The following is a 251,966-nucleotide window of genomic DNA, read 5'->3' as shown; positions in this document are numbered from 1 at the left end:
AGAGGCCCCTTCCCACCCCACCAGTTAACCTCAGCCCCGGCCTGGCAGGAAGGGGGAGAGACAGCTGGTAGTTTCAAAGGAGTCGAAGGGAGTTAGCCCCCACCATCCTAGGGAAAGTCACAGGGAGTTGGGCTCGCTGTGTTTACTCTTGTGTCTTTGGAAATCCCACTCTCCATGGTGCTCCTGGCCTCTCCGCTGTAGCTAAACCAGGGCACTAAGTGAGGGGGTGGGAAATGCCGCCCCACCCACAGGAATGGGACCAAGCCCCACCAAACTCCTTGTCACCCTGTGGCCAGGAAACAGCTCTGGGGTGGGACCCGCGGTCGTCAGCGCCCAACTAGGCCCTGTCTGTGTTGGTTGCCTAGAAGGGAAGGCGCCCAGAGCCCCTGGCCCGGGGAGTGCAAATGGGGGACCTGGCCGGGGGGGGGAGGGGGAGGCCAATTCTCCACACTCTGGGCAAGCTGCCTGCTGGGGGCGTGCGAAGGGTTAATGGTGCTGGGAAGTGATGTCACCCAGCTGGGGGGGGGGCAGGGGGAGAGTGGGGGTGGGAGTGGCTGTGTGTGGGGCAGGGCGGCTGGGGGAGCTGCATCGTGGTGCACGGAGCAGGGTCGGAGGCGGCCCTGCCAGGGTCCAGGGAGCTCGCCCGGCCCAGTCTGGCCCCGTTTTCACCCATCCCAAGGCACAAACCCCAACGAGCTCAGCCCAGCGTGGATTCGAGACAGGGAACGAGTCTCGGTCTCAAGGACATGGGGGGCTACAGAGGACTCCCCATTGCTGATCCCAGGAACACCCAGGATGGCGAGACATGAGAGCCCCTAGAGGAGGGAAGTGTCTCTGTTCCTTGGTCAAGCTCACGGCAGTCCCCTAGGGAGGCAGGTGTCTACACTGCACTACACACGTGTCTCCATGTAAGAATCACAGAATCATAGAATCATAGAATATCAGGGTTGGAAGGGACCTCAGGAGGTCATCTAGTCCAACCCCCTGCTCAAAAGCAGGACCCATCCCCAATTAAATCATCCCAGCCAGGGCTTTGTCAAGCCTGACCTTAAAAACTTCTAAGGAAGGAGATTCTACCACCTCCCTAGGTAACGCATTCCAGTGTTTCACCACCCTCCTAGTGAAAAAGTTTTTCCTAATATCCAACCTAAACCTCCCCCACTGCAACTTGAGACCATTACTCCTTGTCCTGTCCTCTTCCACCACTGAGAATAGTCTAGAACCATCCTCTCTGGAACTACCTCTCAGGTAATTGAAAGCAGCTATCAAATCCCCCCTCATTCTTCTCTTCTGCAGGCTAAACAATCCCAGCTCCCTCAGCCTCTCCTCATAACTCATGTGTTCCAGACCCCTAATCATTTTTGTTGCCCTCCGCTGGACTCTTTCCAATTTATCCACATCCTTCTTGTAGTGTGGGGCCCAAAACTGGACACAGTACTCCAGATGAGGCCTCACCAATGTCGAATAGAGGGGGACGATCACGTCCCTCGATCTGCTCGCTATGCCCCTACTTATACATCCCAAAATGCCATTGGCCTTCTTGGCAACAAGGGCACACTGCTGGCTCATATCCAGCTTCTCGTCCACTGTCACCCCTAGGTCCTTTTCCGCAGAACTGCTGCCTAGCCATTCGGTCCCTAGTCTGTAGCTGTGCATTGGGTTCTTCAGTCCTAAGTGCAGGACCCTGCACTTATCCTTATTGAACCTCATCAGATTTCTTTTGGCCCAATCCTCCAATTTGTCTAGGTCCCTCTGAATCCTATCCCTGCCCTCCAGCGTATCTACCACTCCTCCCAGTTTAGTATCATCCGCAAATTTGCTGAGAGTGCAATCCACACCATCCTCCAGATCATTTATGAAGATATTGAACAAAACCGGCCCCAGGACCAACCCCTGGGGCACTCCACTTGACATCGGCTGCCAACTAGACATGGAGCCATTGATCACTACCCGTTGAGCCCGACAATCTAGCCAACTTTCTACCCACCTTATAGTGCATTCATCCAGCCCATACTTCCTTAACTTGCTGACAAGAATACTATGGGAGACCGTGTCAAAAGCTTTGCTAAAGTCAAGATACAATACATCCACTGCTTTCCCTTCATCCACAGAACCAGTAATCTCATCATAGAAGGCGATTAGATTAGTCAGGCATAACCTTCCCTTGGTGAATCCATGCTGACTGTTCCTGATTACTTTCCTCTCATGTAAGTGCTTCAGGATTGATTCTTTGAGGACCTGCTCCATGATTTTTCCGGGGACTGAAGTGAGGCTTACTGGCCTATAGTTCCCAGGATCCTCCTTCTTCCCTTTTTTAAAGATTGGCACTACATTAGCCTTTTTCCAGTCATCCGGGACTTCCCCCGTTCGCCATGAGTTTTCAAAGATAATGGCCAATGGCTCTGCAATCACAGCCGCCAATTCCTTTAGCACTCTCGGATGCAACTCATCCGGCCCCATGGACTTGTGCACGTCCAGTTTTTCTAAATAGTCCCTAACCACCTCTTTCTCCACAGAGGGCTGGCCATCTATTCCCCATGTTGTGATGCCCAGCACAGCAGTCTGGGAGCTGACCTTGTTCGTGAAGACAGAGGCAAAAAAAGCATTGAGTACATTAGCTTTTTCCACATCCTCTGTCACTAGGTTGCCTCCCTCATTCATTAAGGGGCCCACACTTTCCTTGGCTTTCTTCTTGTTGCCAACATACCTGAAGAAACCCTTCTTGTTACTCTTAACATCTCTCGCTAGCTGCAGCTCCAGGTGCAAGTTGGCCCTCCTAATTTCATTCCTACATGCCCGAGCAATATTTTTATACTCTTCCCTGGTCATATGTCCAACCTTCCACTTCTTGTAAGCTTCTTTTTTATGCTTAAGATCTGCTAGGTTTTCACCATTAAGCCAAGCTGGTCACCTGCCATATTTACTATTCTTTCGACACATCGGGATGGTTTGTCCCTGTAATCTCAACAGGGATTCCTTGAAATACAGCCAGCTTTCCTGGACTCCTTTCCCCTTCATGTTAGTCCCCCAGGGGATCCTACCCATCCGTTCCCTGAGGGAGTCGAAGTCTGCTTTCCTGAAGTCCAGGGTCCGTATCCTGCTGAATCATAGAATATCAGGTTTCAGAGTAGCAGCCCTGGTCTGTATCCTCAAAAAGAACAGGAGGACTTGTGGCACCTTAGAGACTAACAAATTTATTTGAGCATAAGCTTTAGTGGGCTACAGGGTTGGAAGGGACCTCAGGAGGTCATCTAGTCCAGCCCCCTGCTCAAAGCAGGACCAATCCCCAACTAAATTATCCCAGCCAGGGCTTTGTCAAGCCAGGCCTTAAAAACCTCTAAGGATGGAGATTCCACCACCTCCCTAGGGAACCCATTCCAGTGTTTCACCACCCTCCTAGTGAAAATGTTTTTCCTAATATCCAACCTAGACCGCCCCCACTGCAACTTGAGACCATTGCTCCTCGTTCTGTATAGAGTTGTGTATAGAACCGAAGAGTCCTGATTCCTTGTCCCACGCGCTAACTACTAGCCACTTCGCCTTATTTTATTGGAGCGTGTGTTCTGACTGTATCTGCTAGAGATTTTTAACTTTATCTTAGTTTCTATGAGGTGGGGGTCATGATTTGCCCTGAAACCTGTCTCCCACTCCCTTCTGATTTACCTTCTTTGCTTTACATTCCTCCCAGAATTTAAAACACAATCTCACCAAAAATCAGCTCCAGACGACTTCTGGAGTCAGTCTTGCCTCACTGGCAAGAGGGGTTGGTTATGTGGCACCATAGCCCTGTAGCTCTTCCAGCTGTGCTCGACTACAGAATAAGAAGAAACTGAAAATAAGCAAACGCCTTCCTTATCATAATGCCTACAGCCATAGAGTGAGTACACATGTTTTAAAATACTGACCAAGAAAACCAGCGTGTTTACATTCAAAACAAACCCACCAAACCAAAACTCTAGTATAAGAAGACCATACAATACATTGGGCTAATAGAGTGGCCTTCTGTCTTGAGGCCTGGGTTCAAATTTGTCTTGCTTTGGGTTGTTTGTGATAAGCCTTTAGTGGTGCCATCTTAGGTTGTTTGTACATAGAATCATAGAATATCAGAGTTGGAAGGGACCTCAGGTCATCTAGTCCAACCCCCTGCTCAAAGCAGGACCAATCCCCAATTTTTGCCCCAGATCCCTAAATGGCCCCCTCAACAATTGAACTCACAATCCTGGGTTTAGCAGGCCAATGCTCAAACCACTGAGCTATCCCTCCCTCCTGGCATAATGGCAGGGAGGGTGTCCCTAGCCTCTGTTTGCCAGAACCTGAGAATGGGCGACAGGGGATGGGTCACTTGATGATGACCTGTTCTGTTCATTCCCTCTGGGGCACCTGGCACTGGCCACTGTCAGAAGACAGGACACTGGGCTAGATAGACGTTTGGTCTGACCCAGTATGGCCGTTCTTATCCAAGCATCCACACTTCATTGTAAACCCAGGGTCTGCAGGACCCAGGCTTGTGGAGTCTGTGTTTCCAAGCATCCACACTGCATTGTAAACCCAGGGTCTGCAGGACCCAGGCTTGTGGAGTCCGTGTTTCCAAGCATCCACACTGCATTGTAAACCCAGGGTCTGCAGGACCCAGGCTTGTGGAGTCCGTGTTTCCAAGCATCCACACTGCATTGTAAACCCAGGGTCTGCAGGACCCAGGCTTGTGGAGTCCGTGTTTCCAAGCATCCACACTGCATTGTAAACCTGGGCTTACACTTGCCAGGCCTAGGTCTCGAAGCTGTGCTAATGCATCCACACTGCACTATGCAGATCTCGTGACTCGGGTCTGCGGTTTGACCGATGTCCACACTGCAAAATGACAGAGCTCGGCCCTGAGTCACAGCGGGACTCACACTCTGACCACCCCCTGCAGCAAGCTCCTAGGACCAGGGTCCTGAGTGCTTGCTGACCTGAGTCAGACTAATCTGTGTGTGGATGGAAGGGTGACTGGGGCTCCACCGTGAACCAGAGCTGGGACTCAGTGTGCAGTGTAGACATACCCTGAGTTAGGTCACTGTGGTGTGGGTCTCTCAGGTCTAAGGAGCTTTGGATGGGACCTGAGGGTAGGAGTGGACAGTGGAAGGGGAGGGATGGACATAAAATTAGTTATAAGGAGGCTTGGGGACAAAGGAAGGGGATTTTTGGATGAGGGAGGCTATTCCAGAATAACAAGCAGTCTGAAAAGAGGCTTGGAGGTGGGAATCTAGACGTCAAGGTTGAGGGGCATCAGTGGAGCAGTGGGATGGAGTGAGCCCAAGCTTACCATGAAGTAAGTTTGTATAGGCAAGCCTTAAGTGCTAGAGAACTGGGTGCTGTGATTGGGCAACTTCTCCATAGCCAGCAGTGTCTGCCCACTGTTACCTCTGTGATAGCAGCCTCCAGACAAACCCTGGTGATGCAGGCTCAATACGCTGAACGCAACATCCAGCTCTGCTCGGTGTTCCCACCAAAGACAATATGCTCTTGTGGCACTAATGCAAAGGTAGACATTGCAAAGCCCCTGTCATAGTAGATGGGCCCAGGAGTCTAGCCAGCCTAGCTATCTGTAAGGCGCCCAGTAACTGCAACCCACGAAAGCTTATGCTGTAATAAATTTGTGAGTCTGAGGTGCCACAAGTACTTCTGTTCTTTTTGCAGATACAGACTAACACGGCTGCTACTCTGAAACAATACTTAGCCCTGTATCCTGCCCTGGTCAGCCCCCTCCCCCCGGCTCTGGGAAGCTGGCTCCACAAGCTGCCAGTATCTGATATTCCAGGGGAAGATGGCACCCCTTGCCCAGTGCCAGATCGCTGGCAGTGCAATGCTGCAAGGCAGGCATGAAGGAGGGGATCCATCTCTGCCCAGTGGTTGTCAGTCACCGTGAGATGGAGGCTAGAAGGGCGCTTGGACCCTGGCATACCCAGGCTTCTCAGGTCTGCTTATCTCTGGGTCACTGGGAGGGTGACCGCTCATGCAACAACATCTACTGCACTGCCATGGGTTGGGTGCTCCCCTGTGTGCGGCTGGCAGCCAATGGCTCAGGGCACTTGCCCACCATCCTGCTATGGGTACACCACATGTGTCGGTGTGGGCATCTCCTCACACTGGGCATGCTGGGTTGAGGAATTAGTGGGACTGAGTGGGATCTAGCCTGCCCTTACCCCCTCACCCTGGGCCTTCTTACTACTCCGCTTCTTCTATGATCTTCCTGGACCCAGCATGTTCCTTTCTGACTTGGCACAAGTGGGAGGGAGGTGCCAGAAGTGACTAAATCCTGCAGATGCCTCTGGGAGGGTGCCAGGCCCTGCCAGCCAGATGTCTGGCAGACTCATCGCAGGATGGCATGGGCACTGCGCCCTGGGGAACTGGGTTGAAGTGAATAAATTGAGCAAATGGGCCAGGTGTATCTTGGTCTGAACATTCTAGGGTCACATTTTTAGTGGCCTGCAGCCATTTTGCCTCAAGCTGCAATCCAGAAACCTTGCAGACTGTGTAGGGATGGGCTGGGTTAGGACTTGGATGGGAGGCCACCAAAGAAAACCCAATGTGCTGGTGAGTCAGGAGGGGACGTTCTTCCTTTTGTTCCAAGATTGGAGCAATGCCCCGGGAGTGCCGCCCTTTGGATGCACTGTAAAACCAAAGCCCTTGTGATCATTACAGATCCCTTAGCACTTTTGGCAGGAGTAAGGGTGTCAGGCCAGGTGTCCTGGCCAGATTCCACCTTGGGCAGTTGCATTCTGCCTCCCTACAATCCCTGTGTGTTTCAGTTGCATACGGGATTTTTCCTCACTTCTTCCCCGGTCCTGTCACGATGTCTTGCTGTGCTGTACCAAACTGCTGCCCCATCTCCGGGCACTGGCTTGGGTAAGGACCTCAAGGACTGCCAATCATCATGCTTCAGGTCATATGCTAATCAGCAGCCGGGATCAGGAACTAATACTTCCTGCTGCACTACATAATACACAATTGATCAGCTGTTTTATAGGGGTTTGGCTGAAGCATCCAAGGGTGGCCGTGTTTGGGAGCAGGATAACAGTCTAGATGGGCCATTGGGCTGTTTCTTTAGGATGATTCTGATGTTCCTGAAATTGTTCTTGGGATTTTCACCCTTCAGCAAATGTGTTATGCTCTGGCTCTACCACAGCTTTAATAGACAATAAGAACACGCTTTGCACATCTCTAGCCTAGTGTCTTCCAACATTAATGATCAAATTTGCAAGTCTGCCATCCCCACCGTGTGTGTGAATTCTCCATTATTCTCCAGCGTGTGGTATTGTTTTGGGATTTTCTATTGATCTTAATGAGAGCTCCTGGATGCTGAACTGTTCTTGAAATCTGGCTCTAATGAATTAAGCAACATCATCCCTAGTCCATTTGCCACTAAGGGAGTTGGTGGCAAAGACATGTTAAGAACCTACGATTTCTTGGCTCCTTGTCCTATAAGCATCCACTTAATGCATCCTCCTAATCCACTTTTTCTAGAATTCATGGGCTAGATTTGCAATTGTGTCCAGTGGACACAGGGTCCAGCTGTGGTAGGGGCCCGGTGGATGCAGGGTCCATTGGAGGTAGTGGAGGCCCTGTGGAGCCATTTGTGACTCTCAGATCTCAGAGCTGGTTCTGCCGTGGCCCTGCGGTAATATGAGAGCACTGTGATTTGAGGCTACTGTGAAGTATACTGGTGGGTAAGGTCCTGGACTGGGACTTGGGAGATAGAGGTTCATTTCCAGGCTCAGCCAACAAGTGGCTCCTTGTGTGACCTTTGGGCAAGTCACTAAATCTTGCTGTACCTCAGTTTCCTTTTCTAGTGGGACCTGGGAATGATACCACCTGCTTTCTCCCACCTTTTGTCTGCTTTGTCTCTTTAGACTGGAAGCGCTTGAAGGCAGAGACCATCTCATGCTGTGTCCTTCTCATCTCGCGGAGCAGCATGTCCATTCCTCTCTTTCTAGGGTAGTTTTCCAGTAAGGCAGTGTTATTATTTATGGGTTGGGCAACCAACAACAGGCTTAGAGCTGTGCATGGAGGGCCCTGCTCTGAGGCGCTCGCTATCCAGAAGACAGACACCGGGGCCTCAGTGCTGCTGACGCTCATAATTTTACTGCAAGTCTTTTGCTTTTTGACAGTTTTCTTAAAGGCCCAGCTCCTGGTATCATGTGATGATGTGAGCATCTCCGCTTTTGGTTAAAAAGTGAATTTCTGTCCCTTGTGGTTCTATAGAAAAGGTTGAAAATGTGGCCCAAGTGCACTAAAAAGGTTCAGAAATCAAACAGCAAAGGAAAAGGCTTACAAAAATCAGGAAATCCGTAGAATCATAGAATATCAGGGTTGGAAGGGACCCCAGAAGGTCATCTAGTCCAACCCCCTGCTCAAAGCAGGACCAATTCCCAGTTAAATCATCCCAGCCAGGGCTTTGTCAAGCCTGACCTTAAAAACCTCTAAGGAAGGAGATTCTACCACCTCCCTAGGTAACGCATTCCAGTGTTTCACCACCCTCATAGTGAAAAAGTTTTTCCTAATATCCAATCTAAACCTCCCCCACTGCAACTTGAGACCATTACTCCTCGTTCTGTCATCTGCTACCACTGAGAATAGTCTAGAGCCATCCTCTTTGGAACCCCCTTTCAGGTAGTTGAAAGCAGCTATCAAATCCCCCCTTATTCTTCTCTTCTGCAGACTAAACAACCCCAGCTCCCTCAGCCTCTCCTCATAAGTCATGTGTTCTAGACCCCTAATCATTTTTGTTGCCCTTCGCTGGACTCTTTCCAATTTATCCACATCCTTCTTGTAGTGTGGGGCCCAAAACTGGACACAATACTCCAGATGAAGCCTCACCAATGTCGAATAGAGGGGAACAATCACGTCCCTCGATCTGCTCGCTATGCCCCTACTTATACATCCCAAAATGCCATTGGCCTTCTTGGCAACAAGGGCACACTGCTGACTCATATCCAGCTTCTCATCCACTGTCACTCCTAGGTACTTTTCCGCAGAACTGCTGCCTAGCCATTCGGTCCCTAGTCTGTAGCAGTGCATTGGGTTCTTCCGTCCTAAGTGCAGGACCCTGCACTTATCCTTATTGAACCTCATCAGATTTCTTTTGGCCCAATCCTCCAATTTGTCTAGGTCCTTCTGTATCCTATCCCTCCCCTCCAGCGTATCTACCACTCCTCCCAGTTTGGTATCATCCGCAAATTTGCTGAGAGTGCAATCTACACCATCCTCCAGATCATTTATGAAGATATTGAACAAAACCGGCCCCAGGACCGACCCCTAGGGCACTCCACTTGACACCGGCTGCCAACTAGACATGGAGCCATTGATCACTACCCGTTGAGCCCGACAATCTAGCCAACTTTCTACCCACCTTATCGTGCATTCATCCAGCCCATACTTCCTTAACTTGCTGACAAGAATACTGTGGGAGACCGTGTCAAAAGCTTTGATTTAGCAATCAAATTAGCTTTGAAAAGCAATCTCATGATTTCGGAGGCCTGACTAATGAGTTTTGGCAGTACTGAGTCCTGGGCCATACCAGCTTATCCATATCGGTTAAATCAGCCTCTGAAGGCTTGGTGCATTTAGACTGATGTAAGGGTGCTCATCTTGGTAGAGCCAATTCCTGTATGTTTCAGAAAGATGAACTGGGAATCTCAGAGAAGGGTGTCCCATGAGAGAACCCCTTATTTCCCTTTATTTATTTTTTTCCAGCTAAGCTTTTCATCAGAGATTTTCCTGTGCCGTGACAGTGCCTGTCATTTGACTGGTCAATGCAGTTAACTGTTACCTATAAGTTTTAGAAGGGAGTGTGACCTAGTGATTAGAGCAGGGCCCCAGCACTCAGGATCCTTGGGTTCTATCTGTGGTTCTGGGAGGGAGTGTGTTCTAGTGAGTAGAGCAAGGGTGTTGTGTGTCAGGGCCCCTGCTTCTATTCCCACCTCTGGGTGGCAGTATTGTCTAGTGGTTAGAGAAGGGTCCTGGGAATCAAGACTCCCGGATTCTAGTCCTTACTTTGTTGCTGTCATTGCCTCAGTTTCCGCACCTTTCAAATGGGAATAATGACACTGACCTCGGAGGAGTATTCTGAGGCATAATTCACTCACTGCAAAGTACGATGAGATTCTCCTATGAAAACTTCTGGGCAAATATTTCAATAACCGTGGCAACGATGCTTAGTAAAGGCCCCTCTCAGTCATGTCAGCAGGGCCCTGCCACAGAGGCAACCATGTGTGGGTGGCAGGGAGCATGTGCAGAGTCACTCATTGCATTCTCTGCATGGCGCAGCCTTTCTTAAGCACGAGGGACCATTGCAGCTTCCAAAACTCCTGTCTCCTGGGGGTTTATATCTCTGGGCTCGTCTATGCCGGCAACGCTAAAGCACTACTGCGGAAGTGCTTTAACTTGGCTTGTGTGGTCGCGGCAGAGGGCGGGGGAGAGCTCTCCCAGCGCTCTAAAAACACCACCTCCATGAGGGGCGTAGCTACCAGCTGGGCACTGGGAGGGCGGCTCCCAGCTCTAGTGTGCTGTCTACACTGGCACTTTACAACGCTGAAACTTGCTCCGCCCGGGGGGGGGGGCGGGGTGTCACACCCCGAGCCAGAAAGTTGCAGCGCTGTAAATTGCCAGTGTAGACAAGCCCTCTATTACTGACATCTTTCTGGGCAGCCAAGCGTACCAAACTGCTAGAAAGCAGACGCGACGGGGGGGCTGGGTCTTTGATAAGTTACTATTTAAAGAGGTGTTAAAACTCACTAGCAGTAATTTACACTCTCTGCCCACTCCACAGCCGCTTTAACTCTCCTAACCCTGGCATTTCTCCAAATGCATAGGGAGGGAGGCTGGATCCCCTGCTCCCTGTCGGATCAGGACCTTCTGCAGTGCCACGAGCCCTAAGGCGAGCATCATAGACACTAGGCCCTGTCACACCCTACAAAATGCTCATGCACCCATGTCTCTTGGTAAAGGACTCTTTACTAGGGCTGGCAGAGGGGAAAGGCGATGGACATAAGCTATAGGAGAGGGTAGTTTGTGAGATGTCTAGCTAAAGCAGGGGTGGGCAAACTACGGCCTGGAGCAGCATCTGGCCCTTCAGATGTTTTAATCTGGTCCTTGAGCTCCCGGCAGGGAGCAGGGTCTGGGGCTTGCCCCAGTCAGCACTCCAGCCGGGAAGCAGGGTCAGGGGTTGGTCCTGCTCCGTGTGGTTCCCGGAAACAGTGGCATGTCCCCCCTCCAACTCCTACATGTAGGGGCAGCCAGAATGCTCTGCACTCTGCCCCCCGCCCCAAACGTGGCCTCTGCAGCTCCCATTGGCCGCGACAGGGCAACACGCAGAACCGCCTGGCCATGCTTCTGCGTAGGAGCCAGAGTGGGGGACATGCCACTGCTTCTGGGAGCTGCTTGAGGTAAGTGCTGCCCGGAGCCTACACCCCTGTCCCCCTCCCGGGCCCATCCCCCTGCCCAGCTCTGATCCCTCTCCCGCTCTCCCCTTGGTCCCAGCCCACAGCACCCTCCTGCACCCCCAACCCCTCATCCCCAGCCCCACCACAGAGCCTTCACCCCCACCCCAACCCCCTGCCCCAGCCCGAAGCCCCCTCTTGCACCCTGAACTCCTTATTTCTGGCCCCACCCCAGAGCCCGCATCCCCAGCTGGAGCCCTTATCCCCTCCCACATCCCAACCCCCAATTTCGTGAGCATTCATGGCCTGCCATACAATTTGCATATCCAGATGTGGCCCTCAGGCCAAAAAGTTTGCCCACCCCTGAGCTAAAGGATATCAGGGCTGGTTGGTGGGAGAGAGATGGATCCCCTTGTTCATCAGAGTTGTTTGCAGGCAGGACCATTTCTCGTGTCAGGTGTCAGGTTTGGTGCTGTGCTGTCTTACTGAAGCCCCTGTCTTGTCCTCTCGCTGTGCCATGCTCCAAGTTCTCCCCTCTGCTCTAGTGTGGGAGGATGCTCTTATGGGTACTGCACTGCAGAAATAACTGCACGGCAAGCCATTCCCAGCCCCTAACTTGCTGCCAAGGGGTCCCCTATGTGGCATCTCTGAGCTTTTCTTCCTTGTGATCTTGGCTCTCCACCCTTTCATGTGCATCCCCCACCCCTGCACCAGGAACTGGATCCCAGAAGCAATAATGGGAGCCCTGTCTTTTTAAAGGTGGATCAGCCTTGTGGGCCACATCCTTTTAAAAGTGATCAGGAGGTGGGGGGAAGGAAATTTGGATTTTGAAGCTTTCTTCTTTCTTCATAATTTATGAAGAAGGCCTGAAAGGGGCTTGTATTAGAAAAAAACCTGGATTGTTTCTTACCCTGTGAATATCAGGAGTGTCCATTCTGGTCTTCTCTGTTTTGCTGGAGGTTTCACTGGAGGACCTGGATATGTAGAATAGCAGCTCAACTGAAGGTGGTCAAGGTGGTTGATCTTTAACTCAGATTTGTTTCTCCCAGCTGTTTCTCAGGCATATGAGTTAAATAGGTGCCACTGAAAAAAACAAAACAAAGTGCTTAAAAATCTGAATAAATCCATTCCCCACTCAGGTATCAGGTCTTTCTTTGTTGCTGTCTGTGAAGTCATCATCCTATTAGTTCCCAACTGTCCAGGGAAAAGCCAGGTAAGTGTAGACCTGAATTTCTAATGTAAAAAGCAAGCAGAAAAACTAGAAGAATGTTCAGACCATCTTTATACATTACAAAGGAGCAAAAATTGTATACGTTACAAAGGAACAAACAATTTCCCCCCTTTGTCCATAACCACTAGGAAGTGATAATTATCTTACATTTATATGACAGCCCCCTAGCTTACATTAAAAGAATATTAAGTTTGCAAAGTCAAGCTCTCAGAAGTGAGGAAAAGCCAGAAATTACGCTGCCTGTTGTTGATTAATAGGGTAGCCAGCTGACTGACTATGCTTGTGGGTCGTTATGAAGAACGTTCAAGAGACAAAATAACTAAACTCAGCCGCCGTTATTGTCTAAAGACAAAATATACAATATGAAAAGGAGACTTACATGCCCTCCTTCTGAGAAGCAATTCTTATCTCGCAGCATGTTTCATAGAATCATAGAATATCAGGGTTGGAAGGGACCTCAGGAGGTCATCTAGTCCCACCCCCTGCTCAAAGCAGGACCTATCCCCAATTAAATCATCCCATTGTCAAGCCTGACCTTAAAAATATCTGTAACCCTTCTGCCTGTCACAGTTGGCAGCAACAAGGGTCGGGTTCAGTATCTAGGGGTTCCATTCCAATAACACAATGCAAAACCAGCTCGAGACCCCACCCAGTGACCTGGGACAAATCTATACCACCCCCACTGGGCGCCTCCAAGAGGCAATACTTCCCCTCTCGCAAGCACATAGTCTGAGTGTAGCAAAAAGCCTTTTAATAACAGAGAGAAACAATGTGGCATTATGTTGGGGAAACACCACCAACAGGATTCATAACACAACCCATGAGCAAAACCCACCCCAAGCAAATTGGGGCATGTCCTTTCCCTTTGGTTCTTGAGTCCAGCAGCCCAAAATCACCCAAAGTCCAACGACCCAAAAGTCTCTGTCCTTGGTCAGGGCAGCCCCAGAGTTCAAAAGTTTATCTGCAGAGTTTTACCTCCCAACCTGGGTGGAGATGTGGGGGGGGGGGAGTTTAAGGGGCACCTTACATGGTCCAACGCTGATGGCCCCACCTCTCCATGGGGCTCTGCTCCGCCAGCCGCTCTGCTCGCCATCCCACAAACTGCTCTACCATATAACTTCAGGTTCCCCCACTACTTAACACAACACTCAGTGATTTCAGCTCTTAGTAAGTTTAGCTCTTTTGTGATTTCAGCTTGTAGCAGGGGAGCCCGGTGCACTATTAGCCCAAAGTGAATTCAGCTCAGCAGCCTGTAACTAGACTCCTAATGAAATCAAAATTAGCTCTGATATTCCACAGTGAAGAGAGGAGGAAGTGCAATTAGCATGTAAGGCCCTCACGGGGGCAGGCCATGCCACCAAGTATTAATACCTGTTCCCAGCCTCTCTCAATTCACAGAGTTTTGGAACCCATGTCCCTTGCCTAGCGAGTGTTACTTAGTTGACGGCGAGTCCCTCCATCATAACAAAAGGCAAAGTGCAGTTCCACTGTCCTTGATTCCCATAATCAGGGTAATAACAATTTATTCTTCCTGCCCCAATAACAGAGACACTGGGGATCCCACAGCAGCCAAAGTGACCATTTGGGCAGCTATGGCCTCATTCTAGGCGGGGTGGGTGTGCCTATGCAAATAAGATCAGCCCCTGAAGTTCTTTTCCACAACTTGCCACACCTCACCACCAGATGTCAGGGTGGAGCTCATCCTGACTCTGCTTACATCTCTAAGGAAAGAGATTCCACCACCTCCCTAGGTAACGCATTCCAGTGCTTCACCACCCTCCTAGTGAAAAAGTGTTTCCTAATATCCAACCTAAACCTCCCCCACTGCAACTTGAGACCATTGCTCCTTGTTCTGTCATCAGCTACCACTGAGAAGGTGTGCTTCAAAGATCCACCCCCAAAACCACTTATATTTATATCATGATTTTCCCATTTAAAAATAATTTATATGGTATCTAAGAGCAACCCACCAATGCCTTAACTTGTTGTTCGGTACCTTTCTACATTCCAGACCAGTTGGGTGTAGAAGTATATCCCAGCCTGTGTTAGGAAACACCATTCATGTATCTGGGCTTTAACAGGCTTCCTGTTTTCCAAGCCAAAGCTGACTTCAGGTTTACAAAATGTTGTGGGATACTTGACATGGGTGAACAGAATTGTGAAAAGAGCCTAATACATTCCGTTAATACAACTTCCCAATCGTTCTATCTATAATGTATATTATATTAATACCATGTGCATTATACCTACCTAATGTGATGTATACTATGTCTACCATACATGTGTTGGCTAACACTGTAACCTTAATTCAGCCTCCTTGTGCATATGCCTTTTGATACCGTCTTTAATTATATGGGCTTTTCTATGGTGCTTATCACTACAGTACTTCAGTGTGGCACAAATATTAACGAATTTCTCTTCACAACACCCCTCTGAGATATAGAGAGGTTATTAGTCCCATTTTTCAGACAGGGAACAGTGGTATAGGGAGATTAAAGCCAAAATTGTTAAGTGTCCAACTGGAGCTGCACTCAGCCAAATATTTGGGGTTGCTTAGCATTTTTATAGCACATGATATGTTCAGAGTTGCAGCTCTAACTGACTTCAGTTGCAGTTGTGAGCACCCAACCCTTCTACAAATCAGACCCCAGGGGGCATATTTATAAAGACATTTAGATGCCTAAAGACCTTTAATAATCTTTCCCCAGGGTCTCATGTTGGGCATCCAGAAAATGAGGAACACGGTTAGTGACCACCTTTGAAAAGTCTGACTATATGATTTCTCTGGCAGGGATAGAATCTGATTCTCCAGGCCAGCATTCTACTAGGTCAACCATACACCCATACTTTCTCTCCTTGCAGTTCCGTGCCTCGTTCACTACACATCTCCCAGCTTCTGCAATGAATGAGGCAGGGATCTTATGGACAAAAGCCTCCTTCACTACAGAAACCTGATTCATTCCCAAACCATGGACCATCTGTGCACTGAATGAGGCAGGGGTCCTTTGAAGTATGTGATCATTAGAGAGACAAAGTGGGTGAGGTAATATTCTGTATTGGACCAACTTCTGTTGGTGAGAGTGACAAGCTTTCAAGCTTACACTGTGATGTCTTGGGACCAACACGGCTTCAACAACACTGCATACAGTATGTAATCATGTACTTAAAGACTATCTCATAATGCATATGTACAAGGGGGCCCAATTAAGATTGCACAGGCAACCTTAATTCTGGCATTTCCTACCTTCTTCGTGCTTGACTTTGTAACCTTAATGTTCTTTTGATGTAGTTTTTATCAATGTAATTTCCTGAGTATAAGCCCCCCCCCCCCCCAAAAAAAACCCAGAAATTCAATCAAGTGGCATCATATTGACATCCACAGGGGTCTTCAGCAGAGTTGGAACCTTTAGATCCACCACACAGCCCTCTCCCACTTGCACGAACTGGGTAACAGCAGAAGTAGGTTGCTTTTGGACCATACGAGTATCATAGGCCTGGGACACACGCTTTGCCAGTGGATTTTACAGCTATTTGCCGACAGCAGAGGAATGGTGAGACCCAAGTCTCCTGACTTTAATTCCAGATTCTGGGGGTGGGTGTATGTAGTGGTTACAGACCCTTCTACCCCTGTTCCTCCAGCCTGTCCTCCTCTGCTGTCATCTCTGCTCCTGTCCTCCTCTGCCTCTGACTCCATTTGCCTGTCACCTGTCCCACACTGCTCCTGTCTCTCCCTTCCTCCCCCACCTCATCCGCTGTCCTCTTCTCCTGTTTCCCACTCCTACACACACGACTCCTAGACCTCTTAGTCTAACCTTGTCCTCTCCTCTGCTGCTCATCCCTCTGCATTCCAGTTGTGCTGTTCCTCCTCCACACTGCCTAGGCTCTAGCAGGGCTGGGGAAGTATTCAGGGCATAGGAGAAACTATCTCCTTGGCAAGTGGGATGAGCAGTTGCAGGGAAAATTCTGCTCAGCTCAGGGTGGAGCGTGCTCAGTGCTGAAGGAAACTTCAAAGAATTTAGCTGCCAAACTCTGTCTCTACTGAGCATGTGCAAACTGAGATTTTCAGAGACGTATTAGTTGGTCAAATTTGGGCTGATTTTCAAGAGATCAGCAGAAGGCACATCCCTGATACCAGGGTCAATTGCCTGTGAAATTTCAAGTCCCTGCTCCAAAGCACAAAGGCTTTAGAACAGTGGTTGGCAGCCTGCGGGCCACATGCAGCTCATCAGGGTAATCTGATTGCGAGCTCAAAGACATTTTGCTAACATTGACCATCCACAGGCATGGCCCCCCGCAGTTCCCAGTAGCCGGGGTTTGCCATTCCCAGCCATTCTTGTTTTTGGAAATAGCTGAACTGTTTCTCTGAAGTTTTCCAGACCAAAAAATCACAGCCTGACGCAGACATCTGGCATAGAAAATTTCAGCCTGAACAGTTTAAATTTGGCACTTATAAGACTCTGAAAATACGGTCCAATAATGGAAAGTACTGGGCCACCTTAACTTTCGACATTGCAACCAACTCTGCCTGGTGTAGCATGTCTTCCCCACAGTGCTCTGCGAACTCGTTAACTTGCAGATTTTATAGCTATGTATTGCTATATGGATATGGAGAACAGCAGCATCATGGCAAATCCCAAAGGAATATAGCCTCCTTGTAGATCGAGCTCTGCCTGGACGGATCTTTAACTAGGTCCAGTTGGATATTCAGTTTATGACCATCACTGGTGATCTTATCATGCCACCGACGCTTTTAGGCAACCTTGTGATCGCTGGCCAGATAGCAACATTTCTTGGAAAACAACTTTCTAATTCATTGATCTTCCATCTTAATGTCATGTCCATACCAAGAAAGCTGCTGGATATAGAGACACCTATATGCAAAATTAGTAACAATACACTACTGAGGCTGAGAACTTACACAGCTAAAATTCAGGAAATACAGAGTTAAGGATGCAGTCTCAGCCTTAACTTTGGTCCCTTGTGCTTACACTTTAAAATGCAATTTCTGTTTAGTTCATTATAAATGACTTGCCAGTCAGCACCATAGGGGATATAGTGTAATCTATAACTTCTTATGCAATATAATATGTTTTATAGACATTGAGTCTGATTTCCATTTAAACTACAGCCCCGCCACACCATTCTGGGGGTATAAATGTAACTTACTCACACTTTCAGGCCTCTGTATACTTCCAGAATGGTGCAAAGGGGCCCTCGTGTAGTTGCAAATCAGGATCAAGAAGTTATAAAATGATGGTACATGTATTCTTCAGACTTGGCTTGATTTTTCAGATTTGCTGAAATCTACAAAATAAGTCAGATTTGAAGGAAATACTCTTGGTAGTTTAAAAACTATGAATGTGTAGAGTTCGCCTGTTGAAACTTGTATTTGTTTATTTTAAGGACGGCTCTGTGTCAGAGCAGCTGAGGGGCCGTGATATGCTTTAGATTCAAGTCATTCTCACTTGTAGGTGCTGAACGTTTCAGAGGGTGACCTAAAGGGCAGGAAGCATGAGGTATTGGATAAAGGGCAAGGCTGGGAATCGGAGAGCGGAGCTCGGTCGTTGTCTCAATGCCTGACATGTCGAGCAATCACAGCTGTGTTTTCCCAAGCAGCCACTGACTTTAAGGGGCTCAGCTTGAGATAAGAGGCAGCCACAATCAGATGTTGGTCCTGATGCTTAGACTGAATTACCGAATTCGCTGCCTCCCCAAGTTCCCCCTCCACTAAGCCTCCAGCTGCCTGTAGCCCAAGTTCTATTGCATTACTCTGCAGTCAGACCTGCTCTTCTGGCTCCTTGCTTCAGCCTCTGACTTTACTAGTCTGCTCTTCTGGATCTGAGGCCCTGCTTTCCAGATTCCCTTCTGGCCTTTGGTAGCTTGTGCAACCACCTGCCTGCCGCTTTCCATTCCCTAGATTGGACTCTCTGGCTCTCTGATCCACTTAGGCCTACTGAGCTGCCTCTGTGAGCTCCTGTCTGGGCCCACTCCTGGCTTTCACATCACTTGCAATGCCGAGTTGCTATTTCCTACCCCAGCTTTTTCTCAGGAACACCACCTGCTCCCCCATCTCTACGGCTGAGAGCCCTTCCCTGCATGTGCTACTGTCTGCAGCCCCAGCCTTGTCAGATACTCATGAAAGTGAAGACAGAGGGGATTGCTCATGTGTCTGGTGGTATGTCCTTACACAAGTAGGGCTGGACCACAGGGCTGAACCTATGTAGGATCCAGGAGGCATCTGCCCAGGTGGCCTCCCATGGGCCAGGTGACTGATGTGGTCTGGTACTCTGACCAAGTCCTGCCCCCACCCACCAGGATCATTTTGGCAGGGGATCTTAGAGTGATGAGGCCACAGAGTCACTACATTTTATTTAATTGCTTATGTAACAGGATCCCAGGGTGCAGCCTGGGACTGTGGGACCACTGTGCCCCCTGAACTCTCTCCAGCCTGGGCTGTCTCTCACAGGTCTTGCTAGTGACCAGCAACAACCCCTCCAGGTGCTGTTATCACTCAGCACCACCACATGTGGAGACCAGCTGGATTGCATGAATGGTCCCAGAGCCACTCATGAATCACACAGAGAAAGGCACCAGAGCCAAATCCCCCCAGTTCCCAGCCTTGTACCTCAGGAATATACTGTCTAGCACTGCTCAAGACGAGCAATGCAGATTTATTAATTGGTTCAGTTCACCACTTCATCAATGGAAAGTGAACATACACCAGCCTTTGCAAACCTGAGCACATTTGCCACATGCTTCAGGCAAACTCACTGGTAAAGATAAACAGTAAAAGAAGTTTATTTTAAGTGATATTAAGTGATAGGCAAAAAGTCAGAGTTAGTTACCAAAAGAAAGTAAAATATAACCATGCAGTCTAAACTCTCAACGCTATTAGACTGGGCAACACCTAGATTAAGCAGTGTGGTGGAAAATTAACCACGCGTTGTGTTTGGATCAGAACCAAGCATGAGGTCCATTTATTCAAGCATGCGCATACAGGGAGAGTCAGCTGAAGCTGCTCTGAGTAAACAGAAAATATAGGGGTTTATATAGCTGAAAACCACAGTTTGTTAAGCACATTTCCTTTAACAGCATTTTCCCTTATTTGACATATAGTGCAAGCTTTAACAGCAGCTTTCCTTATTTGGAATATAGCAAAACAAGTTTTCCTGTTATTGACAGGTTGTTCTTTGTGGTTAATGGGTCTTTCCTAATTTCTAGCTGTTAGGGTTACATTTCTTAAGCTGTGCTGTTGCAATTGCCTTACAATGGAATTTTCCTGACTCTCTTCTCATGCTCTATATACACAGTTAGCTTGACCAAAGTTTTAGGCTTACTTGGGAAGTTTAGGCCTCCTTAGGTCCAGTGGATTTTTCCTCCACAGCAGTTTTTCTCACCCCACTGGATATTGCAGTCCATGGTATACAGATCTCACCCTTGAAATCTGGGCCAGTCCCCTCAGTTGGAGTTTTCAGAGTATCCTTGTTGCTTGTAGCATAGGAGGGTGAAGCAGAAAGGCCCTGCATGTGTCCACTGTGTCTGTTTTATACCCTCAGTTCATGTGTTTGGAAACACAAGTCCAGGCACGTCTGGTGGTCATTGCTGAGTCTCCAAGCAAGGTTGAGGAATTCCCCTGGTGGGGCCTCATGCAGGTGAGTCATTGCATTGTAGCTCCCTTGCTGGATAATGGCTGTGGATGGGCTGTTTGACACCCTGCCCAGGCATTGGTTACTTTCCTTGCTGTTGCCTCTGGGGAACTAATGTCTGGCTGATTCCCCAACTTACAGTATGTTTTAGTGACAACCATACAACACAATTCTCATAACTTCATATGAATTAATGTTATACATATACGGATAGTGAAATAACTCAGCAAATCATAACCTTTCCCCTGATACCTTACAAGGCATGCTTTATATGCAAGGTCACAATCATATACAAATGAGGAATATGCGGGTTACAGGGTGCTCCCCCAAGGTACAGAATGTCACAGCTTATTTCACCACAGAAATGCAGCCACATCTGGGGTAGAACACAGCAGCTGTGTCTCGGGCACTGCACCACAGATTAGGACAGGAAGTGAAGGCTGTGGACCCTGGCAGAGGTAAATGGAATGGCATTGCCTCTGTCCTTTCCTCTCAGAGCGATCCCAGGGAATGGGGTTGGGCAATTAGTCTTCAGTTTGCTTGCGTAGGGTACTGCAGGGTTCTACTCTTACCCCTACCTGCTCAGTGCGTATCTGAAGGGAGAGAGTGGAATGGTCTGGGCTGAACTTCCATCACCATGTGGAAAACACTCAGACCTACAGCTCTGTTCCATCTGCCTCAGATGGTGTGGCTTCATGGCTCTCCTGCCGTCTAACCACAATAAAGTCATGGATCAGAGCTGTGGCCTCTTGCAGGCTGTCGGAGACAGGTGATGGGGCAGACAATACCAGCATCTTTGACTTGGGGGTCTGTCCATCTCTTGTTGATAACGTTAATACTCAAAGGGCCCTTTGGGATCCTTGGCTGCTCCTGGGTCCCCAGGTCACAGCAGTGGTTAATATTTTTATTTGCAATTACAGACTCCACCTCAGGAATCCTGCTTTCTTTTACTTCCAGACTGGATTAATCTGACAGGCTTTCCTTGGGGCTACCCCAGAACAGCGCTTGGGAGCTTTGTCTGGTGCAGAATTCAGCTGATTGTTTCACAGAATTCAGCTGATTGTTTCATGAGCAAGCGCTTCGTATGAGGAACATATTTTCCTAGTGCCCTGTGGTCTGCTTTGGCTTCCAGTTTGTTGCTAGGACACTTAGATCCATGGAGCCCTGTATTGATAGGGTCCTGGCTTCCTTAGACACAACTTCTCTCTTCATGCTCCAGCCTAGCACTTGAGATCAGCTGAGATAGCTACGTTGACAGCCCCTGGATCTATATGACTGCATGCTGGGGACAGAGCAATGTTAGCGGAGGGCCTTTGACCCTGGCATTCACTTCCCCCATTCGGTCTGTTGGCCTTCATGTCATGTGGCAAGACCGCTGAATTCTGGCCTGGTTCAGGGAGGTTTCTGTTCTCAGTGATAGCTGATGACAGAACAAGGAGTAATGGTCTCAAGTTACAGTGGGGGAGGTTTAGGTTGGATATTAGGAAAAACTTTTTCACTAGGAGGGTGGTGAAACACTGGAATGGGTTATCTAGGGAGGTGGTGGAATCTCCTTCCTTAGATATTTTTAAGGTCAGGCGTGACAAAGCCCTGTCTGGGATGATGTAGTTGGGGATCGGTCCTGCTTTGAGCAGGGGGTTGGACTAGATGACCTCTTGAGGTCCCTTCCAACCCTGATATTCTATGATTCTATGATTCTTTGTAAGTTATATTGTCTCATGTTAGCAATGGTCAAGTTGTCCTGTTTTTGTACGTGCACATTGAGAGATAGGAAAGAGGCCAAAGCTCACCTGCAAAGAGGGACGGTAGATGTTGGTCTTTTTGTTAAATGGCATGCATGTGCTTCGAGCTGTAGAGGAGCACTCCCATTCTTATACTAAGATAAGCACAGAGAGAGTGGAGGAAAGAAGGAAGATGCATAGACAGAGAGAAATAGAAAGATGGCCAAGTTAGGTCGATGCGGTAGAAAGGAAAAGAAAGAAGATGCTGTGTCCAGGGAAATCCCAGTGCGGGATTTAGGGACATGGAAATGAAATAGTTCTGTTGGAAGCTGGGCAGGAACCTAGGACACAGGGCACCCCTGCTCTTGCTGGAGCTCTCACAATCGGATCTTTAATAACCGTCTTGTCCCTTGCTGAAGAAGGGCAGCTGTTGTTATTTATTTACATGATCCAGGCTCTTCAGAGTTCTTTATTTTGGCACTTTGGGCTCCTGGCATTTTGGGGAAGCACCCTCACTTCCCCCCTCCACCCAGTATGAGTCTCTCTCAGTGATTAGGGCACTAGCCTAGGACTTGGGAGACTCGGGTTCAATTCCCTGCTCCATCACAGACTTTCTATGTGACCCTAGGCAAATCACTTAACTTCTCTGTGCCTCAGCTCTCCATCTGCACAATGGGGATCACCAACCTGCCCTGCCTGACAGGTGTTGTGAGGATAAATACATTAAAGACATGAACTGCTTGGGGATCTACTGATAAAAAGCGCTATATAAGCAATAGATACAGAATTATTAATATTCCCTAAGTGATCCCACTTTGCTGCTGCCACCAGTTTGAGCCTGGATTGAAGTTCCTTGCCTGCCCGCTGCTAATGAGAACATCCAGGAGTGGTCTCTCTTTAATGATGCAAAGATATTCCTCCCAACAACCATGCCCAAAACTGTCTCCATGATCCTACAGGCCCTGGGGGAGGGAAGGGCAGTGCCCAAGCTCCTGGGGGAGTTGTTGGATTCAGGACAGGCCCGCAGCTGATAAACCTGACTGGCTGCCCCCACCGTGATGCTGCCCAATTTCCCCTGCACAGCAGGTATCTCTGGGAGAAGGACGCCTTTGTAACACAAATTGGTTAAGTTCCTTTCAAAACAGAAACAGCTGTTGGGGGTGAAAGGAGAGAAGCGAAAGGATATGGAGCACAAAACAAGATATGCCTGAAAACGACACATGACTGGCCAAAGGGGAAGAGGGATTCGCCATTCTCTGTCATGAATGTCAATGAGTTAGAGATGGCCCCAGACTGTCTGGGGACATCCGATACACCAGTAAAAGAGATTGACAGGCGCCTGCTGGGCTTCATTAATGCCCCAGATGGAAAACAATTTGCTGGCCATCATCTTTGCCTCAAAGTTACAGAACTGAAAACCAGGCTTGTCTCACCCTGCTCTGCTTCGGTCACTGCTGGATTTATACTGCAAGTTCTATTCATCAGCCTGTCCACGTATATATACATCCTCGGCCCCACCACGGCAGCCACCTGTGGCCCGTTTCCCTGTAGATCACATCATAGTTTCTACCCACAGTATTTATCTCACCGTCCCATGCATCCGTCCATCCATCCCATCTCACTTGATCTTCCTTCCACGGAGCCATCCAGTCATGCGTCCACCCACCTATCCCTCTGCTGCATCCACCTGCAGCATCTATCAGTCAACCTATTGTGTTCCCTCCAGCCCTTTGTCCTGCAACAGCCTATCTGTCTGGCTGAGTGTAACCAAAGGGAGCTTGTGTCTGATGCCTGTGACATCTAAAGGTTTGGTCCAGGTGGAAATGTGTCATGCGGGTCATGTGGTAGTAAGGTGTGTCCATGGAGATGGTCAGAGACAGTCGCATGGGGCTCCAACTTAGTAGCCACCTTTCCCACTTCTTTGTTAGGTAGAAACCTGTGCTGAGTAAAGGTCTGTGAGAGGTGATAGGTCCAATTCATTTTAAACCTCTAGGAGCCTAGGGGCCAGGAGCCTCTGGGTGTCTTTGCTGGTCCCAGTCACACCCCTAGCCTGGTGTGTGGGTGATACTGGATGTACAGGTGCAAGCTGCACAATAATATTTAGGCAGATTTGTAACCAGTCATTGGCCTGGTTTGTATTCCCACTAAGTGTGGTGAGTATTTAGTTTGTAATCGTGGGAGCTGTCCAGGGGTTGCCAACAGACTAGATGGAGCCATGGTTGTCATCCTCTTGTGGGTTTGTAGCACAGTGCTTTGCTCACCCTATAAGTGTGTCTTTGTAACAGACCTGGCCAGTCTTTCTGCCTCCCGGCTGTCTGTGACTGGACATCCCAGAGTGTTTTGCCTCACATGCTGCCCTCGGTGTGTGTCCTCCGGCTGCGCTCGTGTCATCGGCGGCCTGTAACACCCAAACTCAGACAGCCAGTGATATTATATTAACAACCCCTCGGGATTTTTGCTGTAGGCTTTGTCAGTTGCAGCATGAAGAATGGCATGGTAGGAGCTGAAACGTTTTGTGTCCCATTTGACATTTAAAAGAAAACAAAAAAACAATGTCTTGTTTGCTATCAGTTAACTAAAACTTTGAAACAAAAAGTTTTTTTGACCCAGAAAATGAAACTTTTCACTTTGCAAATGTCAAATGGGGGCATTTTGAGAATTTGGAAATTTGTTTTTTTTTTTTTTTGATTGGGAGATTTGTTGTCACCAGCTCTTCCAGTGAACAGTTTCTGTTTTGTCAAAGGGCCAGATCCTGGGCTTGCACTCTCCACAGCTCAAGAAAGGGGGACCCAACAATTGTTTTCAACAGCTCATTCATTCCCCCAGTCCTGGACCATCATAGTGTCAGACTGGTCTCTCAGTACATCGTAGAGCAGCCTTGGGTCTGCTCTAAGTTACACCTAGCTACCCACAGCTATGAGGGGCTGTTCCAGCAGTCAGGGACTGCCAAGGTGTAGAGGTGCTCTGGTCACACCCCCTCAATCCCAGTCCTATGGATCAGAAGGGGTCCAGAAGGTGAGAATAAACCAGGAATCTCTCTTACACACACGGGATCCTGAGGGACCTGGGGAAGCCAATTTTCCAGCTTCCTAGAGCATCATGGGGCCTGTGTAAAGTTTGTATCTGCTCTGTTCAACTGAATCTTTTCTGTCTGCCCTGAAGTTCCCTATGAATAAATGATACAGTCTCAAGGGCAACAAAATAAATGAATGCTTGAGACTGTAAAGCAAGAAAATGTGTATGTACCTGCTAAGGCCTGTCCTATGGTACCTTGCAGCTGGGCCACCTGGAAGACCTATAGCCTTCCACTGGTTTAGGTGTGAATGATCTCCAAGAAATGCAGAACTGTCAGGTCTTGTCAGGTAAATAGAGGAGGCACTGGTTTGCAGCTCTCTGCAATTTTTAAGCTTGCATGCGTATTATGCAAATCATGTAATTTAATAAGAATAATAATCCCTTTATGTAGATGCCTTTTTGTGAAGTATCCCAAAGCATTTGCAGAACTTAATGAACTGAACACAGGGTGTAATGCAGCCACCTCCAGGGTGAAATACAGCTGTTCCCTATCTTCCTACCTACACCAAATCTAGAATAGGGGTATGTCTACACTACGGAATAAGGTCGAATTTATAGAAGTCGGTTTTTTAGAAATCGGTTTTATATATTCGAGTGTGTGTGTCCCCACAGAAAATGCTCTAAGTGCATTAAGTGCATTAACTCGGCGGAGCGCTTCCACAGTACCGAGGCTAGAGTCGACTTCCGGAGCGTTGCACTGTGGGTAGCTATCCCACAGTTCCCGCAGTCTCCGCTGCCCATTGGAATTCTGGGTTGAGATCCCAATGCCTGATGGGGCTAAAACATTGTCGCGGGTGGTTCTGGGTACATATCGTCAGGCCCCCGTTCCCTCCCTCCCTCCGTGAAAGCAAGGGCAGACAATCATTTCGCGCCTTTTTTCCTGAGTTACCTGTGCAGACGCCATACCACTGCAAGCATGGAGCCCGCTCAGGTAACCGTCACCCTATGTCTCCTGGGTGCTGGCAGGCGCGGTACGGCATTGCTACACAGTAGCAGCAACCCCTTGCCTTGTGGCAGCAGACAGTACAGTACGACTGGTAGCCGTCATCGTCATGTCCGAGGTGCTCCTGGCCACGTCGGCTGGGAGCGCCTGGGCAGACATGGGTGCAGGGACTAAATTTGGAGTGACTTGACCAGGTCATTCTCTTTAGTCCTGCAGTCAGTCCTATTGAACCGTCTTATGGTGAGCGGGCAGGCGATACGGACTGCTAGCAGTCGTACTGTACCATCTTCTGCCAGGCAGGCAAGAGATGAAGATGGCTAGCAGTCGTACTGTACCAACTTCTGCCGAGCAGCCATGAGATGTGGGTGGCATGCAGTCCTTCTGCACCGTCTGCTGCCAGCCAAAGATGTAAAAGATAGATGGAGTGGCTCAGAACAAGAAATAGACCAGTTTTGTTTTGTACTCATTTGCCTCCTCCCCTGTCTAGGGGACTCATTCCTCTAGATCACACTGCAGTCACTCACAGAGAAGGTGCAGCGAGGTAAATCTAGCCATGTATCAATCAGAGGCCAGGCTAACCTCCTTGTTCCAATAAGAACGATAACTTAGGTGCACCATTTCTTATTGGAACCCTCCGTGAAGTCCTGCCTGAAATACTCCTTGATGTACAGACACCCCCTTTGTTGATTTTAGCTCCCTGAAGCCAACCCTGTAAGCCGTGTCATCAGTCGCCCCTCCCTCCATCAGAGCAACGGCAGACAATCGTTCCGCGCCTTTTTTCTGTGCGGACGCCATACCAAGGCAAGCATGGAGGCCGCTCAGCTCACTTTGGCAATTAGGAGCACATTAAACACCACACGCATTATCCAGCAGTATATGCAGCACCAGAACCTGGCAAAGCGATACCGGGCGAGGAGGCGACGTCAGCGCGGTCACGTGAGTGATCAGGACATGGACACAGATTTCTCTGAAAGCATGGGCCCTGCCAATGCATGCATCATGGTGCTAATGGGGCAGGTTCATGCTGTGGAACGCCGATTCTGGGCTCGGGAAACAAGCACAGACTGGTGGGACCGCATAGTGTTGCAGGTCTGGGACGATTCCCAGTGGCTGCGAAACTTTCGCATGCATAAGGGCACTTTCATGGAACTTTGTGACTTGCTTTCCCCTGCCCTGAGGCGCATGAATACCAAGATGAGAGCAGCCCTCACAGGTGAGAAGCGAGTGGCGATAGCCCTGTGGAAGCTTGCAACGCCAGACAGCTACCGGTCAGTTGGGAATCAATTTGGAGTGGGCAAATGTACTGTGGGGGCTGCTGTGATGCAAGTAGCCCACGCAATCAAAGATCTGCTGATATCAAGGGTAGTGACCCTGGGAAATGTGCAGGTCATAGTGGATGGCTTTGCTGCAATGGGATTCCCTAACTGTGGTGGGGCTATAGACGGAACCCATATCCCTATCTTGGCACCGGAGCACCAAGCCGCCGAGTACATAAACCGCAAGGGGTACTTTTCGATAGTGCTGCAAGCTCTGGTGGATCACAAGGGACGTTTCACCAACATCAACGTGGGATGGCCGGGAAAGGTGCATGATGCTCGCATCTTCAGGAACTCTGGTCTGTTTCAAAAGCTGCAGGAAGGGACTTTATTCCCAGACCAGAAAATAACTGTTGGGGATGTTGAAATGCCTATATGTATCCTTGGGGACCCAGCCTACCCCTTAATGCCATGGCTCATGAAGCCGTACACAGGCAGCCTGGACAGTAGTCAGGAGCTGTTCAACTACAGGCTGAGCAAGTGCAGAATGGTGGTAGAATGTGCATTTGGACGTTTAAAGGCGCGCTGGCGCAGTTTACTGACTCGCTTAGACCTCAGTGAAACCAATATTCCCACTGTTATTACTGCTTGCTGTGTGCTCCACAATATCTGTGAGAGTAAGGGGGAGACGTTTATGGCGGGGTGGGAGGTTGAGGCAAATCGCCTGGCTGCTGGTTACGCGCAGCCAGACACCAGGGCGGTTAGAAGAGCACAGGAGGGCGCGGTACGCATCAGAGAAGCTTTGAAAACCAGTTTCATGACTGGCCAGGCTACGGTGTGAAAGTTCTGTTTGTTTCTCCTTGATTAACCCCCCCGCCCCTTGGTTCACTCTACTTCCCTGTAAGCTAACCACCCTCCCCTCCTCCCTTTAATCATTGCTTGCAGAGCCAATAAAGTCATTGTTGCTTCACATTCATGCATTCGTTATTCATTCATCACACAAATAGGGGGATGACTACCAAGGTATCCCAGGAGGGGTGGTGGAGGAGGGAAGGAAAATGCCACACAGCACTTTAAGCACAGCACTTTAAAAGTTTACAACTTTAAAATTTATTAAATGACAGCCTTCTTTTTTTTGGGCAATCCTCTGTGGTGGAGTGGCTGGTTGGCCGGAGGCCCCCCCACCGCGTTCTTGGGCGTCTGGGTGTGGAGGCTATGGAACTTGGGGAGGAGGGCGGTTGGTTACAGAGGGGCTGCAGTGGCAGTCTGTGCTCCAGCTGCCTTTGCTGCAGCTCAGCCATACACTGGAGCATACTGGTTTGGTCCTGCAGCAGCCTCAGCATTGAATCCTGCCTCCTCTCATCACGCTGCCGCCACCTTTGAGCTTCAGCCCTGTCTTCAGCCCGCCACTTACTCTCTTCAGCCCGCCACTTACTCTCTTCAGCCCTCCACCTCTCCTCCCGGTCATTTTGTGCTTTCCTGCACTCTGACATTATTTGCCTCCACGCATTCATCTGTGCTCTGTCAGTATGGGAGGACAGCATGAGCTCGGAGAACATTTCATCGCGAGTGCGTTTTTTTTTCTTTCTAAGCTTCACTAGTCTCTGGGAAGGAGAAGATCCTGTGATCATTGAAACGCATGCAGCTGGTGGAGAAAAAAAAAGGGACAGCGGTATTTAAAAAGACACATTTTATAAAACAGTCGCTACACTCTTTCAGGGTAAACCTTGCTGTTAACATTACATACATAGCACATGTGCTTTCGTTACAAGGTCGCATTTTGCCTCCTCCCACCGCGTGAACGGATTTTGGTTGAATGCCAGCAAACATACACTGCAATGCTTTGTTCTACAGTGATTCCCCAGTACGTGTTGCTGGCCTGGAGTGGTAAAGTGTCCTACCATGAAGGACGAAATAAGGCTGCCCTCCCCAGAAACCTTTTGCAAAGGCAGAACCGCAAATGCCAGGGCAAAGTAATCCTTTCACATGCTTGCTTTTAAACCATGTATAGCATTTTAAAAGGTACACTCACCAGAGGTCCCTTCTCCGCCTGCTGAGTCCAGGAGGCAGCCTTGGGTGGGTTCGGGGGGTACTGGCTCCAGGTCTAGGGTGAGAAACAGTTCCTGGCTGTCGGGAAAACCGGTTTCTCCGCTTGCTTGCTGTGAGCTATCTACAACCTCCTCCTCATCATCATCTTCTTCGTCCCCAAAACCTACTTCCGTATTGCCTCCATCTCCATTGAAGGAGTCAAACAACACGGCTGGGGTAGTGGTGGCTGAACCCCCTAAAATGGCATGCAGCTCATCATAGAAGCGGCATGTTTGGGGCTCTGACCCAGAGCGGCTGTTCGCCTCTCTGGTTTTCTGGTAGGCTTGCCTCCGCTCCTTAAGTTTCATGCGGCACTGCTTCGGGTCCCTGTTATGGCCTCTGTCCTTCATGCCCTGGGAGATTTTCAGAAAGGTTTTGGCATTTCGAAAACTGGAACGGAGTTCTGATAGCACGGATTCCTCTCCCCAAACAGCGATCAGATCCCGTACCTCCCGTTCGGTCCATGCTGGAGCTCTTTTGCGATTCTGGGACTCCATCATGGTCACCTGCAGCTTGCCACGCTGGCCAAACAGGAAATGAGATTCAAAAGTTCGCGGTTCTTTTCCTGTCTACCTGGCCAGTGCATCTGAGTTGAGAGTGCTGTCCAGAGCGGTCATAATGGAGCACTCTGGGATAGCTCCCGGAGGCCAATACCATCGAATTGTGTCCACAGTACCCCAAATTCGAGCCGGCAACGTCGATTTAAGCGCTAATCCACTTGTCAGGGGTGGAGTAAGGAAATCGATTTTAAGAGCCCTTTAAGTCGAAATAAAGGGCTTCATTGTGTGGACGGGTGCAGATTTACATCGATTTAACGCTGCTAAATTCGACCTAAAGTCCTAGTGTAGACCAGGGCTAGGAAAAGTTAATATTGGAAATTGCAAGGGGATATTTAAGAAAGTGAGGCATAATACATGCCCTGCGGATGGTTAGCACCCCTATCTATGTAAAGAGTAGCATGGAATCTCTGACTACAAATGGTCAGGACCTCTCAGATTTATGCTTTGTCTGAAGGAGGCAGCTTACAGCTCCTTAACATTGTACAGTATAAGGATTCTGGTTCAGTCCTGACTCCGCATGAAGGGAGCCACCTACTGGGTTGACTTCTCGATGGAGTTGCACCTTGTGCAGCGATTTGCTCCTGTGCAAAGGAGCTGTAAAATGCTTCCATTGGAGAGGGTGAAGAATTCTGATTTGCTAGCATTTTATATCCACTTTGCACAGCCATGTATGACTCGCAAGGTGCAAAACAGGGGTGAGGCCACTGTGCAGCATTTCCAGGCAAAGAAAGTGAAGATTAAACCATAGTGAGTCACGTAGTGTCACTTCCGTAATAACCCACATGGAGAAAAGCCATATTTAACAGTAGAATATCAGAAGAAAGGGAAAGTAAAGAAAAAAGAGAAGGCAGGGGAGGAAATGCAAGAAAAGAGAGGGGGTTAGCATGGTCTAGTGGACTGGGGACTGAACTGGCCAGGAGACCTGGATTCAATTCCAAGCCCTGCCACTGACCTTCCTCTGCCGCCTCTCTCTGCCTCTGTTTCCCCTCCCACCCTTTCTGTCTTGTCTATTTAGACTGTAAGAGTTTGGGGAAGGGACTGTCTCTCACTATGTGTTTATGAAGCACCTCTCTGAGATGCAGAGAGATTAAGGTCAGACTTTTCAAAACAACTCAGCGCCCAGTATTGGGGATGGTTTTTCTAAAGAGCTGAAAACCCGCTTTTGAAAACTGACCCTTACTAAACAGAAAAAAGTATCATCCTTAAGTTATTTTCCAATTTTGCAACTTTTAAGGTCATATTCACTGGTGCGCGCTGGCTGCTTTATGCCACTCTGGAGCAGCACAGAGCAGCCAGAATTTACTGGCTCGCTAAATAGGTGCTTTGCATTACCACAGCAGAGCAAAGAAGGTGGAGTGTACACCTCAGATGTCCTCTGCTTCCTGCCCTCCAAATTCCCCCAGCCTCTTGCACCCCATATTTCTCTGCACACACACATATACTTTCCCTCTTCCTCCAACCCCTTCTGTTGAGTAGATCTTTGCAAAGACTGACTTTTGAGGAGAAATATTTAGGGTTAATGGTCATTTTTGGCCACACTTTTTCATAACGGAACATTTTTGGTCAACATAGGTTGGTGCATAAAAATCAGGAACTCACAAAGAACTGCCCTCTTTCAAAACATGTCTGCCATCTTCCGCTTCTCACTGTAGTCTTCACATGTAAGAGTGATCGAATCCATGCTTTCCGTGCCAGACGCAGCTCAGCTGCAGCTATCGAACTGCGAGTGTCCTTTCCATAATAACTAGAGCTGAGATTAATTTTAGATAACAAACTCAGACTCTGATGAAATTTGGCACTTAAATATTGTAAAAAAAGTTAACTCTTCTCCTTACATGGGCAATGGAAGTTTGCAACCATGGTAGTCAGGTCTGTACTGTCCTCTGGCAATTTCTTTGTGGGTGAATCGTCCTCCTGATCCACCCATAATACCACATCATTCATGATCACCCGCTGAACCCCTTAAAATGTGCCCTGCAAATTGAATCTTTCTTTTCATAAAACCTCTGATTGGCGTTTGCTGAGTTCAGTCATCTCCAATACTTTTTCGCTGGTTATGCGGTCTGGCCGCGATGTCTTCAGAATTCTTCCATCACAACATAATTCGAAGGATTCTAGTTTCTTTATTATTGGTTGTTTGAATGTCTGTGAGAGTATAATCTGGCCCATACCAATAGGATATATTTGAAATTAGGACATGCCAAACATTTGGACAGGTAAGATTTTGCAAGGGCGAAATACAGGCAGAAGAAAAATGTGTCAAATGTCTCAAAATATTGTTACAAATAAAATTCCATGCCAGTGATCACCTGGAGGAGGAGTAATAATACATATGGCTGGTTCTTACATCAAGGAAGTGTACTGTTTATACAGTGCATTCTTCACTGGCGTCCTTTCAGCAAGACGCACTAGGGTACAGGAGGGGATTGCTATCATGTGAGCTGCAGCGGCTCTGGGTCTGGTGCAACAAGAACTGCAACTGCAGGATGCAACAACTGAAGACACAAGGCAGGCGGGGAGAGCTGCAGTAATGGATGTAATTTTGTGGGGGGATGGGGCAGGAGTACGGGTATTCCTCAACTTTCAACCCGGGATGGACAACAACGTATTTCCCTCCAAATTTCACCCCCTCTTGGAGGGAAGGATGGCAGCAGAGGGGAATCTGGGGCTGTTGCTTTATTGTAACGACACGATTTCTCCCAGCCTCCTCCAGCTCTGCAGGTGGCTGCTGTCTAGAACCTGGAGGTGGCTCAGTTCCAACATGCCTGCTTCCATCTGCGATAGGGTATTCACCCCACACTTACCCTGAGAGGGTTCAGGCAGACTGAGAAGGGGCTTAATTAACCCAACAGGCCACAGTGGGGAGGAATCAGGTGGCTAAGCAATCCTGGTTGAATGAGGAGGCCCAGCTGAGGAGGAAGGAGTTGGGTTGGGACTATAAAGGCAGGAAATTGGCAGCAGAAAGGGGAAGTCTGCGGTCCCTCTGTGGTAGAAGGGAGGAGTGTTTGGAGGCTACAGGAACAGTAGCTCACAGTTACTCCCTGGGAAGGGGGAGTTACGAGGTTGGCAAACCCAGCTAGTGAGGAGTGCTAGATGGTAGGAGAGGGCTCAGAGACAGGCAGTAAGGTCTAGAAGGGAACAGGCCTTGGCTACCAGCTAGAGAGTCCCCAGAATAGAAGGCAGGTCCTGGTTCCCCTGTGGCACTAGCAGCCAGGGAATGGGAAGCCTGCCTAGGACTGCTGGCGAGGAAAGACTTCCCAGCCTCAGAAGGGGAAGGTGCGTATAGTGACCTGGCTGGAGGCTAAGTCACCAAGAGGCAGCAGCAACTCGTGGCGCGAGAAAGGTGCTGCAGAGGCAGAGCGATGGCATGCAACTGCAGGAAGGGGCCTTGACATGGAGAGCTATTCCTCACAGTGACCAGGAGGAGGCGCCATCTGAGTGGAGCACCCCCTCCCATCCTCTCCTCCCCTCCCAGCTCTCTGTGTAAAGGAGGGCATCCTAGTTGGCCACAGAGGAGTCTGAGCTGGTTATAGTGGAGACTGGGCCCTGCCAGGTTGAGATACAAGGGAGAGGAGCTGGGAAGACCAGGCCTTAGAGAGGGGAATGAGGGGACTTGGTCACTGAGGGAAGCTCGGGGGACACAGGCTTGGGAGAGCTTTAGGAAGGGCAGCTGGGGGGCAAAAGCCCAGCAGGGAGCCTTGAGGAGGTGAGTTGTGGGTCTAGGCAGGGATGGGGGGGGTTGGTGTGAGAAGGAGCGTTTTGTGGGGAGAGGCTGGGAGGTTGGAGGGAGTGAAGGGGGGGTGTTGTTTGGTGTGAGGGGTGGGTGGAGTCCTGTGGGTGGTGGAAACAGCTGGTTGCAATTTCTGAACCAGAAAATTTTCCCCTGGAAAAAATGGTTTTGTTGAAAATGATTTTTTCTCCCCACAGGAAAATGTTTTTGGTTAAAAAAAACCTGCCAATGGAAAATTTTGAAACAAAACAATTTTAGGAACAGAAAAAATTTAAAATGTCCTTGTTTGCACTCTTCTGTTCTCCACTCTCTGACTTTTCAGATCATCAGCTCTGGGAAAATCACCAAGTGGCAAAAGGAAAATGCAACTGTCACTCTGCGGCTTGTCTGACTTGGCCAAAGTAGAAATTTTGAAAAGCTACAGAGTAAGCAAAGAAAAAAAGAGGGGTGGGGAGAACCCCAATCCTCACCATTATTCATTTTATTGCAGTGAGTGGCACAAATGAAAAAAGGGAGAGCCAAGAGGGGGAAAGAAAACTTCAAAAATTTTTGGAAAAAAAAAAAAAAAAGGAAAATGTTCATAGAATCATAGAATATAAGGGTTGGAAGGGACCCCAGAAGGTCATCTAGTCCAACCCCCTGCTCGAAGCAGGACCAATTCCCAGTTAAATCATCCCAGCCAGGGCTTTGTCAAGCCTGACCTTAAAAACCTCTAAGGAAGGAGATTCTACCACCTCCCTAGGTAACGCATTCCAGTGTTTCACCACCCTCTTAGTGAAAAAGTTTTTCCTAATATCCAATCTAAACCTCCCCCACTGCAGCTTGAGACCATTACTCCTCGTTCTGTCATCTGCTACCATTGAGAACAGTCTAGAGCCATCCTCTTTGGAACCCCCTTTCAGGTAGTTGAAAGCAGCTATCAAATCCCCCCTCATTCTTCTCTTCTGCAGGCTAAACAATCCCAGCTCCCTCAGCCTCTCCTCATAACTCATGTGTTCCTGACCCCTAATCATTTTTGTTGCCCTTCGCTGGACTCTCTCCAATTTATCCACATCCTTCTTGAAGTGTGGGGCCCAAAACTGGACACAGTACTCCAGATGGGGCCTCACCAATGTCGAATAGAGGGGAACGATCACGTCCCTCGATCTGCTCGCTATGCCCCTACTTATACATCCCAAAATGCCATTGGCCTTCTTGGCAACAAGGGCACACTGCTGACTCATATCCAGCTTCTCGTCCACTGTCACCCCTAGGTCCTTTTCCGCAGAACTGCTGCCTAGCCATTCGGTCCCTAGTCTGTAGCTGTGCATTGGGTTCTTCCGTCCTAAGTGCAGGACCCTGCACTTATCCTTATTGAACCTCATCAGATTTCTTTTGGCCCAATCCTCCAATTTGTCTAGGTCCTTCTGTATCCTATCCCTCCCCTCCAGCGTATCTACCACTCCTCCCAGTTTAGTATCATCCGCAAATTTGCTGAGAGTGCAATCCACACCATCCTCCAGATCATTTATGAAGATATTGAACAAAACCGGCCCCAGGACCGACCCTTGGGGCACTCCACTTGATACCGGCTGCCAACTAGACATGGACATTTCCAAGGGTTTCAGTTTCAAACCCTTGGAAATGGAAACAACCTAAGGTGTAATTTAGTGCAAAAGGCTGTGTAGACACTCTTCTTTTGGTGTAAGTAGGCTTACTGTGGTTTAAGTAGGCTAAGTGAAATAAGACGCTCTTAAACCGGAATAAGAGTGGGCAAACAGGCAGAGTTAATAGATGCTTGTGTTTTAAGACCCGAAGAGACCATTCTAATCCGCTAGCCTGAGCTCCTGCATGGCACAGCCCGGAGAATCCCCTCCAGTGATTGCCGCACCAGGCCCGCACCTGGAGCGAGTCTGACCAGACCGACGTGTGTTCTGGAACGAGTCATTGTGCAGATTTTTATCCTGTGTATAAGTCTTTGTATGTTATGGGTAAAATAAGTTGTCACTTTTAGGAGAAATGATGATTTAATATCCATAGCTACTCAGGACACCACACAAAAGCAGCAAATTATGTGTTCTAAATGTTTGCAATATGTTTTATTTCACAGCAAAGAGGCAAATTTTGCATCCATACAGCAATGTGTAAATATGCTGTACCCTGCCTGGCTAACCAAACACAGACTGATGTGATGATTTCATGACATGTTTTCAGTGGGAAAAGTCACCCACCTTGTCTCTTACAATAGTCTGTTTTATGAGAGACAGTTGGGAAAATCATTGTTTTGCAGCCCAATTAAAAAAAAAAGTGGTAACTCATGTCTGAAACACCAGGTCATGCTTGTACTGTTATCTGATATACTTGCATTTGAAGAAAAGAAAAACTACAGTAAGCTTAAAGTTTAATACTTAAAAATACATTAAAAGGATTTCAGGAAGTGGCTGTGACTTGGCCCATAAAATATTTGACATTTATAGCACATTGAGTTTTTTATCTTCAGGCCCTTAGCACTTTGATTAAAATTTCTACAGTCCTTTTGATTTTCAGAAGAGCTCACCCCTTGATTTCAACTGGGATTGTGCGGTGCTCAGCACCTCTGAAAACCTGACCCGAATTAATCTTACTGTTTCCAAAGCAGACAATTATGCTGCACTTTGCTTAGATTGTTCAAAGGTTTAGTGGAACAAAAGCTTTCAAGGCGATGCTTTGAAGAAGGTTTCAGAGTAACAGCCGTGTTAGTCTGTATTCGCAAAAAGAAAAGGAGTACTTGTGGCACTCACGAAAGCTTATGCTCAAATAAATTGGTTAGTCTCTAAGGTGCCACAAGTACTCCTTTTCTTTTCGCTTTGAAGAAGAAAGATGATCTGCAGAAAATCAGCCCTCCAAACTGACTTTAGAAACGTCAAAGAATTAAGTTAATCTCAGACTTGTCCAGTGTCGTCACTGGTATTTACTGAAATAACGATGAACAGGAGACTGGTGCATCAGGTTCCCATAAAAAAATTGTTTGGACTTATCACAGGCTGTCACCTCCCAAGGGGAGAGGGCAAGAGGGAGATTAGGTCAGTGAGAGGGAGAAAGTGAGAGCACAGAGAGCAGCAGCAAAGGCTCATAGTGATCGAATCTGCTATTTGATATCCGAGTTTAGACTGGAAAGGCAACTCTTGCAAGCAGCAGCTTTCACAGCATCCTGGGGAGGAAGGGAATCAAGGAGACGACAGAACTGTAGGAGGAAGACACATACACAGGTGAGTTCTAAGCACCCAGTGCAGAATGAACTGTGATTCCTTGCATATGGTAGGAACAATTGATCTGAGTCACTCCTGGTTGCCTTGACATTGCACAAAAGATAATTGGTGGTAGGTTCTGCTAACCTCCTCTTCACACCAAGGGAGAAAAGTCATGGACTCCTAAATACCCTTTGTAAAGCCACTAAGTTCAAAAAGGTTTCTAGGATGCAAGTCAGCTGCAATGGGCATGTGGTTGGGAGTGATTCATAACCTACTCAGTTATTTCTGGGGTGGGTGCTGGAGTAACGTTCTGGTTTTATTCCTCTGTTAGGATGCTGATTAAAGATGGACTTTGCTGGGGAAATACAAATTGCAGGAGTGGGACTTAAAATCCCAGTGACTGGATTCTTCTGTCACATTTCTGCTCATAGCAGCTACTGGCTTTGTTTGGGCCAGGCCAAGTTCAGTCAAGGCAGCCCTAGAAAGTTGTAGAAAATACCATGCAACCCAAAATGAAGGGAAAGAGAACAAATGGGACTTCACTGTAGATTAACTGGATTCCAGGTGATTTTCTGCAGCATTTGTTTCAGCCATGGACTCTTAACATGGTGGGGTGGAACGGTTACAATGCAGCCTCTCAGACAAGGATTTTATTGCATATTTTGTTGTTGGGAAAGATCCTTAGCTGGAGTTGTTTTTGATATGCTAAACTGGGGGGTAGGTCAGGGAGGTGTGGTGGTAGTTGAAAAGGTTTCTGTTAGTGCATTGAAAAATATGGGGGAAAAGCACAGTCCTTGAAATCAGGAATTCTGTATTACACCTGGATTTTATGCCGCATTATTTTAATAAAAACAGCAATGTTTTATTAACCCCATGGGTGCCTGGCAGTAGTGCATGCAGCGTGGCTGGGACCGCCTATTGCCTTGATGCTAATTTTAGCTAGAGTGAGAAGACATCTGACAAAGAGCAAGGACCATATAGGGCCATACAGGACCAGTGGTGCTGAGTGCATTTTCCATGCCCATTAAGGTGCAGGATGGGTTAAAATGTCACTTTCTTTACCATGCCTGGGAGAAAGGGAAGGGCGGCTCTGACAGTGAGTCAGGGTTTCATTAATTACATTGCTGATTTCATTAATTACATCCTTAAGGAAGGAAAGGGTAAGCATGATCCAATGCTGGCCAGCCAGGAGTGGTCAGGGACTGGGCATTAGTCAAAGTGCAGCAATCACAGGGGTATGAGTGCCAGATTGATAAGCAGCCAGTGCCCCATCTAAATCATGGATGGAGTTGACAAATATCCCCCGTCAGTTGTAGATGAAAACAAATTAGTGTTGAACGAGAGAATTCCAGGGATTCTATACATCATAGAAAGGAGAGGGGCTAATTTACAGCATGAGAACTGGGTACTGCTACTCCTTGCAGTCGCTAGGCCTGATTCTAACCTTCTCATGCTGAACAGCAGCTTAATCAGTTGATGGCAGCCGGACTAATCATGGCACTATGATGAGGTCAGAATCTGGCCCGTTGCTGGTGAAAGTGCCAGACTGAGAATCAAATTATCTAACCTTGGTGCCTTCAATTAGGCCCCTAAATCCATATTCAGATATCTGAATTCCAGACCTAATATTCAGAGGGTCTGAGCATTCTCCACTGAAGTCAATGGGAGCTGCAGGTAGTTGGCATCTCTGCAAATCATCCATAATATTTAGACACCTAAATAAGAGAGTGAAGGGGTCTAATTTTAGGCACCCAGCTTTGAAAATGTTGGCCTGAAGTCCTCTGTCCACAAACTGAGTAGAGTATAGAATGAAGACCCTACAGGGTAAGCGCCCTCAAACCCCACACCCTATACCACGTTCTCAAAAGCATCTGTGTAGATGAAAGTAAAGTTCAGTCTGCATGGCTAGTTCAGTCCTTAGCCTCTGCAATGAGACTACCAACAAGGTCACTAACTTACGCAAAGGACACTTATCCAGCCGGAATGGGATTGAGACCATTGGTTAATGATCACAAGGGAAAACGACTGTCATTACCCAACCATTACTGGATTTGAGCTGGTGACACAGAAGAAACCTATCCTAGTCTTAGTGCCCATAGTGTTCTTTAGCCTAGAGTGATATAGTTCTAATATTTGTGTCTCAAAGATATTAGAAATGGAAAAAATACTGAGAAGGACAACAAAAATGATTTATGGTATGGAACAGCTTCCCTATGAGGAGAGAGTAAAAACACTGGGACTATTCAGTTTGGAAAAGAGACAACTAAGGAGGGAAATATGATTGAGGTCTACAAAATCATGACTGGTGTGGAGAAGGTGAATAGGGAAGTGTTATTTACCCCTTCACATAACACAAGAACCAGGGGTCACCCAATGAAATAAATAGGCATCTGGTTTAAAACAAACAAAAGGAAGTACTTCACACAACACATAAGAATGGCCATAATGGGTCAAACCAAAGGTCTATCTAGCCCAGTATCCTGTCTTCCGACCGTGGCTAATGCCAGGTGCCCCAGAGGGAATGATCAGAACAGGGAATCATCAAGTGATTCATCCCCTGTTGCCCATTCTCAGCTTGAGGCAAACAGAGGCTAAGGACTGATAATAGCCTTATTATGGCTAATAGCCCATCAAAATTCCTTCCCCACTCTGAACTCTAGGGTACAGATGTGGGGACCTGCAGGAAAACCTCCTAAGCTTACTTTTACCAGCTTAGGTTAAAACTTCCCCAAGGTACAAACTATTTTACCTTTTGCCCTTGGACTTTATTGCTGCCACCACCAAGCGTCTAACAAATATATAACTGGGAAAGAGCCCGCTTGGAAATGTCTTCCCCCCAAAAAAAATCCTCCCCAAACCCTACACCCCCTTTCCTGGGGAAGGCTTGATAAAAATCCTCACCAATTTGCATAGGTGAACATGGACCCAAACCCTTGGATCTTAAGAACAATGAAAAAGCAATCAGGTTCTTAAAAGAAGAATTTTAATTGAAGAAAAAAATAAAAGAATCACCTCTGTAAAATCAGGATGGTAAATACCTTACAGGGTAATCAGATTCAAAACATAGAGAATCCCTCTAGGCAAAACCTTAAGTTACAAAAAGACAAAAACAGGAATATCCATTCCATTCAGCACAGCTTATTTTATCAGCCATTTAAACAAAACAGAATCTAACCCATCTCTAGCTAGCTTACTTACTAAGTTCTAAGACTCCATTCCTGTTCTGTTCCTGGCAAAAGCATCACACAGACAGAGAGAACCCTTTGTTTCTCCCCCCACTCCAGCTTTGAAAGTATCTTGTTTTCTCATTGCTCATTTTGGTCAGGTACCAGTGAGGTTATCCTAGCTTCTTAACCCTTTACAGGTGAAAGGGTTTTTCCTCTGGCCAGGAGAGATTTAAAGGTGTTTACCCTTCCCTTTATATTTATGACATAGGTCCATCAATGGCTATCTTCCATGAATTTATCTAGCTTTTTTTGAATGCTGTTATAGTCTTGGCCTTCACAACATCCTCAGGCAAGGAGTTCCACAGATTACTGTATTTATGGGGTTCTAATCATTGTAGAGTCTGGGTAGATTTTGAGGGTGGGATATTGAAAGTGATCTAGGGGATTTGGACACCCAGTTCCTATTCATTGTTTGTCCAAATGTCTTAGGTGGCTTTGTAGATCCCACCCTAAATGTTTTTTTCAGTCCTTTCTGGTGTAACGTTGTCTTCTAGCACAGTAATCCAGAGATGAATATGGCCCTGTCTGTCACCAGAGAAGCACAGCCCAAATGCTTGGTCCCACTCAGCCAAGGCAAGGGTCATGAGAGAAGGTCATGCACCTAGCCTCATGTTCGATGGACAGGGCTGTGAGCCAAGCAAAAAAGTGTCAGTTCCTAGCATCTATGCATCACTTCTAGCAACCCTCTCTGGGCAGTCCAGGTGCGCTGTTGCAATGTTCTGGAAGGAATCTGGTCTGGCCTTCATCAGACACAGCTGGTGGATTCAAGATGTGCTCTTGAAAGGGAAAGGAGTTAAAGGCTAAATAGAGGATGCAGAAGAATCTCACCTCTAATTAAAATGTTCCATTAAATGTAATCCTGAGATGATGCAGGGGAGGAGATGCTCTCTTGGGGCAGTTGTTTTCCCTTGTCCTCTTTCACTCACTTCTCGCTGTGGTGGGGGCACTTGCTCCTATGGAGAATGCATCCTCTCCTCATTTAAACCCTGACCGCTGCTGAATGCGCCAGACACCACCCTGACATTTTGTGGCATTTCAGTGGCATGCCAGCAGCTCAGCTGCAAGGGTTAACAAGACTGGGCGGGGGCGGGTGGTGGAAAACAAGCTGTGAAATGGAAGAAGGTCAGTCTCTTGGAGGGTTTTGCTGCATCACAGATGGTTTTAAATTATCAGCCCATCTGCAGAAGATGTTGTCTCCATTCCTTCCCCCAAAAGGAAGGCTGGAAATTGACACTTCCTATCAACTGTCTGACTAAATGAAAGAGCCCCCTGGTAGTTCAAGCAGAATCCCTACCATAACTCATAATGGGAGTTTGGAATACATAACAGCAGCAGGACCCTTTTCAACTGGAATTATACTATTTATGGGAGGCGCATTTACCGGCAAAGTAAAAACCTGTTAGTCTGGATGCTAGGAACCTCTTCGTTCCTCTGGCTCTACCCGTGCTAAATAGAAGTGATTACCTCCACTGGGTAAGGCAGCTGAATTCCAGCAACGGGTAAAAGCCCTTTAGAGAGGAAATATGGGCCGGAGTTAAGGAAAGCTAACTAATTTCCACAGCTTACATGAACAATCATGGTCTGTGGAAGGGGCTTGTGTGGCATCAGACGTTATTAAAGGGCTTTCATGCTAAGGGTAAAAGCAGCAGATGAACATAGAAAAGTAGCGAGGCTGCCAATATCCACTGATACTGAAAGCCAAGAGACTATGACTGGCCAATAAAAAGGTATAGAAAGGGGTCATGGAAGTGGCTGCTGGAACACAGCCTTAATTCCCAAGGGATAAACAGGATAGATTTTCCAGCAGCATATACAGGGCCTGATCCTCTTCTCACATATCCTGGTGTAACTCCACTGTCCTGGATGGAGTTACTCCCAATTTATACCATTGTACGTGCAGAATCAGGTCCATAAAGTCTGAAAACTGGCAGCCTTTAGTCCCACCAACTGGGAAAATAATGTCCTCATTTTCTTCTTTGTCCCCATTTTTTTCCTATATTGGAAGCCAAGGAGACATAAATACTGTCAGCAGACACAGCTAATGCTCATGGCTAAATAGAGGACATGAGGGAAGAATTATGCTAGGATTTCATGGTCACATTTTCCATTTTAAAATGTCTTTTCAAAATAATTTGGGGAAAGTGCTGATCTTTGGCCCTGGGGGTGGGGTGGGGGGGAACCACCTCTGTTTACCCCAGAAGAGGTGCTGCTGAGGCCCCAGCAGGGCAAATGTCTCTGCCAGGGTGCCTCACCCCTGCCTTGAAGAAAACCCCATCTGGAAGCTGAAGGAAAGGTTGCAGTTCACGTCCCTTTCAGTCTTTGGTCTCTACTGTGTGAGTATCAGCTGAAGTGGTGGATTTTTGTCATGTGCTCCCTTCCCCACTGTACTAGAGCCGAACTCACCTCACGGCACCTCCTGCGGCTCTGCGGGAATTAGCGTGTCAGCCTCTGGAGCGCCCTCTGCCGTCTGGTGATCCGCCTTACCACTGGGCCTGGTCCCTCCCAGCACCCGGTGCCTCCACCCACTGGGGTGCTGCCCCCTGGCAGTAAACCCCAACAATCCCTGCAGGTCTCCCCTCCCTGGGGAACCCCTACCCCCACCTCACCTCAGTCATCGCTTAGCCCTGCTCCCCAGGGCAGACTGCAGTGTTATGAACCACTCATCACCGGCAAGTGGGGTGGGACCTGCTGCCTCTGTCTACCCATGGGCTGCCCCCTTGCAACCCCAATACCTAAGAGGCCCTAATCTAGGCCTCACAACCTGGGGGTTTCCAGGCCAGAGCGCCCTTGCTCCCAAGACCTTTCCCCCTCAGCCCTGCCCCAATCTAGGTATTCCCTTAGGTCCCTGCAGCCAGGCCCTTCCCTCTCTGACCACAGAGAGAGAGACTGGCTAAACTTCAGCCTAGCAGCCCCTTCATAGGCCCAGCTGCAGCCTGATTGGGGTGTGGCCCAGCTGCGGCCTTTTCCCCAATCAGCCTAGCTTTTCTTGCCCTCAGCCCTGGCTCCCTCCCAGGGCTGGCTTTTAAGCCCCACAGGGCAGGAGCAGGTAACCTTTACGTATGTCCGGGTGGAGGAGGATCAGCCGTGCCACTCCCGGTTGGACCGCATTTCTTTTTTGCGTTTCCATCTGGCACGAGCCCACGCTGCCGGTGTCCGGCCCGCCCCGTTCTCGGATCACCACTTGGTGACCGTGACAGCCTCTCTCAGTTCGGAGAGGTCAGGGTCGGCCTATTGGCATTTTAACAACAGCTTGCTGGAGGACGTGGGCTTCGTGGCGTCCTTCCAGGAGTTTTGGCTGGCCTGGCGGGGGCAGCGGCGTGCCTTTCCCTCGGTGAGGCAGTGGAGGGATGTGGGGAAGGTGTGTGCACGGCTCTTCTGCCGCCACTACACCTGGGGCACCACGCAGCAGAGGGATGGGGTGATAGGGCAGTTGGAGCGGGAGGTCTTAGAGCTAGAGAGGTGTCTGGCCTCCAGCCCCGAGGATCCACCCCTCCGTGCAGCGTACCGGGAAGAGCTCCGGGCCCTGGAGGACCATTGAGCCCGGGGTGCTTTTGTTCGATCCCGCATCTGTCTCCTTCCCGCTTCTTCTATGCCCTGGAAAAAAGGAGAGGGGCCAAAAAGCACGTCACCTGCCTCCTGGCAGAGGACCGTACCCCCCTCACGGATCCGGAGGAGATGCGTGGAAGGGCCAGGGCCTTCTATGACCGACGCTGAAGCCTGCAGGGTGCTCTGGACTGAACTCCCGACGGTCAGTGTGGGCGACCAAGGCCGTCTGGAGCTGCCTGTCTCTCTGGCCGAGCTCTCGGAAGCCCTCCGCTGCATCCCCACCAATAAATCTCCGGGCATGGACGGGCTGACCGTGGAGTTCTACCGTGTGTTCTGGGACGTCCTCGGCCTGGACCTTGTCATCGTCTGGGCCGAGTCCTTGCAAAGTAGGGTCCTCCCTTTCTTGTGCAGGTGAGCCATGCTCGCCTTATTGCCGAAGAAGGGGGACCTCCACGACCTACGGAATTGGCGTCCCATCTTGCTCCTCAGCACGGACTACAAGGTCGTAGCGAAGGCCATCTCGCTGCGGCTGGGGTCCATGCTGGAGGACGTGGTCCATCCTGACAGACCTACACCGTCCTGGGCCAGACTATATATGATAACTTGTATTTGGTCCGGGACCTCTTGGAGCTGGGGGGTAGGGATGGTCTGTCGTTCGCAGTGATGTTGGACAATCTCCCGGAGGATGTCCACGGCAGCTGGGCTCTGCTCGGTCCCCGAGCAGTCCCGCTCCTTGAGGGTGGCGTTAAAGTCCCCACCCAGGACCAGGCACTCACGAAGATCCAAGGAGCCGAGGAAGGTGGATGCCTGCTGATAAAAACGCAGCTGCTCCAGGCCCAATGTTGGGGCATAGAAGTTAATGAGGTTGACCACGAGCCCCTCCATGTGGACCCGGAGGTGCAGCAGGCGGCCTGGCACAGCCTCAGCGACCCCCAGCACCTCGGGCTGTAGTCAGGAGAGAACAGGGTCGCCACTCCAGCAGTACGAACTGTGAGATGGCTAAAGTAGACCCTGTCCTCCCACTCCAGCCACCAGCTGTCTTCGGCAGCCGTATCCATATGGGTCTTCTGCAGGAGAACCACAGAGTACCCCCCCTCCCAAAGGAAGGAGAGCACCTGGCACCTGGCCATCCTACAGCCCTGGGTGTTCAGTGTTGCAAAGATGATAGGTGCCAGGAGGGCTGGGGGGGATCCTCGCCGTCAGGGATGCTCTCGGCCCCCAGTGGGCCACGCAGCAAACCGTGACCTACCCCGAAGGTGAGCAAGGAGTCACGGAAGCCACGGGCCCGGTGGTAAGCCGCAGAGCCTGCTTCCTGGTCCTTTTACCCTCCCCCATGAGGGCCCTCATGGCCCAGAGGATTTGAAGAAAATCCCCCCAACGCTGGACAGCGAGCTGCACCTTATTACGGGAGCCACAGATGACTTGTAGAAACTCCCACAGCTCTTCTCGCAGCCGATGGGGGGGTGGGGTCACTGGCCCCTGGTTGTCCTCTGGTGGGGCCCCTGGCACAGCCCCGTGGCCCATCGAGACGGACAGGCAAGGGGCAGACCCTTGACGTGGCATCTGATGGGCCGGCACCACGTGGCCTGCCTCAGACCCCAGCTCAATGTGGGGCGGCGGAGGGAAGATAGCAGCCCCTAGTGGGTTGGGACAGGGAAACACAAAGGCCGCTCCCTGGGGGTCACCCTCTGGAAAAGGGAAGGAGACGGCCTCAGGGGCGGCAATGGCATCACAGGAGGTGGAGGGGATAGAGACAGGATCAAGAGTAGGGGCAGAGAGAGGGACAGAGGCGGGATCCTGGGCCCCAGTAACCGGGCCGCTGGGAGGTGACTCCCCTTGGTCTGGCTCAGGGGTCTGAGGGACAGGGAGGGGGTCCCCAGTGATGCCGGGCCCAGGCTCAATAGCAGGTGCAATAGCCATGGCATCAGGAGGTGGGCAAGTTTCAGTGGGGCCCCCACCCGGGAAGGAAGTCGGTTGCCCCATGCCAACAGGAGATACCCCTGGTAACTCGGGTCCTGGCCGCAAGGCACTGGCCATCGCCTCAACAGGCTCGGCAGCCGTCAGCGGAGCACCACCTGCGACCAGGCAGATCGAAGAGTCCAGGGGACCCTTGGAGGCGGGAGCAGAAGCAGTGGTTATGGGGAGGGGGCATGGGGAAGGGGGGGCCGGGGTGAGGTTGCTCAGGTTGAGGCCCGCTGGCAGAGGGTCATCCTTCCCCTGGGTGACCAGGGTCAGACCCAGGGCCTCGATCTCCTCATAGATGGAGGGGAGATCGCCTTCCACCACCCCGGGGCCCTCCCCGCCAGCACCGTGGGCCAGAACGTGGCCGTGGGCAGGGTGGAAAGCTTGGCATCGGTACCCCCCCTTCCTGGTTTCCCTCCGCATCGGATGGCAGGAGCAGAGCTCGAGCCTTCCGCTTTCCCCGCTTTCCCTGTACTAGGGTCCAGCCCTCTGTGGCATCGTCTGTGGGCTGAGTAACAGGGGTTGTGTCTGGGGGCAGGGATGATGACTTGGGGACCCGGGAAGGGAACGGTGGGGCAGCACGACGGGGGGCAGATTCCCCCTGGGGCGGGCCCTCTCCCACGCCCGGCGATACTCCGACCGCACCCTCCGATATGGGCCCCGCCAGAGTGCATGCAGCAGAGGCAGGGCTCTCCCGCCTCTCTGGGCACACTGTGAGGAGTACCCCTTGGGCCTGAGCGGGAGCAGTGGTGGACTGAGAAGGAGGGTGGCTCTGGGCACTGGGCAGCCAGGGGTGCCGACGATGATGGGGCTGGTGCCCTGCCGGGGCTCGGGGGTCCCGGGTGCTCCTCCGTGCCGGGCCAAAGGGCAGTCCCTCCGGATGTGCCCCATCGCCCGGCAGAGGTAGCACCAGGCCTCCCCCATGGAATAATGCACCCGGTAATGGGCCACCTGGTAGGGGACCAGGAAAGATCCATCAAGCGCCTCTCCGTCATGCATCGCCGGCGTCACTTGTATCTTGTATCTGATGAAGTTCAACAAGGACAAGTACAGAGTCCTGCACTTAGGACGGAAGAATCCCATGCACTGCTACAGACTAGGGACCAAATGGCTCGGCAGCAGTTCTGCAGAAAAGGACCTAGGGGTTACAGTGGACGTGAAGCTGGATATGAGTCAACAGTGTGCCCTTGTTGCCAAGAAGGCCAATGGTATTTTGGGATGTATAAGTAGGGGCATTGCCAGCAGATCGAGGGACGTGATCGTTTCCCTCTATTCGACATTGGTGAGGCCTCATCTGGAGTACTGTGTCCAGTTTTGGGCCCCACGCTACAAGAAGGATGTGGAAAAATTGGAAAACATCCAGCGGAGGGCAACAAAAATGATTAGGGAGCTGAAACACATGACTTATGAGGAGAGGTTGAGGGAACTGGGATTGTTTAGTCTGTGGAAGAGAAGAATGAGGGGGGATTTGATAGCTGCTTTCAACTACCTGAAAAGGGGTTCCAAGGAGGATGGATATAGACTGTTCTCAGTGGTAACAAATGACCGAACAAAGAGTAATGGTCTCAAGTTGCAGTAGGGGAGGTTTAGGTTGGATATTAGGAAAAACTTTTTCACTAGGAGGGTGGTGAAACACTGGAGGAGGTGGTGGAATCTCCTTCCTTAGATATTTTTAAGGTCAGGCTTGACAAAGCCCTGGCTGGTATGATTTAGTTGGGGATGGGTCCTGCTTTGAGCAGGGGGTGGGACTAGATGACCTCCTGAGGTCCCTTCCAACCCTGATATTCTATGATTCTATGCACCTGCCGGCGGAACGAGAGGATGTGACGGGGGGGGGGGGGTCTTTGCAGCCCAGCGGGAGAGAGCTGATAATGGAGATTGGTTTCCTCAGGGTAGAGAGAGCAGGCAGCAGGACAGCATTAGGGAGGAAAGGAGGAACGGAGGTCAGAACTACACGGGCACCGAGGTCCTCCAGCGGCTCCAGGGGGACGAACACGCCCCCCACCGCCAGGCCCTTCTCCACCGCCTCCTGGGCGGCAGCCTCCCAGGCAAGGAAGAAGATGACCTTGCCATACATTTTGGAGGCCGCCACAATGGCCGTGGGCACCACCACCCTCGCCAATGCCCTCACGTAGGTCTCCACGTGGGGCGAGGCGGGCACCAGGAGGCAACGGACGCCGTGCTTCCTGGTCAAGGTGGGGAAGGGGTCCCGGCCGCTAGGGATGGTAACAGCGGTGGTGGCTGGGAGAGATGGCGTAGTAGTTGGCGGGGGAGGCCGCCGCCAGCTGGGTGTACGCTCTGGGGGCTGGAGGGGGGGCGCTCGCGGCGCTGGTGGAGGGAACAGCGGGGAGGGACGCTGCGGCCGGTGGTGGGGCTGTGGCAGTGGGGGCAGCCCCTGCCATGGAGGCCCGAGTCTTTTTAGCGGGGCTCTTTCCCTTCTTTTTGCCCCGGCCCTTCCCGCCGGCTGGGGTGGGTCCTCCAGAATCAGAGGGGGCGAGGGATGTGGCAGCCGCGGAGATCACCCCATTGCCTGCTGCTGCCGGCTCCCAGAGGGGGCGATAGCAGGTGGTTCAGCAACGACGGTTGAAGTAGAGGCTGGGGGGGGGGCATCGGGAGGGCAGGCAGGGGAGGGGAGCAGGGTCTGCCCCAGGGATCCCACCCGCCATGTCTCCTGCCATGATGAGCTGTGAGGGAGGGGAAGGAGGGGAAAAACACCGGAGAAAGGGGGGGAAAGGGGAAGCAGGTCAACCACTCCTCCCCGCTAGGCTGCGGGCAGGGGAGGAGGGTGCTGAAATGGGGGGGCAGATAGGGTGTCTATCAAGGACTTGTGGGGGGGTCAGTCACCGACAGAAGATGGAAGTCCAGCTCCTCTAGCTGCACTAGGGGAGGGAAGGTTACAATAACATCAAGGGGGTGCAGTGATCAACCAAAAGGGGGGGGGGGAGAGGGCCAATCAGGGCAAGGGGGCCGCAAAGGAAGGGGAGCAAACAGGCTGGGGATGGGGCAGGGGAACCAAGGGGCTAGGTGTAGGGCTGGGGCGGGACAAACAAACCAAACCGCAGAGGGGAAAGGGCGGGGCAGGCACACAAACTGGGCTCGCAAGGGGCTTAGGCAAAGAAGCTGGGGGGGCAAAGGGCTGTAATCGGAGGGGGGGCAGTCCAAAATAAGGGGGGGGCACGTGCACCCAGGCGCACTTGTGAAAAAGTCACTGTGTGGTTGGCTGCTGCTGCAGGCCCAAATGGTGGAAACGGGCGCAGCCGGCGAGGCAGGCAGCTGAGTCCCAGAGGCAGATGGTGAGTGGCCGGGGGGGGGGGGGGGAGCAACGGTGGGAAAGGGGGGGGACACAGATGGACCGGGGGCAGGCTCCACACCACACTCCCCTATGTCCCCACACACACAGTCAGGACCCCCACCACAAAAGCGCAGTTCGAAAATCACTCAGTCCTCAGTGGCCCCCTCCACAGTGGTCTCCAGAGTCTCTGTGCGCTCCCCCGGCAGCCGATGGGCCTCTCCGTCCTCTTCCTGCTCCAGGCTCCAGCAGCTCCCAGGACAAACGCAGCAGCAGCAGCTCCAGCAGCCCTGGCGGCCAGGCAGGAAGGATCCCACACAGGTGGCAGGAGTGGGGTCCTGGCTTCTCCCTCCAGAGGTGGGTGGTGGGTGGGGAGCAGGCCAGCAAGGCCCCCCCTCACTCAACAGCAGTGGCAGCAGCAATCCAGGAAAGGAGAGAGCTCCAGCCAGCCGGGCAGCCCAAGCTGACTGACCTCTCCCTCCTGCAGCGGGATCTTATTGCAAACCCAGGAGGCGGGTGGGCACAAGCCCACCCACTTCTAAAGGCCCCTCCCCCAGCCTAGCGGGAGGGACCACTGGACCCAGGGACCAACTGATTGCGGGGGACAACTAATGAAAAACAGGGATCGGAGTGAAGGTCAGAGGTTCAAAACAAGGGTACCAGATGAGGATACCGAGCAGAGAGCCCCGGACAGCGCCCACTGCTCTTCAAAGCTGTCAAGGGAGCCAGCGGACGCTGCCCAGTGGAACTCTGCCCGGATGCATGAGACGAGGGAGGAACGAAAATAGGCCCCGCAGTCGCAGAGCACCCCCTCATCCAGCATCCTCCTCCTGGTGTTATAGATGGAGACTTTGGCCAGAGCCAGGAGGAGGTTGATGAGGAGGTCTCGCAACTTCGTGGGGCCACGGATAGGGTGTGTGAAAAGGAATAAGTGTGGGGAAAAGTGCAGCCAGAACCTCAACAAGAGGTTCTGGAGGAGCTGGAATAGGGGCTGCAACCTGGCACATTCAAGATAGGCGTGCGCCAGGTTCTCCCTCATGCCGCAAAAGGGGCAGGCCTCAGGTATAGGGGTGAACCGCGCCAGGTGCATGCCCGTGCTCACGGCGCCATGAAGGAGCCACCAACTGATGTCCCTGGTGGGCCGTGGGACCAAGGTGGAATAAAGGCTGGCCCACCGGGGCTCCTCACCTCTTTAGGTGGAAGATAGTCCCGCCATTTGGTGTCGGGGCAGGACACGAGGGTGTGGAGCACAAGCGTGTACAGATGGTTTCTAGGCGCAGTTTGAAACCGGATCGGCTGCCGGGTATGCAGCTGGCTTGGAGTGTGGGAGTGGGGAGGCCGGGGGGGCTTGTGGAACAGGGGCCGAAGAAAAATATCTGGAGGGCCAGGGGTAAGGGGTGGGCGCGGAGCACCCTCTCACAGAGCTCACCACAGGAAAATGAGAAAATCAGATGACAATGCAGCTTTCACCTCCTGGAGTATGCGCCTAGGGGTTGGAAGGGTGGAAAGCCCCATGTGTCGACCGAGCACGTGGGGTGTCACCCAGTCCCTCCCTCATAGTCCAGAAGGTCTCCGACTCTGGTGGTTTCTGCCAGGACCAACCTCCGACACACCGAGGGAGACTCCACCACCTGCAAACGGAGATCGAGGTTGTGTAGCAGGGGCTCTGAGAGGAGGTCCACCCCCTCCGTGGCCACAAAGGACCTGGTCACCGAAAAAAGCTTCCAGGTCTGGAGAAGGTCCTGGTAGAAGACTGGCAGCTCAGAGAGGTCTTGCAGAAGACCTTTCGGATGGAGAAAAAAGAGCTGCCGGTCATATCAGAGCCCTCAGAGGTGGCGGAGGAAGGCGTGCGCCAACGTGCTCCACGCCGGACTACCTGCACCGTAAAGGAGCCTCTGCAGGGCCTGGTGGCGGAAGACATGGACCAGGCTGCGCAAGCAAACCAGGCCCTGTCCTCCTTCCTCCAGGGGAAGACTCAGGACCCCTGCAGAGACCCAGTGCAGCCCCGGCCAGAAAAACTCCAGAGCCATCCTCTGGAGCCTGGCCAGGATCCTCGGGGCTGGGCTCAGGGTGTTGAGCCGGTGCCAGACCATGGACAGGACTAGCTGGTTCAGCACCAGTGCCCTCCCTTACAAGGAGAGACACCGGAACAGTCCTGTCCCTCTCCGCAGCCGCTCACCCACCCTGGCCTCCAGATCCTGCCAGTTCTCCAGTGGAGAAGGATGCGTGGTGGATAGATAAACACCAAGATAGAGCAGCGGACCTGCACTCCACCTAATGGTTTGAAGCACGGGTGGGAGGGAGCTCACCTGCCACCCATCCCCAACCACCAGGCCAGAGCTCTTGACCCAGTTGACCTGGGCGGAGGAGGCCACTGAGTAAACGGTCTGGCAGGCCTCCACCCTCACCAGGTCATCCGGGTCCTGGACCACGAGGAGCACATCGTCGGCATATGCCAACAGGACCAGCCGCAGCTCCAGCTCCCGAAGCATCAACCTCATCAACCTCCGGCAGAGGAGATGGAGGAAGGGCTTGATCACCAGAACATACAGCTGGCCCGAGAGGAGGCACCCCTGCCGTACTCCCCACCCGAAGCTGACCGGCTCGGTCAGGGTCCAGTTGAGCACCTGGAGAAAGCCCATGAACTGGGGCCCAAAGCTGAAAGCCCGCAGGGTGCCTAGGAGATACCCGTGGTCCACCACCCGGACAATGTTTCGACGTTTACCTATGTCCGGGCGGAGGCCCATTGGTCGTGCCACTCCCAGTTGGACTGCATCTATTTGTCACACTTCCACTTTTCACGGGCCCACTCCTCCAACATCCAGCTGGCCCCTTTTTCAGATCACTGTCTGGCCACTGTGATGGCCTCTCTCTGTGCGGAGAGGCCAGGGCTGGCCTATTTGCATTTTAACAGCAGCTTGCTGGAGGATGTGGGCTTTGTGGCGTCCTTCCGGGAGTTCTGGCTGGCCCAGCGGGGGCAGCAGCGTGCCTTTCCCTCGGCGTGGCGGTGGTGGGATCTGGGGAAGGTGCGTGCCCGGCTCTTCTGCCATGACTACACCCAGGGCACCAGCCAACGGAGGGATGCAGCGATAGTGCAGTTGGAATGGGAGGTCTTAGAGCTGGAGAGGCATCTGGCCACCAGCCCTAAGGATCCATCCCTTTGCAGAGCATGCTGGGAGAAGCTGGAGGAGCTCCGGGCCCTCGACGACCGTTGGGCCCAGGGTGCTTTTGTTTAATCCCGCATCCGCCTCCTTTGGGAGATGGATCATGGCTCCTGCTTCTTCTACACCCTGGAGAAAAAGAGGGGGGCCAAGAAGCACATCACCTGCCTTCTGGCGGAGGACGGCACCCTCCTCACGGATCCAGTGGAGATGTGCGAGAGGGCCCTTCTACGCACACCTTTTCTCCCCGGATCTGACTGATCCTACTGTTCACAGAGTGCTCTGGGATGGACTCCCGACGGTCAGCGTGGGCGACCGGGACTGGCTAGAGCTGCCTCTCTCTCTGGCCGAGTTCTTGGAAGCCCTCCGCCGCATGCCCACCAATAAATCTCCGGGCATGGACGGGCTGACTGTGGATTTCTACCACATGTTCTGGGGCGTCCTGGCCCAGACCTAGTCACTGTCTGGCCCGAGTCTTTGCAAAGCGGGGTCCTCCCTCTCTCATGAAGGTGAGCCGTGCTTGCCTTATTGCCGAAGAAGGGGGACCTCCGCGACTTACGAAATTGGCGTCCCGTCTTGCTCCTCAGCATGGACTACAAAATTGTAGCAAAGGCCATCTCGCTGTGGCTGGGGTCCATGCTGGAGGACGTGATCCACCCAGACCAGAGCTACACCATCCTGGGCCGTACCATCTTTGATAACCTGTATCTGGTCTGGGATCTCTTGGAGCCTGGGAGTAGGGATGGTCTGTCGTTCTCCCTCCTGTCTCTGGATCAGGAGAAGGCATTAGACAGGGTGGACCACGGGTATCTCCTGGGCACTCTGTGAGCATTAGGCTTCGGATCCCAGTTTGTGGGTTTTCTCCAGGTGCTGTACGCTTCCGCAGAGTGTCTTGTCAGGCTCAACTGAACCCTGACCGAGCCGGTCAGGTTCGGGCAGGGAGTACGGCAGGGGTGTCCCCTCTTGGGCCAGCTGTACGCTCTGGTGATTGAGCCCTTCCTCTGTCTCCTCCGCAGGAGGTTGACGGGGTTGGTGCTTCGAGAGCCGAAGCTGCGGCTGGTCCTCTCGGCATACGCCAACGATGTGCTCCTCGTGGTCCAGGACTCCGACTTGGCGTGGCTGGAGGCTTGCCAGACCGTGTACTCGACGGCCTCCTCCTCCTGGGTCAACAGGGTCAAGAGCTCTGGCCTGGTGGTCGGGGACGGGTGGCAGGTGAGCTCCCTCCCACCCGCACTTCAGGCCATCCGGTGGACGCGGGTCCACTGCTCTATCTCAGCATTTACCTTTCTGCCACGCATCCATCTCCACCAGAGAACTGGCACAGTTTACAGGGCAGGGTGACGGAGCAGCTCTGGAAATGGACAGGACTACTCCGGGGCCTCTCCCTTCGAGGGAGGGCACTGGTACTCAATCAACTAGTCCTGTCCATGCTCTGGTACCAGCTCAACACCCTGGTCCCGGCCCCGGGTTTCCTGGCCAACCTCCGGACATCGATTCTGGAGTTCTTTTGGTCAGGACTGCACTGGGTCCCTGCAGGGGTTCTCCATCTAACCCTGGAGGGAGGGAGGGCAGGGCCTGAAGTGTCTGCACACTCAAGTCCATGTCTTCCACCTCCAGGCCCTGCAGAGGCTCCTTTATGGTGCAGGTAGTCCGGCGTGGAAAGTACTGGCGCATGCCTTCCTGCGCCGCTTCTGAGGGCTCCAATACGACCGGCGGCTCCTTTATCTCGATCTGAGAGGTCTTCCACAAGACCTCTCCAGGCTGCCGGTCTTCTACCAGGACCTCCTCCAGACCTGGAAACTGTTATCGGCAACCAGGTCCATGGCGGTCACTGAGGGGGAAGATCTCCTCACGGAGCCCCTGCTACACAACCCCCAGCTCCATGTGCAGGTGGCGGAGTCCCCCTCGGTGCACCAGAGGTTGGTCCTGGCAGAAGTCACCAGAGTCGGAGACCTCCTGGATTATGACCGGGGAGACTGGCTGGATCCCCTGACGCTCACTCAGCGTATGGCGCTCTCCAGGCCTTGTACTCCCCAGTGCGTACTTCAGGAGGTGAGGGCCGCTTTGCCGCCTGCTGCTTGGGCTTACCTTGACCAGGTCCTGCACGAGGGCACGCCCCGCCCACCCTCCACTCCAGGCCCTCTGGACCTATTCATCGGGCCCCAGCCCCATGGACCCAACCGGTCCTCCCGCCCCTTCTCCGTGAGCCGGCTGCATGACTTGCAGCCAGTTCATTTCCAGACCACGCCAAGGAAACACGTATACACGCTCGTGCTCCACACCCTTTACTTCCTCACCCTTGCGTCCAGCTCTGACACAAAGTGGCGGGACCTCCTGCCACCTCTAGAGGGTGAGGAGCCCTGGTAGGCCAGCTTATACCCCACCCTGGTCCTGAGGCCCGCTGGGGATATCGGCTGGTGGCTCCTTCATGGGGCCATTAGCACGGGCATGTATTTGGCGTGGTTTACCCCTATCCCTGACACCTGCCCCTTCTGCGGCGTGAGGGAGACTGGCGCATGTTTACTTGGAGTGTGCCAAGTTGCAGCCCCTATTCCGGCCCCTCACAAATATCCTGTTACGTTTCTGGATGCACTTTTCCCCTCATCACCTTCTCTATGCACTCCCTATCCATGGCCCCACAAAGTCACGGGACCTCCTGGTCAACCTCCTCCTGGCCCTGGCTAAAACGGCCATCTATAAAACCAGGGAGAGGAGGTTGGCCGATGGAGACTCCTGTGACTGTGGGGCCTGTTTCCGATCCTCTATCCATTCATGTATCTGGGCAGAGTTCCTCTGGGCAGCATCCACTGGCTCCCTTGATGCCTTTGAAGAGCAGTGAGCGCTGTCTGGGGTTCTCTGCTCGGTGTCCCCGTCTGCTTCTTTTGACCCTTTGACTGAACTCCTGTCCCTGTTTCACTAGTTGTCCCATGGAATCATTTGGTTTCCAGGTCCTGTAGATCCTCCCCTTAGGCTGTATGTGTGTGTGGGGGGGCGGTCCTTACGCAGTGGGCGGGCTCCCGCCCACCCACTTCCCGAAACCCAGTAGGTACACCCACCCACTTGAAACGCAACTGAGATTGACCAAGCTCTTCTAACACAGGCCACCAAAGGGGAACAACATTCAGTTCGTATCAACTGGGACTTAATTTGACCCAGCCACCTAAAGATAAATGGCTCCTTACCTATTACCAACTCCCTGAGTGAACCACTCCCCCTGGGGACTTTATTTTAAAGGAAGCAGCACAAAAGAAAAAGAAAATTAATATTGCTGCCATCCAGAGTTGAATGAATGATGGAACGCCGGCTAGGCTGGCTTGACTATTTGGTTCTCTGTGCATTGTGCTGCCATGAGGAGGTGGCTTTGAGTCCTGTACTGCCCAGGTTTACTTGTGCTGGGAGCCTTTCAGAGGTTCTGTTGCTCCTGAGTGATGTCTTCCTAGCCAGCAGTTGGAGCAGAACTGGCCTACTCAATGTGAGCTCTTTGGCTGGAGAAAGTGTTGCTAACCAGGCACAAAAGGTGTGGGGAGTAAAAGATTGGGAGAGAAAATGGACTGGCCTTCCCCCTTCAAAATAAATCTCAGCCTTTACAACTTAAACCATAACTGGTGCTTTAGGCCTCATGCCTGGTCCCACTGAAATCAATGGGCTTTTTGGCATTGACTCCAGTGGGAGCCAGACCAGACCCTAATTCAGTTTGCTGGAAGCTAAAAGCCCAGAGTGAAGAATGTATTTTTGGTTGTAGAGGTGATGGTGCCCCATAAAGGACAGTGACTGTTCCTGAATTCCCTTTACCTCTTGCCCTCAGTTTATTTTTACAGCTTCAGAATAACACAGAGTGGTGAAGGATGCTTTTGTGAAGGTCCAAGCCCAACCTGGATCTTAAATTTTGTTGTTTCACAGTAAAATGCAAGTGTCCCCATTATTTTTACTAGCCAAATTAAGCTATTCTTCCCAATTAAGTTGTGAGATGCACATGGGGATCATAGAAATGTAGGGCTGGAAGGGACTTTCAAAGGTCATCATCCATTCCCTTGCACTGAGATAGGACCAAGTAAACCCAGACCATCCCTGGCGACAGGTGTTTGTCTAACTTGTTCTTTAAAACCTCTAATAACGGGGATTTCATAACCTTCCTTCATAATCTGTTCCAGTGCTCAAGTATCCTAGAGTTAGAACGGTTTTCCTAATATCTAACTTGAATCTTCCTTGCTGCAAACCAAGCCAATTACTTCTTGCCCTACACTTGGTGGATATGGAAAACAATTGAACACTGTCCTCTTTGTAACAGTCTTTTATATATTTGAAGACTGTTTTAAGTTTCCCTGTCAACCTTCTCTCCTTTAGACTAAGTGTGCCCAGTTCTTTCAACCTGAGAACAGTAGGCAGCATCTGGGGAAAGGAATCAAGGGAATATGGAGATGCAATGGTGGAATGTTATTATATGTGTAAATTGGCTTGAATAAATAATCCGGTTTAGTCCTCTAACAGCTTGGTTACTTCAATGATAACATACTGATAGTTTATAAGCAATAATGAAAAGATCAAGGGTAGTGGAGGTGGAATTTGATGCCTGGAGGCGATTCTTTGAGGAATAAGTGGTGGAGGTATGCTAATTAACAAGGCTTTCTCCTCCCGAGTGCTGGGGTCTAGCAGCTGAGGATGGGGCAAACTGATGCAGGCAAAATAAGGAAAAGATTTTAAATAGCTTCTGGGTATTAGGTCTTTCCACACACCCCAGGAGTTATGAACCTCCCCAGGCAATGAAACTGTCTTCTATTTTGCAGGAGAATCCACTAAGCTGTAGCGCTGGCCTCCAGAATGACAATGGAAAGCTGTAGGGCAGGTGAGAAAGAACAACAAACCAAGAAACTGTGAACTCGACCTGTGATCTTCATCAGAAATGAGCCATTCTTGTCTTCTTGTAGTTTGTGTTTAATATGTGATGTGTCCTCTGTCAGGGAACTATATCTTGTCAGGTCAAATTAAAATCTCTGATCTGAACACCCAGAACTTGAGGAATGTCTAGATCCACATCTGACTGTTGCTGTTCAGATCTCTATTTCTTTTTACGAATTTATATTACAGCAGTGCTTAGAGGTCCCAACTGCGAGCTGTGCCCCATTGTACGGGGCATCATATATAGACATATTAAGAGACACTTCCTGCCCTGAAGTGTTCACAATGTAACTTGAATTCATGTTAATTTTTTTTTTCTCCAGTGAAACCCTGCAAGAAATCTGCCATCCCAGGGGTGACCATCAAGCAGTTTGTTGAAGTTATTCCAAAAGGATGTAGCACGCCTGACTTTGAGCGAAAACCCATCACCCTAACATTACAGGAAGGTGAGACTCTCTTAAGAAACAGTTAATCTCACAGAGCCAGATTCTTGATTTCAGCCCTTGCCTGCATGAGAAAACTATCGATTTAATTGTCAGTTTTGAAACAGTTAATTCAGTACAATTTTCTTGTGTAGCTAAAGCCTCAGTCACATTGGTATAAGTCTGGAGTAACTCCCTTGATGGCAGTGGAGTTATTATTGCTTTACACCATGTAAGTGAGATCAGAATTTGGCTCATAAGGTATAAACAGAGTCATTTGGACTCTACAGCACGTTGATCTACTTCCACGTGATCAGAGTAAAATGTTTTACAGTAGAAACTTCAGCAACTTGAGCTGATTTATTTTCACTTTCCGCTGAAGCATTTAAAAAGCTCAGTGTTGCGATTAAGCCCCCATTAAAGTGAGGGGTGGCAGGAGGGACGGATACCTCCATTTGTGTGATGCTGGCCCCACTACATCAAGTAGTGTGACTGAGGTTGCAGCAGGGCCGGATTTCCAGTTAGGCACAGTAGGCACATGCCTAGGGTCGCCGATGCTCTAGGGGTTCCTAAAAGTTAAAAATGGGTTAAAAGTTAAAGTTAATCCATACAGCTCTCCTGCTGGCAGCTGGGCTCCTGGCGTGGGTTGGTGGCCACCCAGCGTGTAGGGCTGGAGTCGGGTCAGCATCCGAATCAGCCTGCCTGGGGAATGCTGTGAGCCACAGCTGGGTGGGGCAGCTGCTGAAGGTGCTGGGAGCATCCCAGCCCCTTCCCAGTCTTGACCGCCATGCTGCCTCTGCCCCATGCCAAGGAGAGAGTGGGAGGGGCGTGGCCGGCGCTGGGCTGCAGGAGGGATGGAAGACACCCGGGGACCGCTCACCATGGGGAAAGGTGCAGTCCTCCCTTACACCTCACCTGGGGTGGGTGGGCTGCACCACGGCTCGGGCTGGGAGCGCTGTGCATGTAGGGTTGCCAGATGTCTGTTTTTTGACCGGAATGCCCAGTTGAAAAGGGACCCTGGTGGCTCCAGTCGGCACTGCCAACTGGGCCGTTAAAAGTCCAGTTGGTGGTGCAGCTAGGGCCCAGGCCTGAGGGAAGTGGCTGCCAGGACCCTGCGGCCCTAGGCGTATGGGCAGCCAGGGAGGCTCTGCATGCTGCCCCTGCCCAAACTGTTGGCTAAACAGCTCCCATTGGCCAGGAACCGAGATCAATGGGAGCTGTGGGGGTCACCCATGCGCCTAAGGCCGTAAGGACCTGGTGGCCAGTTCCTGGGAGCCGCGGTAAACACCGCTGGAACCCCGCTTCCTGCACCCCAACCCTCTGCCCCAGCCTGGAGTCCCCTTCTGCATCCAAACTCCCTCCTGGAGCCGGCACCCTGCACCCCCCCCAACACCCTGCCCCAGCCCTGAGCTCTCCCTGCACCCCAAACCCCTGATCCCTGGGCCCACTCCAGAGCCCACCCACCCCAGCCGGAGCCCTAATCCCCACCTCATCCCAACCCCCTGCCCCAGCCTGGAGTCCCCTCTTGCACCAAACTCCCTCCCGGAGCAACCCCCCTCACACTCCAAATCCCTGCTCCAGCCCTAATCCCCCTCCTGCACCCCAAACCTCTCATCCCCAGCCCCACCCTAGAGCCCACACCCCCAGCCAGAGCCCTCACCCCTTCCCACACTCTGAACCCCTTGGCCTCAGCCCGGAGCCCGCTCCTGCACTGCAAACCCCTCATCCCCACCCCACAGTCCAAACCCCTAGCCGGAGCCCTCACCCCCCTGCACCCCAACTTCTTGCCCCAGACCGGACCCCCCTCTTGCACCCTAAACCCCTCATCCCTGGCCCCAGCCCAGAGGCCTCACCCCTTCCCGCACTCCTAACCACTCAGCCCCAGCCCAGAGCCCCCTCCTGCACCCCAAATCCCTCAGCCCAACCCAGAGCCCACACCCCCAGCTGGAGCCCTTTCCCCCCACCCCCTGCCCCAGCCCAGAGCCCTCTCCTGTGCCCTGAACCCCTGATTTGGGGGTTTTAAAGACCTGGCTTCACAAAGCCCTGGCTGGGATGATTTAGTTGGTGTTGGCCCTGCTTTGAGCAGGGGATTGGACTAGATGACCTCCTGAGGTCTCTTCCAACCCTGATATTCTGATTTCTGGCCCCACCCCAGAGCCCATACCCCTAGCTTGAGCCCTCACCCCCCTCCTGCACCTGAACCCCTTGCCCCAGTGAAATTGAGTGAGGGTGGGAGAAAGTGAGCAACAGAGGGAGGGGGGATGGAGCAAGTGGGGGTGGGGCCTCGGAGAAGGGGTGGGGCAGGGTGTTTGGTTTTGTGCGATTAGAAAGTTAGCAACCCTACGTACATGGTCTTGTGCCTTCCCAGGGAGGCTGTGTTTATATTTGCTTGTGTTTAATTTTTTACGGAAAACATGAACGTCAGCTGTAGGCAGGGGAATGCTAAACACGTTGTGCTTAGGGGCGCGTCAGGTGTAAGTCCGTCCCTGGGTTGCCGTGTGTGGTATTTACAGGAAGGCCAGTTCATCATCACCAAAGGCCTGATCCAAAGCCCACTGAAATCAGTGGAAAGACTCCCGTTGATTTCAATAGACTTTGGATCGGGCCCTAGAGCAGTGTTTCAGATTGTATTTATGGACTCTGCAGAATGTGGCAAAGCCTGTGTAAAGTCCCTAACTCTGCAGAATGAATAGATTTCCAGCACCTGCAGGTTTCAGTTTTCTCCTCTCTCTCCATACAAAGAAAAGGAGTACTTGTGGCACCTTAGAGACTAACCAATTTATTTGATCATAAGCTTTCATGAGCTACAGCTCACTTCATCGGATGCATACCGTGGAAAGTATAGAAGATCTTTTTATACACACAAAGCATGAAAAAATGGGTGTTTACCACTACAAAAGGTTTTCTCTCCCCTCACCCCACTCTCCTGCTGGTATTAGCTTATCTAAAGTGATCACTCTCCTTACAATGTGTATGATAATCAAGTTGGGCCATTTCCAGCATAAATCCAGGTTCCCCCAACCCCCCCCCCCCAAACCCTTTGAGCAGCGGGTTGGACTAGATGACCTCCTGAGGTCCCTTCCAACCCTGATATTCTTCTCAAATAAATTGGTTAATGAGTGGGGTGGGGGGAGAGAAAACCTTTTGTAGTGGTAAACACCCATTTTTTTATGCTTTGTGTGTATAAAAAGATCTTCTATACTTTCCACAGTATGCATCCGATGAAGTGAGCTGTAGCTCATGAAAGCTTATGCTCAAATAAATTGGTTAGATTCTAAGGTGCCACAAGTCCTCCTTTTCTTTTTGCAAATACAGACGAACACGGCTGCTACTCTGAAATCTCTCCATACAATTATGTCACTTGTCCATGGACTGTTGTGCCTTTTGTAGAGGGATGCAATGCCCCCTAGTGGTACCCCAGATTTTTACCAGGGCCACCTCGCAATAAATGGAGTACTTGTGCCATCTTAGAGACTAACCAATTTATTTGAGCATAAGCTTTCGTGAGCTACAGCCCACTTCATCGGAAAGCTCATGCTCAAATAAATTGGTTAGTCTCTAAGGTGCCACAAGTCCTCCTTTTCTTTTTGTGAATACAGACGAACACGGCTGCTACTCTGAAACCTCGCAATAAATGTGGTCCTTTATTATTATGTTTAGTTGTATTTGCATAATGCCAGAGGCCCCAGGCATGGACTATAGGATCCTGTTGTGCTAGGCGCTGTATGGATGGTCCCTGCCTAAGGCTAGTCAAAAATTTTCTATTGAAACTTTTTTCCAACAGAAAATTGGAGTTTGAACAAAATGAAAACTGTCATCGGGAAGGGTCTGCTTTCTGTGAAAAGTTTCAATTTTTTGTTGGAAAATAATTTTTAGTTTTTGGCCGTTTGGGGCTGAAAACTGGAAAAAAATTGTTTTTCAATAAAAATTCTAACTTTTCTCTGAAAACAAAGACCATTTTCTGACCACCTCTACTGTCCTCACATCTGCTATGCAAAAGGGACCCTCAGAAAGTAGCATTTAGTGGTCACAGATTTACTGTCTGTGCTTGGGACAATTTACTGCATATGTGTTGGGAAGATTGCAAAAGTAACCAATGTGTCTCTCAAGGTGAAAAGAAGAGGAGGGAGCTGTGTGGAGTCAGCATAAGCCAAATGGACAAGATGCTGAGACAATGCAGGGAATATGGCATAACTGTTTTGCACTGAGGGTAGAGCCTGATTGCTCATAAAGGGTTAATGAAAATTTCTCTGTTAAGAGGACATAAATTCCAAATACTGAATAGAGTTTTTATGCTGGATTAGGGATCTCTCTCTTGTTTAAAACTGTCCTTTCCCTTTATATCCACTGATGATTGGAATCACTGGTGCTATTTGCTGATGGTGGTGCGTCTGCCAGACTGGTGGCCAGACATGGCTAAATAGCAGAGCTCTCATCAGTAGCTGTCTCAGTGTGGGCATACCCAGCATGTTACAAGGTTTCGAACTGAGATCCTTAAAATTCATATGCAACAACCTTAATAGATTATGTACCCAACCCCCCAACACACTTTTCTAACAGAACATTAAGGTTCTTTTAACATTAACATGTGGGAAAAAATCAAGTTGGGCCTGAAGTGGACCCCCAAATCCACCCCACACCCCCACAAATGTTGGTGTGGTTGAAATCCACAACTCAGTCCTACGAAAAATGCATTTTCTGCCTAGAAATAAAAATTCAGGGAAGAAATCCTATTGGTCAGTGGATGAGTTTGAAAGACACTTTCCAAGTCAGCTTTCTGAAAAGCAGTCAGCTCAACTGTTGCTTAGTCCTATTTTATCCAGGCTCCTTCCTCCTCCCCTAAGTGACTAATTTTTTGCCTCTTTTGAAAGGTAAAAATGCCATCTTCAGGGCTGTGGTTAAGGGTGAACCCCCACCCAAGGTGATATGGAGGCGGAGCAAAGAAGAAATGAACAATCCTGACAAATACCAAATGTCTTTCAGTGGCATTACAAACGAGTTCATCCTGAAGGTAAGGGTCAGCTATGGCATATTGGGCCCAGCATAGCAGAGAGAAAGAGATAGGAAGAGAGAAACCCAGCCTGGGATAACAGGGGGGCTGTGGGTCTGGACATCAACAGAGCTGTGTACAGAACCCAGGACCAGAATAGCAGAAAGTGCTGCAGCTCAGGATTGAAGGGCATCAGCAGATCTCTGTACAAGGAACTCAGGACTGGAACAGGAGGGGGTGTTAGAGGTCAAGACTGGGGTGTATTGGAGGAGCTATGTAGAGTCAAGTTGCAGGAACTTCACCCTGGGCTTTGTAAACTGAATTGTCCCAGAGGAGCACAGTTGTCTAGATGGATCATGGATGGAAGTGAGTATGGGTGGCATTGAATCTGCAATAACACCCAGCACTAAAGCAAACAAAGCTTTTAGGAATGTCCTGGGAACAGAAAGAGGATCGAGGACGATACTTTGCAGCTACTTCATAAGGAGATGAGCAACTGGGAAGAGGGGCAGATTCCTCATTCACCATTGCAGGCTGCTGCCAGCTCATACTATCTTCTTCTTTTTAAGATAAACAAACTCTCTACAGAAGATACTGATTTGTACCATTGCTCTGCTGTGAATGAGTATGGGGAAGCTGCATGCATTGCTGGCCTCAAGGTTATACAAGGTAGGACTGGCTGGGTCCTGTGTGAAAACCATCTGATTTGACTTTCACAGAGAACAGTCTATGCTGGTGGTTGCTCAGAGCATTGTCCAGGTTTCCTTTCTCTAGGAGAGGGAGTGTTGTACACACAGGAGATTGGACTTCTTCAGTCACTCCTCCTACTTTGGTGATGGATAGAATAACAGACAGACAAAGAAAAGGAGTACTTGTGGCACCTTAGAGACTAACCAATTTATTTGAGCATGAGCTTTCGTGAGCTACAGCTCACTTCATCGGATGCATACCGTGGAAACTGCAGCAGACTTTATATACACACAGAGAACATGAAACAATACCTCCTCCCACCCCACTGTCCTGCTGGTAATAGCTTATCTAAAGTGATCATCAAGTTGGGCCATTTCCAGCACAAATCCAGGTTTTCTCACCCCCTCACCCCCCTCCAAAAACACACACACAAACTCACTCTCCTGCTGGTAATAGCTCATCCAAAGTGACCACTCTCTACACAATGTGCATGATAATCAAGTTGGGCCATTTTCTGCACAAATCCAGGTTCTCTCACCCCCTCACCCCCCTCCAAAAACACACACACAAACTCACTCTCCTGCTGGTAATAGCTCATCCAAAGTGACCACTCTCCCTACAATGTGCATGATAATCAAGGTGGGCCATTTCCAGCACAAATCCAGGTTTTCTCACCCCCCCACCCCCATACACACACAAACTCACTCTCCTGCTGGTAATAGCTCATCCAAAGTGACCACTCTAGGAATATTTCCAAAATACCTCTGAACAACATACTAATCCACAGAGGCCTCCCTACCAACACTACAGAAAGAAGGATTCTAGGTGGACTCCTCCTGAAGGTCGAAACAGCAGACTGGACTTCTACATAGAGTGCTTCCGCCGACGTGCACGGGCTGAAATTGTGGAAAAGCAGCATCACTTGCCCCATAACCTCAGCCATGCGGAACGCAATGCCATCCACAGCCTCAGAAACAACTCTGACATCATAATCAAAAAGGCTGACAAAGGAGGTGCTGTTGTCATCATGAATAGGTCGGAATATGAACAAGAGGCTGCTCAGCAGCTCTCCAACACGAGTTTCTACAAGCCATTACCCTATGATCCCACTGAGAGTTACCAAAAGCAACCACAGCATTTGCTCAAGAAACTTCCTGAAAAAGCACAAGATCAAATCCGCACAGACACACCCCTGGAACCCCGACCTGGGATATTCTATCTACTACCCAAGATCCATAAACCTGGAAATCCTGGGCGCCCCATCATCTCAGGCATTGGCACCCTGACAGCAGGATTGTCTGGCTATGTAGACTCCCTCCTCAGGCCCTACGTTACCAGCACTCCCAGCTACCTTCGAGACACCACTGACTTCCTGAGGAAACTTCAATCCATCGGTGATCTTCCTGATAACACCATCCTAGCCACTATGGATGTAGAAGCCCTCTACACCAACATTCCACACAAAGATGGACTACAAGCTGTCAAGAACACTATCCCCGATAATGTCACGGCTAACCTGGTGGCTGAACTTTGTGACTTTGTCCTTACCCATAACTATTTTACATTTGGGGACAATGTATACCTTCAGATCAGCGGCACTGCTATGGGTACCCGCATGGCCCCACAGTATGCCAACATTTTTATGGCTGATTTAGAACAACGCTTCCTCAGCTCTCGTCCCCTAAAGCCCCTACTCTACTTGCGCTATATTGATGACATCTTCATCATCTGGACCCATGGAAAAGAAGCCCTTGAGGAATTCCACCATGATTTCAACAACTTCCATCCCACCATCAACCTCAGCCTGGTCCAGTCCACACAAGAGATTCACTTCCTGGACACTACAGTGCTAATAAACAATGGCCACATAAACACCACCCTATACCGGAAACCTACTGACCGCTATTCCTACCGACATACCTCCAGCTTTCACCCTGACCACACCACACGATCCATCGTCTACAGCCAAGCTCTGCAATACAACCGCATTTGCTCCAACCCCTCAGACAGAGACAAACACCTACAAGATCTCTGTCAAGCTTTCTTACAACTACAATACCCACCTGCAGAAGTAAAGAAACAGATTGATAGAGCCAGAAGAGTTCCCAGAAGTTACCAACTACAGGACAGGCCTAACAAAGAAAATAACAGAACGCCACTAGCCGTCACCTTCAGCCCCCAACTAAAACCCCTCCAACGCATTATTAAGGATCTACAACCTATCCTAAAGGATGACCCAACACTCTCACAAATCTTGGGAGACAGGCCAGTCCTTGCCTACAGACAGCCCCGCAACCTGAAGCAAATACTCACCAACAACCACATACCACACAACAGAACCACTAACCCAGGAACTTATCCTTGCAACAAAGCCCGTTGCCAACTGTGCCCACATATCTATTCAGGGGACACCATCACAGGGCCTAATAACATCAGCCACACTATCAGAGGCTCGTTCACCTGCACATCCACCAATGTGATATATGCCATCATGTGCCAGCAATGCCCCTCTGCCATGTACATTGGTCAAACTGGACAGTCTCTACGTAAAAGAATAAATGGACACAAATCAGATGTCAAGAATTATAACATTCATAAACCAGTCAGAGAACACTTCAATCTCTCTGGTCACGCAATCACAGACATGAAGGTCGCTATCTTAAAACAAAAAAACTTCAAATCCAGACTTCAGCGAGAAACTGCTGAATTGGAATTCATCTGCAAATTGGATACTATTAATTTAGGGTTAAATAGAGACTGGGAGTGGCTAAGTCATTATGCAAGGTAGCCTATTTCCCCTTGTTTTTTCCTACCCCCCCCCCCCCGACGTTCTGGTTAAACTTGGATTTAAACTTGGAGAGTGGTCAGTTTGGATGAGCTATTGCCAGCAGGAGAGTGAGTTTGTGTGTGTGTGTGTGTCCCTGGGAAAAACGGGGGGGGGGGGGGTGTGTGTGAGAAAGCTTGGATTTGTGCTGGACATGGCCCACCTTGATTACCATGCACATTGTAGGGAGAGTGGTCACTTTGGATGAGCTATTACCAGCAGGAGAGTGAGTTTGTGTGTGTATGGGGGTGGGGGGGTGAGAAAACCTGGATTTGTGCTGGACATGGCCCACCTTGATTACCATGCACATTGTAGGGAGAGTGGTCACTTTGGATGAGCTATTACCAGCAGGAGAGTGAGTTTGTGTGTGTGTTTTTTGGAGGGGGGTGAGGGGGTGAGAGAACCTGGATTTGTGCAGGAAATGGCCCAACTTGATTATCATGCACATTGTGTAGAGAGTTGTCACTTTGGATGGGCTATTACCAGCAGGAGAGTGAATTTGTGTGTCGGGGGGTGGAGGGTGAGAAAACCTGGATTTGTGCTGGAAATGGCCCAACTTGATGATCACTTTAGATAAGCTATTACCAGCAGGACAGTGGGGTGGGAGGAGGTATTGTTTCATATTCTCTGTGTGTATATAAAGTCTGCTGCAGTTTCCACGGAATGCATCCGATGAAGTGAGCTGTAGCTCACGAAAGCTCATGCTCAAATAAATTGGTTAGTCTCTAAGGTGCCACAAGTACTCCTTTTCTTTTTGCGAATACAGACTAACACGGCTGTTACTCTAAGACAGACAAAGGTTGGTCGTGTGGTTTTTGTATTGGCCTGTGACTCAAAGCTCCAAGTTCAGTGTCTGGCTCTGCTGCAGTCTTGCTGTGTGACCCTGGGCAAGACTTTTAGTCTTCTTGGGCCTCAGTTCCCCATCTGTAAAATGGGGGTGGTAATATTTCCTTTATCAATTTCGATTATAAGCTCTTTGGGGCAGGGACAGCCTCTTCCTATGTGTATGTACAGCTAGCTCAAAGGGGTTCTGATCTTGGTTGGAGCTTCTAGGTGCTGCTATAATACAAATATTTAATAATAACTGGGAGTTATTGGGAATTCATGACACGTGGACACACAAATCCAGGCTAGGATTTCCCTGTGACTTTCACTGATTAGAGATCCGGGGATGGAAGACACTTGTATAAGTATTAAAGCTTGTTAGTATTATTATCACGGTTACCTAATGATTTTTATTTCTTTTCTTTCTTTGCTCTGTCTCCTCTCCCAACTCATCAGTTAGTTTCAAGAAAACAACAAAACCATTCCCCACTGAGCCTCAGGAGGGTAAGTGTGGAGAACAAGAGAGCTATCTGTATTATGTTTTATGAATATCATATGCACTTCAGTTAACCTGCTTGATATTATCCAGCCTGGCTGCAAGAAGGAGAATCAAAGGAGACTATTAGGGGAAACAAACAAGAAATAGAACAATGGCAAAGAAAAGGTACCATCAGAGAGAAACAGTGGGGAAGCTAATAATAAGAGAATGTCCACTTGTCTGACTCCAACTCCGCTAGCAAGGTTTATTTTTCTCAGGCCCACATCTGGGATCAAAGGGGATATTAAACTATTAAAGTTCCTGGCGTAGAAAGGAAGGGGGATTGAGCAGGCAGTAGAGGCTGGAGATGGATCTTTGACAGAGAGAGACAGAGAATGCTTCAGGAGCTGTCTGTCTTTCTCAGGAAAAGGGGTGTCTGAGCCAAGTGGAACTTACCCAAAACTTACAAGAAAAGAATAAAGTTTAGGTAAGACACAGGTGTATAGGCCTTTTGTTGTTTTGTCCCTTTTCTCTGCTTGTTACGGGTGAATAAATAACGCTTTGTTTCTGAAGAAGCTGTTTTTGAGTCACTTTAATCAGGTGCAGGTCACAAGCCCCAAGAGAAAAATGGTTTATAGGTGCCAAGCCCAGTTGGACCTGTTGTGTTAATGGGTTGCCACCCAGAGATCCAGTCCCAGAGTGGTTGGACTGTGGGAAAAGTGAGAGGAAGACAGGCCTTCACCTAAAGGGTGCGCTAGAGGGACTAAAGGGTATCTAAAAGACAGCTCACCATTTAGCTGCAATAGTGCGTTTTCAGCTAAATTTTCAGAAGTAGCCTAAGATGTCTCAATTTGGACACCTATTAGTGGCCACTTTGCATCATGGTGGCCTTAGTTTTTCTAAAGCTCTTTTTGGTTCTGTGTTACATCCTGTTGGGTGACTCCATTTTCACATCCTGCCATTTCTTTTTCTTACAGACCTGAAGAAAGAGTTGCAGGACTTCAGGAAAATATTAAGGAAGCGGTGAGTGGCCCCGGGGCAAGACCAGTGTCATAAAAGATACTTGTTTCACCTTTGTGGCAGGGGTGACTATCCACCCTTCACAGATCATCCGGGCAACACTACCTGCTTCTGTTTGTCTGGAGTCACCACGTAGGAGGTGCTCTGCTACTGGCTCTGGGGCTGAGGTCCCAGCGCTCTCCAGTAGGAGGCACCTACAGGGCTGTGCTGCTGATGCTATCTTGTCTCACAAAGTTTGCCTTGTGGAATCTTCTGTCTCTTCTGCTCCTGCATTTTAGCTCACTCTGAACTTATTGGGGAAATGGCTGAAAAAGGTACAGAGACATGTTGCCTGTATCCCAACAGTAACACCTCTGGCCAATTAAGGAGCAGCATCAGTGTGTCTCAGAAAGATTCCCATCCTGTCTAGTCTTCATCCGCTGGTGGATATGACCTCCAGAAAGGGTGGAGATGAAGAATGAAAGAGGGGTAAATTAAGAGGAAAGAGGTGCTCCCCGTTGCCTATCTAAACTCCCAGATTCTCCTCCTTTGACTGTTCCTTAGAACTCCACTACCTGCACAGAAGGAAGTTGACATGGAACAGGTCTGGCAGCTGCTGCTGAATGCCGATAGGAAGGATTATGAGAAAATCTGTTTAAAGTATGGGATTGTTGACTTCCGTGGGATGCTGAGGAAGCTTCAGCAGATGAGGAAGGACAGAGAGGACAAGCAACAACAGGTAAGACAAAGCTTGAAAAACCATTGGATTTCAGTTAGACGTAAGCTCTTCTGGGCCTAAATCACTTTAGAAAATGGGATTTAAGCTCCTAAGTCACTTACATGCTTTTGAACATTTTACCCAAGGACAGCAAAACATTAGCAGCAATACAACAAAGAAGGCTCAATTCCAGCCTGACCTGTGTGTAACTCCTGTAATTTCAGTGGACTTCACTTTGCAAGGTATTGGTGGAATTGGTACTAGGGAGCCCATTTTTTAAAACCTGGGTGCTGAATTTTGTATTTGGGTGCCTGTGCAGCTTGTGCTGATTTACACACTCAAATGTAGAATTAGGTCAACCGATACAGACAACCATATTTGAAAATTGGACCAATAGTGTCTGCTTTGTGTATGAGTGACCAGGGGGCTGCTGGGTACTATCCAGCTTGCCTAAAGCAGCAAAAAGTGGAGGGCTAGTGCTGTTCCTTTTGCTACGCTGATACAGTGGTGGGTAAAGTAGGTTCCACACCATTTTGACAATCTAATGGAAAATCTACCAAAGCCAGCCCTATCCTATACCATGTGCTTGTGTCTGTCCTTCACAGTATATCTACAGTGTCACAAACCTCAAGCACATCAAGGTCAATAAGGAGGGGAATGCTACATTCCATCTAGAGATGGACCTGAAAAATCCTGAGAGCAGAATTTACCTGTACAAGGTAAGGTGGGAGAAGGAGTGGCGAGATCAAGCCATGCTGAGATTACAACGGTCACTTAGATCTGACTCAGAACATGCCTGATTCACTGTGCAGCAACTGAGTGTGTACGAATTGCTTTATAATGTGTCTCTCAATAGCAACTCCTTTGATTGATTAAGGACCATAATTGAAGTGGGAGTCCCATCCAGTTGTCCTCTGCTGGTAGATGTGGCATGAGACCTGAAGTGCAGAAGATGAAGGGGTTACAATAAAGATGGAATATTCAAGTCCATCACGGTCCTCCATGGAAATTCAAGAACCCCACAGGCAATAAATTGATCCCTGCAGTCTCAAATCAGCAAATTCAGATTAGTCTCATTCATTTTGATGGGCATTGTGTCCCTGTCTAATTTGTCTTCTATCAAAGAGGACTCTGAAGGAAATTAAAAAATACACCTAGTTACAGAATTTCACAGCCATGGTCAATAGATCATTGGTGGTGCAGGTGATTTATGAACAGCAGGATGATCGCATGGTGCTGAGTCCTCTTCCTCATTTCCTGCTGCTACATTGCATTCAGAAACAGCTAAAACTACATTAAGTATTTTCCTAATATGCCTTTCCTATGTAAGCAGTTTTTATAGCTGTTTTAGAGACATTTATGCAGTGCCAAATGAACTCTCAGTGCATTAAAAACAGCTAATGGGATCTTTGGCTGTATGAGCAAGGAGTGGTGAACAGTAGTAGCGAGGTGGGTTTACCTCTGTATACTGCGCACATTTTTAACAGCGAGCGTGATTAACAGTTGCAACAAACTACCAAAGGAAGTGGTGGATTCTTCATTTCTTGAAGTCTTCAGATCAAGACTGTGTGTCTTTTTGGAAGATATGCTTTAGCCAAACACAAGTTACTGGACTCAACACAGCGATAACTGGGGGAAATTCTCTGGCCTATGTTATAGACGAAGTCAGACTAGATGAACTAATGGTCCCTTCTGCCCTTAAACTCTGTGAAGCTATGAAACAAATGGGTGGGGAAGTGGTCCGTGCAGCCACAAGTGGTAGCGGAGATGGTGAGTAAAATCACAGATTGGAAGGCAGTTTGATCGCAAGCTATTCCATCCACATTAGGAGAGCATCTAAGCACCCTGAGCATTTACATCTTCAAAGCTACAAAAAGAAACTAATTAAACCTCAAAACGCCATGTGAATTAGGCAAATAAATGTTTTTTCCTCATTTAAGTAGGGTGACCAGATGTCCTGATTTTATAGGGACAGTCCTGGTTTTTGGGTGTTTTTCTTATATGGGCTCCTATTACCCCCACCTCCCCCCACCCCAGTCCCAATTTTTCACATTTGCTGTCAGGTCACCCTACGTTTAAGAGAGTTCTGTACAGGGCTCATTGTGAAGTCAGTTTTCATAAGCAATGAGCAGCAACTGCCCATTATCAGCAATAATAGGCTATAGGGCCAACAAATATGTGGACAAAGGTGATCCAGTGGATATAGTGTACTTGGACTTTCCAAAAAAACTTTGACAAGGTGCTTCACCAAATGCTCTTAAGCAAACCAAGCAGTCCTGGGATAAGACAGAAGGTCCTCTCATAGATCAGTAACTGGTTAAAAGTTGGTGGGGAGGGAAGGGTAGGAATAAATGGTCAGTTTTCAGAATGAAGAGAGGTAAATAGCTGAGTCCCCTAGGGATATGTACTGGGACCAGTGCTGTTCAACATATTCATAAATGATCGGGAAAAGGGATAAACAGTGAGATGGCAAAATTTGCAGATGATACAAAATTAGTCAAGATCTTAAGTCCAAAGCTGACTGTAAAGAGTTACAAAGGGATCTTACTAAACTGGGTGACTGGGCAACAAAATGGCAGATGAAATTCAGTGTTGATAAATGCAAACTTAAAGTAATACATATTGTAAAACATAATCTGAAGTATACATATAAAATGATGGGGGTCTAGATTAGCAATTACCGGTCAAGAGAGAGATCTTGGAGTCATTTTGGATAATTCTCTGAAAATATCCATTCAATGTGCAGCAGCAGTCAAAAAGCTAACAGAATGTTAGGAACTGTTAGGAAAAGGCTAGATAATAAAACAGTAAATATCATAATGCCACTGTATAAATCCATGGTACACCCACACCTTGAGTACTGTGAGCGGTTCTGCTTACCCCATCTCAAAGAAGATTTATTAGAAATGGAAAAGGTAGAGAGAAGGACAACAAAAATGATTAAGGATGTGGACCAGCTTCCGTATGAGACGAGATTAAAAAGACTGGGACTTTTCAGCTTGGAAAAGAGACAACGACAGGGGGATACGATCGAGGTCTATAAAATCATGACTGGTGCGGAGAAAGTGACCAGGGAAGTGTTATTTGCCCCTTCACATAACACAAGAACCAGGGGTCACCCCATGAAATTAATAGGCAGCCAGTTTAAAATAAACAAAAGGAAGTATTTCTTCACACAAGGCACAGCCAACCGGTGGAACTCGTTGCCAAGGGATGTGTGAAAGCCAGAAATATAACTGGATTAAAAAAAGAATTAGATAAGTTCCTGGAAGATAGGTCCATCAGTGGCTATTAGCCAAGATGGTCAGGGATGCAACACCATGCTCTGGATATCCGTAAGCCTCTGACTGCCAGATGCTGGAAGTGGACAACAGAGGATGGATCACTTGACAATTGCCCTCTTCTGTTCATTCCCTTTGAAACATTAGCCACTTTTGGAAGACAGGATACTGTGCTAGATGAACCATTGCTCTGGCCCAATATGGCCATTCTTATGTTCTCAGCCATCCCTGGTATAACTCATTGACATAAATGGAGTTGTACCAGGGATGAATTTGGCATAATGTGTTTGAAGGGATTTGGACCTCTGGGGTCCCGTATGCTAGAAACCGAGTGTTGCACATTTAACATATTGCACTTAGGAATTCAGGTAGTCTTGGGTTGGTGCTTTAAACCCATTTAATGTCTTTCCATTTAAACAAGTGCATTGCTCTAACTCAGCAAATTGCCTCTTTTCTCCCTTTAGGATGGCCAGCTGATCAATTATGGATTCAACGATGACAAAGTAAAGCACTGTCTGAGGCAGGCAGGGAAAAAGTACAACTTCACCATCAACCACCTGCAGCTGGAAGATGCTGGCGTGTACCAGATCAAAGTGGAAGATGTGGATGTCTTCTCAACTGAGCTAGAAGCTGACTGTAGGGACCTGAGCTTTATAAACATGCACTTTGCCAGGATGTGATAAGAACCCATTGCAGATGGGAAATCTAATCTGGGACTAAATTTCAAACTCAGCAGTGGAAACCAATAGCCACTGAAGTCTATGCAGGCAAAGGCTCTTACTCTCTAATAATATACTTGTGTCAAAGAGAGAAAGGGTAGGAAAGGTGGTCATGTGGACAGGACACTGGATTAGGTTTTAGGATCAATGGGTTCAATTCTCAGTTCAGCACAGACTTCTTATATGACTTTGGGCTTGACTCTTAATTTATCCTGTGCCTCAGTTCCCCTTCTGTAAAATGGGGATAATAATCCTCTTTGTCAAAGGGATGTTGTGAGGCTAAAAGTCCATGAATGATTGTGAACTGCTCAGACACCACAGTGATAAGGTATAGGTACCTAGTTAAGTAAAAAAAAATATATTCCTGTACCACTCACAAGTAGACTAAGGCGTACATCTCCGGGTAACTGTTCTTTCTGCCAGCGCAAAAGCTTGCTGACTTCAAATTTTCTTTCATCCATCCATCCATCCACATTTAGTCCTAGTGAGTCAAGCAACTCCTTCACCCACATTTTCCTAACAATGGCCCTCAATCCTAACTTGGAGAGACCACGTTCCATTATAAGGGAATGGGCGCTACCCCACCCTGGTCATTGGATATAGAAGTGGGCTGTTCCTTTTTTGGTCCTTGTAGGGAAATGAGCCATCCCATCCAAGATTTGCAGAGGGACTGGAAGTGGCAGCTGTCCCACTGTAACTTTCCATAGTGGCCTCCAATAGGAGGGAAACAACATTACTTTGCTTCAAGATATGTTTTTGTATATTTCTTGTATAAAATATAATAGAAGGGAGGGTCATTTTAGGGGGCATGTAACACACTCTTCTCACAGCCTCCCAGAGTGTAGGAGACTTTCCTAGGCTCCAGCATAGCTTTTCTCCCTGAAAGACCTGAGCTGCCTGTCACGGAGAATCTGTTACATGACTAATAGCCCTTGATTTGCCATTGCAGTCATTCCTGTGGGATTCCGACGCTTGCTTAGTGAAGTGCACTGCCATGAGCAAGGAAATGCCATCTTTGAATGCAGCCTATATAGCCCCTGCTATGATGCCATGTGGCTGTATAGAAAACATCCCATTGAGAAGAGTGACAAGTACAAAATCTCCATCTCTCCTGATGGCCTGACCCACCAGCTGGTGATTAAAAACACACAGCTCACTGACAAAGGGACTTACACCCTCGATATAAGAATCTGCTCCTCTAGTGCATGGCTGGAGGTGGAATGTGAGTAACACTCTATTCTTCCCTTAGCTTCAGTTTTGCTTTCTTATGGTGGACCTAACTTTGTCACCAGGTGGCCTGCCGTTAGACATGGATTGCTGTTGGGAGTTGATTGTTAAGCTGGTGGCTCTGGAGTGCTATCTGGGAAAGTAGGAAGCAGGTTAGAAAGTAACTTCAGCCTTCCTCTTCAGTAGGACTATGACAATCAGACAATAACTCCCCTCCTTATGAACACTGACAAAACCTGCAAGCTCTCATTTCCCCTATTGCCATAAGATGGATTCTCCATCACTTGGAGATTTTAAATCAAGACTGGATCTCTCTTAAAAATACACTCCAACTCCACCGCAATATAGGAACTTGATGAAGAAATTACAGGGTGAAAATTTTTGGCCTGTGTTACACAATAGATCAGACAAGATGATCACAAATATCCTTTCTGACCTGAAACTCTACTATTCCTATTCAAGTGCTGCTATTTCTAAAGTAGGGTCCTCTTAATTAGGCTATCCAAATCAACTATCTGTTGTCCTCATTAAGTTGCTGACCTTCAACCCAACTGGGACCAGATGAGGAAAGTTGAACCCCCAGACCTCTGGCCTGTTAACCATATTTACAATTGGTAGTGTACATCCTTATTTAACTTACCTAAGGAACAACTACACTTTAAGTAAATATTAACCTATATATAGGGCTGGAGTCTTTACTCCTTGGGTGGGAAATTTAGAGGGTCAGGGCCCCAAACCTGCAGTTCAACTAGTAGGCCCTGTACTTTGGAGTATGGTGGGGATTGTTAGCCACTGGGTATGTGATCTTTTTGTTGAATTCAGGAGAGGGATGGGTATGAGAGGGATGGGTACAAGGGAGAAGTTGCCTTTGTGTCCATGGTATCCCCTCAGCCTCTCATGACAGGAACTGTGGGGTTGACTGATGACTGATCCTTCCTAATCTGATAGGCTCCATTACCTAGTTAGAGCCAGGCCTCTTCAAGGTTTAAGGCTACCTCAGGATACCTGGATAGTGTTTTCAGCTATTTTACTTAGACCTCCCTCAAAGCAGCTCCTCTTGTTGAGTGATGATGGACAAACCCCTCCAGCAGAGAGCCAGGGGTTAGTCTGCAGGGAAGGCTTCCTGTTAAACTTGCCATAGATACACATTCAGCCAGAAGTGGCCTTTCGCTCCAGCCCCACTACACCTCTAGGCTGGAGCTACTGAGACAGGGCCTCCCTAAAATGGCTTTAGGATCAATCAGGTTTGCTATCAACCCCCAGGTGGCCTAAGATGGCTGCTAGCTATTGCTGGTATCCTCTGGGTGTCTCTTGGCCAACACTGATCTTTGTGAGTCTGTGCTGGCCCACTACCCGTGGCTGCTGGCTGCTGCCAGTCACTGCTGGCTCCATGCAAACTCCTGTAAGAGGACTCTGATTGTCTCCATTTACTGGCTGTCCCACTGGTGTGTTTAGACTCCCCTGTGTAAGTTCCCTGAGGAGGTCTCTGCTCCTCAGCAGAGGAGAGTCGGGAGGGGCATGGAATGTTCGTCTCCAACTGCCATAACGGACTTTCTTGTTTACTTTCAATGGGCCCCTTTCCCTCTCAGCAACAGCTATCTCTGTACTTCTGAAAACCACAGCATCCCCCAGTGGATGAAAAGCTAGATGTGGCTTTGGCTCTGCCCATCCTCAGGCTAAACACTGCTTCACCCCCAAAATAAAATGTTGAGAGACTATCTCTCTCAGGGCCCTTCCACTCTTCCCATGATGCAAACTAACCTGAATCTGATGAGCATCAGGGCACATATGAAAATGGGAGGGAACTGTGATTGTGAGGGTATGGCATTGTTTGAAGGGGAGGATATATGTTTTAAGTTTTGTCAGGGATGCCTATCACATACAAGTTAGGCACCCTTTATATGCATTTAACTAAATGAGTAAATAAGAAAAGCTTGGTGGGTAAAATAATTGAAACAAAACTCTGTAAACTACCATTTCATTCTGAAATTTACAAAATGGAGCTGCAAAAGTTGCACTGTCTTTCATGTCAGCTTTAAGTCTCTTTTTGGAGTGAGAACAGACCCATTTCTACTTAAAATGTTGGTTTTTGTCTGAGAAACATAAAATTCTGACTGAAACTTCCATTGGAAACATGCAAGATTTTGAGTTTTATATATTCTGGGTGTGAAAATGTCCTCTGTGCAAAAAATTAAATTTCTGTATTGTGAAATGTCCTGGAATGAAATCATAAAAATCGTAGTGCAAAATTGAATGCTCTCATTTTCATCCCTTTCATACATTTCTCATTACAGTGGCATGATATTTCATTTGGTGGCTGCAGTGTTATGTGAGATTTTTATTCACTGTTCCTATTGCTTTTGTCTTTTCTTTCCTGTGAATGGCTTCTTCTCCAATCAACGAACAATGTGTCCACAATGCAGCTGCCAGAGGAAAGAGCAGACAAACTGAAGGAGATGGAACAGATAAAACTGGATGGCAGACAGATAAGTCCATGTTACTAGATGAAGAAGGTGCTAAGGAACTTCTACAGGGAGAAGGCCTTGGGAATCAAAACCACCTTAAAAGCACCAGAATGGGCAAAGATGGCCAGTATGGAAGTAACCAAGATGGTAGTCGAGACCTCTATGGCTCCTCAATGGATGTTGATTGGCAACATGGATCTTTGGGACAAGATAGGCTAACTGGAAGGGTGGGGAAGGATGGAAGAATGGGGAAAGGCCAGTTTTCTGGAGCAGGCACAGATGGAGTTTCAGTGGCAAATGGGAATAAATTTGGTTTGGCTAGTAGTGAATGTGGACGTTTAGGAAAGATTCATGGGCAAGACTTGAAGTTAGGTGGAGCTGGTATTGGTAGTGCAATAGTAGAAGGGGATCTGCATTCTTTTTATGGCGAGGAGTCTATGCTGGGTGGAGCTGGTTCTGGTGGCGGATTAGGGGGAGCAGGAGGGTTGGGTTCTTTAGATGGTAGAGATTCCATGCTTGGTGGTGCTGGTGCTAGGTTAGGAGGCTCAGGAGAATTGGGATCTCTCCATGGCATGGAAGGCGGTGCGAACATTGGTGGTGCTGGGTTAGGAGGAGCAGGGAGTGTAGGATCCCTCTATGGCAAGGATGGTATGCTACTTGGAGCCAGTGTTGGTGCTGGAGACCATCTAGATGGTGCTGGAGCCATGGGTGCTCTTGGTGACAGAGATGCCATACTAGGTGCCTCTGATGTTGGTGGTGCTGGCTCAGGTGATGCAGGGGGCACAAGTTCCCTCTTTGGTGAGGATGGCATGCTAGGGGGAGCGGGTGGTTCTGGTGCTGGACTAGGTAGTGCAGGGGGCACGGGTTCTCTCTGTGGTGAGGATGCCATGCTAGGGGGAGCGGGTGCTGGTCTCGCTGATCTCGCTGGTCTAGGTGGTGCAGGCTCCCTCTATGGCAAGGATGTTATGCTAGGTGGAGCCAGTGTTGGTGCTGGACTAGACGGTGCTGGAGGCATGGGTGCATTTGATGGTGGCGGTGCTGGCTCAGGTGGTGCAGGGGGCATGGGCTCCCTCTGTGGTAAGGATGGTATGAAAGGTGGAACCAGTGCTGGATTAAGAGGCGCAGGAGGCATACAGTCTTTTTATGATGAGGATGATATGCTTGCTGGGGCTGGCGCTCATGACGCTGGTCTAGGCGATGCATGTGGTAGGAAGTCTCTCTGTGGTAAGGACGGTATGCTAGGTGCAGTTGGGGCTGTGGCTGGTGGAGATGAGGCTGAGATTGGTGGTACCAGTGCTCGTTTAGGTGGTGCAGGAGGAATGAGGTCTCCCGGTGGTAAGGATCGTGGGCTAGGTGGAGATGGGGCTGGTACTGGTGTTGGTGGTGATGATTTAGGTAGTCCAGGGGCCATAGGGTCTCTCTATGGTAATGACGGTATGCTAGGTGGAGCTGGTGCTGCTGGGGCTGGGGCTGGGAGTGGTTTTGGTGGTGCGGGGGGCGGGGTGTCTCTCTATGGTAAGAATGGAATGATAGGTGGAGCTGGCTCCGGGGCGGATGGTTTTGGTGCTGGTGTAAGTAGCCCAGGGAGGATGGAAACTCTTTCAGGAAAGGATGCTATATCTGGTGGAGCTGATGCTGGATTAGGAAGAGCAGGGGGTCTGACGGGTGCTCTCTGTGGCAAGAATGGTATGCACAGTGCTGGTTTAGGTGACTCAAGGGGTGAGGGCTATCTCTGTGGTAAAGATGCTATGCTAGGTGGAGCTGGTACTGGTTTAGATAGTGCAGGAAGGATAGACTCTCTCTATGGTAAGGATCCTATTTTAGGTGGACATGGTGTTGGTGGAGCTGCTGCTGGATTAGCAGGTGCAGGAACCATGGGTTCTCTCTCTGGCAAGGATGCCATGCTAAGCGGAGTCGGTGCTGGATCAGCAGGTGCAGGAACCATGGGTTCTCTCTCTGGCAAGGATGCCATGCTAAGCGGAGTCAGTGCTGGATCAGCAGGTGCAGGAACCATGGGTTCTCTCTCTGGCAAGGATGCCATGCTAAGCGGAGTTGGTGCTGGATCAGCAGGTGCAGGAGACATAGGGTCTCTCTATGGTAAGGATGCCATGCTAAGCGGAGTCGGTGCTGGATCAGCAGGTGCAGGAACCATGGGTTCTCTCTCTGGCAAGGATGCCATGCTAAGCGGAGTCGGTGCTGGATCAGCAGGTGCAGGAGACATAGGGTCTCTCTATGGTAAGGATGCCATGCTAAGCGGAGTCGGTGCTGGATCAGCAGGTGCAGGAACCATGGGTTCTCTCTCTGGCAAGGATGCCATGCTAAGCGGAGTCGGTGCTGGATCAGCAGGTGCAGGAGACATAGGGTCTCTCTATGGTAAGGATGGTAAGGTAAGTGGAGCAGGGCCTGGTGCTGGTATAAGTGGTCCAGAGGGCATGGAGTCTTTCTTTGACAAGGATGGTATGTCTGGTGGCACCAGGGCTGGTGCTGAAGTAGGTGGGGCAGGTGTGTTGGATTCCATACATAGCGAAGGTTTAGTGCTAGGTGGGGCAGGGCCTGGTACTGGTGGTGCATTCATAGGAGCTTGGGGCACGGATTCACTTGACAGCAGAGATTCCATCTTAGATGGAGCAGTTGCCAGTGGTGGTAATGGTGGTTTAGGACACTTGGGTTCCCTTTGTGGCAGGGATCCTGCCCTTGGTGGAGCAGCTGTTGGTGCAGGAGGTAAATTACAGGATGGCTCCATTGATGGGAGAATGCCAGGTGTTCATGGTGAAGGGTCACTGGGTTATGATCAGATGTCAGGCCATCATAGTGGAGTCCAGGCTGATGCCAGAAGAGGACAGATATCAGGCCTTAATGCCAGGGGACTAAGTGCAGAAGAAACCTTGAAAAACAGAGACTGGAAAAGAAGAGGAGGTTTTCTCCAAGATGAAGCAAGGGGTATTCACTTTTCATTGATGGCTTTTATGGTGCTATTGCTCTAGTATTTTAGAGAAGAAGGATAATCTTGTGGTTGAGATCTAGGCCTGAGAACTTGGAGGCTTTCTGTTCTACCTGTGACTGTGCCATAAATTTCCTTTGTGATCTTAAGTAAATCACAGGCCCAGATTTTTAAAAGTGGTCACTGATTTTGGGTATCTCCTGTTTTGGGTGCCTAACTTGGATCTGATTTACAGAAGTGCTGATGCTCCCAACTTGTAGCTGAAGTCGATGGGAGCTCCATGCATTCAACACATATGGAAGGGGAGACTTGAAAATGTTTGTCTGAGCTTCCACATCTTTAAATGGAGATAGTAACTTCACCACTTCCAGGAGGTTGGGCAGAGATTTATAACTGTCTGTTAAAGTGCCTTGAGATCCTTGTGATAGAACCGGTATATATTAATGATAGCCTTTAGAAATATTGTGAGATCTCTCTGGAACCCCCCTCTAAGCCCTTCTAACTCCTTCCTATGAAATAAACAGACTCAAAGCACACAAGGAATAGGCATTATCCAGTTCACAAAAAATTAGTTTCTATATCTTTTCAAGTAAAGTGTCCATATTTCTTCACCATCTCCCAGTAGTTCAAAACAGATCCTTTTACTTTATTGTTTCTAATGATGTCCAGTGCAAAGATCTCCATTTTTCTACAGCCCTGAGACCCATTCAGTGCCAAATTTTCTGTTATATGAAAATGCACATAAAATCCAACCCAGAAAACTCTTACTCATATTAGTTGGCCTTATCTGACTAACACCACTGAAGTCAATGAGGCTGCTCATGAAAATAAAGACTACTTAACTCAGTGTGGATAAGGTCTATAATGCCAAATATTTCTGGTTTTGTGCTGAGTTTCTTATGGGAATGAGGGATTGGGATACGTGTGCCCACTTAAATACAACACACTTGAAATCAAGCTTGTAGTGTATCTACTTGTCCATTATATTGACTTGACTTGCATGCAGAACGTTGGCAGATCTTCAGTTGACGTATATCAGCACGACCTCAATTAAATCAGTGTCAGTTTACACCATCTGAGGATCTGGCTCAATTGTATTTTGGGATTATTATTGGAGGACTTCTTTTTATAAGAGTGCTGCCTGCCTGTTCTTCCCATCTGCACGGGCATTTTTGTTCTCAGATGTTACTCCCCCAGTATGTTCTCTTGTGTAACAAATGGTCAGTGCATTTCCAATGTGGGCTCTTTTCCTCTCTGTATGTTCAGAATCACATTGCCATTTCAACAAAGGGTTGTCTGATGTCAGTGCCCAGAAAGGGAAACCCACTGTGCTGTCTTGCAGCCTCAATAACGATCAGGTGGAGGGAATCTGGTTTAAAGATGAATTCGAGGTAAGGGTGCAATAACTCACTGTTTTCTTGGGACACCAAGGACTTATTTCACTTGCTGGCTACAACTTTCATGCGATATTATGGCAAGGTGTTTCCTTACTCTGCCCCACTTTCATGTGGCTGAGAGACAGGGTCCTGTGCAGTGGTGCCCCAGTTTCCACTGTAAGGGAAGGCAGCAGACTAGTCTCCCTGGCCACTGAGTCTGACCTGTGTGGGATTGCACCCGAGCCTGTTTGGCTCAAGCCTCCCGAGGGGAATTGGGCAGGGTTCCTCCCCAGTCCCACCACAGGGCCATTTGCATTCTCACATCTACACTAGGAGGGTATTGTGAGGTTTTTTTCCCATCTCATTTTCCTTGACATGGGCAGGGAAGGGACAAGCCTCCTTTCTTCTCCCCACTACTGATTATTTAGAATACATATACATACTAGGTGCATTCAGAAATGCAAAGAAAAACAAGGTGCCTTCTCCAAGGAACTTCAGGTTGAAGATATGATTGTGAGAGGTGTGGACCGTCCACAGTGCTCATTGAAATCAATGCTCAGCACCACTTAAGATAAGACAAATTAGATGCAATGTCTCATTACAATGCAGGAGAATGGTTTGGGTCACAAGGTCACTGAGGATGAGATTGCAGTAGTCCAGATGAGAAATGACCCAGGCATGGAACCAGGTTTTAGAAGTAGGGATGGAGAGGAATGGAGACAGCTTAGATATATTAGGACCTGCTCCAAAGCCCACTGAGGTCAATGGAAAGACTCACATTGACTTTAATGGACTTTGGATCAGGCCCTTAGTAGGGAATATATTGGTCCATCAGTGGTTACATGAAGGGTTACCAGTTAAATAATCAAAGAATATCATAGTAATTAAGCAATGGTGACCAAAACATAGGCTCTTACCTGGGGATTAATGATGAGCTATGGTGGACACAGCTGAGGAACCCTAGACAGTCAACTGATTCCTATGAAATACCCTGTTTTGAGCTGCTTGTTGCTACAGAGGATCTGTGCTACACCCCAGCTTTTAGACTAGAGGTTCTCAAACTGGGGGTCGGGACCCCTCAGGGAGTCGTGAGCTGTCAGCCTCCACCCCAAACCCCGCTTTGCCTCCAGCATTTATAGTGGTGTTAAATATATAAAAAAGTGTTTTTAATTTATAAGAGGGGTCAGACTCAGAGGCTTGCTGTGTGAAAGGGGTCACCAGTACAAAAGTTTGAGAACCACTGTTTTAGATCATCTTTTGAAGTAACCCAGTCAGTGTGGCAGACCTCCAAGGAGTCCCACTTGCCCTGCTGCCTCACCGCCTCCTAGATTGGAGCCTCTGGGTTTCAGCACTCCTGTTTCATACCATGAGCTCTCCTCAGCGAGTCCCACTGAAGTGGACTCCTGGTTGGAGTCTTGTACAACCTTCAGGAACTAATGCACCCCAGCAAGTATTTGTAGTGACACCCAAGCAGAGTTTTCAAAACAAAGCAGGATATATTAGTCAACAGGAACACAGCACTGGAAGTCCTTAGGTTAGCATGGAGAAACGAAAGTTAAAGCATAGTCCATTTTAGTCAAGCCAGAGTAATTCGCTAGCCAAGCTGTAGTTAACTCCCTTTTCAGGCTCTGTTGACTTCCTTAGTCAGTCCCCGTAGCTAGCTCCCAGCCACTTCCAGAAACCAATTCTTTACTGCCTTTTGGTCACCTCCCAGTCCTTTGTTTTCCAGGTAGGTCCATGCTGAGTTCAAACCCAGGGGTGAGAGGTGGGGGAAAGCTCCTTCCTCTGGGTGTTGATTGCTAGGTGTCAATGATATGGCCTTTAGGGTTTTCTATGTTCTTCTCAGATTTTCCACTGATAAGGGTTGACCTTAGCCAGTCCTTCTAATGACCCATTCAGTCCACTCAGACAGCTAAGTGGCATACCCCCCCACACATGTCTCTTTGCCCCAAGAGCAAACTTAATCATTTTTCTCCCACTGAGTAGAAAAGCTATATATGGGGAAAACTGAGGCTTCATAAAAATACTACAGGAAATTCCCACTTTGTCACACCTGGATTTTGTATTCAGTTTCATTTGGCACATCGAGCATTCTTATTTCCCAAGTCCAATTCCCTTTGTCTCCCAATAAAAAAAAAAGCAAGTGTTTCCCTGTATCTTTTGTTAATATTTTGAACTGCATTTGATCATCCAAATAGTTTGAAATTTTGCACTTCCATTGTATTTGGCTGATACGTTTGGTGTGCTACCCGGTTTCCAGAAAAGATTGCAAGCAAGCCAAGAAGACCACAATATTTGCTTTGGCCAGGCAGAAAAATTGTCAGGTTTGTGATATCGGAGGGGGTGTTTTATAGAGATGGTCAACATTTTTCCATTCTATTTTTTTTTTTTTTGAGGGAAAATGACAGTTCAACTGAAGGGAAATTTTCACCAAAATAAATAAATAAATTTTCATCAAAAATGTTTGCATTTTCAGTTTTCTGAGGAAAAGAAAGTGTTCAACATTTTTAATGGAAAATGATTTTTTTATTAAAAATGTTGACCAAATTTTCTTTTCCTTCCCCCCCCGCCCCCCCAAAAAATCCAAAAAATGTTGATGAAAAGGGATGTGTGTGAAAATTGAAGTTCAAGAGTCATTTTCCAGTCGGCTCTAGTGTGTTATCTTCTTGGCTGGCCAGTCTTTCTTTTGAATAGCCATATTAATAAACCGGAAAGTCCCATCTGACATTTGTCCTGCCAAAATATTGGATATATTAATAAACCGGAAAGTCCCATCTGACATTTGTCCTGCCAAAATATTGGATGGTTCCTGTAAAGAAAAAATGTCTCCCTGTCTTTTACACAGCAGCTAACAGGCCTGGATGAACTCTCTTCTGAAAAATATGGGCTGGTCCACAAACTGATAGACACAGTAGAAGAGAGTCATGCTGGGAAGTATAAATTTGAAGCTGAAGGTGTCAAAACTGAAGCATCTATTTTTGTTGAAGGCAAGTCTGTTCAAATTGCTTCATTGCCTCGATGTTAAAAAGGCAGCTGGAATGCTCATGTTCCTAATGCAATGTATTAGCCTGCATGTGCTTAAATGTAATGCAGAATTTCTCAAATTGGGGTCCATGGACCCCTGGGGGTCCACAAGGGTACTCCAGGGGGTCCGCAAGTCATGTCCAGGGCTGCCAGCCCTGCTGATCAACTCCTCTCCCTCCCTCACAGTGCCTCCTTCATGCCATGGAACAGGTATTCAGCAGCGTGCAGGAGGCGATGGGAGGGAAGGGGAGGAGCAGGGATGGGGCAAGCTCGGGGGAGGGGATGGAAAGAGGCGGGGAAGAGAAGGGGTAGGGGTGGAGTGGGGGTGGGGTGAGGTGGGTCCTTGGGGGAAGGGATGGAGTGTGGGCAGAGCCTGGGACTGAGTGGAGGAGTAGGGGGGTCAATGAAAAATTTTAAATCAAAATGGGGGTCATCAGGTTGCTAAAGTTTGAGAACCGCTGATGTAATGCATTCATTATCTTACAAAGCAGTATTTTGGTTAGAAGGCTGGCCTTGTGGTTAAAGAAATGAAGTGGAATGTAAGAGATGTGGGTTTGATTCTTAGCTCTAACGCCAATTTTTGTGAAGGAGATTGCGCATTTCCTAACTAATTGCAAATTTATAGTGGAGCCTTAATCTTGCAAGAACAAAGTTTATTGCATTTAATATCCCAGATTTTAGTTTGTAAAGAAATGAGGAGGTGGGTGAAAAAAGCAGAAAATATAAAGAAAAACAGGGAAATTAAAAGAAAAAAACAGCTGACAGGCAGTGGCTAGCGGTAGATTTAGTCACTGCAAAGTGAACAATTTTATACCTAAAAGACTTCATAAGAATTAAAGAAAATGTCACTCTTAAACAAGCAAATACATCTCTATAATATATGCATCTCTAAGTGTGCTGTATCATTATCTCAAAGGTTTGACCAGCTGATTTAATCAAAAACTGTCTCTTAGTTCACATGCATGCTTACTGAATTCCAAATTAATTTATGCATGTTGGATGAAATTCACCTCAGTGCAGGGGCAAGAACAAAGTCTAGGCCTCACTTACATTATATTTTGAGGGCATAAGTGGGGCCTGGTGCTGTTGTTCTGTACAGGGTGAATTACCCTGCAGTGCATGTATGGATTCAGAGCATATGGTAAGTATGCAACTAAAACCGAAGATCTAAATCCTGTGAGATCCTGAGCCCCACCTGTCACATGATAAATTCCAGTGATTTTTGTTGGGATTGGGCCCAATAGTACCAGGTTAAATAATGCTGAAAATATTTAGCAGCAGTTAATTCAGAGCAGCTCTGCCCTCAAAATAAGCTTTTTCTCTTTCAGTTCTATTTATGAATGGCTGAGTTTTTATGTTTAGATCCTCCAAATGTTGACAAAGCTCTTCTGGAAAAGCTGATGAAGGAGCCTGTGATAGTCAAGGCAGGGCAGAATGCCATAGTTAAAATCCCATTCGAGGGCCGGAAGCCAGTCAGAGCAACGTGGTTAAGGGACGGGGATGAGCTCCTGAATGATGCCAGGATCCATATTGACAAGGCAGACAGCTTCACGCGGCTTTCCATCTCCAGCACCAACAGGAAGGACTGTGGGGATTACAAAGTGAAGCTGAAGAATGAGAGTGGAACCCTGGAGGCCAGCCTAAAGCTGGAGGTGATAGGTGAGAGTCTCATGATATCAGTCCACCACCTTGGGCATAGAGGGAAGTCCTTGTAAGTTGTTTTTGGTATCTCTCTTCCTGATTCTCCAGAGATAACTAGTTTAGAGTCATGGCACACACAGAAGGAGCTCTTCATTGGTGTTTTTACAGAACACTGCTTGTAAGAATATCTGAGTGCTGGCTGGGCTCACTCTTTTCCTTCTCATCCACAATAAACCAAAAGGAGACAAGGTGCTGAGCAACTCCCAGAAGTGTTGAATGCCTGCAGCTCCCATGGATTTTAATGAGACTTGAGCCACTTGGCACCTTCAGGAGCTGCTCAGTAACTTCCAGGCTCAAATGCAAAAGGATCCACATGGTTGTAAATCTACCAGACCTATCCTTGCTCCTTTATTGGCTCACCCCAGCCTGTATCCTGATTTACCTATGTGGGGTCTGAAACCTGAAAACCATGCATTGCAGATTTGCACTGGGTTAGCTTCAACTGGAATTCTCTGCAGCGGTGAAAAAGGGGCAGGATTTGTTCCCAACCGAGCAACAGGTTGATGAGACCAGAAGTGTGGTCTGCTGGGGAAGGACCATGCTACATCACTTGACTTAGCTTTGTCATTCCTAGTAATTAACAGAAGATTAAAGACTTCCAGATGGAGTAGCCAAATAAAGATAATCTCCCTCATTTTCTAAATTAAACAGTTTACTTATGCATCCATCTTTTTGCACTGAAACACAGCCCCTTGAGAGCTGCAGAAATTTAAATATAAAAGTCAAATGAAGAACAAACATTTCTCCAAGAAGAAAAGTACTAATTAAAGATGCAAACTAGCCCAAATGCACCTATTAAAGTCCAAATAATTACACAAGGGTAATAAATCACTAAGATAAATAATCAGTTTCTCTCATATTCCTTCCTCTGTCCTTCTCCTCTGGTTTTGTGATCCTGGTTTGTAGTGATCACTTGGCTCATTATAGAGTAAATTATTCTGCAAAAGCCATTTCCTTCTGAGCTGATGGAGCTCAATATCTGACTTGTACAACCTGCTCTATTGATCACAAAAGCAATTTAATGTTAAAAGTTGTCAGGGGAATCTTGCCATTCTATTCACAATAATAATAGGCCCAAGTTAACTTCCCAGCTGTAATATGGTGCTATATGGTATATCTGTGTAAGATGGAGGTGCACAGAAAGTAGAATAGATTCCCAAACAAAGATGGAGAAACCCAAAATTCAGAATCGGGTTAGTTTAGATTTGGATCCCATTTAATCTATACCACCTACATTTAGGGTGGAGGAGAGGATTGTTGACTACCTGGTTCTGGGTTTCATCCATTTGTATTTGATTAAAAAATGGGACTCAACAAGGGGGTGTTTGGCTTTGGTTTGGAAGAGTCTCCGTTGGATTTTGTTTTTTTGCAAACCAAAAGTGGAAGTAAATCGGCTCCAGGTCTCATCTTACCTGAGCACCCCAGGTTTGGGGTGAGGTTGGTAAATCGTTCCAGTTTGGAACCATCTGTACTCCTAAAGGAGATGGGAAGTCAATGAGAGTTTCACCCAGGTCTGACTTTGATGCAGTATTCATGGGAATGATCAACTATAGGAGGCGTGGCCAAACCACAGCTCATGAGCCACATGTGGCTCTTTAAAAGTTAACGTGTGCCTCGTGGTGCCCCCCATATCCTCCCTTTCTCGGTCTACCGGACTGAGTGCAGGGGGAGAGCTTGGGGTGGTGGGACTAGCGGCTTCTGCCCTGAGGGAAGGGGGGTCTCGGGGCTTTAGGCCTACGGGGATGCATTGAGGCAAAAGCCCTGTGCATGCCCCAGCAGGCGCCACTCTCCGGGGCAGGTTGTGTGTGTCTTGTGGCTCTAGAATTTCTGAAGATTATCATATGCAGCTCGGAGGGTCAGTAAGTTTGACCATCCTGGAACTATAAATTGGATGAGGCAAGTGTTTTCCTCTTGCCACACTCTCCTAGATCAGTAGATGAATGGATGTTTACTCAAGTAACCTTGCTGGCGTTAATTCTGCTGCTCTACCCTGTAAGTACTATACATACTGAGACTGAGTTGCCTAGTTTGAGTAGCGAGAGATAGTGACCCCTCTGATATCAAGAACAGATGTGGGACCTTTTACTCCCTGTTTTTCTCCTCCTTTCAGACAAGCCACAGAAACCCATCGGACCCATAGAGGTGGTGGATAGTTCCACAACTGGAATAACCATTCGATGGAAGCCCCCAAAGGATGATGGGGGCAGACCAGTGCAGAACTACATCATAGAGAGGCAGCAGGTGGGCAGAAAAACCTGGGTAACGTTGGGAGAAACCAGCAGGGACAACAGCACTTTCACCACCAACAAAGTGGGGCAAGACAAAAGCTATCGCTTCAGGGTGCGAGCAGTGAACGCTGAGGGAAAGAGCAAGGCACTGGAATCAGATGAGGTGATGGCTGCAACCAAAGGTAAGAGGAAGAACTTTGTGTAAACACATCTTATAGCCATGTGAGACTTCTATTATGAAAGCCGAAATCAAGTGAAACTCACATTTTGGGTTTTGTTACAAATCTGTACTTTTGTCCAGTTTGAACAGAAGGTTTGCAAGCCTGGCTCAACTGTCAAGTGACTGTGAACATGATGTCATATGAATCTGGGGCCAATTTAAGGTTTCAGATGGAGACCATAAGTTTCTTGCAAATTTTGGTGATTCTGAGTGAGATCTGCTTTGAGGTTTTTGGGTACAATCCAACCTAAACCTTGAAGCGACATCCACAGTGGAAACCATGCATGGACTGAATCCAAAGAAAGGGTTCCCACATGTCACTGCAAAGAGAACCTGCTAAGCTTTTATCTTAATTTACTCCATAGGTAAATGAGTCTCCCAAAGGGACATTCATTGGTTGTGTCTTTATTCAGTAGTATCACTTAGAATAATAGAATATCAGGGTTGGAAGGGACCTCAGGAGGTCATCTAGTCCAACCCCCTGCTCAAAGCAGGACCAATCCCCAATTTTTGCCCCAGATCCCTAAATGACTCCCTCAAGGATTGAACTCACAACCCTGGGTTTAGCAGGCCAATGCTCAAACCACTGAGCTATCCCTCCCCCGCCATTTCCTTAAGTACAGAACAGTCATTCTACTCTATAACGTCGCTGGTGGACCCAAATACTAGAGAGAGCTTTTAGCACAAACATGGAAGTACAAGTAGGGAAAACATTTAATTCATTTTGCCTGCCTTCCTCACATCCACCCGTGCTGCCCTCTCTCTGTCCTTCCTTTTTATTCACCCCTTTAATCACATTTTGTGCCAAGATACTTTTAAAACAATTTTGTTGTATTAATGGCTGGTTGTTTTGCTGTCTGTCATGGGGTGGTCCCCTGAGAATCTTTTCTAGCCATAGCAGCTGATCCCCATATCTCCCAATATTCTTAACCACCACTGTGGGCACAGCCTGCAATGTTATTTATACAGTGTACAGTCAGTAGTCAGCTTCCCCCACTTGCTTCTGGGGAAAAGACAGGGTATTAGTAGCACTCAGTCCTGCTTTTCTTCAGGCTCTCTACTCTTCTCCTTAGCACTTCCTTCCTGTCTGCTTATACAGGGCCAGCTGCTGGGGTTACTTCCACCCAATTAGCCCTTCAGTTGTATCTCTACTCAAGAAATTGGCACCGGCCTGTCTTTCAGTCAGGTCCCAATTAATGTACTGATGGGGATTGGAGTGACAGGGTGTTGAGTCAGCTCCTGACTCAGCACACACCTTGTTACGCCCTCCAATAATGGGTGGAGCGGAGGGAAGTAGGAGCCAATCAAGACTCCTGTTTCCACCCTCAGGAACAATAATATCACAGTGGCCTTCCCTCCCCGTAAGATTGGGCACATGCCTCCCTTTGGAGACTGTCAATGTCATTCTAAGCACTGGCAAGAGGGGCTCATTCATGAAAGACACATAATATCTTGACCCTTAGGAGTCTGGACATGCTCCCCCTCCAGGCTCCCAGCATGTAGCTGTCCTGGAGAGTAGAAGACTGAGTCATAGATCTCCCTTCTACCTTCAAAAGGTGTCTCATCTGAACACACATTTGGGGAGTCCTGGAAGAAACAACCCTTGAGAACCCATTATTGTCATGTGATGGAAAAGAAATACCTGCTAATAACAAAGGGCTAATCTTTTCCTAGCTTTCCCTGGACCCCCTGCTCCTCCTCAGATTGTCAGTGCCAACAAAGAGTCCATAACACTCTCCTGGGCAGCACCTCCCAAAACAGGCAATTCCAGAATCCTGGGGTATATCGTTGAGAAACGCAAGAAAGGCAGCAACATCTGGATACCTATCTCTGACCTACCAATAACAGGTAAGCAGCTGAAAGCTTGGAACAGGCTGAAAGACTCTAAGAAGGCAAGAAGACTAGATGGCTCAAGGCTTAATGAGATGCTGACTCTTTCGTTTCTAGGTCACTGCTTCAAATATGATTTAGATAGGTAGTGACCAAAAGTTTTTACTATCTGATGGATGTTGGGTGACTTCTGTGTGGTGACACAAATCAGTGATCTCAGTCCAGGTCCGAGTTGATAGTACAAAAATCACAGTTGGCACCATTGTTGGGTATCTCAGCAGAATGCCCAAATATTGAATAAACCACTGAGGTGGGACTCTCTTCTTACCTCCAGAGGTGGTTCCTTTCCAGGTTGTGAATAAAAATCTGCTGCAGAAGAATGGAGAAATTTGCATTGTTGCTGCCTGGCTATGCCATTCTGTGCATAAACTGAGGGCCAGCAATCTGGCACCTTGCACTTCAGTTGTGGAAGTGCTTTCTTAGCTTATGGAGTTGGGACCTGGGCAAACGGGGGGACATTCCAGGGACAAGGAAGGAAAGGAGATGGAACTGATATCTCTGAAGGCTTCAAAATCATGTTCACCTATAGATGGCAATGATGTTTTCAGATCCACACAAGTTCTTAATATCTCCTGTATTAGAAGGGCTGCCATTGCAAGGAAAGCATTATTTACTCTTTCTCTTACTTCCTCAGTATCTCAAATGGCATTTAATTTGAAAGGGAGGAGGGAGTACAATGGGAGAGACTTGTGCTAATGGTGGGGAAGGACAGGAGAAAAAGGGACAGCATTTCGGTACTCCATATGTGTTCCTCTAGGCAGGAGAGTGGTATACTGTGCAATTCCATGTGGTATAATTAATGTACAGAACTATTGTCCCAATATATCCTACTGAGGGGACTGCAGATCTGAGCCTGAGCTCACTGAGGAACCTTATCTTTTCCTTCCACAGACAGGAAGTGGATGGTGACAGATCTGAAGGAGGGACTGCAGTATGAATTCCGCGTGGCTGCTATCAATGCCGCAGGGACAGGCGAGGCCAGTGCGCCGTCCGATCCTGTCTTTGCTCGAGATCCCATGAGTAAGTGGGTTGTCCACTTGTCCCATTGGGTGTGGGATGCAGAGAGAGGGATGAATCTGGGGAAGTATGTGAATCCAGGAAGCAAAGTGTATTAAGTATTTTAAAATGTCTGTGTGGGAGAATAAAATACTTGAATAATATTAAAAAATTAGGAATTCACTGCAGGGAGTGGGGTGGTATTCTCAATATGCTGGGGAGGGTGATGTGGTGCTGGCCCCACAACGTGCTGCAGGGGTTGTGGGTGAGTTTCCCCTGTGCTGCATGGAACATAGAGTGGGCTTCCCAGCATGTTGCAGAGGGGCTGGGAGCAGGATTCCCAGTACAATTCAGAGGGATGGGGACAAACTCCCAGTATGCTACAGGGAGCCTGACTGAATGGATACCCAGTGCAAGCGTGTTGGGGATGGATTATCCAGTGCACTGAATGAGGGGTGGGGGCAGGAATCCTAGGACAACGAAGTCTAAATAAACTTTCCCTTCCCAGAGCCTCCTGGTAGAGTGAGGGACCTTAAGGTGACCAATACTGACTACACCAGCATCACTCTGGCATGGATGAAACCCGATTCAATGGAAGGGGGGCCTGCCAAGGGCTACAAGGTGGAGAAGAAATCCTCTGACAGCCTCAAGTGGACCCATTGTAACACTGTCCCCATAGGGTTGACAACCTGTACAGTTAAAGGTCTGCAAGCCAGAGAGATGTACTTCCTCCGCGTGAGGGCCGTCAATGAGGGAGGCCTAGGGGAAGCCATAGCACTGGACACTTGCATCCAAGCCATGCCTCCCATTGGTGAGTCAAATGTGCTGCCCCTGAAAAGATATCATAGTCACACAGGTACAAATCATGGGCTCTCCATCCAAAGGTAGCTGTCACTGTTGGAGATTCAGATTGAACCTTGAGCTGGAACAACTCAATCTGTGGATTGTGGGGCACAGGAGCCTGTTATAGATGATTATCTCAGGCTGTAGATGGAGGACACCGATAATTTAGCTCCTATATTCCTTATTGAATCAGGAAAATTGAGGGTTCAGTTTGAGATGACCACAACTCACATTGGAGGCTCACTGTGATTCCAGCATCTCAAATGTTCTCTCTTTTCAGATACGTAGGATATGTCTACAGGAGAAATTCTACAGCAGCACAGATGCAGAACTACTGCTGCACCACCGTAGTGTAGACCAGTGGTTCTCAAACTAGGGCCCCGCTTGTTCAGGGAAAGACCCTGGCGGGCCGGGCCGGTTTTTTTACCTGCTGCTTCCGCAGGTTCGGCTGATCGCGGCTCCCACTGGCCGCAGTTCGCTGCTGCAGGCCAATGGGGGCTGCAGGAAGGGCGGCTAGCACATCCCTCGGCCCGCGCCGCTTCCCGCAGCCCCCATTGGCCTGGAGTGGCGAACCGCAGCCACTGCGAGCCGTGATCGGCCGAACCTGCGGACGCAGCAGGTAAACAAACCGGCCCAGCCCACCAGGGGCTTTCCCTGAACAAGCGGGGCCCTAGTTTGAGAACCACTGGTGTAGACTACAGTGACGGAAGGGGTTCTTCCATTGCTGTAGTAAACCAATCTCTCCGAGAGGTGGACAAAAGAATTCTCCCATTGACCTAGCAGTGTCTACACCGGAGCTTAGGCTGGCTTAATTACATTGCACAGGGCGTGACATTTTTCACCTTGTGTTCAGCATTGGTCAAACGTATTATGGAGGTTTTTCACCTTTATCTGAGGCATCAACCATTGCCACTGCCAAAGCAGGGATATCAAATCAGATGGACCAGTGACTTGATCTCATATGCCAGATCCCATGTTCATTCCAGTTTTTAGCCTGATGCTGGGAAACTTTCAATAAAAGGGTCACATTTTTTGTAACATCCTTGCCAGTCAGCCAGATATAGGTTGCACTTTCAGTTGTCTGTTATTAAGAGGCTGGATCTGCCATACACTCAGAGCCTTTAAAAGAAAAAAACCCAAACAAATGGAGAAGTTTTTATATATATTTTTAATGAGGGAGCGTGATCCGATCCAGGACACTGAGCTGGGAGCCAGAAGACATGGGCTTTTTTTCCATCTGTGCCATTGACCTGCTGTAAATCATTTCAGTTCTTTGTGTCTCTCTTTCCCCTCCCATCCTTTGTCTGACTTGTCTCTACAGCAAGCTCTTAGGGGCAGGGTCTATGTGTTTGTGCAGCACCTAGCACAATGAAGCCTCGGTCTCAGTTGTACCCGTACAGTATAAAATAATGGCCCAGATAAAAAGGGAGGTGAGGGGTTTCACTCTTGACATAATGGACTAAAGCTCTTCAAAATGATTCTGTGACTCAGCCTAATATCCTAATGCATTGTTGTTGGTTAGGGTGTGGCCCCTGTGCTACACACTAGGAGATAGGGGAAAAGTGGGTCTATACTTGAGTAGCTATTTCTCTCCCTCCTGCTGCAGAGACAGCAATGGGGTTTCACGCTCAGGAGGATAGCAAACAATATAAACAGTGAATTTCACTCTTTTTCTGTTCATAAATTATCGACAAACTGGCTTTGATTTTGTATGAACTTGTTTGCTGTTTGAAATTATTCAACAGTGGTTTCTGTGAACATGCTTCAGCCCACGGGTCACTCAGAACTTGGTTGCTGTGGCTGTCGCTTTGACTATTCACTGTTTCTAATGCACTATTTGCACTGTGTTCTAGGATATCCAGGTTGCATGATATCATTTTAGCTGACTGGATGACTCCCAAGCCCACAAAGAGCTGTCCAGATGAATTCTCCTGAAGTCAATGCTCTTGTGAACAGACATAGGAACGAGTGTTCACACCACTTTCCTTTTCCACAAGCATTACTGTGAAGAAAAGTTCATTTGCATGATTGTGAAAAGCGAGTCAGAGGGGTCACAGATGCCGTTGAGGAGATTTCATGGTTTCTATTCAAACATTTGTGAATACCTTTTTTGCAGTATTTCCCTCTTAGAATATCATAGAATATCAGGATTCGAAGGTACCTCAGGAGGTTATCTAGTCCAACCCCCTGCTCAAAGCAGGACTAATCCCCAACTAAATCATCCCAGCCAGGGCTTTGTCAAGCCTGACCTTAAAAACTTCTAAGGAAGGAGATTCCACCACCTCCCTAGGTAACACATTCCAGTGTTTCACCACCTTCCTAGTGAAAATTTTTTTCCTAATATCCAACCTAAACCACCCCCACTGCAACCTGAGACCATTACTCCTCGTTCTGTCATCAGCTACCACTGAGAACAGTCTAGATCCATCCTCTTTGGAACCCCCTTTCAGGTAGTTGAAAGCAGCTATCAAATCCCCCCTCACTCTTCTCTTTCGCAGACTAAACAATCCCCGTTCCCTCAGCCTCTCCTAATAAGTCATGTGTTCCAGTCCCCTAATCATTTTTGTTGCCCTCTGCTGGACATTTTCCAATTTTTCCACATCCTTCTTGTAGTGTGGGGCCCAAAACTGGACACAGTACTCCAGATGAGGCCTCACCAATGTCGAATAGAGGGGAACGATCACGTCTCTCAATCTGCTGGCAATGCCCGTACTTATACATCCCAAAATGCCATTGGTCTTCTTGGCAACAAGGGCACACTGTTGACTCATATTCAGCTTCTCGTCCACTGTAACCCCTAGGTCCTCTTCTGCAGAACTGCTGCCGAGCCATTCGGTCCCTAGTCTGTAGCAGTGTATGAGATTCTTCCGTCCTAAGTGCAGGACTCTGCACTTGTCCTTGTTGAACCTCATCAGATTTCTTTTGGCCCAATCCTCCAATTTGTCTATGGCCCTCTGTATCCTATCCCTATCCTCCAGCGTATCTACCTCTTCTCCCAGTTTAGTGTTGTCTGCAAACTTGCTGAGGGTGCAATCCACACCATCCTCCAGATCATTCATGAAGATATTGAACAAAACCGGCCCGAGGACCGACGCTTGGGGCACTTCACTTGATCCCGGCTGCCAACTGGACATGGAGCCATTGATCGTTATCTGTTGAGCCCAACAATCTAGCCAACTTTCTACCCACCTTATAGTGCATTCATCCAGCCCATACTTCTTTAACTTGCTGACAATATCCTAATCTTAAGTCATCAACACTCTGTAAATACAGAAAGATGATGCTCAGCGAGTGCTCTGGCACTTCTCACTCAGTGAAAAAGTTCCATTGACTTAATACTGCCAGAGATATGTCAGGCAGCCGGCCGGAGGAGAGAACTTTAGCACACTGGACATGCTATTTTGAGTGTATGTGAGTTAAAATCTGTCAGCGACCTTGTAACAAGATGCAGCTTTTAATTGTGTTCACTGTTTTTTGCATTCCAGTTAGTCCCAAGTTCCTAAGAGATGACACTATGAAAAACTTTATGATTATAAAAGCGGGAAGTTGCATCCGAGTGCACACACCCTTTGAAGTAAGCATTGAAGCATGTTTGTAAGGAGTCCTCCATATGATTCCATGTCGTAAAAATAACTACAATAACTGAGGTTCTGTTCTTCATTCTGCTGCAGAATTTTCACATGACCTTGGGCAAGTCATCTAATTGGTTTGCACCTCGTATACATTCCCCATGTGTACAATCAGGATAGTAATGGTTCCCTTCATGGGGGAGGGGAGTTGTGAAGTTCAGATAATTCATTAAGGTGTGTAAAGTAAAGCACTTTAAACTCTTGATGATGGAAGGCACCAAAGAAGTGTAAAATATTAGCACCAACTTCTCAGATTTTGATGTGTCAACTAATCACTCCCCACATCCATCCCTTGCTTTCCTTGTGAGGACTGAAGGTAGGAGAATTGACAATGTCCTGCTGAGCATGTTCATCAAACTAAACAGCAAGAGCAGTGGTGCACCTTGATTGTATCATGTGAAAGGCACAGGTCTGATTCAAAGATCTAGCCTCTTACTCTTGCAGGTTGGCAAAGGCTGGGAACATTATGGGTGAGATCTGGTGTTTGGTCCCGACTGAAGAGAAGGGGAGAAAACCTTCTGGCTGATCTCAAGGTGGCACTGATAAGCAATACAGGGAGCCACGTCCAGCTCCCCTAGGCTGAAAGAAAGTCACTGCAATGTGACATCAGGAGGGAGGGGGACCGGAAGGAAAAATGGAACAATCATCCAGACAGAAGTCTTCTTCCCTCCAAAAAGCAGCAGATGCTTTTAATAGGGCTACTCTTGCCTATCTGTCAACTAGAACTTCTGAGCTAATAAATATTTTCTGACTTAGTTATACTGAAACAGCTTAGGGCAACACATCCTTTGTTGGCCATGGTTCTGGGGCAAAGAAACAAGTTAGAGCTAAAAGAAAAGGAGTACTTGTGGCACCTTAGAGACTAACCAATTTATTTGAGCATGAGCTTTCGTGAGCTACAGCTCACTTCATCGGATGTTAGAGCTAAGGAAACACTTGAGGACAAAGCAAGGAAGCTATAGGTACACAGGATATAAATACAAAAGAAAAGCAGATTGACTTATAACTGGTGTTTATCTTTAATAGGCATCCCCAACTCCAGAGGTGATTTGGCTAAAGGATGGGCTTCCTCTACCCAGCAGGGCCATAGTGAGCACCAGAGATGGCCTCAGCCAACTCTTGATTCCATCAGCTGAGTTTTCTGACAGTGGGCTCTACACCATCATACTCCAAAACGAGTGGGGAAAAAAAGAATCCTTCAGCTTCCAAGTCCAAGTCGCAGGTAACATGCATAGCAGGTTTGGTGGAGAATAAAATCCTAAGGGAGAGGTTCCAGCCCATGACTGAGTAGAGGACTGTGAGTTTTGATGGGGTTAAGCACTGTGGACAAGGAAAGGGCGAGATAATACGGTCTTTCATGAGATGACAGTCCAAAAACCAGGTGGTTTAGTCTAGGGCAGGGCTACAGAATACTGGCATCCATTGATTAAATTACAATCCAAGACCCAGCCAGGTACCACCAACAGAGACACAGCCATATTCTGTGAGAGGACTAGGATAGTACAAGCTATCAGAGGGCCAACTTATACAGTCCATAATACAGCCAGGTGTCTCAGTCCATGACAGGGCTCTGTGAATGTCAGTTAGCAAATAGAACAAAGTACCTGTGTCCAACCATAAGAACTCTATAGCCTTGTCAACTCCTTCACTTCCAGTTTATAAAAACACAGCTGTATCAGCTATCTAATAGAAGGGAAAGAGAGGTGTCTCTAATACCAGTCCAGTAATGCTGAATTTCCCTAATCCAGATGGGAGGACCTGTATATCTGGAGCAAAGGGATAAGAGTTCATTTCCCACTAATGACCATCAAGTTTAGCTGGCCACAATGCTCAAAATATCTGATCTCCATGAAGTTTATGGGGTTGCAGAGTTGTTATAACATCTTAAACTTACCACTTTCTCTACTCCCTCCATACTATTTGTCTTCACTTTGCAGCTATCCCACAGTCCCCTGGCCCTATTCTTCTGCAAGAGAAAGTCCTTAATACAGTGACAGTGATCTGGGAGCCCTCGCCGACAGAGAAGTGGGAAAGTAACCTGTACTATGTGGTCATGAAACGTGACTCCAACAAAGGCTCATGGCAAGTGGTGGCTGACCTGATCTACAACAACAAGTTTACCATCACCAAACTTATCCCTGGCCGCGGGTATTATTTTAGGGTTGTGGCCAAAAATTATATGGGAACCAGTGATCCATCTGAAACTGTGCAGCCCTGGATCATGCAAAAGGAAAAGGGTAAAAAGGCTTTTTAAAAAAAATCTATCAGTGCACCTGTGTTGTTGGGTCTCAGTCAAACTATCCCATTTATAAATCTTGGTCAGTGTGTCCCAGTCCCCATATGTATGCTGTCTGCCCAGATGAGAGCCCATTGACATATCCCCAAGAAATACTGTTGGGCAAGGAAAGATGTCCCCTGCTGGACATGAATGTTTACAGATCAGTGGGAACAGTGAAGCTGGGCTTCTCCATTCCCACCAATATACCGGCTCATATTACTTATATGGGTAAGAGCTTCCAAGAGAATTAATTCCTAGCAAACTCTGAAATTAGGTGAGTTCTACAGAAGCCAAGGGCTATGACCTGAATGGTGAGGACTTGGTAATTTTAAGAAGGAGCCACAGAATCCAATCTGCAGGAGTTGAGGTCCCAACCCCATTTGGGAAGGACCAGGTGACCTGCAGGAGCTAGACTGGTACTGTGTAATCCTCATGACCTGTAGAAGGAGCCATGGCCTTGTCCATATGCCAAAGACCTAGTGATCCCCTCTAGATTCCTGACTGGGACTTCGGAAAACTTAAGAGGAAACTACCTGTAGAGAATACAGCTCAGGCTTTATACTGTGCCTATTGCATTCTAGACGAGGACTTTTGGGTACTGCATGCAGCACAGACTGGATCAACAAAGCTTTTAGTTCTGTCCCCTTTTATTGAGTCTCAATGCTTGGATTAAAGGAACTCCCAGTAACAGTAACTGGGGTCATAATTCGCAGAGAGAGCCAGGGCCTTACACATATGGCCACTGCATGGCAACTCACAGAAGGAGCCATGAACGCTCTCCTGACCTGGGGAGCAATTTTGCAGGGTGGATGCCAAATGCAATTATTAAGTGTTATGGGTGGAGGATGCTTCTGCACCCAGCCTTTAAGTCCCCTGGAGTAGTCGCTGAGTGTGTATTTATGTCTCTTATAGATGAGTTTAAAGTCAGACTACCCAAATACAGGAGGGTGAATCAAAATATGCCTCCAAGATTCCTCCTCCAATTGAAGCCCCATGTAGTGACCACAGCATTTGATTGTCACATGAGCTGTGCAGTGAGTGGCTACCCAAAACCTAAGATCACCTGGTACAAGGATGGCAGGGATCTCTCAGAAGACCACACCTTCTTCAGTACAAATGACTTTGGTGTCTGCTGCCTGGTGATCCCAGGTGTCACGAAGAGAGATGAAGGAGAGTACAAGGTGGAAGCCACCAATGAATTGGGCCATGTGGTCAGCAAAGCCATGCTTATCATAAAAGGTAAAGTGATTTAACTGGGAATTGGTCCTGCTTCGAGCAGGGGGTTGGACTAGATGACCTTCTGGGGTCCCTTCCAACCCTTATATTCTATGATTCTATGATTCTATGATCTTGCTCAAGTCTCTTAGTCTCCCTGCCTCAGTCTGCATCTGTCAAATTGGAGATAATGCCTCACAGAGAGGTTGTGAGGATAAACACGTTACAGATTGGGAAGAACTCAGATACTGTGGCGATGGGGCCAAATAAGTGCTATAGAAAGGCAAATTTGGAATCTACTGAAGGATGGTCTGTATTCAGATGAGAGACTCCAAGAAAAAACAAGGTGCCACAAGGAGCAGAGTGGTGGGCTCAGCAGGATGCACACTCACTCTGTGCTGATCCCAATGCCCCAGTGCAGTGCTAGAGGGCCTGTGATGCTGGAGATGCAGCCATCAGATGAGAGAGAAAACCAAGGTCCTGACTGCTCATGGTTATTAGAGATCCCAGAGCACTTATTGGGTCTAGTGCGTGGGTGATGGTAGCAGGCTGTGATATGCCGGAGGTCAGACTAGATGATCTGGTGGTCCCTTCTGACCCTATGGATGGCTCCTGGCACATCATCTTCTGTGTACCACCCATGTGTGTGATGTAAGACAGCATTTCATTGCCACCAGGGCATCTTGCAAATGGCTACCATGGGGCGCTATTTGCCAGTTCAGTACAACTTTATATTGGGTAGTGTTTACCCAGAATGCTTTACAGAGTTCAATTATAAATCTACAAAGACCAAGAGTGACAGAGGGAAATAGAAATTAAGAAACAGAGGCAGAGGAGAGAGGCTTTCAGCTGAGACTGGAAAATAGATGGAGAGTCATAGATTTCAAGGCTAGAAATGGCCATCATGATTATCTAATCTGATCTCTTGCATAACACAGGTCATTACACAGTCACTGATGCCTGTATCGAGCCCATAACTTCTGCCTGGGCTAGAGCATATCTTTTTAGAAAGAGACATACAGTGTTGATCTAATGAGGTAGAATCACAGAGAAGCTCTGCCAGATCACAGAATCATAGACTTTAAGGTCAGAAGGGACCATTATGATCATCTAGTCTGACTTCCTGCACAACACAGGCACGGAATCTCACCCACCAACTCCTGTAACAAACCTCTAACTTATGTCTGAGCTATGAAGTCCTCAAATCATGGTTTAAAGACTTAAAGGTACAGAGAATCCTCCAGCAAGTGACCCGTTCCCCACACTGCAGAGGAAGGCGAAAAACCCCCAGGGCCTCTGCCAATCAGCCTTGGGGGAAAATTCCTTCCCGACCCCAAATATGGCGATCAGCTAAACACTGAGCATGTGGGCAAGACTCACCAGCCAGACACCCAGGAAAGAATTCTCTGTAGTAACTCAGATCCCACCCCATCTAACATCCCATCACAGGCCATTGGGCATATCTACTGCTAGTAGTTGAAGATAAATTAATTGCCAAAATGAGGCTATCCCATCATATCATCTCCTCCATAAACTTATCAAGCTTTGTCTTGAAGCCAGATATGTCTTTTGCCCCCACTGCTTCCCTTGGAAGGCTGTTCCAGAACTTCACTCCTCTGATGGTTAGAAACCTTCATCTAATTTCAAGTCTAAATTTCCTGATGGCCAGTTTATATCCATTTGTTCTTGTGTCCACATTGGTACTGAGCTTAAATAATTCTTTTCCCTCCTCGGTATTTATCCCTCTTATATATTTCTAGAGAGCAATCATATCTCCTCTCGGCCTTCTTTTAGTTAGGCTAAACGAGCCAAGCTCATTGAGTCTCCTTTCATAAGACAGGTTTTCCATTCCTCGGATCATCCTAGTAGCCCTTCTCTGTACCTGTTCCAGTTTGAATTCATCCTTCTTAAACATGGGAGACCAGAACTGCACACAATATTCCAGATGAGGTCTCATGAGTGCCTTGCATAATGGTACTAACACCTCCTTGTCTCTACTGGAAATACCTCGCCTGATGCATCCCAAGCCCGCATTAGCTTTTTTCACGGCCATATCACATTGGCGGCTCATAGTCATGCTGTGATAAACCAATACTCCAAGGTCCTTCTCCTCCTCTGTTACTTCCAAGTAATGCATCCCCAGTTTATAACAGAAATTCTTATTAATCCCTAAATGCATGACCTTGCACTTTTCATTGTTAAATTTCATCCTATTACTATTACTCCAGTTTACATGGTCATCCAGATCTTCCTGTATGATATCCCGGTCCTTCTCTGCATTGGCAATACCTCCCAGCTTTGTGTCATCTGCAAACTTTATTAGCACATTCCCACTTTTTGTGCCAAGGTCAGTAATAAAAAGATTAAATAAGATTGGTCCCAAAACCGATCCCTGAGGAACTCCACTAGTAACCTCCTTCCAGCGTGACAGTTCACCTTTCATTGTGACCCGCTGTAGTCTCCCCTTTAACCAGTTCCTTATCCACCTTTCAATTTTCATATTGACCCCCATCTTTTCCAATTTATCTAATAATTTTCCATGTGGAACTGTATCAAATGCCTTACTGAAATCGAGGTAAATTAGATCCACTGTGTTCCCTTTGTCTAAAAAATCTGTTACCTTCTCAAAGAAGGAGATCAGGTTGGTTTGACGTGATCTACCTTTTGTAAAGCCATGTTGTATTTTGTCCCAATTACCATTGACGTCAATGTCCTTAACTACTTTCTCCTTCAAAAATTTTTCCAAGACCTTGCATACTACAGATGTCAAACTAACAGGCCTGTAGTTACCCGGATCGCTTTTGTTACCTTTCTTAAAAATAGGAACTATGTGAGCAATTCTCCAGTCATACGGTACAACCCCTGAGTTTACAGATTCATTAAAAATTCTTGCTAATGGGCTTGCAATTTCATGTGCCAGTTCCTTTAATATTCTTGGATGAAGATTATCTGGGCCCCCCGATTTAGTCCCATTAAACTGTTGGAGTTTGGCTTCTACCTCCATATCCTCATTCCCATTTGTCGTCCTACCATTATCCCTAAGCTCCTCATTAGCCACGTTAAAGACTGAGGCAAAGTATTTGTTTAGATATTGGGCTGTGCCTAGATTATCTTTAACCTCCACTCCATCCTCAGTGTTAAGCGGTCCCACTTCTTTCTTTTTTTCTTATTTATATGGCTATAGAATCTTTTACTATTGCTTTTAATTCCCTTTGCAAGGTCCAACTCTACATGGCTTTTGGCCTTTCTCACTTTATCCCTACATGTTCTGACCTCCGTAAGGTAGCTAATCCCTCCCATCTTCCACTTCTTGTAGGCTTTCTGCTTTTTCTTAATCACCTCTCTGAGATGCTTGCTCATCCAGCTTGGTCTACAACTCCTGCCTATGATTTTTTCCCCCTTTTCTTGGGATGCAGGCTTCTGATAGTTTCTGCAACTTTGACTTGAAGTAATTCCAGGCCTCCTCCACCTTTAGATCCACAAGTTTTTCAGTCCAATCCACTTCCCTAACTAATTTCCTTAATTTTTTAAGGTTAGCCTTTTTGAAATCAAAAACCCCAGTCACATCTATTTTTGTTTATCCTTCCATTTAGTTTGAACTGAATTAGCTCATGATCGCTTGAACCAAGGTTGTCCCCTATAATCATTTCTTCTATGAGGTCCTCACTGCTCACCAAAACCAAATCTAAAATGGCATCCCCTCTTCTCAGTTCAGCAACTATTTGGTGAAGGAATCCATCAGCTATCATATCCAGGAAAATCTGAGCCCTATTATTGTTACTAGCACTTGTCCTCCAGTCTATATCTGGGAAGTTAAAGGTTTCAGAGTAGCAGCCGTGTTAGTCTGTATTCGTGACCACGAAAGCTTATGCTCAAATAAATTTGTTAGTCTCTAAGGTGCCACAAGTACTCCTCCTTTTCTTTTTGGGAAGTTAACGTCTCCCATGATCATACAATTCCCATTAGTACTTACTTCTTTAAAAACATTAAAGAGGTCTCTATCCATATCCACATCGGATCCTGGCAGTCTATAGCACACCCCAAGCACTATCCCAGGGGAGGCTCTAATAGCTTTCTTCCCCAATGTGATTTTTATCCATTCCATCACTTCTTATTTCTTTACAGTCTACCTCATCATTGATATACAATGCTACTCCACCACCTTTGCCTTTATTTCTGTCTTTCCTAAACAGCACATACCCCTCAATACCTGTAGTCCAGTCATGACTACTATTCCACCATGTTTCTGTTATCCCTATAATATCCGGTTTCACTTCCTGCACCAGTAGCTCTAGTTCCTCCATTTTGTACCTAGGCTCCTCGCATTGGTGTACAAACATCTTAATTTTTGCTGTTTGGCTTCGCTCACATTCTTTAACCGATTGGGCACAGGCATTCTACCACCAATATTACCTATTAGATTGGTATGTACACTGCCCTTCCACCTTATGTCCATTCTCCTACCCATGGCTGTATCCTTTCTTACTTTGTTTTCTTCCCTCTCAAAGAGAAAAACTGGCATGGAGATTACCTGGACATCTCCCAACCTTCTCCCCTGAATTCCTAGTTTAAAGCTCTCTTGATCAGTTGTGCCATCCTCCATCCTAGAAGTCTGTTTCCCTCATTACTCAGGTGAAGTCATCCCGAGAGAACAGTCCTCTGTCCATGAATGCTTCCCAGTGGCCATACATCCCAAAGCCCTCTTTATAGCACCACTGCCTGAGTCATCTGTTGAGCATCATAATCTTGTCACACCTTTGTTGCCCTTCTCTAGGAACAGGCAGAATCCCACTGACGATCACCTGAGCCTCTATTTCTTTTAGCGTCTTCCCCAGCCTGGCACAATCTCCCTTGATACGTTGCAGTAAGAATCTAGCGGTATCATATGTTCCCACATGAAGGATAATCAATAGATTCTTTCCAGCTCCCATTAGGATCCTCTTCAGCCTCAAGTCCATATCCTGTATCTTAGCACCCAGCAGACAGCACACCCTTCTGTTCTCTGGATCAGCTCTTGTTACAGTCCTGTCTATTCTTCTCAGTAATGAGTCCCCAGTCACGTAGACCTGCCTTTTCCTGGCAATGGTGCAATTCTTCAGTCTATCCCCTGTTCCATCTGGCCGCAAGTCCTCTCGGTTTCTATTGTCCCTTGCAGTCCTCTGCAACCCATCCCGTATCCTCCTGGGGCTCATATTTGGTGTTATCTCCAATGACTCTTGCCCTCTTCCAATAGGACTATCTGCTCTTCTCTTCTTGCTTGGCCTCTCACCTTTAGTGACCACCTGCTGTGCCCCTTCTTCATTTTCCAACTCTGTAAACTTGTTCCTGAGCGCTTTCTCCTTCACTGCCCTGTCTTTTCCTCTGCCTGGTTCTCTTAGTCACATGCTTCCACGGTCCACTTTCCTCACCCAGCAGTATCCCCTCAGAGTTCTTTGGTTTAAAGAGTTTGGTTTAAAGAGTTTGGTTTAAGAGTTCTTCCATCTGCAAATCTGAGCTTTTCCCTTCAGCCTCATGTCTTTGCTCCATCATCCACTCGAACCAACCAGTCTCCCCACCTGCATCTCCAGTCCTCAGATCTTTTCTTCCATCAGCTCTATCAGGCAGCACTTCATGCAGATGAAACTCTTTTCAGGATCATGTACATGCCGCAGCTTCTACATCCAGTCATCTTCATTGTGTCTTCCACTGCTTTGGTCACTACCACCGCTGCCTCTGTATCTGTCATAGCCTTCCCACCTAAGTCCTGTTAGTCCGGGAAACACAAACCAAACCAAACCAAAACACCACCACCCACAGCAACAGAAACCCCCAGTGAGCACCAAAACACCACACCACACCCCCTTCACTAGCCTACCTGTTCCTTTGCCTGGCTCTTAGTCTTCCCCCCAAACTCTCCCATTTCCAGCTCTGATTTCAGAGGAACAGCCGTGTTAGTCTGTATTCGCAAAAAGAAAAGGAGTTCTTGTGGCACCTTAGAGACTAACCAATTTATTTGAGCATGAGCTTTCGTGAGCTACAGCTCACTTCATCAGATGTATACCATGGAAACTGCAGCAGACTTTATATACACACAGAGAATATGAAACAATACCTCCTCCCACCCCACTGTCCTGCTGGTAATAGCTTATCTAAAGTGATCAACAGGTGGGCCATTTCCAGCACAAATCCAGGTTTTCTCACCCTCCACCCCCCCACACAAATTCACTCTCCTGCTGGTGCTAGCCCATCCAAAGTGCCAGCAATGCCCCTCTGCCATGTACATTGGTCAAACTGGACAGTCTCTACGTAAAAGAATAAATGGACACAAATCAGATGTCAAGAATTATAACATTCATAAACCAGTCGGAGAACACTTCAATCTCTCTGGTCACGCAATCACAGACATGAAGGTTGCTATCTTAAAACAAAAAAACTTCAAATCCAGACTCCAGCGAGAAACTGCTGAATTGGAATTCATTTGTAAATTGGATACTATTAATTTAGGCTTAAATAGAGACTGGGAGTGGCTAAGTCATTATGCAAGGTAGCCTGTTTCCTCTTGTTTTTTCCTACCCCCCCCCCCGATGTTCTGGTTTAACTTGGATTTAAACTTGGAGAGTGGTCAGTTTAGATGAGCTATTACCAGCAGGAGAGTGAGTTTGTGTGTGTATGGGGGTGGGGGGGATGTGAGAAAACCTGGATCTATGCAGGAAATAGCCCGACTTGATTATGTAAAGAGTTGTCACTTTGGATGGGCTAGCACCAGCAGGAGAGTGAATTTGTGTGGGGGGGTGGAGGGTGAGAAAACCTGGATTTGTGCTGGAAATGGCCCACCTGTTGATCACTTTAGATAAGCTATTACCAGCAGGACAGTGGGGTGGGAGGAGGTATTGTTTCATATTCTCTGTGTGTATATAAAGTCTGCTGCAGTTTCCACGGTATGCATCTGATGAAGTGAGCTGTAGCTCACGAAAGCTCATGCTCAAATAAATTGGTTAGTCTCTAAGGTGCCACAAGAACTCCTTTTCTATTTCCAGCTCTGTTTGCTGGCTCCTGGGCTGCTGCAGCTGTCTGTGCCGCTGCCTGACTGGCTGGCTGCCTTTATAGGACCCCTAGTCAGAGAAGCCCCGCCCCCTAATCCGGGCTCAGCTTCTGTCCCAGCACACACAGCTCACTCATATTCAGCCTAAATGTTCCCTTTGTTGATTTCATCCCATTACTTCTACTTACATGCCTTTGTGACACCCTAAGTAATGCCTCTTCCTCTTTGGGTATGTCTACACTGTGCTAGCTTTGAGGGAGCTAGCTCACTAAAAATAGCAGTGAAGTCAGGTGGCACTCGGAGAAGCACAGGCTGGCTGCCCAAATACAGACCTGTCCCAGAGCCTGGGTCTGTACATGAGCAGCTAGCCTGTACCAGCAGTCAGGCTGTTGCAACTACCCTGCTATTTTCAGCAAGCTAGCTTCATCACAGTTGAGAGGTACCAGAAAGAAGGCTGGAGAAGATCAAAGCCATCTCGGGTATGCCTACGTGTGATGCAGTCACACCTCCTGCTTGCAGTGTAGACATACACTGAGGAGCTTGTACCTTCTAATCATCATGTTTCCCCTTAGTCATAGTTTAGCCAATCTATATGTATTGGGTTAAATTAATGCCTGGTGCAATTCAAAACATCTCAGCGAGATTACACCAGGGAAGAATTGGGCTCATTTGATAATGTAATCTTTCCTCATAAATCACTCCTTCCAGCCCCTTAGCGCTTTCAGTTGCTCTTCTCTGTATGCCTTCCAAACTGCCTCCATTCTAATATTGAAGACCCTCATGTTATCTCTCGCTCTCTCCTAGATCCCTCCTTCTAATGTGACCTGCCTGAGGATGGCTCTGCACAGCCATCCAAATTACAAAGCTTTTATGTAGAACTGACACAGTACCAAAAAGCTACAAATCTAGTTTGATAACTAGCTGACAGTCTCAGGTTGTCTCTTGTTTCTGATCCGTTGGATGTATCTTGAGCATTGTGCTGCATGTGTGTGGGAGAAAACAAAAGCTTTTAGAACAGCAAAATCTTTTCAGAATGGATGTATGATTCTGTACAACAGCCCTCCAAAGGGGAGAAAGATGGCCTTCCAAAGCAAGGAGAAACATAAAGGACGCAGAAGGTGAATGTGGAGGGAGAACTGTAGGTAGGCAGAGTTGGCCAAGAGTGAAATTTTCATGGACACCACAGGCATGAGACATCATCCTGCAATGCCAAGAGGCCACTTCCACTTACTCATGAACCGGGGCTGAGAAATCTCTTGAAGCAGAAACTTTGCTGGGAAGCTCTTTGAAGCCGACCTGCTTGGATCTGGTTTTCTGATCTCTTGTCTCACATGGTTTGGCATTGTTCTGTTCCCTTTGTTTTAAAACCTCTGAAGAACTGGGGATGCATCCGATGAAGTGAGCTGTAGCTCACGAAAGCTTTTGCTCAAATAAATTTGTTCGTCTCTAAGGTGCCACGATTACCCCTTTCCTTTTTGCGAATACAGACTAACACGGCTGCTGCTCTGAAACCTGAGATTTTAATGTAATCCTTTGTCTCCTGGCAAACATCTAAGATGTAAATAGATATATTTTTTTTTTAGCCTGGTGTGTAACAAGCTACACCAGGCTTCCAAAAGTCCCCATTCAGCTAACAGCAATTCTGCATTTATCTTATTGTCTATGGAAGTTGAGTGTATTATGCTCTTTACCCTCCAGGCTGAAAACAGTATCTGTCTACATAAAAACAAAACAGCCACAAAGTTTGCAGTTTCTACAGGCAAATAATAGCAGGGGGTGCTGTACTTCAGCATTAAGGTGCACTGGCAGAGGTAAGTGAGAGACCAAGACACGAGTAGCAACGATCAGGGTACATGGGTAGAGCCATGCTGCACTTCTCAGCACTATGCTCCTGTCCTCAGTGCTACTAACCAGGATGTAGTATATTTAATCCAACAAATTAATGTTGAAAATATAATTGCTCCCTGGCTCCCACCATCTCTACACTACCTTTGATACAGTGCAGTTAGATGGCTAAAACCTTGCATGAGAATCCACCTGAGTCCATTGAGTCTGCACTGGTTGAATGGTTTGGTCATTGAATGGAGGCTGAAGGACTGAAAGCAACAGTTTCTGATGAAAGCCCAGAGAGAGCATCATAGACTCTGCTAAAGCTGTTGCTCGGTGACAGATTCATAGGAAGCCGGGCCGAGCCAAGAATCGGAAACTGGTGGCCATCGGATCCTCAGCCAGCCAAATGCTTTCATGGGCCTCATGTTATTGAAGTGTTTCCCCTCCTGTTAGGGCTTTCCTTGTGCTAACGATGTACAGAAATGGTGGGTCAAAGTGAAATTAAATAATAAAAACCACATTGCGTAAGCGGGATTCTCTCTTCAAAATAAAAATAGCAGCTGGCTCCTGAACGTTGATTTCACATACTCTGCAACCACTTTTGTGTGTATGAATAATTCTCTCATACCTGCTGGGATTCCTGCCAAACTTTGATGGAACAACAGATCCATCTAGGTTTCTATAAGGTTGCCTATAACTGTAGTATCTGAGCACCTATGAGGCATTGGGAGAATGATGGATTGGAAAGTCTAATTTACATATGCTTATGCAAATTAGATACAGAGAAAATATAAGGTATACATACCCTCATGCTTCTCGGCATAAACCAGCCACCAACTGATGCAGTCAGGAAGAAATGTCCCCTAGAGGCATGTTATTCCATACTTCTCCACTATGGGAATTCTTGTATCTTCCTTTGAAGTGGCTGGTACTAGCCACTGTCAGAGACAAAATATTGGATTAGGAGGGCCTCATATTTGATCCAGTCTGCCAATCCCTAAATTCCTGTATTTGTCCTTCTCACAGACAGAGAACTGAGAGATCAGTAGAATGGTCTCCAAATAGCCTTCATGGTTTCTTCTTTGCCGGGGGAAGGACAGTCTGCTTGAGCTTGGTGCTTGTCTACCAGTGTGTGCAGGCATAGAACAAAGACCTCAGTTAAGCAGCCACAGAGCTTAAGCAACAGCACTTGTAGAAGTACTGATGGTTGAGGTATCCTGGAAAATAAGGGTGGCTTAGAGGAATCATAGAATATTAGGATTGGAAGGGGCCTCAGGAGGTCATCTAGTCCAACCCCCTGCTCAAAGCAGGACCAATCCCCAACTGCATCATCCCAGCCAGGGCTTTGTCAAGCTGGGCCTTAAAGACCTCTAAGGACGGAGATTCCACCATCTCCCTAGGTAACGCATTCCCATGCTTCACCAACCTCCTAGTGAAAAAGTTTTTCCTAATATCCTAATAAGCAGAACCTGTGAGATTCTAGCAGGTCTGACCTCAAACAAAGTAGAAAAAAACAGATTGCAGTTGTCAGACTGCACGAAAAAGATTAGACTGAAAATGTCTTTTAGCTCCATTAGCATTGAATCAGAACATGCATTTAAACATCCTAATGTAAACACCAATGAAGTTCCCCTTCTCTCTTCAGGCATAATCCTCACAGCTGATACCTAGTGACCAGAGAGAGAAAGGTCTCTCCTCCCTCACACAACCTTTAATGTAATTAACCACACAACATCCCTGTGAGGGAGGGCAGTGCTATTATCCCCATTGTACAGATGGGCAACTGAGGCACAGAGAAGCTAAGTGACTTGCTCATGGTCACACAGGAAGTCTGTGGCAGAACAGGGACTTGAACCAGGTCTCCAGCTAGTGTCCTAATCACTGGGCCATCCTCCCTCTTTGGGACTGAGGTTCCCAAATTACCCTCTGTCCTACGAAAACCTCAAACTTTTAGGGGATATGTTTGGTCCATTTGTACAAGGGCCTGGATCTATGTATTAAATACAGCAGGGTCCACATGCACATTCTTTATAGAGTAATCATTGGCCCGTGCCTCGTCCAGCATGAGCAGCACCTTCAATTCTTCATTTCTTACATGAACAGACCAGATGGGAGGAAAGCTTGAGCACGACCCTTTCCAGACCAGTGAACTGTAAAACAGGCTTAGTTACCAGACAAGCTTTAACATGCTCGTGAAGGAATACTGAACTGCGTAATGCTAATACCCTGCACTTACATAGCACTGTTCATCTGACTTGGACTTCAGAACATTTTGGAAAGGTGGGTATGATTCTCATCTCCATTTCACAGAGGATGAAACTGAGATGCGACTGGCCCAAATTCACACACGGAGTCAGTAGCACAGATAGGACAAGAACCCAGGAATCCTGACTTTAATCTGTTTCTTGGAACCACAATGTAATGCTCAGAAGAAATAATAATAATAAACACACTATTTCTGTCATTATCCAGTCGGAGTCTATAGAACTGGGATAAGATACGACTGAGCTTTCTTAATGAAAGAGTCTGAGAGCTGCATTATAAAGGTCTAATTAAAAGGCTAAGTAATATTGCAGGTTAACTAAGGCAACTTTTGAAGATGATCTGTGAAGGGGAAAAATTGGCCTTGAGCCCATTTTCAGTTGCTTTATGGTGCACAAAGAAGGCCTGAAAGGGGTTGGTTCTTATTTCCTGTTCATTTTTAGATAAGAAATTCACATGCTGTCCAGGCTTGAAAGCTCTATGACTGAAAAAAAAAAAAAAAAAAAAAAAAAGCATACCTGGTAATAAGATGAGAAAAAAGAGAGAAAGTTGAGCTGTTAAGAAAAGAGAGGATTTTTAATCAGACTGTTTAAAACTTTTTGGTTATTTGTGTTATTTAACTTCCTACTTGCATTCAATGACCAATTAACATTTTGGATAAAAGAAGCCTTTGATAAAATCATCTCTATCTCCCTTCAATTAAAGTGTTAAGAGCTCATAATGAGCATCCTTCAGATCAAAACCAGATTTGAATTACCTGAGGGCTTGTCTACATGAAAAAGTTTTGCCAGTTTAATTAAGGTGTGATTTAAAAGGATTAGTTAAACTGGTTCAAATCCCTCACCGGGTGCTCTTATTTTGGTCTAAGAGCAGCTTATTTTGGTTTAGTTTGTTGCTTGGGAAGAGATTTAAATTAAACTGAAAAGTCAAAACTAATTTAAATTAAAATGGTAAAACTTCTCCATGCACACAAAGCCTAATATTTCTAAGCTAAAATAACAAATTGGGAAAATATAAAACAAACAAAAGATTCATAGATACTACGGTCAGAAGGGACCATTATGATCATCTACTCCGACCATCTAGTAGTATCCATGCTGCAGTATGCAGATCCGAGTCCAGCCAACCATATCCCAGACTTCCTAGTGCCCTCCTGAAATGCACCCACTCTAGCCCTTGGTTCATGGCACAGTGTGGGAAACTTGACTGTTCACCAAACTAGACTGTCCAGAGGACACAGATCCTTGGCCCATAGGATTATGGGATACTTTTGGTTAACTGCCACGGCACAAGTCCAGTAGGTTTGCATCTACACAGCAAAGCAATAAATAAGCCTTAAACCTTGGGGTCTAGCTTGAGTTCAGCCCCTCTACCTCCCACGGGGTCCTGGAACCCTGGGCCCAAGCCTCAGGTTAGCGTGATTTGTGTGTAGACCGGTAGGGGTGAAAGAAGGGTTCGACTGGCGCCAGAGTTCAAACCCCAGCTGACATGCAGTGTAGACACACCCTTTGAGTGCCAAGTTAAGCCCCCGCCGCTGTCACAGCAGGCTAGGGAAAACCTGGATTTGTGCTGGAAATGGCCCATATTAATGATCACTTTAGATAAGCTATTACCAGCAGGACAGTGGGGTGGGAGGAGGTATTGTTTCATATTCTCTGTGTATATATAAAGTCTGCTGCAGTTTCCACGGTATGCATCCGATGAAGTGAGCTGTAGCTCACGAAAGCTCATGCTCAAATAAATTGGTTAGTCTCTAAGGTGCCACAAGTCCTCCTTTTCTTTTTGGGAACACAGACTAACACGGCTGCTACTCTGAAACCTGCAGGCTAGGGGGTCAGCTTTGCCCTGCCTTGGAATCCGCAGTGCAACCCAACCAGCCCTCGCCCATCTCGCTCCTCCTGGGTGGTTTTTGAAGCGGCCCATCCGCTTTGCCGACCGGGCCCGTCCTCCTGCAGCCTGCACCTTCCCTGCTTGCCGCATGCCAGCCCCTTCCCCGTGGGGCCCTGGGCCGCGGGCTGGGCTCAGTTTACCTGCCCGCCCAGCTCCGCTCCTGGGCTTTCCGCTTTCCTCATTGGTTCAGGGCTCTCCCTTGGAACCAATCGCAACCCCTTTGCCCTGCCCTAGATTTCTGCCCGCTCTTCGGCGGAGGAGGTAAAAAGTTTGGCTTTCGGCCTCAACTTTTCGGGCGGCTCCGCGAAGCCCGCAAACGGACCGGGGAATTTGTCGCCACAGCGGGAGGCAATGCCCCGATTGCCTCGGCCGCATTAGCTGCAGGCATCGCTGCGCTTGGGGCGGGCGGCGATCGCCGTAGCCGGAGGCCCCCGCTTACTTTGCCTTCGCGGGCGCTGCGCTGCTTCGGAAACTTGCTCGCTTTGCATTCGTCGCCCGCCTCGCCCCAGCTGGGCGGATTGCCCCCGGCGGCGCGCCCCGTCCCGGCCGCCCGCCCCTCCGCCCGCGGGCAGCATGGCGGTCAAGCGGCGCAGAGGCGGCCGAGGGCGGGCTGAGAACGGCGCGGGCGCTCCGGGCTGGACGGGGGAGCGGGCGGCCGCGGGTCCCGCTCCCGGGGAAGCCTGGGCTTGGGGGTGCCGAGCCGCGCTGGCGCTGCTGCTGCTCGGGGTGGCCGCCGCCGGGGTGGCCCTGCTGGGCTGGCTGCTGGTGCACCAGCTGGGGGCCCTGGAGCAGCTGCGGGAGGCGCTGGGGAAGCTGCGGGGCCGCCTGGCCGAGCTGGAGGCGCTGCGGGAGCAGGAGCAGGGGACGAGAGAGCAGGTAGCGGGGTGCTCGGGGGTGGGCCAGGGTCCGCGGCTCCGGCAAGGGGGGGGGGCGACCCTCAGGTCTTGGGGGGGGGGGTGAGTGATTTGGGAGCAGGGGGCTGTTGTCTTTACATGCATTGTATTCGAGTGTCTCGGGGTGGGGGCGGCTGTTCTCGCATGCATGGGCTGTTGTTGGAGAGCTGCAGCTGCCTGCCCCGGTGGGGGCTGCTATTGAGTGGGGGCAGCACAGAGAGCAGAGAACCGTCTCGCTGCCTGGGGGGACGTCCCATGCAACACCACAAGACATTTTTCCAGGCTCTGCGGATCCACTGACTCCCAGCTGGGCAGGGGGGTTCCATGGAGGTCGCTCTCCCCAGCTCTAGTTTGTATTCTTCACCTCTGAGCCCCTTGTGTGCCCTCCTGGCTCTCTGGGGCTGTTCTAAATCCATGTCCTCTTCCAGCTCTGCACCCTGGATATCCTGCCTACGCCCCATGGTCAGAGAAATGGGGAACCGCTGCTCTAGAGGCTCTCCCAGCTGTGTGCAGGGTAAGGGAGGGAGGCTTGTGAAAGAAAGTACAGCTGTTGGTTTTGGTCCAAAATCAAGGAGGTACTTGAGAATGATAATGAACACGACACAGGTAGCATCCCCAAACAACCCCCACACTTCCCCCAGAAATTCACAGCTGTGGTTTCTCCAATCGTAGCTATCCATGGATTAGTGGGGCAGGAATGCTTAGTGTGTGAGCTGAGACATTAGGATGGCTTCTTCTCTTGCCCTGCCTGCAGCAGGGCACAATGGGTTAATAGAACTGATTTCCATATTAGGGTGGAAATGATCTCAGTCTGTGGATCAAGATCCTGGGTGAGTGAACGTAGTGGCATGAACAAAGGAACTCTGGCCTGGTTGTCAGTCTCTTTGTTACAAGTCGTAGGCTGGACTGCCAAGTCCAGGATGAGATGCAGTGGGGAGTAGGGCTGGAATGGTACTGGGTTATGGGGAGCTGGCATTATGGTATGGAGGAAGCTTCTCGGCATGTGGCTGCACTGTTACTGGTTTTATCCAATTCTTGCTGGCATTGAAATTCATCTGTGGCTGTGTGGTAATGACACGCTAAAGGAGTTTGCCTCTTGGAGCAGAACCTCGACCCATCTGGGACACATTCTTCTCCTGGTTCTCCCTCTGGGGCAGCGCAGCTCCCCACAGTCCCTTGTTCTGGGCGCTGTCGTTGTGGTCCAGCCCTACGTTCCTTCTGAAGTTACTGAGACCGTCACGTGTTTGAGGGCAGCAGAATCTATTGCTGTTTCTTATCACGTGCTTGCGCTGCATGTAAGGATGGGTGGTGTCTACATGACATAAGCTTTAGACCCATTTGCTGTATGCACCAGAAATTATTCCAAGTGCAATGACCTAGGTCAGTGGCTCTCAACCAGGGGGGAAGAGTACCTCTGAGGGTACTCAGAAGTTTTCCAGGGGTACATCAACTCCTCTAGAGATTTGCCTAGTTTTACAACAGGCTACGTAAAAAGCACTAGCGAAGTCAGTACAGACTAAAATGTCCTAGACACTGACGTGTTTATAGTGCACTGTACACCGAAATGTAAATACTCTCTATCCCAATTGATTTATGTTATAATTATATGATAAAAATGAGGAAGTCAGCAATTATTCATAACAGTGTGCTGTGACACTTGCATTTTTACATCCGATGTAAGTTTTTAAGTGAGGTGAAGCTTGGGGGGTACACAAGACAAGTCAGACTCTTAATAGGGGTACAAAGATCTGGAAAGGTTGAGAGCCACTGTCCTTGGTATTCATCTGGGGTGAATGCAGAGGTCTTTAAAATAGCCTCTAAAGAGGGCTTAGGTGGTACCTAGGTATAGTGTCTGTCTGTCCGTCCGTCCCCCAGCACAGGGAATGAGTTTCATTCTTGGTAGGGAGGCATTGACAGAGCAGTGGTCTGATGGAATAAAACCGGTCCTCTGCCCTGCTTTTGAAGGTGTCCAATGCCTTATGCTTTAGAGGACAGTGCTGGAGAAACCTGTGACTTACTTTGTTGGTAGTGTTGGTGTTGAAGCAAACTTTGTTGGCTACAAAATGAAGACCCAAATCCTCTCTCGACTTCCTGCTTGGATGTAGGCTACTGCTTTTTGCGAATACAGACTAACACGGCTGTTACTCTGAAACCTGCTTTATAGTGGTTACAAGTATAACGTACTGGTAGACTTTGCCATTTTGGCTTCTTATTGCAGGAGTGATGTCTTGTCTCTTTAAAACCTCACTTTATGTAATGGGAAGGACTCCGTTAGCGACTCAAGAACAGTCCCTGCAACTCCCTGGCCCCCAGCTATGAAGATTGCTGGCTCATATATAAAGCATGTTATTTTCTTAATGCTGCACTGTGAGTCCCATAGGCCTATTCCCCCTTCCCCCAATTGTACACCTTTAAAAACCCAGTATTTAGGGTTTGGTAGCACAAGGGGTGAGGTGGAATTAATTCCTTATCCATATTTTTCTTTTTAACCCTGCAGTATATTTACAGTTGGTGGGAACTGGCGGGCTAGAGGGTCCAGGGCAGGGAAGGAAGAGCTATCCGCTGCTCAGTAAGGATTCCCCTTGCTAAGCTGTGAGCAGAGTTGCTGAGTGATGGGGGGCCGCGGGTTGTCCGTGCTAGTCCTCCTCTGTCAGAAGGTTGTTATGACCTGGCCCACGGTTGCTGCGGGGAGGAAAATGGGAATGGAGACGAGGGAATGACATGCTGACTGATATTGTTTCCTTGTGCTACCAGCCCTCCCCCCATCAGCTTGCCTCTCACTGTCTCTCCTTGGGGCAGAGACCATTTTTTGTTCTGTTTTGTACAGTGCCTAGTAGGATGGGGGGTCGCTGTCCATGACTGGGACTCCCAGACACTGCAGTGGTACAGCTAATATCTAACAAAAGAGGAGGCAACAGATCCACCTTTTCCTCTCCTCCAAAATGGAAGCGTGTGTCTGGTGCTAGCTGCCACGTTGGGGCTGTCATTGTGCCAGACCCCCCCCCCCCATGTGTGATTAGACTCATGTGCATGCATGCATCCTGCTTGTGAGAAAATTCCCCTCTGGGCCGTCGTTCACTGCTGTCTGTCCAAGACGCTGCATGTGCTGGAAGGAGGGATGCAGCCCTCGGGAGCTGTGGCATGTTGTTTTCGAACAAGTGGCAGGCACCTGAACGTGAACCCGCTCTCATTAGCTCTGTGGCTGCTTGTGTGCCTGACGAATCCACAGCAGCGTGCAGGTCTAATCCCTGCGGAGTGACTCTGCGTTACTAGGGGTCTGTGCCTGTGTGGGGCCGTGGGCAGTGCTCTCCCTCACTGATGGGCCATGTGGCTAGAACTTGCAGAAGGGCAGAAGCACCCACAACTGGAGCCAGATTTTCAGGCGAGCTTGGCATATTGGGAGCTGAGATCTCCTGAAAATTTAACTATAAATATCACCGTGGGAGCTGCTGGGTGCGGCGCTTTTGAAAAGCCCAGCACCGGGCGCGCTGACCAGCAGCTGCGGGGACTCTTCAGTGAATGCTATCTTGCGTTTATAGGTCTCCCTTAATCCAAAGTGAACTACCTGCCTCTCACACTGCCAGAATGCAGCGCTGCCTGCGTAGAGGGTAGCCGTTGACTAGTGTACAGCCAACCACACAGCTGAGATGGTGGGAGGAATATTATCCAGTGACCAGTGGGGCAAACTCCTGCTCTCAGGCAGGGCTTTGGTCTCCACTCAAAGCCCAGTGCGCAGTAAACTACTAAGAACGGTATTTATCCATCTTGAGTGGTCAGAGTTGACCCTGCTGGGATGTGAACCTATCGCTCCAGAAGTGACGATATTTCACAGCTGAATCCGAGACTTCCGAGCCATCCCTCCTGGCTCGAGAAGGCAATGGGGTATGCTGGCCACAGACTCCAAATCATAGCATTGGGACAACAGAATGTAACCTCTTCCCCTTCTTCCTAAGCTTGCGTGGGAAGGCCCCGCTCACGCCTGGGAGGAGAGAAGTATGTTTTCCACTTCCTGCCATGTAGTGGCTCTTGGTTACTAGTAATATCCATCTGCTTGTTCAGTTTCACCAAAACTCTGGAACGTAAAGCAATCCAGCAGTGACCGCATAGGTTTATTTGCGGATCCAGCCAATGCCTACCCAGAATTAAAATGAATACACTTGGCACGTAATCAGTTCCAAAGTGGTCCATCGTTTTAAGTAAGCACCTACAAGTCTCCATCGGATGCATCCGTTGAAGTGAGCTGTAGCTCACAAAAGCTTATGCTCAAATAAATTGGTTAGTCTCTAAGGTGCCACAAGTCCTCCTTTTCTTTTTGCTAGAACAATGTGGTCACAAGTGGTCACTGATTTTTGGTGCCCAACTTGAGACCCCTGGGATCTGATTTCCCCCCACCCCACCCCGCCCCAGCCAAAATCAGTGGCCTCTTGTCACTCAGGCCAGTCACTACCCCAGGGCTAGATGGAGTGGTAGAGCTGGGATTAAAACCCTCAACCCTGACTTGCGCTCTCCCTAGTTAGAGACTCTTCTGTATGGTGGTGGTTTGACCCCTCTCTGTGACTGGAGAGGAACTTTCCAGCCAGCTGCACTAAGTTCTCTGGTCTGGACGCTGAAAGCATTTGCCTTCAGCTGTTTAAATTTGTTGAGGCCTTTCTTTAAGGGCTAGTGCAGGTGCTCAGAGGAGTTTCCTGTCACTTTATAAGAGTTCCTGTTTGTTTAGAAACGCGCATTGCACAAAAGTGTCCTAAATCCACTCCAGATGTGCAACTTTTGCTGCCGTTCCCTCACATCAGCCTAGGTTCCATCCATGCCCGCTTATCCCTGTCACAGTAGCATGGTGGGGGAACATACAAGCCAAGTGACTTCTGACCATGCGGCTTTCGCTTGCTCTCTGGTTCTTTCTGTCGATTCAGTCTTTTGTCCCTGTCATAAATAAAGGGAAGGGTAACTACCTTTCTGTATACAGTGCTATAAAATCCCTCCTGGCCAGAGGCAAAACCCTTTCACCTGTAAAGGGTTAAGAAGCTAAGATAACCTCGCTGGCACCTGACCAAAATGACCAATGAGGGGACAAGACACTTCCGAATCTGGAGGGGGGAGACAAAGGGTTTGTCTGTCTGTGTGATGCTTTTGCCGGGAACAGATCAGGAATGCGGCCTTACAACTCCTGTTAAGTTAGTAAGTAATCTAGCTATACTTGCGTTAGATTTCCTTTTGTTTAAATGGCTGGTAAATAAGCTGTGCTGGATGGAATGTAGATTCCTGTTTTTATGTCTTTTTGTAACTTAAGGTTTTGCCGAGTTGGATTCTCTCTGTTTTGAATCTGATTCCCTGTAAGGTATTTCCCATCCTGATTTTACAGAGGTGATTCTTTTAGTTTTTCTTTCTTTTAAGAACCTGATTGCTTTTTCATTATTCTTAAGATCCAAGGGTTTGGGTCTGTGGTCACCTATGCAAATTGGTGAGGATTTTTATCAAGCCTTCCCCAGGAAATGGGGTGTAGGGCTTGGGGGCATATTTTGGAGGGCAGACATCTCCAAGGGGGCTCTTTCCCTGTTCTTTAACACGCTTGGTGGTGGCAGCATAGGGTTCAAGGACAAGGCAAAGTTTGTACCTTGAGGAAATTTTTAACCTAAGCCGGTAAGAATAAGCTTAGGGGTCTTTCATGCAGGTCCCCACATCTGTATCCTAGAATTCAGAGTGGAGAAGAAACCTTGACAGTCCCAGCACGGTTACTCACTTCCTTTGCTAGTTAAATACTTAATCATAGAATATCAAGGTTGGAAGGGACCTCAGGAGGTCATCTAGTTCAACCCCCTGCTCAAAGCAGGACCAGTCCCCAATTAATAAGGCAGCTTGACTTGCTGTGGGTAAGGTTTGGATAATAACTCTTATACATTGATCCTGGTTAGCAGATAACTCTTTGGTCGCTGACTGAATGCTGCTCCAGCAGCCCCCTTTTCAATTCCTTTCTGGGGGGGGCTCAATACTAAGGAGAAGTGGGCCAGCTGTCGGGAACTGTTAATCTCAAGCCTGTTGTCTGGTCACTGGCACTCTGCAGTGTTACCAGAAGCAGTTTGATTGTCAGTGTTACAATGGGATGAGAGATCTCTCTGACCCAAAGACAGCTTGACAGAAAGGACTAGCCAGTTTGGTAATGGGATACAGGGGTGGCAGGTTTGTAGAAATTTTGGTGGTGCCCAGAGCCCGCTCCTGCCTAAGGCTCTGGGAGGGAGTTTGGGTGGGGGAGGGGGTCTGGGGGGCAGGCTCTGGGAGGGAGGTTGGGGACGGGAGGGGGTGCGGAGGGAGGGGGTGCAGGCTCGGGAAGGGATTTTGGGGGTGGGAGGGGGCTGTGGGAAAGGGGTGGGGATGCAGGTTCTGGGAGGAATTTTGGGGGTTTGGCACTTAGGCTCCTAGGCAGGGTGGGCTAAGGGGCCTCCACGCTCTGCTACCCCCAGGTACTGCCCCCGCAGCTTCCCATTGATGGCAGGGGTGCTTGGGGCGGGAGCAGCGCTTGTAGACCCAGACCCACCCCACCCAGGGGCCGGCAGCTGAGTGGAGCGAGCAGGCGGGAAGCTGCTCAGCTCCGCTGCGCTGCCGGTGGTGGGTGGGGGCTGTTTTAAATCGCCTGGGGGACACGTTGGGGGGGGAGCGGAAGGCGGGGCCGAGGGAGAGACCCGGTCTCAAACATTGCTCGAGCTGGGCCCCGGGCCAGGAATATTCCTGGTTCCCAGACACCACGGGCCCATAGAACTCCCCGCCCATGATGGGATACAGAACCTTCCAGTCTCAATCAGTAGTGACCGGAAGTGATTGCCAGCTCTCAGCTTTCACATATGTGGGGGGGCCCAGTCCAGGACCTGCTGGGCAGATCTGCCCAATAGAATCCAGCAAGGCCTTGGGAGACCACCATGATGTTACCAATGTAGACTCCCTAAACTGGCCTCCTTGCTGACAATTTCTGCATAGAGGCTGAAAACTCAAGAGACCCCCAGAGGGGGTCCCTGAAGGGGAGGACTGAGATGTATTAGTGGGGGGAAAATGCACTTCCACTGCTTAACTAAAGGACTCTGTTCTCCAGGCCTGTACTTGCCCCTGTGCTCCATGCCAGTCACTGAAGTCTTCATTTTCCAGCTTAACAAGCAAGGACGCTTCTTTCTGGGGGGTACCCACCCAAACAAGATGGAGATGCTATGCAGCTGACAGCACTTTATCTGTAGCCAAAGTCAGCCCACTGAAAGCTGGAGTTCCCCTGGTTCTGGTGCTCCTGGGTGTTGGTCATGATAGTTTAGGTTTTGGGTTTGTTGTTTTTTTTTTTTAATTGATGTCCCTTCAATTTCCACCATTAACTTGTGTGTGTTTCCTGCAGCTCCTGCCACGAGAATAGCCTCTGCTTCTGTTTCAAGGTTCTCGTGTGCAAGCAAAGAGCAGCAAGCATCCTAGGGGCCGGCTAACCCCAACAGAAACTGCTTCTCGGGGCGGCTTTTTAAAAATCTGTTGGTTTTGGTTTGGGGGAACTTAGTTTTGCAGCCTGACAGTGTTGCTTTTCATGAGCGTTCAGCCCTGCCAGATGGGAATGTAGATGTCTGTGCTAAGGTGTGACCATTCTATTTTAGGAAAAAATTGAGTCCATTAGAGCCAACAATTATCTGTAGAGCCATAGCTTGGTCTAGTGAGTGATGACGGGCTGCTAAAATCTTTTGCAGCTCATTTCTGGGATTTGCCCAGTGTAATCCTAAATCCTGTAAATCAAACCTGACATTGAATGTTGTGTAGTGGTCCCAGCAGCTACAGCCTCCTGACTGAGCAGCCCCTTGCTTCTTATTTGCATCTTTTTTGAAGCCTGTTGTATGTTGCTTGTTTCAGTATCAATACCAGAGAGCGAGAGTGGCACAGGTTGTGAATTAACACCTCCCAAGATGCAGGGCTGGGTAGCCTTGCTGGCTGTAGGGTGTTCTTACTATGGCTAGACACACTGAAATCTGGCTTGATATTTAGTTGATTTGTCTGTAGTTTTGTGAAAATGTCTTCACAATTAAAAAAAAACAAAACAAAAAAAAATCCTTTTTTAAATGTCAGTAAATATTCCGTGCTTGTTGGGAACCAAACATGCCCTCGGGGAGAGCCTGAAAGGACATGGCCTGTAAAAGCAAAACCGGCTCTGTTTGTTTTGTCATCCAAGTGGAGGGAACCAGGGGCAGCACTGGATTTTTACAATGCGTCGCTTCCAATGATCATTCTAAGGGGCTGTTAATGCAGAGGTGAAGGAACTTGCTTACAAACAAGCTTTAAACTGATGGCTCCATTGAGCACTTGCTTTGCAGAGACCCCTCCAGATCCCTGGCCGTGACTCTGGAACGACTGTAGAAGAGGGCCCCAGAGAACCCTTCCCAGGATGGACATTGGTCTAATGCATGTTGTGATGGGATGTTTGAGCCAAAACTTCAAGAGCAGCACATTCATTTTGTAATGAAGCAAGTTCATGGAGGTTAAGTCATTAATGGCTATTAGCCAGGATGGGTCAGGAATGCTGTCCCTAGCCTCTGTATGTCAGAGGTGGAGATGGATGGCAGGAGAGAGATCACTTGATCGTTACCTGTTAGGCTCACTCCCTCTGGGGCACCTGGCATTGACCACTGTCGGTAGGCAGGATACTGGGCTGGATGGACCTTTGGTCTGACCCAGTCTGGCCATTCTTATGTTCTTACCCAGCTTGAGACACCAGGGTCTGATTTTTCAGAGGTGCTGAGCACCCCCAGTTCTGTCAGGAAGTCAGTGGGGTGTGAGATTTGGCTTTCAAAAGGTGTCACCGCTCTCTTGAAATCGTTGGCTGCCAGAGTTAGTGTGTGCTCAGTGGATCCCCATGCTGTGCAGACAGGATTAATAAAGCTCCCAGAAGTGGCCCTTACTGCATCTTGGTGCTTCGATGTCTAAACATACATACACTTCCATATCCTCATTGCAAGCAATATAAAATTTTTAAGGAGCTCCCAGTAGCCAGGGACATGCCCATTGCAGTTGAGATGGGCAGCCAAAGTTGCTCTTGAAATTTCTGGTTCTCAGTGAAGCTTGCCCTGCTGGTTTTGCCAGTGTTTCAGGCACTAGCCTGGGACTTGGATGACCTGGTTCAATTCGCTGCTTTGCCACCATCTTCTTGTTTGATCTTGGACACGTCCCAGGGCCTGCTCGGCAAAGGTACGTAGATGCCTATAGGGGCAGATAGGCCCCTCGTGGGATTCACAAAAGCTCCTGAAGCCGGCGAGGTACCTGGCTGGAGTTTGTAAACCCCACAAGGGGTGTCTCTGCACCTTTAGGTACTAATACCGGTGCAGATCTGCTCTTAGTCTCTGTATCTCAGCTCCCCGCTGTGCCACACCTGGCCCCACCCCAGGCGTGTGAGACAGCAAATCCACTCCAGATTGTGAGGTGCTCAGATACTGTGCTGTTGGAAGACCCACACAAGTGCCTGCGATTAACCCATACTACCCTTGTAGTTAGGACCAGGCTAGTCCTGGGCCAAATGCTTCACGTTCTGGTTGACCTCTCTTGGCCTAGGTCTTAGAGAGGCTGTTTGTGAGCAGCTGCTGTGACTGGAGGAGGGCAGTGGCAGCAGACTCGTGGTGCCTGCTATTACTCCTCCTCCTCCTCTCAGGACTTGGCTACTGTTGGGGGATGGGGGTCTCCTCTCCTCCTGGCCCTGCTCTCGCCTTCAACTCATGCTTCCCACTGAGGAGGATGTGGCAGGCTTTACCCCATGCTTTTCCTATTGGTGGCCATTTCCAGGAGTCCCAGGCATGGCCTCGTCTCTCTGGCTGTCCCCAGGTCCCAGAACACCCTCCTCACACTGTGTCTCTTTCCTTCCAAGCTGTCTAACACGGCGGAGCTGGAGCGGCGACTCTCTGACCTGGAGCTGGCCCAGATGCTGTCTAGGCAGAAACTGGAGCGAGCCTCTGCCGCTGCTGAGCGCATCGGGGCCTCTGACCCCATCGGCAAGCTTGCCGCCTTCCAGGTGGAAGTGAAGCAGGCCATCAGTGAGCTGAGAGGAGAGCTCCCCTCCGGGACCGAGCTGGCTGCACTGCAGAGCCAGCTGGAGCAGCTGAGAACCACCGAGCTGGAGATGCTGAGGCAAGAGGTGGCCGGGCTCTTGGCGTCGGGTTCCAGGCTGGAGCAGAGCGTGGCCTCGTTGACCAGCTCCCTCAGGAGCCTGGAAGAGAACGCTCAGAGCCTGCAAGCCATGCAGCAGGAAGTGGAGCACGCTAAGGTGGCTGGCGAGAGATTAGAGAACAGCATGGGCTCCCTGTCAGCCCAGACCTTCATCCTGGAGGGAAGCCTCAACCGCACCACACTGCTGGCACATGGCCTGCAGCTGCAGCTGGAGCAGAACAGCAAGGCTCTGGCTGGGCTACAGGAAGTGGTAGCAAATCAGAGAGGGAGCGACGGCTCTGAGCCTCGGCAGCTGGAGAAGCTCCGGTATGATGGCCCCTCGAGGCTGATGTTTGTTACGTGTATTGCGGTAGCGCTGAGAGGCCAGGGCCCCATTGTGCTAAGTGCAGTACAAATGGTTCCTGCCGCAGAGCATGGGATTTGACCACGTCTAGCCAAGCGGAGCCCTGCAGAGCCCTCGTTACAGAGAGCAGAGCAGCGTGCCATGTCTGGAGGGTTTAACACCAAAGCAGGTCTGGAGGACGGTGTGGATTGCACTCTCAGCAAATTTGCGGATGATACTAAACTGGGAGGAGTGGTAGATACGCTGGAGGGGAGGGATAGGATACAGAAGGACCTAGACAAATTGGAGGATTGGGCCAAAAGAAATCTGATGAGGTTCAATAAGGATAAGTGCAGGGTCCTGCACTTAGGATGGAAGAATCCAATGCACCGCTACAGACTAGGGACCGAATGGCTAGGCAGCAGTTCTGCGGAAAAGGACCTAGGGGTGACAGTGGACGAGAAGCTGGATATGAGTCAGCAGTGTGCCCTTGTTGCCAAGAAGGCCAATGGCATTTTGGGATGTATAAGTAGGGGCATAGCGAGCAGATCGAGGGATGTGATCGTTCCCCTCTATTCGACATTGGTGAGGCCTCATCTGGAGTACTGTGTCCAGTTTTGGGCCCCACACTACAAGAAGGATGTGGATAAATTGGAGAGAGTCCAGCGAAGGGCAACAAAAATGATTAGGGGACTGGAACACATGAGTTACGAGGAGAGGCTGAGGGAGCTGGGATTGTTTAGCCTGCAGAAGAGAAGAATGAGGGGGGATTTGATAGCTGCTTTCAACTACCTGAAAGGGGGTTCCAAAGAGGATGGCTCTAGACTGTTCTCAATGGTAGCAGATGAGAGAATGAGGAGTAATGGTCTCAAGTTGCAGTGGGGGAGGTTTAGATTGGATATTAGGAAAAACTTTTTCACTAGGAGGGTGGTGAAACACTGGAATGCGTTACCTAGGGAGGTGGTAGAATCTCCTTCCTTAGAGGTTTTTAAGGTCAGGCTTGACAAAGCCCTGGCTGGGATGATTTAACTGGGAATTGGTTCTGCTTCGAGCAGGGGGTTGGACTAGATGACCTTCTGGGGTCCCTTCCAACCCTGATATTCTATGATTCAGGGTATAGTTATTGAGGGGATGTGGCTAAAATCGAGGGGATGCAGTTCAGAGCAGGAGCGTTTGCCCTGAATACAAGGGAGGCCTTCCCTATAGTGAGACCTGCCTGGAGAAGCATTTGCTCCATCGCTTGGGACACACGCAAATAAACTGGGCAAAGCCTGTGTGGATACAGGGCAGCGGGCAGCTGTGATAGGAAGCTCTGGTAGCCCATTGCCCGTCTCCAGTGTCTGTGGCCTAGAGTCCTGGTGGCGAGGGGTGTTGCTTTGGGCTGGGCTGCATAGCAGTGTTTCCCTACAGGACTCCTCTCTCTCTCCTCCCTTAGTAGTGGCTCCCTGCTCCCTGCCAGCTAGTGCTGAGGGAAAGTCCACACTGCGAGTGAAGGTCTGATGGCCACATGGGTAGGCATACCCACCCAAGCTTTAATCTAGCTGGCATGGGTAACAGTAGTGTAGATGGGGTGGTGCAGGCTAGCAGCCGTGGGTGAACATGGGTAACGGTAGTGAAGATCCAGTGACATAGGCTTCGGCACAGCCTAGCAACCAGACTACAAGCTACAGGGGCTCTGGGTACGTCCTCTGTCTGGTAGCCCACTCTGAAGCCTGTGCAGCTGAATGAAGAGCCGGAGTGAAATGTAGCCTTCTTCAGAGGTCATTAAGAAGCAGTCTGCCCTCTCCTCTGGCTTTGTGGCATCCCCTCTCTGCATTCACTGCAGGCTTGTATCTCAGACTGCCGCTCAGCATGCAAGTGCCCAGTGGCACGTGAGAGCCAGTGTTTGCAGCTCCATGGGGACCCGCAGGTCTTGACTCTGCTCTCTGGGCCTTCCAGGGTGCAGATCCAGCAGCTGCAGATGGAGAGATCAGCCATGCAGGAGCGGGTGAACGAGGCGCTGCACAGCATTGCTGACCAGAGGAGAGAGCTGCAGGGCAGGATCTCAGAGCTGGAAACTGCTATTCATGCTCTTCAGGGCCATGTGACTCAGGTGAGGACTCGGGGCCAGCATGCTGTGGTTACTCCCGTGTGGCCTAGGGAGAGGAAGTAAGCAATGCAGTAGCACCTCAGAGGTATGAGCACCGAGGGAAGGGAGGTGGTTCTTTCAAAGGTTTACAACTGAACACTGACTTCATACAGCTTTGAAACTTTACTGTGCAGCAGAAAAACGCTGCTTTTAACCATCTTAACTTCAATGAAACAAGCACAGAAAGTTTCCTTACTTTGTCAAATCTTTTTTTTAACTTTCCATTTAGTAGTTTACGTTTAACACAGTACTGTGCTGTACAGCATTTGCTTCTTTTGGTCTCTGCTGTCTGACTGTGCACTTGTGGTTCCAAATGAGGGGTGTGGCTGACCAGGCGGTTTGTAACTCAGATGCTCTACTGTCCTGTTAGAGCCCGGGGGAGATGCTGGCCGGGCGTCGGAGGAGTTCAGAGATGAGATACAAAGCGGGCTAAGGGGGTGGAGGAATGAGAGTGATTCGCTTTACATGACAAAGGGTGAGGGGAAACAGAGCTACCCATGAGAACAGGCCAGGCCTGCCTATTGATCTCAGAAGGGCTGGAGGATGTGGGGGGACATGCACACAGGTGCTGGCTCTCTCCAGGCCTGGGGGGTGCTCAATCCCCCACTCTGCCCCCTGCTCCCAAGTCCCCATCCCCGCCCCATCTTGCCTCTTCCCGCCCAGTTCCATCCCCTCCACTGAGCATGCCTCATCCCTGCCCCTCCCCCTTTCTCCCAGAGCCTCCTGCACACTGCGAAACAGCTGAATGTGGCAGGCAGTCGGCGCTGGGCAGGAGGGGGAGGAGTTGATCGGAGGGGCTGGCAGGAGGCGCTGGGGAGGAGGAAGGGGGAGCTGCCTGCTGGTGGGTGCAAAGCACCCGCTAATTCTTTTCCGTGGGTGCTCCAGGGCTGGAGCACCCACGGAGTCCGCACGTATGCGGGGGACAGACATGGAATTGCAGATTTTAAAAACAAATGCAACTGACGTGCTGGGATCACTCTGAAATGCTGTCACGTCAAGCAGCGTAGGGCAGTCTGCATCCACAGAGGTGTGTCTTGAAGGTACGTGTTCTGCAAAACGCACAAGTGAGAGCTTCTGCATCACAGCTCCGCATTGGGCTCTGGGCCCTGGAGGGTTATCAGCTTTTAGCGAGCTGGCTGGGCTTATGGAATGTGACGTTATTTTGGTAGCAGAATCCCCCGGATTTACTTCCCAGCAGAATTTCTCAGCTGTTGGGTCGGGGGGAGCGTTACAGCTCAGTACCTGGATGTCCTTTGGGAAGAGGGTTTTGCAGTACGGTTGGTCACGTGAGGTTCTGGGTTGGGCCTAAACCCACCAAAGCAAATACCTGCAGGAAGGAGGAATGCTGGAACTGGGCTTTAGGAGCCCTAAGAGTGCAGATGTGGGCAGTGCTGCTCCCTGCGGTGCAGGAGGATGTGCAGGTCTCCGAACCAAAAGCAGAGGATTTCAGTCTCCAGTGCCTCTTGCCTCCATTGATCAATCTCTCCCCACGTGCTTGCACGCAGATCTTTGCTACAGAGCCCTTCACCTGGCAGTAGCTGGCACCTTCCTGCAACCTGTGGAGAGTCGAACTCTCTGCAAGCGGGGAATCTCCGTGTGTGTGGTTGCCTGTGTGTGTGACAGCCTCTTGCAGGGTGGGGTAGCTCCCAGCCCCACAGGGAGGCCACGGCATGTGGCCATGACTCTCACCACGTGCTGCTTTCTGAGGAAGCCTGTGCCTGGAGCAAAGAGTCTGTCCCATGCCCTGGATTTCCTCTCTTTCTTCAGGTGGAGCTGGGCATGGTCAATCTGAACACACAGCTCTCCACTGCCGTGGAGCAGCAGCTGCAGGGTCTAAAGCTTGGGATGGCCAATCTGGAGAGCAGCCTGGGCACCAGCTTGCAGCAATGTAAGAGCAAAATCCCTTCCTGGACCATGGGGGTGGGGTGGGGGAGACCCACAGACTGAACTACTGGTTGTGGTGTTAGGAGCCACCCCAGCCGTGTGTTCTGCTTGCTCATCAGATGGGCACATGCATGCACCCCCCTGCATGCTTCTTGGGAGCCAGAGATAGAAGCCAATTGGGTCTCTTCTCTTCCAGTGCTTGGTGGCTCAACCTTGTGCAGACTTCAGTGGCTCAAGTGATTGGCGTAGTTTTGCCCTGGGGGGAGGGGAAGCGAGTCCATAGACTATTGAGCGCACTGTTATTGCGGCAGTCGTGTTGTCCGTGAGCTTTGATGCCAGCCCAGCGGGCCCCTCTGGCTGTCCCTGCACAGGCTCCGTTTAACCGCAAGCTCTTCTCCCCACCCCCTGCCCTCAAAACACCCATTTGGAGTGATTTCTGACTAGCGGAGGAGACGCTGAGAGCTGTCGAAGCTCACGTTGGGGTCCTGCTCCCGCCACTGTCTGTCTAACAGGGCGTTTGTGGAGCAGGTCCCCATTTCACGTGTCCATTGTTACCAGATTCGATCATTACTCTGCGGTACGCTCATTTGTTAGGGTTACTCTTCGCGGGGGGGTGTTAGGGTCTGTACTTCTATCCACATACTGCTTGTGTCACTTGTGTTCTCCTACGGAGCTCTGCTTCTCCCTGCTGCCAGTCGTTCCCCCCCACCCCCACCCCCCAGTGGAGCTGTCCGGCAGGACCTCGGTTCCCCTGGGCTGGGTTCTTTCCAGCCCCAGAATCAGACGAACACACACACATTAACCGAGCGCATCTGAGAGGGCCGGGTTAATCAGCACTCCCAAGCTGACCCCTTATATGTCCCTGGACTCAGCAGGCCGGGTCAAGCAGCACTTCCAAGCTGCCACCTTCATATACCCCAGGTTCAGCACGTCCCTATCCCTATTTCCACGTTACAATTGCTCTGGTCGTAACCCGCTGGATGAGCAAACCCCATAGGGTTTTTGGGCGCTGCAGGGAGCGTTGCTGCAGAGCGAATGGGGAAGCCAAAAAATACCCACTTTGGGGAGAGAGAGAAGCAAGCAGCTTAATCATGAAAGTTATTTATTGCTAGGTAATAACCATACAAGGGGAGCCAAACAAACCACTTATAATCAAATTTAAGTTCAATTTAATATTATAAAAGTCAGGTTTAGAAAACTATAACTGATCCCACAAATCGGGCTTAGAAGGCTACACCTAGAGAGAGAGAGAGCTGGGTTCTCACTACTCCGTGAAGCTTGAATGGATTGGGGGTCCAGGTGGTGGTGGCAGCTGAGGGTCTGGAGTGCTGGAGACAGGCAGAGCCCCTGGCATGGTCAGTCAGGAGAAGGTGAAGTCCCAATGGAGCTGATGCAGAGTTTGGATCCAGGCATCAGAACACTTACTTAGAATAGGTAGGGTTTTTTGTAGGGGAACAACAATGGTTCAAGGGAGAACGCTAGATTTGTTTATGGGTAAACCGATGGCTCAAGGGAATATGCCAGTGTTGTTTAGTTCAAGCTAGACAATGGGAGCTGATCATTCCTGGCAATGGGCAGTGTTCCTTGGAGGGAGCTCACAATGCAATTAGGCAGCTTCAGTATTTTGGATACTAGTAAAGGATTTGCAAAAAGAAAAGGAGTACTTGTAGCACCTTAGAGACTAACCAATTTATAAATTGGTTAGTCTCTAAGGTGCTACAAGTACTCCTTTTCTTTTTGCGATTACAGACTAACACGGCTGTTACTCTGAAACCAGTAAAGGATTTATTACTAGAATTGGTCTGATGACTACTGAGCTGGGTGTGTGCAGGCATGGGTTCATTAGCATCTGGCTCAGAGATCCTGCAGAATGCAGTGCTTCCCTGCTTTTCTGGTCCCAGAGTTCAGTGCGGTTCTTGCCTTGGAATCTCTGTTCTCCATTCTGTATGCGAAAGGAGATGCCTCCCTGTCCCATCTTTGATGCAAATGAGGCTAGGGGAGTTTCCTTAATCCTGTCACCCGTGTCCCAGAGGTTTAGGTATGTCTCCCACCGCCTTTTAATTGCTTTTTGTAAGTCTGTCTGTCTTCTGAATGGCTTCAGTTCAAGCAGACGCGGCGGGGGGGGGGAAGAGGTCTTTAGTGAGTCAGACAGGCTGGGTACTGCATCCTGATCCCCCAGGAACACAGAGCTGATCGGTAACACCATCAGTGTCTTTGAGTGTGAGGAAGGACTGTGGGCTGGCTGCTGCTGTTGCTTCAGCCCTCGGCAGGGTGCCAGGCACAACTCAACGAGGTGGCTGCGGGTGACAGTAGGAAGCATAGTAGACCTCACCCAACGTGGGGTGAAAGGCCTCTGTATGGGACTGGCATGAAGGGTAACAAAGTAACTGGAAACCTAGTGTGTCTCTGCACAGAGGCTTTGGAGACCAGAGAGCAGCCTGGCCTGGTGTAAGTCCATGGTCGGTGGAGTCACACCTGGGATGCATCCATCCCTAGGACTGTTTCCTTTGGGAAGGAGAATTGATGACAGAGGTACATAAATAGTAATTGAGCTAGAAGGTCCATCGGCCTCCTGGTTACCCAGTAGCATAATAAAAGAACAAGGGGACTCCCCAGTGAATTACAGAAGCAGCGCACATTAAAATAGCTAACAGGAAATTTTCATGGAGTGTGTAACTGACCCTTGGAACCCACTGCTGCAGGACAGCACGGGCTGAATGCACTTCCCCCAAAGGATTAGACGCTGGCACCGATAGAGCTGCAGTTAGACAACTGGGATAAACATGTTTCAGGCTATGAGCCAATGAGCAGCTGTGGTGAGCAACACATGGCCAAGCCTGCAGGGACAATGTGCTTGGGTGTGGCAGGATGGGCAAGAGTCTCTGAACCATCTGACACAGGTGACATTCCATATTCTTAATCCAGATTTGCAGCTAAATTTTCGTATCCAGTAATATCCACAGGGGGGCGCTGTGGGACTGCAAGTGCCCGAAGCTCTGTGCATGGGAAGGCAGCACGGGGGTTTCTTTACAAAATCAAATCTGATCTCAGTCTCTGGAAATCCCGATGAGGGGAGGAAGAGTGAGTCCTTAGGGGGCTTCTCCAGATCCCTGGTGGGGGTAAGGGGTTTTCAGTGGAGGGGAAGTGCCCCACTCTGTACCACAGAGCCTCTGGGAACTGCCATGCAGGTGTTTTTTCCTCTTCGCTCCCAAAGGGAGGCACGTCAGGGTGAGCAGAACCAGGTCTCTGCCCTCCTGAGGCAGGCTCTCCCCCGAGCCCAGGGCTTCCTCGCCCTACAGGGTCCTTTCACCTGAGGAGAGCAGGACATGGCTCCCTGCAGAGCTGCCATCTGCCTGCCTTCCTGCCCCCCTCAGGGCTGAATGTTCCTCTCCCAGGCACCCAGCCAGGGACTGAGAGGAGACCCTGACCGCAGGCTCACTGGGACTCCCCGTCACACTAGAGCAGTGGGGAGTGGCTGTGATGCCTATGGTTATGGCTCTGGGTTTGGCTCCATTCAGATCCAGCCAAAGCTTGCGACTCCAGACCCCCCGGTTAGAGCTGATTTGAATTGCTTTGGGTTCCTTACACCTCTCCCTGGTTTGGTTCTTTGGGAATCCATCCCCTGTCCTATCCCCTCTCCCCTCCGGGTGTAGTTCCCTGGTGCTGTGGTTCCCATTCCCCGTGGAACACTAGTCGGTGAGAACGTGTCATGTGTCACTGTGTGTTAATTAGGAGCCCCTCTACTTGTCACAGCACTGATGGTTTTCCTGGAGGAGTGGGTGTTCATCTCTAGTGATGGCATGTTCCTTTCCCTGTGGTGTGCCAAGCATTCCCTTGATCTTGTGTTTTGATACCAGATCTCTGCTCAGGGCTGTCCCCTTCCAGCCCCTTGGGGTGCTTCTCCAGGCTAAATAACTCCTGTCTCTGCAGTCTCATGGTAGATCTCTGCCAGCTGGCTCTTCACCCTCCAGGCTCGCTGAGACTCTCTGGAGGGCACCGAAATTGAGTATGATCTGTGCAGTGACCATTTCCTGTCCCTGTAAATACGGGGCATCCCCCCGAGGGTGGAGCGCACTGTGCTTAGCAATGCTTATGCCCCGTACCAGAGAGCATGATACAGTCCTGCTGCCCTAAAGTTTCTCTCCCCGCTGCAGGGGAATGCCATTGACTAATGTGGATTCCTTTCATGGAGGCCTGGTGGGAATTTAAAGCTACGGGACTGTGTATCTCTGATACACCTTCCTCCAGGACATCGTTCAGCTGTGATGGTGTAAATAGCTTGGTCCCTGAGCTTCCTAACTCTGGCTCTGCAGTTATGGGTTGCCTCTCATAGTGATGGAGGATATACAGAAATGGAGCCTGCAATGGGACAGTGGGAAGACTGGCTTGATGCCCTCAACAGAAGGGGAAGGAAACTAATCTCTTGCTTCCCTTCTCTCCCCTGCCCTCACCAGGTCTCTCAGGAGAAGTACAGACCCGCTGTGAGACTGAGGGCAGCTGTGTGTGGCCGCGAGTCCGCGAGGTCAGCTTCCCGCACCGTGTCCCGACCCAGCCCGTGATTATGCTGGGGCTGGTGGGGCTGAGCGCTCATGGCTCCGTGGGCATCTCGGTGAGAGCTGTGGACGTCACAGACTCTGGCTTCAAAATACACATTGCCAACATGGGCAACCAGAGCCTGTCCAGCGCGAGGGTGTCTTGGATGCTGTGTGCATAGACGGAAACTGTTATGCAGCCCTTGGAGCAAGCAGCTGGGGCATTGGGAGCAGGGGTTACTGAGCTGGTGGCATCTGCTTTACTTGGACACAACCGTGGTTTGCTTTGGTTTTCTTTACAGTAATTACACCTTACAGGGATGATAGGTGTAGATGGGATTCCAATTAATAGCCCCTCTCTTGGGAGCTGTGTACCCCCATGGAATGGCAGGCTGAACAGCCCCAGGCCTTGCTGAAGGCTCCTGGAAAGTGCAACTGACAAGATCTGTCTTAAACTTTCAAACATAAGCACCTAAACTGAGCCACCAACTGCGTGCACATGGGCAACTCTGTGTGTGTGTGCGTATGTAGCCACTCTGCAGCCACAGATGTGCGGCTTGCTCTCACAAAAAGGTGCACCACAAGGCTGATTGGGAGGGAAGTTTAGCACCTGAGTCTGTAAAGTTGGCCTGTAAACATCTTTATTTAGGGATTTTTTTGGTTTTATTATTTTCAGTAGCAACTGTTGGAATGTTCTCCTGCTGCCCACGTAGGATTCTACCCAGTGCTTTGCATGCCAGAAGTGTTAAAACTTATGCAGGGATGATGCTAATTGCTGGATGCAGCCAAACTACTGAAGATGTGGGACTACCTCTTTATGTGTGCGTGTTTCCAGTTGAAATTTCCTGGCTGAGCCAGTTGCTTCTGGCACAGTGTGAGCTTGCCTGTATGGCAGAGGGTATTGCAAGTCAGGGCTGCTCATTCCTCACAGAGCTATGGCTTCTTCTACTCTGAGCCTTACCCTGGAACAGATGGACAGTCATGCTAAGCTTTCTTGTAGCATTGCAAGGTGGACTAAGCCTTCTCTGGACCTCTGATCTCCCCCAAGTGAAACACCAGTGCGTTCAGACTGCTTCAGGTGTGCTTGCTTTTCTGTCTAATTCTGCGGAAGGGAAGCAGCTTTATTTTAATGTATACAACTCTCTCAGGCGGCTTTGCAGGCTACTAATGGCTTGTCCAGCCTGCTGACCTAAGCACAATACACCTGCTTCTCTCTTCTCCTTCCTTCCCCTGCCCATCCCTGGAAGACGCACTGGAGCTCTCAACACAGCAGGCTCCAGGGTGGGAGAGGGGTCTACAAAGCAGGTTATGGGTCCACCATGAGACACCTTGCAAAGATGGGAGGTGTGTGCAATTCCACCCCCATAGTCCCAGTTTGGAGGTCTTGTGTCCTGTGGTGGTGGGTACAGAAGGACTCTCGGCTGGTGCTACATATGTACCCCATGGAGATTTGTAGGTCTCAAATTGGCAGGGTTGGGGTTGAGCATAATGCCTTCTGTGGCTGAAGGTCAGAACACAGAGGCTTCTTCTTGTCAGAAAGAAAATGGGGGAGTGTTTCCCCAGATTGTCTCCTCTGTGACTCTAGAGTGGAGCTATCCGAGCACCCAATCGAAGTCACTCCAAACCCCCACTCCCACATCAGCTGGCAATCTGCCTAAATTGTCCTCTTCTCCTCCACACGTTCACTCTGCGCTGACTGAAAGGAGGAAGGACAGCCTTGTTAAAGCACAGAACTAGAATGTTGGAAATCCATGTTCAGTTCCTTGCTCTGCCACACGTTGGCAGGTGGCTTTCCCTCTGCGCCTGGACTGTGTAAAGTACCAAGCGATGCCCGCTGTCTGCAGAAAACCGTAGAGATTTTTCCCCCCCCCTAAAAAAGCAAGTTCTACAAACTGAAACACTGTGATTTGGAAATGGTGCTGCCCTGCCTCATGGGAGCTGTGGTTCAGATGTCTGTTCCCATTCTCCTCTATAGACTGCGTGGACTGTGTTTCCCAGAATGCTCTCTGGTAAATTACAGTTTTGTGTGGGGAGCAGAGCCTATAAAAGAGAGGGAATATGAAGCTGCATTTACCAGTCAAAATATTTTGGGGTTTGGGTGTATTTTTGGTGGGGAAAAATGAAAACTGTGTGTGTGTGTGTGTACACACACCTATGTTTCCAACAACCATCTCTAGCGCCAGTTATTGTTTCTAAGCTCACTGGGTGCTATCCGCTCGGACACATGGCAGATGCCTTCCCAAAATGCCTGAGGGGGCCCTCGGGGATCCAGAACGTTCCAGCGTTGTCTCATCACCTGAACTGGGCTGACAAGACTGCTGCTGCCCTGGCTCGCCAGGACGCTGGGTGCAGAAAAGCAGGTGGTGGGAGTCGTATGATGTGCGGGGATGGCAAAATGGATCTTCAGCCTGTCGGAGGGCAGAGAAAGGTGCCAAAGCAGCCTGTTCCGCTCTGAGCGAGTGGGGGACATCCAGAACTCGGAGGACAGGCTACAGGACACAACTGAGACTCTGGGGTCTGGGAGCCTGAGCCCCATGAAACTAAGTGTGTCTCTTGAGAGGTGCCTGCTGCTTCTTCACACCCCTGCTGATCATGCGTGTATTCAGCCCCCCTCAGCAGAAGGTGTGTTGACCGTGCCTGAGGACCCCAAGGGGAGAGGTGGGATTCTGTGCAAACTATCTAATGCCTCCAGAGTCAGACAGGAAACGATGGGTTTTTCCCCCAGTTGCTACCATGTACCTAAAGCAGCTCCAGCCTTTCCCCTGTCCAGGGGGAAGCTACCGCTCTCTGGCTGTCCACAGCCGAAGGAGGTGCTGTTGTTCGTTCATGCCTGAGCGGTAGGAATTGTGTCTGTGACTCAGCCCCATGGAGGCCTCGAGGTTTCTGGGCCGTGTGCTTCAGCCTCTGGCAAGGAGCTGGCTGCCAGTTCGGGAGGCCGCAAGTGCTGAATTGCCAAAGCTGTTTTAGAAACCAAGCAAAGGGTACAAACCAAAACCTGCCCTGGGTGGATCTCCGTTGGCAGGGCAATATTTGGCCTCGTCCCTAGCGTGCCTTGCTCTAAACTGGTTTTCTGCTCAGGTGTGGGCTCGCATGGCTTCATGCGAAATGGAAGTGCTTTCCCTGAAATGGCAGAGTGCAAAGTAAGACATCTTCCAATTTCAAGGCCCCATTGGCTGCCCTGTGGGATGGAGGGGAAAAAACCATGGTGGGTCAGAACAGGGAGTGCTGTATGCAAACCATCGATCCTTCCCTGAGCCCCTCTCCTGCTTTTGGGAGCCTCTGGGACCACGGCCACCCTTCTTGGCATACTGCCCATCCTGCCATAGGGTTCCCCTGCCTGAGGGTGAAGTACTTGAGTCTGTAACAAAACAGCTCTCCCATTCAGCAGACATGGAGTTTCCTGTTTCTGGGGAACGTGGAATCTGGCCTAACGTTAATTCTGACTAGCTGGACATTGTCCACGTATGTAGCCAGGCTCTGATCAGACCCCTTGCTCCTCTCGTGCTGTCAAGGCCAGTAAAGCCCTTTGCTGAAGCTTTTCTGCAGGTACCGAATAAAAAGTAGGAAAGCCAAGAGTGGGGTAAGTCTGGTGTAGCTTTAAAACCCTGCTCTCCTAGGCCCCCAAGAAACTAAACGGTTGGTGGTTCTTGTGCCAGGCTGGGTGTGGAGACACTCTCTGGTGTTTGGATTGTGACCCATTTCCATTTAGCCTGGGTCAGTAAAAACTAATATAGGGGTTCTGCTTGCACCTATTCAAGCCAGCTTTAAACTGATGCCAGTGCCTACGCCCCCACAGTCTTCCACCAGTTTAACCCTAATTAATCAGTGAATTCAAGTCCTGTGCCATGGGAGCTGCTGCTGCGTGTACATCAGATTCCTCTCTTTTTCTGAGCCAGTTTTTAGCTTGTGCTTGCCATTGGCTTTCTCTCCACTTATGTGGCTGCAAACGGGGCCTGAGACAGGTTTAGGGCTGAAGGCAGCCAGCCAAACATCTTACAGTTGCCCAGCCAAGTGAAGGGCTAGGCTGCTTAGTGTGGGCCTGATTCTGATCTCGTTCTGCTTGTATGCCAGGAACTCTGTTGCCCTTAGTGAGGGTGCTCCTGATTTAAAGGGGTGTGAGAGGAGAATTGACACATGCCTAGGTTCTCATCATGGCAGGACTGCTGGAAGGGCCTAGTACCTATATGTTTCTGTATTGAGTCAGGCCTTATACAGGAGCAGGCTGAACGTGGCTGTCTTACTGAGTGCGGAAATGGGTTGCTGTCCTACTGCTGTGTACCCATGGCGCAAAGCTGAGCTCAGCGTTGATAACCCCACCAATTGTTGGGCCAGCAAACTGCTTCTCTTCTCAAATAACTGCCTGCATGCTGCGTCGCCCTTCCAGCCCTGCGCGGATTCAAAATTTGTATCCGCCTCCAACCTGCAAAAAATGATCCGTGGATACCTGCATCTGCGGCTATAAAGCGGATATTTTCAGGGCTTTAGATACCACATTTGGATCCTCATCCATCCGCGATGGGCAAAAAGGGTCCTTGGATATCTGCGGATGTAAAGTGGATAGCCACCGATTTGCAGGGCTCTAGTCACCTTCAACTTGCATTGCTCCATCTGCCCCAAAAGGCTGCCAGTCCCGATCCCTGCCGGGTAACAGTGCTAACCTGCTTCTTCACTCCCACTGCAAACTCGATCCCTTCCTACCATGTGTAACTCAGGTAGCAGGTGAACTTTTAGCTTTTCAGAATAAGCCCTGCTGGATTCAGAAATGCAAGAACAACACCACTTCTTCCAAGGAGGAGACACCTCCACAAATCAACCTTCTAGCTGTTCCTCTCATCTGGAAAGGATTTGCACATGGTCCTTGGCTGGCTCAGTGATGTTTGCTAGGTGGATAGAGCTGTGCAAGCAATTCCCGTGCCACAAATGTTAAGTACTGTAGCATTTCTGTAATCTGTGCCCATATGTGAACAGGCCGTGTGCCTGCTTTTCAGTGGATCTGGGGGTGAGATCTGTTGTCAGGCCATCATCCCCTTTAAAATAAGGGGTGACTAGGCACTGTGCTATAGAGAAGGGAAGCTAGATGACAGCTGTCAAGTGGAACTAACAAAGGGCATCTCGTGCTGGGTTTTTATTGATTTGCATCCATGCGACATTGAAGCACACCCTAATCTGCGATGGCTCACCTAGCTCTTGGGCCAAGTGACTGATGATTTGTTTGTGCAATGGTGGTGGACTCTAGGGACTAGTTTTCTTCTCACTGCGAGGAATGAGGGAAGGGACTGTAGATCATGCGGGGGAGCCTCAGCTGGGGTTACGACCCCTCCTTCAGCTGGGCATAGCTGGCGAAGCTGGTGTTGCTCACAGTCTCCTGAGCCCTCTTCTAGACAACAGGGTGATGGGTGCATTATCAACATCTGATAACAGGAGCAAAAGCCCTTGTTACTTATCCCAGGGTTGCCTGCATGAGGAATTAACAGTCAGGTAGCCGCTTCCTGGACATGAGCTATGCCAGTTCTGGCAGCCCCAGACTTTGGTCACTTCCAGGGAGAAGAGCGGATGGTGCTGAGCTGATAAGCAGCCAGCTAAAGCCTGACCTGCCGCTCAAGCAGGAAAGTGGGAGAAGTAGCAGTACAGATTAGCGTCCCTGTGTCCCTCCACCCCCATAGCTGGTTAGAGTGCTGACAGGCCCTAGCTTTCTGCTGGTGGAAGCTGGAAGTGTGATGTGTCTCCCTGAGCCTGCTGGGCTGGGAGTTAGATGCTATTAGTTTTCAAAGCGGCAACCCAGCACCTGCTGCCCAAGCTGTCCCCTGAGGAAACCCAAACTCCCCCCACTCCAGTCCCTGCTAGCCGTATGCACGTCCCATACACCGAGGATTAGTGTTGCCTCTTGGTAGATCTGGGGTAATGTCTTTCTCTGCTGGACATGGCAGGGGAAGGTTGTGTTGTAAATGAATAAATCTCAACGAGCACCTTGCCCAGTGTACAGGCGGCTCCGAGCATGGGTCTCAATGTCTTGGAGAGAACAGCAGCTCTGCTGGAAGACCCCAGACATAGTCCCGTTCAAAGCAAAGCCTTGCCATGTCCCAGGAGTCCTTAATGGAAGGTGTGAATTCTAGGAACAGAGCCAAGAGCCTGATTGGCTTATAGCGTGTAACTGCCTCTGCCTGTTTAATAAGGAATGTGAATTTCAAGAACATAGAGATGAAGGGCCTGGTGGCATCCAAAACCATGCGGCTGGAATTGCCAGGGACACCAGCAGTCCAGAGCTAGGCACTTAAGAGTTCCCTTCTTTGCAGTGAAGGACCCCAATCCTGCCTATCCCTCGCCTCCCATACATTGTCGTCTTCAAAAATTTCCACTCCTTCCAACCTACTGCCCATGGAGATCAGCACCCCACGGTGCCAGGGGCTGTACATACAGCTGGGGAGAGCCTCTCCCTGCTCTGAAGATCTAACCCAAAGAGTGGGATGGGAGGCAGGCACAGAGAGGCAGTGATTTTCCCCCAGGTCACCCAGGAGCAGAGCTGGAACTAAAAGCCACATCTTGTGAGGCCCAGTCCATTGCTGGGAGCCAATCTGGAGGGTGTTTCTGACTGGAGGGGGCTGTAGGCCTTCAGAGTGAGAGATGCTTGTATCTTTTCCCCTGGGCTCTGAGCATCTACAGCTTTCCAGCCTTCCTCTGCCAAGTCCTCTCTCTGCACCCACTGTGAGCTGCTCCTTAGAGATGAACTGGAGGAATAGCCAGGTCACCTCCCCCACTGGACTGCTGGGTTCTCTGGGGCATCATGGAGTCCTGGCTCACCCCTACTCCTAGGGTCTGTGCACCAGCCTAGGACACCCTCCATCCATCCTTTCAGTTAACAGAAGGAAGCGGTGAGACCACACTGGTGCCCCACATGGGAGCGCAGGCTGCTCTGTGGACAGATCCACGTATCTCCTCTTACCCTCTCCTCTGCCTCCCTGCTGAATCACAGCCTCTGTGGGAGATGGGCAGAGGGCCCAGAACCATGTCGCCAAAATGCCCTGAGTTCGAGAGTTCCGGGTAAGTGGGAGCGAGATGCAGACTAGGCCTGTGTTGAACCAAAGTCAAAGCCAAACCCACCAGTTTTGGCAAACATTGGTAGTTTGGGTTTTGCAGTCTCCCCTCCAACCCCTTATGCTCTTCCTGGCTCTGTCCCTCACTCCACAGAGATGCCTTCGTTCCATCCCTTGTGCTACAGATGCTCCCTCTGTTGCCCTCTCCAGGCATTTACCTGCCAAAATTCCTGCGCTCCCTGGCATGACTGATCCCTTCATCTTCCTGCTCTGGGAGCTGGCAGGATTCGCCCTTCTAAGGGGCTCCCTAGGGGCACCTGGCTACTAGGCTCACTGCAAAACCCCTTGCTAGGCTGATCTGGCCACCCATCCGAGAACCTGCTGCCACTTCATTCCGGCCTGCCTGGGCGTGGTGATCAGCGGCCTTTGTTCCTGCCGTCGGCATGGCCATGGGGCCAAAGGTAGCAGTGAAGCCTAATTTACAGGCAGCTCAGAACGCAGGTGGGGCAGAACAAAACGTGTTGGCACAGATGGGGCGATGTTCAGAGAGCTGCTTTCACACGGCTTATCGAGCGATGCCTGGAAGCTGCAGCAACTCACTAGCTTAATAACATCAGCACGGGACGAAGCTGCCTTTAATGTAGGGACACACGTTTGTGGGCAGGGAGCTTTTCTATTAATTCTGCAGCAAACCAAGCAAATCACGGAGCTGGGCACCTGGGCTCAGAAATGGGGAGGGGCGTGGATGAGGCAGTGCTTGGGTTCCTGTGCCAGGGCACCTGAGAGAGAAGGGTGGGGCGTTGCCCCTCCAGGAATGCCGGCAGAGAATGTGACACACAAGGCAGACCCCAGGGAATCTCCACTGTGATGAAGAAACAGGACAGCCTGAGGTTGATTCCGCAGCACCTTCCAGGCACCACAAAAACCCATTCTGACGAATGTCCAGTGTATTCCTAGACCTATTGCGTGGCAATCTTCAGGCAAGATGGAAACAACGCGGCGCTGATAGTACCGATTGCAAAACTCCATGCACAAGGCGAGCTCAGCATGCCAGCCGGAACTGATCAAACCACCACGTGCAGACACAACGCAGGCTCAGCTCTGCTGAATGTGGGGAGCAACTCAAAAAGCAATGGCACTCACTGACTCTAGCTACCAAGGGAGCTCAGCTCTGGCTACTGTGCCAGGTGCCCCTCTGCTGATTGCATAACCTCTCGGGTGTGAGCAAAGCAGGAACAGCGATGGCCTCTCTTGGAAAAGTCCTTCCCGTCCCCTGTACTCAGCGGGAAGAGATCAGGGAGGGGGTTGCCTCCTGCTGTCCTAGGGGGAGACTGAGTTGGCCAGGTCTGTGTTGAGACCCCCAAGAAGTTGCTTGCATTTCCTGTGCAATGGAGGCAGGATGGTGCCCCAGATGGCTGTTCCAGTAGAGTGGTTGCAGATGGTCAGACTCTTCTGAATGCAGGGGAGGGTTGGTAGGAGCCTGGGGCACTTTGGACCAGCAGGAGTGGCTCACCACCTGTCAAGCCATATCCCACCATGTGAGCTGCTCAGGGACTGGGGCGGTGGGGTGGGGTTGGTTATCGTAGCTGCCATGCTGGTGGCTAGCCATGGGAGTCCTTCAGAAGGGTCAGACAGCGGAGTGCGTTCCCTTTAGCCAGAGCTTCTGTGGCCTTGAAATTTCACCTGTTACTTCCCAGTGTTCAGAAAATAGCCCAGTAACATGGCTTTGGCCACCTTGAAGTATACCCCCTGCCTCTCATGAAGTGCTGTGTAGGGTAAGCCAGTGCTCTATCCCACAGCAGAGCTGGGTTTAATTCCCACGGGTGGACTCCCACCACCCCTTCTCTCTGGCCTTACAACTCTGGCTAATGCACTGCAGGGAACTCTGGGAAAGGGAAGCTAATAGACCTTTTTCTTTGCTCATTTCTGTGATTCAGCTGCAAGTCCCAGGATATAAGGTAAGGAGTGTACATGGGACTAACCCTCCCATCCTACCCAGGCCTTCAGCAGTGAAGGGAACTGGTTGAAGAAAATTCAACAGTTTTGTGTTCCCTTAACTTGTTCCTAATGCTGAACCCCAGTTGAGTTCTTCTGTCATCAGCAGAACCAGTCATTCCCAACACTCACTGAACACTTAAGGTCAGGTTTAGATGAGTCTTTTCACATACCCAAGGCTACAATTCATCTCTCTTATTTTGGAGGATTTTGCTGTGAATGATGGGCTGACACTCTCGTAAAGGGTTCTGGGTAAGGAAGCGCTCTATAAAACTCCCTGGCTTTCAACTGGTTATCAGAGTTGCTGAAGAAAGGATCATTGAGGAAAGTTTTCAGAGTAGCAGACGTGTTAGTCTGTATCTGCAAAAAGAAAAGGAGTACTTGTGGCACCTTAGAGATGAACAAATTTATTTGAGCATAAGCTTTCGTGAGCTACAACTCACTTGAAACACGAGCTCCACGATCTTGGTTTAGAGATGGGAACGATCACATGGGTTCTCTGGTGTGTTCTCTGGGTCAGGGATTCCCAGATGTGTCCATAGCCTAACCTACAACTTAGTGAATGGTTTGGACCCTTCCTCTCCCTTACCAATCAGTCTCCCTCCTGATCGCGTGGACCCTCTCCCTTCCCACCTACAGTCCCATAGGGTCCCTCAAGCCAGGGCAGCAGTTGCTGACCTGGATAAGTGAAGCTTGGAGAGGATTTAATGTATCTGAAGGGTCTTTGATGCAATGAAAGCAGCTGGAGGTGAGGCGGAGACAGCACTGTGGGACTAGCCAGCTCTCCGCAGATCACCAGCAAGGGTTCCATGGACTGGTTAGGGAACGACTGCCCTAGGGGCCAGTGCAAGAAGGTTTCCTACCGCACGTTCTCCTACACATTCTCCTACCAGCACATCGTGTGCGAGTCTGTTCCTTGCTCTGTAGATCTTGCTGCTTCAACAGCAAACGTTTCCTGTGCTCAGTGTCATTCCAGCTAGACAGACCTTGCTCCATCCACCTTCTCTGGACCATCTGAAACCATTCCTCTCCCTCGTTGGCAAGGGCTGGCCCTAAAAGTCTGGGTGCTCCAAGAGACACTGTTATCGTGTCATAGAATATCAGGGCTGGAAGGGATCTCAGGAGGTCATCTAGTCCAACCCCCTGCTCAAAGCAGGACCAGTCCCCAACTTTTGCCCCAGATCCCTAAATGGCCCCTTCAAGGATTGAACTCACAACCCTGGGTTTAGCAGGCCAAGGCTCAAACCACTGAACTATCCCTCCCACTGTTGGGTCAGGGGGAGAGGGGTTCTCACAGGAAGAGAAAACTAGGGTCTGATTGCACTTCATGGGAGAGCTGCCAATACAAATCTCACCTGCCCTTGTGCATTGGAAAGCCAAGACATTGCACTGACCTGTCCGTGTGGGGGAGCTGGGGCTCTGTCCCTGGGCCTTGTACACACCGTTATAGAAGCACGGCCAGTGTGTGACGTGAGTAGAGACTCAGCTGGTGGTAGCTGGAGCACATTCTACTTCGGCAGTTGCCCCTCTCTGTCCCTTCCTGCCCCCATCGTGTCTCAGTCACGAGGCGCTGAGGTGGGAGAGTGGCACAGGAACCAGAGCAGGATGAAGGGAGCGGAGCAGGGCCGAGAATCTGCCCCCGTGTGTTTTAAGAGCTCCGGGAACTTTGCTTGCAGGGAGATTTTATTTTTCTCTGTACTGCGTGTTTCACAGTCACTCTGCATGCAGATGATCCGGCTCATGGAAAACCAAAGCCTCTTGAGGCTGAGACCTTCTATTTCTCCACCAAACGCTGTGGCATGAGCAGTGGCAGGGCGTGCTCCCCCACACTGCTCTAACTCCGAAGGCAGCTCTCAAGCTGGAAGAGAAGTGGAGCCCTTAAGTCCGTTTATATTTTGGCCTCTGCTGAGACTGTTCACGAGATGGCCGATTAGTGCCGACAGCAGTGGGATGTGGGTGCTTGTCCACAAGGAACTAGATTAAAACCCACCAAAATCACTTGCCATCAGAAAATGACTTCTGATTAGCTGTGAGCTGGGCTGATTTAGACCCAGTGACCTGGAGGGGAAAGGCTTTAGAGCACATCCTCAAGCTCTCAGCCTCACGCTGTCCTATAAATGGAGAAGGAGACAACTGAAGCAGGTCCATACAGGTTTCACAGGCTCATTTTGTAATAGATAATCCCCAAACCTAGTAATGAATGCATTGTCTAAAGCCTGCTAACAATACACTGTTTCTGCTGCAAAGATCCTGCCCTCTAGAAATCCAGACTGATGTTGGATACTGGCTAGCCCCTACTTACTTATGGTATGACTCTTAAAAGTATTTAGGTGCCTAACTCCTGTTAATTTCAATGGAGAGTGAGATGCCAAAATACCTTTTAACAATCTTGCACTAAGTGCCTACCAGCAAAGTCAGTGGGAATTTTGCCATTGATAGTGGAGTGAGGACTGGCCAGGTACTCACCAAGGGCCTGATCGATGGGACTCTTTGCATTGACTTCAAGGGACTTTGGGTCCAGCCCATAATTAAGCTGGTGAATACGTCGTTAGTGGCGGCATTGTAAGATCCAGTCATGAGCTTACCCAGCATGGTGAAGAGAACGTACGGTCTTCATAGAGGTCCAAAACCACCTGCTGCTTCTACTCAGGCTAGTGGAAAATTCCCGTTGGCCGTCAGCAGGCGTAGTATGCATGGCTCTTATGGGACCTCCAGCTGCTAAGTGGTGACGTAAATACCCAGCCAGATCTGATTCCATCCAATAGAGGGCAGTGGGCCGCACAGTAGCCAGCATATTGCACTGCTCTGGGGTGTTTCTTCTGGGCGTGTAGGTGTGTCTGTGGTAGGTTCCGGGGTAATGCCGGGATAGAGCTCCAGTGGTGCAGGTTACAAGTAATGGATCTAAGTCCTGTTGTGATCACTGGGCCTAACAACTTACCCTCAATTGCGTTGTGCTTTTTTTTTTTTTTTTTTCATGGTTTTTCATTTAAGTTCATAAAATGTCACAAAACCTATACTGTTGCTCGGGAAGGGGTACAAAAAGGAGACACACAAAACCCTAACTTAGTCTAAACAAAAGGGGGGCTTGCTCATATGGCTCAAGGACTGTGTTGAAATCATGCATGGTAAAACCAGAAAATGTGCAACTGAAAATTCATGAACCAAAATTCCTGTCTCGGATATTAGGCCTAATTAGTGGATAAAATAATGAGGGGATGGGCTATTCCACCCAGTGTTCCCTGTAAGGACCCCAAAAGGAAGAGGCTTGAGGAGGAGAATATGGAAGAACAGAAGGAGGCTACTGGAGCAAGCTTCACCTTCATGGCTGCCACCCCCCACTGTCTCCTGAGACTCTAGACCTCCTTTGTCCTAATCCTGACCAGACCGGGCCAGAGAGACGGACCTAGATGGCATCGCCACTCCTTCCAGCTCCAGCTGAATTCCAGCCACCACCTAAGATAAAACGGGATCTGACTCTAGCAGCAGCAGCTCCATCCCATCTCAACCAACCTCTTTCTTTCTCCAAAATGGACAGTTATTGCCATCTAAGAGACTGTCACCCCAGGGATTTTCCCTCTTAAAAACTCTCAAGCTGTTCAGATGAGAGCCTTACTTAATACTTTACATTTCAAATGCTCTAACTGTTTCTTTCTTTTCTGTATCTTTAATAAAAGGTAAGAGGATTTTTGATGGTCTGTTTGCTATGGTACTAAGCAGAATGTGGTCTCTGTATACAAAACCCTGCACTTTGTTTAACACTGTTTAATGTTAACACCTTTGGTCCATCTAAATACAACAGTCCCCAGGCACCAAGTGAAAATTGCCACAGGGAGAGTTCTAAGAGGAGTGACTCCCCTTTGTGGAAGAGGTGAGTCGTTGTGAGGCCCTTTCCACTCCCGAGACTACATGGTTCCAGGTTGCACCCAGGTGTGGGGTGACTAGGCGTGTACCTGTACGAGCTGTCCCCAGTATCCAACTGACCCACGTGATCTGGAGCCCTGGCATGCATCAGGTGTCATCACGTAAGCACCTACACTCTTGTGAGTCAAGCTGTGCACCACCCCTTATTAGGTTAGTGCTCCATAACTCACACCCTCGTTGCATCACTTTGCCAAGTTGTGTCATACGGGGGTGTCAAGGTTCCTTCCCCACTCTGAACTCTAGGGTACAGATGTGGGGACCTGCATGAAAATCTCCTAAGCTTACCTTTACCAGCTTAGGTTAAAACTTCCCCAAGGTACAGACTATTTTACCCTTTGCCCTTGGACTTTCGCTGCCACCACCAAACGTTTAATCGGTTATTGGGAAAGAGTTGTTTGGAAACGTCTTTCCCCCCAAAATCCTCACCAAAACCTTGCACCCCCCTTCCTGGGGAAGGTTTGATAAAAATCCTCACCAATTTGCATAGGTGACCATAGTCCCAAACCCTTGGATCTTAAGAACAATGAAAAAGCATTCCGTTTCTTAAAAGAAGAATTTTAATTAAAGAAAAAGTAAAAAGAATCACCTCTGTAAAATCAGGGTGGTGAATACCTTACAGGGTAATCAGATTCAAAACATAGAGAATCCCTCTAGGCAAAACCTTAAGTTACAAAAAGACACAAAAACAGGAATCTACATTCCATTCAGCACAGCTTATTTTATCAGCCATTTAAAGAAAACATAATCTAACACCTCTCTAGCTAGATTACTTACTAAGTTCTAAGACTCCATTCCTGTTCTGTCCCTGGCAAAAGCATCACACAGACAGAGAGAGAGGCTTTGTTTCTCCCCCCTCCAGCTTTGAAAGTATCTTGTCTCTTCATTGGTCATTTTGGTCAGGTGCCAGCGAGGTTCTCCTAGCTTCTTAACCCTTTACAGGTGAAAGGGCTTTTCCTCTGGCCAGGAGGGATTTAAAGGTGTTTACCCTTCGCTTTATATTTATGACTGGGGGTATACGTTGCTAAACCATTACGTAACATCTCCCCCGAGATTCCCCCTCCCTCTCTGCATGGCTGAAAGTAGGCCGGGATTTCCTAAAGCCCCACCATCAAATTCGGTCCTGGCATAAGTGACTCCAATGGCATTGTGCCTGCTTATGCCCAGGCTGTATTTGGCTTTTGCGGTCTACCTGCCTTCTGACGTGCAGGGACAAATATTTTCAGTGGGACTTCTGTGAAACGTTCCCTATCATGCCACACGTGCACTGGGATCTTCTTAACGTCAAGCCACGGTGACGCAGGAGGTCCAATGGAATTGGCAGCGTTCTGTGACACGCACCTGAGCTTCTGCCTCCTGCCTCTTTGGGCTCCCCGGGCTTGGCACTTACAAGCAAACTGTAGTTACTAGTCACTTACAACCCGGGAAGGAGAACAGGTAAATGGGATAAGTGGGTGTTGATATTGTGTCTCTGGTACATACAAAGACAGGGGCTGGCATGAAGGATTGCAAGCTAAAAGTTAGATCTGGTCAGAAAACATCCCCTCCCCCTGGAAAATTTCCATTTTGGGGGGCAAAAAATTAAAACTTGAGAACTTTTGACTGAAATTTTCATTTTGGAAACACTGCCGGGGTGCTTCATGAGAGCTGTAGTTAAAGTTCCTTGTGCTCCCATTCTTCTCCATAGGCTGGGGTCCCTGCATGAACTACATATCCCACGATACAGCTCCCCTCTACTGAGAAGCGATGGTGCATTATAGCAGATGTAGTCTGGCTGGGGAAGTCCCTCTGTACAGGAGAATGGGAATGCAAGGACTCCAAACTTCAACTCCCATGAGGCACTAGGGCCAGTTTTGGGTGTTCCTCTCCCCCCCCCCCCCCCCCCCCGAAAGATGAAATGTTCTGTGGAAAGCAGACCCTTTCCTTGAAAAACTTCATATAGTGAAAAACTCAGTTGTCTGTCAAAACAGATGGAAAAATTTTGCTAGTAAAAGTATATAACAGAATACCGAAAAGAGAAAATTAGTAATACTCAACACGTCACTTATCCATAGAACTCAAATGACTTTACAGAGGTAGATAAGATCTCTTCTTTCCAGATGGGGAAAACTGAGGAACTAAAGTCAAGTGATTTGCCCAAGATTACACAGCTAGTCCACTTCAAAGCTTGGAATAGAATCCACCCGTCCCAACCCTCTATCCTATCCACTGAACCATGTTAAATGAATAGCACCCACCACACATGTGAATGCCAAGCAGGGTGCCAAGCAGGCATTCACAGAATCATAAAAATGCCGGGCTGGAAGAGACCTTGAGGGGTCATATAGTCCAGCCATCTGTGCTGAGGCAGGACCAATTAAACCTAGACCGTCCCTGACACGTATTTGTCCAAACAGGTCTTAAAAGCCCCCAGTGATGGGGATTCTGCAACCTCTCTTGGAAAGCCTATTGCGGACCTCAACAGCCCTTAGAGTTACAAAGTTTTCCCTAATATCTAACCTAAATTTCCCTTGTTACAGAATAAGCCCATTATTTCTTGTCCTACCTTCAGCGGACACAGAGAACAATTAATCCCTGTCCTCCGTATAAGACCCCGGAATGCTTATCAGGTCCTCCCACAGCTGCCTTTTCTTATTAAACATGCCCATGTTTTTAACCTTTTCTCACAGGTCAGGTTTTTGGAATCTTTTATCAATGTTGCTGATCTCCCCCTGGACTCTCTCCAGTTTGCCCACATCTTTCCAAAAGTGTGGCACCCAAAAGTGGACTCGGTACTCCAGCTGAGGCCTCCCCAGTGCTGAGTAGAGCAGGACAGTTACCTCCTGTGTCTTACACTGACACTGCTGTTAGGGCATACTCAGACAAATTAAGCTGAATTAACTAAAGGTGTGACGTTAAAGTGCATTAAACACCTGTGCGGAGGCTCTCCTTCAGAAGTAAAGCAGCTGTAGGTTGCTGTAGCTTAGTCCCCTTTGAGCGACTGTCATTTCTTTGTTTTCCATTCAGTTTATTCTAACCAAGGAACTTCACCTCCATGCTCTTCATTGTCTGTCTCTAGCATTGCAGCCTGATAAATATTATAACAGAGTTACTGTTCTCGGAGGGAGGGGATATGGCACATCCACACTCAGCCCCTAAAGTGTGTGGCTCCTCCCAGACAGTCGCTTTCCTCGGGAAGAGAGGGAAACTGCACCTGCAGCAGGAGGGGACCTGCCCCCATCCCCTCTTCCAGTAGCAAAGAGATGTGCTGTTGTTGACTGAGTGTACACCTGTGTCATTATCCTGGGGACTCCCCCCTCTCTCTCTCTCTCTGGCAGGTGTTTCCAACAGCCCAAGGGAGAAGATGGATTTTCTCTGAAATAAAGAAGAGGAAGGAGAATATTCAAGAGGCTGTGCACAGCGGCCAGGAGCCTGGAGAAAAGGTGAGATGATCTAGAGGTGATAGTAAATGATGGAGATTATGATGTAGCGCAGCACAGAATGAAACCCGGCATGATGGCTGGAATGTCAGTGGAATCCCTGATGGATTGATGAGGCTGGACGAAAGAGGTGGAGTTGTGTTGTGTGTCAAAAATATTAGTATGTGACCTCATGGTCTGTTGATAGATAGGTTAACACAAGCAGGAGGAATCCTTGGAATAATAACCCCCATCATTGGGGGTGGGGGGTGGGTTTTGAGACCAGCTTGGATAAACACGTGTCAGGGATGGTCCAGGTTTACTTGGTCCTGCCTCAGTGCAATGTGCTGGACTAGATGACCCCACAAGGTCTCTTCTAGCCTTTCATGTCTATGGTTCTGAGAATGCCTGCTTGGTGTTCACATGTGCAGTGGGAGTTATTTCTTGAACACGGTTCAGTCGCTGGAGTGGGGAGTTGGGATCCAAGCCTGGCGAGTGCTGTTCCAAGCTTCGAAGAAGACTCACTGTGTAATTTTGGGCAAGTCACTTGCCTTCAGTGCCTCAGTTTTCCTTATCCGGAAAGAGGAGATAGTTGTCTTATCCACCTTTATAAACCAATTGGAGATCTATGGATACAAAGTGATATATGTGAGTACTATTACTGATTTTCTCTTCTCAGTGTTCTCTTACATACTTTTACTAGTAAAATGTTTCTAGTTTCACAGAAGCTTCATTGATACTAATACATTCCCATGAAAAGTCTTGGTTTTGTCCAATCTGCAATTTCTGATGGAAAATGCCCAGCCAGTTCTGTTTGGTATTCCTGCCGGAGAGCATCTAAACCTGCAGCGTCTCATGCTCTAGATGCTCAGAGCCCAGAGGAAAAGACACAAGCATCTCTCGCTCTGAAGGCCTACAGCCCCCTCCAGTCAGAAACACCCTCCAGCTTGGCTGTCAGGACCCTCATTAACCCAGCAATGGACTGGGCCTCACAAGATGTGGCTTTTAGTTCCAGCTCTGCTCCTGGGTGACCTGGGGGAAAATCACTGCCTCTCTGTGCCTGCCTCCCATCCCACCCTTTGGGTTAGATCTTCAGAGCAGGGAGTGGCTCTCCCCAGCTGTATGTACAGCCCCTGGCACCGTGGGGTGCTGATCTCCATAGAATCATAGAATATCAGGGTTGGAAGGGACCTCAGGTGGTCATCTAGTCCAACCCCCTGCTCAAAGCAGGACTGATCTCCAATTAAATCATCCCAGCCAGGGCTTTGTCAAGCCTGACCTTAAAAATATCTAAGGAAGGAGATTCCACCACCTCCCTAGGTAACGCATTTCAGTATTTCACCACCCTCCTAGTGAAAAAGTTTTTCCTAATATCCAACCTAAACCTCCCCCACTGCAACTTGAGACCATTACTCCTCGTTCTGTCATCTGCTACCACTGAGAACAGTCTAGAGCCATCCTCTTTGGAACCCCCTTTCAGGTAGTTGAAAGCAGCTATCAAATCATAGAATCATAGAATATAAGGGTTGGAAGGGACCCCAGAAGGTCATCTAGTCCAACCCCCTGCTCGAAGCAGGACCAAATCCCAGTTAAATCATCCCAGCCAGGGCTTTGTCAAGCCTGACCTTAATAACCTCTAAGGAAGGAGATTCTACCGCCTCCCTAGGTAACGCATTCCAGTGTTTCACCACCCTCTTAGTGAAAAAGTTTTTCCTAATATCCAATCTAAACCTCCCCCACTGCAACTTGAGACCATTACTCCTCGTTCTGTCATCTGCTACCATTGAGAACAGTCTAGAGCCATCCTCTTTGGAACCCCCTTTCAGGTAGTTGAAAGCAGCTATCAAATCCCCCCTCATTCTTCTCTTCTGCAGGCTAAACAATCCCAGCTCCCTCAGCCTCTCCTCATAACTCATGTGTTCCAGACCCCTAATCATTTTTGTTGCCCTTCGCTGGACTCTCTCCAATTTATCCACATCCTTCTTGAAGTGTGGGGCCCAAAACTGGACACAGTACTCCAGATGAGGCCTCACCAATGTCGAATAGAGGGGAACGATCACGTCCCTTGATCTGCTCGCTATGCCCCTACTTATACATCCCAAAATGCCATTGGCCTTCTTGGCAACAAGGGCACACTGCTGACTCATATCCAGCTTCTCGTCCACTGTCACCCCTAGGTCCTTTTCCGCAGAACTGCTGCCTAGCCATTCGGTCCCTAGTCTGTACCTGTGCATTGGGTTCTTCCGTCCTAAGTGCAGGACCCTGCACTTATACTTATTGAACCTCATCAGATTTCTTTTGGCCCAATCCTCCAATTTGTCTAGGTCCTTCTGTATCCTATCCCTCCCCTCCAGCGTATCTACCACTCCTTCCAGTTTAGTATCATCCGCAAATTTGCTGAGAGTGCAATCCACACCATCCTCCAGATCATTTATGAAGATATTGAACAAAACCGGCCCAAGGACCGACCCTTGGGGCACTCCACTTGATACCGGCTGCCAACTAGACATGGAGCCATTGATAACTACCCGTTGAGCCCGACAATCTAGCCAGCTTTCTACCCACCTTATAGTGCATTCTTCCAGCCCATACTTCCTTAACTTGCTGACAAGAATACTGTGGGAGACCGTGTCAAAAGCTTTGCTAAAGTCAAGAAACAATACATCCACTGCTTTCCCTTCATCCACAGAACCAGTAATCTCATCATAAAAGGCGATTAGATTAGTCAGGCATGACCTTCCCTTGGTGAATCCATGCTGGCTGTTCCTGATCACTTTCCTCTCATGCAAGTGCTTCAGGATTGATTCTCTGAGGACCTGCTCCATGATTTTTCCAGGGACTGAGGTGAGGCTGACTGGCCTGTAGTTCCCAGGATCCTCCTTCTTCCCTTTTTTAAAGATTGGCACTACATTAGCCTTTTTCCAGTCATCCGGGACTTTCCCCGTTCGCCATGAGTTTTCAAAGATAATGGCCAATGGCTCTGCAATCACAGCCGCCAATTCCTTCAGCACTCTCGGATGCAACTCATCCGGCCCCATGGACTTGTGCACGTCCAGCTTTTCTAAATAGTCCCTAACCACCTCTATCTCCACAGAGGGCTGGCCATCTCTTCCCCATTTTGTGATGCCCAGCGCAGCAGTCTGGGAGCTGACCTTGTTAGTGAAAACAGAGGCCAAAAAAAGCATTGAGTACATTAGCTTTTTCCACATCCTCTGTCACTAGGTTGCCTCCCTCATTCAGTAAGGGGCCCACACTTTCCTTGGCTTTCTTCTTGTTGCCAACATACCTGAAGAAACCCTTCTTGTTACTCTTGACATCTCTGGCTAGCTGCAGCTCCAGGTGCGATTTGGCCCTCCTGATATCATTCCTACATGCCCGAGCAATATTTTTATACTCTTCCCTGGTCATATGTCCAATCTTCCACTTCTTGTAAGCCTCTTTTTTATGTTTAAGATCCACTAGGATTTCACCATTAAGCCAAGCTGGTCGCCTGCTATATTTACTATTCTTTCGACTCATCGGGATGGTTTGTCCCTGTAACCTCAATAGGGATTCCTTGAAATACAGCCAGCTCTCCTGGACTCCTTTCCCCTTCAAGTTAGTCCCCCAGGGGATCCTGGCCATCCGTTCCCCCCTCATTCTTCTCTTCCGTAGACTAAACAATCCCAGTTCCCTCAGCCTCTCCTCATAAGTCATGTGTTCCAGTTCCCTAATCATTTTTGTTGCCCTCTGCTGGACTCTTAGGTCCACCCCTAGGTGTCACCCCTAGGTCCTTTTCTGCAGAAACCTGATGAGGTTCAACAAGGACAAGTGCAGAGTCCTGCACTTAGGACGGAAGAATCCAATGCACCGCTACAGACTAGGGACCGAATGGCTAGGCAGCAGTTCTGCAGAAAAGGACCTAGGGGTGACAGTGGACGAGAAGCTGGATATGAGTCAGCAGTGTGCCCTTGTTGCCAAGAAGGCCAATGGCATTTTGGGATGTATAAGTAGGGGCATTGCCAGCAGATCGAGGGACGTGATCGTCCCCCTCTATTCGACACTGGTGAGGCCTCATCTGGAGTACTGTGTCCAGTTTTGGGCCCCACACTACAAGAAGGATGTGCAGAAATTGGAGAGGGTCCAGCGAAGGGCAACAAAAATGATTAGAGGTCTGGAACACATGACTTATGAGGAGAGGCTGAGGGAACTGGGATTGTTTAGTCTACAGAAGAGAAGAATGAGGGGGGATTTGATAGCTGCTTTCAACTACCTGAAAGGGGATTCCAAAGAGGATGGCTCTAGATTGTTCTCAGTGGTAGCAGATGACAGAACAAGGAGTAATGGTCTGAAGTTGCAGTGGGGGAGATTTAGGTTGGATATTAGGAAAAACTTTTTCACTAGGAGGGTGGTGAAACACTGGAATGCGTTACCTAGGAGGAGGTGGAATCTCCTTCCTTAGAAGTTTTTAAGGTCAGGCTTGACAAAGCCCTGGCTGGGATGATTTAATTGGAGATCAGTCCTGCTTTGAGCAGGGGGTTGGACTAGATGACCTCCCTTCCAACCCTGATATTCTATGATTCTATGATTCATCACGCCTGCCTCCGGTGCTCCATGACTTCAGCACCCTTGTGACTTGGTCTTTAGTAGCAGCCTTCTATCTTCTTCACTGGAAGATTCTCCAAGATCACCTAATTCAACCTTGGCTTCAGTTCTCTTCCCAGGTCCCCACTGTGATCCTTGTTTCTATCTGATCTCTCTTTCTGATGTCAATTTGTTCGTACCTGGATTACAATCAGTAGGAACTCTTCAGGATGTCTGGCACCCTTGTGTTAGCTAAGGACCAGGAAGGCAATGTGTCGTCCTGTTCTCTGTCTCTAAGCTCTCCACATCCCAGGCCTGATTCCTCACTATGGAACCTTCTTGGGGGCTAACTCTTGGGGACAGGTTTGCCTTCCTAGCATCCATAGAGCATCCAGCACAGTAGGTAGATCTAAGGATAACAGAACATCGTGCTGCCTGGCACCTGGTGCAGTCTAAGTGCCTCGCAGCAAGAGACTTACTGCTGTTAACACAATGAACTGGTACAATGAACTAGTAAATAATTGAAGCAGATTGTTGTGCCATGTCAAAAGCTTTATCAGATGAAAAGGCAGTTTTGCCTCTTTTAGGATAGGTGGCCCTGCTCAGCTGTGGGGAGGGCTGGGGTTACCTTCAGGTGTATATGTTACAGGCCCAGGGGAGGGAGTTTTAGCTCAAGTTGTAGCACCTTGTGCTCTTAGCTCTGGAAATCCTTGGTTCATTCTCTAGCGTGTTGGCCATGATGGGGGCTGTTACATAAGTCCGGGTCGAGGGGGTGACATTTGGGATTCAAGCTGGGGTTGGCCTCGGACACTCAGGAAGCTGACACACCAGGGGCCGAAGTGGGAACCTCTAGAGCTAAAAGCATGAGCTGCTACGACTTGAGCCACAGCTCCCAAGTTGGGTCAGTAAGAGTCAAATCATCCATGAATCGGGCACAGTGGGGAGGGGAGACGCACATGCTCACCAATGGGTTACAGTGGCACACGGACACTCCACATGAGACACCAGGGCATGGGTACGGATACATGTTTTTTTGGTCCAGGCAACCTGAAAACCCAGCTCTGTCTGGTCTGAGTGGGGAGGAGGTAATTCAGATAGGGCTGGGGGAGTTAAGAACTCCTTGGTAACTCAGTTCATGCCCCTGCAGGCAGCCATTGCTGAGCATAAGGAGCAAGGGGAGCAGGGCCATGCATGACAGTCAGCATCTGTAGGTCAGAGCCGGGAGCAGGGGGGCGCAGAGTCCTCAGTCCGGGGGATGAGGTCCCAGGGCAGTGGAGAGGCAGAACGCCCTTTGCCTACCGCTAGCAATTCTGCTGCTGCACTGAACTTTGTCACCGTCTTGTGCTGTGGTAAAAACCAGCCCTGCTCCAGCAGCCCGTCTCCTCAGGCTCGCTCATGGCTCAGCCGGCCCAGCAAAGTGCCGTGCGGGACTCATAGATTCATAGATATTTAGGTCAGAAGGGACCATTATGATCATCTAGTCTGACCTCCTGCACAATGCAGGCCACAGAATCTCACCCACCCACTCCTGCGAAAAACCTCTCACCTATGTCTGAGCTATTGAAGTCCTCAAATCGTGGTTTAAAGACTTCAAGGAGCAGAGAATCCTCCAGCAAGTGACCTGTGACCCATGCTACAGAGGAAGGGGAAAAACCTCCAGGGTCTCTTCCAATCTGCCCTGGAGGAAAATTCCTTCCCGACCCCAAATATGGCGATCAGCTAAACCCTGAGCATATGGGCAAGATTCACCAGCCAGATACTACAGAAATTCTTTCCTGGGTAACTCAGATCCCACCTCATCTAATATCCCATCACAGGCCATTGGGCCTATTTACCATGAATATTTAATTACCAAAACCATGTTATCCCATCATACCATCTCCTTCATAAACTTATCGAGTTTAATCTTAAAGCCAGATAGATATTTTGCCCCCACTGCTTCCCTTGGAAGGCTATTCCAAAACTTCAGACCTCTGATGGTTAGAAACCTTCGTCTAATTTCAAGTCTAAACTTCCTGGTAGCCAGTTTATATCCATTTGTTCTTGTGTCCACATTGGTACTGAGCTTAAATAATTCCTCTCCCTCTCTGGTATTATTCCTCTGATATATTTATAGAGAGCAATCATATCTCCCCTCAGCCTTCTTTTAGTTAGGCTAAACAAGCCAAGTTCCTTGAGTCTCCTTTCATAGGACAGGTTTTCCATTCCTCGGATCATCCTAGTAGCCCTTCTCTGTACCTGTTCCAGTTTGAATTCATCCTTCTTAAACATGGGAGACCAGAACTGCACACAGTATTCCAGGTGAAATCTCACCAGTGCCTTATATAACGGTACTAAAACCTCCTTATCCCTACTGGAAATACCTCTCCTGATGCATCCCAAGACCACATTAGCTTTTTTCACAGCCATATCACATTGGCAGCTCATAGTCATCCTATGATCAACCAATACTCCAAGGTCCTTCTCCTCCTCCGTTACTTCTAATTGATGCGTCCCCAGCTTATAACTAAAATTCTTGTTATTAATCCCTAAATGCATGACCTTACACTTCTCACCATTAAAGTTCATCCTATTACTGTTACTCCAGTTTACAAGGTCATCCAGATCCTCCTATAGGGTATCCCAGTCCTTCTCTAAATTGGCAATACCTCCCAGCTTTGTATCATCCGCAAACTTTATTAGCACACTCCCACTTCTTGTGCCAAGGTCAGTAATAAAAAGATTAAATAAGATTGGTCCCAAAACCGATCCTTGAGGAACTCCACTGGTGACCTCTCTCCAGCCTGACAGTTCACCTTTCAGTAGGATGCATTGTAGTCTCCCCTTTAACCAATTCCTTATCCACCTTTCAATTTTCCTATTGATTCCATCTTACGCAATTTAACTAATAATTCCCAATGTGGCACGGTATCAAACGCCTTACTGAAATCTAGGTAAATTAGATCCACTGCGTTTCCTTTGTCTAAAAAATCTGTTACTTTCTCAAAGAAGGAGATCAGGTTGGTTTGGCACGATCTACCTTTTGTAAAACCATGTTGCATTTTGTCCCATTTACCATTGACTTCAATGTCCTTAACTACTTTCTCCTTCAAAATTTTTTCCAAGACTTTGCATACTACAGATGTCAAACTAACAGGCCTATAGTTACCCGGATCACTTTTTTTCCCTTTCTTAAAAATAGGAACTATGTGAGCAATTCTCCAATCATACGATACAACCCCTGAGTTTACAGATTCATTAAAAATTCTTGCTAATGGGCTTGCAATTTCATGTGCCAGTTCCTTTAATATTCTTGGATGAAGATTATCTGTGCCCCCCGATTTAGTCCCATTAAGCTGTTTGAGTTTCGCTTCTACCTCGGATATCATAGAATCATAGAATCATAGAATATAAGGGTTGGAAGGGACCCCTGAAGGTCATCTAGTCCAACCCCCTGCTCGAAGCAGGACCAATTCCCAGTTAAATCATCCCAGCCAGGGCTTTGTCAAGCCTGACCTTAAAAACCTCTAAGGAAGGAGATTCTACCACCTCCCTAGGTAACGCATTCCAGTGTTTCACCACCCTCTTAGTGAAAAAGTTTTTCCTAATATCCAATCTAAACCTCCCCCACTGCAGCTTGAGACCATTACTCCTCGTTCTGTCATCTGATACCATTGAGAACAGTCTAGAGCCATCCTCTTTGGAACCCCCTTTCAGGTAGTTGAAAGCAGCTATCAAATCCCCCCTCATTCTTCTCTTCTGCAGGCTAAACAATCCCAGCTCCCTCAGCCTCTCCTCATAACTCATGTGTTCCAGACCCCTAATCTTTTTTGTTGCCCTTCGCTGGACTCTCTCCAATTTATCCACATCCTTCTTGAAGTGTGGGGCCCAAAACTGGACACAGTACTCCAGATGAGGCCTCACCAATGTCGAATAGAGGGGAACGATCACGTCCCTCGATCTGCTCGCTATGCCCCTACTTATACATCCCAAAATGCCATTGGCCTTCTTGGCAACAAGGGCACACTGCTGACTCATATCCAGCTTCTCGTCCACTGTCACCCCTAGGTCCTTTTCCGCAGAACTGCTGCGGAAAAGGACCTAGGGATATGGTAATATCTACGGATATGGTAATATGCGGATATGGTAATATCTACCTCCATATCCTCATTCCCATTTGTCATGCTACTCCCTAAGCTCCTCATTAGCCTTATTAAAGACTGAGGCAAAGTATTTGTTTAGATATTGGGCCATGTCTAGATTATCCTTGACCTCCACTCCACCCTCAGTGTTTAGCGGTCCCACTTCTTTCTTTTCTTCTTATTTATATGGCTATAGAACCTTTTACTGTTGGTTTTAATTCCCTTTGCAAGGTCCAACTCTACTTGACTTTTAGCCTGTCTCACTTTATCCCTACATGTTCTGACCTCAATAAGGTAGCTTTTCTTGCTGATCCCTCCCTTCTTCCACTCCCTGTATGCTTTCTGCTTTTTCTTAATCACCTCTCTGAGATGGTTGCTCATCTGCCTGCTCCCTGCCCAGCAATTAATTCTGTCCCCCAACCTCCAAATCAATCCTGTCCTCTCATCAGTTCTGTCATCTCCCCCACTCCTGGCTTCATCTCTGTTCCTCTGGGTGTTCTTCGTCCCCTCTCTCAGGTCCCTCAGGCTGCAATGGGGCCCTTTCCCAGGCTGGGTGGTGTTGGGGTCATAGGACGGAGGAACTGCCCTAAACTGCTGAGTGCTTTCTGCTCTCCCTCTCCTGTGAGAACGGCGTCAGTCCCTGGGGATGGGGTGGGAAGGAGGTGGGAGTCTTGCCTGCGCCCTGCAGGAGCCCCGATTGGCTGCTCTGCCCCAGGCGGTGGGACAGTGGGGGAAGTGGCCCATGAGAGGGGTTTCCCCAGGTAGGGATGGAATTCACAGAGGGCTGGAGTTTCTCACGTCATCACGGGATGGGCCACAGCCCGGCTGAGATCCCGTCACTCACAAAGAAATGGTGCCTCTTGCCAGCACTGAGCTGGGTTTAGGCAGGAGCTGGCCTCTGAGAGGCCTGAAGTCTCTGTCCCAGTGGCAATAAACACCTGTCGCGCTTGTAGCCAGTTGGCTAATTGCAGCCAGCAGAGCGCCATAAACTATGGAAAATATTAACATTCACTTTTTTCTCAGGCTTACAGAGAGACTGCTGGCATAAAATTGATATTTCTAAGGTGCAAATTTGGCTCCAAATTTGAGTTTTGTAAAAATTAACCCAAGCTTTGCAAAACCTCAGAGCCACAGGAAGATCTCTGGGCTGTTATAACTTGTAAATACCAATGGCAGATGGAGGAGCTGGCCTTGTGACTAGCCCGGGACTCAGGTCACCTCGGTTCAATCCCTGCTCTGCCACAGACTTTCTGTGTGACCTTGGCCAAGTCCCTTAATCTTTCCAGGCCTCACCTCCCCAGCTGCAAAATGGGGATCAGAACATTCCTCTCTGCCTTGTCTGGAGTGTGAGCTCCTTGGGGCAAGGACTTGGTGTCTGTACCGAATCCAGCACACTGGGCCCTGCTCTAGGCATGCCATGTAGCACCCGTCTCACTCACCCGACCAGGCTGCAGGGCCTGAGCAGGGTTTATCCTGCGGTGACTCCTCCCAGACATGATAGCACCAGCTTGGAGGGCAGAGGACCTGGCTCTGCTCTGCTCTCAATGGCCCCGCTAGGGATTGGAGTTGCCAGGGAAAGGAGGATGCAGCAGCTGGCTCCCTCAGGGTCTTGCTGACAGGAGGGCGAAAGGGAAGAGGCTGGGGTGGTGGACACTGTTCCCTCTAAGCTGTGCACGTGTGCGCACGCACACAGATCCTAAATCCCACGCACACGGCGAAACACCGCGCACACACAAATTTGCACAGAAGCACAACAATTTGCACAGAAACATTTTTTTGCGCACACGGCCTGTCAAAAATTAGAGGGAACAGTGGTGGTGGGAGATTCAAGGGGGCTCATTGGAAGCAGGAGCAATGTTGGGGAGGCTGCCCCAGACACTTCCAGTGCCCCCCCCCCGAAGCCTTCTCCTTCTCAGTGCCATAGAAGGGGCCATTCTAATGTTATGTGCTTCAGTGCTGTGGCATGTAATTAGGAGTCAAAATCCCACCCTGCTGGGCCGCACTTGGCTGCGAGGCCATCCAGCCAGCTCCTTCTGCAGGTCCACATGACACGGCAGCATCGCGTGGGTCCTATTGCTGGGGAGGAAAGGGCCTTTTGTGAAACATTACATGTGGTCAGGGGCTGATGCTGGAAATCTGGTGGAGGGCTAGATTTCCGGTCAGCTGTTCTTTCCCGGGAAGATACCTGAGAGCGAGCTCCATAGGCATTGTCAATTCAGGAGCGCTTGACAAGTTCCAACAGAGAGGTCTGCAGCATTCTGGGAGCAGTATCAGGCGAGCGAGCCCTTTGATTGTAATCAGCGGGTTGGCAAGAGTCCCAGAAACTCGGAACAAAAATGCTTTGAACAGGCCAGATGCACAAGGTGTGTCACCCTTAGTCTGCGAGGTGTGGAGCGGTGACTCATGGCATTATCATGTTCTGCTCCGGTATGTGAAAGCATCCATCAGTGCTAGGCACCTCATTGGAAGCTGGCCAGCGGCTGCTTTTGCCCGCCACACTTCCATCGCTCACATCTTAAGCTCCTTTGATGCCTTAGAGAATCGTGTGCTCCACCCCAGGACAGCAGATGGGCATTTTGCTTAATGACAGTTGCAGATGCATGGATTTGCACCCTGCTTGTTGATAAGACACCGCAGCAGGTCTGGGGTTGAGTCTCCACACCTTCAGCATTGTCTCCCCTGTGTCACGGTGCAGATGGTGCCTCTAATGCCGGCCAGACCTGCCATTGTCACTGAGCTGCAAGGACGCTCCTTTGTTTACGGTGATTTTGATGGCCTTGGTTCTTTGCAGTAAGATTCTTAAAAACCGCACTCTTTGGTTTGGTTGGCGGATGCTCCACCGGTGTAGGTTATCCCAGACGAGGGATAATTAACTTTGTCGTGCAGTGGACAAGCGAGTGAGTAGGGACTAAAGTGAGAAGAAAAGTGGGTGAAATACTCGTAGCTACACCTGAAGTGCTCTTTGTGTGAACATTGCCGTGTTTTCTCGCTGTTTTGACAGTGATCCTGGCGTCACGAAAGCGTGAAATTTGTGGCACTTTTGCAGTCAAATTAAGGGCAACCATATTTCTTAAAGTAAAAACAGGGTGGCTGGGGCTCTCCCAAGCCATGCCCTCTCCGCCCCCGCTGGGCTTGCCAGAGCTGGCCTCCCTGTGCTGCCCACGGCTGGGGCTGATCACCCCCCCGTGCCGCCCGTGGCTGGGGCTGACCGCCTGAGCTCCGCGCCACCTGGGGGGGTCAGCTCTGTAAGCAGCGCTGCCTTCAGCTGACACCCCCCGCCCCCCGCTCTGCCTTGCAGCTGGAACAAATGCCCAGTTTTGGCAAAAATGGACGGATGGCCCGGACAGAGCTGAAAGAGGGGACTGTCCCAGCCAAAACAGGACGTATGGTCACCCTAGTCAAATGACTGTTTTCACAAAATGTTTCAGGGAGGTGTGAAAAAGGGCAGAACGAAATGGTGACCAAGTCCCCTCTGTGTTTTCCTCACATCTCTGTACAGAGCCCATCAACCTTATGTGTGACCCCAGCCAGCACTTCAAGTTAGCCCTCCGGCCATGCAAAGCCAGATCACTGACCCTCTGTGTCAGTGAGGTCCAGTAAGGAGAAGCCTCAGGATGAAGCATGTAAAGTCTCTGCATTATAAGGATCTCTGTACAGAAATGCAGAGGAGCTTGTTCCTCCTGAAGCGTGTCTGAGCCCTGCACCTGTACTCAGCGGTACCTGTGCCTACACCGATCCTAATTAGTGCCTCGGCCTGCTTCTGCATCTGAATTTGTCTGCTTCACACTCCCTGTCCTACAGATGCACCTGTTTGTTAGGGCTGGAAAATTGGGCTTTTGACCGAACAAAAATGGTTGCAGGGAGTATCTGGTTCCCCAAGAATGTTTATATTTTTGGTTGGAAAACTGACAAACTCAAAGCTGAAAAATTTGAGGGGGAAATGGGTTTTGGTAGTTTTGGGTTGAAATTTTCTATTTTTTAATGTCAACCCCACCCCCACCCCCCGTAAATTTCCCCCACTCCTAAATTTTCTGACCTGCTCTGCTTCTGATGCATGTGCAAGCAGAGTCAGGATGAGCTCTACCCTGACGCCTGGTGGCGAGTTGTGGCAGGTTGTGGAAAAGAACTTCAGGGGCTGGTCTCATTTGCATAGGCACACCCCCCTGCCTAGATGGTCACTTTGGCTGCTGTAGGAGTCCCAGTTTCTCTGTTATTGGGGCAGGAAGAATAAACTGTTAGTATCCTGATTGTGTGAATCAAGGACAGTGGAACTGTACTTGGCCTTTTGTTATGATGGAGGGACTCGCCATCAACTAAGCAGCACTCGCTAGGCAAGGGTCATAGTTCCAAAATGCAGTGAATTGAGAGAGGTTGGGGATAGGTGTTAATATTTGGTGGTATGGGCTCCCTGGTGAGGGCTCTAAATGTATCTTCTCCTCTCTCCATTGTGGAATATCAGAGCTAGTTTTGATTCTATTAGGAGTCTAGTTGTAGGCTGCTGAGCTGAATTCACTTTGGGTCAATGATGCACCAGCATTGAGGCTCCCCTATTACAAGCTGAAATCACTAAAGAGCTAAAAGCTGAAATCACTAAGTGCTGTGTTGGGGAGGAGGGCTGAAGATATATTGCAGAGCAGCTCATGGGATGGCTGGTGGAGCAGAACAGTTTGTGGGACAGCTGGAGTGGCTCACAGGACGGCTGGTGGAGCAGAGCGGAGTGGAGCCCCATGGAGAGGCAAGGCAGTTGGCTTTGGACCACGTAAGGTGCCCCTGAACCCCCCCATTTCCACCCAGGCTGGGAGGTAAAACTGTAGATAAACTTTTGAACTCTGGGGCTGCCCTGACCAAGGACAGAGACTTTTGGGACTTTGGGTGACTTTTGGGTTGCTGGACTCAAGAACCAAAGGGAAAGGACATGGCCCAATTTGCTTGGGGTGGGTTTTTGCTCATGGGTTGTGTTATGAATCCTGTTGGTGGTGTTTCCCCAACATAATGCCACATTGTTTCTCTCTATTATTAAAAGGCTTTTGCTACACTCAGACTCTGTGCTTGCAAGAGGGGAAGTATTGCTTCTTAGAGGCGCCCAGGGGGGTGGTATATATTTGTCTCAGGTCACTGGGTGGGGGCTCGAGCTGCTTTTGCATTGCGTTATTGGAACGGAACCCTTAGATACCGAACCTGGCCCTTCTTGCTGCTGACTCTGATGGGCAGAAGGGTTACACATGTATCATACATGTATCCGGTACCTGCATTTGATTTTCTTAGTGAGAAGCTGTAGGCCATCTTCATGTTGGAGTGGAAGTGATGCCCAGGTCCTCAAAGGGCTAACTCCCATTGAAATCAATGGGAATTAGGCACCTACAGACGGTTGAGGATCCGGGCCAGGGTCCCGTGCATTTTCCTGTTGAGTGCATGGAATGAAGAGCAGAAGTAGGACCAGTTCTGACTCTGGAGGGGTCTCTCTTGGGGAGGGCTCCCCATTGTGCTTCAGTGGCAGGACTAGAACAGGGTCTAGAGGCCCTAACCGAGCACAGAGCCTTATTGTGCTATGCACTGTCCATACACATGGTGGGAGGCGTTCCCTGCCCCCCAAAGCTTTCAGGCTAAGTGGACAAAGGAAGGGTTATCCTTTGACAGAAGGGGAACGGAGTCAGAGAGAGATTGACTTGCCAAGGGTCACACAGGGTGTCTGTGGAAGATCCAGGATCTGAACCCAGCTCCCCTGAGCTCTGTGTAGTGCGTCGCCCCCACACACGTCCTCTGAGCAGACACCATGTCTGAAATTGTCTCTTGCCCCATAGGGTACGTCTGTGCTGCGCTGTCAAGCCAGGCAGCTCAAACTCTGGATTGAGCCCAAACCCCGCTCCTGTCCGTGCAGAAATCAGTCTGACTTGGGCCAGGAACCCCTCTGGACTTGTGCCCATGGACCCTGCTGTGGGGGTGGGTCAGAGCCTGAGTCCTGCTGAGACTTGGATCAGCAGCTTGAGCTGCAAAATGACAGGGCTTGCAACAAAGTCAGAAGTTCAGCATAGCGCAATATGGACGCGTTGGCACGGCTGAGAGACCTGGGTCCAGCAATTGAAACCCGGGTTTACACTGCAGCGTGGCCGCTGTAGCAGACCTGGATTTACCCTGCAGCATAGAGAAGCCACCTATCCCCTAGGCCGTTGGTGCTGGATGCTGATCCAGTTCGTACTAGGGAAAAGAAAAAACCTCAAAGCAAAGAAGGGCGGGAGCAGGCTGCATGGGGAAGGGCCCAGTGATCAATTGCCGGGGAGGAGGGCGGTCACGCAGGGTAGAGTTTTCTATCTAGACACACAGCTGGCAATGAATCTGCGAAGGGGAACTGGAAGCCGTCACTCCGAGGATGAAGTTTCCCGAGTCTGTTCCCCTCCCACTCCACCTGCCTGCTCTCGCTTCTCTATTGCCTGGTGCATTTATGTAATGAGTGTAAAAAGCGCAATCGCATCCAGGTCAGCAATAACTTGCCTGCCCTGCAGCACCTGAGCTGAGCGTGCTGTGCTCTCGGAGTGGGTGTGTGCAGGCAGGGAGCTGTATATCCAGTCTGACGGAGGGCGTGCCGGCTCACACCCCAGCCAGAGAGCCAGGGGAAGGAGCGCGGAGAAGCCAGCAGCAGAGGGCCGTATGGCAAGGAGGGATTCTTGAGGTTTAACCCCAGCTCAAGAATTGTTACCATTGTGTTTTCTGAAGTGCAGTCAGGTGAAGTTGTACTCCACTCGCTCTCTCTGCAGCCATGCTTCACTCTCCGCTGAAAACAGCCCTGGCTTATGAGTGTTTCCAAGACCAGGCCAGTTCTACATTGGCCTTGCCCTCGGATCACAAGCTGAAAACTAGGGGCACGGGAAAACAGAGAGTCCAGGAGCAGGTGATGATGACGGTGAAACGGCAGAAGCAAAAATCCTCTCAGTCGTCGAACCTTGGGCACTCCAACCGAGGTAAAACAAAGGAAGGGTTTGCTCCGCGCTGCCGCGCTCCGAGTAGCAAGGGATTCACGTTCCCCCTCCCTGAGCCAACTGAGAACCCACAGTGGGTTTTTATTTGGGGTCTTTGTAATCTAGGCTATTTGGTTCTGCTGGGTTTTGTCGAAAAGAGACAAGCTGGCCCGTTTCTCTGGAGTTGCCTGCTGGGATTTCTCTGTCCAGAGGAAATGGCAGGAAATCTTACAGCCTCTGGAAGGGCTAGCACAGGACTAGGAGTCAGGACCTCTGGGTTCAATCCCTGACTGTTGCTGTGTGATCCTGAGCAAGTGACTTTAACCACCCGTGCCTCCGTTTCCCCATGTGGAAAGTGGCAATCATCCCCTTCTCATGGCTTGCTTTGGGGCATAGTTAATGTATCTTCATGATGTGCTTTGGCAGCATCAGATGGAAGGTGCAAAGCATTATTAACTGCTTGTTCCCTGACTCTAAATAGTGTTTCACTTCCCAGACAGTGATCTATTTTCCCAGCTTTCCTCTGAGTATTTCCCTGCTGTTTGGATTATTTGCCAAATGTCTTATGACCTGCTCTGTATCTGGGCTCACAGCTTTGTGCCCTTTGGGTGGTTTCCTCCCCCTCTAGTCCAGGCTTAGGAACACTGACCATGAGCAGCCCAATGCATGGTTTCCTGTAATGGCCCTGCTAGGCTCAGTGCAGCCAGCTAGACATGTGCTGTCTTTACACAGGGACAGTGTAGCAGCTCAGGCATGCTAAGGAGTTTAGAGTGGTGGAGAGCCCACGCTTTGTAAATCACAGGATACATTCTTTGTAAATGTAAATGCGCTTTGTAAATCACAGGATATGGCTGGTTTGCTCTGGCAATCGCTGCTCTGTCGATTTGTTAGCACCTAAGAGGAGATGATGGAGGATGAGGAATCCCTATCACATTTGAAAGGTGACAATCATCTCTCCCCCGGCTCATTACTATAACTGTGCACCTGAGCTCAAAGCGCTTTTATGAACCCGACTGAAAAGCAGGTCAGCAACGTTGCTCACATTTTACAGACCGGGTTAGTGAGGTACAAGCAAAGCAACTCATCCGTGGTTACACAGCAAGTCTGTGGCAGAGATGGGAAAAGAACTGAAGAGCCCTGTCTCTTAAGGCAGAGCCTTAACCCCAGGACCATCCTTTCTCTTTAGAGTTTGCTTCATTGTTCTTCCTTTGGGGAACTGTAGAAATTCTCCAGCAGAGGGGAAAAAAACAAAAACCAAAAAAACCTCAGAGCCAAACTGCGTCCCCACCCTCTCCCCCTCCCCGTGCAGCGTGGTCCATGTGTCGGGAAGGGCTTTGTGATTGGGTCACCTACAGCTGAGCCGCTCTCACCATCCATTGCGCCAAGTTATTCCGGTCTCAGTTGTGCTTGTGATTTCCAGTGGCCTTGTGATCTGGATTTCACTCCTGCTGTAAGAGCGGCAAAGCTGGGACACATCCTCCTGGGGAGAAGATGTCCAGCTGTGATGGAAGGATAGTGAGAGGTGTTAGCAGGAAGGATGAGTGATACTGATGCTGAATGAGACATGCAAAGGTCTCTGCTCAACCCTTGAGGATCTAGACTGGCTTTGCAAGGTTGTAAGAGTCTCAAGGCAGATATGTATAGATGACTCAAATATGAGAGGGGTCAAATATCCAAATGTTCTAGGTAACAGCAGCACTTGACTTTGAATGTGGGGCTGGCTTCCGAGGAGAAGCAGGGCTGCATTATGGAGTTTGGGGTAGGGGCCAAATGTTTATACAGTTCCAGCTGGCTTCCTAAGCCCGCTTGAACTATTTCCTTTGCATGCCAAACCCACTGCATGGGGGATGTAGCAGCTCTGTGGCGGAATGTGTGTAGGCAGTACCCCATACTATGCCAGGATGGTAGTGTATGAAGCTGTGACCGCTGTGATTGTGGGAGCCAGGAGGTGGTGTTGAAGAGGGCAGAGGCAAGCTTGTCTGTGGCAGCTGAAGGCGCTAATCACAGGGGTAACTGGAAGATGTGGTCATGTGTAAATCTGTTCCTAGCTCCTCTCACTTTTATCGATTAAGGCTTTGTGGTCTCAGGATCTGGTGGAATAAGAAACAAACCAGGCTGACAGTAGGTGCCGGATGAAGAGGCAGGGACTCAGACAACTTTGCCAGTTCGTGATGTTATGGTCGCTGTTCACCACAAACACCTCAACTGTAGGCAGAAATCTTTGCAGGTGTCCGTGACGATTCTGCCCCACACCTTTGCCACAGCTCTGCTGGGGATTCAGCCTACGGCTGATGGGCAGGAGTGGGTGCCATTCAAAAAATGTCTGGAGAAATTGGGCAGATATTTACATTCTGAAACAGAATCGCCCTTGAGGATTTGATCCAATAAACACCCTGATTTTCCAAAGTGCTGAGCACCCACCACTCCCATGGATCTCAATGGGAACTGCAGAGCACTCCGTGCTTTAGAAAACCAGGCACCTTGTTTAGGTAGATAGGCTCCTAAATCCATGCTTCACACCTGGCTGCTGCTGTTGAAAATTTGGCTAATTGTTGGTAATCACCTTGGACATTCCTGGCCAAGATATTTAGGAAACATCGACTCTGGGACATTTTCTGCTTTTTAATTCTTCTGTGTGTATTCAGGGACTAAATTGCATTTCATGTTATGGCACCCAACATTGTGCTGGGTTCATCACATGATATATAAATTGCACAAGGTCCCAGAAGACAGAGCAGATATCCCAAAGTTCCCTAGAGAGTGGGGCGGGGGTGGAATCTCAAAGCAAAGTCACTTGAAAGGAGTTGGATTAGCATGGGATTTTTCAAAAGGCCCTATGTGACCCAGGAACTTGTAGAAAGTCAACGGGGCTTGTGGTCCTAAAATGAGGTGCTTTTTGAAAATTCCACCCCAAATCAGGCTGATTCTGAGTGAGCAGGTGTCTTCATCAACAGCAACTCAGTGCCCACCTTGTGCAGAGAGGCCAGTGAATAAATGGGCCATGGAAAATGAACTCTCTCATCCTGGGATGAGTCCCTACAGCTCCTACTGCTATGGCAGTGAGTGTGGGAAGCTTACTCTGTTGCCGCCCCAGGCCGATCTCTGTTGTGGCTGGATAGAGGACTTTGCATACTCCAGAGCTGTTAGAATAAACATACATTGATATTTTTTTTTAAAGCCATAACATGGGCCATAAAATTTCATCCCATTAGCCCTTCATTGAGCACAGTAACTTGTGTTTGGCTAAGACATGTCTTCTAGAGAGGTAGCCAGTCTTGAGATGAAGACTTCAAGAGCTGGAGAATGCATCGCTATCCATTGCTAGTTTGTTCCAATGGTTAATCGCCCTCCCTATTTCTAATGTGAATTTGTCTGGCTTCAACTTCCAGCCATTGGTTCTTGTTGAGCTGCTCTCCGCTACATGAACGAGATTAATACACACCCATTCCCTCGCTGTGATGTGGGTTCCTGGTTTGTTCCTTGTTTACTGGGTGGCTGTGGTTTATTCCTGTGGTGTCACTTCGCATTTTTTTAAATAGATAAGGTTTGGAAAAAAAACAACCTTCTGAATTTGCAAAAAAAATGGAAAAACTGCTCCATTGACATAGCTTATCTCCTCCCCTATCCCTCCATCAGTCCTTTTAGCCCTGCTTAAGGTCAGGTTGCCTGTGAGGAATCTGATTAACTTCCATTGACTAATGGCATTCCTGCAACTCACTCACTGCAGCTAGCCCTTAGTCACATGGGCAGCCCTACTGAAGACCCTCTCAGCAGGACACAAGGTTTGCAGGGGCAGACCCAAAAGACTTACTTTCTTTGTAAAAGAAAAGCTATTTCTAAGGAACGATAGAGATCCATACATCAGTCTAACCAGCCCCGAGCCTGCTCTTGCCAGCATCTCTCTGTTCAATGTCACCTTTAGTGTGTACAGCTGCAAACTATAATGCTGTGGCCCAGATCTCAGTTGGTGTAAATCAGCATAGCTGCTGTTGACTTCAGTGCAGCTCACAGGCGCGGGAACTAAGCGTGCTGCCCCACCCCCTGGCTTGAAGTGGATTCCATCGTGTACACTCAGTAACAGACTTAAAGGTGGCAATTTTGCAACAGAAAAGCTTCAAAAACAGACTCCAGTGAGAAACTGCTGAGCTTGAACTAATATGCAAACTAGATACTATTAACTTGGCTTTGAATAGAGGCTGGGAGTGGCTGGGTCATTACCCATATTGAATCTATTTCCCCATGTTAAGTATCCTCACGCCTTCTTGTCAACTGTCTAAATGGGCCATCTTGATTATCACTACAAAAGTTTTTTTTCTCCTGCTGGTAATAGCTCATCTTAATTAATTAGCCTCTTACTCCACCTTTTCATGTTTTCTGTATGTGTGTTTATATATATAATCTTCTTAGTATATGTTCCATTCTATGCATCCAATGAAGTGGGCTGTAGCCCACGAAAGCTGATGCTCAAATACCTTGGTTAGTCTCTAAGGTGCCACAAGTCCTCCTGTTCTCATTGTATCCAGGGTTTGCAGTTGGTTCAATGGCTCTCCGCACCCCCACTATACAAATGGTTCCAGTGCCACTTTTCTTTCTGCCGGTACCCCTGGGGCAGCTATGCTGATCCACACCTGCTGAGGGTGTGGTCCTTCGTGTTGTGTCTCACCCTGCCACTAGGAACCCTCTGGCTTACACAGACTCCGGCTTAGTCCAAGTGCATGCGTTTTAAAGATCTCATTAACTGCCGGGCTAAAATAAATGGTATACAGTACACATTGAACCGTTAGGTCTCAATACTTCTGGTGGCAAGTGTAGGCTCTTCCCCAGTGAGCAGGACCAGCGGATTTCCCAGCCCCAATAAAGAGTTCCATAAATGCTCCTCCTCTGGGACTTTTCCTCGGTACTCTCCCTTTTCCACCCCTCGCCATGCCATTTTCCAGGAGACTTTGGCTTTCAATTCCAGAGCCTCGAGATCTGGGATACACAACAGTCACCTCCACTTGGAAAGGCAGATTATGGGAGACTTACATTGTCCTCCTCTCCTATCAAAGCCCCCCCCTCTCCCCCCACCCCCCGCTCATGATAAACCGAAGCATCAACTACTTAAGTAGGACAGGACAAAATGAGGCTGATGTTTTACACTGATTTCCCCATGCCCCTGATGCTCTCTTGCATGGAGTTTGAATTTCCTGTCCAATTCTACCAGCTGAGGGCCACAATTCCATGACAGGAGAGAATGCAGATTTCACACCCCAGGCTTTAAAGAGCGTAGCACATTTGGTGCTATATATACACAACAGAAATTCTCAGTAATAATGCCAATTGTTAAATCTCACGGGGGGGCGAACTGTCCATGATGCAAAATTCCTTGCGAGTCCAGCCCATAGTAATGAGGCTACACAAGGAAAGCAAACATGTGCCTCAAAGGGGCTTATTTATTATTTGTATTGTTGGAGTACACAGGACCCCATTGTGTAGGCATTGTCCAAACACAGAACAAAAAGACAGCCCCTGCCCCAAACAGCTTACAGTCTAAGTCTTACAGACCGATGGGGGGAGTACAAAGAAACAGTGAGACAATATCTGTCAGCCTGGCAGGCCATGACCGTGCAACTCTGCTGGCTGGTGACCCAGTTCAAGAAGCATTTAGCGCACTCTCCATTGACGAGCATCGAGCACGAATGACTCGGGGTGATGCTCAGCTAGGGAAAGAAAGGGTCTTGCTGCAGCTCAGGGCAAGGTCCTTATGAAAAAGGAGGGGAGGGGAAAAATTATCCCCAAAACAGTGAGGGTCAGATAAGCCCACGACCTGCCCTGAGCACCAAACCCTTCCTGGCCTCAGGAGTGTGTAATGAAGTAGTTGTGCTATGTTTAGCTGGGTTACACAGAGCATTATGGGATGGAGCCAGGCTCCACCCCTCCCTTACTTTTAGTTAATGGAGTTTTCTCCTGTCTCTTGTGATGAAGTTGAATAAAGCAGCAAGTTCCCAGCCTGCAGAGCTGTAAGGCTGCAGAGAGTGGCCCTTTTACAAAAAGGGGAGCTGTTGAATTGCATGGGAAGTGGGCAAGGGAGGAAGGCATAGAAGCTCCACTCTGGGTGTTACTGGACGTGAGAACAGATCAGGAGAGCATTAGCTAAGAAATTATTGCCAGGCAACTGGGGCCAAAGGATCTGTCCCTCGTGCTGGCTTTGTTAGCTAACACATATCACCATGAAGAACTGCATGGGTTAAACCCATAGATTCGTGTCCCACCTTCCTCCTTCCCCACCCCAGCACTCAGTGCACCAACCTGCCCCATTGAAATCAACACGGAGAATTGTACCAGGGGAATGCACAGAGTGGGGGAGTACTCAAACTGGAGAGATGCGAGTGTGCCGTACATCCGTCCACACATGTCTTGCCAATACAACCCTTATAGGAAAGTCCTTTGGAAGTGAATACGGATGAAATGAGTAGGGTTATAGAGAAATTAATAGAGTTCTGGACAGTGCTTAATTTGTAATGAAAGAGGTGCTGGGGCTCAAGCAATTATTTGCCGGGGCTCAAGAAATCGTTTTCACTTTCATAACTGATGTGGCAAGCTCAGACGTGCTGGGGCTGTGAACTACCAAGCCTAGAGATGCTGGTGCTCAGCCCTGGCCCAAATTAAGACTTGGTTCTAGAGAAGTTACTCTCCGAAGTTTAATGGACAATAGAATCTTCAGTCTAGACATGGGCACTGAGGGGTCGGGGAAAATTTCCCTGCAGATGCCCATTCTGGGTAATTTCTCCTACCTCTTCTGGATCAGTGTTTCTCCCCCTCTGGTATAGTGCTCCAGCCTAGAATGATCACACGGTCGTGGTCATCCTCCATGCTATTACTCTGGCCTAGAGTGATAACTAGAATGTGCCAGCCTCCAGAGGCTGGCTGGGGTGGAGCGCTCACCTGCGCCATGTTTGTTCATGCCCCAATGTGGGTGTTATTAATGAGTTAGAAGTTAGGAGCCTAAATACCTTTGAGGATCTTGGTATTAGTGGCTGTAAGGCACTTTGAAGAGGAACAGCTCAGTGTGAATGACTGCAGGGTGTCTCAGAGCTGGCACACCAAACAGTCAAAGATGTAAGAGAGAGAAAGAGAGCCGGTGAGGAATTTTCTGATGAAACAAGGCTTTATCAACAAATGCCTGTTTCTAGAACACAAAATATTTCATGGAACCTTTGGATGACCTGTAGGCAGGTGTCCATCAGAAATCTGCCAGGTTTCCTGTAAGCTCACCAGGTGGGATGCTGAGCCAAGGCCTTTCAGAGTCTGCAGCTCTGGGACAGCCAGCCATGCAGACTGGCCTGGGGCTGTGGGCACCAAGGCTTCCAGGCTGCCTGCCCCAGAGCTGGGAGCCTGGGAGGGCCTCAGCCAAGGTTCCCAGAGTTTCTTGGCTTCTGGCTCTCCGTGAGCCAGACTGACAGAGAGCCTGGAAGCTCTGGCAGCCATGGCTGGGCCAGGGACCATGGAGCTTGGGCTTCCAGGCTCAATTTTCTTTTGGAATTTTCATAATGAAGTATTTTTGATTATTTTTTTCAGATTTCCTTTCCGTGTGAAATTTTGAAATTCTGCTTTTTCATTCTGAAATGGAACAAATTCTTTTCCAGACTTTTGTGTTGAATGGAAATTCCAGTTTAGGACCATCTCTACTAAGAGATGAAGGGGCTAAATTTTCAAAAGTGCCCGCTAATTTGGGTGCTCAAATTGAGATGCTTTGGGCTTGATTTTCAGAGGTGTTGAGTGCCTAGCGCTCCAGTGGAATTCCATCATTTGGAGCCAGTGGGTCTTTACGTTTCCTTAAACCAGGCCTTGGATGTCTCATTTTGGGTACCCAAAATTAGTGGGCACTTTCAAAAATGTAGGTCTTACTAACTCACACTGTATTGTGCTGTCACAAGGTACAATGGAGTTCCAGCTTGGAGGACAGTTAACACTTCTTCTAATCTTTGTTCTTAACGGTCAATGTGACCTCATATAAAAGGCTTTTGGAAGGAAGGGGAAATTGGCTAAATGAAGCAAGGATTACCTTCTTAGAGTTTGCCAGTGGGAGGTAGATGGAAAGAGGCTTTACACAGCAGGGCTGGTCAGTTGTAGGCTGTTGAGAAGTTCATGTTTCTGGGCTGAGTTATGCTGGTAGCTGATTAGAAAACCGGCAGGGTTTCTTCTTGATCTAAGAGATTTGGATAAGGACAGAACTGAACCTCTAAACTCCATTTCCACCACCATTAGCTAAGGGCTAGAATCTTTCACCTTGATTCACAATGAGTAGTTGAAATTCATGGGACTGCTCTCAGAACAAGGCATTACCCAACACAAGAAAAGATGGAAGACTGTGATCCTTAGAGGTGACTGGAAGGTCGGATCACCCCTCTCCTGCTCTTTATTCCTTTCCCAATGACTACTCAGAAGGGGCTTCTAGCCTTATGAAGCCATGTCCATTGAGAGAGGGTTTCTCTTCCCCCTGATTTGTGATACATCCATTGTCCTTCTCTGGTGGACAGTAGGGAAGACCTTGACCCATCAGAGAACAAAGAACTCCTTGTCCCACATGCAAACCACATAGGAGCTTAGCTTTCCGTTCCTAATGTTGTTCTTCTGCTTGCAGGTTCCATGTATGATGGTTTGGCTGATGGCATTAACTATGGGACGACCCGGGGCAGCTATTATGCCAAAGCCCAGACAGGAAACAGCAACTGGGGGTATCCGGTAAGGTGTTCTTTTCTCTGTGCCTTGCTATTGGGGGGTACAGAGAGCAACTCACAGCATGAGAGTCCATAGGAGTGGACTGCTGGTCAATATGAGGAGCCAACTGTGCCGTGGAGACAAGAGTAAGATGGACATCAACAGCCTCCAGATGTTCTAGGTGGGCAAGGGAGGAAGTTTTCTTGTTCCCTGAGAACGGAGGTAATAAATTTGTTTGGGCAGCACAAGAAGCCTGGATCTCAGCAGTCCACAATCTGGATCAGAACTCTCCTCTACTTCTGGGTGGATGGTTTGGGGCCATTATGGGGGTAGGTTCAAGGAAACTTGTTTCTGAAATCGGATCCAGTATTTTGCTTCAGGTTTATCTCTGCAAATAAGGGAAAGATTCAGTGACAGGAGTGCGGGGGGTAGGTAGGAAGGTAGGTCTCACTGAAGCTGTTGCCCCACCTAATTGCTCTGCCTGAGACGGAAATGCTGCATTTCAGAGCCCTCTGTTTAGCCAAGCTGATGGCACTGAATCCAGGATAACCTGAGTGGTATTTGCAGCACCCTACAAAGCCTGGTGATACTTTTCAGTGATTTGGCCATTGTGTAAAAACACCCTGGGGGTGCAGCTGGCAGTTTGGGGATTTAAATCTCCCCTTATTTAGCTTTGTTCTTGCTCCTTCTCTTGTTCCCGCATGTTTGCTATAAATGCTGTGTCTTTGTTGGCTGGTGAAAGCCAAAGGCTGGTTACAATTTAGATACTGGTTCACGTCTTCTGTGCTTTGCGTTGTTGAATGATCCTCCATATCCCCTAGCCAGCGCCAGCTGACCGACAACAGCTGTGGCCACCAGGAGCGCCCGGTGTTGAATGAGCAGCGGGCAGAGAGTGTGTATCTGACCTGAGTGGTAACTAGCAATGAACTCACAAGTCAGATCCAAATGCAAACCTATCCCCAAACTCAGTGCTGGTTAGAGTTAGGACTTAGGGTTCAGGGTCACCGAGTCCTCTTGGAAAAAAGCAGATGAGATGACTGGGAATGATCAGGGCTTCTGTTCTACATCTTCTCCCAAAGATGGCACCCGCAACAGCACAGTGCCCCCTAGCATTGCAGCTGGGCAAGACTTCACTATTGACTTGTGCCGCACCTGGCTGTTTCCTGAAGGTCTCTTCTCCAGGTACGGGCCAGGGGTACAGTTCCTCAAAGTGGCTGAGTCCGATAGACTTTCAGTGAGGGTCCTAAGTTCCTTGGTGACTTTTGAAAACGGTGCTGAGTCTTTGGTTACATTGGTGCTTTTGAAAATGTAACCCCAGGCCTAAATCTGCTTGGGCCCGTGAGATTACACACTACATCCAGACAGGGGAACTTCTTTTTCCACTCTGCTTGCTCCCTAGAGGTATTAAAGGAATGCAACCACCACCACCACCCAACCTCCACCACCACCTGTTTTCAGCGAACTTTGAGCTCTGTCTTCAAGTTTGCTTGAAACTAATAAAATGTCTAAACTCTGTTATGCAGGTGTGTCTCCCATTTGCATTTCCTCTACTTTAAGAAATGGAAAAGGTGGCAATAATAAGAGGGGCAATTTCCTTAACACCTTTCATGATGTCTTGATTAGAATTATCGTTTCTGAGAAGTCTTAAAGGTTTTTGAGCTAGCAGGGCAGTGATAAGAACGTGACATCACTTATGGTTTTGCACTGAGTCCAGACAAAACGTTGGGCACAGTGATCCATTATAATCCTTGCAAGCCTTGATTGTCTATCCCTAGAGTATGAAAAGTACTAAAGGAAATCCTTCTCTATCCCCTACAGTAAGATACGGTCCCTGCCCTGAAGAATTTGCACTCTAAATATTGTTCTTTTTGGTAGGTGACCTTGAATCACTGATTCTACCCAATGTCTCTTTGGTGATAAGAGAAGTTATCTAGGAAGTACATGGAGTTGCTGGTTGGCCTATGGTTTGCGTGTTACTCGTTTATTCTCTTTCCTCTGCAGTTTTCTTTACCTGGAGAATCTGCATTGTCACTCCTGGGTTTTCCCTTGTATCTCATTTTACTATGTGATGCACTCTCGATAAGCATGTGTGATCATGTCTCCCACTAGTGGCTGGCACACATAGATAAAAGCCTGCAAATTACTTATTAATAAAGACCAGATTTTGATATCCTCACTCCTGCTGCGTAGTACCTTACTCTGCACTTGGCACCACTGAGATCGGTTGGACCACTCATGGAATAAGGTAGTGTTCAACCCGAGTGAGGGCATCAGAACTTGGCCCTATGGGTGCTCTCCTTTGGTGTTCCCTTGGTAGAGGCTTTTGATGATGAAAGTCCTGGGTTCTATCCCTGCTGATGACCCATGGTACAACAGCCTTATGTCGGATTGTTCTGACAGAAAGAGGACCTGTGTTTAGGTAAATGTGGGCCCTTCTGAATGTTACATCATCATGCCATGGGCGTGGTGGATTGTGTGATGGCTGCATGGAGCCACACTGCGCAGTGGGGTCTGAGTCATGCACGGGAGCCTGCGAGAGGCCCTTGCAGGTACTGTACGCACCTGCAGGCAGCTTGCATGTCAGTCCTGAACCTAGAGGTTGCCACCACTTCCCCATCTTGGTGATCACAGACCTATTGACAGCCAGGGACTCATCCAAGCTGCAGCTGTTGTACTGAACTGGCCAGCGTACCAGCGTCTGACCCAGAGGGTTCTGAAAGGGGAAGGAATGCTTGGAGCAGAAGCCCCATATAATTAGCACAGCAAAAGACCCTTTAGGCCCGCGGTTGCCTTTCCCTGCCGATGTTGCCCTGCCCTCTAGTTTTTTCTTTTATGTTAATGTTGTGGGGAATGCAAGGTGTTGGATTGGCAGCCCTAGAGGCTGGAGTGCTCCGCTTACCCATGAATGGGTACATACTAAGCAGCAGAGTGCTCTGTCTCTGCAAATGAGGCAGACAGCTGGCCATCCTAGCAAGGAGGCCATAAGTTGGTGTCCATGACCCTTTAACTCTTTGGTCTGTCTGATGATGATGCTAACATGGAGGTAAATTAGTGCCTGTTATTACATTAATGAGTAAATGCCCTTTTATGACACTTCTCCACTAGGAACTGTCCTGAGACCCTCAAACTCATGACATTTGTGGAAGCAGCTGGTGCAGGAGGTGGCAGAGCTCTAGCTACCTGCTTTCTTCCAGCAGAGTCCACCTGCTCACACTGAGTCCTCCACCAGCTGCAGCGCAGAATGGGCCTTAGCAGACCATGGAATATGGCTTTGTTATCCCCAGTCCTGCACTCTCTCTGCAGGCAAAATTCCCACTGACTTCAACAGGAGTTTTGCCTGAGTTAGGATTTCAGGATCAAGGTCGTTATTTGTTGCTACTGAAACATCTGTGGAGAAAAAAAGGATGCTTGGGGCATATTTCTTAAAGAAAAAGGAATTTTGTTTGTTTCATACAGCCACAAGCGCAGGCGCCCAAATCCGTGAGTCCCGATCCAAGGTTTTGCATCCTTCACAATAGCCGCAAGCTTAACATTTGCTTCCCTGGCCAATGCAAGTTGGCTCCTCACAGAACTAGATCAAAGTTACCTCTCTGCCTGCGACAGAGAAGCAGCTTCCAGAAGTGGATGGGAGGGGATGAGCGTCTCTGGAGGAACAGTGTATTTTTGCTGCTTTTGCAAGTGTTCCCCTTGCTGTGCCGTGCCGTGCAGCAGCCACTCCATTTCACAAGCAAGATCAAGGGTGTTCTCCACCCATCACTCAGGGTGGGACCCAGTCATATTTCATTGCTGTAGCTTTTCCCTGCGGCCTGGGAGAGACTCGGTCTCAACATGTTTATATGGCATCATTTCCTTTTTTGCTGTCTGTTGCTTTAGAAATGCAACTGAAACTGGGAATGAGTTTAAAAAAAAAAAAAGAGAGAGAGAGAGCTGGGTAATAAAAAGATTGCATTCTTAGGTGCAGAATTCAGAAACGTCCAGCCACTGGAGTGTGTGGGGGTGTCGTGGAGTTGCAAAGAAAATCAGGAGATCTGGGTTCAATTCCTGGTGCTGGCACTGACATGCAACCTTGACAAGTCACCTCGCCTCTCTGTGCCTCAGTTTCCCCATCTGATCAGTGGGGATCATGAGAATGACTCTTCCCTCTTGGTAAAGTGCTTTGTGGTCTGTGCATGAAAAGCACCATAACAGGGTTAAGTGTTGTTAACCATAATACTAATGAATATTGTTATGTGACTTGCCATGACTCAGTTTCTCCATCTGTAAAATGGGGATAATGATACATTTTTACTTACCCCCTGTGGGTGTTATGTGACTTAATTAATTATCCCAAAGTGCTTTGAAATCCTGGGCTGAGGAATGGTGTCCTAGATACGCTTGTTAATTTAGATGTGGGTGGATTTTACTGCTCGTAAAGGAAATGGATTGATATTTGGTCAGAGAAGTTCTGACTCTTAGAGCTCCTCTACCTTCGCAACTCTGCCATTGCCCCTCAGCCCCCTTCCTCATTGTATTTTTATATGGATCAATGACCCCTAGGGACTAGGCTTGGATTTCTAAGGTCATTTTACAGGAGTGATGAGAATTTCAGACTCAAACTCAGGGCCCTAGCAGGATACGTGTGACTTCCCTGGAGTCAATGGGACTAGGAGGACCTCAGCTTTCCAAAGCTACAAGTTTAGGCAGTATCGCCGTAGATCTTCTGCCCTGCTGGTAGGGACTGTACGAAATTCTGAACTCACCGAGTGAATCCATGCTGCTCAGGGCTGTGCAGAGCTGCTGTAGGAAGAGCAGAAAGTCTCACAGTGAGATCTCTGTGTGGGGACTCTCATTGCGCTTTTGTATGGAGATTTGCAAAACTTGCAGTGCAGAATGAATCATGATTTTCTGCCTCATTTCTCATTTTCAGGGGCAATTTCTGGGCTTTGCCAGCCCTGCTCTGCACTCTTAAAAAAATAATAAAGCTAGATGTGAGGCTGAACCAAACCCCTGAGCAAACACCCAGGAGAAGTTCAGATCCCTGTATTATGGCCTGTGGATCTGTGACAGGTGTGTGTGGGAAGTAGTGATTTATTCCCCTTTGTTAATCCTCAAATAAGCCTGTTCCCCATAGTAAATGCTGGACCACCTGGCTTCACCCAAGTGATACTTGTCCACGTAATGGAAAGGAAAAATTACATGATTCTTGCAAAGTGGAGAAGAGTCTTGGGTGCATAAACTGCTTAGTCACATGTTCGCCTCCTGCTCCAGAGTTGGTTCCCCTTAGTCTAGATGGTGAACAAGGCATCCTTAATCAATTTTACTCTGCTGCTCATTCCTTTCCCCCCACAAGATCCCATGGGGCAGCCCCCAGTTTCTGGTCAAGGTGAAGCAGAGTGGTTGAATGCCATTCCTCAGAGCTACCTTTTGGTGCTCAGATTCTCTTATTATACGGTACGATCACCCTGGATTGGACGGATGGCTGGCTAGATATTAGGTCGAGAGCACTGCAGGTGAGGCACCAAGCCCACGCTTGGAGTTAATTAAGTGATCAATTTAGCTACATTTTAGAGAAAAGAAGTGATTTGGACAAATTCTTTGGTGACCTGTACCCTGTCTAATCCAATGTGAGTATGTGTGTGTGTTCACATGAGCAATCCTCTTGGATGACTGTACAAACCAGTGGAATTCCCAACCGAGAAACACCACATGATAAAGGAGAACCAGGGTAATTATAATCAGCACATTCTCTCTCTGTGTCCCCTCTCCTGCTCCTTTTCTCCCACCCCGTACTATTGGGTCTGGTTCCAGGGGACTCCCTGAATGTTCATTACATTCATTACGTTGTACATCTCCTTTGAGCAATCAATGTCTGCTGTAATTCACGAATATATTTTGGTCCTCTCTTTGCTATGACCAGGAAACTGGCGTAGGTGGGGAAACAGCCGGTGACACTGTGCTCAGATAGGTATATAACCACTGTGTATTTTAGACAGGGATCCAGGCTGCTCTGTGACCCTAGTGCAAGAGCCAGTCAGAAATTTTCAGATGAATTGTTTATTTACTGAAAAAATCCAGCTTTGGCTCAAGTGAAACTATTCATGTATTTGGCTCTAATTCAGCAAATACTTTTGTCTGGGGGGAAAAAATGGAACAAGTCAAAATGTTTTGTTTTGACATTTTCTAAATGAAATGTTTTAACTCTTTCATTTTGAAATGAAGTTCCATTTAGAAGTTTAGCTAGCTTTGTTTAAAACAAACCAAGAGTTAAAAAAAAAAAAAAACCCAAAAAAACAAAATGGGGGGGGGCGGGAAACTATTTTGGGTCGAATGAAACGAACAATTTTTGTATTTTTCAGTTCAGCCACCAAACTGAAAAAGTAGTTCTTTGCTCAGCTCTACCTAGGGCAGATCCAGAGTCCAGTGTAAATGAGAGGGGATTTGACCCAGTCAAATGGGGAGTAGAGAAGCAGGCCTTGTACTCAGGAGCGTTCCCTCCCTCACTTGTGCCAGCTGTTGATTTTTGGATATCCTCCCCACCTGGCCTAAGCCCCAGATCAGTGTGACAGCAGAGGACATTCTGCGTGGTTAGGAAACTCTGTTCAGCGAAGAGAGAAGGAGGCATGCTGGAGCCTACTTAGCTGGGATTTGGCCCCTGTGCTCATCCTGAGAGGGGAGGAAGGGACGCCCCAGCAGGATGTCACACTGCATCCAAGCCGGGGAAATATCTCCTCCGTCCCTGCAACCTGAGTTGACTGACACAGGCAAGAGGACCTTCCCCTGTCGCTTGTTAAAGCGGTTCAAAGGCAGGGCTGGCTAGCTCATGAGCTTATCAGGGAAGCCAGAGCAATTCCTCGGTTTGGAGGGGACCCTGCTGCTTTTCTGGTGGACGTGCTCATTCCTCAGTCAGAGTTAGAATACCGGGTATAATGAACCCGCCAGCCAGTAGCTCTTTCTCTTTGCGCTGGTGCCTTCCAGGAAGGAGAAATAGTAGGACCTAGGGAAGGGTGGAGGGTCTCGATCATATGATTCAATACCGGCCTCTTACAGGATCAGCACTGATTGGCTAAGGAATCATAGAATCATAGAATATCAGGGTTGGAAGGGACCTCAGGAGGACATCTAGTCCAACCCCCTGCTCAAAGCAGGACCAATCCCCAACTGCATCATCCCAGCCAGGGCTTTGTCAAGCCTGACCTTAAAAACTTCTAAGGAAGGAGATTCCACCACCTCCCTAGGTAACCTAGGGGTCAGACTAAAGGTTCCTGATAATAAGTGGGCTCTCTTAACTACTCTGGAGGTCTGAACAAGCTGCCTGCAGCAGGTGTTCTCATCGTCTCATGTATGCCAGTCAGCAGAGGTTTGAATTCAAGCTGGTGAATAGTTGGCAGGACCAAATGTCCTCTGCCTTCCAACAAACACAAACCCGCTGTGGACGTGCTACTTGAATGCACAGCACAGCCCCAGCAGCTCAGAGGAGGATTTTGTGTGCAATGAGGAAAGGGCAATACACATGAGGGAGGCAGGTGGGTGTATAAGATGGACTCTGGTAACAGTTTCAGGCAGGTGTATCGGGTTAGTGTCACACCAGAGAGCCTTGCTGAGTAGCAGCCCTGTGACAACTTCCATCAACCAGTCGTGGCCGTGTGGGGAAGACTTGGCTGTATCCAGTGGCTAATGCCACCCTTGCACCAATGATTAGTGGCCCCAAGGAGATGGCCTTTGACCAAAGCCATCTCAGTATTACATTTTACACGGAGACATCATATTTAGAGATGGGAACCTCCACAGTGACCCTTGGGAAGCTTCTAGCAATGGTGAGGATGCAATTAGTGTGGGGTGAGGCTCTGACATCTCAGGAGTGGCTGGGCTCATTCTCTCCTGCCTACCCATCATCACCTTTGCTCTCTGCAAGCTCTCAAGGGTACGTGATCTCTACGGGCTGGGTGGAATAAAGACGCAGCAGGTTGTTAGACTGAGTACCTCCCCCTTGCTATGGCTTCCCTTTATGAGTCAGTGCAGGGTTTCACTCTGGTAGGATTATTTTGAGGAGCTGTCAGCAATTTGGCAGAGATATTGAGCTCCTGGGGCCTTTGCTGCAGCCTTTCAGCTATCTATTATGTTTCCATTAAGGACTTAATATATTATTGATGTGAAGCTGCTGTTTTTCTTTTCTATGTGTTCACATCGGGGGTCTGCCGGGAGATCAGATATGGGGAGGGGTGTGGGTGGGGGCGTGAGCACACTGTTTGTCTTGGCGTGTATGCAGTGGGGGAATTATTTCATCCTGCATTTTAGCACGGCAGGCAGGCAGTTGTTTAGCTGATAACCTGTCTCTCCTCCCCACTGTTCTTGGAATGGCAAATTCCAGCTTATTGCCTTTTTTGGGAAGGCTCTTGTCTGGTAGACAGTGAGCCCTCACCAGCAAGTCAGCACAGCTCCTATCTGGGTGGGGCAGGGTAGTTGGGAAACCTCTTGCAAACTCCTGGGAAAACAGCTGCTGTGTGGTGAGAAGCTCATTACCGAAGCCAGCGCATGAGTTTTACTGCGGATGCTGCCAGCTGCTGGGCTGTTCCCATTCTAGAACTCTTTCAAGTGTCATGGCCCTAGTCGTTATCTGAGGGTTGCTGTGTACGGTATGGGCCTGAGGCAAAGCCCTGGGAGGTCAGTGGAAAGACTCCCACTGACTATGGATCAGGCCTTATATGCAGGTAGAGCAGAGGCCAAAGCAGAGAAGTGGGTCTCTCAACAAATCCACTCAGCACCTATGTGTAGGGTAGGCAGGGAGTTCATGAGGTGAAAATCTGCAGCTGCCCTGTTCTGAGCTGCAGGGCAACGTTATAGCCCCACTCTCAACCACGGACACTGAGTTCAAGGCCTGAATTTCCAAGGGAGCCCTAATTTGTATGGGGCTGTGGCTTATCCCTTCCCAGAATTCATAGGGAGGGTTTGGATGGGGGCCCAGGACAGTGTTTCATCATTCCCCAGTTCCTCTTTGCTGTAGCTGACCAGTAAGTTACCAAGTCATCTCTTCCCCTACCCTGTTCTCTCAGGGCAAATTGGGCCAAAGCTTGGCTTAGCTGGAGGATGCAGAGAAAGGGAGCCTTCCCTTGTTCAGCAGAGTGCGGTTCACTCCACTCAACTGGGATGTGTGGAATTAGGAACCCTGCCTAATGGGGGGGTCCTGTGAGGAACCAGTTTAACCCTAATGCCACTCAATGCTGGTGGGCCAAATTTTGAAGACTTCTGTTAATCTTTTATGGGAGTCTGCCTGGGTTAGGACTGAGTGAACATGAAAACTAGATTCTGTCCTCAGTGATGCTGAGTTGCTCCGGAGTCGTTCCAGATTTATGCTGCTAGAACTGAGAGCAGCTTTAGCCCCATGGCAGGATCTCAGGGTGTAGCTTCCTATCGTCCATGAGCATTTGTAGGGCTGAGCAAGGAGCTCAGGGCCTGGCCTGTTGATGGAGATTTAAGGAGTGCGTTTTATTTCCCTTCCGCGCTCTCTGTGCCTGGCTCCTTCATTGTCAAAGACAGGCACTGGCCATGGGCATCGGGACAACGTGTCTCGCAGCTCTCCTTGCCTAGGGGCTCAGACACAGTGGTGATGGGAGAACCTGAGTACATTAGAAGAAGAAGGACCTGAGTACATTAGAATAGCACTGAGCAGGCAGCGGACAAAGGCTCCGTTTTTTTCTGGCCTGCAGCATGGCCGCGGGGCCTCCTCACGACACAGCTGCCTTAGCAGCAGCGTTCGTATCCCACTGGCATCTTCTGCTGACCAGGAGAGCCATGTAACTGGGACTGAAGGCTGTGTCCGCATGGTTGTCCTGACAATGCAGGTTCCACTGCGCTGTAAGAGGAATGGGCCAGGAATTCCAGTGTTGCTAGGTGTCTATCAGGCAAGCTGCCATAACTGCCTGGGTTTGTTTGGGTTTTTTTTATGTGGGGTAAAACACCTTAGCACCCCCTTTCCTAGCTGGCAACGTTCCCAAGCCTCTGCCAAGCGCAGCCCTCTGAGAGGCAGATGCCACAGTTAGCATCCAGAAGTGTTGTTGCAACAGAATCTCACCCCAGTGTAACTGGCCTAAATCTGGAGTAACTCCACTGAAGTCACTGTGGATGTACACCAGTGTATCAGGTCAGAACTGGGCCCCTTTCTTTAAACTAAATACGGTGGCTTTTTGCTGGCTTAGCCCTGGCATTTCTTAAGAAATTCCACCTTATTGTTCTCAAAACTTCAAACGTTATTGTTGGCATGAGCTATTCATTCACTCCTTTAATGCATAAATCCATCCTCTTTTCCCCACATGGGCCGCATTTTGGGCCTCCACGGGGGAATTCTCACCTACGGGTTAGTGTGTCTGTCAGGGTGGAAGATGGGTAAGAAGAGTTAATAAGGACAAAGCAAGCAATGGGAAGGATAGAATAGGGTTAGAGTCAGCGTCTGTAACGGGACGGGCGTGATGCCTTTCACGTGACACAGACACCTGAGCTCCAGACCCCTGGGGTACATCTCGGATCCCAGTCTGTGAGAAATGGAACAGGTGCCCTGATGCCCTGCCAAATTCTGTTGGATGGCAGCGTTGCTGTGCTCTGTTCAAAGGCTGCCACGTTCCAGTCCAGAGGTGGCTGCGCATTGGTGGTAGGCGAGGTAGGTCAGGTGTATCTAGAGTTCGTAAGAGGCTTAGAAGCCTTTGGGATGAATATTAATACACAATATTAAGTAAAACTACAAGGAGGTGGGGTAGTTCAGGGGCTAGGGTGCTAACCTGATGCAAGGAGACCAGGGTTCAATTCCCTGCTGTGCCCCAAACTCCCTGGGTGAGTCACTTAGTCTCTCTAGCCTCGGTTTTCTAGCTGTACAATGGGGATATTACACTGCCCTACCTGTGAGGAGAGAGATGGTAGAGATTGTGAGGTGCTCAGATACTAGGATAATGGGGATCATCAAAGTACCATGAGCAGGTCTTGTTGTAGTTAATGTGTGGTGTGCCCACAGCTCCCATTAAAGCCAGGGCTCAGTGCCCCTCAGGATTTGGCCCCGTTTGGTGAACTCCTGGGAGTCACTTCAAGCCCCTTTTAATTGTTTTGTTTCCTGTTTCCTCCCCCTTCAGATGTACAACGGGACCCTTAAAAGAGAGACAGACAATCGACGCTTCAGCTCTTACAGTCAGATGGAGGGCTGGGGCAGCCGGCACCTCAGCAAAGCCGTCTGCAGCCCCACCAGTCCCGGTGGCAACTACTGCCTCAAGAGCAGCCGGAGTGAGCCTGACCTGTGCTGTGAGCCTCCCCGGGGCACGCTCCGGAGAAACCAGGTGGGAAGCCACGCAGTGCAAAAGGCAACCCTGAACCGCCAGAGCATGTACAGCAGCTGCAGCACCCACCATGGGACCGCTAGGAAACCCATCCCGGATCGCAACCTCTCCTGCAACAAGCCGGATGCGTTGTACGCCCAGCCCGTGACGGGCGGCAGGCAGGACGGGGTGTATGGGCATTCTATGTCCAGCTCCAGGTGAGTTCCCACGTGCCTGTGAGGTCAGTGGATTAGCCTGGGACTTCTCTGCAGGGTGATACCGCTAGAAGGGCAGGGACCTCCGTTGTGTGCCTCTCCTGCTCACCATGCCACTTTGGGTTGGCGTTCATTTCCCTACAAAAAAGCACCGGTTTTCATACTGCAAGTCCAATTTCCAAATGGTCAGCTCCTGGAGTCCTTCCCAAGGGTCTGATCCTGAGAGGTACTGAGTCCCACTGCACTCCCAAACCAAGCCTTTGCTTAGGCAGCACTGGCTGATTTCTGCAGGAGGCGAGTAAGGACGAGCAGACGCTCACTAAGGGCCTTGGATTTAGTCCAACTGGGAGTTTGTCCAGAAAGAGGACAGAGTGAAAGTACTTCAAAATCGGATCCCAAATTATGCTGTGATCTATTCTACTCTGCTCATTCCCTTCCCTATACGCAGTATGCAATCCCATCAGATACTTACTTACAAGTGTGAGAGGTATACGAGGGGTGGCAGGGATGCGTCGTGTCCCAAACGTCACTTTCTCTCAAACATCTACATTCAGAGATTGAGGAGCCTGGCTTGTGCTCAGGAGGTGATGCTCTGAGCCACGGTGTTCAAACCTGCATTGTCTCACTAGCCATTTCTCTGTTTGTACAGCACCAGCACAATAGGGCCCTGGTTTATGAGGTGCTGCTTCACTGCATAGAATGAATAATTACAATAAAAATAGCGATCACAACAGGATCTGCGTGAAAGCCTTGCCTAATTCAGCCTGAGAGCACGAACCAGAGGTTGTGAAAATTCCATTATGGGGGCCAGTTCATGCCCCTTGATCATCGTTGAGTTTTGGCTCTTAGCTTTACATACCACTTGTAAATCTCCCTCATTGAAAATTGTCCACAGCTGTTTAGCAGGGTCTGAGACTCCATGAACTGGCCTGTTGATGCATTATCTTTTGGCGATTTGGCTTTATGTATGCGCATTCTTCGCTTCCTTTACATGTGCAAAATGTTACTCAGTTTAGCCATGGCTTACCTTGTGGCTGGATGGCACATTGCTCAGAGCATGATGTTGTCCATTGGCTCATTTCATAAACCCTGTCATTGTTTTGGGATGGAAAGCCGCCGTTTACATAACTAGAAGCAATTCATTCCAGGAATTTCTGACCAAGGAGTTACGGGCAGTAGGCTGAGAGGCTGTAGGGTGAAGAAATACACCCTGTGAACAGCTGCAACAATGAAGATGTTTTCTGCATAAGGTGAATATTGCCTTTAAGTAATTGGTCCCAGCTGGGTCGCTGTTTCCCTACCGAAAGAGCTGGTACGCACGGGGCTTTTCTCATATGTAGAGTTACTCGTAATTATGGAATGATATGCTGTCTTGAAGAATGGCTGTGGTTTTCTGAAGATTTACTCCAGGGAGAACTGCCCTTGTGTCAGAAATGCTCTCCAGTTCCTGGTTAGGGAGTGGTCCCCTTTGCAGAACCCTCCCAGCTTGTGGTGTGGATCACCCTGCAGAACTGGTTCTGATTTAGGAGTTGTCTATCATGAAGCGTTAGACCTGGCTGGGGAGGTGTCATCCTGGTAGAACTGGTTCTGGATGGGGAGTTTAGTCCTTTTTAAAATTGAACCTGGCAGGGGGGTTGTCCCCCACCAGAGAACTAGTTTAGTTTGGGGAGTGGTCTGTCTGGTAAAAGTGGCTCTGCCTAGTGAGTGTTGCCCTCTAGAGTGAAGTGAGATTAAGAACGCTTCCTCTGTGTAGATCGGGTTAAGGAGCTGTTCCCTTTGAAAAGCCACTCTTGCTTGGAGGCTGGGGAGAAGAAAACTAGTTCTGATGGGGGTTGTTATTAACCTGGGTCTGGTTGAGGAGTTGTCACCTGTGCGTTTTTTAGGTTCTGTAGAAGTGTTCTCACTGGTGACATGCCGTCTTTATAGAACTGCTTCTGGACTGGGTGCAGTTTGTTGCAGAACTAGATCTGGCTGGAGAGTTCTGCCCCTTGGAGACCTAGACAGTGTTTTGTTCTTTTGGAAGTACAGGTCTTTCTTGGGCATCTGTCCTCATCATTGAGAGGAGTTGTCCTTGAGGAACTGGGCTTGGCTGAGTAATGGTTACTATTGGAGAACTTTCCCTGGTTGTGGCATTGTTCACTGTGTACTAGTGGTTCTTAAGGTGGAGTTTTCACCTTGCAGAACGGGGACTGTGTGGGGCGTTGTCCTCATACTAGGAACGTTTTGTGTCAGATAAGTTTTCTGCAATGAAACACTAGCCTTGCTTGTCAAATTGTCTCCTGTGAACAACTGGACATGGTTATGCAGTTGAATAAGTGGTTCCCCACCACAGAACTGAGAGTGCTTGAGGTATTGCCTCCTATGTAGAACAGGTTCTGTGCAGTTATCCTCTTGCAGAACTGGGTTCTGGCTGGGGTCCCTGTTAGCAATCTCTCTGGACTGATGGTCCTCTCCAGAGAGAGCCCTGGTTTTGGGGTTGACCACACTGCACTACTGGTCTTGTTTTGAGTAAATTCTCTTTTTTAGAATCGATCCAGGTTGATGCAGTGCATAGGCAGGCATTGTACCCTGCAAAATTGAGCTGGATTGGAGTGTTTTCTCTTTTGGAGAACTGTTTACAATCGCGAGTGGTCCTCCTTGTGGAACTGATTCTGATATGGGTGCTCTCCCTGCTGTAAAACCATTCCTGGACAGAGAATTACCCCTAATATAGAGCTGGTCTTGTTCTGAATGATCCCTGTAGCCAATCTGGTTCTAGTTTCATCTGCTGCATCACTCCGTTGTAGAACTGGCTGAGATTGGAGAGGTCTAGCTGTGGAATAGGGCTGGGAAAATGTAAAGACATCCTTTTATCCTGGCTTTTCTTCAATAATTCTGAAGCTACCTCGGTGGGGACAAGTAAATGATACAGAGAAAAGAAGAGGAGGAGGAGGAGAAGTACAAAGAAGTAAAAGGAAGAAGGGGATGAGTGGAATTAAAAAAGAACTACAAGCACATATCACAGTGGCTCTTAGCAAGAGAAAATGGAAAATACCGTTGATTTAACTTTTTGGTATGGCGATGGTATTATTTACACTCTGGTACCAGGATGGTAAGTGCATTAGAATTGTAAAGATAGTTCGACTGAGTAATCCCTCGTACAGAACTGGATCTGGTCAGGGTGTTATTGTACTTCTAGAACTATTCTTGGTTGTGTGTTTTCTCTGAGTTCTTTAGACAACAAATCTTCCCCTTCTAGAAATGACCTCTCTTGTGCAGTACTTTCTGTACAAGAAGGACTCCAGTCATATACCACTGGTTCTGGTTGGGGAATTGCTTCCCTTCCCTATCTGGCTGTGATTGAAGCGTATTGTCTCTCGTAGATTTGGATTGTGGAATTGTTGTTCTTGTAAAACAAAACCTTGTTGCGGGTTTTCCCCCGCCTTGTAGAACTGGTTCTGTTGGAGTAGTTGACCCCTTGTAGAACTTGTTCAGATCTGCTTGTAGATCTTGGTCTGATTTGAGAATTTTCCCTCTTGAAGACCTGTAGCTTCCCCCCAATACACCAGGTCCTGGCTGGAGAGTTTGCTCTGAACAGTTATCAGGCAGACGCAGTGGTTATGTGAATAACAACATCTTCATCTTGTTTAACTCACAGCAGACAATCTCCTCTTTGCTCACCTCTGTTTCCCCCTTCGCCTGGAGGTAAAGCATGATATTCCTGTTCTACGCCCTGGGGCATGGTGGGACTCACTGAGAACCACACGTCCCAGCTCAAAGTCTTTGAGGGCTCAGAACATGTCTTTTGTTGTGCTTATTCCAATGGCTGCTGCAGCTGCTCAGTTCCCAAGTAGTGCCATTTGATTGTCCCTAAAGTGGAACTCTTTGCAGTCAGTTCCTCTTCCAGTCGTATGGTGTGTCATCTGGAGCCAGCACTCGGTCACTCATTGCTGGCCATGTTGGCTAAATGATCTGTAGCGATTCTGCCCAGTTAGGAGAAAGCTCCCTTTGCTCCAAGGCCACCAGATTCAAACTGAACGCTATGAGCAATTAGTGATGGGCATGCTGTATATAAAGCACACTAGGAGCTATAGATGAGCTATTACCAGCAGGAGAGTGAGTTTGTGTGTGTATGGGGGTGGGGAGGATGTGAGAAAACCTGGATTTATGCAGGAAATAGCCCGACTTGATTAGGTAAAGAGTTGTCACTTTGGATGGGCTAGCACCAGCAGGAGAGTGAATTTGTGTGGGGGGGTGGAGGGTGAGAAAACCTGGATTTGTGCTGGAAATGGCCCACCTGATGATCACTTTAGATAAGCTATTACCAGCAGGACAGTGGGGTGGGAGGAGGTAAGGAGGTATTGTTTCATATTCTCTGTGTATATATAAAGTCTGCTGCAGTTTCCACGGTATACATCCGATGAAGTGAGCCGTAGCTCACGAAAGCTCATGCTCAAATAAATTGGTTAGTCTCTAAGGTGCCACAAGTCCTCCTTTTCTTTTTGCGAATACAGACGAACACGGCTGTTCCTCTGAAACTAGGAGCAAGGGCATCTTTTGTTCCTCTCCAGCTGGTACACATAGGAGGACAGGAAACTATTACTGCCACCAGCTAGGGAGGTCCTACCTTTAGCTGAAGCTGTAGAGGCTCTTGCCTTTCGCCCTTCAAGGCCCAGATTCAAATCCCACCATGCTAGGCCAGTTAGACCTTCTCCCTGATAGCCTGCCAGAGAGGGACTCAGTGCTCTTCTCTGTAAGGAGGAAAAGGTGAGTTCTGGTGCCCACAGACCCTCCCTAGCATGAGGGCTGCTGGAACTGAGCTGCAGCAGGCCCTGAATTTCGGGAGGGGGACAGCGTCCGCCATAATGCCGGATGCGCACTGCGATCATCTTTCAAGACGGGGTTGGCATGTTTGCTTTACCCTCACTGTTCAGCTGTAGGTGGAAGAAAGAGGCTCAGATACATCCGCTGGGCACACCTTCAAATGTGTGGCTGTGAACCGTGGCTGTCGGTGGCAATGGCATGCGGTGACCCCCCCTGCCCCCGTTGGTAAACCTCTCATGGAGCAAATGCTTCATCACTTCAGAAGCGACAGCAGGTGTGGGCATGGCCGTAAGTCATATAGAGAATAACTGACACAGGAGCACTAAAAACCTGAGAGAAACCGGAGCTGGCTAAAGAAAAGGGCCACAGGCATCAGACTGGATGCTATGGAACAGGCAGCAAAGCTGTTGACTCGAATGGGATCCTCTGGACTTGTTGCCTGGCCGGAATGCAGGACGAAGCCTGATAGGGTCATCACTGTCCACGTGTGGCTAACACAGGACATCCTGGCAACGCAATACCAAGTCCTCTGAAAAGTCAGAGCGCAACCCCCCACTGACCTGCTATCTCCAGCCACTGCAGGCCCGTCTCCGGTGGAGGTCGTGATGCCTGATGGAGCTCCTTTCTGGAGATGACTGGGAGACTGAAGAGAGGTCACTAGCAGGGAGTGTATCCTCCCTGTCCATGCTGATGGAACCATGGGTCAATCCCAGATGTGGAGCCTAGCCCTGAGTGGTTCTTCCCTGCTGTAAACTGCCTCTGCAAATGACTATCAGCACAAGTAATCACAGCCTGGTCCACTAGAGGCCAGAAAGAGTCCCCTGAAGTGTGTGTCTGTTTCCCAAAGGTAGAGCGATGCATCTTTTTGTTATGACATCCATCACAGCTGGCATGGCTGGGGTTCGTACTGCAATCGTTCACGATAGGAAGAAAACTGTCTCCTTTCAGTGTCTTGTGAATAGCACATTGGGGTTCAGCTCTCAGGTCTTTAGCTCTCAAACCATTAAAGCAACTTGCCAAGGGTGAGATTTGAAAACCAGAAGGGACCATTATACCATCCAGACTGACCTCCTGTATGACACAAGCCATAGAACTTCCCTCAAAATAATTCCCAGAGCAGATCCTTTAGAAAAATGCCCCATCTTGGTGGATTCCCCATCACTGGCAATTTTTAAATCAAGATGGGATGTTTTTCTTAAAGATCTGCTCTGATTCAAAACATGTATTATTTTGGGGAAATTTTAGTTCTGTTTTATACAGGAGGTCAGACAGGATGATCACTGTGGTCCAATCTGGCCTTGGAATTTATGAATCTATGAAGAATGTAAGGGAATCCTCCTAGCTAGCTGCCTATGGTGCCAAAGCTTCAACAGTAATTATTTGGGTGGATCAAAGATGAGTGACAATGCTCTGAGCCATATTTGAGTTCCTAATGGTTGTGGAAAGGTGTTCAGTGCAAAGGGGTTTGAGTCATATGTTAGGAATCGCTGGGCTTGTGGATATTACCTTCTCTGTAATGTTTTTAATAAACAATGAGCAGTGGCTTTCTTAGCTCCTCCCTGCTCCTTTGTCCCCTGGGCCCCTAGACTCTCAATAACAAAAAAGAAAAGTTTCCATTCTGTTTAGTTGCTCTGGTTGTAGAACTTAACCTGAGTGAGGAGCTGTTCCCCTGGATGAATTCCCCTGGAGAAAATGGATTCTGGTTACTGACCCTTTCCACTGTGGAACTGGAGCTGGTTGCAGAGATTTCCCCCTATGGTTCTGGCTGGGGATGGATTTGTCGCTCTGTAGAAATGCCCGTGTGGGGAGTTGTCCTTGAAAAACTGACCCTGGTGGGTCGCCTATAAAAATTGCCCCTGCTTTGAGAACTTCTAGAACTGGATGCCATCATCAGAGCCGCCATCACAGCTGGCAGTCATCGGCTGGTCTTCTCAGCACAATGGCTAAAGATTGAATGATCCCTGGAGATAGAACTTTCCTACTTTCCTCTCCCAGACAGCATGGGTACAGTGGAGGGAGAAACTTCTCCTGTCACAGCTCATGCTGTGCCTGTTCTGTTTGTGGAGAGAGGGATTTGGTTCCAAAGCTACCATCAGCCTGGTAGAGATGGTCAGAAAGGTTTAGATAAAATGACACTATCCTGAACCTTCACCAAAACATGGCCCGAACCAAACATCTTCTGAGGTTCCGAAGGTTCAAAGTCAACCTTTCCTGCCCCCATTTTACATGACTCCGCACTTCTTGGTTTCTGGCTTAATAACAAAATCTCAGCAAGAGGGGTTATCCTTTATGGGGAAGCCCTATAGAACTTAGTAGAGATGAAACCATTAGAATGCCATGGAAATTATTCTGGACAGCCTATACAACATAATAGAGAATGACACCTTTCTGTGGATTGTTTAAGAGAATTTAATAGAGGATCATATCTCTATATAGAATCTCATAGGTTAATTTAAAAATCCCATAGAAAAGATATAATTCTCTTTTAGAGTCTGCTGGATTTTCCCATCAGGGATATTCCCTCCATATGCTGAAACCAAGAAACATCCAGTTCCCAAAGACATAATGTCCTGACAGGACCTGATCGTGACCTCACTGAAGTCAACGGTAAAACCCCACTGATGTAAATGGGAGTGCAGAGAAGGGAAAACATCATGGCAGAAGCTGAACTTTTGGATGCTTTGCTCCACCAAATCCCCTGAACATTTTAGTCTCACCCATCCTGTGACCTACCATTTTCCACTTGCATTCAGTTAATTGTTTAAATAAAATTAAACAAACAATTGGACTGCTAGTGCTTGATTTTTCCTCGCGTTGCACCTTGTGTTGTCATTAGCATTGTGAATTGGGAGCACTTTCTACCCACTCTGCATAGGTGCAAGGCAGGAGATAATCAGGCCCCCCATTTCCACGGCAAGGAGGTGCATTTTCAAAGGTCTGGGTGGGTTTTTTCCCACGCTTTCCATCCCCCCTGCCCCACACCAAGTCCATACTCTCTTGTAACTCACCTCGGGATTCTATAGACATCTGCAATCGTTCCACTGTCAGTGTTCATCTGTAACTCCACTTAAAACCTCCCTCACTAGGCTCTTTTTCTGACAATAACATGGCCACAAACAGCAATGGCTTTCCTTGAAACAAAACTGTGATTTAGCACCCCAAAGGTTAAGGTAGATGCGTATGATCATGGGTATCATTCTGAAATCTACACGAGGTCATACGCAGTTTCCCAGTCTTCTTTCTGTAAACAAACAATGACATTCCATTATTATGGATGTCAGTGGGAGTAAGGACTGGGTAAAAACTGAGTCATGACCTGAATACTTAGCCCACCAGGTTTCTTGGTGGTTGCAGCTCTCTTTGCAGGGACCATATTGCAATATTGATAGATCTGTCTAGATAAACAAACCCATAAGCTCTAACGGTAGTCGGCTGAGGGGCCGTTGCCTACTTGAATCTGGTGGCATCTTTCAAAGAAGTCATCAGCCTCTAAAGCATCTTGCACTTGCCACATAGCGACTGATCCACTCCTTTCCCTTCTTTTTGTTTAGAATATGCACTGATGAGTTGGACAACATGGCAATGACCATCCAGAAAGCCATACAGCTCCTGTGCTCCTCGGATGAGAAATCTCAAGCCATGGGTGCATACTACCTCCAGCACACCTGCTTCCAGGATGAATCTGCCAAGCAAGAGGTAAACTAACTTGTTCGTGGCTGCATTTTCAGAAGTGGGCTCTGGGTCTGGGTGCCTTCATTTTAGAAGGTCCACGTGAGACATCTGGGGCCTGATTTTCAAGCAGTGCCAAACATCTTTATTTCCCATTGCCTTCGACTGGAATTGTGGGTGCTGAGCACTTTCTGAAAATGTGCCCCGAGGCTCGTTAAGTGAGGCTTCCAAATATCAAGGCATTTTTCCCCAGCTGACAGTTTCATTCATTCACGAACAGGTGGTTTCACTAAATCCTAGGCTCACAGCAATGAATTCCGTTCACAGGAGCTCTGGTTACTTCAGAGAAGTAGGACCAATTCAGTGCTGAGACTAATTAGGTCTACCAATCTACAGAGAGTCTAAGCTTGTGTGACTGCTACCTTCTCCCAGTCTCATCAATCTAAGTCTAAGGCAGCCTACAGTTGATGTAACATACATGTTAGGCTGCCTTAGACTTAGATTCACACCCCCGTCCCCTTACACATCAGCCCAGAATTTGGCCCCTTGATTCTGAGTGTATGTTACGCCAACATACGTGTTGCCTCTGAATGTGGCCCGTGGTTTCTGGGTGCAGGTAAAGCACTATGGAATGTTGCTATATTACAATTATAATGTGGTCTCTAGGTAGCTTTTCACCGCAGAAATAAGACTCGTGAGGCCATATCCTCAGGTGACAGAAATCAGCGTAGCACTGCTGAAGTCAGTGGGAGCAAACACTAATTTACTCCAGCTGAGGTCATTACTTGCAAGTCTTAATTGTTGACATCTGTTAGTAACAATACCAGCTCTTTTCATAGGTGGAGTGGAGAGTGCTTTACAAAATTGGTATAATTCATTATCCCTGTGTTTACAGATTTGGTAACTGAGGCACAGAGCTATGAAGTGACTTGTCCAACATCACCCAGCAGGTCAATAACAGAGCCGGGAATAGAACCCAGTTGATCTCAGTCCAGTGCTCTGTCCACTAATCTTATACCCTAGTCATCAAGGCAGTCAGCACAGACGCTCTTGACTATAGCTATCAAGCCATTTGACTGCCTTGTAAAAAATGGGGTATTTTGGGTCTAGCCATCCTGTAATGCTCAGGGTATCCTTTCCATTCCAATTAGTACGCGCTATGCTGTCTTCTTGCATTAACTTCTGTCGCCGTGATCTTTTAATACACCAGAGCAAATAGATGAACTTTTCAGGGGATGCTGATCCTTGTCTGTCTTCTCCTCTTGCAGGTCTACCGGCTAGGTGGAATTGGCAAGCTAATTGAACTCCTCCGCAGCCCAAACCAAAATGTCCAGCAGGCTGCAGCTGGGGCTCTTAGAAATCTGGTCTTCAGAAATCCTGCCAACAAGTTAGAAACCCGACGGCAGAATGGGATAAGGGAGTGTGTGAGCCTCCTGAGGAGAACTCCGAACACTGAAATACAGAAACAGCTGACAGGTACATGCAAGCAAAGGAGAGATCCTCAGCTCGTGTAACTCAGGATAACTCCATTGACTTCCACACCAGCCTATAACACCTGGGGATCTGGCTCCTAGACACTGGGGCCTGAGACTCACCTGCCTGCCACCTTGCATTGCCATATGCACCTGTGCAAAGTACAACACTATCAGACCAGCATGACACTTTGTACTCGCTTTCCCCATGTGCAAATGACAACACAAAGTGCGAGGCTGTGCAGGATCAGGCCCCTGGATTGCCCAATTTATCAGCTTTGTGAATCTTGCGTACAGTGTTAGGGGTTCCCAACCACCGGCCCGTGAATCAGGTCTGAGACTTAGAGATCACACCTATGCAACCAGGTTTACCAACACAGCTGTGACCATCAAGGGCTTTTGAGCCATCAGGGCCTACATGTGATCACCTGAGAGCTGGGTCCAGGGCATTCTCAGAGGAGGGTCCCATCCTCTGGCACTTAGTTCCCCTTCCTGGTCTGACAGGAGGTGAGTTTTGGGGGTTTGTTTCAGAGAATATTACACAGTCTATTTAGTGTCCCAGGCTTATCCTGAAGAGTTGGGTTCTACTGGGATCACGTGCATGTGCTAACACTGGGTCAGCCCGAGTTGTCTTTGATTATAGTGTACTTGAGCCTTGGGTAGATGGTCCACTCTCCTCACTGCCCCAGACTGAAATGTGTACAGAAATATGATCTTTGAGGCTGGGACACCAGGCTCCATTCTGTACTGTAATAGGGGGCCTCTGTCCCAGGCCAGTATGATGCCTCTACTATCTCCCATTTAACTGTATATACTCTGAAACTAGAACTTAGAGTATGCCCAAGTCCCATGGGGGGTTAGAGGGCACATGGTTAAATAGGAAGCAGTGAACACTGCTTGAAATACAAGAGGTTTTTGTTGCCTGGAAAGGATGGAGACCACTGAGCTAGTACAATGTATTATGGGAGAACTAGTTTCAAGACCCTTCTCAAGATAACGTGGACTAGGTAGAAGAGGTGACATTCTGGGTCTGTACTGGGAAGCCTGGTTTGAACAGCACACGCAGCACCACGCAGGTTGATCATGGAGTGACATGTTGGTTAGTTACAGAGGAAACTGCCTTTTCTGTTAGAGCTGAGATTGGACGGGGAGATTGGACCAGAGCGTCTCTCTCCAAACCTGGGGGCTATCTTGAATGCCTTGATTGTAGACCTAGAGCTTGATTCTCTTCTTCTTTGCACCAGTTTTGCATGGATGTAACTTTCATGGAGTTATTCCCTAGTTGCAATGTTAGTGATAGGAGATTCAGGCCTTTACTGCATCAAGACCTTAAGGTTTAATGTTTGTCTTGCATTTTCTTTCTAGGGCTGCTGTGGAACCTGTCCTCCACTGATGAGCTGAAAGAAGATTTGATACACGAAGCCCTCCCTGTCTTGACAGATTGTGTTATCATCCCTTTCTCGGGGTGGTCTGATGGTGTCAGTAATAGGACAAGAGAAATTGTTGACCCTGAGGTATTCTTCAATGCTACAGGCTGTTTGAGGTAGGTCAGCAGACAAGCATCGCTCACACCCTTTGTGGCTATGCTTAAAACGGGCCCCTTATTTTAACAGTTATAAACCTTTAACTTTTTGAATCTCAACATCTACTGTCATTAATTATTGTCTGATCTCCCAAAATTTCCTGCAACTGTGAACATTTAAATTGATTAAAAAATAAATTAAAAAAAAGCTTAAAAATAAGCCTGATTGATATTATCCATCAAAATTATAAGAACGGCCATACTGGGTCAGACCAATGGTCTATCTAGTCCAGTATCCTGTCTTCCTACAGTGGTCAGTTCCAGTTGCTTCAGAGGGAATGAACAAACAGGGCAATCATCAAGTGATCCATCTCCCATTGTTCAGTCCCAGATTCTGGCAGTCAGAGGTTTAGGGACACCCAGAGCATTGGGTTGCATCCCTGACCATCTTGGCTAACAGCTGTTGATGAACTATCCTCCATGAACGTATCTAGTTCTTTTTTGAACCCAGCTATACTTTTTGCCTTCACAACATCCTCTTGCAGGGAGTTCCACAGGTTGACTGTGTGTTGTGAAGAAGTATTTCCTTATGTTTGTTTTAAACCTGCTGCCTGTTAATTTAATTGGGTGACCCCTAGTTCTTGTGTTATGTGAAGGGGTAAATAACACTTCCCTATTCACTTTCTCCACACCAGTCATGATTTAAAAAAATACAAGTGAAATTCTGCCAAGCCTATTCATAAAGTTTTCATGGTGTCTAGAGCTAGATGAACATTTCCCACTGAACTTGTTTTTCAACAGAAAATTGGGTTTTTGATAAAACAAAAATTTTTCACAGAAAGTCTCCTGTTTCCTTGAAAAGTTTTGATTTTTCATTAGAAAACTTTTTGAAATTTTTTAGCTAACACAAGGAATTTGTGGTGGGGGGTGAGGCTGGTGGTTTTGGGCCAAAAATGTTCAGGTTTCAGCTGAATTTTTTAAAAATTTTGATTGCCAAAAAACAAATTGTTTTCCATTATTTGATGAAAAGTCAAAATTTTCTGTGTGGGACTAAACCCCCAGATTTTCGATCCAGCTCTAATGACTATCTCTTGCCAGCAAATTCCAGCTGATTCTCTTTTTTTCATACTGGATCCATTCATTCCAGTTACAGTCACTAGGTGTTGGCCCATCTCAGTGTAAGTGTCGGTGTCAAAGTGAGAGGCTTGTATTTGGGCCTGGGATGGTTTTATTTCTTCCTTGGAAAAGCCAGAGAACTTCTTGGCATGAAGATCTTCGTCCTGACTTGCAGTTTCTTCTACCAGCTTCCAAATTCCCCATCACGTTGGGAACAACTCAGTGGGGAGATGAAAAAGCTGTATAATTAGGTACTTTAATGAACTAAAGCTCTGCCTTAGGGAATGTAGCAACAGACCGCACCCTTACCAGACACGCTAGCTAATGGGAGCTACATTCGCTTGTGAAACTGATGAAGCAGACTGCAGCAGGGACTGCAGCTTTCTCTGCCTGTCACTATCAGCCCCCAGAGGCTGGAGATCACTTCTGAAGGACAGCGCGCTCCTGCCTCCATCCCTCTCTTGGAGGAGAACTTTCCATGTGCAGTTATGCAGCAGAATGGTTCTTGTAAGCAGGGCTGTCATCTGCTCCATCCCTGTAAAGGCATTGGAGCTCAAATATGCGGATACATGTTAATGGAGAAATGGCAGTATTGGGGGATACTGCAAAAATAGCCATCCAGGGGGCAGGGTCAGTCTTCTGTGCACTGGTTTGTCATGTCTTGTGCCCATAATGCATAGCAATGACATGGAGATAATTCCAAACTTGAGGTCAGTTTGGGCCTAAAATGGGTCTTGAATAATGAGGGACATGGACATCTGCTCATTGACAAAAGCCTAGCCACGCAGGTTTGTTAAGAGTTTCTGTCTGGCAGATGTCTGTGAGCTATTGCAAACCACTCATTTGCAAGCTACCGGTGCATTAAAACAAGATCATGTCATGCCGCTGCTAAAACTCTGCTGTCTTAGCCAACACCTGATCCAGAGTATAGCGCAGCGAAACCATCACCACTTAAATCTAAGTTTTTTGCCCCTTTTTCTTAAAACCTGGTGTCCCCGTGTGAGAGAGATGACAAATTCCGGCAATATCCTGGACAAACCTTCTTGGATTAAGCTGAACCTTACTGAATTCAGTTAAAGTATTTTAGGAGTTCGTATTGTGAGATCGTATGTAATGTCTCTAGGGGAGAGACACGACTCATGTAAACCCTGGGAAATGTTAGGGGCTTCAAAGGACTCTCTTAAACAAGGTACTTTTTAAAGCTTCGCCTTGAGGAGGGGACCTTTGTGTGCTAGTCATGGTGGTCACCTGTCACATGAGGACAAGATCAGAGGCCCAAACAGTAGAAAGGAGGGACTCAGAGAGACATGGGGGTTCTTGTTATGAACTGATGACCACAGAAAACCCTCTGTGTGAGGTTTGAAGGACTGGTCACCAGCCCAAACGCCTGCTGGAGTTTGGGGTGATCTCTGGTAAGCTTATTAGCATGCGTGTACGTTGTATTGATTTAATATGTTTTCTCTGTAATGTTTTCACTTTAAGAATAAATGTGCTTGTTTAGAAAGAGCTGTGTGGTAATGGTGGTATTGAAGTCAATGTTGCTACACTGACCTACGCCCGTTGAAGGTGGGCTCCTTGTTCTCTGTGGCAATCTCCAGCTACTCATTATTCTACCCTCTCTCTGGAAATAACTCTAAGCAGATATCTTGCGTGTCCCCACTGTACCTATATTGTTCTCTCTAAGGGGATATCTTCCCTCTGGACTTACCCTAAAAGGAAAATCTCCATGGATGAAATTCACCCCTCTGAAGAGGAACGTGACAAGGCCTATACACCATCTAGGTCCCACTTTAGTCGTCAGAGTTGAAGTGGGACTTAAGTGGTGCACTGGCCCCTTGCAGAGAGGTGAATTTCACCCTATAAAGGCAATCCTTCCAAGTGGGTTGAATTCAAACAGAATTATGTAGGGAGCTCAGTGGCTGATGGAAAATACCCAGCTAACGGAGCTGCTTATCTGTCTTGCTTTATCTCCCTACATTTTATAAAATGTCTTCCTTCAGAAACCTGAGTTCTGCAGATGCTGGACGTCACACCATGAGAAACTACCCTGGCCTGATTGACTCAGTCATGACTTATACCCAGAATTGTGTGGCTGCCAGCCGGCCTGATGACAAGGTACCAGACATATGAGCTTCCCACTTGCACACAGTTCACCAGCCTGTGCCCAGCCCTAGCCAATTAGTAGTACACCCTGAGCACTGACCGTGCACAGCTCTGTTGATAGTCCGGCTATTGATTTTGGTGCGCAAATGGGTGCAGAGCTCTTTTGAAAATTCTGGCCTACATGTCACAATGGTCGCTGCTGTGTGCTGAACACTTCTGAAAATCTGGCTCTGATTTAGAAGTGAATTGAAAGTGAATTAAACTAAATCAGATTAAGGCTACTCTAACTCCAGATAAGAGTGTCCACACAGGGATTTAATGCAGTTTAACTAATCCACTTTAAAAGGTAATTCAGATTAATTTTCCAGAATGTCCCTATGTAGAGAAGCCGTAAATAAAATCAGAGTAAGGACCTCAGAGTTTGGTGTATTATATTTATGTTCAGGCAGCAGGGTTTATCCGCCTTACACCGCAACACATCTTTGACTGTCATTAAATATTGTTACAATGCGCATACTGTTCCATGTTCCTGTCTGACTGTAAAACTGTTGTGTTTTTTCGGGGGCTGATTTCAGTCCGTGGAGAACTGCATCTGTATCCTGCACAATCTATCCTACCGCCTGGATGCCGAGGTGCCCAATAAATACACCCAGCTCAACCACATGGCCAGGAATGCCTATGTGGACAAGACCCTCACAGGCTGCTTCAACAGCAGGAGTGGGAAGCTGGAGGTAAGACGTGCTCCTGATTCTGAGTGCTTGCAAAATGCACCATTCACTCAGCCCCTGTCACTGGGTTCGAGTGAAGAGCTGCCCTGCCCCTGCATTATCAGGACCAGAAAAGGGGTATGAGGAGTTACATAGAGTAACATGTCCTCCAATTGGTACACCTGGGAGAGTTGAGAGAGTGGCCGCATATGCCCAGCCACACTAGATGTGTTGTCTGTACGTGATAGGTGCATGCAGATATTTGTATGTGACCACCCAAGCAACCAGGGATAATGACGTGTGATTCATGTAGAAAATGCCAAGCTCCTGGATGTCAATCTATTACTTCCCCTTAGATCGATGAGTATGTTCTACCCATTCCCGATGAGGAGTACAAACCCAGAGGGCCCAGCTGGCTCTACCATTCTGATGCCATCCGCACATACCTGAACCTGATGGACCAGAGCAAGAAAGATGCCACCCTAGAGGCCTGTGCTGGGGCCCTGCAGAACCTCACTGCCAGCAGAGGACTGGTGAGCGCTCTCTCTCTCTCTCTCACACACTCACACCTCAATGGGCTCTGCAGGGGGAAAGCACCTCTTCTAAACTGCAGAGCACCCATAGAATTGCTCCACAGTTTCTATTACAGCATTAAACTCTAATGCCATTGCACGCACACATCCGACACTGAGGATTTAGTCCGTGGATCCTCTGGACACGCCCTCAGCACTCCTCTGGCTAGGGCTGACACTGCAAACCTTCTTCCATACTAGCAATGATGGACATAGTTGCATAGCACACACTCTTCATGGCTTTCACCCAGCAGAAGTACCCTGGTTGTGTTGCCTTTTGAGGTCTGTGTGCCAAGGTAGGAAGGCCTGGGCCTAAGACACTATCTGCGTGTGTGCAAAATAGGGGATGGGCATGGTGAATATCTGGTCTTGTTCTTGCCTAAACTTCATTGATTTTAATTTAAGTGAGATGGCTAAATAGATAAATGAATGGATTTTAAAATTTTATTAAAGCTAATGTTAAAAATATATAGAGAGACAGATAATGCATAAGTTGGGAAAAGAGTGTCTGTACATCTGGGTATAGTGTTTAGATTATCCACAAATACAAAGTTAGTTTTTTAAAAATCATATGTTAGAGTACATTATCAGCAATAACCCAAATTTCGGTGAATAGATTTAACAATACAGTTTAGATATTAGAATCCAAATACTCGGGTACATCACTCATGAAAAGTTGCACAGAGAGCTGATTGTGGGAAGCAAAGTATATCAACGAGTGGAGATTGTCCCTCGGTAATTGAGAATGAGGTTGGTTGTCCTTTTAGAAAATACAATCCATGAAGAAAGTATTTGTTACTTTTCTGACTGCGCTTCTCATTGGCACTCCAGCTCATCCCTCCTGGTATTGCCGATGTCCGGGGATGTGTTCTATGCAGTTGTCCCTCGACCACCTAATGGAGTCTGACACCATGAGTTGCTGAATGTAGCGTTGACTGATTCCTCATTCTCTCAGCGCTTGCTTGTTACTGGGGTCCCATGGGTACACAGCGCAGAGAAGCGTTGTGTGTTACAGCATCCCACCCAAAGGTCACCTGACGATGACACTGGGGAAGTCTTCTGCTGCATGTCTAGCTGGTGAAAGGATAACACTAACCTGTCAGCCTTGATTTGCTCAGTCTTTGGACATGAAAAGCTTTGATTTCTTTCAAATTTGAGAAAATTATCCCTTTTGTCAGTGGGGTGTGGCTTCTCAAAGGGGCATAGGGAATTTGACTTTCAGTGGGAGTTGGGTAGAGCTGGTTTGGGAAATTTTGATGGAACCATATGCCTCTGGGATATGCAACTCTGCCTAAATCCAAACGCTTCATGACATCTGTCATAAATATAAAGGGAAGGGTAAACCCCTTTGAAATCCCTCCTGGCCAGGGGAAAGCTCCTCTCACCTGTAAAGGGTTAAGAAGCTAAAGGTAACCTCGCTGGCACCTGACCAAAATGACCAATGAGGAGACAAGATACTTTCAAAAGCTGGGAGGAGGGAGAGAAACAAAGGGTCTGTGTGTCTGTCTATATGCTGGTTTCTGCCGGGGATAGACCAGGAATGGAGTCTTAGAACTTTTAGTAAGTAATCTAGCTAGCTATGTGTTAGATTATGATTTCTTTAAATGGCTGAGAAAAGAATTGTGCTGAATAGAATAACTATTTCTGTCTGTGTATCTTTTTTGTAACTTAAGGTTTTGCCTAGAGGGGTTCTCTATGTTTTTGAATCTAATTACCCTGTAAGATATCTACCATCCTGATTTTACAGGGGGGATTTCTTTATTTCTATTTACTTCTATTTTTATTAAAAGTCGTCTTGTAAGAAAACTGAATGCTTTTTCATTGTTCTCAGATCCAAGGGTTTGGGTCTGTGGTCACCTATGCAAATTGGTGAGGCTTTTTATCCAACATTTCCCAGGAAAGGGGGGGTGCAAGTGTTGGGAGGATTGTTCATTGTTCTTAAGATCCAAGGGTCTGGGTCTGTAGTCACCTAGGCAAATTGGTGAGGCTTTTTACCAAACCTTGTCCAGGAAGTGGGGTGCAAGGTTTTGGGAAGTATTTTGGGGGGAAAGACGCGTCCAAACAGCTCTTCCCCAGTAACCAGTATTAGTTTGGTGGTGGTAGCGGCCAATCCAAGGACGACGGGTGGAATATTTTGTACCTTGGGGAAGTTTTGACCTAAGCTGGTAAAGAGAAGCTTAGGAGGTTTTTCATGCAGGTCCCCACATCTGTACCCTAGAGTTCAGAGTGGGGGAGGAACCTTGACAACATCAGGTTGATTTCACTAGAACTTTGGCAGTACTTTATCTTTGTGGTTTTCCTCCAAAACAATGTTGAAACGTTTGGTTTTGATGTTTTTTGGAACAAAACATTTTGATGTTTCATTTTGAAATGATGTTTTGTTTCCGTTTTTAAAAACACTAGATTATACTACATTTTTTAAAAGTCAGCATTGAGAAGAAATGGTTTTGTTGAAATGAACATTCCTACCACCCTGAAACCTTTTTTTTTTTTCAGTATTTTCCTTCACAGAGAATTTCCGATTCGAAATAAAGCCAATTTTCAGAATCCTTCCCAAAACAAATTTTTCCCCTCCTTTAGAGTTGAGTGTCTAATTCTCTTAGACACCTTTGAATATCCCAGGCTCGAGCTGGGATTGATTATGTATTTTAGGAAAAGACTTGTCAACAAAGGAAAAGGGAGATTGGTGAGGTGAGTTACTGACTCAGGAAGGTAGAGTTTTGTGAATGGTAGGAATGTAGAACTTAAAAGGGGAGATGGAATGGAATGCTACACTGGTCAGCATTCTATTACCGGAATAATCATGCTACTCAGATTTCCTGCCATGAAGATTCCAGGTCTCTTCTGTAGAGATTTGTTGAAATGTGGTATTTGTAGGCAATTAATAAACTTCATTTTGTTAAGCTGAGTCTTTTGGCTGAAATCTGGGACACACAATGCCTTGTGTGTTAGATCCACATTCCTTTCAGCTAAGATTTACAGCATTTTTCCTTATATTGATCTCTGTTTGCCCTCCCAAAATTTCCTAGAGTACTGCAGGGTTGCCATGAGATGAACTGCAGAGCACAAAACAAAAGCAGCACATAAATGACATGGAAGTACATGATTTTTTTTTTTTCCGTTGGACTATCTTTTCATGTGCAAATGTGAATTTTAATGAGCTCAACATTGCGAGGGAGAAACTTGCAAAGGAAATTTGCAAAGCCTATCCTACAAGCCTTCCTCAGACAGATCTTCCATTGAAGGTGACAGAATTCTACATGCAGGGAGTTTGCAGAATGGAATCCTTTAGCCCTTTAGGTCACAGGCTAGTGGATCCGTTCTCTCCTCAGTGTCCTGGGATACTTACCTCAATCCTCTTAGCACCAATAGGTAACACAACACATGTCTGTGGTGTACTCAGGGCGGGCAATCAAGCTGTCTGTCATGGCAACCCAGTAGAATGTATTAGTGGTAGAACTGCAGCTGATTACCCGAGAGGAGAAACGACCCTGTGCCAATAATACATGCCTCTATTGGAAGAAAGAATGCAGCTGTCTGGCAACATAATAAAATTGTTCAGTGTTGGTCTCTGAGGCCAAGAATTCAAAAAACAAGGCGTAAAGTCAGGCTTCTGTGTCCATATGTAGGCACCTAACTGAATGGACTGAGTTGCTGGGCATGCATCAAGCCAACGGAGTCACTCTGGATTTACACCAGTGTAAACAAGGACAGAACTTCATGCAAGTGCCTGTCTTTTTAAAAGTGGTAATAGCTCATCTTAAGTGATCACTCTCCTTACAATGTGTATGATAACACCCATTTTTTCATGTTCTGTGTGTCTATATATCTCCTCACTGTATTTTCCACGGTATGCATCCGATGAAGTGAGCTGTAGCTCACGAAAGCTCATGCTCAAATAAATGGGTTCGTCTCTAAGGTGCCACTAGTACTCCTTTTCTTTTTGCGAATACAGACTAACACGGCTGCTACTCTGAAACCTGTCTTTTTAAAAGTATCATTTAGCTGTACAAGGAGCGGCTTGTTCCTCTTGGGGTGGGATGGGCGGCAGGGGAGGGGCAGTTTGTGCATGAAACTCAAAACCCTCCAATTAATGTTGATAGGATTTAAGCTCATAAACCTCCCCACCTTGTCCCCGCACCCTCCCACCCCACACAGGCTGAGGCGAGAACTGACTCCCCAGCCCCTAATATAAGTTGTTCATGGACAGAGAGGGATGCATAGGAGAGACCCAGATCCTCAAAGGTGTTTAGGCACCTAATTCTCATTGAAATAAATGGGAGTTTGGCACCTAAATACCTTTTGAGGATTTGGATCCAAGAGGCTACAGAAGAATAAAGTATGATATTGATGATTATTTTATGACCTAGCTATACTATAGTGTGTATACCCAGAAATACTGTATGGATACAACAAGGAGTCTGGTGGCACCTAACAGATTTATTTGGGCATAAGCTTTCATGGGTAAAAAAACACTTCTTCAGATGCATGGAGTGAAAATTACAGATGCAGGCATTATATGCTGACACATGAAGAGAAGGGAGTTACCTCACAAGTGGAGAACCAGTGTTGACAGGGCCAATTCAATCAGGGTGGATGTGGTCCACTCCCAATAATTGATGAGGAGGTGTCAATTCCAGGAGAGGCAAAGCTGCTTTTGTAGTGAGCCAGCCACTCCCAGTCCCTATTCAAGCCCAAATTAATGGTGTTAAATTTGCAAATGAATTTTAGTTCTGCAGTTTCTCTTTGAAGTCTGTTTCTGAAGTTTTTTTGTTCAAGTACACCTGTCCTGCATGGGTTGGGCATCACTAACAAATTCTAGTTTATCCCCTAGATGTCCAATGCAATGAGCCAGCTGATTGGCTTAAAGGAGAAGGGTTTGCCTCGTATAGCGCGGCTCCTCCAATCCAGTAACAGTGAAGTTGTCCGATCTGGGGCTTCCTTGCTGAGCAACATGTCCCGACATCCTATTCTCCACAAAACCATGGGTAAGGAGCTTCCATAAAAGCAGTTTCTGAGCGGTTGACTAGCCTCTCCCCTTCTTTCACAAGCACATCTTCTGTTGTAAACCCATCAGCTGAACTATGCCAAGCATCACCACCGGACATAGATTCGTCAAAAAAAATGCACTGATGTCACACGTCCCCTCCCCACGGCTGGTGAGCATCAGGGCTGTGATGCTGGCCAAGAGATGCTATTTGTCCTGGCCTGTAGCCACCATAAGGAACCCTTATGACATCTTTTGGAGTCGTGCACAGTCTGATTAACAAATGCTACTTCATCCCATTAGTGAGCCTCTCACTTGATCCCTGGCATGCTTCATGGATAAGAGAGATCAGCTGGTTTCTCTGGGCCTCTTTCTGGGAGAGGGAGTGTTTCCCCTGGTTGGGCTGGACTTGGCTTCTTGGGGCGGTGTATACGGTTTCCCGAGCATAACCAAGCCATGTCCATTGTTATTGTTTCGATCAAATAGGACCAGATCCTCAAAGGTATTTAGGTGTGTAACTCCCACTGAGTTAGGCGCATAGATACCTATGAGATCTAGGCCACAGCAACTATTGCATGATTATTAATGCCTCACTTAGGGCCTGATTCTGCAGCCCTTGTGTTGCATAGGACTTACTCAAGTATCTGATTTATCTGCACTGGTTTTTATTTCAGTCCTGACTGGAATATTCCTCCTCTTTAGCTCCCCAGGTGCTTCCAGATGTGTCCCGTCTCCTGGCCTTCCAGTCCGGGAACAACAGCAATTTGGGAGATATCATGTCCTCCGCTTGCTACACCATGCGGAACCTAATCATGTCCAACCCGCAGATGGCCAAGCCTTATTTGACGAGCAGCATGCTAAATAATGTAGTAAACCTGAGCCGAAATGGGTGAGTGATGGCAAAGAGGAGGCTGGAGGGCCATGTGCAAGCACGTTAAGAGATTATGCAGCCAACTTGTGCACATGCCCATGGGGCCCAGAGCAACTGCATCCCTGATGCAATGCTGTTCAGTGACCACTGGTAAAGACCCAGCGGTCACCAGGTACTATCACTGTAAGGGCTGAGAAGGCCGTGATGTTTGTTATGGGGGAGGACTGCAGAATCTCAGATACCATCTTGTGGTGACAAATGGAAAGCGCTCACTTCTCAGTGAGGAGCCCTCTGTATCGAGGCTGGGGCTTGCCTGGGAGCTATGCACTGCAGCAGGTGGCGGGATTCCCTGCGCAGGTAGGCAGACGCATATAGCTATGCTTGAGTTGTTAATGAGAGCAGTGTGGATGTTGTGGCAGGGACCAAGGTTCAGGCAAGCCAATTAAGCTTGGATTCAGGGCTCAGGCAGGCTTGGACTCTGGCAGCTAGCCCATGCTGCAATCTCCGCACCGCTATTTGGTGCATGAGTCTATCTACCCATGCTGGGAGTCACACCTCCCCGCTGCAGTGTAGACATATCCTAAGGGAGTTAGGAACCTACATCCCATTGAAATTCAATAGGAATTTGGGCACCTAACTTCCATTGAAAATCCCAGCCCTAAATATCAGTGATGTTGTTATGAATCCCATGTACCTCTTATTCAATCAGTTGCTATAGCTCTGGGTTCCCAGCATTATTATTATTAACGATACTCCTAGAAAGTGCTTGACAAAGAAAGCCAGGATCATTATCCTAATTTTACAGATGGGGAAACTGAGGCAGGGTCAACCTGCAGGCCAATGCTAGAGTCAGGAATCAAACCCAGGTCTCCTGAGTCACAGTCCAGTGCACTATCCACTTGGTGCTTCAGTCATCAGCCAGGCTCTGAGGAAAAGCAATAACCATGGCAGTAGAATCCACAAACTCATAAATGAGGCAGAGAATTGCTTGAACTGGTTGGCACTTGGCACCGGCATGAGCAATGAGGTTCTCCCAGATGGTGAGAGGAGACTCGTCTTGGAGAAAGCTCAGATACTCAGAGAAGCGTTTGGAGCTGTGGAGAAGGCGCACAGAGAAAAGCGAATGGAAGCGCAGAATGGGCAGGCAGACTTCATGAGCAACGCCCAGTCACTGCACTGTTACTGGCTCGAGCTTGGATAGCGCTCTTCTCACCCTGCGCCTCCCCTTCCCCCCGCAGGAGCACGGGGGAAAGGGGAGCTCCAGAATGTCTCTCTCACCCATTTGGGCACCCCAGGCTCAGGGCTCTGTGTCTAGGGCATGCAGTGAGACTGCTTGTTCTCAGTTCCCCACCCTGGTTTGCAGGGGTGAGGCTCTGGTGCGCACCGATGGGGCCTATTCTGCATTCCCCAGTGATCTCCGTGCTTGTGGCATTCACAAAGCAGGCCCACTCGCAGCTCCTGGGGACTTGGCGGTGAGTCTGTGGTATGAACCCAACAACCCCTCTTTGGTCTCAGGGCTGTTTGCCTGAGTCATGTCCATTCTCAGCACCCGTACGGTCGCCAAGCTGCTTGCCTGTAATATGGGCCAAGTAGACTCGGCTCCCCTCTGTCTCAGCACACAGGGACTTGGGTGTGGCAATATTCAGTATTACTAGCTCTCACTTTTAAATGCCTAGAAAACCATTGGAAGAACAATGGGACTCCCTACGCCTGAGTTAGGTGCTTAGGCTCCCTCATCAGTGAATGGGGAGAGACCGGCACCTCAGAATGGGATCCACAAAAGCCAGCACGCTAGGCAGGGAGCCACCTAAGCCAGCCACTGGGGGATGCTGCCGAGGGGGTGGAGGACCATGCTAAGCCCAGCCTGTCACGGAGTTTGGTCCCTATCTCTGCTTGTGATCCACAGCCAGGAACCCCTCTCCTGCAGTCAGGTGACTTAGGCGTCTACACCATTTCATGGGTGATTGTCAAGTACCTGCCCAGCACCACAGAGCACAACTAGGGGAGATGGGGAAGAAGGTGGCTGTCTACTGTCTAACCCTTTCCTCAGTGGCGAGGGCCCTCAGCTGGGATGTGCTTCAATTCCCCTTGTACTTGATGGGAAGGGATGGGAACAAGGGTGTACCCTCTTTTAGGTGAGTGCCCTGATCACTGACCCCAGGGGTTCTCTGATGTGGGTTGTTCTCCATCTCTTCTTGAAGCGGTTTCACTTTAATTAAATAATTAACCATTACTTGGGCCACAGAAAGCCTAAGAATCACTCTCTAGCCCACCATTTTGGGTGCTCACCTAGACTATGGGGCTTTGGTTCAATCACCTGCTGTTTGCTGAGACGGGATTTAAGCAGCGTTCTCCTACATCTCTCGTGAATGTCCCAACCGCTGGACTTAGAGGTATGGTGAGGTGGGGCTCCGTTAGTCATTTCTGCTGAAGCTGTTCCACTTCAATTAACTATTAATTGGGCCAAGGCAAGACACAGCAACAGGAAGTCCTCTGTTGCCCAGTGGTTAGGGACTCACCTGAAATGGCAGTGACTCTGGCTCAATTCTTCCCTGTTCCTAATGAAAAGAAGGGATTTAAACAACATTTTCCTTCTGTCTTGCCTGCTGAAGCTGGTCTTCTTTAGTTAAATATGAATTGGGCAAAAAACTGCTGTAAGCAGCCTTCTGTGGTAAAGGGATGGGGGGCTTGCTCAGGCCGCTGAAGACAGGGGTTTGAGTCCTCCAGCGACCGACTGTCATGAAGGGATTTGAACAGGGAGCTGCCCTGGCTTTCCTGTTGACACTGTTCCACTTTAATTAACTATTAATTGAGCCTAAGCATTAGAAGTCTTCTGTAGCCCACTTGCTAGGGAAGCCCCTAGGTTATTATAGACTTGAGTTCAAGTCTTGCTGAGGCCTGAGGAGAGGTTTAAACAGCAAGCGCTCTCAGGCTTTTTTGTTGAAGTTGTTCCATTTTAATTAACCATTGATTAGGCCAAGCAACCGCTAAGCATGTGAAATTAAATATACTCAATAGTATATTGGTTAGGGTGCTCACCTGGAATGTTGGATCTCCTTAGTCAATTCCCCTCTGTGCCTGCTAAGGGGAAGGATTTTGAACAGGGATCCGCCATCTCTGGGCCCTTTTAATAAAATGCAAATCACTCTTTTGTCCCCTGTGGCTGGCTACCTGCCCAAGCTGTGGGAGATCACGGTTCCAGTCCCCCCTCTGCAAAGGGACTAGAACAGGGATCTCCCACCTCCCAGGGACTGTTGCAACCTCTGGTGAATAAGGACCAATCCAGCTTTCCATTAGTCAGTGGAAAGATTCATTAGGAATTGGATCAGACCCTTAATCTGCTACAGGTTTACAGCATTCCTTTGGGACTTAACTGGGTAGAGCCTCTAGCTTGTCACAGGCCGAAAGATTTCCAGAGTCAAAAACCCAGCCACTGTGTACATCGGCCGTAGTATAAACTGACCTTCTCTCTCAGCAGAAATCATTGCCTGTAATTTTCACACTTGTTTGGAGGGGTCAGTTTGTTTTTACCAATAGTCAGTCAACTTCATTTCACATAGTCTGACCAGCATCTGCTGCTGCTACTTGTCTGGCCATGTGGACACAGCTGCGTCCCACCTAGAGCTGGCCACATCCCTGCGTGAGTTGCTTTCTAGCACTTCATTGTCCAGGTTTTGGCTGGAGCTGGGGCCAAGTTGCAGAGTATGAACTGTGTCGGAACTCTCTGAAAGTCCAGGGTGGTCAGGGTTTATACTGGGCCTGTTATAGTGATCAGAGTCAGCCGTGAAGTTTGGATCCAGTTCTGGGTCTGAAGTGTTCCAAAATCTTAGAAGACCTGAAGCAAACCCCTGAAGGCCTGAGTCTTGTTCACAAAGTTGTTACTTGGGCAAACTCCCATTAATTTTTGCTGAGTAAGTATTTCAGGGGTGGTACTAGTACAGGTCCAGCACCTTTGGGACCTGACCAGTCCCGAACCAGAGAATTTGCTGAACAATATTGTGTCAAACGGGTCTCTTTTTATTTTTATCTCGCTGAGGCGAATAAATGAAACAACGCTTGCAACGCCGCCTAGCCAAGGCTTATCGGCTCTCTTCGTAACAAAGTGTTAGTGTTGTTACAAAATTTTATTGTATTGGCACAAGGAAATAAGTAGATAAAGCATAAAATACAAAATAAAATCATGCCAGACCATGGATGTTGCCAGACCAGAGAGTGCCGGACTAGAGAGGTTCGACCTGTATTGTTGTTATTTCTTCTGTCGCATCTCAGCTGTCCCCCCAAAGTAGCGCGAGGTTGTTCCTTTCATTGTATTACTGAGTGAGCTGTGCTATCTAGTTCCAAAGGAGTCGGGGCTTGTGCCATTTCCCTCCTGTCTTGCAGCTTTTTAGATTCTACAGTTCAGAAGTGTCTCTTTAGCTCCGCTTCCTCCCATTCCTCTGAGTTACTCCCCTTTGGACCATCCCAGAAATCCCCCTCCTCCTTGGCATTTGCCCAAATGATGTCTTCAAAGCAACCTGTGAGCATATAGCTGAATGATCTCCATTGTGGCTGGCCAACCCTCTGCAATGGTGGAGCTGGTTCACACCATGCTGACAGGGGCTGGGTTGTTTGCATTGGTGGGTTGTGGCCAGCTAAGAGTCATTGGATTTCTTTCATCCTTCCAGCTCCTGTCCAAAAGCAGCTGAAGCTGCTCGCCTCCTGCTGGGTGATCTGTGGTCATACAGGGAGTTCCAGGGCATTCTCAAACAGGTGAGGAAGCTAAGTGTTAGCCTTTTCCTGATTCTCAGCTAACTGGATAGCAGCAGGCTGGATTTACCCCCGAGGTCAATTTGCTAGGGATGTAAGTCAGTGTTGAATATTGCCAGTGTCTATGAGAAAAGCCAGGGGCTTTGAGAGTGCCCTTGGAGCTGCCTACCAACATATGGGCCTCATTCACCTCTCCTTTACGCTGGTGTAAATAACTCCATTGAGGCCCATGCAGATCCACTGGTGCAAAGCCAGCGCGAGTGGAAGAAGCAGCTCCACACAGTCCCTAACTTGTGTGGCGAGAGAAGTGATTGTGACAGCCCCCAACACAGGTTCCTTTTCTCTAGTCCCACACTTCATCTTTTATCCCCAGACCTGCCCTGTGGTCATCTCCCCTACTTCAGGGACAGAATAATCCGTTAGACCAACAAGAGAAGCAGCCAGCATTTGTCAGGTCCCCTCTCCTTCCCCAGCAAAATCCCCAAACTGGCAGAGTCGCGACTAGCCTCTGTTCCAGACCGGTTTCTTTCACCAAACCGGGGTTCTCCTCCCCACACCATGGAAAGCCAACAGCATAAGGGAGTAAAAGGATTGACTGAGGGGAAGGGGCAAGTGTGGAAAATGGGGGCAACTTGTGGGCCTCAAATCCACACAAAGGTTGATGGTGAGGGTTTTTTTTTTCTGTTTTTAACCTTACAGCAGCCCTCCTTAAGACACCAATTCCACCTCCAATTTGACATGACAGTCACTCTAGCATATTTTACACATGGTCATTGCACAAATATGCATCATACATACCTGATCCTTACTGACTTTCCAGTATAGGCAACGATATTTCCTCAGCAAGGCGGGTTGAGGTCCTGCTATCTATAGAGGGAAGACAATGCAGGAAAGACTCATTCCCTCAATAACTGTGACTGTTTGCATGCACACTGCATGCTTTGTGCAGGCAAAAGATTGCATAAGGTGCATACAACATTAACGTTTCTGCAAAGGACATAGTGAGTGCATGCAGCCAACTTGCTGGATGCAGGTGGCCTTTGAGGTAGGACTGAGGAATTTGACTCATGGGTAATGACATTAGATAATTATTGATTTGCAAGTTACCTGCATTAACTGCCTTCCAATAACTTCCACGTCTCATTCTGCAGCAAGGATTCGATAAGAACATGTTGGGGTCCTTAACCGGGAGCACTTTCAGGACCCTGTCTTCCAGATTCTAAGCAGAGACCTTCAGCACAAGTTCAGCCTGCAGGTGAGAAGGGGATTGTCAGTGCTGGAAAAAACATGGTGTTCAAGGACAAACCAGCAGCAGTGTCATGTCATGTAAATGCTGCTCTGCTCACTTACATTTGGTAAGCATGTGAGGCTGTTTCTAGGGCCAGTTGCAAATATTCCATGAAAACCCTGTTTCACCAGAAAACAGGGGTTTTTTTGAGTCAGTGACATTTTTCACTAAAAAAGTGCTTTTTAAAGAAACCTTTGACTTTCAATTGAAAACCTTTTCGGCCAAAAACTTAGTTTTAGGTCAACAAAAATTTCCAGATTTTGGTTTTTCAATAAACAGTCCAAATTTTCAATAGGGGAGGAAAAAATTCCAATCATCAGCCCTAGCTGTTTCTAACACAGAAATTGCCTCATTGGTCTAAGATGTAGGGAAGCCATTTCCTTCCGACTCACATGGTGTAACAGCTACACAGATGAGGTCGGCAGGACAGAAACTGTACCTTCTCTATGTTCGTACAGGGCCTAGCACATTGAACACAGCATGTGATGTGACCATGACACCTCCTCTCTACAACTAGGACAGCCCTTCAGTGGCTTTGACCTTTCTTCCCAAGCTAGAATATGAACTGTTCAACAGCAGTTTGCAGAATGCAATTATTGGGCAATGCAGCTTCTGTTTCAGCTCTCTCCAAGAACATGTTAATTCTTGAACCACGAGTCACATTAATCAGACCTTGTGATTAGCGTGGAATGATTCCCAAATTTAATATGGCACTTAACAGCTTCTAGGCACTTTATGAGCCTCATTAGTCCTCAGAAAAGCCCATTGAGATAGCTAAGAAGTGTACTAGGATCTGCATATTTCAGGTAGGGAAGCTAAGGCTGAGAGGTTAAGGCCACCAGGATTTTGAAGTACTCACTAAAATTCATTGCTTCAATTTTTGGTCAAGCAATCTGAGACATGTAGGGTCCAGTGGCATGCCGTCATTTTATGCACACATGTACTGGATGCCCCAGGACTGGCTGTGCCCATGGGACGATTCTGTCCAGTCTCCAAACATGCAAACAAAATGGCATGCATGCACCACGTGTGAGGTCACACCACAAGGAGGACACCATTTTGTAGGACAAAATGGCATTCGCTGCACAGCGTGGCCTCACACGCATGGTGTGCGTGACGTCACGCTGTGTGAAAGTCGCCATTTTGGATGCAAATGCACAATTGCATGCCACTGGGAGAACCTGATCTTCAGAGGTGTTGATTGCCCATAACTCCAACTGAAGCGAACAGGAGTTGGGGCTGCTCAGCATCTCTAACACATCAGGCCTTTCACATCTGGCGTTTGGGCACCCCAGAAATTGGGGCATCCAAAATTAGTAATTGGCCCCCCGGTATGTCCTGTGTGGTCAAACACTGTGGGCGCCCCAAAACGTCCCCGTGGTGGGGCAAAAATGATGGAATCAAGTCCCCCTGCACAGCGGTGAATTTCAGCTGTGACAAATAATGTAACCATCTCCGCTGAGAATCATGGTCTGATAGATACTTGTAACTTTACCACAGATTCAGGGAGGGGAGGGGAACAGCACAGGGAAAGGATGTGAGGATTACGGAGAGTCAAAGGGTGAGGACGTTTCTGAATGTGGAAAAGACATTTTGAAATGAGTAATCAAGGTGTTTGTTTGTCTTTCCCTTGCAGAGTTTGTCGTTGGTTCGTGTCTGGAATGACTTAATCCTCAAGGGATCAGTTAGGACATTACAGATATACAGTGTTTATAGAGTTAATCCAACTGTAAAGCAAACTAAGTATGCAATTTTTTTGTGGTTGATACAGATATTTTAAAGCATTTTGGGGGGAGGGCGGAGGGAGGAGGAATTTGAGTTTAAAGTTTTCTGTTGTCAATAACTCTTTTTTTCAAATTGTGTGTGTGTGTGTAGACACACAGATACACACAGAGTGGGATTTTCCAAAGAGATACTTAAAACAGTTAATTCCACAATTTCCACTGAAAGCCAATGGGCGTTGTGCACCTTCACCCACTTAGGCACTTAAGAAAATCCCACCATATAGGTGTGTGTGTGTGTGTGTATGTATATATGCACTAAACACAACTGTACCAACCCATGTCACAACCCATTCTTATGCAAATGTGTAAAACTACTAATTATATGCTATGTGTTTATTCCATTGTAGATGGCCACTGTAGACAGATACAAACCATAATGTTTTAGATGGCTGGTTATTTCTAAACTTGGTGGACATGGGCTTCTTTCTGCTTTTGACTCTTTGTCAAGTGAGCTTTCATATTCAGAGATAAGTATTTTCTCTCATAGGTTACATGGTTTCTAAATCTCAAGAAGCAAATTCATGTCTGAGAAATAGAACAGGTGTACTTGTGGCACCCTATAGACTAACAAATTTATTTGAGCGTAAGCTTTTGTGGGCTACAGCCCCTTTCATCGGATGCATAGAATGGAACATATAGTAAGGAGATATATTTATACATACAGAGAACATGAAAAGGTGGAGTAAGAGGCTAATTAATTAAGATAAGCTATTATGAGCAGGAGTAAAAAACATTGGCCAAACCGGACAGTCTCTACACAAAAGAATAAATGGACACAAATCTGATATCAGGAATCATAACATTCAAAATCTGGTAGGAGAACACTTCAGCCTCTCTGGCCACTCAGTAACAGACTTAAAGGTGGCAATTTTGCAACAGAAAAGCTTCAAAAACAGACTCCAGCGAGAAACTGCTGAGCTTGAATTAATATGCAAACTAGATACTATTTTCATAGATTCATAGATATTTAGGCCAGAAGGGACCATTATGATCATCTAGTCTGACCTCCTGCACAATGCAGGCCACAGAATTTCACCCACCACTCCTAAAAAAGACCACACACCTATATCTGTGCTATTGAAGTCCTCAAATTGTAGTTTGAAGACCTCAAGGAGCAGAGAATCCTCCAGCAAGTGACCCGTGCCCCATGCTACAGAGGAAGGCGAAAAACCTCCAGGGCCTTCCAATCTGCCCTGGAGGAAAATTCCTTCCCGACCCCAAATATGGCGATCAGCTAAACCCTGAGCATATGGGCAAGATTCATCAGCCAGATAGCATCAGCCTATTAACTTGGCTTTGAATAGAGGCTGGGAGTGGCTGGGTCATTACCCATATTGAATCTATTTCCCCATGTTAAGTATCCTCACACCTTCTTGTCAACTGTCTAAATGGGCCATCTTGATTATCACTACAAAAGTTTTTCCTCCCGCTGGTAATAGCTCATCTTAATTAATTAGCCTCTTACTCCACCTTTTCATGTTCTCTCTCTGTGTGTGTGTGTGTGTGTGTGTGTGTGTGTGTATATATATATATCTTCTTACTATATGTTCCATTCTATGCATCTGATGAAGTGGGCTGTAGCCCATGAAAGCTTATGCTCTAATAAATTGGTGAGTCTCTAAGGTGCCACAAGTCCTCCTGTTCTTTTTGCGTATACAGACTAACACGGCTGCTACTCTGAAACATGTGTGAGAAATATCACTGGAAGCAGGGTCTCGGAAAATCTTCTCATAAGCTGTATGTTACTGTACATTAGTCACCGATAGTCTAGAGCATGGAAGCTGCTGAGGCCACAAACCATTTAAAACACCACAGCAAACATAAGACATGTATCTTACTAAATACCGCCATTGCTTTCCTAATAATGCTGTAACTGGCAAAGCTTGGCATTAGATAGCCTCAGCTTGACAATGGGACATGACATTGTTTCCCAGGGACATTGTGCATACTAAATGGGGATAAAAGGCAAAGACAAACAGCTGTTTTATCACTGTTGGTAGAAACCAACATAAAATATTAGTATTTGAGTGGTTAAGAAAGTTAAAGAGAGCTCTTTAAGGAAGGACAGTCAGGAATACTTTCCGGTCCCAGATGCTATCCAGTTCATCCTGTATGTGGTAGAAAAGACCTACCAGTACATTTCTTCTTAATCAGTTTCTTCTATGACATTAGCAGGATGAAACCGATGGCTCTGTCTTGCTCTTTTGAAAAAGTCCACACTAACTCCAGTGCTGTTGAGCGAACGTGTGTTGTTTGGGGAAAGGGATAGGATCAGCTATGTGAATGGAACATGTTTGCAAAAGACCTGGGCTAGTTGTCCTGCATGTGACACCATTGCTTAGCGCAAACAAGTCATTCTACAGATTCGAGGGCTCCATGGTGCTCCTGGAAAGAAGTGATTAGGGAAGTGAGTGAGAGAGAAGGAAAATAATGCAAGTGTTTTGTTGGGAGGCAAAAGTCTAGGGTCAGCTCCTCAGCTGGGGTAATGCAGCAAACTCTGTTATCGTCAGTGGACTTTTGTCAGTTTACACCAGCTGGGATCTGGTTCACCGAGTTTAGGTTGGTCCTGCTATGGCTATTCTCTAGGTCTAAGCAAAGGGGCAGAACTTGCACCCTTTTGCAGTAGAATGGAGAGGGCATCTCCAGCCCGGGTAAAAAGGCAAGAAGGAAATGGTAGGGTGAAAGCTGTTAGCCAGTTGCTTTTTCACTTGGGATGCAAAAGGTATTTTTAACCCTTTGCACCTTGATGAACAATATCTCTTTGCTTGTACCCATACATGTTTATTTCTGAGCTTTCTGTGCAAGGATGTCAGCCAAGTGAAACAGATGGAGAACAAAGGCTCCCTGGTGGACTTTGTAGGCTAAACAAAATCATAGTCCCAGTCTCAAGAGGGAATTTGGCCCTGGGACATGATGCCATCATACCTTTCAAATACGTAACCGCTCCATTTATGTTGTTCAAAATGTTCTTAGGAGAACATCAAACTTGGCTTGTGCAAGATATCTTTTCTGTTTTAAAGTGCATTGTGCATATTTTTGGCAGGCATCACATTTCTCATTACTGGTGGTTGTAGGTGCAATCTCAACAATTGTACGTTTGCAGTTTATGCATGGAGTTGTACGTGTAAATGGGACACACTCCTTTGAAATTCTGGAGCTGAATGTCCATAGCTGTAAAGTTAATAGGGACAACCTGATGAACTGTTAAATGCATCAGTGGCATACTGAGGGACTTGCAGTGTAATTTTGCAGTTAATTGACATACAGTGCCTTTATTTTAAGGCACCACCACTGTCAGTTGTAGAGTAGCTGAATGTCGTATATCACTTTTAGTTAAGGCACAAATTGCTGTAATTGGGTACTTTATAAAGATGATAGGATTTCATTAGTAATTACTGCACTCAAAGGACCAGATCCATACCTAGTATAAATTCCATTACTTCCATAGAGCGTTTTAGCTAAAGCTAGAAAATAGCTTCAAAAACATTTTTTCCACTACATGCATCTGATGAAGTGAGCTTTAGCCCACGAAAGCTTATGCTCAAATAAATTTGTTAGTCTGTAAGGTGCCACAAGTCCTCCTTGTTCTTTCTTCAAAAACATTGTCCCTTTAGTGTGGGGTTAGTTACTGAATCACATAAGAAAGCCCATGAAACTGATGTGGCAAATCACACATTATCAGCCATCTTTGTGCCCCCAGAGCTATTTTACAGCTACTATTCCCTGTAAAAATTGGTGATAGTAGACTCTAGTCTCCTCTCGCACCGTGGTGTGAATCTGGGGTAACTCTACTGAAGTCAGTGGAATGATGCTGGTATAAAACGGTTGTAAGGAAAATCAGCCCACTGGGATAACAGAGGTCACTGCAACCAAGTGGCTGGGTGTGTCCCCTCAAAGCAGCTCATTTGCCAGAGAACAGAGTTCAGCAAAACACCTGACGTGGTAAGGGCATAAATCTCACTTCCCGGGAGTAACGCCGTACTGTTCAGAGGGGCGCTGGTTTGTAAATGCATATCTTTAACTGTGACATCCTCTTCGACAGTATATTCTCCTCCCTCATTCTAAGTGTATTTTGAGCCAAGGATGTTTTGTTTGTTGGTGTTTGAATGCCAAAATTGGGCTTAGCATATCCCCAAAGCAATACCAGTGAGAACAAGCCCAGTGTACATAGCATGTGCTCTTGTTTGTAGTGGGTGGGTGGGAGGGGGAAAGAGAATTACCAGGGAGGGAACATACCCAATGCTGGCCCTGCCGCACATGTTTGGGCCTGATATTTCCAGAGGACAGTAGTCATGTAAATAACCCCCTTAACTTAGGCTGAGGTGAGCTCTGTGTGTTGGGGGGGGGGTGTCCCCACATGTGCTTCGTTTTATGTATTGTAAATTCCTAGGAAAGGGAAGTGTCAGATCATCATCTGTCTTTGTAACTGACCCATCCGTAGCTGTACGGTCTATGCTGTAGAGATGTGAGAATAGTGTCAGTTGTTTTGGCTGCACCATATGTATTTGCTTCACTGGAAAAATCTGAAATCCAATAAAAATGGCTGAAATGTCTTTGAACTTTTCTCTCTGGAGGGTGGTGGTTTTGCTTTCCCTGCCGGTGGAAGTACTGAAGAGTAAAACGCCCATTTCAAACTGGTCAGACCTCCTCAACTGGATTATTGTGCACAACATGGGTCCCCTGTGTTCAAGAAAGATGAAGGCACCAGACCAGGTGCAGGAAAGGGCTGCTAGGGTGATCATAGAATATTAGGGTTGGAAGGGACTTCAGGAGGGCATCTAGTCCAATCCCCTGCTCAAAGCAGGACCAATCCCCAACTAAATCATCCCAGCCAGGGCTGTGTCAAGCCTGACCTTAAAAACTGCTAAGGAAGGAGATTCCACCACCTCTCTAGGTAACGCATTCCAGTGTTTCACCACCCTCCTAGTGAAAAAGTTTTTCCTAATATCCAACCTAAACCTCCGCCACTGCAACTTGAGACCATTACTCCTTGTTCTGTCATCTGCTACCACTGAGAACAGTATAGATCCATCCTCTTTGGAACCCCCTTTCAGGTAGTTGAAAGCAGCTATCAAATCCCCCCTCATTCTTCTCTTCTGCAGACTAAACAATCCCAGTTCCCTCAGCCTCTCCTCATAAGTCATGTGTTCCAGTCCACTAATCATTTTTGTTGCCCTCCGCTGGACTCTTTCCAATTTTTCCACATCCTTCCTGTAGTGTGGGGCCCAAAACTGGACACAGTACTCCAGATGAGGCCTCACCAATGTCGAATAGAGGGGAACGATCACGTCCCTCGATCTGCTGGCAATGTCCCTACTTATACATCCCAAAATGCCATTGGTCTTCTTGGCAACAAGGGCACACTGTTGACTCTTATCCAGCTTCTCGTCCACTGTAACCCCTAGGTCCTTTTCTCCAGAACTGCTGCCGAGCCATTCAGTCCCTAGTCTGTAGCAGTGCATGGGTTTCTTCCGTCCTAAGTGCAGGACTCTGCACTTGTCCTTGTTGAACCTCATCAGATTTCTTTTGGTCCAATCCTCTAATTTGTCTAGGGCCCTCTGTATCCTATCCCTACCCTCCAGCATATCTACCTCTCCTCCCAGTTTAGTGTCATCTGCAAACTTGCTGAGGGTACAATCCACACCATCCTCCAGATCATTAATGAAGATATTGAACAAAAACTGGCCCCAGGACTGAAGCTTGGGGCACTCCACTTGATACCGGCTGCCAACTAGACATGAAGCCATTGATCGCTACCCGTTGAGCCCGACAATCTAGCCAACTTTCTATGCACCTTATAGTCCATTCATCCAGCCCATACCTCTTTAACTTGCTGGCAAGAATACTGTGGGAGACTGTGTCAAAAGCTTTGCTAAAGTCAAGGAATAACACGTCCACTGCTTTCCCCTCATCCACAGAGCCAGTTATCTCATCATAGAAGGCAACTAGATTAGTCAGGCATGACTTGCCCTTGGTGAATCCATGCTGACTGTTCCTGATCACTTTCCTCTCCTCTAAGTGCTTCAGAATTGATTCCTTGAGGACCTGCTCCATGATTTTTCCAGGGACTGATGTGAGGCTGACTGGCCTGTAGTTCCCAGGATCCTCCTCCTTCCCTTTTTTAAAGATGGGCACTACATTAGCCTTTTTCCAGTTGTCCGGGACCTCCCCCGATCACCATGAGTTTTCAAAGATAATGGCCAATGGCTCTGCAATCACATCCGCCAACTCCTTTAGCACTCTCGGATGCAGCGCATCCGGCCCCCTGGACTTGTGCTCGTCCAGCTTTTCTAAATAGTCCCGAACCACTTCTTTCTCCACAGAGGGCTGGTCACCTCCTCCCCATGCTGTGCTGACCTTGTTCGTGAAGACAGAGGCAAAAAAAGCATTGAGTACATTAGCTTTTTCCACATCCTCTGTCACTAGGTTGCCTCCCTCATTCAGTAAGGGGCCCACACTTTCCTTGACTTTCTTCTTGTTGCTAACATACCTGAAGAAACCCTTCTTGTTACTCTTAACATCTCTTGCTAGCTGCAACTCCAGGTGTGATTTGGCCTTCCTGATTTCACTCCTGCATGCCCAAACAATATTTTTATACTCTTCCCTGGTCACTTGTCCAGTCTTCCACTTCTTGTAAGCTTCTTTTTTGTGTTTAATATCAGCAAGGATTTCACTGTTAAGCCAAGCTGGTCGCCTGCCATATTTACTATTCTTTCTACACAGCGGGATGGTTTGTCCCTGTAACCTCAATAAGGATTCTTTAAAATACAGCCAGCTCTCCTGGACTCCCTTCTCCCTCATGTTATTCTCCCAGGAGATCCTGCCCAGCAGTTCCCTGAGGGAGTCAGTCTGCTTTTCTGAAGTCCAGGGTCCGTATTCTGCTGCTCTCCTTTCTTTCCTGTGTCAGGATCCTGAGCTCGACCATCTCATGGTCACTGTGTCCCAGGTTCCCATCCCATCCAATGGACAACTGATCCTCGGAGAGGAGACTGAAAAATGCTTGGCTTGTTCGGTCTAGCAAAATGTGGGCTGAGAGGTGGTCAGATTACCTGCCAATGTATTTAGAGAGTAAACACCAATGAGGGAGAAGAGTTATTTAAGAGAACGGACACTTTTGCAGAAGATGTCACAGACCAGGCATTGATTTAGGCTGAAAATGAGTAGAAGGCTTCTAGGCATCAGAGGAGTGAAGCTAGGAGGAGTGAGGACAACCAACCCAACTAGTTGTAAGATAAGATCCTGACACATTTACAAATGGAATGCTATGACAAGATTTCCGGGATGGTGGGGGCTCAGTGGCCCATGGGGCTCCTTTTTGGTCCTATATTTTATGTTCCCAAATCTTATGCTGCAGCAGTCAGGAAGGAATCCCGCTGCCCAATGTATTGTTCTGTATACCTCTCCTGCCACCTTCCTCTGAAGCATCAGAGATAGTGACAGCTAGAGGAGTAGGATAGGACACGATGGGCCAGCTTGATTAAAGCTGGAATGCATTTTTGGACCATGTCCACATGTTTGCATATGGAATTAGTAGGGGAAGGGATCATCGCAATTGACACTAATTATAGTTCAGTTCCACCCTTTATCCTACTCTTGGCTGAGTTGGTGTAGATGCAAAGGGTGGGGAGACTTAAGAGGAAGATGACTGCTGTGATATGGACAGCAAACTGCGGCGTGGACTATACATGGAGAACACTAGCTACAAAGAGTCAAATCCTAAGTCTCCAACTGCTTTTGTACAGGGCTTCCAGAGGCCTCATTTCACCAACCAGGAGTACTGGGGGGCTCCTGGTAATTCTTCTTTCATGTTAGATGAGCAAGCTGCACCCTCACTTTGTAAGCCCCATACTTTATATATCTTTAATGGCCAGAATTTCAGATGTGCTGAGCACAAGTAGCTCCTCCGAAGTCAGTACTCAGGACCTCTGAAGCAAAAGACTAAACTGGGAATGTGAGGGGTTGGGTCCCAGAGACCCCCTTGGGACTACCACCTGATGTGCTGAGACTACCTCTAAGCCCGTTTTCCCTGCCAGCTTGGGACTTCAGTACCCTGCCTCGTGGAGCCAGACACTCTAGCCTGCTACAAACACAGCCCCAGGTCTGAACCACATCCCCCAAAAGCTGCAGGCTTAACTGAAAACACCCAGATACCCAGTTCTGAATGGGGTCCAATCCCCAAATAAATCCATTTTACTCTGTATAAAGCTTATACAGGGTAATCTCATAAATTGTTCACCCTCTATAACACTGATAGAGATAGAGATATGCACAGCTGTTTGCTCCCACAGGAATTAATTACTTGCTCTGGATTAATTAATAAGTAAAAAGTGATTTTATTAAATATAAAAAGTAGGATTTAAGTGGTGCCAGGTAATTTAATATAAAAAGTAGTATTCCAAGTGGTTCTAGACAGAACGAAGTAAGTTAGCAAGCAAAATAAAATAGAATAAAACATGCAAGTCTAAGCCTAATACAGTATGAAGCTAAATGCAGGTAAATCTCACCCTCAGAGATGTTCCAATAAGCTTCTTTTACAGACTAGACTCCTTCCTAATCTGGGTCCAGCAATCACTAACACCCCCATAGTTACTGTCCTTTGTTCCAGTTTCTTTCAGGCATCTCTTTGGGGTGGAGAGGCTGAAGAAAAAATGGAGGGGCTTTCAGGGCCTTTTATATCCTCTCTCCTGTGCAACATCACAGCCACAAGATGGGGGTCTCTAGCCACCTGGGCAAGTCACATGTCTACGAATGATTCAGCTTTTTGCAGGCCGACGCCATTGTTTACATGTTAGTTTGAACGTTCCCAGGAAAGCTCAGCTGTGGATTGGCATCTCCCAAAGTCCATAGTTAGTTAAGTACTCCCAATTACTTGAATAACCCCTTCACACTATGTTGATCAAATCTGTTTTATGTGCTTCCTACAGCAAACACTTTGAATACAAGCATAGAGCCAACGCACATAACTTCAGATATAAAAATATCTACATATAAATATATACATGCATACAAATAGGATGAATATATTCAGTAGATCATAACCTTTGCAAAGATATGTTACATGGCATATCTAGCATAAAACATATTCCAGTTATGTCATCTTTACACTCATAAGCATATTTCTATAAAGCATTATGGGGTGTAACGTCACAGGGAAGACTATTGATGTTCTCAGTTTCAGCTGGGTTCAGTTCCTCACAATGTGTATGTGCAATATTTAGCCAATCAAACACAGCTTACATTCCTCACCACACAGAGCCCACAAAGAATCAGACAGGTAGCAGGTTGGTAGCCACAAAGTTCATTCTTCAGTTATTGCATTTAATAGGGTCTGATCCTGCATTGATTCATACATGAATAGATTTAAGGCCAGAAGTGACCGTTAGAACACTGAGTCCTCCTGCATCTCACAGGACATTACATTTCACCCATTTACACCTGCATTAAACTCAATAACTTATGTTTGGCTACAGCATAACTTGTGGCTGGCCAAAGTATAGCTTTCAGAAAGGCAGCCAGTCCCTCAGTAGTTTGTTCCAATAGTTAATCATACAGTTAAATATTTGTGCTTAATTTCTAAATTGAATTTGTCTGACTGACTTCCAGCTATTGGTCCTTGTTCTGGCTTTCTCCACTGGATTACAGAGCCCTGTCCTAGGCTGTATTTTCTCTCCTTGAAGATACTTAGATATGGTCTTCAAATGACCGCACTCATCTTTTTGATCAGCTAAATAGATTGAGCACTTGGGCTCTCACCGACAGGCATGTTCTCCAGACCTTAAATCATTTTTGTGACTCTCTTCTGCACACTCAAATTTTCCAACATCCTTTCCCAAGCATGAACACCAGCCCTGGACATGTCTTCCTAAAGCCAGCCACAGAGGTAACATCACGTCCTTAGTTCTGTTCACTCCTCCCCTATTTATACAGCCCAGGATCACATTAGCCCTTTTTGCCACAGCATCATCCTGGCAGCTTATCCACAATTGACCCCTAAATCCTTTCAGAATCCCTGCTTTCCAGGATACAGCCCCCACTCCAGTCTATTGGTATGGCCTATATTCTCTCTAACTTTTCATTTGGCTCCATTAAAATCTGTTCTGTTTGACTGGGCTAATCATTGAGCCTAGGAGGGAGTGAGAAAAGGAGAACAGATGTACTGTGATAAGACATGGTTAGGGCTGGCATCTTTTGGAATTAGCTCTTCCTTGCTCATCTGACTCAGTGACACCAGCTGCTTGTCAAGACATGACTATCTGAAATGAACGTGCAAGTGCGATCAAATGATGTAAGAGATGAAGAGTCCTCAATTTCAATTGGTCCCTAGAGAAACCAGAGGCTCTCCTTCAGGGAGCAGAGGGGTAATCGGGCTGACGTGACTGCAGCTTGAGAACCTGCAGCTGCACGTCTTCTGCGGTGCGAGGCCATGAGTGCGGCACAGCTGTAGGCCTGCACATGGCACACGATTCTAGGAGTTAAAGCCCCCGTTCCTCTCTCTGCCATCCCCAGCCTTGGTTTGGGTCCTCTGAATGGCTAACAAGCAGACATGGGATCTCTCCTGTGCTAATAAAATGTACTTAGTTAAGCCCACATGAAATTCACCTATGGGAACGGCCGTCAGACAGCTCCCTACCTTACTCGGGGGCTTGGTACCAACCTGTAGCTGCTTTATGCCACGCCGCTGGCCATAAGCTACCCTGAATGGCACCAAAGATGCCATTGGTGTGGAGGGTGCAGGATGGTAACAAAACATGAAGGAGAAAAAAAATACCCCTTAGCCTGAGTGGCTCTCTGGACTGAAGCCTGGGGCTAGCAGCACATGGAAGCCACTAAGAGCAGGGCAGGGGTAGGGGGGGAGAGGGAGGGATGCTGCCCTTTGGAAATACACGTACCTACTCTATGAGCCACAGTGAAACTTGGCTGCAGTTAAGCTGCTGGCATTGAATGTCTAGTTCATCAGGGGCTGCAGGACACCACTGGGTTTTACAGCACCATTGTAAGGGATAGGAATCATCTCATCTCTGCCACCATCCAGTTTCTAAGGAAGTCACTTCATGAGTTCAGTTAACACAAAGCTAGGCCAGTGCAAGCTTCCTGCAGGTCAGGTACCTGCTTCTACCCTGCGCATTCCAGCGCCGCTAAGCCCGGCTGATGATTCATCCTAGAAACGTATCCTCATGCAGTACTAGTGGGCCAGGCACAGCCAAGCTATTCTTGGATGGATTGTTGCATTGGTAATTACATGCCTGTCACCTGAGGTACTTTCGGAGTCGTTACTGGGTGTGTGAAACTGTTTGTGGCCGTCGTGCAGGCATGAGGGCAGGTGCATGCGCACAGTGCAATGGGGGAGGACAGCAAGATAAAATGAGGCGGGAAGGAAGTTTTTAAATGTGTCCCTTGTATACAGGCAATGCCACTGGACTCAGTAATACCACGGCAATTGGAATGCACCATTGAAGGGCACCTGCGCTATACTGTGGTGTAGGCTCAAACACGGAGGAAGCTATCGCCCTCCCTCTGGGCACGCCCAGACTGCTGTCTTTGGTGCCTATCCCACTGGGCTCCATGGGCATTGAGCCTCCAGAGTCTGAATAGAGTCGAGGCCCTGCCCCCTCTGGGGTCTCTAGGCATGCCCTTGAGGTGCAGCTCCTTTGTCTAGCACCCCTTTCTTAGAGTTGAGACCCCCACCATCCAACTGCCCAGCCCTGACCACTCAGGCTCCTTCACAACTTAAGCACCTCCTCACCCAGAATTCCAGCAACATGGGTGCTCTGGGTCTCTAGTTCCCCTCTCCCTTGCATGTGATGGGAGCCACACAAAATACAGAATTCTGCACAAGCTGTAAACAAGTTATTCTTTATTTAGTTAGTATGAGAAAGACACAGAGCGAGACAAAATCGCAAACACCATACACATTTCCTTTCCTCATCACTCTGCCCAAGCCCAAAGAAATCTCCAGAGCCCTCTGGGGTGTCCAAGATCCTTCTCCTCCAGCTCATGGCTTCTCTTCAGGATTATGGAGTCATAGAATCATAGAAGATTAGGGTTGGAAGAGACCTCAGGAGGTCATCTAGCCCAACCCCCTGCTCAAAGCAGGACCAATCCCCAACTAAATCATCCCAGCCAGGCCTTTGTCAAGCCAGGCCTTAAAAACCTCTAAGGATGGAGAGTCCACCACCTCCCTAGGTAACCCATTCCAGTGCTTCACCACCCTCCTAGTGAAATAGTGTTTCCTAATATCCAACCTAGACCTCCCCCACTGCACCTTGAGACCCTTGCTCCTTGTTCTGTCATCTGCCACCACTGAGAACAGCTGAGCTCCATCCTCTTTGGAACCCCCCTTCAGATAGTTGAAGGCTGCTATCAAATCCCCCCTCACTCTTCTGCAGACTAAATAAGCCCAGTTCCCTCAGACTCTCCTCATAAGTCATGTGCCCCAGCCCCCGATCATTTTCGTTGCCCTCCACTGGAGTCTCTTCAATTTGTCCACATCCCTTCTGTAGTGGGAGGCCTAAAACTGAATGCAATACTGCAGGTGTGGTTTCATCAGTGTTGAATAGAGGGGAATAATCACATCCCTCAACCTGCTGGCAATGCTCCTATTAATACTGCCCAATATGCCATTATACTTCTTGGCAACAAGGGCACACTGCTGACTCATATCCCACTTCCCATCCACCGTAATCCCCAAGTCCTTTTCTGCAGAACTGCTGCCGAGCCATTCGGTCCCTAGTCGGTAGCGGTGCATGGGATTCTTCCATCCTAAGTGCAGGACTCTGCACTTGTCCTTTTTGGACCTCATCAGATTTCTTTTGGCTCACATCCTCCAATCTAGGTCACTCTGGACCCTATCCCTACCCTCCAGGGTATCTACCTCTCCCCCCAGCTTAGTGGCATCTGCGAACTTGCTGAGGGTGCAATCCATCCCATCCTCCAGATCATTGATGAAGATGTTGAACCCTGGGGCACTCCGCTTGATTCTGGCTGCCAACTAGACATTGAGCCGTTGATCTCTATCCTTTGAGCCCGCTGATCTAGCCAGCTTTCTATCTATTCACCCAATCCATACTTTTTTAACTTGCTGGCAAGAATACTGTGGGAGACTGTCTCAAAAGCTTTTGCTAAAGTCAAGATATAGGAGACTCTTCTTCAAGGAATTGCCCATTCCTGACCACTCCTCTACCCCACTGTCCTTCTCAGTCTAGCCTGGGTGTTAGTAACACAGTGGAAGGCTGAGGTGGGGGAGTTCACCTGCACATTAGTCCCAGGAGTGCTAGGTCATTGGGGATGTCTCACGCGTTCTCTTGCAGCTGTTCTCCCTGCTCTACTCCTTTGCTATAGCCCACAGCAGGGTAAACCCACAGCAGAGCTTTGCTCTCACCTGGTCAGGCTTGCTGCACAGAAATGCTGTCTTGTTCACAACTGTGGAAGCAGCAATGAATGGCCAGAGGCAGGTCGGACGTCCCTCGCTGGTCAGCCAGACACTGCACTGACATTCACACTTTCCCCTTGTGAACAGGCTGCTGTTTCAAACTTTTTAATACACGTACCCCAAGATGAAATACCCCAAGATGCTTCAGATACTAATGCGTTTCTCCTGCTGCAGGTCATCTAGCGTTTCCTTGCCCTTGGCTGTTCCTGCAATTAAATAGGACCCCTCGCTATAAAAGCACACCCCTCTCTCCTGCCCAAAGCTTCCTGCCTCTTGCTCTAGGAGTCCCTTGCATTTATAGGGCCTGCCACCAACCACCAGTTTCTTCATTCTGCTGTTTGGAAAATGGAGAGTGGGACAATGCCGGTCTCCTAAAGAGAAACTGGTTTCTCTGCGTTTCAGCCAAGCCATTGCCCCCAAGTGCTTCCACCTGACAGCAGGATCATTAACGACCCAGCAACATACAGCTACAGCCCTGGGCCTCCACAGTGCCACAATTTCATATTCAGAATTCCATCCGGAGTTAAATGGTACAGAGAGGTTAAGGCCAGAAGGGGCCTCCAGCTCATCCCTAGCTTCTCAACTGCATGAACAGAACATTCATGTTCCAGGCCAAGCACTCCAAAAAACAGTTAGGAGCTGCCAGAATTAAAGGCTGCTCACGTCAGTGCCCAGCCCAGCCTCACCAGCTCCTCATGCCAGCGATTTTCAGACAGCAACGGGCAAATTTCAAGGCCCTGCTCCACAGTGTGGTGTCACTCAAACCTCTCAACTAAATGGTGCTGAGAATTGTTTTAACACGAACAAGAGCCTACTTGTCTTCCGGCTTCATGTGAACAAACAGTTGGACTGTTTCTGCGAAGTTTTCCCAAGACCTTCAACCTGAGGAAGACACCCACGTGGACACACTTTCGACAGGTCACAGTAATACACATGGGAAACCCACCATAAAATTCACAGGGTTCCAAAACACAGCAGGGAGGAATGAGACCCAGCAACCCGCCCCACGAAAGACATTGCCCAGCTATCAGATGCTAATAGACTACAGTGTATCAGACCAGGCCCTATGTGAGCTGGAAGCTCATGCCTCCATATCGCATTCCCGGGGCTCTGAGATGCAGAGGGGTCTTCTGCGGGAATGAAGTGTTTGATGAACTTGGGGAGAAAAAAATAAATCTCTTGTCCTGCACATTCTCACTCAATCCAGCTGCTGCATACCTCCCTTTGGACCCAGCGTGGACCTGGCTCAGCTAGAGCTGTAAACCCATAACTGCTTTTGGGATCAAAGCACCTGCAGCCAAGCAGAACAGATGAGCCTCAAAAAAAAAGCTGAGGGGGAACTGAACATTTTACAGCACTGACCGGCTGAAGTCCTCTTTGCGATGTAAACAGGGATTGTGCTGGGATTTAAAAACAACTTGTTGACAAGTAGATTAAGGCAGCAGATCTGGCATTGATTAGCACAAGGGCAAGTGTGCCAGCTTCCTTTGGGAGCACTCAGGTGCGAGTCATCAAATTCTTACAGGCTGACATTGACCAATAACCCTGGAGAGACTCATACTTAAACACACAGCGGAGTACATCTCCATGAGCATGCTCAGCTGCTACAGTGTAAGGTGGGGAGAAGCAATCAGGGAGGGGAAAGGCAGGTGCTGGGTGAGGTGAAAGGGATGCCTAGCTGGATTAGACCTGGAGATTAATAGCCTCTGGGGGGTCTGTTACTGATCTGACTCCAAGCCCACAATGAGAGCAGATCGAAAGGATACCCAGCAACTTCTGATTTGTACAAAAGGTCCTTACACTTTAGTGAGTTTCCTAAGCCTGCTCTTCACAAAGCAGCCAAGCAGGATCACATTAGAGGCTGAATGCAGAGCGTGTACGTGCACACAAGCATAAACACAGTATACACGGAGAATCCGTGTGCATGCCTGCCTAGGGCATACGGACTGCGTGCACATGCGCACACATCTATTCATATCCACACACACGGTAGATGTTGGGTAGATGTGCACACACCCTCTAACGCACAGTATATACTAACCAGGTATGCTCACACAAAGGGCATGCATCCACATACTCTGTGTGTACACGCACACCACCAGATCCTCAGCTGGTGTAACTGCGTGCTGCTCCATTGAAGGCCATTTATACCAGCTGAGGATCTGGACAGAAATTATATACAGAGCAAACCTGTACAAACAGTACGCACAGAACTGGTATTCTCAGCCGCCCTCACACTTAATACCAAATAGCGTGACTTCCCTTCCTCAGTATCAAACATTACTACAACCCCTATAACCCTGACTCAGCCGTATTGTGAGATTACTGTGCTCCAGGGCAGCCAACCTGTGCAAATGAAGCTGGAAGAGGAAATGGTCCTACAGCTGTTTCTGATAACAACCTGCAGTATCAACCTCCCCCCACACCCCAGCTCCATGTTCTTAAAAAAAAACAAAAAAAACCAACAGACACCTGGCTTAAAAGGCGATTGAATTTGGGATTCTTTTCAATAAAGGTTTGAGCCTTTAGGGTGCATTTGGGTCAATCTTTGCTCTGCAATTTTTTTTTTTTTAAACTGAAAGCTGAGCATCTCATCTAATCACGTATCAGAGTGGGAGCCATGTTAGTCTGGAGCTGTAAAAGCGGCAAAGAGTCCTGTGGCACCTTATAGACTAACAGACGTATCAGAGCATAAGCTTTCACCCACGAAAGCTTATGCTCCAATACGTCTGTTAGTCTTTAAGGTGCCACAGGACTCTTTGCCGCTCATATAATCACAGGACTCCAGGAACTGGGGCTTTAAGGCAGACACCAAAGAGCATGACACTCTGACTGGCTGGTGACGCTGCAGCTCAAAGGAGGAAGGGGCAGTCCCTCGACACTGGCAGATCGTGTTGGGACTATGAAAGCATCACAGGCATGTCCTGGCACTGGATCGGGCGTGACAGCAGCCGGAGGGCTTCATGAGCAGAGAACGTGGTGGTAGCAGGCATTAAACAACAAGCAGGTCTTGCAGTCTGCAGCCTCTGCAAGCCGCAGGCCTAAGCCAGGCTTACTGCAGGGCCTACAGGGCATCTACAGCATTTCACAGTTGTCAGTCAGCTCAACAGGCCTCTTTTGCCATAAAATGTTGGCATGTCCGCAACGTGTCTCAGCAGGGAAAGACAAGAGGCCTGGCTCACTACTGCCTTTGCACCTTGTGGATTCATTTACACGTGTGCAAATGGAGAGCAAAGCTTGTTATAATGCTACCGGGTCAGAATGGCAGTGTGCTACACCCACTCTGCATTTGTGTGCATGATGACTCCAAAAAGCGGGGGGGGGAGGGGAGAAGCAAGCTTTTGAAAAACCAAAACCACTGCAGGTTTTGTCCAAAAATTTGTAGAGTTTAGCTCCTTTTCCAAAAGGTAACCTGCCCCGACACTGAGGAACTCTCTCTCTTTAGTGGCTAGACCCTTTATGAATGACCTCAAAGCTTTACACTAGCACTGGGCTAATTGACACGGGGCCTCCACTCAGGCAATAGAGGTTGCTGCTGTTAATCCAGCGGCCGAGGTTCATCCACAGAAAACAAACCAGCCAATGGTGTCATTGCACAGAGCTTAGTGTAACACCAACAGAGCTGGCGAGTGGGATTGAACCTGGGACCTCTGGAGCTAAATGCATGAGCCTCTACAGCATGAGCCAAAAGCCACGTGGCTGTTAGCTAAGGCTGTAGCAGACGCATTAATCTCTCTCTCCAAGTGATCTCAGTGCCACTAGATGGGACAGAACACCACACCCAGGAGGTATGTGGGTTACATTAGCTGAACACATTCTTAGCCTATTTGGTTTGCATGTCTCGTTGCTTTCTTCTTTGAGGAAACCCTTTTGTTCCATCACAGGATACAAGTACTTCTGCTGTGGCATAGAAGTGATTTAATTGGGGGTTGGTCCTGCTTTGAGCAGGAAGTTGGACTCAATGACCTCCTGAGGTCCCTGCCGACCCTGAGATTCTAGGATTCTTATGGGCTTCAAGCACGAGAACTGGGCCCAGGTTTCAGCAGGGCTGGAAAGAGCATAAGACGAGATGACACCAGGAACATTTACATTAGGGGAGAGAAGCAGGGCAGTGAAGTCCCTTGCTCAGTATCACACAGCAGGGGAAACAGCAAAGCCAGGACTAGAACCCATGTTACTAATGCCACAGCAGTGCTCCAACCAACCACACCTAAACGGCACCTGGTCATCTGATACTTGCTTTGTGGGAAGGGTCAGGCCAGTTTGCCTTTTCCTAGCAACGATTCCCCAACTCAAAAGTTATGAAGATGCAACCTCCTGCAGGCCTGGGGTGGCCAGCAGCCAGAGGGCTAAAGACAAGGCCAAGATGAACAGACTAGGTTGTTTACATTACTCAAAGTGATGACTCCATGATGTGATAAACCTGCATGGGTGTGGCTATGTACCTAAAACTCATCCAGCACAAGCTCTTGGATAGAATGCCAACATTCCTTCTGGGGTGAGCCATCATGAGAAAATGAGTCCAGAGAGCACTCAGATGCCTGCTGTACAGCAGAGACAAGGCTGCAAAGTGAGTCAGAACCCCACCTTCCTCTATCTGAGCAGGAGGCAAACATGCTCATGAGAAAAAGGGAGGGCGACACACACACACACACACGGCCAGATTCTCAGCTGCCGTACATCAGCATAGCTCCACAGACTTCTGTGAGGATGCACCACTTTACATCAATTAAAGCTCTGGGACAAGGAGCTCACCATATGTGTAACTGGGCAAATAGGCCAATGGGGGTGTGGTTAGGGGACAGTCAGTTTCCTACAATGATGCTAACCAGTGGCACCCCAGGAATGTAACAATCTTTGTATGGCAGAGTTTTGGAGCAGTGGGAAGGAGAAACGTTCTCCAATGTTGCAGCAGGGATTTGTGCACCAGATTCCTAGACACACCTATCCTGAGTTTCAGCCAGCGCTTTCTAGTTTGCAAGAAGTTTCAGCATTTCAAAATTGGGCTTCATTCTGATTCAGAGTGAAACCAAATTTTCAGTTTCTCATGCACCAGAAATTCTGAAAGTATTATGTTTTGGAAACATCAACACATGGTGTTTTCAAGAGGAAATTTTCTCTCTGGGATCAGACCAGTGATCTTGACGTTCGTGTCAGTTTCACCTCTGCGATTGCTGTGTTTTGTCAGAACATAAGAACGGCCAGACTTGATCAGACTAATGGCCCATCTAGCCCAGTATCCTGTCTGCCAACAGTGGCCAGTGCCAGGTGCCCCAGAGGGAATGAACAGGACAGGCCATCATCAAGTGATCCATCCCCTGTTGCCCATTCCCATTCAGAAGAGTTCTGACCATCTCCATGTACAACAGTACTTAATAGTGTTAAGCTCGCTCTCACCTCATGCTCTGCTGCCCTAGCCCTCCTACTGCTGAGTGCATCATCATGGCAGTCGAACAGGAATCAGCACAAGTCGGTTGTGCTACCAGGAGCAAAGCCCCTCTGGAAAGTAACAGCTGCAAATCTCCCAGAACTTTACGCACGTGGGAGATCATTTCCACCTTTGTTTAATGGGGGTGGAGGGGAGGCACCAAGAGGCAGCCAATACTATTCAGCAAGCTGGGAATGACACCCAAAGTCTGACTCCCAGTCTAGGGCCCCCATCTATGCCTTCACTGGGGTGCTGCATTTTTACAGATCCCACTGCACAATAAGCAATTACAGTTCTGGTCTGGTGCCCATTGAACTTAATGGAAATCCTGTCACTGCCTTCAATAGGTCAGTCTTTTTGAGTGCCGGGGTTCAAACAGGGGCATTCCACTCTGTGCAAGACAGACACGTGCCAACACCCCCTGCAACGGTGGGAGCTGGGGGATGCTGCACTGTTGGGGATGCCATCACTCAGTGTTAGGCAAGACATTAAGCCCAGGGACTGACCATCATTCCCTGTCTGATTGAGCACGTTCGGAAGCAGTAGATGAGCTGTTGCTGAATGCATATATCAATGTATTCGATCGGGAAAGCTACCAACAGGCTCCCATCCCAGGCCCTGCTATGCGGCCCATTTGCCTTCTCATACAAATGTTCAATTGACTCTGCTCGTATTCAGTTCACGGAACAAGAATATTTTCACCCAGATAAAACTCAACCTTTCTGAAGCCATTAGTTCTCTCCTACCATTCAGAATGAAAACGGTGCATCCCTGGCTGAGAACCAGTTGCACAGGAAAATTTCCCTAATCCAGAGGCTTCTCTGCTGGGAGGGATGGGGTTGTCCCAGAGCCTGCACGTTCCATCTCCAGGAGCTTAGCAGGGTCCCTCTAAAGCAGGAAGTGAGGCTACGCTATTTTTAACTGCGAGTTTCAGCTCCCTGGCCCTTGTTTTACTGCTTTGATTCGGGTTATGCTCCTAATGAGTTGGAACTCGCAGCGCAGCTTGGTGCTGAGACTGGCTCTCCACGTTCTTCAGCTAAAGGGAGGAAAACGCCCTGCCCAGAAGAGCAAAGGGCTGGATGTAAACACGTTGGCTGTTACAAGGCGAAGTGCGATCTATTGCTTCATCCCGTCAGCTCCCTGCGTGAAACTTCCCATATAGGGTCAGATTTTCAAAAAAAGCCCAGCTCCTGTTTAGACACACGCTGGATTTTCAGAATAGCTCAGCCCCCACCATAAAAATTTTAAAAAATATGGCCACGTCACAGTGGGAGCCGCTGGGTGCTGGGCATTTGGCAATGTGGCCCATGGTGTCAGAGGCCATAATTTTCAAACACAGCTATCTAAAGTCAAGCTCCTGAAACCATGTTTCGGCACCTAAATAAAAATACAGCACAGCAACAACTCCCACTGACTTCAGGGGGAGCTCAGACATCTGAAAAATCAGGCCATTGGTTTAAGTGCTTAACTTTTAGGCTGCTGGGCCAAGTGAGTCGTTGTTTTGGGTGCTTCAGTGCCCAACATGAGACGCCGTAAAGGGACCCCTTTGTCAGAAAATGCTGGAGCACCCCACCCACTGGGAATCAGAGTCTTTCAAAGCAACTCACATTGAGTCCCCAAAGTCCACACTGACTTTTGAAAATCTTGGCCTTAGGTTTAAAATGGTTCCTAGACTATTATAAAGAGGATGCTCCCAGAGCCCCAGAGAACTCCGTGTTTCCTATACACTCCTCATCCTAGAGACGTAAGGGACAGGGCTCTGAGCTGCCGCCAAACTGAAAGGAGATCAGAGGGGTTTTTACTGCCGCCAATGGAGTCAGCCGGTTTCGGATCACACCTGCCACAAACCGCCTTTTACCCATCATGCAATTTAATGTGCTCCTGAAGAGCGTAACAATGGTTGTCAGTCCCCCGCATTTGCAGAGCCCAGACTAGACCCGGATTTTCAGTTGCCACTATCACCTGAGCAAAATGAACACATTTTCAGCGGATACAGCTGGCTGGTCCCTAACGCCCATGGGAGTTAAGCACAGCTGAAAATCCCGCTAGGCAACTCTCTGCATCTTTAAGCACCTAACTACCTTTTAAAAAAAAAAATCTGGCCCCTGATGTGCTAGTCTGTAAAATGAGGGTAATGTTTTACTATACCACACAGGGGGGCTACGAGCGTAAATCAAGACGTGTTTGTGAGGTGCTCATGTACTCCAGTGCCAGGAACAGACTTGTCACAGGTTCATACATACAGGTGCTGGGGCCCAGAGGCGTTACTGCAATACGAATAAATATGATGTGAATACCTAGATAGTTTATTGTGTAAGCTCTTTGGTGTAGGGCCTCCAGGGACTCCTATGGGAGTAAGATGCCTTAATACCTTTGAGGATCTCAGCCCATGTCTATGAAGTGCCGAGCATATATATTAATAAAACCCAGCCCTCCAATTATGCACACAGGGAACAAACTTCTGCCACGGGACATCTCTGGGACCTGATTTTCCTTTGATAACCTCACCCTTGTACATGTGAGGAAAGACCAATGGAATTCTAAAGAGGCCTTTTCCTGCAGCTCAGTGGAATCCTGACATTCGAGTAGAACAAGTTGGGGACCAAAGAACTGGGTGAAGCCAGCTTGGGAAGATCTGATGGTCCTGTAACACGGTAGTGTTACCAATTCTTGTACTTTTATTGAAAGTCCTGGGGTATTTGGTGTTTCTCTTTTAAAAAGTGTGAGCACCTGGAGTCATGTGATTAGAAAAATAGCCAAGATTCTGAATATAAAGTACATTTCTATCCCTCCTGGCTGCAGAGAGAAGCTTAAAATGTGAAGTTCAAAAGTTAAGAAGCCAGCAGGCAAATAAAAATATCCCCCAATTTATCATTTTTAAAAATCTGATGTTTTTTGGAGGACTTGACAACACTGCATTGTGAATAGGCAGACTCCAAAAGCTGGGCCCATAACCTGGTTCATTTTGCCCCTAGGATGACCAGGCCTGGCTGTTACTAGGGTTACCTTGAGCTATGGGTGAGGCAGGTGGGCTGGAAACAGTACCATGATCACAGAAACCCGTGTGAGCAATGGAGATTACTTCATGGGACTTCTCATCCCTGGGACAGGACTGATCATGGGGGTGTCACCGTAAAAAGCTGCTACAAAGGCCCAGGAAAGAGTGCTCCTTGACCCAGTGTTGATTCTGTTAACAGCTCTGTCATGTCTGTCCATGGATAACACAGCCCCCTCCAAGGGCTGAGAGAAACACTGGATCCTGCTCGATCCACCACTCTACACAGGGTGGATTGGCTCTTCAAGCCAATAGGACCATGATTCTGAAGTGAGTGGCTTCCAGAACTATCTGTGTATGCACACACATGAATGCACTAGAAAAACTCCAGATCACAGCATCCTCCTCAAAATCTGGAGAGCAGAGAGCCCTAAGTGTTTAAATGTGATCACCTTGGGGACAGATTCAAGTGCACAAGAGGCAGTGAGGAAACCGGTTCCCACTGGAGGAAAAAATGGGCGTTAGACACTTCTCCCATTTGTACTTGGAGGGGTTGTGGGGGGGGGGGGACCACACCCTGCAGACATACAAGAGTGAGTACAACCCACTGCTCTCTGTCTTGTGTTCCTGTCAGCCCGATCCACGGAGAATGGGCGTCTCCAAGCAATCCATGCCAAAAAAAGTCTTTTAGTTTAACCTGCATAGGCTCAGGCTTTATATCTAGAAGTGGCAGCCGCCAGTTCAATCCCCAGTGGCAACCAAGATGGCGGTTGTTGCCTGAGCAACAAGCATCTTCCTCTCAAAATGAATGGCTAAGCAAAGTTATATTCCTAGTAACTCAATAATCTGTAGGATTACAGACTAGAAATATCTGTAATCCTACAGATCGACAGCTGAAATGCCTTCAAGCAGGTTGCAATGGCTCAGAGCAAGATCTCAAGTGTTTCCTAGCTATACAGCAACTGATCTAGATAAGGAAATTTTAACAAGTAAATTACACAGTGATGGGCCCACTAAAAATGCATGATAGATAAATAGCCAGTCCTTTCCGTCTCACCATTGGTCTGATGAATGTCTCACTAAAAGTGATATTTTTAGATTTTTCTTAGAAGCTTTAGACACGTCAGACACCCAAGAACCATCCCTTCCCTACAATGGCGAACAGCATGTCATATATAACTTTTCAAGTAACAGGCTATTTAATTTCACACATACCTGAGAGCTGCTAGATTCTCAACTGATATTCCACTGTTGAACCTGAGAATCTGATCCCTAGGACTCAATTCTCTGATTCCCTCCAGGGTAAATCAAAAGAGTCACTGCATTAAAGTAAACGGCCTTGATTCTTATTTATGCTAAGGCCCCTTTACAGTGCTCCATCAGGGTAAATGGAAGTCACAGTGGTGACAAATCACATGTGCATTCATTTTAAGTCCCCTTTACTCTGCCACAGTGGTGCTTAGTGTAAATGAGGTCCAGGCCTAATGAATTTACAGTAGACCAGTGGTGTAAGTGTGAATATAATTGGGCACATTTATGTTTTGTTTAGCTTACAGAGCATCCCAAAATCAAGTCTGGCCCATAATACCCTGTGCTATAGGGAACTATCTAGAATGAGTTATTTCAGAGGAACAGCCGTGTTAGTCTGTATTCGCAAAAAGAAAAGGAGTTCTTGTGGCACCTTAGAGACTAACCAATTTATTTGAGCATGAGCTTTCGTGAGCTACAGCTCACTTCATCAGATGTATACCGTGGAAACTGCAGCAGACTTTATATACACACAGAGAAAAGTCTGCTGCAGTTTCCACGGTATACATCTGATGAAGTGAGCTGTAGCTCACGAAAGCTCATGCTCAAATAAATTGGTTAGTCTCTAAGGTGCCACAAGAACTCCTTTTCTTTTTTAGAATGAGTTAATGATCCTTCACATTCCCAGTGTACCTTCAAAGCACTCTACAAACACAAGCTAATTAATTGTCCAAAGAAGAAAAGAGCTGAGAAACCGCATGATTCAGTCTGCCTGCAACAGGTCTTTAGAGATATTTCGTAGAAAGGCCTGGTCACACCAACTGGAGACCTTATTCCAGGGCTTTGAAAAGGAGGACCAGCTTCAGTGCTGGAGTAACTGACTTACAGGGAGCCACATGCAGAATGGAATTGTCCAAAACTCATTCATTTTTGACTGAATTCTGTGCTGGAGAAAAGTGCTGAATTTAACAGCCCTGCACAAAGAGTCCTGTCTTCTCCGTGGAAGAAGTAAAACCAGCAGCCACTTCCCCTCACGGGACAGGGATATTTTCACCCAGCCTCGCTCCCAGTATCATGAGCTGAGCCTTTGATTTCTCTTTGCCAAAGGGCATTCTTCGGGCACAGTGCCCTGTGTCCAGAACTGTGCCATTCCCACACCTGCTGCTGTCTGATTATTCCGACCTCGATGGGCTCGGGGTTGTGCCCCTGGCCTAGGGAGGTGGGATCAATCCTCAGGTTCACAGGTTCACTGTGCAATTTTGGACAAGTCACTCAGGGTCCAGCTACACTCCACATCAAGGGATAATTGTAGCACAGGTAGGCCCAGCTGTGCCTGCTTTAATCTAGCTAGCATGGGTAACCACAGAAATACAGATGGGATAGCAAAGGCCTCAGCAGAGGCCAGCAACCCAAGTGCCTACCCAGGCTCCCCTGTTAGCCTGTACTCTGGTTGTCAGTCCATGTTGCCAGTTCTACATTACCACTGTGACCCATGCTACCTTGATTAAAGCTAGTGCAGGCCGGCATACCCATTGTAGAGTCGCCTTTGCTAGCAGTGTAGACGCCCTCAAGTTTTCAGAAGTGCTCAACTCCCATTGTGGCTTCTATTGTGATTTGGGAAACTGGCCCCTCATCTATGGGCTTCCGCTTCTTTGCAATTGTAAGATGGGGATAATAGTTCTTCCCCTGGCTAGGTCTATCTAATTTGTGTATTCTTTGAGGCAGGGGATGTCCCTTATTACAGGACAAATTTTCAAGAGAGCTCAGAGCCAGATTTCCAAGAGCTCAGTGAGCAACCTGCTGGGCTCTCCTGAAAATCTAGCCACATATTCAGGTGCCAGAGTGGGAGCTGGGCCCTCGTGAAAAGTCTGGCCTGTGTGTTTGTACAGTGCCTAGCACAGTGGAGCCCCGATCTCAGTTGTGACCTCAAGCAGCTGGTAATTTGTACTAGTGTTACGCCAGGGTGCCTCCCAGGGGGAATTAGTTGCTCGTGTTTGGGGCTTGTGCGGCAGCCCCAGAAAGACAATGCTATTTGAGCCTTACTTACAAAGCTGTTTCTTTGTCATTACGAGGTTTGGGTGAATTCAGGAGCACTGTTCACTGAAAGCAAATTGCACTAATTGCAGCCATATGGCGTGCAGGCAGGTCCCGAAGAAGATTTGCTGCCGTGCCTCAATCGCAATCTGCAAGCAACTGCTGTTATTCCAGCCACGAGCCCCCTCAGCCCAGCACTTCCAATGCACCACAATGCCACCCAGCTGTTCTACCAACCACGCATATATACACACCCCTTCACAGCTCTGCTGAGACGCCTTAAACCTGGCCTGCAATACAGCACAGACTTGTTTGTATAGAATCGGTCACATCAGCTATGCCCCGCATGAAGCGGATAAAAAAAACCCTTAAGAACAAGAAGCAAGGAGTGAGGCAGAAACGGGAGGGTTTCAGCAGCAATAAGAAAATGGACAAATAGATAGCAAGGCATGAGGTGACAGGGAGGCTGTTGCAGATGGCAGAAGATAGAGGTGAAGGCTCTTGCATGCAGAGTGTTGTGAACACGTGAAGGGTCATAGAGCAGGCAGGTGCTAGGGAAGGGGAGTAGAGAGAAAGATCCAAGAGCAAGTTAATGGAGTCAGGGTCATTTTCAATTGGCTCTTGAAATGAATTGGCTCCAAGTGGTTATCTGGGAATGGAGTAACACGATCATTTCTCTTTGTCCTGTACATGTGCGGACGGCAGACCACAGCTTTCAGCACCAGCTGGAGGCTCGGGAGCTTGGACCTGCAGGTCACAAGGAAGGACATGGATGAGAAGCTCAGGGTTTGCAAATCTCTTTTATGTATATTGGAAACTGATTTTACACTGATGAGACTCTGGTCCCACAGACTTTAAGCCAGGGCTTGCATGAGAGTTCCAGGCTTTACCCTCTTCGCCAGACAAGATGCGAGGTGTGGGAGGAGACCTGCCCTCCCATCCAGACCTCAAAGGAGAATGAAAACAGACCAACAAACACTGATCTCGATGTTTCAGACCCCAGAATAGGGTCGGTCTGAATTCTGGGCGACGATCTGGGACAGTGTCCACTGGATCTGAAACATGTGGCAGGTCTCCGAGTCCTGAGCCTCTCGCCGCACATGGCACAAGGCCCCACAAATGAACTCCTCTGTTGGGTACGCTGCTTGAAGACAGTCTCCGACACAAGACCGATCTTCAGGGAGGTAATGTCAGGCCCAGAGCGCTTCAACTACCAACGGGACACCTCCACTAGTGTCCGGGCTTTCCACATTTAAAACGTAGCAGGATCTGCCTGCCAGGCCTCAAGCCGCACGGCTTGGCTTGCCTGCTGACTCTGCAGAAGGGGAAAGCTTGAGTCTGCGGCTGCTCTGCCAGAAGACTGACTACAGCCTCCTTTTTACTCCCTCTTGGCCCTCAAAACTGCTCGCTTTGCTGGGAGGAGATCTCTGATCCTGCTCTCTATGCCAGTGTCATAGGGTAAGCTGCCTTGTGAGCAGCCCCTCTTGGCTAGGGGCGGCTCTGCAGCACGCTGCCTTAAGTTTCCCCTCCTTAAACTCCATACACAAGCTTTCCATCTGACACCGCCCCTCCGAGGGGTCTGGTTCTATTAACAAAAGCAATTCAAAATAAAAAGTTCTCAAGTTCACCCATTTACCCTTTGCTCCCAGGCCTTTCCTGCCTGAAGCCTCACTCCCAACATCCTCTGTATTCCACCCTGAGCACCCCGCACCCCTCTGCTGATCTTTATAGGGAATCAGCTGATCCCTGCTCAGCTGTGTCTCCTGAGTAACCAAAGAGAGCTGGACCCAAGGCCTCTAGCCCTTAAAGGGGCGGGACACCCGGTTACACAGACATTTGGCTTCTGAGTCCAAGGCTCACAGCAGTGGGGAAAGGGTCCATGGCATGGAAGGTGTACACTGAAGACATGGAGGAATGGCTAAAACCCCTGGGGTACTGTGATGCCCAGTTGTAGCCCATACAGGAAGAGCTGCTCAGGTCATACAGTTGGGGAAATAAAAGAATCCCTAGTGAAACAAGACTCGAGTTCTGGTGTTCAAGGACCACACAATACAGTCTGTATGGCTACCAATTCCCAAGTGCTAGGAATACAAATTTTCGAGTAGGGCTGCATCACTTGGCCTCTAGCCTGGGAAAAGGATAGGACGTGTGTCAGAGGTGACTAACTCTGATAAAGTTATATCAAGTGGTGGAAATCAGCTCCCTGTATATACTTAGTTCTGTATCAGCACAGGGACTGGACAATCCCTTGAGGTCCCTTCCAGTCCCATATTTCTATGATTCTATGAAACCGGCCAAACATTCCGACAGGACAAGAGTTAGAGAAGCAATTTCATGACACCTTGATGGCTGGTTTTTGGAGTCTAGCTAGCCTAGCGCGCACCAGAGGCAAGGCTATGCTTGGCTAATGCTTGAGTGACAGACAGTAGTTGGCTCAAGCAGTTGAGCCACTAAGTAACAGTGACCACAATGTAGTTACGTTTGACCGCCTCAGAGGATAAAAGCTAGTGCAGTGGCAATAAACTTGAAAAGGGGAAGTTTCAGAAAATTTAATACTGAAAAAAAGTTCTTACACAGTGAATCCTTCACCTGTGGAACTCATTGCCACAAGACACCATGGGCACTAAGGGCAAGATGGCTTTTCCCCCAAAAGGAGCTGTAGGTGCCAACTACACCAGCTCATGCCAGGTGACATACTGGTGGAGCAAGAAAGAAGGGGTCAGAGAGGACAGAATCAGACCCAAATTACTCAGTAGAAGTTAAGGGTCACGCAGTGCTCCAGGCTGGGTCATCAGCAGTTGGGACTGAACTGGTGACCTCTGGATCAAAAATCCCCATGAGCTTCTACTATTTGCACTACAAAGCCTACGTCTGTCAGCCCCGACAGCAGCTCTTTCGTCAGTTGTGCGTGGACAACCACAGAAGAGGACAGAGCACTCCACCGAGTAAGCATGGGTTACAAAAGAAAGTAACATGCATGGATAACGAAGCCATCCACACTTATACGAGAGAAGAAATACATGTTTATATGGGATATAAATCCTCATGCTACAAGGCATGAGCCAGCAACTCTCTGCCTGGGGTCGGGAAGAAACTTCCCCTTTGGGCAATTTATTCCATAATTGCCCACTGGGGAATCTACCAATCCTACTAGGTCTTGCATTGTCAAGCCCAGGGGTTTTTTTTAATATCTTAAGTGGAAGTTTTCATCGTCAAAAGCACTTTACAAACATGACCCGCTTAGCTAATTGCCACAGCACCCTGGGCAAGAGACTTATTCCCATTACGGGCAGGAGGAGACTGAAGCAGAAAGGTTAAGGCAGGATATTGAAAAGCAGCCTCTAATTTTGGGTGGCTGGCTTTAGACACCCCAGTTTGTAAGTAAGCCATTCTTGGAAATGCTCACCTTAGTGCCTTAGTCAAGTTCACACTTGAAGTACAAGCTGGGGTTGGGATGAGAATGCGGGAACCTCAGCGAATGGCGTCTCCCCTTTTTCCTATTCAATAGCATCGTGTTAAGTTGTTTGTTATACACAAGAAGTCAGGAGTGATGACGGGGCATTAGGAAAGCCCCATAATGGAGTAAATTCTAGTTTTACCACAACTCAGAACTAGGGTTGCCAACTTTCTAATCGCACAAAACCAAACACCCCTGCCCTGCCGCTACTCTGAAGCCCCACCCCCACTTGCTCCATCCCCCCTCCCTCCGTCCCTTGCTCTCCCCCACCCTCACTCTCTTTCACCAGGCTGGGGCAGAGGGTTGGGAGGGGGGTGAGGGCTCCGGTTGGGGGTGCAGGCTCTAGGATAGGGCCAGGGATGAGGGGTTCAGGGAGCAGGAGGGGACTCCGGGCTGGGGCAGGGGGTGTGGGCTCCAGCTGGGGGTATGGACTCTGGGGTGGGGCCAGGGATGAGAGGTTTGGGGTGAAGGAAGGGGCTCTGGGCTGGGGCAGGGAGTTGAGGTGTGGGGGGGAGGGCTCCAGCTGTGGGTGTGGGATCTGTGGTGGGGCTAGGGATGAGGGGGTTGAGATGTAGGGCCCAGCGACACTTACCGCAGCTCCCAGGAAGTGGCCATCAGGTCCCTGCAGCCCCTAGACACACAGGCAGCCAGGGAGGCTCTGCGCGCTGCCCTCACACCTGTAGGCCCCTGCAATGGGGGTTCCTGGCCAATGGGAGCTGTGGAGCCGGCCCTCAGGGCGGGGGCAGTGCATGGAGCCTCCCTGGCCACCCCTGCATCTAGGGGCTGTGGGGGCCTGGCGGCCACTTCCAGGAGCCACACAAAGCTAGGGTAGGCAGAGAGCCTGCCTTAGCCCTGGGCCCCCACTGCACCCCCGACCGAACTTTTGATGGCCTGGTTGGTGGTGCTGACTGGAGCCGCCAGGGTCACTTTCAACCAGATGGCTGCCCAGAATATTCCGCATTATGGGTTCAATCCAAATCCCGTGCGGTCTGTCTACACTGTATTTAAGACCTGCAGCAGTGAGTCCCAGAGCCTGGGTCCACAGAGCCAAGCTCACCCTACAGCATTAACAGACAAGCTGGCCGGACATTTGGGCTCGGGCCCTGAAACCCCGAGGAGGGCGCGGATTTTGGAACCGGCACTTCAGCCTGAGCTGCAGTGTTTACGCTGCTGTTCTTAGCACCGTAGCACAAGCCCGTAGGTCTGGGCTCTTAACAGGCACAGCAAGAAGTCTCAAACGCAGTGTGGACAGAGCCACAGAGGCCTCCTCGCTGAATTTAATGGGGGTTGGATTGGGTCCAGTGACCCAAGTCAGCAAAGCCCTTAAGCACACGCTGAACTCGAAGCAGGTATTTAAGACCCTTTGACTACAATGGGCCCCAAAACAGCTTAACTGAGACGAAAAGGGTGCCTGAGCCTCACGGGAGGGGGGATTTCATGCCCTAAAAATCCCTGGGGGGCAGGGTGCTGTTAAGTTGATGGGAGTTTTGTGATCAACTTCAGTGAAGCCAGGATTCCAGCTAGTGAGTTTTGCTTGACGTGACCAAACCCAGCGTGTTTGCAGGTCACAGAGCTGGGCACTGGAAGACAGAAGGAAAACAACTAAATGGACAAATTAAAAAGAACTTATTAAAAAAGGTCAAGTCGCCTCCCCTGCGCTCTGCTCAGGCTACGTCTCACGCCGCTTGCCCCCCTCCCCCCCCCCCCCATCCTGCGGAAACGCGTCAGAAAGATTAGAGACCACGGCTTGTCACAGCCTCTCGTTTCTTATCACCAAGGGCGCACGCACTCCTCTCACGCAGCAACACCCCTCTTTTGCTTGTCCATCCTGTGTCTCTGCTCCCTGGCTCGTACAGCCCACGTTCAGCAAGACACGAACAGCCTGGGCAACGGTGGGTCGCAGGGCCGATTACGGGGGTGCCCTCCAGGCAATGCCCTCACGTGCAGCAAGGCCTCTGAGCTGCTGCCAGAGCTTCTGAAGCAACAACAGATGCACATTATGATGTGCAAGAAGCATCGCTCTGCAAGTTGGCATGGGTGGGGTTCAGAGGAAACCACCCTGCAGTCTCAATCAGCCAGCTCCCTCCCCCTCCCTGGGCCTGGCGTGTCAGCCCCTTCTTCGCATCACACAAGAAAACCTGCCCAATAAAGTTTCAGTTCAGCATTGCTGTTGGGCCCTGTGGGAAGGGTAATTAGCACCACACCCATGGGAAGGGATGGAGGGGTTATAGGAGGGGCCAGTGCGGGCTCCTATTAATTCTATAAGAGCTACTAAATCAACTGGGGCTGTCACAAGCCGTGGGGACTTGAGTAGCTTGCCCCATCTCCAGCCTGGCACTTCAGCCCCTTTGAGCCCATTACATCTGGTGGCTGGCAGATCCGGTGCCATGCCAGGGCCAGCTGTGTGGGGGAATGTACAGCGTGCACATCCCTGTCTTTGCGTGGGGTTGGTTTGATTATGTGCATGTACATGCCGCATGCACACACCGTACGTGCAATGAGGACCTGATATTTCTGAGCAGTTGAGAGACTGGGGAACTCTCCTTTGCAGGGCAGCAGAGGTCAGCAAGCCTGGACTTGTCAGGTTAAGGAGTGTTCCCAGGAGGAAGGCAGCATTTCAAAAAGGAACCTAATGATAACAACAAATCCCAGAGCCCTGGAGGCGTTTGCACAGGGCTGGCCCCACAGAGACATTCCCAGGCTTCTGGAGGAGTCTGTGCCTGGAGTTCGCACCACACCTTCCTCAGCAACAAGGGACTGCGAGAGCCCTAATGAAAGGCAGATGCTAATCTCCGGGGATCTGTGTCATCAGCGATCCAGGCTTGTGGGAGGGGCAGTGACTAAACCCAAGCCCAGCAAAAACCCCACACACCTTCTCCAGCCGTGTTCGCCCTCTGCGCGGGGCTTGTGGGCCAGCTTGGTGCTATGCCAGATCCGTTCAGGTTCTGCCAGGAGCCCAGCAAACCCCTTCACTCACACTCACCCCATTAACAAGGGCTTCAAACTCCTGGTGTCTCATTTACTACGCTCTCCGAGCAACACCCCTGAGGCCCAGAGACACAAGGTGAGAGGGGGTCCAATAAGAGATATTACAACTTCACCAGAAGAGCAGCTCTGTGTAAGCGCATCTCTCACCATCAGAGCTTGATCCAACAAAAGATACTACCTCACCCACCTGGTCTCCAGGATCCTGGGGCTGAGGCAGCTAGAACACTGCATACAAACTGCCTGATCTCCAGACGCAGGCTGGACACCACTGGCTTTGGCCGGGTTATATCAGGCCCCATTCACTGTGTCGGTGTTTGGGGGTGGGGGAGACGCATGCTTGTTTCCTTGGGACTTAAACATGCATCTTGGGGCAATCCCTTCTCTCCCAAGTACCTTTAGGGAGGAGCCCTTTGCCCCATGCTATCTGAGACTCCCCTTTGCTGAAGGCTGGCATGAAGCCTATGCACATCTACGGGCCTTGCGTTTACTCTCCACACAGGGTGAATTTCACCCTCGAATGAGGAGTCAGATCTCCTCTCCCCCAGGATAGCAACGAGGGGGGTGTCTTGGCTGGATCCTCTTCTCAGATCAGTTCTTTGTACCCAGCAGTTGCATTTGTGCCCATCAAAACACATGCCCAGTCTCCTCTGGGTAGGGCCTGATTCTGAGAGGCTGCCAAGCATCAGCTACTCCCCTGGGTTCTAACAGGAGCTACAGCTGATCAGCGCTTCTCCAGAGCCAAACCTCACATCAACCAAGGATCTGGCCCTAAACTGGCACAGCTCTCGTAGGGTCAGGGACTCTGCACTGGTTTACATGAGCCCTGAGTGTGGCCAAAGGGGTGCGCAGTTAAGCCCTGCTCTGGATCTGAAATCCAGGAAATAGGTGTGAAACTCCAGGCTGCCAATAACTCCTGGCACTGCACTCAGCACCTCTCATTGACTTCTGCACTGAACAAAGAGAAGAGCACAGCTTCCAGCTGATACATGTATGCAAACACTGGGCATGAGACCACATGCAAAAGCCAAAACTCAAGAGCTCAGCTGGAAGCCAGCTCGCCTTCATATACAATGCAGCTTACAGACAACAGCTAGAGCCCCTTCCTTTTCAGTCCAGCCACTCACAGCCTGCTTTAGCAGAATCCAGTCTTAGACCTAAAGAGAACATACAACCTGAATTTAGCAGAAGCCTGAGCAAACAGATGTATCCTGCACTGTAACCAAACCAGCTGCACAGGATGGTCTTGTGGGTGAGGATTGGCTGGGTTGGGGACTATGGTACCAGGGTTCAATCCCCAGCTCTGACCCCCAGGGGAAGTCTGGAGAGGTCTACATTGCAATGGGGCGCGAGGGGTGATTGCAGCATGTCGACATCCCGAACCAGCTTTGATCTAGCTAGCCCAGGTACCAGCAAAGCCATGGCAATGTGGAATTCATCTGCCTGAGTAATTACCAAAGATTAGGCTGGGTTTGTACACCCTGTGCAGCTTCAACACACTCATTACCCAAAGTAGCGAGCTCATGGGTCTTGCCCACATGCTCAGGGTTCGGCCAATTGCCATATTTGGGGTCAGGAAAGAATTTTCCCCAGGTCAGATTTCCCCAAAAAGTTGCGGGGAGGGGAGTTGCATTCCTCTGCAGCAAGGGGCACGGGTCATTTGCTGGTTTAAACTAGAGTAAAGGGTGGATTCTCTGTAACCTGAAGTCTTTAAAAAGAAAGAAAACAAACAAACAAGCCAGAGGTTATAGATCTGTTGCAGGAGCAGGTGCGGAAGGTTCTGTGGCTTGCAACGTGCAGGAGATCAGACTAGATGATCACAGTGGTCCCTTCTGGCCTTAAAGTCTATCAGTCGTGCACAGAAAGGAAGCAAGTTCCAGAAATACGACTTTCAACTCAGAATGCCCTGCTACAAGGCCCAGATCCTCAGGCAGTATTTAGCTGCCTAACTCCCATTGATAACGATGGGAGTTAGGTGTTTAAATACCTTTGAGGATCTGGGCTCTAATCTGTTCCCTCCCCTAATTCAAATCCAAGGAATCGCTCTCTGAACCGAATAGGAGGCCAATGCAGTTATGAAGACCAGGCATCATATGGCTCGCAGGTGACTCTGCTAAGCAAACAAGCTGCAGGTTTCTGCACAAGCTGATGTGCTATGCTTGGAGACCATTCAAATGCATTGCCTGCCCAGAGGCGGGTGGCTGTGAAGGGCCATCTCACTGCAACAAGGTCTGGACCAGGATGCAGCCCCCTAGCCCAACACATGGCAAGATACAGTCCCAGCGCTGCTGACAATAAGGAGCCAAGGAGCTATGGTGTGAGCAATGGCTGGTCAGGGATTTTCCCCTTGGAATGTGGGTTTTCCCAGCAGAAAGTTGGGTTTTTGATTAAAGGAATAAGAAAAGGAGTACTTGTGGCACCTTAGAGACTAACCAATTTATTTGAGCATGAGCTTTCGTGAGCCACAGCTCAAATGTTTTCCACAGAGTATCTGCTTTCTTCAAAAGAAGACTGGGGGTTGGACTAGATGACCTTCTGGGGTCCCTTCCAACCCTGATATTCTATGATTCTAACCCCCCAGTTTTGAGGTGTTTCAGTTGAAAACATTTGGGTTTCCAGCCATTTTCAGCCCCTAGTTTTTTGCTTTTCAGTTTATTGGGGGGGTGGGGGCAGAAAGCCAAAGTTTTCCATGGGAAAACCCATTTCCTGAGCAGCTCTCTCGTAAGCCCCACTGAGGCAAGGTGAGCACATTTCTCATTAGTGCTAGATGGGTTCGGCTGGGAAAGAGGAAGTGGATCTGGACAACACCACCCCTTCCCCCAATGTAGCCCTGTTCCAGGGGACACACAGGGCAGACAGTCTCCAATGAGTTCCATGATGGGTTGCGACACTTCACACCAACTCACTCACCCGCCCTAAACTCATGTTGAGCCTTCCTGGAGGAAGCTGCTGCACTACAAGGCCTTAGGAATCATCCCACTAAGTCTTGGTTATACAGACAAGGCTGGCATACACTTATGTGCACACACCCCCATCTGTCCGCAATTAAGTCACCCGTGGAGATAACATTGGCTAGGGGCCTTGCCCTGAACTGTAGATCTGAAAGGTATTTAGGCTCCTAACTCCTATTGATTCCATTGGGAGTTAGGTGCTTAAATGCCTTTGAGAATCTGGACCCAAGTGCTTTCTTTGCAAAGGCGGGTAGGTAGTGCTATTATCCCCCCTTGACCGGTGGGGAAGCAGGCACAGGGAGAGAGGAAGTGGCTCGTTTGAGGTCACACACGTGTGTCACTGGCCATACCAGGAGTAGGACACAGGGCCACCCATTCCCCCATCTGTGCACCAGAGACTGGATCATGCGGCTTTGGTCTGGCACAGCCACGTCACCTTGTTGTGCCAGGAGAAGCCACCTCCCCTGGTGGAAACGAAGCGCTTTGCTCAGATCACACCCAGGAATAAATACAAAAATACCAGGTCCCGCACATACATCCTTGTGGTTCAACCCAGTGTGGTGGGCGGGCACATTCACAGATTCATAGATACTAAGGTCAGAAGGGACCGTTATGATCATCTAGTCCGACCTCCTGCACAACGCAGGCCACAGAATCTCACCCACCCACTCCTGCGAAAAGCCTCTCACCTGTGTCTGAGCTATTGAAGACCTCAAATTGTGGTTTAAAGACTTCAAGGAGCAGAGAATCCTCCAGCAAGTGACCCGTGCCCCACGCTACAGAGGAAGGCGAAAAACCTCCAGGGCCTCTTCCAATCGGCCCTGGAGGAAAATTCCTTCCCAACCCCAAATATGGCGATCAGCTGAACCCTGAGCATATGGGCAAGATTCACCAGCCAGATACCCAGGAAAGAATTTTCTGTAGTAACTCAGATCCCACCCCATCTAACATCCCATCACAGGCCATTGGGCCTATTTACCATGAATATGTAAAGATCAAATAATTGCCAAAATCATGTTATCCCATCATACCATCTCCTCCATAAACTCCATAAATTCTGGCTCACTTCGACACGCTCTAGGCCCACAGTAGCTACCTCACTCCGTTTTGCACTGCATGGCTCTCATGATCGCTACCTGGTATTGCTCTACAACTGTTTGCCTGCCTTCAGGCATATGAAGTCCTGAAAGGTTCATTCCTGTTGCCTCTTGGTTTACATCTGGGGAGGCTAAAGGTGTTCATAAGGGTGCTGTGGGCTATAAGGCTACAGCTATGCTGATAGCACCCAACCGTACAGCTCCACATTCAGGCTCTGGTACAGCCAGACAAAACAGAAGCATGTGCTTTGTTGAGCAGGGAGGGTGTTATGGGGAAACGTCATCACAGGCACCCTCCGGAGGCCAGCCATGGCAGTTCAGGCACAACCCCACCTCAGTTTCCCTTTCATCCATCCATCCAAAGGAACATCAAAACAAAACAAGGACAACACCACAGCTCTTCAACACCTTTCAAAGGGAACCGTCACCAGCTGACCCACCGGAGAGTCACGAACCAGTCAGCCCCTCTTCCTGGCCTCCACTCACTGGACCTTCTGCCTGAGAGTTCAAAGATTCCTTCCCAGGCCTCCTTGCCGGACAGTCCTACCCCTGCTCAGGGGAACCTCCCTCCCCCCAGCACCTTCTTTCTGGGCTCCTCAGGCCTGCTGCAAGGGGGGCTTCCTACAGCAGCCCCCTCCCCAGGTCTCCTTGTTGAGCCCTACTCCGCCCTCTCCTGAGAGCTTCCCTGCAGAGTCATTCGAGCTCTGCTTGCAGTGACCAAGCTGGTTCATCCCCACCTACCTTTACACAAGCCCTCCTGCCACTCAGCCCAGCTCCCCAGCGCTAGCCAGTCCTCATCATTCATCACGGGTAACTCACAGGTACAGCGCTCCTTCCGCTCCTTTCCCCCAGCTGCCATTTCTCCCTCTGTTTTCAGGCAGTTGTCACCTGCCCCTTCCTAACAGTCTCCCTTTCTACAAAGCCCAAGTGCATTCTCTTAAACCTGAGTGGCAGCTGACCAGGCAGAGGTGCACAGGTCCCCTCTCCCTCTTAAAGGGCCAGTCACCCTGCGACAGATGGGATTATTCACATGCTTAAAAGTAAGCACGTTTCAAGGCTTTGCCAAATCAAGGCCTGATTTTCAAGAAAGCTCAGTGTCCATGTAGGCACCAAAATATATGGGCAGATTTTTCCATTGCGCTCGGCAAATTGTGTGCATGTTGGATTACATTGGGTGTACTTTGGGTGTATGTTGGAAGTATGCTGAATAATGTTGAGTGTACATCGGGTGTACCGTGGGTGTGCATTGAGTTCATGTTGGGTGTACACTGGGTGTATGTTGGAAGTATGCTGAATAATGTTGAGTGTACATCGGGTGTACCGTGGGTGTGCATTGAGTTCATGTTGGGTGTACACTGGGTGTATGTTGGAAGTATGCGGAGTACATGTGGAGTGTACATTGGATGTAGGTTGGTTGAATATTGGGTGCACACTGGGTGCCAGGCTCCATGTGGAACGTGTGGTCACAGCTGACTCAGGCTCAACACAGGCCAAAAAGCGGGACCACTGGTTGGCACTTTGAACAACTGCCAGAGCCACCCTCTCAGCAGAATGTGCCTGACCCTGGTGGTCTTGCTGGGGCACAGTTTGTGGTCCTGCGAGCCTTATCTCCCCCTCTTGACTCCCAGAGAGCAGTGAGTGCCAAAAATGCCTCTTTCTATCTACAGCAGGCGGAGGAGACCGTACCACCCACAGTCAGATGAAGACCTAGCAAGGGGCAGCTCCCAGCATCACCCCGCTGGTCAGTCACTCACAAGCACAACGTTTTACGGTGCCTCTGCGATCACCAGGGCTGGGGACCTGTTCCCTTTCCACATGCATGGCTTTCTGCAGGGCTAAGGGATTCCCCGGCATGCAGCATGGTCCTGAGCCAGCTGATGGCTTCTGCACCCTACCTCTGCTCTGACCTGCTCGCTACAGTGGGGCTGTGCAGAAGGCTGCTGCTGGATGGCTGGCATCTCCAGAGGACCTGGTGCTGCAGCCTGACCCCAGCAGCAGGCACGTGGAGGCTGGGTTCTGACCACGCTAACATCCCCCATCGCTCTTACTGCCCTGCATTCCTCTGCTGCTCGGTCAGAGAAACCGCCCTCCGCCACTAGGTCCTCGGCCAGGTCTCTGGCCCTTCTGAAGCCAGCAGGCAGCTGACTACTTGGAGAGGCCTTTGAGGCAGGAGGGAGGGTGGAGAGGGACGGGGGCTGTGGCTGGGGAAGGCCCAGCTGAGAGCTGGCTCTCCCCACCTGCTGACTCAGCTGCTCTCTCGTGGCTCAGCTATCGAACACCACGCATGGGGTGGGACGGTGCCTGAGCGTTGCCCTGGGAGAGCGCCCAGGTGTGGCCGCATCATCCTGGCCTGGCCGGGGGCCAGCACTGCTTTAAACAGGCGGCTGTGTGGGAAGCAAGGTGGCACTCCGGGGTGTGGCCAGCCGCACACCGGGCCTTCAGGGAGCGCGTGCATGGTGCCACCTCGTGGCGAGCCCATGTGGGTGCGTGTCAGAGTCCCGTTCTCTGCATGGCTGCCAGGGTCCCAGTTCCTGGCATGGACAGGGGTGTCAGGCTGTTTCTCTAAACTAGAGCAAAGCCCCCAGTGCCCCCTGCTCATAGCCTCTGTGGCAGACGACAGCTGGGAAACGATCCCACCCACCCAGGCTGAGGCCCCTGCTGCCATCAGACGATCCC

At 48.6% G+C, this 251,966-nt stretch overlaps 4 protein-coding genes across 7 annotated transcripts; 3 read left to right on the top strand and 1 right to left on the bottom strand.

Moving 5' to 3' along the window:
• Positions 1 to 28,375: 28,375 nt before the first annotated feature.
• Positions 28,376 to 29,944, bottom strand: LOC125624984 (uncharacterized). The gene is made up of 2 exons (XM_048826435.2): positions 29,322 to 29,944; positions 28,376 to 28,934 (listed from the first exon to the last, which is right to left on the bottom strand). Exons 1-2 carry the CDS (start codon positions 29,875 to 29,877, stop codon positions 28,393 to 28,395), a joined length of 1,098 nt encoding a protein of 365 aa, XP_048682392.2. The 5' UTR covers positions 29,878 to 29,944; the 3' UTR covers positions 28,376 to 28,392.
• Positions 29,945 to 52,458: 22,514 nt separating this feature from the next.
• On the top strand, positions 52,459 to 98,974 carry IGFN1 (immunoglobulin like and fibronectin type III domain containing 1). The gene is made up of 24 exons (XM_048827138.2): positions 52,459 to 52,490; positions 53,078 to 53,255; positions 54,083 to 54,113; positions 57,281 to 57,403; positions 62,251 to 62,390; positions 62,939 to 63,038; positions 67,165 to 67,212; positions 68,164 to 68,209; positions 68,750 to 68,924; positions 69,509 to 69,622; positions 72,649 to 72,820; positions 73,853 to 74,125; positions 77,529 to 77,672; positions 80,803 to 80,927; positions 83,758 to 83,899; positions 85,299 to 85,595; positions 87,748 to 88,047; positions 89,760 to 89,933; positions 90,867 to 90,995; positions 91,480 to 91,782; positions 95,300 to 95,388; positions 96,470 to 96,665; positions 97,381 to 97,680; positions 98,634 to 98,974. The coding sequence occupies exons 1-24, from the start codon at positions 52,459 to 52,461 to the stop codon at positions 98,972 to 98,974; spliced, it is 3,972 nt and encodes a 1,323-aa protein (XP_048683095.2).
• A 13,537-nt stretch (positions 98,975 to 112,511) lies between these two features.
• LOC125625276 (uncharacterized) lies at positions 112,512 to 144,569 on the top strand. Of its 3 annotated transcripts, none has more exons than XM_075121911.1 (5): positions 112,512 to 112,815; positions 122,695 to 123,299; positions 125,254 to 125,407; positions 127,211 to 127,331; positions 144,119 to 144,569. In XM_075121911.1, the coding sequence occupies exons 1-5, from the start codon at positions 112,513 to 112,515 to the stop codon at positions 144,232 to 144,234; spliced, it is 1,299 nt and encodes a 432-aa protein (XP_074978012.1). In that variant the 5' UTR covers position 112,512; the 3' UTR covers positions 144,235 to 144,569. The 3 variants fall into 3 exon arrangements, with proteins under 3 accessions (XP_074978012.1, XP_074978011.1, XP_048683094.1); XM_075121910.1 differs by lacking the exon at positions 144,119 to 144,569 and adding an exon at positions 142,599 to 143,343; XM_048827137.2 differs by lacking the exon at positions 144,119 to 144,569 and adding an exon at positions 131,782 to 135,432.
• A 3,079-nt stretch (positions 144,570 to 147,648) lies between these two features.
• On the top strand, positions 147,649 to 214,291 carry PKP1 (plakophilin 1). Of its 2 annotated transcripts, none has more exons than XM_075122118.1 (14): positions 147,649 to 148,225; positions 172,462 to 172,562; positions 183,632 to 184,029; positions 192,381 to 192,525; positions 193,767 to 193,974; positions 195,336 to 195,513; positions 198,609 to 198,723; positions 199,287 to 199,442; positions 199,775 to 199,951; positions 204,825 to 204,978; positions 205,680 to 205,866; positions 210,513 to 210,597; positions 211,746 to 211,849; positions 213,519 to 214,291. In XM_075122118.1, exons 2-13 carry the CDS (start codon positions 172,467 to 172,469, stop codon positions 211,815 to 211,817), a joined length of 1,971 nt encoding a protein of 656 aa, XP_074978219.1. In that variant the 5' UTR covers positions 147,649 to 148,225; positions 172,462 to 172,466; the 3' UTR covers positions 211,818 to 211,849; positions 213,519 to 214,291. The 2 variants fall into 2 exon arrangements, with proteins under 2 accessions (XP_074978219.1, XP_048682393.1); XM_048826436.2 differs by lacking the exon at positions 147,649 to 148,225 and adding an exon at positions 163,501 to 163,841.
• The last annotated feature ends 37,675 nt before the right edge of the window (positions 214,292 to 251,966 follow it).

This window comes from Caretta caretta, chromosome 21, assembly GCF_965140235.1.
Source record: "Caretta caretta isolate rCarCar2 chromosome 21, rCarCar1.hap1, whole genome shotgun sequence".
In the NCBI taxonomy this organism is placed as follows: domain Eukaryota; kingdom Metazoa; phylum Chordata; order Testudines; family Cheloniidae; genus Caretta; species Caretta caretta.
This window is presented reverse-complemented; position numbering and strand designations above follow the sequence as displayed.

Bases quoted from the DNA above. Each gene is read 5' to 3' on its own strand.
- LOC125624984 (XM_048826435.2), bottom strand. From the start codon at position 29,877: ATGATGGAGTCCCAGAATCGCAAAAGAGCTCCAGCATGGACCGAACGG. The intron at 28,935-29,321 runs GTGAGTGTACCT...TTTCTCCACCAG, and splicing joins AGGCGGAGAAGGGACCTCTG to CTGCATGCGTTTCAATGATC.
- IGFN1 (XM_048827138.2), top strand. From the start codon at position 52,459: ATGGACGGGCTGACTGTGGATTTCTACCACAT. The intron at 95,389-96,469 runs GTAAGCATTGAA...TATCTTTAATAG, and splicing joins GAGTGCACACACCCTTTGAA to GCATCCCCAACTCCAGAGGT. The intron at 97,681-98,633 runs GTAAAAAGGCTT...TGTCTCTTATAG, and splicing joins GATCATGCAAAAGGAAAAGG to ATGAGTTTAAAGTCAGACTA.
- LOC125625276 (XM_048827137.2), top strand. From the start codon at position 112,513: ATGGCGGTCAAGCGGCGCAGAGGCGGCCGAGGGCGGGCTGAGAACGGC. The intron at 123,300-125,253 runs GTATGATGGCCC...TGGGCCTTCCAG, and splicing joins CGGCAGCTGGAGAAGCTCCG to GGTGCAGATCCAGCAGCTGC. The intron at 127,332-131,781 runs GTAAGAGCAAAA...TGCCCTCACCAG, and splicing joins GGGCACCAGCTTGCAGCAAT to GTCTCTCAGGAGAAGTACAG.
- PKP1 (XM_048826436.2), top strand. From the start codon at position 163,640: ATGCTTCACTCTCCGCTGAAAACAGCCCTGGCTTATGAGTGTTTCCAA. The intron at 192,526-193,766 runs GTAAACTAACTT...CTCCTCTTGCAG, and splicing joins ATGAATCTGCCAAGCAAGAG to GTCTACCGGCTAGGTGGAAT. The intron at 198,724-199,286 runs GTACCAGACATA...GGCTGATTTCAG, and splicing joins CCAGCCGGCCTGATGACAAG to TCCGTGGAGAACTGCATCTG.